The 288,358-nt window shown below is 42.0% G+C and overlaps 2 protein-coding genes across 7 annotated transcripts; one reads left to right on the top strand and one right to left on the bottom strand.

Moving 5' to 3' along the window:
* Nucleotides 1-57,253: 57,253 nt before the first annotated feature.
* Nucleotides 57,254-187,298, top strand: TMEM255B (transmembrane protein 255B). 3 transcript variants are annotated; one of them, XM_067563646.1, is made up of 9 exons: nucleotides 57,254-57,407; nucleotides 66,625-66,767; nucleotides 70,728-70,790; nucleotides 111,565-111,654; nucleotides 155,356-155,436; nucleotides 160,895-160,980; nucleotides 168,477-168,636; nucleotides 177,473-177,616; nucleotides 186,927-187,298. In XM_067563646.1, exons 1-9 carry the CDS (start codon nucleotides 57,371-57,373, stop codon nucleotides 187,092-187,094), a joined length of 972 nt encoding a protein of 323 aa, XP_067419747.1. In that variant the 5' UTR covers nucleotides 57,254-57,370; the 3' UTR covers nucleotides 187,095-187,298. The 3 variants fall into 3 exon arrangements, with proteins under 3 accessions (XP_067419747.1, XP_067419746.1, XP_067419748.1); XM_067563645.1 differs by having other exon boundaries at nucleotides 177,470-177,616; XM_067563647.1 differs by lacking the exon at nucleotides 186,927-187,298 and adding an exon at nucleotides 182,679-182,734 and having other exon boundaries at nucleotides 177,470-177,616.
* Nucleotides 187,299-189,729: 2,431 nt separating this feature from the next.
* GAS6 (growth arrest specific 6) lies at nucleotides 189,730-251,048 on the bottom strand. 4 transcript variants are annotated; one of them, XM_067563641.1, is made up of 16 exons: nucleotides 250,830-251,048; nucleotides 249,937-250,103; nucleotides 235,099-235,157; nucleotides 234,788-234,812; nucleotides 233,953-234,015; nucleotides 221,374-221,461; nucleotides 219,161-219,283; nucleotides 211,767-211,892; nucleotides 210,498-210,619; nucleotides 209,538-209,656; nucleotides 208,919-209,108; nucleotides 205,656-205,820; nucleotides 203,476-203,644; nucleotides 201,297-201,469; nucleotides 197,750-197,978; nucleotides 189,730-192,139 (listed from the first exon to the last, which is right to left on the bottom strand). In XM_067563641.1, the coding sequence occupies exons 1-16, from the start codon at nucleotides 250,906-250,908 to the stop codon at nucleotides 191,988-191,990; spliced, it is 2,049 nt and encodes a 682-aa protein (XP_067419742.1). In that variant the 5' UTR covers nucleotides 250,909-251,048; the 3' UTR covers nucleotides 189,730-191,987. The 4 variants fall into 4 exon arrangements, with proteins under 4 accessions (XP_067419742.1, XP_067419743.1, XP_067419745.1 ...); XM_067563642.1 differs by lacking the exon at nucleotides 235,099-235,157 and having other exon boundaries at nucleotides 221,374-221,496; XM_067563644.1 differs by lacking the exons at nucleotides 249,937-250,103; nucleotides 250,830-251,048 and adding an exon at nucleotides 242,165-242,266.
* Between the last annotated feature and the right edge of the window lie 37,310 nt (nucleotides 251,049-288,358).

Here is a 288,358-nt window from a genome sequence, read left to right as displayed (position 1 = left end):
TAGTAATTCCTGTATGCAGCCTAACTGTCCAGCCCAAATTCCTGTTTGTGTAATTACATTCATCCTCCTCAAATGCCCCTTTTAGTTTTGATTGGATCCAGTATTTTTAACTTGCTATAAACTGTTGTGCAGTGTAGCTTTTAAACAGTTGCTTTTCACTTCGGAGGAGGCTGCGTTTCTGTAACAAGTGGAGTGATTCCTGTATATTGTGGAGGCATTGTTAGCAAGTCCATAGTTCAGATTGCTTTGAAATTTGCATTTAAACCAAATAAATTAAATTCCCCCATTTCACATTTTAATGAATTAATCTAGTCTTCAAATTGTATACAGTTGTCATGCTTCAGAAGACACCTGTGCATTCCGGCTGGAAGGCAGCGATTTGGCCCATGTCTGTAAAGGTGAAGAATGAGGAATCTAAGTACAGAAAGGTAATAAGACAGAGTTTTAATTTCATGTTCAGTTTTCCTTTCAAGGTTGTTTGTTGAAGGAATTGATTATTTGCTTGTTGGCTTGCAGAGCTGGCTTCAAAAGTCTGAGGTAGTTGCTTGCTGCCATCTTGTGGCTAATATGAACAAAAAGCTGACACAGCTTTATTTTCCTTTCACATCAGTCTTACCATAGACTTTAATGGTGTTCTGCCACATGTAGATGGCTATAAGTGAAGGGAGAATCAGGCCCATTTGCTTTTTATTCTTCATCATCAGTGTTGGAGAGGCTGGGGGAATCTAAGCTCATAAACTTGTGAAATTTACAAGTCAATGCTAGAAATCTGAAAGGCAGATGGCTGTGTAGGTACACAGAACCTCTAAAGGGATTCATTCATTTTTCCTCCCATTGATTGAAATTGAGCCAGTAAAATGGATAGACTCAAACACAGAAGTTTAATGAACTCAGCAAGTTCTTCTATGAAGAATTACAGGAGAGACAGTCGCAGAAGCATCTCAGATTCCAAAATGGAAACTGACGAGGTTGGAGCAAATAGGACATTAACTGGAGACGTGAAGCTTGCATTATATTTTAGTTGAATGCTTTTCCCTGGAAACTGACATGATCTTACTCTAGTATTTCTGTCATCTGGTATGAACAGAATTATTCAATTTACCTCCAGTACAGCCTGGACTGAGTTTTCAAAGATTCAATCCAGTTAATGTAGAAATAGTGTATGTAATGGACATTACTGCCTTTGGAGGAGACCCACTCATCACAAGTACAGTTGGTGTAGCCAGCAGCAAGTTTCCTTTAGCTCAGTTTCCTTTTATTTTAACTCACCAGTGCAGTTAAAGTCTCACACCATCAAGGTACACACAGGACCAGCCGTTATTCTGGACTAAGCTCCTCTGCATGTAAGAATTGCAGAATCTTGGAAAGGGAACATTATGTATTTTTCTAGTAATTGTATTGAGTAGTTTTCATGTGTATTTTAGGAGGACAATGGTTGCTATTCCAAATGGCAACCGCAGGTGGCGGTTGTTCCTAAAACTAGCAGGGGACCATGAAATTAATTAGTTTTGCTTGTGTTCAGAGTGTGGTATTGAGCACTGTATTTCTGCCAGTTAAGAAATGGAATGCAATGACATGATGTAGAAGAAAACACAGTCTTCACTTCTGTTTGGGTGGGCAAGGAAAAGACCTTTATTACAAGGTAATTACCTGGGGCAACAGCTTCAGCTGAACTGCATCCTCGATCTGTGTCGCGTGAGGGTTTTTATACAGACTTATTACCAAGTCATTGTTATACAGCAAAAATGCATTAAGCATGTGTAATACAAAGAAGAAATAACGGTGAGTTGCACAAACAGTGTCACGCATACAGCTGCACAAGGAACTTCCCATATTTGGTTACATTCCCGTATTTGGTTACAAAAGAAGGCATATGCATAGCTTATTGCTAAATTGGAAAAATACAACTTCAGTCAAAAGAAAGAGACAGTTTGCTATCTTATTTAGCTTCAGAGAAAACTTTGCCCCCGCCTAGCTGACCACGCTTATCAATTAGCACATTCCTAACTTCCTTTTAGCCTTCAGCTACATGCTCAAACTGTCTTTGTGACAAACTTCATGTTTCCACAATGACCAGATTTCTGATGATTTTGTCCCTACTGAAGCATTCTGGGAGCCTGTTAGCTCAAGTGGGACACAATATTTTCTGAACCCAGATAAGATGTATATTTTTAATGGTAAACAACTGAAAAATCAGTTTAATCAATTTATGCCATTTAAAATACATATTTACACCCTGGGAAAAAAATCCACATGCTAAATTTTTCAACACAGTGCTTATTAAAATTTCCATGGATTCATAGTGAAAAACATACCAAACCTTTAACACGGTGAGTCTTCCAAATGCCTCAACAATGAAAATAAAATATCTCTTCTAAGTTTGAAACTAGCAACATAAATTTAACAAATTTCCTCTAAACACATTAATAATAAGATCATCTTCCATTGTTGTTTTCAGTGTTTGTTGTAGCCATGTTGGTCCCAAAATATTAGAGAGAGACCAGGTGGGTGAAGTAATATATTTTATTGGACCAACTTCTGTTGGTGAAAGCTTGTCTCTTTCACCAACAGAAGTTGGTCCAATAAAAGATATTACCTCACCCACCTTGTGTGTCTAATAATAGTTTAGTTTAGTTTAGGGATGATCTATGCCCATATTCCTCTGGGTAGCTAAAAAAAAGTTATGGCTCAAGCCTTGCTTCTGTTAACATTAATGCATGCTGTATTGATGTATATTTTTCATAACAGGGAGATCAACAGATCCGGATGTAGATGACCAGAAATAAAATAACAAGAGCAGATAAGGTTTGTTTCTTTGTTTTCAATATTTTTCCCCAATACCTAATAAATGCTAAATGACTTTGGTCTGGATCAGCAAGATGCCTATACATGTGGTAACTTTAAGCATGTGAGTAGCCACTGAATCAAGGGACATGCTTATAGTTAAACACATGCTTTTAGTACTGTGCTGAATCAGAGCCTTAAAAAGAAATCTCCATTGTTTCCTCTTAACATGCTGTAATTTTTACAGTTTCTTAGAATTTATATTTTGCCCTTTTTCTTTTAATAGGTGTTAAGACAGTCAGTGCTTAATAAATAATCAATAATAATAATAATGAGTACCTCTTTTCAATCCCAACTACTACACTGTTTAGCTTAAAAACTTCCAGGACACACAGGTGTATTTTCATCAAAGGCCTATTCCTGGAAATAGGTTACAGGTCTTTGTGTGTGTGTGTCTTTGTTTTCATTTTTTGGTAGAATTTGCCTCTGCCAGGCTCCCTATATGCCGACAGGAAAAATAATTAAAACTGATATTTTGGGGGACACAGGGCCCCATTTCAGGAAAGCATCTCTGTTTATGAGAGCACTTTAAGCATGTTCTTAATGCCCATTAAAGTCCATGGGACTTAAACACATGTTACCCTGAATACAATTTAAGCACATGCTTAAATGTCTTTCCGAATTTCGGCTCATATGTTTAACATCCTGAAAGCCGGTGGTCAAATGACCTTATGTACAGTTTTAAATATGAAAATACGGCTGGTTAGTGCCACAGCATGGTTAGTGGCACAGACTTGTGTGACATATCTAGTGCCAGTGATCAATATAGTGATTCTGCTACCATCATCATTGGCCACCAGCTAGCCTCATTTAGGTGAAAAGGTGGTTGAGTGCATAAGTCCTCCCTACTGGCACTTAGCCTCTACACAGGCAAAAGTCATGAAGTGTCTCCTGAGTGGTACCACCCAGTAACATGGGACCCCAGAAGTGAAGTAAACAGGCCCACCAGTGTGTGGAACATGCCCTGATACTCACTAACTCATGCCCACCCTCCCTACTGGGTTGGTAGTGAAGACCTCAATTGTTTCTTTGATGGACAAGAGTGTTCTCTCTTCGAGTGATTGCTCATATGCATTCCAATGTAGGTGTGTGCGCGCCCAGTGCATAGATTCCCGGAACCTTTTTCCCTAGCAAGCCCCGCAGGGCCAGCTCAGGCGCCCCCTGGAGTGCCGCGCTCATATCGCGGTATAAAGGGCGCTGCTGGCCCTGCGGGCCCCCAGTTCCTTCTTTCTGTCTGTGACGGTTGCTGGAACTATCGCCTCTTGCTGTGTGCAAGTAGCTCATTCCCTAGCTTTGTTACTGTTCTTAGAGTTTTTCTGTTGTATAGTTGTTAGAGTTAGTTAGTTGTTAGTGATAAGTAAAACCCCGGACGGGGTTTTTTTCTTTGGAAGTCATGCCGGGCTCTTCAGGCTTTAAGAACTGTGACTTGTGCGCTAAAGCCTTCCCGGTCAGTGACCCGCACGATCGTTGTCTCCGGTGCCGGGGTGAACAGCACCGACGAGACAAGTGCCACATTTGCAAGTCCTTTAAGCCTCGGACCCAAAAGGAACGGGACGCGAGGCTAAAGGCAATCTTAATGGAGTCGGCGCTTCGACCTGCGTCCGAGCCTTCCTGGTCTCCGTCGGCACCGAGTGTGTCGTCTGTGCGGAGCGCCCCCCCACCGGCACCATCCTCGGCACCGGGACAGGTTTCTAAGGGGCCGAAGAAGACGGCACGGCCTCTGGCTGCACCTAAAGACTCCCCCCTTATTTAGACGACTGGCTAATCAGGGGGAGGTCGAGGACTCATGTGAGAAATAGTCTGCTCCTCACCTGCGAGTTATGCACCAGACTGGGATTGCTTATTAATGAGCAAAAGTCCACACTCACTCCTGTACAATGTATAGAGTTTATTGGAGCCAGGTTGGATGCGGTACAGGCCAGAGCCTTCCTCCCTCAATCGAGGTCCGAGGCCATGGCGGCTATTATATCCAATCTCCACCGGTCCCCCACGACGACAGCCAGGCATTGCCTGCAGCTGCTGGGACATATGGCAGCTTCTACATATGTAGTGAGGCTGGCACGATTGAGGCTTAGACCTCTCCAGACGTGGTTAGCTTCGGTGTATATACCGAACAGGCATTCTCTAACTAGAGTGGTCATGGTTCCCCCACAGGTGCTGTCATCTCTCAATTGGTGGAGGGACCCAAGGGAAGTGATGATGGGCGTTCCCTTCAGAGAGCTTATCCCATCTGTGACGATCATCACAGACGCATCCAATATGGGATGGGGAGCCCACATCTGTCGCAACCAGGGCACCCAGGGGCTTTGGTCACCGGAGGAGAGAGCTCTGCACATCAATGTACGCGAGCTCAGAGCGGTCCGGTTGGCCTGCAAGGCCTTCCTTCATTTCCTGAAGGGCAGGGTGGTCCGAGTCCTCACGGACAATACAGCGGCCATGTTCTACGTGAACAGGCAGGGGGGGGCACGTTCCTCGGCTCTCTGCCAGGAAGCTATCCGACTGTGGGATTTCGCGGTGAGGCACGATTTTCACTTATCTGCCTCTCACCTCCCGGGGGTCAGGAACAGCGAGGCGGATCGCCTCAGCAGATCATTCTCACCCCGCCACGAATGGTCCTTGCACCAGGACATAGTGGCTTTAATCTTCCAAAGGTGGGGTGTTCCCCGTCTAGACCTGTTCGCTTCAGCCGGGAACAGGAAATGCCCGAGGTTCTGTTCGCTCAGGGGTCGAGAACCGGGCTCACTGTCCGATGCCTTCTTGATAGACTGGACGGGGGATCTGATGTACGCATTCCCCCCATTCCGCTCCTGCCCCAAGTCCTTCTCAAGATCAAGAGGGACAGGGCAAACATCATACTGATCGCCCCAGCGTGGCCGAGACAGCATTGGTACAGTATGCTGCTCGACCTCTCCATCACCAAACCGATTCCGCTACCCAGACGGTGCGACCTGATCTCCCAGGACCACGGGAGATTGTTGCACCCCGACCTGGACTCCCTCCACCTCACTGCCTGGAGACTCTGTGGCTGACGGAGGGAGAGAGGGCCTGTTCCTTTCAGGTTCAGCAGGTCCTTCTGGGCAGCAGGAAACCGTCCACGCAAGTAACGTATAGCGCTAAGTGGCGGAGGTTCTCGGGGTGGGCAGAATCGAGAGGGTTACATCCGAGCTTCTCACCCATACAGGCTATCTTAGAGTACCTGCTGCAGCTTAAACTGCAAGGCTTGGCCCTAGCTTCCCTCAAGGTACACCTAGCAGCCATTTCGGCTTTCCACCAGTCGATGGAAGGGCGGTCCCTGTTCTCTCACCCCATGTCGGTGAGGTTCCTTAAGGGGGTGGAGAGGACTTTCCCTCAGGTGCGGGACCCAGTGCCACCCTGGGACCTCAACTTGGTCCTCAATAGACTGATGGGACACCCCTTTGAGCCCATGGCCACATGCTCCCTTCTCCTTTTATCGTGGAAGGTAGCCTTCCTGGTGGCCATCACCTCGGCCAGGAGGGTCTCCGAACTAAGGGCGTTGACCTTGGAGCCCCCCTACACAGTTTTTTATAAGGATAAGGTCCGGCTGAGACCTCACCCGGATTTTATGCCTAAGGTGGTGTCTCAGTTCCACTGTAATCAGGACATTTTCCTTCCTGTGTTCTTTCCAAAACCCCACGGTTCGGAGGAGGAAAGGAGAGGACATTCGCTGGATGTCAGGTGAGCCTTGGCCTTCTATATCGAGCGGACCAAGCCCTTCCGGAAGTCGACATAGCTATTCGTAGCTGTGGCAGATAGGATGAAAGGCTCTCCTGTCTCCACCCAGCGAATCTCCAACTGGATTACTGCCTGCATCAGAGCATGCTACGAGCAGGCAGGGGTACCCCTTCCAGGTGCGGTAAGAGCACACTCTACTAGGGCCCAGGCCTCTTCCGCAGCCTTCCTGAAGCGGGTTCCCCTGCAGGACATCTGCAGAGCAGCGACCTGGTCGTCGGTCCATACGTTCACGTCGCACTACGCCATCGTGGAGCAGGCAAGGGAAGATGCGGGGTTCGGCAGAGGCGTGCTGTCAAGAGCAGGTCACCGATAACTCCTACCCTCCTCCAAGGTATGGCTACTCAATCACCTACATTGGAATGCATATGAGCAATCACTCGAAGAGAGAAAACAAGGTTACTTACCAGTAACTGTTGTTCTTCGAGATGTGTTGCTCATATCCATTCCAAACCCAGCCCTCGTCCCCACTGTCGGAGTTGGCAGAAAGAAGGGACTGGGGGCCCGCGGGGCCAGCAGCGCCCTTTATACCGCGACATGAGCGCGGCACTCCAGGGGGCGCCTGAGCTGGCCCTGCGGGGCTTGCTAGGGAAAAAGGTTCCGGGAATCTGTGCACTGGGCGCGCACACACCTACATTGGAATGGATATGAGCAACACATCTCGAAGAACAACAGTTACTGGTAAGTAACCTTGTTTTACACTCTATAGCAGCATAGCAAGCAGATGCTGGCATAGCAGTTGTTCCATGCACCCTTTATAGTAGTACATGATTCCATATCAATGGCCATAGGCTGCAATCTAACCACAGCCAGTCGTCTTTTGAATGTACAGCACTGGAGCACAGGTGCATGGGTGAGAGAGTGTGGATGGTGCAACACAAGCCATCATCACTAAAAACAATTCATGTGTGTGTTCTGATGACAAAGGAAAGCCTTACGGTGATAGGTGAGTGGTGAAGCTACAGGCATAGAGATGCTGATAGTCATAGTTGGCACATCTGCATGTTGGTAGCTCATGACCCCAATTATAACAGTTTTATGGAATGTTAGGACTTTATGCAACAACACTACAATCAGCTGACCTGAAAGAGGCACAATACTTATTTCAAGGGATCTGCCAGGTATAGAGTTGACATTGCCTCACTCAGTGAAGTCAGACTCACTGATGAAGGACAACTCACAGAGATTGGTGCAGGGTACATATTCTTCTGGTGAAGTTGCCCATCCTCAGAGCCATGACAATTGGGTGTTGGTTTTGCCATTAGCAACTCCATTGCTTCCAAACTTGAAAGTCTACCTAAAGGCATAAGTGACCGTCTTATGGTTCTGGGATTGCCATTGAAACATAAGTGGTATGTTACCAACCTCAGTACTTATACTCCTACCATAACAAATGCCGAAGAAGGGAAAGAGAAGTTCTGTAGTGACTTAAACTCATTGCTAATGGTGTTAAGCAGGGCTGCATAACTGGTCCACTCTTGTTTAATCTCTTCTGTGCTACAATGCTCATATGCTACAAGAGACCTGAATGCTGGTATTAGGATGTGTTTCTGATTCTCTGGAAAATAATTTAATCTGAGCAGACGGTAGTCTTCCACAAAGGTCTTTGAGGAAATTGTTCATGAACTGCTGTATGCTGATGACTGCTCTAGAAGCACATACTCTAGAAGAGATACAATTGATTAGGGACAGATTCACGGAGTCTGCAGAAAGGAATGGGCTGACAGCCAATCTGAAAAAGATGGAGGTCATGTATCCACTTGCATGAGGGAAACCCTACATGAAACCAAAGAGCACTATTGGTAAACACACAGCTGAAAGCTGTTACAGACTTCTACTCTCTTGGTAGTATATTGTTAAATGATGTTACTATAGACAAGGAGCTGCCAAATTGTGCCAATAAAGCCAGTTCATCATTTGGCAGACTATCAGGCAAAGTCTGGCAGCAATATGATATTAACCTTCAAATAAAGCAAAGTCTATAAGGTGGTTGTGCTGTCCAACTTGTTGAATGGATGTGAGACTTGGATTTGCTACAAGCATCGCATTAAGCTTCTAGATAAATTCCATTTATGACATCTGCAACAAATGGCAGAATAAAATTACCAATAATGAGTTTCTGGAACATAGTCACTCCCCAGGAACTGAAGCCACGCTTATTGTATCAGTTACACTGGGCTAGTCATGCATTGAGGATGGATGACACAAGAATGCCAAAAGCAGTTGCTGTATGGAGAACTGAAAGTGGGCAACCCATATACAAGGTGTATAGAAGAAATGATTCAAGGACACACTGCATCATAACTTGAAACAGTGCAACATTGACGTTGACAGCTGGAAGTCATCAGCAACGGACAGCTCAGGCTGATGAGCAGCAGTCAATGATGAGGTTACCCAGTTTGTGATTAACGATGGATCTTGAGACACAGAGACTGAGTCATAAACAGCAGCAGACTCAGCAGGCACAGGCTGTCATCTCTTCCTCCGCATTGAGCTACTTATGCACTTCATGCGGAAAGGACTGCCACTCACTCATTGGCCTTCTTAGCCACAACTGTATACGCAAGATGTAATACCATCATCAGTGTCATCTTTGGTCACGAAGGACAGCAACAACCAAAAAATATGAATCCACTTCTTTTAGATCTGGAGTGTGTCACATTAGTTGAGGGAGGGAGACCTGAATAGTGGCTTAATGATTTTCTTTTCAGGAAGCTCAAGCAAGAGAGAAAAAATGGAAGAGTGAAAGGGTTAGTTTAAAAAAAAAAATTGAAAACAATATGCTATATCCAAATACTAAAATCAAATGGAGAATCAAGACACTGTATGCACCAAATTAAGAAACAAATACACAACCTGATTCTGATCTTACACCACTTTTACACTTATGTAAATGCATTGACTTTAATGAATTTACATCTGATTAACAGCAGTTAAGAGAGCTTAGAATATGGCAAAATATCTCAGTGGGTGATATTCATACGCAGGAAAGGTATGTACCACTTAAGATTTGCTTACAGGTAAATCCTCAGAAAAGGGGGTTTAAGTAGGATTTAAGTGGCATGTAGGACTTTTGCTTGCTCTCTCTCTCAAGAAGTGAAATATACCTAGCATGCATTGAATCCCTTTGGCACAAAAGTACATTATAAGCACTGCAAACCATTAAATGCCTTTCTTGTAGGGAACAACAAAAAGATAACTGTATGGTAGGACTTTCTGTACTCTTTTCAAGAAAAGAGCTTCCACTCTGAAAAATCAAATTGCTATTAAGATGATTAGTGTAGAAAAGAAACTCCAAGATGATGAAAATATAGTTGTGAATGTGAGAGCATAATTTTCAGGGGAGGAAATAGCAAATTCTCATCGGTGTAATGTTCAACAACACCACCACCCCCTGCAGAAAGTAATTATATATTGATTTACAGTATGAAATTAGGGAGAGAATCTGTGAACATTTACTCACATGAGCAGGTCTTTGATGTCAGTGAGCAGAGTGAAAAAAAATTAGAAGGAGTTTCGCCCTAGATTGGCACATTGATTAGTGGATTTCTTTCAGTCTGTGTTTTCTTTCTCAAGTGAGCACATCTGTGTTTTTGGAGATATGCTGACATGCAGTGTATCAGCCCCCAAAATTCACTTACATTTTGAGCATAGACTCATAAATTTAGAAGGATGGTCCTTAATATAAGGGGGGGAGGAAATAAATTTATGACTCTGTCCTTAGTCACCTTCTCTCTCCCTCTACACTTTATCTCTGGGTCATCTAATCCATAAACAAAAATTCAACTAGCAATTCTATGCAGCTGATTCACAGATCTTCCTCTGTACTCCAGATCTGTCTCCTTCTGTCCAACCTATAACCATGACACCTCCTTTGGATGTCTAGCAGTCAGCTGAAGTTGGCTAAAACAAAAGCTCTTAGTCTTCCCCGTTTAGTGCTCCCTGCCCCTTTTCTCAATCACTGTTCATGCTGCCTGTCACTCAGGCCTGTAACCTGGGCATCATCTTTAATCCAAACCTCTCTCTAGAATCTCACATCCAGGTGATAGCTAAGTCTTGCAAATCCTTTCTGCATAGCATCTCTAAGGTACAGCCTTTCTTCTCCATCCACACAGCTACAACTCTCATCCAGGCTCTCATCATCTCGTATCTTAATTACTGCAATATCATTTTTCTCTGGCCTTGACAAGTGCACTTTTGTCCTGATAGTATCCATTCAGAATGCTGCTGCAAGGATCATTTTCCAGGCACATCACTTTGACCACATCACCCCTCTCTTTGAATCCCTCCACTGGCTCCTCCTCTGGTGCAGCAAATGTAAGCTGCTTGACTTTACTTTCAAGGTCTTCCATGGCCTAACCCCACCTTATCCAGCATTTCTCAAGGTTGGCCCCACCTCCGATCAGCCCATAGCGCCAGTTTCTGTCATCCACTTGCTAAATGTTCACACACATACCTTCGTGCTTTCTCCCAGGCTGCCTCTCACACTTGGGGAAGAGCTTCCTGTAAACCTTCAGAAAACTAACTCATTATCCTCCTCCAAAACCCTCCCTAACTCTCGCCTTTGCCAGGAAACTTACAAAAAGCTTGACAATTAAGCTGTTGGTGTGCTCAGCCTTCTGATCGTGCTAACCAGTGTTGTTTTCTTGCACTTTCCTGTCTGTCCATATCCATCTGTTCTCTTATACTTAGATTGTAAGCTGTCTGGAGCAAGGATATTCTGGTTTGGTTCTGTTTGTACAGCACCTAGCATAATGGGGTAAATCAATCATAATATTAATAATAATGGCTCTAGCACTAGACAAGTTTACGTCAAGTCTATGCTTTCAAGTCTGTTTTTGCAAGGAAAAGGGTTAGAAGATTATTTTGTTTACATGAAAGATTCTCCTCTTCATTTTGTCTTCCCCAGGTAAGCCTGTCCATAGCCACAGGCTGGCTGGAGCCCACAGCCTCTTGAATGGCCCAGTGTGTGTTGGGTCAGTGTTCATTCAGATGAAGTGTGAGCTGTTGATTCAACAATGCCATCTCCTGCATCACTTGTATTTTCATTAGAGGTCTCCTATCCAAGTATGGACTAAGCCCAATACTGATTAGCTTGTGACATTTGATAAGATCACAGTCAGAAGTCATTACATAACCGGGTGGCTGAATGATCAAGCTAAGTACCATAGGAAAGGAACCATCTTTTCATTATACCTGTGCCCAGTGCCTAGCACAATGGGCTACTGGTGCCTGGTTGGACCCTCTAGGCATTACTATAATATTAATAATTTATAATAATATCAATACCATGACTATTTCCACAAAATCTGCTTGATCTCAACATGGCAACACAGAGAACATCCTACCATAAAAGTGGGGCTGTTTCTTTGCTAATATTTTGGCATTGCTATATACTCCAGCGACTGCACTTGAAATTCCTCTTAGCTAGGTGTGCCAGAGGGACACTTAGTTCAGTCATTCTGGTAGGAAAGGAGCAACATGAGGAGTGAGGCTAATATGGGAGTGAGGGGTGAGTAAAGAAGAGTGAGATAATACCAAAGAATCTCAGCACTGATGCCCATAACAAGTTCCCAACTTCTTGTGTACTTTTCCTTTTTTCCCTAAGGTTTGACATATTGTCATGAAGTGGCAAGAAATCCTTCCATTGCATGCACAAATCACCATTGTTTCCACTGTTAACATTTACAGGAGACAGAATTAAAGTTTAATATTGTTCAGGCTACAGGCTTCCAGGAACATTAATTAGCTTCAGCTGGCTGCCATTAGGATAGTTTGGTTTGGTGTAGGCACGGAGAAGAGAAATTCTATGCCTGATTTGTGCCTCGTAAAAGGAAGCTTCGACCTTTCAAGTCTATCTGCAGTAATGATATAGCCTGACGCATCCAGGCTTCTTAATTTATAACTGTATTATCTCTAGTGGCAAAGACTCCCAGCAGATTCTGTGAACCACTGCATGTCTATGTGATGATGGATTCTATTTGTGTTTTGGTAGATTGTAACCAATATACAGTAGCAGTCATGTTCTACCAATATCTTAATAAGGGGTTCCACAAAGTTCCCTCCTCCTACATCTGCAGTAATTCTTGTTTCCTCTGGTTGCATGTTCTTGTAGAGAGAAGTGGGAGACATTGGAATCTACTCATTTGTTTTCCATTTAAACGAATTCATTCTCCACCCCCTAGTATCGCAGCACTGCTTGGCAAACACACTGCTTTTGCTGGAAATATTATACTCTGTTCCTTAAAATTAGATCTTATATAGTGATAGTATTGCAGGGTGTTCAACTTGTGGAGTTTGAAATGCTGGAGCTGGAGGTGAGGATTTTTTGCGAAACATCATCCCATGAGCTTATTTCTGGGGGAACAAATATAAACAGGTTTCCCAGATTCAGGTACAAGAAATCAATTTTCTTTTTGGCAGGATGGAGGAAATAACCAAATCTCGTACCTTGCTTCAGGGTTTCTATATAGAGCAATCTCTATGATCCAAAATCAAAAGAAACAAAGTAGGTCCCTTATTTCTAGGAGTACAGATAAGGAAGTCCCTTTTTCTCCCTGAGAATATCAATCACAGACCAGAAGCAAAACACCCATTGGCATAGGTCATCCAGTTCAACAGTTTGCCAGTGCACGAAGTGTTCTCTATTAAACATTCACTAGTATTTAATCTAATCCCTCTGTCAATGTCCAACTGATGGGGCTTCCACCATTTGCCTTGGGAGATTTTTCCACAAACTAATGTAGCTCACCATAAGGATTTTTTCCCCCTGCTATTCAGCCTAGTTTCTTAATTTTATCATACCATTCCATATATTCCTCTCCTTCCTTGATGTTCACACTCTTCAAAACTGTTGATACCTCACCCTAGGTGGTGGTTACACAAGTTATTAATATTTTAATAGCTCATTTGATGTTTCTTCATAAGTCAGTCCTCCAACTCTCCAAATACCTTTGTTGCTCTTTGAACTCCCTCCAATTTGTCAATACCATTGTGGTGATGAATTGACTAAAACTGAACACTATCCCACATGTGATCACTCCAGAATCATAGGAGAGATCCCCAAACTGTGGGGCGTTTCCCCTAGGGGGGCATGGAGGAACATTCCAGGGGGTGTGGCAGGGCCCAGGCCAGTCCCCCTGGGGGGGGGGGGGGGGTAGGGCGGGAGTGCCACCCAGCCCCTCTCTGCCCTGATCTCTGTTCTGGACCCATCCCACAGCTGCAGCTCTGGCTTCGGTTCCCAGCCCTGCCTCCCAGTCACGGCTCCTGGCTCAGCTGCGGCCTCAGCACCCAGCCCAGCTTCCAGTTCCGCCCCACAGGATGCAGCCTCTGGTCCGTGTGCAGCCTCTGGCCTGGCCTGGCCCGTGTGCAGCCTCTGGCCTGGCCTGGCCCGTGTGCAGCCTCTGGCCTGGCCTGGCCCAGCTGCAGCCTCGGCTCCCGGCTCGGCCCCCAGGCACCTCGGCTCCCAGCCCCGTCCTCCAGCCGCAGCTCTGTTCCCAGCCTCAGCCTCCAGGATACTGGCCACCGTGACCCCGCTCCCAGCCCCGCCCCCATCCTGGCCCCACTCCCAGGCACTTCTGCGGTGGCGGGGGGGCATGGACAGTGGTAAGGGGAGTGTGAGGTAAAAAGTTTGGGGACCACTGAATCATAGAAATGTAGGACTGGAAGGGACCTCAATAGGTCTTCTAGTCAGTCCCCTGCACTGAGGCAGGACTTCTAGACCATCCCTGACAAGTATTTGTCTAATCTATTCTTAAAACCCTCCAGTGACAGAAATTCCACAACCTCCCTAGGTAATTTGTTCCAGTGCTTAACTGTCCTTACAGTTAGGAAATGTTTCTGAGTGTCTAATCTAAATCTCCCTTGCTGCAATTTAAACTCATTACTTCTTGACCTGTTCTCAGTGGCTAAGGAGAACAATTTTTCACCCTCCTCTTTATAACAAACTTTTATGTATTTGAAGACTGTTATGTCCCCTCTTAGACTTCTCTTCTCCAGACTAAACAAACCCACTTTTTCAAATTCTCCTTGTAGGACATATTTTCTGAACCTTTATCATTTTTGTTGCTCTGCTCTGGATTTTCTCCAATTTGTCCACTTCTTTCCCAATTTGTGGTGCCCAGAACTGGACACCGTAACCCAGCTGAGGCTTTATCAGCGCTGAATAGAGTGGAAGAATTACTTCTTGTGTCTTGTTCCATCACTCCTGCCAATACATCCCACCATGATGTTTGCTTTTTTTGGAACAGTATTACATTGTCAACTCGTATTTAGCTTGTGACCCACTATCATCCCCAGATCCCTTTCTACCTTCCTAAGCAGTCATTTCCCATTTTACATTTGTGCAGTTGATATCCCTTCCTTAGTGCAGTATTTTGTATTTGATTCTATTGAATTTCATTCTATTTATTTCAGATCATTTCTCCAGTTTGTCAAGATAATTTTGAATTCTAATCCTTTCCTCCAAAGCACTTGCAATTCCTCCCAGTTTGGTATTGTCTACAAACTTCATAAGTGTACCCTCTATGCTGTTACCTAAATCATTTATGAAGATACTGAATAGAACTGGATTCAGGATACAGCCCTGCGGGACTGGATATGCCTTTCCAGCAGGACTGTGACCATTGATAACTGCTCTCTGGGAATGGTTTTCCAATTAGTTATGCACCCACCTTATAGTAGCTCCATCTAGGTTGTATTTCCCTAATTTGTTTATGAGAAGGTCATACGAGACAGTATCAAAAGCCTTACTAAAGTTGAGATATGTCACATCTACTACTTTCCCCCTATCCACAAGGCTTGTTACCCTGTGTGATGGGGTGGAGGTACCCTACACTGGCCCAGAAAAGGTTAAACACACACTATGGGTGGTTGAAGTCCCGCCACCCCCAGGCTGTGCTTGGTATGCTCCAACTGCTGCCTCAGCATAAAAGGGAGCAGCCCAGCACATTCTATGCTGACCACAGAAGAGGAAGGGCATGCGCTGGAGGCTCCAGCCCAGGCACAGCTGTGGCTCTTGCCTGAGGCACGACCACAGACCCAGAGAAGCAGGCAGGATCACCGGCATGTCCAGGCCCCCAACTGGAGTCAGAGTCTTGGGGGAATACCTGTGCTGAGGAGCCCGGGAGCCCTGAGGACCTGTGGATCACCACTGTCAAGAGACAGGGTAGGAAGCAGCCCAGCGAGGGGAGAAACAGCCATGACCCCTGGCATGGGTGACTGGTGACTCCTGTCTTTGGTGACTCCTGCTCTGCCATTCCCTGAGGCCTTGCCCATGCTCCACCCCAACTCCCACTTGGTCCCCTCCCCTGAGCGTCTCCACCTCGCGCCTCTGCCCCCACCCCCATTTCCATTGTCTTGTTGGCTCTCTGAGCCAAACCAATGCCTTGTCCCAGCTGAGTCTGCGCAGAGCTGGGACAGCATATACACTGGGAGAACACACACGCAGCCCACAACTGACAACAGTAACAAACAGGAGTCCATTAATAAGAGCAAGGACTTCATTCAACTGATGGATCAAACCAGGCATGGTTGAAGGAGAGAACCAGTCACAAAAGTTGACTGTATTCATTGTAGCCAGAAAGCCAGGCAGACCAAGAAAAGACTTTCCAGAGATTCCAGCCTCAGCAAATAGGAGTGTCCAGTCACTTCAAACACAATTGCATCCCAACTAGTAAGTAATGGCTATACATAGAACTTGGATAAGCCATGAGGTCAAAACTGAGGTCCTTTCATATAAAAAGATGAATGTGAACTTTGAATATTAAGATGAGTCTTGAAGAACATGGGAAGAATCACTGTATCTTGCTGGAAAGCAGGCCAGTCATGTTGGTATTCCTGTTTCTTGAAAACCATCTATGAGTACTGGCAGTGTAAGATTTGTATTTTATTTCTATGTTTTTTATTTCTCTGTGGGTAAAATCCACCCCGATGCAGAAGGTCAACACCATGACCTTTGCATGTCTTAAGGCTATTGGCTTTCCCAGCCCTGGAATGTGTTTTCCTCTGGGCCAAGCGATCACCTGTCCCACAGCTGCCGGAAGAGAGAGGGCAGGGAAACCACGAAGCTGAAGGGGCAGAGGGGGAAGAAGCCCAGGAGAAAGAATGGCAGCCGCATGCACTGTCAGCAGTGCATAGTTGCTATTCTTAGGGCCCCTGGGCTGGGACCCAGAAAGGAGGGCAGTCCCGGAGCCCTTGCCCCCCCCCCCCCCCCCCGGGGTTAAATGCATCTATGACCACTGTGGGATATACCTTTGCTGGTAGCCTCTAGGGATTGATTTCTTAGCAGATGCCTGAACTAATTTGCAGAAAATTTGGTAGGCATCATTTAGGTTGGCTGGATGTGTCAAGTCCAACTTAGCCAGTTCATTGACAAATGTCTCTAGTGATGCTCAAAAGCCTTCCCACTGAGCTTTCTGTAGATTCCACCAGGCCTTCTGCAAGGTGTATGTTGTTGATATCTGCTGTAAGGCATTGGGACATCTCTCCCTGTCAGTCTGGGAGGGAGGCCATGCCCCTTCACTACAGTGCTTCTGTGGGGACAAAAGCTCATGGGGGGTATTAGCATTCATAAATTCTGGCTCACGGGTGGGGCAGAGCTGACACGCAGTTTATGGGCTCTGGCCCCTTAGGCAGAGGGCAGAACCAACAAGCAGTACTGGTGCTCTGGCATTGTGGCAGGGCAGAGTGAACAAGCAGTTTATTGTCCCAGGCCCTCAAGCAGGCTGGGGCAATTACGCAGTCTATGGCTCTGACCCACAAGCAGAGGGTGGGTACCAACAGTCTAGGGTCTCACAAGCAGTTTGGTGAGAACCAACAGTCAAGAGGCTCACAAGTAGGGGGTGAGCACCATCAGGTCTCCTGGCCTATGATGAGATAGCAGCCATTCCAAGGTGGAGGGTCAGCCTAGGGAAGAGGGACCTGGCCCCACCCTACTTCACTGGGTCCCAACCCAGGGCCCTATCAGTGGTGGACAGTTCCACCACTGGGTCAGTGGGGTGTCAGCCAAAACACACTGACGTGGTATCAGGCCACAGCACAACTGAACTATTGTCTGGTTCCCCCGGGCTACTTCCTACTTCCCTTCCCTGGAGTACCTGGGCCTCAGGGTCGTTGTCTGTCTTCCTGGGGTAAACAGCAAATGGTAGCCCCAACAGCTCCTTGGTGTCCCAGGCGGAGGGCAGCTCTGGCCACTCCTCCGGGTCCCTGGCACTGCAGTAATTGGGCTTGGTCACCAACAACAGTCAAGAGTTGTCCTGGCAGCTCCACCCCCACTGAGCTAGAAGGCTCACCTTTTATAATTCCTGTCCTGCCCTTCTGTTTCTGGTGGGGCAGGTGTCGATACCCTGGCTCCACCAACTAGAGGGTGGGCAGGGGTTTCTCTCTGTCCATCTCTGAGGGAGGCCACACCCCCTTGCTACACCCATGTTCCTTTGGTGCTCAAAGATGGCTGATGCTCAGACTTCAGGAAAGCTGCAACCTTCTTTTACATGGCCACTGGCAGCAGTTGTCTGGAAGATGAAAAGGTGATGTTGGGTGAAAAGCCTGTTGCCCATCTGCTACTGTGAAAGCTTGGTGATTGCTTTGTGTCGTAGATGAGTTGTAGTTCGGCGACTGATGCCCACTCCACCCAGCACTCCCATCTGGATTGTTGTCAGGGAATCCCCAACTGAAATAGAGTTTGCCACATTAGCAGAAGGACCTGGAAAGGTGGGCAGAGTGGGGGTTGGCCAATTAACTGATGGAGGCTTGTAGACATTAATCAGCATAAGCTCATTTACCTTTATTGCTTGCCATTCTACAGTCATTTGGACCGGATATTGATACAGTGACAGGGGACAGACCTTCTCTAATGTAAGATGCTATCCCATTTTGCTTGTGATGGTGATGAGCCGCGACACTGTAGCTTGGAACTGAGTGCATCTCCTGAAGAAAGATTATGTGTGCTTCAAGGTTTGTAACTAGGCAGAGGACATCCCTTGTCACCACCAATATCCTCTCACTATTGTAATGCAGTATCTTAAGAACCAGCCCCAGTGCTACAGTTTGCAGCGCTGGCCCTGAAAGGGGCCCCATCGGAAGACAGCTCTTTTAGGCTGACCGTTACTTAGAACATGAACCTGTATTCTACATTTTGTCCACTTTTCATTTCATTTTATGCTACTCATGGGGAAGCCCCAAAAAGGCAGTAGGCATGTCTTGCAAAGCTGGCTGCTTTGATTCCTCAACTGATATTTCCAGGACAACTGCATCACAAAAGTCTGGTGCAGGACAAAAGTCATGGCCATTCCACAACCAGGAAAACCACAGGATGCTTACAAGTGCTACCAATGCTTTTCTCTGCTATGTGACAAATACATGCTTATGGAGAGACTGATTCTGATGAGTAACCATGAGGTTATCAAACTACAGTTGCCTTTTGTTCAGGCTGAGTGCAGATGAAGATGGTGTACTCAAGATGAAATTTAACCTAATACAAGATACCTACAAGATAACCTAATACAATACCTTTAACCTAATACAAGACTTTGAAGATGCCTTCAAGAAGTTCAAGAAGATTGAGACCATTTTCATAGATCTGTCAGCAGCATATATTACTGTCTGGCATGTGGGGCTGACCACCAACTTGTTGCACGTTGTTCTCTGTAAGCCCCTGGTGCAATTTATCATGGAAATGATAGCAAATCAGAGCTTCATCTTGCAAGATGGAAACAGTCAGCCAGCTTAGGTGTCTTTGTAACAGACTCCAGCAAGGATCCATTCTAGCTCCTCTCCTTTTCAACATATATATTTACGACCTACCAACAACTAAGGCTGATAAGTATGTATATGTGGATGACATCTGTCTCGCTGCTGCGGATAATGATCTGCACAATATTGAAGGGTCACTCAGCCAGGACATAAATGCTCTGGCCATTTACTTTCATCAGTGGAAATTTACATTGTGAATCTAAGATGGTGGTTACTACCTTTCATATGAACAGTCACCTGGCCAATCAATTCCTTACAGTCTGTGTTGAGGATCATCCACTCCTTTGTCAGCCAATTGTCACTTATTTAGGAGTCAAACTGGACCACAGCATAACATGCCAGTACCACCTGGAACACAAAGAAAAAGAGCACCTACTGAACCGCCTTGATTCAGAAGCTAACCAGAACCTTCTGAGGAATGGAGGCAAATGTTTTATGAACCTCAATCCTGGCGCTGGTATTCATTCCAGTGGAATGTTGTGCAGTGGTTTGGGGCAGAAGTTGGCATATGAATCTCGTCAATTTGGAGCTGAACACAGTCACCCATATCATTAGTGGTTGCCTTAGCCACACATTAACATCTAATTTATATGCATTGATCCCATAGCTCCCTCAAAACTTCAATGAGATGCCATTAACTTTAAAACTGCATGGAGTGCTACTACAGATGATGAAAACCTGTTGCACCCAAGGCTGAAAATAGTTCCAATAGGTTTATATAAGCAATGCATGCTTCCTAGAAGATGATCTGCCCATCTCCTGAAAAAAAAAACTCCAACACCTGCAGTTCCTGCTGACTTGCCATGACTAACTTTGTTACATACTTTTGCAGAAGCCCAGTGCCAATCTTGGATGAACAACAGCATATCAGGGCTGACAGCAATGTCCTTGCAGAGTGACAGCAACTCTAGGATAGTGAGACAGGCATGCTGATGAATTTCAGAAGCCCTAACTTGCATTCACTTGTTTGCAACCTGGGACATAGGACCTGGACTAGGTTAACAGAGTGCTGGCTGGAATAGCCAAAGACGTGGACAAATTGGAGAGTCCTGAGGAGAGCAACACAAATGAGAAAAGGTTTAGAAAACCTGACCTGTGAGGAAAGGTTTAAAAAACTGGTCATGTGTATTCTTGAGAAAAGAAGACTGAGGGGAGCCTGATAAGTCTTCAAATATGGGAAGGGCTGTTATAAAGAGTACAGTGATCAATTGTTCTTTGTGTCCACTGAAGGTAGGATAAAAAATAATGGACTTAATCTGCAGCAAGGGAGATTTAGATTAGATATTATGGAAAATTTTCTAACTATAAGAATAGCTGTGCTCTGGAATAGGCTTCCAAGGGAAATTTTGGAATCCCCATCATTGGAGGTTTTTAAGAACAGGTTAGATGAATATCTGTCAAGGATGGTCTGGGTTCACTTGGTCATGTGTCAGTGCAGGGAACTGGACCAGATGACTTCTCAAGTTCCCTTCCAGCCTTACATTTCTATCATTCTATGAAATGGAAGTGCACCCTCTTCCTACTATGGCTAAAGACCATTTCTAAAGCCTATAATGAATAATAGAACCGGTGATTATAACTAAGGTTAAGATTTTGTCACAGGTATTTTTAGTAAAAGTCAGGGACAGGTCACAGCTTCCGTGAATTTTTGTTTATTGCCATGACTTGGTCCCTGACTCTTACTAAAAATACACTGGGGTATGGGGGACAAATAGCCCAGCTGGGCCTTGCATCTGCTCCAGCCCCTCCCCCAACCCATCTGCTCTGGGGGCTGGTCTGCTGATCAGCTGTTCGGGAGCCCTCAGGCGGCTGCCACTGCCCATCATCTGTCTGGAGCCCCTGGCTTCAGTCCCCACTGCTGCCCATCAGCTGTTCGGGACCTGGCGATTAGCTGTTGGGCGCCCCAGCAGCCTCTGTGGATCAGTTGTTAGGCAGCTGCAGCCCCACATCAGATGTTAGGCTGCTAGGCAGTAGCTGCCCATCCCCAGGACAGCCTCAGCTCTGGCAGCTGGGGGCTGTTAGCTGCTCCAGCCCTACCCCAGAAGAAGTCCTGGAGGTCCCAGAAAGTCACAGAATCCATTACCTCCATGACAGAATTGTACCCTTAATTATAACATATACCTTCTGTTTCTTCATGTCAGGAGTCATCGCTCTTAGTTGGAGACCTTCTTGCCAATTAGCTTCCTGTGAATCAGAGTGATCCATTAATGCACATGTCCAGAGAGAGACACGGTATACTCAGTGAGTGACTTTCTTGTCTAGTCGTGTAGTATGGAAGACAGGTAGCAAACTCAACAGATAGTTGATCCATATTTTTAATTCCGATTTCATGCCTGTGTAATAGCTACTGTCATCATCAGTGACAAATCCAAGCAATTATCATTCATTTGCTTTTTCCATGCCAGCTTATATCCTTACAAATGCACACTGTTGAAGGGGTATTTGCAAAGCACTGGACATGCTGTATTTGTCAGTGAATGTTAATAGACTTGGTTTGGAAAAGAAGGATATGAATTAAGTCATTGTTCCTTCTTATTCCTCGTTCATCCCTCCTTTTCCCTGTTTACCTTCCATTCTTTTTTCATTCTGAATTTCCCCGCATTTTTCTCTACATCCTATTCACACAGTTCCCATCCCCATCAGTTCTTCCTTCTCCTTAATACCCCCTAGCAAAAATCCCTTAATTATACAATGCATTCTGGGGTTCCTCTGGCCAAGGAAATGCTGTGCAGCTGAATTCAGGATATTCATTGTACCATGCAACTGACTTTTAGGCAGGGACACTAGCCCTAAATGGAAAAAGATGCAGGCACCTAGAGGTTACTTTTTCAGCAAATATTGGGGGTGAGGAGAATCAAAAGAGAGAAGTGCAGTTGAGCAGTGAGCGTGAGGAAGGCGGAAGCCAGTTGTTAAATGAGTATCAGGAGAATTGAGGGAAACTGGTCCCAAGTGTTCAACTTTGAAGTTGAAAGAAAACATAGTAGATGACACGTGTTCAGATCATCTCCCATTGTCAGTGTTATGATCCCTCATGAGTATCACCAGGAAAGCGATGGGGTGGCTGTGGGTCTGGCTAATCAGATGATTTGACCCCCAAAGGAAATTATGTGGGCAGAATATTTTGGAACTCGATGTATTTTTCATGTACTGAATTTGGAGCAGTATGGTTTCCTGATTGATTGATACCATGTTAATCACAATCACAGAGACTGCAAAAACATTTCAGTTTGATTAATGACCTTTGAAGCACTCAGCACTTTAGGCAATGACATAACTTTTGAAAATGGATGTTTGTAGAAACTACTATCGCTTGTCATTTTTAGAAGTATTCATTTTGGGATGGTCGTATACAGTCAATTATAATTGCAACTCTTTGCAGGAATTAATTATCGGGAGATATTGATTATCCAGGCAATTGTTAATCATTTCAATGAACCGTATGAGCCAAAAATCAGCTCTCATATAAGTAGCTGTAATTGCTCTGACTTCAGTGGAGATTCTTCTAATTTACCTGGTCTGAATTTGGCCCTGCTTGGCAGTGGGATGCTACTCCTTGCTATTTGTAAAATTCATGTGGTGTATGAATGAAAGATATTTGCGGGTGAAAGTTAAAGACCCATGCAGCAAAGATTGCAAAGAGTATGACATAACCAGTGATGGATTGAAACTAAATGGGTCCCAGATCCAACCCAACCAAAAGGCCTCTAACAACCAAAGTGGGTTTGATTCTGTACATTTCCCCTCTAATTCTTATATATGTTTTTAATTTCTGACATTAGTTAATCCTAATGATCAGTACATTTCTTTTTCATAGAAAAATTAATGTTTCAATTTTTAAACTTTAGAGGCCAGATCCTCAGCTGATGTAAAAAGGCTTTGCACTGCTAACTCAATGAGGTTAGGCCAATTTACACCAGTTGAAGATCTGTCCCTTTATTTCAAAATTGCATATAGACCGTATAACATATTGCACACAATAGATGTATACAGTCTGCTCAGGCTGCGGTATTGTACACATAGTAAAGTGGTCATCAAGGGATTAACTGGGTTATTTGGGGAAGTATCAGTTGGATCTATGTTCTCTTATTTCCTGTTTAGTTAGTGGGAGGTCTCCCCAACCCTTTACTTTATTGTAGTGCAGAAAATTAAACCAGCAATTTCCCAGCATGCACTCCTTATTTTTGTTGCACTCAGTGGTCCCTTTACAAAAGTATATTTGTAAATTCTGTATCAAGCTATTCATGGAAAGGTCAGCCAACTTCTTAAGGCCAAAAATCTAGTTCCATAATAGAGAGCTGTGGAACTGCTTCAGTGTCATGACCAGGACTTGGGCCATCAGACCTAATAGATCAGGGCTGATGACACAGTCCAGGTGCATAGGTCAGGGGTCAGCATCTAAGAGCACTAGCCTGAGTTTGGATCAAAATCCTAGAACCAATGCCAGGGGGCAGGCATGAAGCCAGCGTTCAAATGCCAAACCTAGGGTCAAAGCCAATGTCAGAGCCCAAGTACCAAAACTCAAAAACTGGTGAGTCTGAGAGATCAACTCCTAGAAAGCCAGGAGGTCAGAATCAGAGGCAATGTTCGAGGGTGGCAACTGAGGGTCTGAGCTGGGGTCAGGTGTCTGAGAACAACTAGAGAGGCAGGTCTGTCACTATGGCTAGCTGGGGAGTCCATCTCATTGCACAGTCACTTTCTGGAACAACTCCTGGGCTTGAATAAGGTTCCAGGACCAATCAGAGGTTATGAAGTCTGGCCTTCGAGGTTGTACTTCCTGTACTATTTCTCCCAATAGGCTCTCTGTGGTGGGGTTGGCCATCCCACCGACTTGCATTCCAGTCTGGTCCCAGCTGAACCACGCATCAAGCGGAGAATTGCTCAGACCTTTATAACTGAACTGTCCTCCTGCTGCAGGTCCTTACTCTGCATCTACCCTTCTGGATCCATACAGCCTCCAGGCATTACTCCAGCCATAAGCAGACCTGCATAGCCACCTTCATGTGTGCGGTGCCACTTCAAAACAGGGAGTGACTTTCACAGCTGTGTGGACTGAGCAACTTGTGGAACCTCTATCAGCCAGCAAAGTGAGTTTGAATGAAGTCCTAGCCATAACTTGAGCCCAGACACTTTGTCTGAAAATCCAGGGAAGAGATCAATGCCAACTAGAAAGACAAAAATGGTCAAGGAGGGATCTGTATTTCCAAGATCTTCCAGAGGTCTTGGCTGTTTATATGGATGTCCTGTCACGGCCTTCCAGCACCGTGGCAGCAGATTTCTAACAGAAGCCATATTCTCCTGGTTTCCTTCATTGTTGCTGCTTCCTAAATCCCCCGTCAAGAGGATTTCATATAGTGCAGTAGAAATTATGCCTGAAATCCTGTGATCACAGTAGCAGGGGGAGACATGGTAATATATTTCTGGAAATGCATTTTTAAAAATCTCACTTTTTTGCATGTTCTGAATAGCTTCTTATTGTCCACCTGAGGGAGGCACAAAAGAATATTTACAATATGTAGCTAAATTGCAGAGAAAATAGTAAAAAAAAATTGTGTGTTCAGTCTTTATCTGGAGGAAGAAGTGGCTGATTCCAGTAAAATGTTGATAATGGAGAAAAGATCAAGTAGAGACATGTACTAAGAGTGTAACTATAATCTATGCAGAGATTCTCAAGAAAACTGGATGTGAGAGAAATTTGATTATAAGAGTTGAGTACAAGTAATTTTAGTATCAAATCATCTCAGTACTCCTAATTGTGGAGCAATCAAACCATTGGCCTAACCTAAGTAGTCTTCTGATACAATCTTACATTTAGCAAATCAGCAGTATAACAGTGCATGACTCCGGATGAGACAGTTTGGCTTCTGGCTATTTGGCTTCCACAGGAATTAGAAAACTGTGTGTATTAAGTGAGACAAAAACTGTGTTGGTACTTTTAAAGGAGATAGTAAGAGACTCAGGAATCTATGCACTTTGAGCTTATACAGTTTTTCACATAGCTTGGTTGGTTGTTTCAGTTTGCCCAGGTTCACTGAAATCATTGGAATAAACAGGGAATGTTTATAGAACATTTATGGAATGTGACAGAAAGAGTAATACCAAGTTATTGACATTTATCCATTGCAAAGTTAATGGAAGAAGCATTAACCACTGGGGACAGAATCAACATTTCAAGGAAAGACCTGGGTTAGAGAATCTAAAACTGAATTTCACACCAAAATGTGTTATGAGGGTTTTCAGTGCTTTTATCTTTCCTATATTGTCAAGGTGGGCACATTTAAGAACTTTACTGTAAATAGAAACCAAAATAGCAGTCTATCTGAGAGAGCTGCTGTTTATGTTGATTTGCCTGACCATTAGTGTTACAGTCAGCGTCAGTAATGAATCGTGACATTCAGCTAAGACCAGGGAATACATTATCGAAGTAGTGCATTGGAAATTAACCATCTGGCTCCCATTATTATAAATAGGAATTGTACAGCTATTAGTAAAATACACATGCACTGATATTAAAATATATTCCTGTGTCTATATAAGGGATTGCTATGTTCTTTAAACGTGCCAGATCCAAATAAAAATACATTAAATGTAATCAGTTGTCTTATTTCTGTCATTTGAGGTTGTTCCCCCTAAACATTAGGTCTAAAATTGGCAGACCAGGTGTGATCAGGTGTAAAGATTATTAAGACATCCATTCATAAGCTGAGTCAAGTTCTCCTCTTACTTATACTGGTGTAAATTTGGAGCAACACCAAGAAATAGAAGTGTAAATGTGTAAGAACCAGTTAAATGAGAAAAGAATCAGTCTTTGAATCTAATTCAGCCCGCAGCTGACCCCAGAGGCCCAGTATGTGTACAATTCATTATCCAGAGTTCAGAAAAATTCCATTTCATGGGTCTTGCAAGGGATTCTGCAACTAAATTATATTACAGATGAGAGAGGCGATTTAGCATCTCTGTGTAAGAATATAGTATCAGATATCAATGAATTTTTTACATTGAAGGAACATCGAAGCAAAATAGTTGTTTGACTAAGTGAAAGACTTTTTTTATGCCAAACTTTTTATGTTATTCATGAGAAATATTCAGTAGACCTCATAAATTGTTAAAAGAGTTTCTGTACAATCTTGTCTAGGTCACATATACATGCATCAGTTAAGGAGCCAGGACGTTAGCAAAGCTCTTCAGTCTACATTAATCTAAAGTACGGGCCTATAAAATAAGCGCTACTTATGAATTTTGCCCTTTTAAAAATGTATGCTATATTGGAGAAGTGTCAGGAGCGACAGATCAGCAAATGATTCATTTAAATATTCTAAATAAAGGAGTTCTGTTCTTTTTTAAACAATGTATAAAAAATCACTTAATTGCTCGTTCCACCCAATCACAGAGTCATGATAGTTCTTTAGGTGTCCAGGTCCATAATGGAGTCCGATAAAATCCTTTAGAGGTATTTAAGGAACATAACTCCCTAAAATATATTCATTATACAATTTCTAGCAGGCCTAAGGGTAAAGCTGTAACCAGAAACCTGCAATTAAAACATAATGAGAAGAATAAAGGTCTTCACAAATGAATAGAGGTCTCCATATGAATTCCTTACTGATTACAACATATTCAGAAATCTTAATGCCCTGGACATTCTGAGTAGATAACAGCATTTAGAAGTCATATAGTGCTTTTTAAGCAGGATCTCAAAATATTCTTCAAAAGAGAGCTCATGTCATTATCCCCAGGTTATAGATGGAGAAATTGAGGCCTGAAGAATTTAAGTGACCTGCTGCCCAGGGGCATGGATCTTGCAGGAGATCAGTGTTTGATAAGAATGTCTGTGTCTGATAGTTTAGACAGAATTTTTCTGTCCCAGTCACTTTTTGAAATGTATGAAAGTGCATTTGTTGTGAAGCATAGACAAGGGTAGATTTTGTTCAATATTTTTATTTTCCTAGTTGGAAAGCCTTCAAACTGGGTATGAAAATAAATCATAAAGTTCTCTCTCAAGTTTAAGATATTTTCAAGATTTTAGATGAGCTCGTAGCAAGCTTGTTTTCTCTGTTCAGTAGAGTTTATGGTTAGTTTGTAACCATTTTTACAAGCTACTCTGTTTACACAGGATCTCTTGTAAATCTCTTGAAAAGCAGTCGTGCTGTACCATATATCCCAATATTTACATCACTAAAAGAAACAAACCTAAAGGAAATCTTGCAAACACATAACTGTAACACAGACTACAGCATACAATACAGCACAGCGTCAGATGGAAAAGATCCAGTTATAATCCTATATAGCATATGCTGAATACTAATTCAGTATGAAGTAAGCATCAAGTGAGCTGAAAGTATCCCAAGGGTATTTGGCAAATATCTGAACTTGACTATGCTGTAGTCATCAACTAAATGGTTCTCGTCACAAAGAGTAACAATGCAGGATGTCTGATTTAATCACTAATGAAAACTACTACATGAGTCTAGCTGTTATATTTTTCCATTTATGTTCAGAATTCATTTATTTTCTACTGTCCTTAACTATTCATCATGTAGTCCATTGTGCAAGGTCTGGTTTCAATATAAGTTTGATCCACACTAGAAAATGCAGCTCTGAAGTGGCTTTATAATTTAGAAAGTTTCTCTCAAAAAGAATTAGTGATAGGGCAGACCATAAAACTGGAATGAAACAGACAAAATAAAAGAAGATGCTATGACTCTGAACACGCTTCTTTCCACTTAGAGCAGGAGTGTCAAACAACCTTTTTGAGCCGGTCCGCTTCCGGCCAGTTTTTTTGAGACATGCTGCTGCCCAAAGTGAGGGCATTGTCACTTAAAGAGATTTCTCTGCCTATGGCATTGCCGGTTTAAGAGTCCATGAAATGTCTTAAAGCATCGATGCCGGATGCAGAGAAATCCCTTAAAGCGGCAATGCACTCAGTCCGGCAACATGGTCCCCACACGAAATCCCGCCGCCGAAAAGGGCTGATGCTGCGCTGCCGAAAAGGGGAAGATGGCCCGAATTTCTCGGCAGAGGGTATTGCAAGGCCCCTGTGAAGTGCAGTATATGAGAATTTGGCCCGTCACCATCAGCAAGTTTGACACCCCTGACTTAGAGTGAAGAATTATCTGAAGAAGATTTTTTCAAAGTTTAGGGGATACTCTAAAAAGATAGGGCCTTAAGGCATATAATAAGTACAACCTATATGCATCCAGAAACTCAGAGAATTTTCCATCACTCAGTTGCTAAAGGATACAAACATCATCATAAAGAGATAGGGGTACTATCTTTTGTAACTCTGACCCATGTCAGACAGCTGGGGTTAGGAAATAGACTCCATGATTGCTAGGTAGCCAGTTAACTGGAAAGTTCCAGGGGGGTAGCCGTGTTAGTCTGTATACAGCAAAAACAATGAGAGTGCTGTAGCACTTTAAAGACTAACAAATTTAATTTCTGCAGGCATAAACTTTCGTGGGCTGTAACCCACTTCGTCAGATGTAAGGAATAGAAATCACATAGAGGCATATATATACATATCCAAGGGAAGTAACAACAATGGGGAAGGTGGATGAAAGCAAAGTCTATTCAGTTAGAGTAGTTGAGGCCTATTCACATCCATTGATTAGGAGGTGAGAATGTGTGAACAGTGGCAATTACTTCTTGTAATGAGATAACCGTTCCAAGTCCCTATTCAGACCCAGTTTGATTGTGTCAAGTTTGCAGATGATTTCTAGCTCAGCAGTTTCTCTTTGAAGTCTGTTTTTGAAGTTTTTTTGTAGAAATATGGCAACTTTCAAGTCAGTGACTGTGTCCTGGGAGACTGAAGTGTTCTCCGACTGGTTTATGGATGTTGTTATTTTTTATGTCTGATTTGTGTCCATTTATTCTTTTGCGTAGTGACAGTCCAGTTTGGCCAATGTACATGGCAGAGGAGCATTGCTGGCACATGATGGCATATATTACATTAGTAGATGTGCAGGTGAATGAGCCCCTTATGGTGTGGCTGATGTGGTTAGGACCAGTGACGGTGTCACTAGAGTTGATGTGTGGGCAGGGCTGGCAATGGGGTTTGTTGCAGGGATAGGTTCCTGGATTGGCCTTCTTGTAGAGTGTATGGTTACTGGTAAGTGTTTGCTTCAGGTAGGGGGGCCGTCTGTAAGCAAGGATAGGTCTGCCTCCCACACCTTGAGCAAGTGAGGGATCATTTTCTAGGATAGGTTGTAGATCCTTAATGATGTGTTGGAGAGATTTTAACTGGGGACTGTAGGAGATGGCCAGTGATGTTCTGTTGTTTTCTTTGTTGGGTCTATCCTGTAGTAGGTGACTTCTGGGTACCCATCTGGCTCTGTCAATTTGTTTCTTCACCTCTCCAGGTGGGTATTGTAGTTTTAAGAATGTTTTATGGAGATCCTGTAGGTGTTTGTCTCTGTCTAAGGGATCAGAGCAAATCCGGTTGTATCTTAAGGCTTGGCTGTAGACAATGGATCGTGTAATGTGTCCAGGGTGGAAGCTGGAGGCTTGAAGATATGTATTGCGGTCAGTTGGTTTTCGGTATAAGGTGGTATTAATGTGACCATCATTTATTTGTATTGTAGTGTCCAGGAAGTGGATTTCTTATATGGACTGGTCCAGGCTGAGGTTGATGGTGGGGTGGAAATTATTGAAATCCCAGTGGAATTCTTCGAGGGACTCTTTCCCATGGGTCCAGATGATGAAAATGTCATCAATGGTGTAGGTAAAGGAGAGGTGCTTGGGGACGAGTTTCGAGGAAGCATTGTTCTAGGTCAGCCATAAAAACGTTGGCTTACTGTGGGGCCATGCGGGTGCCCATAGCTGTGCCACTGACTTGAAGGTATAGATTGGCTACAAATCTGGAAGAACAAATCTGGAAGAATCCCACCTCCAGCGCTCACTGCAAGGCAAGCACACCTCAGATGACTGAAGATGGATTGTCCTCGCTGATTGATTGCTCTATGGTTGCTTAGGATCAGCTATCTGGGGGCATATCTGCATTGGGACATGCAGTGTTGTTGTAGCTGTGTTTGTCCCAGGATATGAGAGAGACAAGTTGGGTTAGGTAATATCTTTCTTGCGACTAACTACTATTGGTGAGAGAGTCGATCTGTTGAGCTTACACGGAGCTCTTCTTCAGGTCTGGGAAACTTACTCTGAGTAAGAAGAGCCCTGTGTAAGCTCGACTTTTTCACCACCAGAAGTTGGTCCAATAAAAGATATTAGCTCACCCACCTTGTCTCTGTAAATCACCGGGACACTTGGGAAACTTTAAGATGAATCAGCTATAGGTGTTAAGTCAGTGTGCATAAATGAAAGTGTTAATTCACCCTGTGGTTGCTCTCATTCAAAAGTGAAGGAGGATGAACTAAAGCCACTTCATTCCTGAATGTGAGCAGTCAGAATGGGGGAGGGTTTAATGTACTTTAACTTAGGTGCATTGACCTCACACCTTTAGTTGATTCCCCTTGCGTCTCCTGAATGTGCCCAGGAAGACATGGCTTAACATTAGAAACACTTTGTACAGCTGAAGGCATGTCAGCTAACCACTCCCTCTCCTCTTCCCTTCTTACTACACTTCCTGGTTTTGAAACCACTTCCTGGTTTCTCTTCCCAGGGCCACTGGATAAACCTGGATAAAAGTTCTCTTGTCCAAACAATCTAGAACTAGCTCTGTGGTTGTTGTTTTATCATCTTTGTCCATATCTTTCACACTTTTTTGCTGATGTCTTTGCTGAATGGGGAATTGAACATAGAAATTATTGGGGGCGGGGGGGTTACACAAAAATAGCTTTGTTCTAAGAGAAGGCAAGCAAGCAAGGGCCAAATTCATGCTTGGTGTAACTCAACTGACTTCCAGAGAGTTGCACCAAGGATGAATTTGGCCTATATTATTGTTGTTTATTATTTATTTGTATTACCATAGTAATTAGGAATATAAATGTTGGGTAAAATTTACAGAAGCACCTAACTGATTTAGGAGCCCAGCTCCCAATTTCAAAAGTGACTTTGGCACATAGGTTCTTAAGTCTCATTGAAAGTCTTTGACTTCTGAGTGTCTAACTCACTTGGTAATATGATTTAGGCTCCTAATTTACATAGGCTCTTTTGAAAATTTTAGCGGGAGTAAGTAAAGCTTGCCAATGTTTTGTAATGAAACTTGCAGCCAGGCGAAGCATCATAATTCCTAATATTAGCCCAGGTTCTTGGAAAAAACTAATGAAGAACTGGTCAAGATCTGGTAATCTCTCCTCCTTCATTACAAATGCTGCAAGGATGTTGGAAAGCTGTGCAAAAGGTAGTGTGGTGACTTGGTTGTGACCCTTAATCAGAGAAAAATATGTGTTTTCAGCTGAGTTTCTGGGTGCAAACCTGAATGAAAAACAAACTATGATTTAGGCCAAAAGAACTTTTTAGATAAAACTCACTCATAATTTTCGAACTGCAAATTTGGTAATTCCATAATCCATGTTTTGGACCGTGGGACATATTCTGCCCTCAGTTACTCTCATGCAATACAAAAGAAAGGAGTAAATCAAGGGAGGATAGATAACAGCAATGCAATTAGATCAAGGATGAATTTAATCCATTGTGTCCACATATGTTTATAAGGGTGATCTGTAAAGTTCTATTTAAAAAAATGAGCTTCTACTATTTTTAATTGTATGATATATAAAGAAGGCCACAAAGGATTTTTTTAGGCTTTTTCCTTTGCTTGTTTTTACTTTAGACATATTGGAAATAAAAAATCTGGTCTTTCCTACCTTTGCTGGAGAACTTCTAATAGGTCTCATAGTATGTGTACTGTGACTTCACTCTATTATTGAAGAGGCAGTGGTGTTAAAAAGACAACTTTTGTCCAAAATTTTAATTAGTCCTTGAAAGTTAGCAGGTGTTAACATAAAACAAACAAAGATTTAATGATTTAGTTAGGGTTGGTTCTGCTTAGCAGCGGGTTGGACTAGATGACCTCCTGAGGTCCCTTCCAACCCTAATCTATGATTCTATGATTTAGCAAGAGTGGTATTTTCAAAAGCACTGAAGCAGGTTAGGCGCCTGACTCCTGTTGAAGTCAATGGGAGTCAGGTTCCTAACCTGCTTAAGTGCTTTTGAAAATCCCACTCCAAATCCCTTGCCAAGTGAAGCTGCTATGTTTTTCGCATCTTTAGTTGCAATGTCCCTGTTTCCACCGCTCATCCTTGTTTATATATGTACAGTGTGTTCAAGTCACTTGGCTTTTTTCATTGTATTGTCTTTCTTATCCCAGTCTAAAGGTTTATCTAGGGGGAGGAGGGATCCCTCCTTATCATGCTTTGGTACCTTACTTAAAAGAAACAGAACTCTTAGTTTAACTAATCTGAACAGTAACTGGCTCAGCATACATAGGCCAGGCCTACTGACAACCTGCAGCAAAACAGCCAACAGCGATCTGGGGTAGGCTGGATGCAGTTCAATCTCAGCTCTGGCAGCAAACCCAAAATCTTGAAACCAAAAGGTCGTCCTGTAAAAACGTGCACTTTCTTTAATGTAGTCCCAGGAGCCACATGTTGACATTTTACTTTATAGCTTGGCAGGCTGGCATGATTCATCATTCACAGGGGATGTTGGTGTCTGTGGCCACCATCTGTTGGTGACAATAAGTTAATGAATACCAATGTGTTCCTTAGGCAGATATGAAAAGAGAAAAGCTAGAGAACTGTTGCTTTACGCCTGGAGATTAGACATAGATCAGAGCTGCAAAATTCAGATTCACAATTGTGGTCCAGTGCTTTAGAGTGATAGAGGCCAGGTGCAAAGTTTAGATTTAGATAAAAAGTTCCCTAAAGCTCAGGCCCACCTTTAATGAGGGAAAGAAGATTGTTTGATATTTCGTTTTCATTGGGCTGTGTATGCATGACCCTCACTTTCTATCTTAGGGACTTATTTGGACCCCATCATCCCAGTAGCACAATCTTTAGTGTATTTATTCTCACAATAGCCCTGTGAGATAGGAAACTACTATAAATGCCCATTTTACAGATGGGAAACTGAGGCACAGAGATTCTAAATTATTTGCCCAAGGTCATACAGGGAATCAGTGGCAGGGCAGGGAATTGAATCAAGGTCTCTCAAATTGCTCTAACTTCTGGATCATCCTGTCTCTGATTTACCAGTCATTAACCCACTCATGTCTGTTCTCCCAATGGCACACAAGCTCCAAAATACAGATGCAATTTCTTCCCTCTCTTTGGCTGTAATGGCAGTGGAGTGGCTCAACAACCACTGTGCACCAAGGCAGTGAAATTTTTGGGGATTCCTTGCTCCAAGCTCACTAAGATCTGTTGTCCAAAGCCCATTTACTTGGGTATGTACAGGAGGGGGCAGCATTTAGGCTTATCCTTCTCTTTTTGCTGCAGACTCCTTTCTGATCATGCTGCTAAAAAGTTATCCGCTTTTTTTCTTGATTCAGAAAAGTTATTTTAAACTCCAGTATCAAAAAATATATGTTATAAATAAATAGATAGATAGGTACTGGGTGACTCAAGGGATTAGTAATAGGACATAGAGGCTTTCATTGCTAGGTCTCTGGTCTGAACTGAGACCAAATATGTAGTGGCTAAAGTCTTTGATGGCCTATCTAGAATTAATTGGTGGTCGTTGCGCTGTTCCTAGTGAACAGTAGAAAGATCTTTGAATGAATTATTATTTAGTCTGATCCCCCCCCCCCCCCCCCCCCCCCCCCCCCGCCTTCCGGGTGATAATCTCCAAGTGAGCTTTAAGGCATCTTGGTGGGCCTATGTGCAGAAACATATACCACTGCTGACTATGCTAAACCTGTTTGGTGACAGAGGGCTTCGCTGCCAATGTTTTCTCAAGTTCTCTCTTCTTTACTGTCAGTTCTGTTTGTGCAGAGGAATTTGGGATCAATACGGACAATGTGCCTCCCAATTATACCTCATTGCAGCCCAACATTGACTTTCATTCTACGGCGACCTGTTGCTCTTACACTCACTACATTTGACCCTGGAAATTTTGAAACAAGAGTTTAGTGTTACTAAATTTCTAAGGCTCTCATCATCAGAGTACGGTATGTAGGCACCAGAAATCTATGGTATATGAATTTGTGTAAAGCATATTGAATAAATAATAATTCATTGAGCTATTTGGTTGAGAGTAAGCCTTAAATGGTGGGTGGGTGGGTGGGTGTGTGAACAAATGATTGCTCCTTATTGAGATTTTGTTACTTTGCTCCTCTCTCATCATCTGCTGCTCTGCCTCTTTTCTGTACTTCACCTCTGAGTCCTGCTGCTTTGCTGCTCTTTTTCGTCTTTTCTAGCTGTTCTTTTGCTTCTTTTTTTTCCTTATGCTCTGCCAATTTTCTCTCCTACCTAGATTCTACTGCTGTGCACGTCTCTCAACCTTGATCAGAATCTGCCTGCTACCGACAGGATTGGGCTTTTTATTTGTGGAGGCTGCAGCAGTTTTCAAGTTGCTAAAATTGCTAAATTGATTTTCCACCTTAACTACATTAACTTATTGAGGGTGTCTAGCATGCTAGACAGGCAATGTGCAGTGTACAACCTATATGTTGCCTCAAATGTACTGTATTTAATATATTCCTTCCCTTTGCACTGCTAAAGTACAATCTACAAAGAGTATACATTTGTACTCAGCAGTGATGTTACTAGAAAGCATATGTTATAAACTGTTTGCCTTCTGGTAAGTGTAGTAGAAAATTTGAGCCGGACAGAACATTATATAGTTTAGGAATTATTCTAAAATTATTTTTCTATTTTTGTAATATTCCTAACTGGATTTTCCTCTCCACCAGTTTATTGCAATATTCACATATCAAATACTAAACCAAATCTTGCTCATTTTACTCACACAAATAGTTCCTTTGACTTAGCAAGTCCATTCTCATGCATGAAACAAGCAGGATTTGGCTCACTGTCAAATCTCATATCATTTCAAACTATGCTATTGTTTTCTTGGCAGGCACCATCTTTTACACATACACACACACAGGCACATACACACACACATTAATGCCATGTGAGGTTAAGAACTATGAAGTGCAGTTTATTGTAAGGTGGCAGATACTAAGAGATGTATTCATAGATGAGGGTGAGGGCAGAGAATAGAAAAATAATACAATCAAAAACTTTAAAGAAGATAAATAAGTAAATAAATAAGTAGAAAGACTTAATGCTAGTGGCTGAAATTCACAATTTTCCATTGGTTAGTCTATCTGTATAGTAGTAGTAATCTACTAAATCTTTTGCTGAACTGAGTTTTGCATGATGCTTTATTGAATATTCAGCATGTCATACTTGCTTCTATGCTTAGGAAATAGAAATTTACCAGCCAAGTGACTGCTTAGGAGGATGAGTACATTTGTCCACATTGTCTCTACATAGTTAATTTGCATAACTGATTGTATTCTACCAAAATATTATATAGCTAACTGTATATTTTTTTAAAAAAAATCCTTCATAGTTGGTTATATGTGAGAGGGAGTATATGGGACTTAAATAAATATATTAGAGTGACAACTTTCTTTCTCACTATAGATGTATCTAATCACCTGTTTCTAGGCTTTTCTCTAAATATATAAAGCAATACACAGGGATTTTCAGCTATACAATGGAAAAAATCAATATTTACCAGCAAGACTGCTGTGTTTCTCTGTACTTTCCTGTAGAATAAGAAGTTACTGCTTGGGTATTGGTTTGTGGTAATTGTTGGTAAGAGTTGACTTTTTAATTGTATATATAATACTTTGATCAGAAGTCTAAGAACATAGAAGTAAGAGACAGGATCAGTGGATAAAAGGTTTTCTACTAGAAACTGGGAATAAATATTTGATCAGACTGTGAGTTATAGAATGCATTTATTATCTGGTACAGTGTTTGTAGGATAATATCATCAGTATTAAGATTCAGTGTGCAGTACAGTACATTCAGAAATCTGGCAGGTCACTAATGGAACATAGTAACAGAGTTGTGTTAAGATTGCACTTCAGCAAAATTAGACTAGACTTCCTAGAATGAGACAGAAATTCCTTTTTTCAGGTATCCTTAATCTATAGAGGAAAAGTAGGGAAGCATGCCCACATGGTGAGGATGCATTTGATAATCTGTTATTGGCCATTTTTGCTGAAAAAGACATGAGGAATAAAAAACAATGTTGTCTTTTTGCCATAAAGATAGTGTTTAATAGAAGACGTCTTTGCCAATGTTGCTGAAGTTCTGGATTTGTGAATTGCAACCAGGTCTCACCAACAGATCCCATGGTTGTGATAGTGAATCTCAAATTATTTTGTATTTAAGTTCTGTCCCTAACAATTTTCAATTTAATAGGTTACAGTGTGACATAAAAAATAAAATATTGATTCCTAACCTAACTTGCAACATTTCTTCCCTCCATATATTTTTCTGCTTCTGTGGAGGCAGTCCAATTCAAATCCATTCAGTCTTACCCAGAAACATAGAAACTTCTCACAGACAGAAATATTCAGATCTGTTTTTAGCCATTGGTAGCCCACATTCACCAAGATTTCCACCACTTGAAACAGTTCAGGAGGATTTCATAAATGCTATACATCCTTTACTTCCATGGCTTCCACTGACTATCTATAGTTCTTGTCCAGTCTTATGTTCAGTCCATGAGAACATAATGTTCATGCTTTTCCCTTATCTCTAGATAAATTGTTCATTTCTGTCAGGAAATGCTTGTAGATCATACATCTAGCAAAAAGAAAATAGGTGATACTTAATGTATTCTTAGAAAGCAATGACTCTGAAAAAGAGAGGGGTTATTGTAAATAACCAGTTGTACATGAAGGGCCACTCCAGGGATACTGGCTGGCAAAAAGGGCTTACACAATTCTTGAATGTGTAAACAGGAGTATTGAGTGACAGTAGGGAGCTGATATTACCTATCTATACAACATTGATGAGGCAATATGAGACTAGAATAATAGTAGGCAGCAGTTCTGCAGAAAAGGACCTGGAGGTTACAGTGGATAAGAAGCTGGATATGAGTCAGCAGTGTGCCCTGGTTGCCAAGAAGGCTAATAGCATATTGGGTTGCATTAGTAGGAGCATTGCCAGCAGATTGAGGGAAGTGATTGTTCCCCTCTATTCAGCATTTGTGAGGCTGCATTTAGAGTATTGTGTCCAGTTTGGGGCCCCCCACTGCAAAAAGGATGTGGACTAGTTGGAGAGAGTCCAATGGAGGGCAACGAAAATGATTAGGGGGCTGGAGCACAAGACTTATGAGGAGAGACTGAGGGAACTAAGCTTGTTTAGTCTGCAAAAGAGAAGAATGAGGGGGGATTTGATAGCAGCCTTTAACTACCTGAAAAGGGGTTCCAGGGAGGATGGAGCTAGGCTGTTCTCAATGGTAGTAGATGACAAAACAAAGAGCAATCGTCTCAAGTTGCAGTGGGGGAGGTCTAGCTTGGATATTAGGAAAAAAATTTCACTAGGAGCGTGGTGAAGCACTGGAATGGGTTACGTAGGGAGGTGGTGGAATCTCCATCTTTAGAGGTTTTTAAGCTGCTGCTTGACAAAGCCCTAGCTGGAATGATTTAGCTGAGGTTAGTCCTGCTTTGAGCAGGGGGTTGGACTAGATGACCTCCTGAAGTCCCTTTCAACTCTAATATTCTATGATTCTGTGTCCAGTTCTGTTGTGCATACTTTAAAAAAGGTTGTTGAAAAACTGAAGAAGAGTTACAAATCTTGTTGAAAAACTGGAGAAGAGATTTGTGGGCTAGAAAACAGGCCTGGCAATGAGACACTTAAGGAACTCCATCTATCTAATTTATCAAAGAGAAAGCTTAGGTGGCTTGAACACATTCTACACAAGCTGATACTTAGAGACATCTGATGCTAAAGGGCTTTTTAATTTAGCAGACAAAGGCATAACAATATCCACTGGCTTAAAGCTGAAGTCAGAAAAATTCAAACTGGAAAAAAGATACAATTTTTAACAATGAGAATAATTAACCATTGAAACACCAAGGGATGGGATAAACTTATCACTTGGTCTTTACATCAAAATTGGAAATCTTTCTAAAATATATGCTGTAGTTCAGCCACAAGTTACGGACTTGATACAGAATTTATAGGATGAGATTCTGTAGCCTGTGCTTTGCAGAAGATCAGACTAGAAGATCATAATGGCTCCTTCTGGGCTTAACAGCTATAAAACAGTGTATATAGAATTTGGGACACTCTCCCAAAAGAAGTACTGGAAGTACCATCTCAAGAAACTTTTAAGACTAGACAGGACAAAGCACTAGAAAATAAACTGTGGGGAACAATCTTGCATTTCAGGGAGATGGACAAGATAGCCTAATAGGTCTTTTCCATCTGTAAGTTCTTTGGTTCTAATATACAGTATCCAAATAGCACAAAGAATTTGAGAAAACATTATTTTTAAAATTGTGACCTGCAAATGAAATTAAAAAATTCTTACTTTTATGTATTTAATATGTCTCTTTATTAAACTAGCAGGGACATTCAGTTCATATTGCTAAAGTTGATAATTTTGTGAATTTCATTTGAAAATCACCCCAATCTTGCGATCAATACGCATGCAAAACTCAAATTGACTTTGATGGGATTTTCACATAAGGAAAGATTGGGAGAGAGATTACATTTAAAATAGTATGTTAATCCATTTGTTTTAATACAATACACAATTCTTAATTTCCACCACTGATAGCAATTTAGCCAATGACCATTTAAAAAAAAAAACCTTCAGCGTGAAATCCTGGCTCCACTGATGTCAGTGACAAAACTACCATCTACTTCAGTGAGAACAGGATTTCAGCGCATTTTTTTAAGTAGAAGTATTTTTCCCATTTTGGTTCTCAAGGTAGGTCATCTACAGAATATTTTGTTTGGCTCCAAATCAACCAAAGAAAACCAGATACTTTAAATAATGTAATGACTGATTGAACAGAAAAATGGGAAGACCAGGTAGGATGTCACTAGCACATGTCTGGACAATAAACGAAACAAATACAATCATGCATGACTGAGGTCCTATCAGAGTGTCTTTGGGGCTGGAATGGAGGAGCTTCTCTCCTTACTTCACATTCTGTGCATTTTAATGAGTTTTCTTTGGTAAAACCAGCTCATAGGACACCAAAATACAGCCAAGACACACATTTTTTTGTCCAGATCTGTCAAAGATACCTCAGAATTTAAAGAAATCTGAGTAACTGTAAACACAAAACTGGCTCAACTTAGTTTCACCTCACCAGATCAAAGGGTCTTAAGATGGGTCTTTAGGACTCCTGTCCTGTTTTGCTTCCAATATAGTGTCCCAAAGGAAAATGTAATAACATGTTATACTTTTGATGGCTAATTCTACATTAAAAATGGTGAATCATTGCCAGTCATGGCTTCTCTTATTGTCGTAGCTTTGGAATGTGTTCAGTTTGTGATACGGCATAGGATGAGATTCTTACACCTGTTTTAGTCACGTCAAGCTAGGTAAAAGGGGTCGGACAGCATAGGGAGGAGCTAAAACCCTGGATCTGCCTGGGGTAAGATTCACCTGTTGCAGGAACTGAAGAAGAGAGCCACACACTGTTCCCTGAGAAACCACCTCACAAGTCCTGGCACGTGGGCTACGCTGGGGCTGTAGCTGGAGGTAGGAGGACTGTGTCCAGGATTGGGCTTAACAAGTAGATCTATGGAGATTCTGGGAAGCTTCTCAAAGAATAGCCAGGGACAGGCCACGGAAACTTAGGTTGTCCCTTACAGATGTTTAAAGTTCATCAAGGCCACATCTGTCCCTGGAGCAGCCCTAAATTGGGGAGTACAAAGTGGCTTAAAACCACTTTGGCCTCCTTTTTGTCTTTGGCTGTGAGTTCTCTTACCCATTATGATTATGCTGAATAGAAACAAAACTGCCTTGTTGGATGTCTTTTTTGTTTGTAGCATCTGTTATGAAACCGGACCTCCCCCTACAATTAACGCATTTGTCCCCTGAAACATGGAATTTTCCGATCCTCTGGAAACAGAAAACTGGTTCTGTCTACAACAGACAGACTACTATTCAACTACTTTAGAGTCCAATAAGTAAATGATGGATTGGCTGGTGAAATGGATCCTGTATCTCATTATATCCTTTTATAACATAAAGATGTAGAATAAACATTTCCTGTTGGAAAAAGTTGGCTGCTACATTTTACTATGCAGACCTCAGCCTCAAAATATTTGTGTCTTTATTCCTTTAGTTGCAGATGATAATGAATTACCTTGCCAGGCTTTGTAATTTTTCCAGGATGCTGATGAGAAATTGTTGCACAAGCTAGTAGTGTATATTTGCTTGCTAGTTAGAAGACAAAATTCAACTTCCTGCATTTATACCATCTGGTAAAACCCAAAAGAAGAAACTGATGCTCTGAATGACTGTGTCATTACAGACTGAGTACAAGTTCTGTGTATAGACTAAATAAGTAGTGGTCTTCTGTGCACTGCTACAAATAACAGCACAATCCAGTGCAAAAGGGGGAAAAAAGGCTGCTTGTACCTTCTTCCAGATACAGTATTTCTTATGTCAATTTTCTTGCAGCGTTAGCTAGCATGTAAAGAGGCATGCAACAATTGATTCTTGATTGGAATATTGCCAGGGATTCCAAGTGAGCACTTTACACAAAAGATGCTCACACAGGAAGAACAAATTCTATTCCATGGGTATGATAAAATTAAGGCTGGTCTGAACCAGTTCAGCAGACTTCAGATGTTGTTGATACAGTCATTTAAAGGCTCATAAGCAGACTATTTATCTACCCACAGACATGTACCTGCCACGGTCAGATTACAACTTTTGGAACCTAATAGAGTTTTAAAAAAAATACCACAGAGAACGGAGAGAGAAATAACCTGATTTTTGGAACATTGATACATTTATTGGCCTTTTAGGATGTTTCCAATGATGAGTTAAATTGTTCCTAGCCCTAACACACCCATGCAGGAGGCCAAAGACCCCGAGCCTTGCTCGGTCAAGGCTCTGGCAGCTCCCCGGGGCATGGAAAGACTCTGCAATGGGGAGCTGCCCGAGCCTTTCCCTGTGGCAGGTAAAGACACTGGTAGGGGAGAGGCAGGGGGACACTAAATTGCTAAAAACAGCATTGTAGATGGGAGGGACGCTGCTTCGGAGTGTACAGACCCATGCAGGGTACATACCCACAGGGTTCCTGTGTGTCTTTACTCAATTAAGTAGTGCTTCACCGTCTACACTGCTATTTATACCCATGCTCGGGGGGGGGCATGCAGTGTGTGTACTTTACATGCCACCATAAGGCATGTGCAGTGTGGGTGTTCCCTATCTATTTTGTTATCCACATATTAACCAGTAACAATCTTTAAAAGAAGAGAACCTTCCAATTAATCATAAATTCAGAATATCCAAAAATACAAGTCCGAGCTATCTAGCCTCTGTTTTGGGGGATGAAGACACTTTACATATTTCGCTTTTTCAGGGCCTAATTTTCAAAGGGGCTTCTGCCTGGCTTCCTTTTGTGCATAAGCAGATTTAAAAATGCAAATGTTTGCTTACGCGCTTGTCGTGCTCTGTGAATGCAAATGCTAGATTCATATGCAAAGTCCATTTATCCCCAGATGTGTTTTGTGTGTATAAATTCCAACACCTGAGTGCACAGGTGTAGAGTTTGAAAAGAATGCATGGATTTTCCTTCTTAAATCTGTGTGCATACAAGAGAAGACCATTTTCTGGAAATGTGGCTCATAATGTCCAGCATTTCAATACTCCACTCTTCCAGTTTCTGCAGAGACAAAAACCTATTATATTGCATGATATATTAAACCAAGTCTTTTTAAAAAAGATGAAATACTATGTATATATCCCTAGAGCACAAAACGAACAAGCATAGGCATACAAAGGGCACTTACAAATCAGAACAAAATAATCGATAAGAGTTATGTGGTATTCTGTGTTCATCTTCCATCTCTGAAATCTTCGTCATTGCCAGGGTCCAGTGTCACTTTTCAGAACTGATTTCTATTGGATGTTTAGCTGAACTAGTAGCTCAGTAAATGCAGGTTTTGTTTATGTACAACATTGTTATCTGCAGGACCGAACACTTGGAATGCCTGGAAAAGAATTTCAAATTTCCAGTACAGTACTGCTTTTTCCCTTTCTTGGTCCTCTAGTTGAGGACCTGCTACTTTTATGCCATTTGCTAGGCACTTGTCAAGTTTCCTCTTGTATAGAGTGCACAGAATTCCCTAGATTTTTTATGTCTCTCCTTTATTCCTCCCGCTCGTGGCCTCAAGTGATTTCCTAATCATCCTTCTGGTAAAGAGAGCTGGGTGCAAACTCTGAAGATTTTTAACAAGGAATATATTCACTTCACTGTCTTTGAGACAATTCCTGTTTAACCTTTTGATGATTTGGCTTGAGGACTTGTAAAGTTTGGCTGTATGTATAGAGAGAGGTTAATATGAGCAAGGCTATGATCTGTACAGCACTCTGCACCATACATTGCCTGCATTATGCCAGTGTTTCTGTGATCTTGCTGTTGAACTGTCATGTCATCTATTACACGCCAGTGCATTTGGAGTGGATATTACTACAGTGTCTTATATTTGCCTTGGTGAACAAATACCAGATGGTGTTGGATATTACTAAAGCTGTGTTGTATATTTTTGTAAGTTATACGATCTTCATTGTTGTGCCTTTCAAGCCATTAGTACAGTTTCGTCATGCAGATGGCATATCAGTTCTGGGTTTTTACATATGGGGATGGAGTTAGGCACATCTAGTTCACTAGTGGCTGTGATGACAAGCTACTTTTGTTTGTTTGTTTTTCCTGTTGATGAAGACAATTTACCAGCATGCATCTACTGTTGTGAAAAAGCAATTTCTTAGAACCACAAGCAAGAGACGAACAATTTTAGGATGGGTAGAGCTGTAAAGCCACTCACAGACTTAATGCCACAACTTTCTTCCAGAACTCCTAGTGAATGTCCACAACACCCTTGGGAAGTCTGGGGCTGGCAGTTACAATTACAAAGAGGCGATGCAGAAGTCAAGAGACAAATGAGGTAAGATAGGGAAATCAGTGGATAATAACCAGATAACCACTATTAAGACTTATTGTATTGAGTTATCAACTGTAGGAGGAGGGATAATTCAATCTGAGAAATCTGCCAGACCACCACAGCAGACTCCCTGCCATTTTTCCTGGCAGATGAATGGAACTATGGACAACAATTCATCATTATTAGAGGAAAGAGTTAATTTATCTCTCATTCCCTTTTTAATCAATTAATAATTTAATTTTAGTTTGGAAAGTCATCATAAACTTTTGTAAAATCATTGCAGAAAATGTAATCATTATTACTCTGACCCAGTTAAAATACTACCAAGATTAGGGTAACCTACTCCACCCCCTTCCTTTTTCAATCCTTCCATTGGCCCTCTCCTTTCACCACATCCCATTCCAGTTTCTTGTCCGAAACTTCAGGGCCCTGCATTACTCTGCCTATACCCAACTGTTTCTCAGATCATTGTCTCTTATCAAGTTGCCCTCTCTGTTCTACTAACGATACCAACCTTATATGCCATTTGTCCATTTCTCCCATAAATGTCTCTATGCTTTCTTCCACATAGAAACATACACAATTAGCTTGTCCACAAATCTCTCTCTAGCCAAATCCCTTCTCAAAACCAACTTCTACTGGGAAGCCTTTGAGAAATTAGCTGACTAATAATGGCTAGGCTGAGGGGCATTCAGGATAGTCCATATAAAGAAACACCCACAAAACAAAACTATTTTTGTGTTATCAAGACATGGCCAGTCATCACCTTGACTACTTTCCTTGTATGTTGTACCCCTTCTCCCTTCCTTTTGTCTGTCTTTTTTAGACTTTAAGCTTTCTAGGGCAGGCACCAAGCCTTCCTTTAAGTTTGTATAGTGCCCAATGCATTATTGGTGCTACTGGGAACAAATAATAATCACACAAACTTTCTTAAAGGTTGTAAATTATTCTGTGAGTGGATGGTGGCCTTGCAGTGTTGCAGCGTTCATCAGAGTGAGAAGAATATGAACCAAGGAAAGATATAAGGAGACCACAATATCAAAGGTAACATTAATACTGAAGACATGAAGTCCTTTAACTTAAGGTGGAATGTTCCCCAAATGGCAGGAGCCCCTTGTATGACTTTTGAAATGAAGTGAGAAAATTACAGCAAGTAAATCAACAGGTAGCTGCTAATTTTAGTAATATCTAAATAAAGGTAAGAAATGAAATAATTTTGTAAAAGGTAAAAATTCAATGCAGTGGACTCCACAATAAATAAAACAGACAGAGCTGATGTGGGATGTTAAGGGCAAGAAAGCAGAGAAGGTGGGAAGGAAATTCACATTCACAGTTTTATTTGGTAGCACTTAAATACAAGTTTCCTGACAGACTGTGTCCTATCACTTGCTATTGTCAATAGCTGGCCATAATCTTCAGAAGCTATTAAAGCTAGTTTGGTAAATGGTGTAGTTTAAGTCTCTGGTTAGTCTCATATAATAATATTGCTCCTGTGAGTATCAACTGGACACAGAAGGACTTTGTAGTAATTACAGACAAATGTTATGGGTCCATGAAAAAGAAAATCTAAACAGAACAGGAATTTGGCATCTGTGTATTTTCATTTGATTGCTTTTAGAAAGCTGGGTATATTACAGTTGAAATCTTGCTCTCAGCTCTTGTATTGTTTTATTTCATTTTCCGTCTTTATTATGTTCATTTTTACAAATGTAAGACAAAAATGCATATTTGCAAATTCATTCACAAAGCCAGACTTCACTAATCATCCACATTTTAATTTAAACTCAAAAGATTCCTTCATTCCATCCTTATCCCTACATTTCATGGATCTGATTCTGCTGGAAATGAGGAGAAACTCCATTAAGGTAAATTGATGTAAAATTGGTGTGAGAGCAGAATCAAGCCCTGTCTCCAACTTATATTAAAAGTCATCCTTTTAGCTGAAAATGGCTAGATGCAACTATCTTTGGAGCGCATCTACACAGTTGCCTAATTCACCTGATGGGTTAGTGTTGAATGATAGGAGAGGCACTCCATTTTCTTTACCCTTTAGTTTCAGAACTAATTTCATGGCCTCTCTACACCTCTTGTGACCATAGGATTAACAGGGAAACTCAGACTCAGATCTCTCAAGTTGTCATAAGAGGAGAATACCAGCCCCTTGGCCTTTGGTCTAAAACTATTGGGCCAAGTCATCTGCTGACCTAACTCCATTGATTTCAGTGGAATTATACCAGCAGAAAATTTGGTCCATTTATTTCAATTTTGTTTTACTTTTGTTTTAAAATGAAATATAGGCAAATGGATTAAAGAAAGGACCAGTTTTGTTCTGACCCTAAATTAATAGCTCTCCGAACAGCATTTTTTAAATGGAATTTAAATTATGACTGGAATAAGTGCCAAAAATCAACCTAGAGAGAGAAGCTTCTGTTTATTTCATGATTATATTTAAATGCTATCTAGAACTTGGTTTTGCAAAGGGCTCAGTGTGGCTTCTATTTTTGCAGGAACCACTTTGTTCAGTTAATTATGGTTAGAAATGTTAGCACTTAGACATGTAGCTATCTGATGCACACCCAAATCAGGTACAGTAATCATATGTTTAAGAGCTAGCAACTGCATCAACAATTAATTTGCAATTATTTGTGGGTGCAGAATTATACCTGCAGAAACAGAGGTCTTTTTTCAAAATCAGGCCCCTAGGCCTTCCGTTAATTCTTCCCCGTATATTGAGACTAAGTTGCTCAGATCACAGGTTCTAACCACATCAGCGGCACCATCAGGAGCTCATTCACCTGCACATCTACTAATGTAATATATGCCATCATGCGCCAATAATGCCCCCTTGCCAGGTACATTGGTCAAACCGGACTGTCACTACGCAAAAGAATAAATGGACACAAATCAGACATGAATAAATGGTAACATCCATAAGCCAGTAGGAGAGCACTTCAATCTCCCAGGACACTCTGTAGCTGACTTGAAAGTTGCCATACTTCAACAAAAAAATTTCAAAAACAGACTTCGCGAAGAAACTGCAGAGCTGGAACTCATGCAAACTTGACATAATCAGACTGGGTCTGAATCAGGACTTGGAATGGTTATCTCATTACAAGAAGTAATTGTCACTGTTCACACATTCTCCCTTCTAATCAACGGTTGTGAATAGGCCTCATCTAACTGAATTAACTTTGTTAGCACTTGCCGTCCCCATTGTTACGTTTCTTACCCTTGGATGTGTGTGTGTGTATGTGTGTATATATATATATATACACACATCTCCTATCTGTGATTTCCATTTCATGCATCTGACGAAGTGGGTTGCAGCCCATGAAAGCTTATGCCCTCAGAAATTTGTTAGTCTTTAAGGTGCTACAGGACTCTCATTGTTTTTGCTGTACACAGACTAACACAGCTACCCCTTTGGAACTTTTCACCATGTTCCTATGTTTAGGTCATTAAGCCATTCATTAATGGTTCTGACACGCTCAGATACTATGTCCATAAGAAAGACTCTGATTTGACTTAGAATGTTTGCAGAAAATTTATGAATTTAGGTGACCGAACCCACACAGCCAAAAAGAAACCATGAGAAACAAATAATTGAGGTGAGCAGTTTGCTAATACCTCATAGTCTGAAATGTATTCTCAGGAACTATTCTGAGAGTATTTGCAAATAACAAATACATTAATAGAAATCAGCACCGATTCATGAACAACAGAGGGGCTAAACTTCAGATGATTTATTTTACAGTATGTGTGAGGAACAATTGAACCAGCTCTAAGCCTGAGTGAAGAGTCCAGGTTCACATATTTTACGAATCTGACTTTACATGTTAATGGTTGTATGAGCATTATTTATAAATATTCAAACAGATAAAATTAGCTATGTCTATGTAAGGTTGTAATAGCTGTTTGATGGATTGCATAGACATATGATTATATTTATCATGACCTTTTGACTATCTCACCTGCACTCTACCCCATTAATCCATCTCCTTTGGTTCTTATTCTCATATCTCAGACTCCTGAAACCTTCAAACAGCTGCCACAAACAGAAACGTTTCATGTTTACGGGGTTGTTTTTCATTTCCCCCACAAGTATGGAATTTCCACCTACCCTCTACCGCCAATCCCTCCAATGATACTGACAGTATAAAAAAAGGTAATATTCAGTACTCAAACTATGACAGATTTAAGGTCTGTTATCTCAAGACCCATCGGGGCTAGAACTGAGAGCTTTTTATAATTGGAAAGAGGAGATACCCAGCTTTTCAAGGCTTCTCATGGCTCTTGATTCTAGCCTGGATGCTTCTAAGATATCTGACCTTAAAACTGAGATATTATTGTGTATGGAAAAGCAATTTTAGATAACTGTCAGAGACTTCTGAAGCTTATTAGTTATACTTTTCATTTTCCTCTGAGTCTGGTATTACTGTACTCATGACACCTGACTACCAAAGGAGAATCATGTGAAAAATAGTGCCAATATAATTTTAAAATATCTTTCTGAAACATTTCAGAAATAGTTTGTCTATGAAATATGTGACACTTTTATTGGCACTCCTTTGGGATGACCTGTGTAAATCACTCGTGTCTTTGCCATTCATGAGTAATGTGGTCGTCCCAACTAAAGCCAATAAGCTTTTATATCACACCACACTATTATAGATTTTATCCATATGTAATATATATTATAAGTGTATGTAGACTAGTTTATGAGCTCAGTGAGATACCTGCAATAGGAATCAATGTACCGCACAGAGCCCCAGTAAAGCCAACGGATCTCTATGTAGCGGTAGGAGTTTGCCTGAATTGCCCCGCATTGTAGGATCAGGGCCCTAAAATCCAAGGTACTGTCAGGAGTCCCATTGAAACCAATGGGATTAATCACAGTTAAGCACATGTATGCAGCATCAAGGTCTTAGTTTTCAGTTGTTTCACTGTACTTTTGTTTGATATAAAATCAGTAGATAAATAAAAAAAACTTAATAGATCTTTTCTTTGCAAATTGGCAAAATACTTTAAAAGCAGTTGGAGACCATGTTTACCAAGTTTCAACTCAAAGTACATTTTTATGTCAGAACTATAAACCCTCAAAATGAGGATTTGTAGTAGAACTATTGCCACAATGTTAACTGTATGGTAAAACATTCAGTTTTAAAAACACCTCTTTTTAATGGTGACCTAGAAAAATACCTTAAAATCAAGCAACTTCAGAATTGTTTGCTGATCACTCTAAATAGCAAAATAAGAGAAACCTTGAGGGCATTATCATCTTACAATTTATTTAGAGCTGGGAAGATACAGCAAAAATGTATCTATGAATATTCTTGTAAATAAAAGCTGTTGGCTCACACTTTACTGGTTATTTGCGACCTAATTACAAATATTTAGGTGATAAAGGTTATATTCACATGAATATTAATTTGAAGGAAAAGGGCCAGGAATATTAGCATGAATAAATATTTACAATCGTATTCATGCTGGAATTGGGCCAGCATCCATTTTTAAAAGTTCTTTTTATTATTTGCATAATAGATTCAATGAACAAAAGCAAATGTCTGTATATAATTTATGAATCAATAAAATTAAATGTCCTGTTTTTATAGATCAGGTTCTCTAATCAGGCAACAGAAATACCCTGGTCATAGATGATCAATCACATGGCACAAACAGCACATGCTCATAGGATCTGAGGAAGAAGTACCAGAGACTCCAATGACTCCATGAAGTTCACTAAGGGCTTTATTATTGCTATTGATTGTACATGGAAGCCATTTAGATATTATGGTGATGGGCAGCAATATAAAACTCCTAGATAGATAGGATCTGATCTAAAAGCTCACTGAAATCAGTGCTAACATCCTCATTGACTTCAATGGACTTTGGTTGAGGTCCATCATGACCATTTAGCAACTTATCTGTAGGTTAAGATTTGTTTGCACAAATTATGTGAGTGGACAAGTTTATAAAAAAATTACAACTCATTCTCAGATAATTTGTGAACCAAAAAGAGGGCTACATTTATCAAAATAACCATTCACTCTGCGCAGCTGGCTGAGCTCTAAACTTAACTTTCTTTCTAGGTCCATGAAATCCACACATGTTACAAACTGATGATTCCCAGTCTGAGTTATCACTCAGCATGTGCCACCTGGTAATGTCATACCCACCACTGAGCCCCACTGAATACTAGAGCTGAGTTACAGGGGTCAGGTGTAAGTACCTTTAATTTTAACTATATTGTAAAAATTATACAAAGTTTTAATATTAATAGAACAGAGACCAGTTGAGGGTCTGGATGTTATGCACCTAAAAAAGAAAATAATTTCATCTGGGGTCTAGTCTTCCATTAATGTGAAATTGTAACTACCAGTAACTTTAACTGAAGATCTGGCAATACATCCAAAGGAAAATATATTTCTTTGCCTAAGGCCACATGAGAGATCTGTGCCACATTTCCTGAGCCTCAGCCCAGGGCCTTAAACCCAAGACTATCTTTCTGCCCCTTCTCCTGCCCATTTGAACATCTGTTTTTTTTCTGAGAATGTTTTGAATTAGGAAGAAACCCCAGCCCACTCCAGACTAGTGCACAGTATTTGAGGTCTGATGGCAAAACTAATTAAAAGTAATTTTAAAAATGGTATTGATTCAACATACAAGGATTTAATAAAAGAGAAAATGATTGGTTAAAGGTTTTTTAATTATATCTGCACAGCTCAAAAACAAGTTATCTAGAAAACATGAAACCTGTGATATGGTTAGACTGTAATATAGCCTTACTACTTTTACTATTTTACAAGAAAATTAAAATTAAGATGATTACAAAAATGGAGTTTGAAAATTGTTTATTATGCACACCTGCTCCATATGTAGCAAACTGTAATAGGATTTTTCCAACACAGAAAATGTGATCAAGTATATAATTATCAGATCGAATAGAATGGCTGCAAAAAAGCCCCTGTTGTCTCTTAGGTAAATTAACAAGTTTCTTTTAAAAAAAAAATCATAATTTTGTATTTAACTAGAAGGCTGGAATGGCCCTTGTGCATCAATATTTTCACATTTACCTCCATTAGCATTTTAATGAGTACAACCAATGCAACTAAATTCATGCAATTTCTCTCATTCTCTTTTTCTTTACCCTTGTTCCAACAATCCTTTCTCTCAGTAGCACTGGAAAAACACATAATGCAGAACGAGCCTGGTTTCTCATTATCTTTGTTGTCCTCTTATCTATCTGCCTTCATCAGGGCATAGGCTCTAAATTATTTCTTGTTTCAGTGTTAAAAGCTTCAGCTTGTTTTCAGAAGAATAAAGAACCTGGTTAAATGGTGGCTACCTTCAATTACTGCCCTTCAAAAATATGTGAGGCTATTTTTGAGCAAAAGTGTGACCTCTAGTCATTTTGTAACCTTTAGTATTACCTCGCTAGCCTGTCTCCCTTTATTTCCTCTTTAATTTTTCCATTATAGGCTGGCCTTTCTCCTATTCTAATGGGCAGTTCTGCTTAATTGCAGAAGGGAGTACAGAGAACAAGGCAAGTTTTTAGCTTAGCTTCCTGCTGTGCTTCACTTTATTGGGGGTCTGTAGGATATTTTGTCAACAACATCTTCATCTCCACAAATGCCCTTTTGACCACCCAACTGGATCCAGAGACTTAGGAGCGAGGCAGGGCTGGAGGGTTCCAATGACACAGAGAAGGAAGTTTTTCTACCTGAGATGAAGTATTCCTCAGACAGGTTTATGGAGATAGTCAGGATGATAGTGTCAGAGAATCCTGGGGAGAGGGATGGAGGTTTGCATAGAAAGCATATCTCCACTGCACTGAGTTGGAGGCCTCCATCACCTGGATTCTGCTGCCTAGCATCTCAGAGATGGGCTAGAACAGGATGCAGCAACTTCCAGTCATTGATTTCTTCAGCATCTTTGAATATTGTGAGTGAACCATTAAAGCAGCTAATCACGATATGGGGTACATATTAGTACATGCCTTATTGTGTTGTGAGCCTTGACCCACCTGAGAAATGCACCAGGCTATACATCTCAGAGTTTCCTGAGGTTGCTATCCCCATGTAAATGAGATCTGCACAGCAAAATGGGCTTCACAGTGTCTTCTGCTCTTCTCCTTTCCCTGGCTATGGGAAGCACTATTTAGTAGCTAGTCTTTTAAAAATTATCATTTCAGTTATGATGGGAAAACTTTATAAAAGAAGAGGGCCTTGCATTATTTTTTAACAATAGACTTTAGCTCATGCTAATCTCTGGAGGTTAATTTTACCGTTGGATCTTCTCGACCAGGAGTGATTTCTCTCTGGCTCTCATGTGCTCTGTCTTGGGCTTTGAAAGGTTCATTGTCCCAGAGGAACACAGCTGTCTAACTGAGTCATGGACAGAGAGACATGTCGTTTGGTCCTGACCCACTGATGGCTTTGAAGATCAGGACCAAAGTCTTTAACTAGCAACAGCAGAAGACAGGGAGTGAGGGGAGGGACAAGAATGCAGGAATGCTCTCAGTAGCCTAGCATCATCATTAGCCTATCTCTGTTATTGCTGTTAGAATATGTCTCCTTCATTTTACTTTTCATTAAAACAGTTGGGGTTTGTGGGGAAAAGGGAAGGAATGGACCTGCACATTTTATTCTTGCACTATGAAAATTAGTTCCTAGTAATTGAAAAAAAATATATAGAACAAAAAATGCCTTTTCCTGGCTATGCTGACTATTTTTCATCTTCAGACATTTTTTCTCTTTTTAAAACTTCTTGAAGTATTTGCCTCCATCTCCCTCTTCCTCTACCCAGGTTCCCAGGCTAAATTTTCAGCAGCAGTCTGTGGTCCAACAGCCACTTTTAACTCAATTTCTATTATTCACAATTTAATTGTTTACAATACAGTGTGAATGAAGGCTTCCAAACAGCTGTTGAAAGGGTGTCTTGGCACTATGGAGAGAGGACACGGTTTCAAGTGGTCATCTTTTTTCCCCTTCAACTCCTCCCTCTCCCTTTTATCTCTCCAGGTAGCCTCTCTTACCTTTATAACCCATTAATGCTGGTATTTTCAAGTCAAATAGCAGAAGGAAGCCAGTCTGGAACCCTTTCTTTGTGCTGCTGTAATGAACAAAAACTAAAAATGTCAAAGGTAAAGCTGATACTTTAACATATAATTGATTATCTTTTTTCCCATGAGGATATTAGATGAGGGTGCAGTGTCACTCTTAACTTAAAAATTAAAGACTATAATCCTCAACTATGTTGAGCTCAGGGTGGAGGCTGAAACAGCCAGCCAGGTTAAACTAGAGCAGTAGCTGCTCTAACGTATGCTAGCCAGCCAGGCCCCTCAGACAGTTCTATTAGCCAGGGATTGCCAGACAGTATCACATTCTGGACCTGCCTCTGGTTCTCTGCATGCCCTTTGCTTTCCCCAGCCAGCAATGGCACACCTCTGCACTGGCTTTATACCAGCCCAGAATTCCCCCAAACCAGGAGAATCCTCACCTCTCTCACTGTCAGCTTTATGTACACTTATCCTTCTTAGCACTCTCTTTACATGGGTTTTTATTCACATGATCTTTATCACTAACCTTTATTTGAATTATACAAAGGAAAATATTGCCAACATAATTTCAGAAGAGCTTTCCATTTTTATTTAATAATTAATTTTAAAAACAGATATTTATTTCCCACAAGAAGTGGGGGTAGTTCCTGTCAGTTGTAGTGGGTAGTGGGAGTGAGCAGTATTTCTAGTGGGACAGAGGAAGGAAGAGATCCACCATCCACATTTTTTTGAATATGTCTCTGCAGCTAACAGATTTGCTTTTATAATCAGTCTTAGTCTAATACCCACAAAGCCCACCTCTTCTTGTTCCCCTCACCCCTCCTTTGCCTCTTGTCCCATTCTTCCCCACTTATCCAGTACCTTATGTTTTTCAAACTTTTGTTGTTATCCTTATCAAGTAATTTTAATATTGGAGAAACTACAGTGGATATTAGAGTATTACAGTAATCTTACATTTTACTATCCAAAGACTTTGAATGACACTGTGTATTGTATAAATGTAAAGTGTACATCACTTAAATAATTATAAGAGCAGTTTGACAAATGTCAGAGCAGATTACAACCCTCCTGGGTGTTCTTGGGATGAAATTCAGTTCTTAACATTCCCCATTTTCAACTAGACTGTGAAACAGCCTTCCAGGGGTAGCAGTGGACGCGTCTTCCCTTGAGATTTTAAAACTAAACTGGAAAAGACTTTTGAGAATATAGTGTAGGGAGAAATCTTGCATAAGCAGGGAGATTTCAGGAACTAACAGGTCTTTTCCATATCTAATTTACACGATTCTATTATTAATTCTCTTCAACCTTAACAGTGTTTTTACAATAGGAATTTCAAAAGCACCTAAAGAAGCTAGGCACCAAGCTCCCAAAGAAAATGAATAGGAGTTAGATGCCTACCTCTCAGGTGCTTTTGAAACCGTAGCCTAAGCAGATAACATAATTCACCATTTTCTTAAAGGATTTTTTTAAGGTTCCTTGAGGTGGGCAAGTTGGCTTGTCAAATTTTGCTTTTACTACTTATAGGTGCGCTTGAAACTACATCTTAATCTACACTCTAAGAAGCTCTTTATTGTGCATGTATTTCACATTTAATAAATATTTGGTTGCTTTTATAAAGGACATTACATCCTTTGTGTTTGATGTATTTGTATTGTGTCATGATTGCCTCCACATATATTGCAAATAAATCTAGCCTCTGCATTTGTTTACCCTCTTGCATTCTGTCTTTATCCCTTAGCATGTATTTTTTATTAGATAAACTTCAGTTTTTTCACTATTTGCTAACACTTTCATTTAGAAGCATAGTTTTACTAGCCCAGCAGCTGCTCACTGTCTTTTGAAAAGTCAAGTTCATTTCTCACAATAGCCTGACTTTGATATGCTTATTGGTTATTTATATCCCAAGTAATTCACTCTCTAAATAGTACATTAGTTAATGGTACAAATTCATATAACTTTGATTTATTATGGAGGTTGGTAACATAATTGTCAGTAATCTCACCTGATAGCTAGTTTCTTGTCAAGAAAATGTACCTTTTCCATGGATCTAAATATGTTTGACATTTTTGAATGACTGTCTAACAGTTTTCAGTTTCCTCTTGCTTCCACTGGAATATCTTGTAGATTTCATTGCCTCTAGGACTGACACATGTAGCTGAAACAAAAACCACAAAATAAGACAACCTTACAAGAGCTTACAATATCAGTTCAAACACAGTGCTCCAAGCCTATGTTATGCACAACTTAATGAGTTAGAAGAAAAGTCCCCATAAGTAGAAAAGAACTTGATTAATAAAACAGCCCCGGTGCAGTCAAAGGATTCATATTTAGTACTCCTAGAATATCACAACATATTCTCAATGATTTATGGTGATCACCTATTTAGAGACTTATGGGCAGAAGGACAAAATCTATATCTAGTCTATTATATATAGGTTCTTATGCCATGCTCACCCTAATAGTATCTGAGGCCCAGATCCACAAAAGTATTTAGGCTCTTAACGTCCATTGAACTCATGTGTTTGTTCTTTCATCCTCTCCCCATGGGGAGAAGTGTATGCAGTGGAGTGTTTTGTTTTGGATATTTTTTATAATATATTTATTCAGCATATAGTGTGTATGTAATGTGTGTGTGTGTGTGTGTGTGTGTGTGTGTGTATATATATATATATATAAAGATATATATGTTGCTATATGGTTATGTTAGAGTAGGTAAGGTAAAAGAAATGAGTCTTGCATTTAGAGCAGAAGTGAGGTTTGGGATGACACTTAGTTTCCATGGGAGTTCATTGTGTAATCTTGGGTTGAAAAAGTTGTCTCCTGTCATCTATCCAGCTTCCTGAGCCAAGGAAAATTAACTCTGAACCAGCTGCAAAAAAATTATACCCCAAGAAACTGGAACAGATACAATAAAGATTCCAGATAGTTACTCCCATTGCAAGCGGAAGAGCCTGTTAGTTCAAGCAAAGTGTGATTGGCATCCTGTCACTTTACCATTCAAACCAGTGTCATATGTCAAAACCATCCATGAGTGTAAATTTTACAGAAGGAACAGAAGGCATGTAAACAAAGCCAAGGAGGACACTGACTTTTTTTTTAGGATGTCTAGAATATTACTGATATGTAACACATGTACACCCAGTAAATGAAAAACACCTACAGTGGTAAACACAGGCTCCAGTTGCCAGATCCATTCCAGAGCTGAACAGGGCAAGGCAGAAGGATCTGTTCTGGGAACAGGAAGCAAACGTGTTCAGAAAGCCATTGAGGTCCAGAGATAATAGCTGTTGACAGAGGTCCAATAAAAGACAAAATACCCCTTTCATTTGTCAAGGGCATTCAGGTTGTTTACCTTGATCTCCATCCTACATATTTTTATTTGTGTGTTTTATTGGTGGACTCTGTTGATTTTTATTGTTGTTTTTGGCTGATACTATGTTTTATTTGCAATTGATTTTAAAAAGTGGGGCCCCAGGAGAGATGTATTAGCTCTATCTTATGCAACTTTAATATGTGTGCAACCTTAATTCACACCCATTGCACTTATTCATTGGGATACAGTCTTTAATTACATGATCTCATGCTACATATTCCACAGGACCCCTGCCACATTTAATGCACAAAATGGATCTGCTCTGGGGATGAATCAGGGCTGCATAGTGAATGAAGCGGTTGTTGTAGAAGTTGGAAGGTGAGTAGTGAATGAAGTATGGGATAGCAGGACTCTCACGGGAAAAGCAGTTATATGCTATCTTGGAGCATCTGATTTTAACTCTGACTCTGCCACAGAGTTCCTATGTGAGCTAGGTATGTCAGTTAAGCCAAACATTTAGAGATGGCCACTAATTGTGTGTTCCTCATTTTCTGGAGATCATGGGTTCTGATTAGCAGAACATTCATACATTAGCCCTAAATTCAATGGAAGCTGTACTTTGAACATAGGAAATGGTATATACACTGAAAAACCAGGTCCTATGTGTGTCCATTCAGTCCCTAAAATTAGTGGATACTTTTGACCCTAATCTTGCTGAGCCTCAGTTCTCCATAGATAAAATGGGGATAATAATACCTCCCCTATATTACAGGGGTGCAGTGAAAGGAAATTCGTTAATGTTGTGAAGTACTCAGGTGATGCAGTGATGAGCACCTCAGAAAAGCTCCTGACCAAAGTAATAATTTTGTCTTCAGAGCCAGGTTTGAATAGTATGCAGTAAATAAGGCCTGGGCCACACCTTGAACAAGGAGGCAAAAGCAGAATATTAAATAGCTGCTTATTCAGTGAGCACAGTCCCACCTGTGCACTGAATGAGGTAGGGGTCCTGCCATGGGGTGAGCATGTCATTAAAGGTGATCATACCCATAGGCAGGGATGGAGGTAGGGGGAGAGGTGAGTTATGATTCCTGGGTAATTCTGGCGTTTCCTAACTTTGGAGTGGCTGGCTCTGTACTTGTAACAGTGACCTGTTAACACACCCTCCCTGTGTGTGTGTGTGTGTGAGAGAGTGTGAGCGTGAGCGAGAGAGCGCCGTATTGATTTGTGGCAGGGGCTCTCTCTAGTTAGGGTAACACCGGGGGAAGTTCTCCCCCACCCCGTTGCTCTCAGCGAGGCCCAGGCCGGGGAGCCGCCGAGGAGAAGCTGCTGGAGGGGAGCGAGGTGGGAGGGTGTCAGAAGCAAGGGGGTGCGCGGGAGGAGCGGCGGCAGAGCACGGGGGGGGAGGGCGCCAGGCGCGGCGCCGTCCCGCCTCACACGCGCTCGGCAGCAGCACTGAGGAGCCCGCGGTCAGGCGGCGGAGCGTGGCCCTCTCGAGTATCCGCGCTGCGCTGCGCTCCGCTCCGGCGGCAGCTGCAGCCTCCCTCCAGCTGCGCCTCCCGGCCGCCGGTCCGGCGCTGGCGGGGAGCGAAGAGGATGCAGCCGGCTCCTTTAGCCATGTTGGATCCCACGGGTAAGTCGCGAAGCTGGGCACCGAGCGGGCGGCCCGGCCCCGTGCCCGGAGGCAGGGGCGTTGATCCCTGCGCTGCCCGAGCTGCGGGGCAGAGGGAGGGCGGCTCTCCCCGGCCGCGAGGAGCCCGGAGCTGCTCTGAAGTTGTGGGGCACCAACACCCGCAGCTGGCTGCCCGTGGCTGGAAACCCGCTAGGACCCCGCACCCCCCTGCAGCCTTTTGTTTCTGCCCTCAGCGCTGCGTAGCCAGGTTTCTTTCTCCATCGTGCAATCAAGCCGTAACTTTTCTGCCCTGGGGTACTGCAGTGCACATAAATCTATGGGGAGTAAATCAACTGGGAAGGCTGCTTTTTCTTCCAGCTCTCTTTCCCAAGCTCTGGAGCTGGTCAAAGAGCTACTGGAGGAGTCTCACGCTGCTCAGGTAGTCGAGAGACACCACCAGGCACTTTTTGATTTAGCTTGAAAACCGTTTTTAAAGGTAATCTAGGTCATTATAGTTGCTCTTATGTGTATTCGTTGTTTATTCAACCAGCCCTGGTGCATAGATGCTAGGACTCACCTATGCAGGCGATGGGCTGAAAGCAATACACTTGTTGAGTATTATTAAGTTCTGCATTTGACATTTCTGATTGCAACATTGAGAGGATAGCATGGAAATACCAGTGCCCCGGCCCCTCACCCAATATTGCAAATCTTGATTTTTCACAAGGAAAGATCTATTCCCTGGTAATCTCTATGGGATGCAGTACTGCAGATTTGTCAGTTCATTTATAAATTCTTGCACTTGCAATGAAGGAAATAATTTCCTGCTCAGCTGAAGCCCAATTGATCACCTTCTTAAACAGCAATCTAAAAACATATTACAGGGTGCCTAACAACTGAAAGAGCAGTAAGGGAGGAATGTAGAGATAGGTAATTCAGTTTGAAATGGAAAGTTTGTCTTTTACCATTTTAGTTAATACTACTTGAGGTTAAAAGAGGAACCTATTCTATATGATATGGGACAGTTCTAGGGTATTGGTGGGTTATAATCCCTTGCTACAAATGAACTCATTCTCATTCTGCTCTTCCTTGTCACTTTCATTTATCATATTAGGACACTTAAAACATTTTCAATTAACTTTTTTCCATTTAGCTGTTGCCTTATTTTCATGGAATCACTGTAAGGATATTGTAACATAGAAATGGACTTCGTATGTGTGTATATAAAGACTGTGGAAAAATATCCTTATCTCTTTGCTGAAAATTAACAGTTGCTATGCTTGAGCAGGTTGGAGTGTCTGGAGATCAGGGTACAGAGTTAGCTCTGGCTCTCTTCCACTTATAGAAGGTTTACGGCTATGATGGCGATATACAGTATTCAGTAGTAGAAACAATTCCACTCGAACTTCTGACTGTCGCTGTTGTAATACCCACATGATAACTGGTTTAATTTTTTTTTTTACTTTATAGTTGTAATTGAGAGACTCATTGCTAAACTAGTCTGCCTCTGAAAAGGTTTGTTTTCTGTTCCTAAGTGTATAGTTTGTGTGCTGGAAAATACACGTAAAAGTGAGGTTAAATATTTGATTATTCTCTTAAAGTTCATTAAAGTCAAGATAATACAGAAAGTATTGGTGGTAGTTCTTGTGTATGGTGTTCAGTATGGAATATGGAGACCTTGCCTTTACCCAAAGATCAGAACAGCTATCAAAAAGGATGTATTAGATGGTTTGCTTTTTTTTGTTTTGTTTGTTTTTTACATGGCAGTTTTGAAGAAAAATAATATCTGGGAATAAATGGTAATAGCAAAGATTTATTTAGAGTTTTCTCTATCTGACTTAAATATTTATTCAGTTAAATGACTGGTTAAAGTGACAGTTTAATTATTTATTGGTGAAACAATTGTTGCCAGAGCAATGAAGTCATAGTGATACTCCACAATATCACTTACTATAGCCAAACTACTTACAGTATCAAGGTAGTTTTTTTTCTTAAGGTCTACTCAAAAACCTCAGCAACATTTTAAAAGGACTAGACTATACAATATACTCATGAGTTCTACTACACAAATATATACTGGAGATAAGAGGTAGGACTGATAAAAGCTGCTATCTTGTGCCTTGTAACGAATGCAATTGCAAATGGTTTAATTAGTTTCAGCATGCTGGACAAGTCAAGCATTTAATCAGAAAAGAGCAAGTAATCACCAAAAGCAGGTCTGAGATATCTTTTAAACATATCAGCCCATCACATTGAACTTATCCTACATTGCCTCCTAAAGCTAAATGTCGTCCCTGTGGCACGGATTTTTAAAAATTACACAATGAAAAATATAGCCAAAAAGAGATGGTGTTGAAGTGAAGACTGAGTAATTAAACATTATTCATGTAGCCCCAAAGACATACAAACATCATCTCTTACATATTAGCTTCATAGCTAGAAAATATTAGATGCAGTGTCTGTAATATCCCTTTGATATTATATGTTATGTTACAGAGGGTTAACATGCATTACATGATTCTTTGTAACATATGTAATGTAAAACATTGAAAATGTAACCTTTTCCTCATACAAGTCTTTCTCCTGTAGAGCTGGGATGTTAATATACATTGCATACAACATTAATTAGAGACAAGTCTCTTCACATCTATATCACCTTGACCAGAGCAAGGTGATGAAATAGTGTGGTGATCTCCCAAAAAATGTGCTTTGCACTGTGCAAGGTGAATTTAAACCTTTTGGAGTTTGATTGCAGATTATAGATGGCTTTTCTAGAGCTGACTAGTCATGCCTCTCAGGTCTCTTTCTCCACACAGACCCACTCCATCGTAAAGTTATACCTTCCCTTTCACAGCCTCACTTTTCCCCTGTTCCAGACTCATGCCCTCAGCTCTAGGGTTGCACCATTTCATTCTGGCAGAAACTGAACTAAGGACTTCTCACCAAATCATACATCATCTGTCAATGCAGACACACTCTTCCCACAAATAGAATTCTGCTGGCTGTTGTGAAAGGGGGGCCTCCAGTATATTTTTCTCAGTTGCTGATGAATGCACAGGGGATTCTCCTGACTGTTTCCCCATCTCTAGGTAATGGGGAAGGATTTGAACTTCGCTGTGTTTCCTCTCTTGATTCCTGGGATGATGATCTGTACTTCTCACCACACCCAACTACTGTATGTGTATGTAAACTCCAGATGCCTTTCTCCTCCTGTCTCTGAGCTGCTGAGAGGAGATTCTATTTTCTTTCCATGGAGGGGGAATAGTGTGGCTTAGGGTCTCAGATAGATACTTTGCCTGATAAATGTTTATTAAGCAGAGCAGAAAGTGCTAGTGGAGTTATTTCTTTTCTTGAACAATTTAAGACCATGCCAGACACAGAACAGATCAATGGTGTGGAAATTAGCACCATCTATCTATTTAATCTATTTCTTGGATTTTTATGTATCTGTGACATTCCCCAGGGTACAATCTGTACTGATGGACAACTGTGTCCCCTCAACGCTCCAACCTGGGGTGACTTTTACCCTGCTTTGCTGAGAGAGCAACTACTCCTGGTCAGCTCTCAGACAGCCTCCAGCATCTAAATCCCACCCAGCTATATTGTAAGAGTGCTCTATCCAGCCACCAATGAATTATACTGCAGGGCAACACCAGCAAACTCCCAGTCCCACACTTCCCCCCAAAATGTGTGTCTTGTACTGCCCAGCACCCTCCTGAATCATACAAGTTCATATAAAGTCCATCATTTCATTAATAAAAAATGATATGCACAAATCTTGTTATCCCAAATGAAGTTTCCCAAACACATACACATTGGTTTAGATAAAACAATTTTATTAACTACAGAAAGATAGATTACATGATTACAAGTAATTGCGGCATAAGAATCAGAATCGGTTACAAGAAAATAGAAGGTAAAACACCACTAATGCCTAACTTAACCAGCTAAATAAATTCAAAGCAAAGGTTTCTCTCACCACATGCTTCAGCAGTCTTACTGGCTGAAATCCTTTCAGCCAGGATCCCTGCCCCATTCAGTGTTAATTTATTTGTCCTTCGGGTGGTGGTAATGCTGTGAGCAGAGAGAAAGGGAGGAGTATGTTGGGGCATCTAGTCCCCTTTTTTATAATCCTCTTTTTTTGAAAGTCATCTCCATCTGAGGTTCAGGAGACATGGTCTGTGGGGATGGGAACCTCCAGCTGTTTCTTTGCCAAAATGTAGATTTATTGTTCGTACTCTTTTTCCTGCCAAAAAATGGCCACTTGACCAGGGAAGAGTCCCTTTGATTTCATTGACCCCTGGCTGAGGCATCAGTTTGCCTTTTGTCTCGGAGGAACTGGTTTGTGCCTGCTTTTTTAAACTTGGAGCATGCCTCAGCAATGTCATGCAGTAGAATTTTATAACTTTACATACAATGTTGCCACACATATTTTACTAGGTCAATTAAGAGTTTTCAAATGATACCTCACAGGGCATACTTTGTACAAAATCCATTATAGTTTTGTAAAAAGGGTGAACATAGGGATGCAGACTGCAACAATAGTCCAAGGGTGGCCAAACCACAGCTCACAAGCCACATGTGGTTCTTTTACAGTTAAAGTGTGGCTCGTTGAGGCCACCCCATTCTCTGCCTACCAGCCTATGGGGGAGGGGGTGAGGAGGAAGCTCAGGGTTCCTGCCCAGTGGGGGTGTCTTGAGACTTCAGCCATGTAGGACGCAGGCGAGAAGCCCCTAGCCCTACCACTCCACCACAGGGTTGAAGCCCTGACCTCTAGCAGGCCTGCTCAAACTTCTGAAGATTGTTGTATGTAGTTCTGAGGGTCAGTAAGTTTGGCCACCCCTGTCACTGTGGTATCAATGTTTTATCACACTGCCAGCTAATATTATTGAGGAAAATTACCAGCATAATATAGGAGTTTGTTACAGTCCTCTTTTGATTCTTGATTAGAAGCCAGGGCTCTAGTAAAGAAGATTCTATTGAGAAGTCTTTCCTGTCACTTGCTTGATTCTTGAGAAGCTGAGATATTAATAGAAAATGGGGGAATTCCAGTGAGGTCCAATTTCATATTTTACAATTTCATCTTGAATCACTATGCGTCCGTTAGCAGAGACTAACTGACTGCTAGTGAGTGCGACTTCAGCAGTAACAGGTTGGACAGTTAATAGATTTGATGAACAATCTCCTATCCTTGCAGGGGCAGATACACTGGAGAGGAATTCACCCCTAGAAAGGATTGGTAGCTGTACTAATTCCTTCCTTTACCTAGTTGTTCCAAGGGCCACTTTAATTCATTGCTGACACTCTGTAAGAGCCCTGCCAATGGAGACTGACAGAGGTGTATGCTGAATCAGAGCCTAACGATCATCTCTTTCAGTACCAGAGGAATGCTTCTGACTGAGCAACTTTGAATTGTTTTTGGCTGCAGGTAACTGTAGCTCAACCCTTTCCTCCCTGCAATGGGTAGCTATATTTACTGCATCTGAAGAAGAGAGCTGAAATCTCTCGAAAGCTTATGTCTGCAAATATTAAATTTGTTAGTCTTTAAAGTGCCACAGAACTCTCATTGCTTTTGCTGTATACAGACTTAAATGGCTACCCCTCTGGAACTATATTAAAAGAAAATCTCAAACATATTGCAACTGCCCTGTAAAAAACAAATAAAAGCTGTGGAAAATTTATGGAGATGGCAGTAGTGCTGCAGTCAATGGAACAGAAGCAGAAGGGAAATACTTTGTACTTGTAGCACCTTTCATTTGGAGATCTCAAACTGCTTTACAAATAATAATTAAGCCCAATAAACATTTATCAGGCAAAGTACCTATTTGAGGCCCTAAACCATACAAATAGTTAACATTATCTATGTATGTGATTTTTGATTTTTTAGGATGAAGAGCACTATGTACATTCAAAATAATGCTTTGTTAAGACAATAATAAATTATCAGGGTTGCCAATATATGTTACAGCCCAGGCCATTGGAGTATTTGAAATGCTAGTGGATTGGGTAGTGTTCTTTCCCTGAAATGTTTGTCAAAACTTGGCTTGTGGAATTGTTTGCAGCTTTGAGGCATTTGTATCGTTGAGATTGTAAAATGTCATGGTTTTTTTTTTGTTTTTTTGTTTTTTTTGGCAGGGACATATATGTTGCCTTAAATTCTTAAATTTATGCATGCAACTTCCACTGATGTAAAACTATACAGAAATTTTTTAAAACTGACTGTAATGTAAGTTCTATAAGTCATTTTTGATTACTGGGAGGTTTACACAGACACAGAATTTTGACGCAGTTTATGAACTGTAAGCCAAGTGTGGTAGATTACATACTAAAGTCCATTTTGAACATAAAACATTTCTGTATTAGTTCTTTTTGGAAACAACTGATTCTGAAGAGAGCAAATGATTGAGATTTCATTTTATTTTTTGGTGTGATTTTGCTGGCTTTAGAGTGTCGTGTGGGGTGAGGATACAAAATTAAGAACACTTAACTGGCTTGACCCTTCAAGTGGTTAGTTCGGAGTTGTGCTCCAGTTCTCTCTCTTCTTTAAGAGGTGCCTATAAAGGTAGCAGACTTTTAAGATGAGAGAGTTTTTCCTCAGGGTAATGTCACTATCCTAATTTTGCCCTTTGAATCTCAGTATTTCTTATGTAATTTGTGTACATTACACATTCATATGTATAGGTGTTCGTAACTTTGTCAAGTTCTTAAATATCTAAATTAATTCTTTATAAGATGTATGTATCTCCCTATTTAGTTTCTTTCACCTTTTCTTCTTTATCGAGTCAGTTTGCTTGAGGATGAGATGGGAATAAAAATTGCAACTCCTCAAGTATTTGGGCCAGATTCAATCCTGTGCCAAGATACTCAGCACAGGAGAGATGTTGGGGGAGGCTGAAAGAGGGGAATGGTCACATGCCAGATGAGAATTGCTGAAGGAGCTCTGCTGTCGTCTTGGCTCTGTCATGCCCCCTTCCGCCACAACATGCCATCCTATTCTGTGGATAAGGGGAGACTGGAATAGATCTTGGCTGTCTTTATGCATTGAGAATTCTCCTCCAGCAGGGGAATTCTTAATTGGCCATCTGTGGCCAGATTATGTCCCCTTTGCACTGCTAAAGTGGTGGGAAGAGGACAGAAATGGGGCTGAGAATCTGACCCCTTTTATGTTTGTTTGTCTTCTTATGAGATGGTGTTTTTTGTTGGTAGAGGTTAGAAGACTCTGTGTGTGGGACGTTATGGTGAAGTGGGTGAGCAAAGGTACTGAAGTTGCTGAAGACTCTTGTGGTGAAATAAAATCAGAAAACCTCTTTGGCTTCCATTGAAAAAAAACTTGAACAGCATAGATGGAATGACTAAATCAGTAACCTCTTTCAAGCAGGCTTGGCTGGTTAATGCCTGATCTGTTGTGATTAAGACTGACACTTCATGATTCTGATGTGCCATGTCATGAAAATTTGGCATGTGGTTGGATGAAGCTGTCGGGTTGGTTCTACACAGATACTCAGTGATCATTAGCCTCATGTAGAATAAAGATATGGGCCGATAGCTATGATATTTTCTTGCTTCTTGTAATGCAGGAGTTGGTGAACTATGGAGAGGAGTTTGTTCAAGCAATATGGCTGTTTCCTGTATCAATGGGACCATACCAATTTTACCAATTTTTATGGTTCTGTACACAAATAGATGAGTATGGTAAACGGGTGCTGGCATTGCTGTTGAAGTCCTCCTGGATTTGAATCGTTGGGGATTTCAATGACATTTGGACATCAGATTGGGTAGGCTGGCCTGTGTGCCAAGATCGATTGTCTTGATTTTTCCCTGGAGGCTTGAGGAACACTCTTACAGGACCAGCCATACGCTGATATTGGGTCTGCTATGTTGCCAACTCTCACAATATTTGGTGTTTTTCTTAAAGCCCCTGGTCCTGGAGTCATGGGATTATGTGAGAATTACAGCTTTCATTTAAAAAAAGATTTTTAGTCTTTATGATTTCAGAGAAAAATTTGAAAATGTGAAATTTAAGAACTCAAAAACAAGCAGGCAGATAACCTTGCTCCCAAAATATTTTTTAAAATCTCATTATTTTTAAGACAATTTTTGATTTTGGGTAGTGACTTGACACATGGTTTTTGAATGCTCGAGGTTGGCCATACTGGGTCTGCTGTAATATCTTGGATTCGTAGATCAGCATGTTGAAAGATCTGGCCATTCCCTCATGTGTTTTGGTTCTTCCACACTTCTCTCCTTCCATACAACCAATAGATCACTGAATTATGTTGCTTAGTTTTACTAGTCCCATGAGTCATATGATATTGCTTCTGTTCCCTGATTGGCTTACTTTTTGCTATTTCTCCTTCCGATTCCCTTTTTTTCACATTTGCCCACAGTGGACGTCTTCTGTTTGATTTCATTTTGAATGTTAGGAGGGTGTATTTTTAGATAGCTATAGTGATTTATTGTATTTTTTAAAATATGTCTTTATAGAATTTTGGTGAGCTATAGGCAGGAGCTCTATAATAATTATTTTAGAAATCTGTAGTTGCAATTGAAAGGTACACGTTTGCCTCAAATTTAAAACAACAAAACAATAATAAGGTTAAATGCCTTAGAGCAGGCTGACTACAGTAGGATTATCTGCAGTCTTTCACTCTTGGGTATCTGAATCCAAATCAAGATGAGATTAAATACATTTTCACCGAACATTTCCTGTTAAATAAAATAGTATCACTATAATATATCACAAACTCATTAGCTGCAGTACAGCTTTACTTCAGAAGATACAAATTGGTTTGCTTACCTGATGATTATATGAAAATTTATTTTCATGCTAACACAGCAGAGAGTTTGCTGATCTTCTTTAAAATTTACATATTTGTTTTGTCCATATAGAGCCAAATGGGAACTTTGCCTACAAAAGGATTGTTTAAGATCTGCAGGATTTGGCCTACAGATGTGAAGAACAACTTCATTACAAGTTTTATCACAGATCATTGTAAATATTATTGTCACTCACAGTCACTTCAGTTAAGTGAAACCCTATCTTATACGTGAACACAATGTATTAAAGTCTGCTACGCTCCAGCTAATCTTTATATAACTTAAGAGCCTCTCTCTCCTGCAAATATTATCCCTTCATGGGGGAAAGGGTTAAAATGAAATAGTTAGAATGGCCTTTTATTTCATACCTATACTGCCAAGATTGCAATGAAAAGCTGTTTTATATTTGTTTCCCCAACAGGGCAGTTTGCAAAACGAAAGAAGACTTCTCTTTGGTTCACAGTTTCTCTGCTGGTAGTGTCTGTGTTCATACTGACCATAGGACTTGCAGCTACCACAAGAACAGAAAATGTTACCGTGGGAGGCTATTATCCAGGAATCATTGTGAGTGGAGAAATATATTTTAGATTATCCATTATTACCAGATACATTATTACGGCATAGACAAAAGCAACTCCAATGGATGGGAAACATTTCAAATCCTGTTGCTGTACTGGTGAGGGGAAAAACTAAGGTGCATAATGTTTAGATCTAGTTCTGTTATGTTTGTCATACAGACGTAGGCCCTAATTCTGCAACTTGGGTATGGGGCAGACGTGCTTATGTGGAACCTCACTGAAGTTAATAACCCACATGGACTCCGTTTCAGAAATGGGTTGTAATTTTCTACTATGTATTAGCGGTGACTTTCAAACCATTTAATTCATTATCACAACCTTGATTCTTAACTAGACTTCTAAATCGTCATTTAGTACAAGGGAAAATATAACTCTGCTTTTAACTAATTCAAAAGGTAGTTTAGCATTGGCTTTTGTTTCATTAACTTCAACAGGATAGATCACTCCTTGCTTAACGTTAAGCATGTGCTTAAATACACTGCTGAATTGGGTCCCGAATGACTTGCTTAGTTCTTGTTCATAATATAATCATACATTTTAAGAAGAGGCATGGGTATCTGTTCACATTAATACATAAATTTTGCATTGCCAGTCATTATTTGTAAATTAGAATTGTACTTTCTAACAAAGTTATATGTTAAAGTCAGGCGGAGAACAAGTTTGTTAGAAAGATTAATTTTAGGGTAATAATCTATAATAAATAGTGTATAAAAATGGAATTAAAATCAATTCCAGGAATAAAACTTTAAAAGAACCCATTGTCCTTGGATCAGACTAAAGTACTGTATGTAGACTACTACAATGGCATTTTCTTTAAAGAGTTATTTGTAATTGAAATTAAAACATTTAAAAGAATAAATTTTCTACAGTCATTCCCTTGGAGGTAATTAAATTTTATATACTCATCTTTAATATGGATAATAAGTAATAAAGTTTGTGTGCACAAACCAGTTAATTACAGCAATTAGTTTATTTTAGAGAGAGAATGTCTGTGTACCAAACAGCAAAATATATTGCTCTAGAACATTTTTTAAAATGAAGTGTTAGGGTTTTTATTTAATAGGCTGATAGAACAGCTGGAAATTATCAGAATGGTTTGAAAATGAAAACCTTTTAATAAAGATTTTTCCCTCTATTTCCTTTTAAGGCTATTAGAGCTGATGAAATTTTGTAAAAGCATGGTCATATTTTGCACTTTTGTGGTCAATCATTGTAGCAACAAAGAAAGTGCAATGGTTAATACATTCAATGTCACCCGGCATTAATATAGTTACAGATTCTGAGAGTGTGAGATGGCAAGCAGCTTCAACTCCCATTGACTTCAGTGAGAGCTGAAGAAGCTGAGTGCCTTGCAGAAAGCATTATATAAGAGGAATATTAACATACCTATTCTGGTTCAATTTTTCCTGTCCTAGTAACATTTCATTCAGAAAGTCTGACTGACAAATTCATTCCTGCTGTGTGAATGCAGCATACAATACATAGATTTATGGTGCATTAGCTTAGGAAGTGTCAGAGCAGCTGAAAACGAACACATTTGTAAGGTAAGATTATGGTTTTTCAATTACAATGTGATAAACTAAATGTTTATTTTTATAAAAGCAATGGAGATATAAGACTGTTTGTGAAGAGAGACATTTATATCAGAATTTTTTTTTAAAAAAAAGGAGGGGATGTGCTCCCAGGGAATTCAGTAACAATGCTTTACTTCAGTGGGACAGGACAGGGCACAAAGTGTACATTTGGCTTAGCTAAAGTGATTTTTGTCTTTTTAAAAAAATATTATGCAAAATGACTCCAGGCCCTGGTTTTCTTATCACTCATGAGTCTGCTTCTAACATGCATAAAATTACGTGTGTGCATAAGAATTTGCAGGAATAGGGATTTAGTAATGTACTCTGTTAGTGAAAAATTCCATCTACGTCTTTAGTTTATATTAATTGCCAAAGTTACTGGTCCTGATCCTGCAGATGGCTGCATGTGGGAAGACCTCTGTGGCCACATGGAGTTCCACTGAAGTTTATGGATCTCTGCGTGGGCTCAGGGTTCCACCTGGGTCGAGCAGCTTGTAGGACTGGAGCTAGAACTTGTTAAAAAAACAAACAAACCAAAAAAAGCCCCCACCAGCCAAAGAAACAACGAAAAGAACCCCTAACAGCTTCCCCTTCCATCTCTTATAAGTGCTGTGTGTGGTGGTGGTATTATTTTGTTTATTACAGTAGCACCTAGAGACCAGTTGAGGCTGGAGCTCCATTGTGCTAGGCACTGGGTAGAGAGAGACAATCTCTGCCCCAGACGGCTTACTACCTGAATAGACAAGGGATGTAACATACAAACAGCGAGAACATTGCGGTGGCTTACAAACATCATGTCTGTGCCATGGTTTTTTTTTTTGTGTGGCCTTTTATTTTATTTTATTTTATTTCTCCTTTTTGTTTTCCCTGTGATAGTGGTAAGGGAAGGGGCTATTAAAAAAGGATTAGAAGACCCGAAAGGCAGGGAGAGATTGAAGTGGGGGAGTGAGGAAATAAGAAAAGCAGGTCTGGAGGGAATGTGGAGTGAGGGTGAGGTAAAGTGACCGTGCAGAAATAAACAACTAATCAGCACAGGTGAAAGGATGTCCAGAGTAAAATCTGAGGAAAAAGTGACAACATCATTAGCATCCAAAGGTCCCTGCTGCAGCTGCTTCTGTGTTTGTTGCTGGCTGGTCTCTGGTTGGCTCCTCCCAGGAATTTATTTTTTCCCCCCCAAAATCACGTGGGCCCTGGTATGGGTCTGGTTGGAAGGGGTATCCCTGGCGAGTCTCATTTCCCCATCCTCCCTCCCCACCCATTGGTTCAGCTATACATGCTGTAGTTGCCTCTGTTTGCTTCTGGATGGGTTCCTCCCAGGGGTGGTGTCTGCCCCCTGCAGTTCTGGCTTTGAGGGTTTTTCCTCCACTGCAGTTGGGAGATGTGATTCCCAGCACGGGTAAAAACACTCATGTTAGCTCAGCTCACGCTAGTGCTAAAAATGGCAGTGTGGATGTTGCGGCACTGGCAGAGACTCAAGGTGGCCGTCCAAGCCTCCCCACCTCCTCAGATGGCTAGCCCAGTGCCACAATGGCCATGATGCTATTTGTAAGACACTAACTCAAGCTGAGCTAGTGCCAGTCTGTCCACTAGTGCTTGGAATCACACCTCTCATCTACAGTTTAGACATATCCCTGGCGGGAGGGGTAACTCCAGCTGAACCTCATTTCTCTGTCTCTTCCTTCTGGTGGTGCCCCTGTAGCTGCTGCAGCTGTGGCTGTTTGCCATGGGATGTACTGTATGAGAAGCACTGCACTCTTTAGAAATTTTAAAACATCTTTTTCTTAGGATTTGGGATATTTTGTAATTTTTAAAAAAGATAAACTATTTTGGGGACTCGCATTAAAAGAAAACATCTATTTTCTGAAGAAGTTGCAGTTGTCTCTTGCAGTTTCATAATGTCATTTCAAAGAAGCTGTTCTAAATGTGTGTATAGTTTTATAATGCAGCCGTGTAGGACAAATGCAAAATGCCATTTTTTCTATATAATTTATTGTTGCTTTACAATAGACAAAAAAAATTACTTACAGTAATATCAGTACCCAAGTGATTGAACATTGATGACTATTGTTTGTGTTTTCTTAGCCCAAACTCTAAGTTGAAACCAATGGAAAAATTTGCTTTGAATAAAGAAGGCAAAATTGGCTACCCTTGAACTACTAAAATACAAGAAAGTTACCATTCTGATTGTTCCCTGTTGCATCACATGATTTCTGGCCAGTAATAATTTTATACTAAATATTTTGATTTTTATCACAAATTGTTTCAGTTGGTGTATCTGCTCAACATCTTACCTTAAATATTATCATGACATTCTAGTATGTTCCCAAATAAGCTGACCTGGTGTATTTTTGTTGGTTTGTTCTTTGCTTTAGCTTGGCTTTGGATCTTTCCTGGGGATTATTGGAATCAACCTGGTAGAGAACAGAAGGCAAATGGTAAGCAACAAAACTTTTTTCTTTTCTTTTTGATATTAAAATGTTGTAAAGGCTTAATTGAAGAAAAAGAAGAGATTTACCATTAGTAGTTACCATAACTGAATCCTGCAGTTCTTAGTCCGAGGGTCAGTTGATTTAAATCTCTGCTTTTAATCATGATTTAAATCTGCAAGGAGGACACCTTGATTTTAATTTTGTTTTGCATTTGTATTTTTTATTTATTTTCCTAAAGAAAACTGACAACCATTAAAATATACTTATTTGCAACTAAATAAAGTCAAAGTTTCCCAAAGCTAATGGCACATTGGTCTGGGATGGTTAAAGCCTGTTGTTTTCATAGCCGGTGGTGCACCAGGGAATGATGTGGCTGTATCACATCCAATGGCCTTTGACTGCCTGAATCTAATGGACCTGGTATCCATTTTGCAACTGGATGAACTGGAAGTGGCCTTTCAGTGTGAGAAATAGCCTTTATACTAAATTTGGTCCTTCTTTTTGCTAACAGGTGGATACACTGTATCTGTACACATCCATTTAAGCAATTATATGGCTTAACTTACATTTATTCAGATTTTTAATTTTTACATATTTTACATCATTATGTATCATTCTTATTTACTAGATGATTGCTTTTCTACTTGTTTGTGTCACTCTATTTGGATGGAAATTCAAATTCAATTAAAATGCACAAACGGCATTTCATTTTTTTATTAAATAAAGCTACCTTAAATGTGCTAGATACATAAAAAAGGTTTATCAGACATGTTTTGCATTTAAAACTGATTTATTAAAGAAAGGAAATATCTATAGTTAGTGAATTGAACTGATTGTTTCTGGTCACCATATCCTTCTTTTTCAACTTCCAATTGGTTTCTTATCTTTGAATGAACTAGTCATTGAACTCAACTAGTTGAATAAACTGAAATAAAGAAAATATTTTCTTTGAACTTGCGGAAGAGGCTACTGCTATCAAAAGATGGTTTAGCACTTCAGCAAATTCTGGTTTCAGTGGCTTAGCCAGTGACTTCCACCAGGTCAGTCATTTGACTTTTTTTTAAATGTGGCAGCAAACATGTACTGCTTTGTTGTTTTTCTATTTAATGTAAATGATTTTAATAGTTTATGATAAGTTTAGGTCTTAATATAAGTTGTGAGTTTCAAATTTAATTTTAAGTGGTTTAAAAATTAAAAATCCTATTTAAATAAAAAGAGATTTTTTTAGATTTTTTTTTTTTTTTTTTTTAAATCATTGATTTTTATCCACCTTCCTTAGTCCTTTCTCAGGAAAATTGCCCATTGACTTTAATGGAAGTTTTGCCTGAGTAAAAACTACAGCATTTGGACCCTAAATTTAGTCATTCCGTTCTTTCTCTCAGGGTTTTGGAAAGTCTAGAATCTCTTGTCTATACTGAGTATGGAAGCCAAATTAGTAATGCCCTTCTGCAAAACTGAGTATTCTCAATAAACAAAATAACAGTCCATAGCTCTTATTAGCAAGGTGATAACAGAGTTTCCCTGGCTAGTTTAGACAGAGTCTGACCATGCTATATGATTGATGTCTTACAGGATTTTTACAGGATTGAGTCTGTAGATAGTTTAACACAGTTTCCATACTTAGTGCAAAAAGTGGTTGTGTGTTGGCTGAATATCAGCTTTATCCTATATGCATTTTACACTAGAAAAATCATAGTTAAGCTTCATGAAACACTATTAATTTCATAGACTCAGATCTTCAGCTGGCATAAATAGGCAAAGCTCCTTTGATTTCAATAGAACTACAAAATTACAAAAGCTGAGGAAGTGACCAATTACTTTTGTTCTTTGCTATGTATTTCAGAGCAGGTTGTTTTTTGAAATTTCCTGTTTTCTTTGTAAGTAAAAACTGAATTGTTTTTGCTATTTATGAACAAACTGGAAAATAATTTCAGGACACTTTTTCCATTACTGAGTAGTTCTCATAACACATTTTCAAGTATTCCCCTAATTTTGAACCTTTGTTTTCCGTTTTTAAGAACTATTGCCGCTGATTTCAATATCACAGTTCAGAGCTGCTAACACAACTAATTCTGACTCCTCATCTAAAAGCAAAAGAATGCTTAACCAGATAAGAATAGGATTTTGTTTTGTACTGTAATCAAAGATAGTTTACTAGTTGTCATCACTCTTGACAGTAGTTTTACCTCTCCATTTTTCTTTAATTCACATCTAGTTTTTCATTTCTTTTCTATGCACAACAGGCAGTCAAAAAGCTGTTTTTTAAAAAAAAAAAAGTTGAATGAGATGGTGCTTGAAATTCAGACTGTGTGGTATGTTTGTAACATTCACGCAGTAAGGACTGTGGGAAATGGATGTCATAATTGCTTAGCATCAGTGGCTGTTTGCACATACCAGTATGAAATAAAAAAAATCAGCCTTTTAGTGTGAAATGTGCAGTGGTAGACTAGAAGGATAAAAGTGTTGACAGATGAAGAACTGGATAAGAAAATAACTAGAAGTCCAATTAAACTTGTCATCAGGATATATCCCATAATGTGCAAAACATTAAACATTATCAAAGGTAAGGATGAATCAGAACCTGGTTTTTAAATATTACAGAAACAGCTTCTAAAACAGGAGGGATTGCATCATAGGTTGTAAGATCCAGGGCTCTAATTATTCACTTGAATGTCATTTAGCATGTTCTGTTGAAAGGCTTGGGATAGCTGAAATGGGTTTGCAGCCATCATTAACAAAGCAAGTACAAAAGCTCAGATAAGTATAGACATTTTACAGAAGTATCATATTACTATGATGTAAAAATGCTTTATGAATTCAATCTAAGTAAGGAAGGGAAATGATTTAATCAGTGGCTTTAAGTTTAATTGAACTTAGTTTGAAATAAACCTGTGTAATTTGAGACTAACCCAATGCAAAACTGATAATGGTATAATGCAGTCTAATGACTTGATTCATATTTGTTGTTTAAAAGTATCTTAACCTGAAAAATCAATGTGGATAAAGCCACAGTAGAGAGACATTCTTTATTAACTTACCTTTTCTCAGTAAATCTGTTTTTTTTTTTTTTTAAAAGTTACATTTATTTTCAGTCTATTCAGATTTGTTCATAGCTGTTAATGATAATGATAACTTTCTTATGAGAGAGAGAGAGATGGTTAGGTAGAGTTCAGAAGAAATCCGGGGTTGATTAAGCATGAATACAAAAGAAGATGAAAGTTCTGTTTGCTAGACTGGTCAACAGTTTGGTTGTTCTTAAAGTACAACATTAATGGTGACCTTAGAGAGAGTAAAGTGATCAGATGCTCCACTACTTAAAACATTTACAAGACATTGACAGAAATTTTGTACCTCTTTAAGCCTGATCCTGTGAGATATTGAGTACCCTCAACTCCCATTGACTTCAATAGACTGGCTTTGGTATGACCCTAATTCAGAGGGACTTGGGAGTGCTGGGTAGTTTGCAGGATCAGGTTCATTGTCTCACTGGGTATTTTACATTATTTCTCTTCTGCTACTGGTCTGCTCCCCTCTCTATGTTATGCTGAATTACCACCAAAAAAACAAAACAAAAATTCCTTTCAGCCAGTCAAAGGATGATCTCCCACTGAAAGAGGTGACTTGGTGACCAGATCGCAAGAGTAAAATATCAGGACTCATGGGGGTGGTGCGGGCGTTGGGGGGACACCAAGCTCCCAGCTGCCATGTGGGCTCAGAGCTGGCCGTGGTTGCTGGGAGCTCCGGGTCCCCTCTGCAGCAGCTAGGAACTGAATTTTTGTCTGAGTCCTGAATATCGGGACAAATGGTGTCCTGATCATACATCGGTTGGGACACAGGACAAAGGATGAAATATCGGGATAGTTCCAATTTTATCGTGACGTCTGGTCACCCTATTTGGAATGCTTGGAACAGGACAGCAAGAAAATGACAAAGCAAAAAACTCTCTCCATCCCCCTTGAAAAAAAAGAAAAAAGTGTACGGCTGGTGACACCGATAACAGAACAGAGTACAATTGAAAAAGAAGAGAAGTAATACTCTGTTATATTCTGAGGTCCTACTTATTCCAGTTTGGTGCCTACAAAATCAGAGTAGATTTGACTGTAGGACATAAAGCAAACTTGCTTGCTGTACTTGATATTTGCAGTTAGAAAATGAGATGCTTAAATCAAAAACGGGTCTGAGATCTAGGGTACCTATGACAGCAAAGTATGAGATTTGAATTTAGAGTCAGAGTGACACAAGGGGGTGAAAGTGGATATATTTTTCAGCAGGTCTACCATTTTACTTCAGGAAGGGCAATTGGTAGCTCCATGAAAAGTCTCTTATAGACTTTGTCTAAAGTAGGATTTAAAGGTCTGGTGTTAGAATGTGTTAGTGGGCACCTACTAACACCTTCTAAAAGTCTAGTGCAGACAAGGCAGTGTATGCTTTAGCGTGATTAAACTGATTGAGTTAAAGCATGGGCTATCCTTCAGCTAATCCTAGTGTTAGCTAACATGTTCTAATCTCACACCTTTTAAAAGCTAGCCTCGAGAAAGATGTACTGTGAGAATATAACAGCAGCAGAGGCAGTAAGAATAGAAGAGAAGTGTGAGAGAGGAAAGGACAGACCAACACGGATCATTCCCAGGCTAAGATGAGCTACCAGACTATTACTGATAGTGCTGCAGTTTGTGATTATAGTAAAGAGCTGCCTACAGCAGTTCTGAGGTTGGTGTTTATCTGTAGTTGAATCATGCTGTATGTTTCTTTCTTACAGATGCAAAGATTGTTATCTTGATGGCAGACCTAGGGCATACTAGGGCATGGATATAAATCCATACTTAGCTGGCTAAAACTAGTATCTCTTTCTTTAAAGAGACACCCTGTCAGTGTTCAGAAATAGGTTTCTAACATATGCAGAATTTTTGAGTTTCAGGTTTCCTCAGTAAATCTTGGGGATCTGCAAAAATCTCAAAGATTTTTTCATTCTTCAGATTTATCAAGGGATAGTCAGATCAGGCAGCAACGGATGACTAGTTTTTAGATTTCTGTCAAGGGAGTTAAATTTCAAATAAAGTGTTGAAAAAGCAACTATTACAGAGTTTGGAGAAATGAAGCAGTGATAAAATGTATTTGTCTCTGGTTTTGGTTGTTTAGATTCACATGCTCATTACCAGCGGTCCTGTGCAATGCTTATGATGTGCTATGGTGTGTTTGTGGCAATATTTCAATAGCAGCTTTAGTTTTACCATTAAGTACTACACACTTCTTTCTGAAGCTGTTGCTCTTCCAGTGCAGTTACATGCAGAAAGAGTATTGAGAGCCAAGCTTCTTTCCATTTCTGACACTGATTGCATTTTGTAAATAGATTACAACCATCAGAAACGGTGGGTTTGATATTTATTGTAAAGAAGGCAGTTATTAAACTGCCCGCAAAAGGTATTGAGACTAATGCCTATCAAGATCAGTGCAGTGAATTGCACTTTGTCTGTCTGCTTTTCAGATGCAAACAGAAAATCCTAGAGGAAAGGGGTTTTAGTGAGAGTTTTGGCTAAAGGTTTAAGTTGCAGACAGACATCGTATCATGTATTAGACTAATGAAAGAGAAAATTGGTTTAAATGTCTTTGTCTTCCTGGGGATAGATCTGTGCCACTCTTACATAAATAAATGAAGAGTCTTGTTTCATATTGCCAGGGGGAAAAAATAGATCACGTAAAGATAATCATTGTCATTACCATGATGCTATTTCCACTCTTGAATTCACTTATTATGAGGTCAATAGCACTCTTGTATGTGTTTGGTTTTTTGCCACTGCCAATCCATACTTCAAATAATGATTCAGGAAGTAAAGGAACAATTAATGCTAGTGTAAAAAAATCAGTACAAATGGAACAAATTAATATGTTACTAGTAACCCTTCTGGTGTTGTGTAGCTCCCTTTTTAAAAATGAAAACCCAAACAATGCATTATCATAGTTTATTGGCACCATATATGTGAGATAGAGCTTGTAATATAAATTAACTGCATAGGTTGAAAACAAACAAGGAGGTTTATAAAGACAACCTGTTTAAGGAGGCTGACAGTGTCTGAGTTTACATATGGCTTTTTTAAATTTATGAAATATACCATAAAATGATGATATGATATAGTGGTGAAGGCCACAATACATAAGCATCTTATTCCATGAGAGCACCTTCCTTGTTGACTTCTTGGTTCCTATTAATTCTCCCCAATATAGGGTTGTAATGTTTCCCCCTGCAATCTGGACCAGTATGTTGCTGTGTCACCCCAATCCCCCCTCTCCTAGGACTTGTCTTGCACTTGCCCCACTGTGTGAACCAACCACTCCTGGATCAGCCACGCACAGCCTCCTGCAAACAAGTGGTCCCTGTTTTAGTGAATGGGTGCTTCTGGCCAGTCATGCATGGGATTATGCAATGGTGTGATCCCCAGCCAATATCCCCAGTCCCAGATGCAACCCTATGAAATGTCATTTTACAGAGTTCATTGCTGCCCATTGGACTCTGCAAGCTCATTGGTTAGTCAATTTATCAAAGAAATTCACATGCACCAGCTCTGTCACACTAAATGAGGTCTCTACACACACTCAAACCACATGCACTGCTTTAGATAAAACAAACAAATAAGTTTATTAAGTACAGAAAGATTTTAAGTGATAAGACAGAGGAATATAAATCAGATTTGATCAAGAAGAAATACAAGCATATCTCATTCTCAACTAAGCTTAATACTTCCAGTAGCTTCCCAAAGTTAGGTAATACTCCCCACAGGCTGGTTGGTCGGCCTCCAGCCAGGCTCCTCCTTCCCTCCTCCCCCGGCAGTCTTGATGTTGTCTTGTAGATGGATTGTAAGAGAGAGCTCCAGAGACGAAAATGCCTCTTCTTTTAACAGATTCTCCCCATTGCCCCCTGACGTCAGGTGATCGGCAATGTCTGGCATGGTTTCCTCCACTTGAATCAAATGAGCATCACTTTATCAGATGCTCAGGCCAGTCCATTGTTTCTGGAAGAGCTGAGTTGTTTTATGCATGCCACAGCAAGGCGTGAATTACCTCTGCCTTTAGTGTTTCCTCTGGATCTATTCAAGCCATGTGAGACACACATTCGGGAATATTACATAGCAGAGCTTCATAACCATACAATGACATTGCAAGAAACATACTATTATCACAATAATGTTCAGCATGTCAGGAGCATTCCAAAAATACCTTGCATGACATACTTTGCATTAAACAATACACAGTTACGCTTTTTAAGGTGAACATGAATGATACACAATTATACCATAAGGGTGTACATGGGGTGCAGTGTGTCACAGGGTTATAGGCACTTTTTTCTCAGCGCAGGGCAGTAACCAGGGTGGGGTGAGTGGGGCAGCCGCCCAGGGCGTAAAGCCTCAGGAGTGGAGAAATTGGGCAGTGGGATTTGGGACAGCCCACGTATGGCTGGTCTGAGCTGACTGGCTTCGCAGCTTACCTGATGTCCCTTTTCAGTTTAGGGAAATATAGTCACCCTGTGACAAAAACAAACAAATGGTGGGGGCAAAATGTGCTTGCTCACCCCAGGCAGTAAAATGCCTAGTTATGACACTGTCCCAGCATGGCTTTAAATTCTACAGAACCAAGTAACTATTGCCCTAATGTAGCCTTTTTGCAACTGTCTACTGATGGCTGCATCTTTCTGTCTCCCAGTTGTTAAATGTCTATTAGGTTTTCCCTTTCATATTGCTGATCCTTGCTGATAACTGCATATTTTTGAGTTTAGATTCTTGTTATTGGGTTAGCAGATGTTTGAACTGTCACATGTTGACAATGCTGGAGGAAGTGGGGTGGAATCGTTTGCACTGGTTTCCTCTCTTGGCAGGATGAAGATGGGTCAACTTTCTGATTTTACTTCTGTACTTGTTTTTAGAGTTGGCTGAGGGTGGTTTGTCTGTATAGGGGCCTACAGGTATGTGAAGCAGGACACAGGACTATTATGGGTTAAAGGAAGGTATAGGGGTAAGTAGAGGGGAAAAAACGAAATCTTTTGGTGAAAGCTAAATTAAGCCCTGGTACCTTTCCCCCTCCCTTTGCTACCATGCATCAAGATAATCATCACCTTCTGAGCATGGGTTGTGATGAGAAAAGGGGCAATCTGCAGTTAGTAGTGGAAAGGTGCTAAGGTGGAAAGAGGGATAGCCAATAAGAAAAGAACCTTCCAAAAAAAGGCAAGTGAAAGGTTCTATTTTATTGCTGTGAAATACTGTGCAGACAGTAATAAAATCAAAGTAACTGAAAGTCTATATATTATTGACTTTCTTTCAATCAGCTAAAATTTTGAGGGACTTTATTTTTACATGACTATATTTCAAGACTTCAGCACTTGCTAGAATATTTCTGGGTTGATATACAGTTTTTTTGATATTTCATCTTTAAGGTGCAGATTTTTAAGTAATTTTATTGGTGCATAACATCTACGGATATTGAAGTCATACTTAATGGAGATTTCAGAATGTCATAATCCCAGTTCTGTTCTGCTTGATAAATATTATTAAAAGTGCATCTTGTCTGAATGTTGGGATTGGATTGGTAATGTCTCTTATTTTGGACTCTCAGTGGCTATCTTCCTCTTACCTTCATAGAGAGCAAAATTATGTTTAATGTTTTATGGTGTGTGATTGTGGCAGAGTAGAGGGTGACAAGCCCCTTGGTACCTCTGCCCCCCCCTACCCAACTGCCTGCGCTGGGGCAAAGTGGGCCAGCAGGGCCATAGACTGCCAAGGAGAAAGCAACAGCTGAATACGCTGATTAGAGCAAGTCAGAACCTTGCCTAAGGAGGCAAGCGTGAACAGCTGTCTCCCTAGCTGGAGGGGATATATAAACCAGCCAGAGAGAAACCAGAGGGAGTCATGGCCAGGGAGGAGGGAAGGAGTCTTGCACCTTAGTTTACTTCCTGGCCAGAAAGGGTGAGCAGCCCCAAGCCTTGAGGTCAAGCGGGCCTGGTCCGGAGTGGAAATTGTACCTGCACACTGTAAATAAATGAGCATGGGATTGCACCAGGTGACACCCAGGAGTCCTCTTATTTCGAAGGGACGAGACCAGCCAGAGGACCCAGAAGGTCAGGGGGGCCCATGGCAATTCGCCACAGTGATCTAAATGGCAAGAGCATAGATCACAAAATAAGCGAACTGTTGTCTGTTCAGAGCTTTGTCATTGAGGACACCCTATGACCTTGGGCAAATTGATGACCTCTCTGTGCCTGTTTCTTCATTGGTCATAGAGGTGCTGTGAGCCTTGCTTAATTGCTGTTTGTAATCCTTTTTTTTTTTTTTTTGAGATCCTTGAAGTTCAGGGATTCAAAGGCTCACACTCTCCTTTTGTCATTCATATTGTGAATCTACTCTTCTCTGTTCTCTGCATATTTTACTGTGGATCAAAGCTTAGATTATATGTCTGACATCTAAGTCAGATCTATACGTAAACATTTTACCAGCATACCTATGTCAGTTAGAGGAGTGATTTATTATTATTATTCTGACACAGCTATGCGAGCAAAAGGCCTAGCGTAGATAAAGTTATACCAGGTCAAAAGTACTTTTGGCAGTATGGCTTATTTTGCTCACCAAACTGGAATACAGTTCCGGTTCCAGTACGGTGGCGTACTGTGGGTCTCAGGTGCCAGGGGCCTAGCCTGCATTTGCACCCACCCGCCTCAGTGCAGGGCAGGAGGAATCCCCAGCTCCCACCAGATGGTGCTGCTCCCCAACTGCCCAAGGGAGAGTGGGTTTGTACCTGTGGAGGGGGAGGGAGGTACATGCCACTTACCTACTCCTGCTTGGGGGATTTTCTGTGGCTTATTGTGGCGGTGGAACCTTGCTCTGTCTCTGTCTCTGCCCCCCTTCCCCCATTTACCCACCGTGCAGCACTCGCCTCTCTCGCTCCAGTCCTGCAGCCCAGCGCCGGCTCAGGAGGGGCGCCCCTCAGAGCCTTCTGTGTCCCCTGCCCCCTGTGTATTGTGAAGGGCTGGCCCTGCACCCCTCTTCAGGCTGGCACCCAGGGGCCTGGCACCCCCACTTCCCCCTCAGTATGCCACTGCTGGAAGAAGCTATACCTTCAGAAGCATTTTTTGCCAGTATAATTGTCTACACTAGGAGGGTTGAGCCAGTATAGATTTACTGGCAAAAGCTTTGAAGTACAGAGAAGGCCCTAGTGAGCCTTACATTCCACCATCATGGCCTTTGTCTTGCTTCCTCTGTCTGCCATCTTATGTACAGTACATAGCTTTGAGAGGCACAAACTGCTCTTCTACACCTACTGTTTCAGTCTGTCTGTCTGCAGATTCAGATACTATATTTGCCATGTGAATCTTCAGCACTCCTGAAAATTTCAACACAGCTCCAACGCAGCAATGATACAAGCTGTAAGGCAGTCCAGGCACTACTGCTTTTTAATGGCCAGCACCTGTTCTACAGTCATGGTTTTCACCATTACTACCAGCAGGTACTAGGCCAACATGGGGAAATGCTGAAAATTTAGTGCAGACCAGGCTAGTAAGATAGCAGTGCGCTGTTTTACATTTTGAAGTTTTCCTTTGCAACCAGAATGTACTTCATTGATCCAATCTCCTTGGGATGAGAGGCTGACTGGATAATCAGAAATTTGGATAATCAGGAGAATGGGTGGGGCTCAGGTTTTGAGCCTTGGAGGCGGCGGGGCTCTTCTGTATTTAAATTATGTAGAAATTGGGGGCTAAAAGAGAGAGACCAGCATCACTTACCTCCTTCACACCAGCTCAGGCTAACCCCTAAGGGCTAACACTACTCATTGGAGTTAAAGTCTAAACCCTGGTCTACAGTTACCTGGTGATTCGGTGGCAGTCGATGGGAGTTACGCAAGCTATGCAGAGTAGCTTGCGTGACTCCTGTCGACTGCTGTGCTTCCCTTCTGCGTGGCATCTTCACTGCACGGCACCACTTCACTGACCGCTCAGTCGATCCAGATAGGTCCATCTGATGGTGGCGACTTTGCCGCCGTCAGTGTGGACATACCCTAAGACAATTGCAGTGCAGTGTAAATCCTTATGTCCTTGTAGTCACAGTGTATGATATCTGAAAACTGAAGTTCTGTGCTTTTAGAAATAGCACACAGAACTAACTGTATATTAGTATTTTTTTCACTATGTTTTCTTATGCTGTTTATGGAATGATAACAGTGGTTACTTGACTGTCACAGGGTTGAAAACAAAAGTAAACTTTATTACCTGTGAAATGTGTTTGTGGAACAATAAAGAACTTGATTACTGTCCCCAGCAAATGCAAGTTAGAGGATAAACACTGTTAAAAATTAATCCCTCTGTGTGTGTGTTTGGGGGGGGGGGGCTGGCGACAGCGACGTGCATTTAGCATTTTTGCTAACAGATGTGTGTATTTTGAGACGTCAGTGGAGTCAGTCAGAGACAATTTTGCAGGGTAACAGACCCCCACTGTAGGTTTTTCTGGTGTTAAAGCTATATTGGACATAATGATCTTGATCTGTTTAAAATTTCATCTTTCTTTACCAGGAAATGCTAAACATTTATGACCTCCAGCATGCTATTTGTTTCATCTGTATTGTTCTTTTATTGCTCTGAACATAAACTCCAGTTAAAGCAATGAAATGCACCTCCCCCTTTTAATCAATAAAGGAGCATCTGTGAATGGAGGTTCTTGTCTGATCTCTCTAATTCCACAGCTGTAGATCTGCAGACCTAGGTACATTTTTAGTTTTTATTGCCTTTTCTTTAATGCTATATTTACTTTTTGCTTTTTATTTATATTTTTGGTACCCCCTCCCTCATCCCAGCCTGTAATAATTGTTAAACAAGTGGCTTTTGTTGATGCTTGCCAGGGGAGTTTTTAGCAGTTCTAAGTGCCCAGTAGACTGGGTGCTTGCCAGTGCTGGCTTCTGGATCTAAATGTTTCTCCAGTCTAAAAAGTCACTTTGTTGTCTTTCCTTTCTCAGCCTGATGCTCTTATTTTCCTTGCCATGTAAATAAATAAATAAAATGCCTGGTTTAATCACAAAAGTCAAACAGTATCAGGAGAAAAAGAAAACGTTATTTTCTTTAACTTGAGTACTGAGGCAGGACTGCTTTTATTCTAGATAATGTTGCTGACATTTCCATTATTTAATTTATTTTTATTCTTAAAATGTATTTACCGTATAACAAAAATATTTTAAATAATACAGAAAATGAAGCACAACATAAAATAGTGAGCAGTATAATATAAACTCAGTGCATGTGTGATATACCTCACACAATGTTGAGACACTGGAGAGTAGCAAACAGGGCTGACATGGGTATTGCAACATGAGACCCAAGGCTGGGTTTACCAATGCATTACAGACTATTGAAGGGGCAAATGTCAACAAAAGGAAAGAATTGAAGAGTTGCTGGCTTGGCAATTATAGAAATCTCCTCAGAAAGGTCTAGCAAAGGCATAGGATGGAATAGTAACGCCTGTGCAACAGTTTTGCTTTAGCTGTATGTTTCTCTGTTCAGAGATCCCAGAGATTTGCAAACCATCCTTTGGTCTATCTTTGATGGGCCCGTCCCTATGACATGTAGGGTACAGAGCACAACGCTTTTTCCAATAAGCATTTAAAACAGTTCTCACTTCCAGCAGATGAAACCACATGAATTTCTGTATTCCTTTGTTTGCCCATGAATGAAGGCAGCCCCAGCTCAATGACCAGAAAGACACATCTGCAGGAAGAATTTCCTTAGTCTTTTTATGAGCAAATTATTGAGCATCTCCTCCAGATGTAAGTAAAATCCTGTCTGCCTCTATGCTCCTCCAGCAGAATCGATATATGCTACTACTAGATTTGTGCAAATTGAATGGTGTTTTATGACACCACCATATTAGAGATTTTCACTGAGTCTCCATGTGTTGCGCTGCTATCGAGGTAAGCCTACTTACATCTCAAATATAAGCCCCATTTGTTATGTGAAGACACTTTGTTTGTATTTTTGGTATTGTCTAATCTGTAATTGTTCTTAAACAAATGTATTACGCTTTATGAGCATATAACAGTAAACATTCCCACAATTTTACTCACAAATTTACTCGGAGTCAACACATTTGATGTGCTATACCATATTACAGAAACGTGACTAAAATACTATAAAAACATGGAAAAAGTGAAACCAACTGAAATGGCTCAGTGCTAAAAGACAGGTATAAAAGGTAATAAATATGGGGCCAACTGTGACTCTATAAAAAGCAACCGTGAAATTGAAAGTGTTTAAGGTGTTCAAAACTGAACTGAGATGTATCGAGAGAGTGTACCTGTAGTGGCCATCATCTTAGTTGACACTCTGGGAATGGAACTGGGACCCTATGGCGCTAGCATGAGCAAAAACATCAGGTTTCTCTAGCTGAGAACTGTAAGAGCCCCTGTCCTCTGTGGATCAGTGCAAGCAGGGACCTGTAACATACACTCACCAGTGGGTTTCATGCTTCTTTTGCTCAGAGGAAGCTCATCCTGAGCATCTGAGGCCCACAGTGGTTTGAATTTTGGAAGAGCCCCCACTTACATGATGTCTGGCATCTTGGCCAACGCCCTGGGGATTATACCAAGGACCTCCAAAATGAAAAGCATGAGCTGCTATAATTTGAGCTGTGACAGCTCCTATTCTCTGCAGATTGGCATAGAGGGTGTCGGTAAAACCTGCTCAGTGGACAACATTCCACATCCTAGAGCTCACCACAGTCACCATGTTACCTGCAGGCATCGAGATAACAGTGAGGTCCCTAAAAGACAGGCGGATTTCTTTCAATATGAGACTGAAAAATAGGGCCTCAAATATAGCCAGAGTCCCTACTAAAAAAAGCAGTGTTAAAAAACAGACCGACAACTTAAAGTAATTTCTCTACTGTATAGACAGCCAACTTAGAAAATGATGAGAGCAGGTGTATAATATAATTATAGTTGCCCAACCTAGGGAGAAAATGTACTGCTGTATTCTAAAAAAAGCTGGGGGTAACAGGGATGCACCACTGTGCGCATTGCTAAAAGGGAATCGTAATAAGGTTAGTGGTTGTAAAGGCACATTTTTGCTGTGGCAAGGAACGGAAGTACTCAGATGCTGTGGTGATGGGTGGGGACATAAAAGTACCCCCATTAAACTAATAACAAACGGGAAGGATAAAAAGAGGGAAGATATGGGCACTCAAAATTCAGATGTTGAAAACAAAATTAATCAATGAACCCAAGGACACGAAGAGAAGAAATTCTTTAAATTGCCCATACATTAATGCTAGGAGCCTGGGTAACAAACATGAAGAATTGGAATTGCTCATTTAAAAACATAAATTAAATCTAGCTGGTATTACTGAAACCCGGTGAGTTGAGTTGCATGATTGGAAATTTAAAAATCAATGGTTATAACCTATTTAGGAAGGATGGAGTGGGCAAAACGGGAGAGGGAGCGGTATGCTGTGTCTAAATGGCATTACTTGTTTCTGAGGCACTGATAACTTGTAAGAAAATGATCTTGAATGCTGCTGGATCAGTGTCCTAACAGATAAAACAAAAGATGGGTATTAATTGGTGTCTTCTACAGACCAACAAATCGCATCAGGGAACAGGATGACTGGCTCCTTATGCGCCTATTTATAATGCAGTGCTCCCCAACTTTTTCTCGTGTGCCTCCCCTTACCAGTAATAGACTGTGTCTGCCCCACCCTCTGACCCCCGTGGCTGGGAGCTGCAGCTGGGTGCGGGGGCCAGAAGTCGCGAGCAGGGGCTAGGGATGGAGCCGGGGCCACAGCTGCGGCTGGGGACTGGGGCCGGGAGTGGAGCAGAGCAGGGTTGGATAGTGCTACCTTCCCTCCCCCTCACAGGGGCTGGCCTGGGCCCTGCCATGTCCCCTTATGGGATATACCCCACAGTTTGGGGAGCAGTGCTATAATGTGAAGGGGAAAAGCTGTGTGATCCTGGGGGACTTCAATTTGAGTGACGTATGCTGGAGGTCTCGTGCTGCCAGTACTAAAACATCCTTGGAATTTCTAAATAGTATAGATGGCAGTTTCCTGTCTCCAAAAGTGTTTCATGAAATGCAGGGGGATTCTGTATTAGATCTCAAAAACTTGAAGGCCAGTAGGGACCATCGTGATCATCTAGTGTGATCTGTACAGCATGGGCCACAGAGCCTCACCCACCCCCTCCTGTAATAGACCCATAACCTCTGGCTGAGTTACTGATGTCCTCAAATCATGATTTAAAGACTTCACATTACAGCGAGTTCACCATTTACTCTAGTTAAAAACTCCCTGGGTCTCTGCCAATCTGACCTGGGGGAAAATTCCTTCCCAACCTCAAAAATGGTGATCAGTTGAACCCTGAGCATGTGGGCAAGACCCACCAGACAGACACCTGGGAAAGAACTCTCTGTAGTAACTCAGAGCCCTCTCTATCTAGTGCCCCATTTTTGGCCGGTAGGGATTTTTGATACTAGAAGTCACAGATGGGCACATGCTATTGTAGGCAATCTCATCATAGTGTCCCCTTCAAAAATGTATCAAGTTTAGTCTTAAAACAAGTTAGGTTTTTTGCCCCCACTGCTTCCCTTCGAAGGCTGTTCCAGAACATCACTCCTCTGATGATTAAAAACATTTGTCTAATTTCAAGCCTAAATTGGTTGATGGCTGGTTTATATCCTTTTGTGTTTGTGTCAGCATTGACTCGTAATTTAAATAACTCCTCTCCCTCCTTGGTATTTATCCCTCTAATGTATTTACAAAGAGGAATCCTTTCTCTCCTCAGCCTTTACCTAACCTTTAGTTAGACTAAACAATCCAAGCTTCTTGAGTCTCCTCTCGTAAGGTAGATTTTCTAATCCTCTGATCATCCTAGTAACTCTTCTCTGGACCTGTTCCCATTTGAATTAATCTTTCTTAAACATGGGACACCAGAATTCCACACAGTATTCCAGATGAGGTCTCAACAGTGCCTTGTATAATGATACTAAGACTTCCCTATCTTTACTGGAAATATCTCATCTGATGCCTCAAGAATTACTTTTTTTTACGGCCACATCACATTGGTGGCTCATAGTCATCCTTTGATCAACCAATACATATAGGTCTTTCTCCTCCTCTGTCACTTCCAACTGATAAATTCCCAGCTTATAGCAAAAATTCTTCATGTTAGTCCCAAAGTGACTGACCTTGCGCTTGGCACTATTAAAGTTCATCTCATTTCTATGACTCCCATTTTCAAGATCCTTCAGATCTTCTTGTATGATATTCTGGGCCTCCTCTGTATTGGCAGTACCTCCCAATTTTGTGTCATCGGCAAATTTTATTAGCACACTGTCACTTTTTGTGCCAAGGTTGTGAATTAAAATGTTAAATAAGATTTGTCCCAAGACCAGTCCCTGAGGAACGCTACTAGTAACCTCCCTCCAGCCTGACAGTACACCTTTCAGTATAACTTGTTGTAGTCCCCCTTTTAACCAGTTTCTTATCCACCTTTCAATTCTCATATTAATCCCCATCTTCTCTAATTTAACAAATAATTCCCAGGTGGAACTGTATCAAATGTCTTACTGAAATTCAGGTAGATTAGATCTGCATTATGCTTGTCTAAAAAATCTGTTATCGTTTCAAAGAAACAGATCAGATTGGTCTGGCATGATCTACCTTTAGTAAAACCATGTTGTATGTTATCCTAATTACTCTTTACCTCTCTTTCAAAACTTGTTCCAAGACCTTTCATACAACTGAGGTCAAACTAACAGGCTTGTAGTTTCCTAGATTTTCACCCCCCCCTTTCTTAAAAATCTACATTTTAGCAATTTTTCAGTCATAGGGTCTGACCCCTGAATTTACAGTTTAATGAAAAATCCTTGCTACTGGGCTTGCAATTTCACGTGTCATTTCCTTTAATATTCTTGGACGGAGATTATCCGGGCCCCCCAGTTGGTCCCATTAAGCTGTTTGAGTTTGACTTTCACCTTGGTTGTGGTAATTTCTACTTTGGTATCCTTGTTTCCATTAGCCACCGTGCCACTTCCCCTAAACTCCTCATGACCCTTATTAAAAACTGAGGCAAGATATTCGTTTAGGAGTTGGGCTATGCCTAGTTTATCTTTAATCTCTACCCCATTCTCAGTGTTTAGCAGTCTTACGTCTTCTTTCCTGGTTTTCTTTTTGTTTATAGGGCTAACAACTCTTTTACTTCTTGTTTTTAATTTCTTTTGCAAGGTCCAGCTCTGCTTGGCTTTTGGCAGTTGTCACTTTTCCCCTACACTTTCTGATCTTTAAGAGATAGCTTTTTGTGCTGATCGTTTCCATCATCCGTTCCTTGTAGGCTTTTTGCTTTCTCTTAACCTGTCTGAGATGCTTGCTCATCCACTTCGATTTGCAACGCTGCCCTATGCATTTCCCCCCTTGCTTGGGTGCAGGCTTCAGATAGCTTCTGCAACTTTGAGTAATTCCAAGACTCCTCCACACTCAGATGTTTGAGTCTTTCAGTCCAGCCCACTTCTCTAACTAATTCCCTTAATTTATTAAAGTTTGCTCTTTTGAAATCAAGGACCCTCATTGCAGACCTATTTTTGTTTATTGTTCCATTTAGTTTAAACTGAATTAGCTCATGATCACTCAAACCAAGATTGTCCTCTACAACCATTGAGTCTAAGACATCCTCACTACTCACCAATCCTAAATCTTGTTGGTTCAGTGACAGTTTGATGAAGAATTTGTCAGCTATCACATTCGGAAATATCTGGCCCCTATCATTAATAGGAGCACTTGTCCTCCAATTTAAATCTAAGAAATTCAAGTCTCCCGTAATCACACAATTCTCAGTAATATTTATTTCATTAAAAATATGAAAGAGGTCTCTATCAATATTCTAATCAGATCCTGACAGATAAAGAGAAACTTATCACAGAACTAAAAATTAGTGGTAGTTTCGATACAAGTTATCATGAATTGATCCAATTTTTAATATGCAAACTGAATAAAATCCAGGCCAGTAATATATATGTACTTGGTGCTTTCAAAGGGCTAATTTCACAAAGTTGAAAACAATTATGAGCCAAATCAGCTGGGATAAATAATTTAATCAGAAGAATGTGACTGATGAATGGGAATTGTTTAAGAATACTTTACTAGATGTTGGGGGGAAAAAACGCAATTGAGGAAAAAGGCTGTCTTAGTTAAAATCCTAACCTGATTTAGAGGGGAAGTGAAGGCAGCTATAATAAATAAATAATAAATGGAGGAAAGGAGAAGTTCATAGTAGTGACTATAAATCAGAAGCTATGAATTATAGAAAATTGATAAGGGAAGCAAAGGGACATGAGAAATCTATGGCCAGCGAAAATAAGGAGTAGTGTTTTTAAAAGCAAAAAGAATCCTGACAATAGTACTGGTCCATTACTAGATGGAAATGGTAGCATTATCAAGAATAATGCAGAGAAGGCAGAAATGTTTAATAAATATTTCTGCTCTGTATTTGGAAAAACAGATGATGATAATGGAAGGCATACACAAAAGGGAGTGTTATGATTGTACATTGATAACTGAAATTTTCACAGTGGTTGAGCTTTTTTGGATACCCTCGTCTCACACACACATTGTGTTCCCCACAGGTTTCAATTTCTCCTTACCCTTGCTGTCCGGGATTGTTGTGGTATTGAGGCAGACATTTTAGTTTGAGCCTTCTTTCATGCAGACCCCTGCGTCTCTCTCTGCTCTGCATTACAGGTGTCTGTGCTGTATGTTTATGCTGTAAAGTGTTCTAAAATATTGCCTGAAATATAAAATGGTTTAAAGGACTACAAATATGAGGTTGTGGGGAAAAAAGTTGTAGTTTATTGTTTTACTCTGTATTTGGCCAGGCCTTGGATACTATGTACTATAAAGGAGCAGAAAAGCTTAATATTAGCAGTGGTATTGGTACGGTGCTTGACAGTAATGATAGAATTATCAACAATAATTCAGAAAAGGCAGAACATTCAATAAATATTGCTGTTTTATATTTGGGGAAAAAAACAGATATAGTCATGTTATATGACGATGACTCTCCTTCCATTCCACTAGTATCTCAGGAGGATATTAAACAGCAGCGACTGAAGTTAGACATTTTTAAATCATCAGGTCCAGGTAACTTGCATCCTAGAGTTTTAAAAGAGCTGTCGATTAATGTTGATTTTTTAATAAGTCTTGAAGCACTGGGGAAGTTCCAGAAGATTGAAAGAAAGCTAACATTGTGCCAATGTTTAAAGAGGGTAAATGGAGTGACCCAGGTAATTATAAGCCTGTTAGTCTGTCATTGATCCCAGCCAAGATAAGGAGCAGCTGATACTGGACTCGATTAATAAAGAATTAAAAGGTAAGTAATATAATTAGTGCCAATCAACATGGGTTTATGGAAAACACATCCTGTCAAACTAATCTGCTTTTTTAAAAATAAATTATAAGTTTGGTTGATAAAGGTAATAATGTGAATGTAATATATTTAAACTTCTGTAAAATGTTTAACTTTGTACTGCACAACATTTTGATTAAAAAAACTAGAATAATATACAATTAACATGGCATACAGTAAAAGAGTTAAAAGCTGCTTAACTGATAGGTCTCAAAATATAGTTGCAAATGGGGAATCACCATTGAGTAGGATGGATTCTTGGCCCTCCACTACTTAACATTTTTATCAACGACCTGGAAGAAACTATAATAAATTATCACTGATAAAGTTTGCAAATGACTCAAAAATTGGGGGAGGAGTAAATAATGAAGAGGACAGATCACTGGTACAGAGCGATCTGGATCACTGGTAAACTAGGTCAAAGCAAACAATATGCATTTTAATACGGCTAAATATAAATATATACCTCTAGGAACAAAGAACGTAGGCCATACTTAGAGGATGGGGGACTCTAACCTGGGAAGTGGTTGCTCTGAAAAAGATTTGGGGATCATCGTGGATAATCAGCTGAAACATGAGCTTTCAGTGCAACACTGTGGCCAAAAGGCGAATGCGATCTTTGGATGCATAAACAGGAATCTCAAGTAGGAATAAAGAGGTTATTTTACCTGTGTATTTGCCAGTGGTGCAACCGCTGCTGAAATACTGTGTCCAGTTCTGGTGTTCACAATTCAACAAGGATGTTAATAAGTTGGGAGGGTTTAGAGAAGAGCCACAAGAATGATTCAAGGTTTTTCTTTGAGTGTTGTCCCTATAGGTGCTCCATTGTAGGTACAGCAGCACCTCCTGTGCTTGGGAGTGGAGACCTTTGGTAGAAGTGCCCGTTGGACCCCACATGCATTCCTTCTGTCTTGCACTGTGAATGACATTCATAGACAGTGCTATATGGTCCAACTGCACTCAGTTCTTTCTGAACCACCTTTGATCTGGGACAGAATCCAGAACAGAGCCTTTCTATTCTCTGAACCCTTAGATAGTACCCTTACCTGTTTAGCTTAGTAGTTAGTTGTTTCTTCATATGCCTCTTCCTATTTAAAAAAAAAAATCCCTCGTTCTTCCCTCTCTATTACTACTTAGCTTTGAATACATTTTCCCACTTCTCACCGTTCCTGACCAGGGAGCTCTTTTCCCCATACTTATGCCCGGGTCACCAGGGTTTAAGATGTGCCTTTCATGCCATGAGGCCGTCCCTGTGAGCAATGGCCACTCATAGTTCATCCGCTGCCTCGGTGAAGGACACATCGTGCTAGCACAGAAGTGCACTTATTGTCACAACTTGACTGCCAGGGCCCGAAAGGACTGAGACATCTGTCTGAGACTTCTCCTTATACAGAGTTTGCTGCAGTCAGCCTTGGACCCCAGTCCAGACACTTGACCCACGCGGCTCTCAGGCTTGGCTAGATCATTGACCGACCCTCACTTGCCACATCCTTCCAAGAAAAGATCCTCTCTTTCCTGGGCAGATGGGAAGAAATGGGCCACCACAACACCTAAGGAACCACCTGGCAGAATACCATCCCCTGCGAGGTCAATAGCCTTGACACCTTCAGGGGTGAGACATAGATCTCATGACTGTCTCTGATACTAGAACTAAGGAGAATTAGGGTTGCCAACTTTCTGATTTCTGAAAACTACAGCTGGAGTGCCGGAACCCTCCCCAACGCCTGCCCTGCCTCTCTCTCTGGCCCTGCCCCCTGCTTCACCTCTTCCCTCGAGGCCCCGCCCCTGCTCGCTCCTTTTCCCCCTTCTCCCTGTCACTTGGTCCTCTCCACCTTCCTCCCTCCACCCCCAGCTGGGCTCCCTCTGCTCTGGGGCTGGGATGGGAGCTGAAGCCCCTGATGCGGATTCTGCCTGCCCATTAGATGCAGGTAGGAGTGGGCCCCAGCTGAGCAGGGGGCGGCGCAGGTTGAAAACTGGACACCTGGCAACCCTAGGAGAAGTCTAAGGACCCTAAATGGGCAGGCCCACAGGCAACCGCATTGTCTCTTGGCACCGAGGAGCATGGTGTGAGACCTTCAAAAATGGTACCAACTGGCCGCTCCAGACAAATCAACTTTGGGCACTTCAGCACTGATGAAACCATCATCACCGACATCTCTGTTGGCCCCAACCAAACCCGTGACACCAATACAGCCTCGGGCACCTAGGGCCATATTATCCATTAGGCACAATAGGCACACTGCCTAGGGCCTACAAAACTTTCAGGGCCTACAAAAAAAAAAATTATATATAATTTTTTATTTTTATTTAAAAAACTATTTATTAATAGCTTAAAATCAAATTAATTATTTCGGTCATGGGGCCTATGAAGGCAAGTGTGCCTAGGGCCTACGAAGGTCTTAAAACAGCCCTGCGAGCACCAACAAGCCCTCTGCATCAGGCTATCCTTCAGTGTGGAGTAAGCGTTCTACTCCATCTGCTGGCCATTCCAGAGAATGCACCTCCCTTTGGCACTGATGCAGTCGCTGGTGCCGATGGTGCTTCTTCCTCCTCCACAGGAGTTCAGATACCCTAAAATCTGATGGTGTCTGACATACCTGAGTCGCCGCTACTCAGACACAAGCTTCCTCCACCTCATGTCTCTTTTCCGGAGTCGCAGCACTACTCCCTTTCCTCTGTGAGGACGGCACCACCCTTCTCCAGCAAGGAAGAGGAGGAGGAATACTCTGTCCCACACTCATATTTGGGACATCCACAAAAAGCATCCTTTGTACATCCTCACTACTTGGAAACTGGGTCTGAACCAGGGCTCTGGTACGGACCGCCATGGATGCAACCCCATATGCCAGTCCCTCTACATTGGCCATGCTGGGATACAAGGGCTATGTACAGAGCGTATTTTCCAAAACCTCTCATAGAACAGAGCCAGAGACACTGACACTCACCGTCCTCATCTATCTCTCAACCACCAGAGGCCGATCCACTACCCATTGAGGAAAAGGAGGAAGAACTGAAGGAGGAGATTGCACCAACACTCTACTTTTCCTCCTCTTCCCCCACTGAGGCTGTCATATCTCCACCTCCTATATCAGCAGATGATTTCAAACATTTCCAAGAGTTGTTCCACAGGGTTGAGGACTGCCTTCAGATCTCTCTGGAAGAAGTGAAAGAGCAACAGCACAAGATGCTAGATATTCTGCATAACTCTACATCAGCAAAGATAGTTCTCCCTATCAATGAGGCCCTCTTGGACCCGGCCAAAGTGCTTTGGCAGACCTCAGCATCCATCCCACCAACCTGCAAGCAGGCGGACAAAAATATTATATCAAAAATATATCATAAAGAACATTAAATTTCTTTTTTCCCACCCCACTTCAAACTCCCTGGTCATCAATGCAGTACATGAAAAGGGGCGCCAAAACCACCCAAGGTTAACCCCTTACGATAGGGACTGTAAAAGGACTAGACCAGTTTGGTTGCAAGGATTATTTTTCTGCCATGCTTCAGTTCCATATCTCCAATTATGAGGCTCTCATGGCCAAATACAATTATATAAACTATTCTAAGATACAGGAATTCTACCAGGATCTTCCCATCGAAAAGAAGGAGCAGCTCCAGGCACTTGTGTCTGAAGGACGCCTGTTGGTCTGTATGGCTTTACAAGCCTCCTTGGACTCCGCTGATACAACTGCCTGTTCCATTGTGACAGCCGTAATGATGAAACAAGCATCATGGATACATCTTTCTGGATTCCCTCAGAAAGTGTAATCACTCTTGAGGACCTACCCTTTGAGGGCTTCAACCTATTTGCCAAAGGTATGGATGAGTCCCTATATTCCATAAAGGAGTCTCGAGCGACTCTCTGGTCTCTTGGCATATGTACTCCACCATTGAAGAGATGTCTGGGGAAATACCAACCTGTCCTAAGGTCCTGACCTCCATCTTTCACTCCTCATTGGCAGTATGACACAGTGAAGACAGCAGAGGCCCCCTATGAAGCCCAATCAATGCCTCAAGGGGCTACCTCTCACATATCTATATCCAAAGAATTTTGAAGGTTTGGTCAAGGCCCTGAGAAGCCTCCCCTGTTCTAGTCGCTCAACCATCTCCAGCAATTCATCAGTTTGGCAACCACTTAGCCCCTTGATATCCATCATGGTGGCAAATCACTTTGGACAAGTGGGTCCGAGAAATCATCAACAAAGGATACTCCATCCCATTCCTTTCCATCCCATCCACCCACCCAACTCGCTGCCTGTCCCTCTTCAGAGATCCTTCTCACAAACACCTGCTACAAAAAGAAAGAAACCACCTTCTGCAGCTGGGAGCCATAGAACTGGTCCCTTCCCAACACAGAAGGAAAGACTTTTCCCCCCCCCATTATTTTCTGACTCAAAAGAAATCCTGTAGGTGGAGACCTAGCCTAGACCTATGAAACCTTAACAAGTTAGTCAAACAATGCTTCAAGATGGTTACAATATCATCCATTATCCCAGCACTAGAACAGGGGGACTGGCTATTGGCCCTCGACCTCCAAGATGCGTATTTTCACATTACCATACACCCTGCTCACAGACTATTCCTCAGATTCATCATGGGGACCTATCATTACTAGTACACGGTACTGCCCTTTGGACTTCCTACAGTCCCCTGAATATTCTCCGAAGTCCTCATGGTAGTGGCAGCCTACTTATACAAATAAGGCATCATCATATTCCCATACTTAGATGACCGTCTCCTCAAGGCTCCATCTGAGCCTGATGCACTTCATGCCATACTGCAGACAGTGAACCTTTTCTTGAACCTCGTCCTCCAGATAAACATGCAAAAATCAATAACTATCATCGGTACAACAGCTGGAGTTTATTGGGGCACACTTGGATGCAACACAAGCCAGAGCCTTCCTCCCAGCTCACAAATTTTCAGTAGTCGTTAACCTCATATCCACAGTGAGAACCTGTCCCCAGATCTCTGCCAAGACATGTCTTCAGCTGCTTGGCCACATGGCAGCAGCCACATTTGTGGTAATGCATGCCAGAGTGCACATGCTGTATCTCCAGGTGTGGCTATGCACAGTCTATGTACCTCACTGACACAGTCTTCATAAACTCCTATCCATGCCTATCAAAGTCAAGCACTCAATACTCTGGTGGACACAACCCAAAAACATCTGTCAGGTCCCTTTCCTTCAACCAAAACCATCCGTGTTACTAACAACCAACTCCTCCCTAATCAGTTGGGAAGCACAACGTGAAAACCATACCTATCGGAATCCACCCTGCACAACAACCTTCTAGAGGTCCGCAATGCCTGCTGACATTTTTATCACTTATCGAACATCGCTCTGTAAGAGTTACGACAGACAATTTCACCTGCATATTCTACTACATCAACAGATAAGGCAGAGCAAGGTCCTACTCCCTATGCTTGGAAGCACTGAAATTGTGGTACTGGTGTATCCAACACGTCATGAGCATTTCAGCCACATACCTTCCTGGACACTCGAACACCACGGCGGAGATTCTCCCGAGACCACGAGTGGGAGCTAGATACAAAACCTTACACCACGTATTCAGCTGATGGGGATTCCCAACCATAGATCTCTTTGCGACAGCGAAGAATGCCAAATGCCCTCAGTTCTGCTTGTGAGCGGCCTTAGGCCTTGGGTCCCTGGGAGATGCGTTCCTCATTACATGAGATGCCCCACTTCTCTACACCTTTTCACCCTTTTCCCTTGTTCAGAGTACTTCACAAGATACAGGGGGACTGAACCTGAGTCATCCTTATAGCTCCAACATGGTCACGACAGATTTGGTATACTTACCTTCTTAACATGACAGTATGTTCTCTGATACCTCTGTGACCGACTCCACACCTCCTCCCACAGGATGTGGGTCAAATCCTCCATCCCAATCTACAGCTCCTTCATCTGAAGGCATGGCTCCTCCATGGTTTTGGGATTCGGAAGTGATCTGTTCAGAGGCAGTAAAAGAGGTCCTCTTGAATAGCAGATGTACCACCACTCGATGCATTTACCTCCAAAAATGGGCAAGGTTCCAATCCTGGTGTACCACCAATCATGTCACGGCGACGAACACTCCTTTATCACTTATTCTAGACTGTATTTTAGATCTTAAAAGATCGGGGTTATCCACAATTTCCATTTGTGTACACTTGGCTGCCATCACAACATTCCACCAACATTCCAGCCACTCTGTCTTCATCCATCCACTCACGAAGAGATTCCTGAACAGCCTCCAAAACCTTTACCCTCATATATGAGATCCCATCCCAGCTTGGGACCCCAGCCTCCTCTTATGGTGTCTCACCAGACCACTGTTCAAGCCCATGGCAACATGCTCATATATTCATCTATCCATGAAAACAGCTTTTCTCATCACCATCACATCACGGGTAGGAGAAATTGGTGCTCTCATGTCATACCCCCACTACACAATTTTTCATAAAAACAAGGTCATCTTACATCCACTTCCAAAATTCTTACCCAAGGTATCAATCTCCTTTCATTTAAATCATCCTATCCACCTTCCCTGCTTCTTCCCAAAACCACATAGCAACCAGCAGTAGGTGACGTTACACACCTTGGATGTCAGGTGAGCATTAGTCTTTTACATGGATAGAACTAAATCTTTCAGACAGGTGCCATGCTTATTCCTCTCATCAGCCAACAGATTGAAAGGCATGGCCATATCTAAACCGCCATTCAAGTAGATCTTGAAGTGTATGCACCTTTCCTCCCAATTACACAATCGACTCCCTCCTCCAGGAACTCGAGCACATTCTACCGGCTCTCTCTCCACCTTGATTGCCTTTCTCAACAATGTACCAATTACTGACATTTGCAAAGTGATGACGTGGGCCTCCACGGATACTTTTAGCCATTAGTACTCAATTACCCATGATATAGCAACAGATGCCCTATTAGGACACTGTCCTATCATCTGCACTACATGTCGTTCCGAAGCTCAAGTCTTCCAGCTGGGGCACTGCTTTACAGTTACCTACAGTCGAGCACCCATAGGGTCATAATCTGAGGAAGAAGAGAAGGTTACTCATCCTGTGCAGTAACTGAGATTCTTTGAGAAGTGTGTCCCTATAGGTGCTCTGCTACACACCCTCTTCCCCCTCTCTGCTTCAGAGCTGAAAGATAAGCTCTGTGGTAGAGAAGGAACTGAGGGCGGTTGGACCACAGAGCGCTTATTTATATAGATGCCTCTTATGGCACGAGAAGGAGAGTAGCGCATGGGCGGCCCATTGGGTACTGTTACCAAAGATCTCTGATCCCAGGTGCAGGGGTGCTGCTGCACCTACAATGGAGCAGCCACAGGGACACACATCTTGAAGAACCACAATTACTGCGTAGGTGTGAGTAACCTTCTCATTAGAAAACATGCTATACAATGATAGACTCAAGGAGCTCAATCTATATATCTTAGCAAACAGAAAGTTAAGGATTTACTTAATTACAGTCTATAAGTACCTAAATGGGGAACAAATATTTCATAATGGGCTCTTCAATATAATAGATAAAAGTATAATGCAATCCAATGGCTGGAAGTTGAAGCTAGACAAATTGACTGGAAATAAGTAAATGTTTAACAGTGAGGATAATTTAGCATTGGAACAATTTTCCAAGAGTCATTGGGGATTCTCCATCACTGGGAATTTTTAAATCCAGATTGGATGTTTTTCTAAAAGATATGATCTAGGAATTATTTTGGGGAAGTTCTGTGGCATGTGTTATATAAGAGGTCAGGCTAGATGATCACGATGGTCTCTTCTGGCCTTGGAATCTATGAATCACATAGACTGGGTGTTTGGGTTGCAAATCATGGACTTTCACTACATGGAATACAATTTCCATGGAAAGGGTGAGGTTGAAGGTGATATAATGATTCTTAGTCTCCCTGTCTCTGAATGAGTCCATCCAGTTCAATCCAGTTCAATTCATTTTAGTATTACTAAACTCATATAATCAAAATCTGAGTCGGGCTCCCAAAATTATGAGCCTGGTTTACAAATCATGAGATTTAAAAAATAAAATAAAAGGAAAGTTGGGTTCTCTTTTTTGGCTTCTGTTTTTTGAATCTTTAAGTTTCACTTGGGCCACATTTTCAAAATTTTCACTTGAATCACGAGGGATAGAATTTTACTGTTTTAACAAAAGATGAGATTCTAATATAATCACAGGACTCCAAGCTCTGGGGATTTATGTAAAATATAAAATATCATGAGACTTGCAATAAAATCAAGAGATGACAACTCTGCACCTGATGGTGATAACTTTAACTTGCATAGGGTAGACTCATTGGTTCTGTCAAAACGAACTGTTAAAAGTTAACACCATATGTTCATTATTTACATATGTATTAAATGTATACATTAATTGCAACTGAGCAGTAGTTGAAGTGTAAGTGCCCATAAACTTTTTGACACAGGGTAATATCATTCAGTAGCAGGGCCATTACAGTGAAAATTTGCTCACAAAACAAATTTTTAAAACAATTTCCTGTCTATTGTAGATTTAGTTTTACAGTTGAAATTAGATTATGGAAGGAGGAAAAATATTAATCAAGTAGCGCTGTTCAATAATCTTATTTTATGCTATAGAATAACAGTTGATTGAATGATTGAACTCCCACCACTCTTTCATTGACTGTAGATAAAAATACAGAACAATAAATCTTTATTTTATACAGCATCTTTCGTATAAACTGAATTCCAGAATGCTTTAGCAGGTTAAATAATACAAGATAAATTATAGAAAGGAATAGTGTAAAAGAAATGTGTATAAATTAAAGCATTCATCAAAAGAACAATATCAGAGAGGGGGGAAATTAAGTGGCAAAGGTGAGAGACGTTTTATGTTAAAAATAAATTTTAAATGAAATGGAAGGTGTTGAAGCAGAAAAATACAAGAAAACTTTTGTAGGTGGCAAGAACTACAGAAAAGTAGTGCCCAAAATAGAGAGGCCAGTGCTAAAATACAGAGAGAAGGGGAAGGAGAATAAAGAGAGACAAAGTGTATGATGTAGGCTGGAACCCAGCCCATGGAGAATTTAAAAACCAAGACAATTTAGGACAATCTTGAACTGAATTCCTGGGAAGTAGGATGGTTGTTTGAGAATGGCTGGTGGGTTATTAAGAGCTCCTGTAACTGTGTGTGTGTGCGGGTTGAGAGAGGGGGCATTACAATTTTTAAGATAATAGGTGCAGACAAGTTTTCAGACAGACATGGGAACTGATGGAGAGTTCAGGATTAAGGATGATGGACAGTGGGAGCAAGCAAGATGCATAAATCATGGAGGAAGGTGAAGGGGATAGCGATGTGTTTGAGGATGCTGTTCTTTAAGAAAAGAACTTTGAAGCATTTAGCTGAAGGAAACTGAGCTGAAGCCCCACATTTCCTTAATCAAAAGAAGCAGAGAATGCTGATGGGAAAAAAATCATTGAGTATCAAAATATATCTACAGCAGAGTATCTTCAGCACAACAGTGGTAGCTAAAGTTAAAAATAGAGATAAGAAGACTGAGTGGGCAGAGGAGAAAAGAGCAAAGGGCACCAGTGGAACTCCATATAAGAGGGGTCTTCTTAAAAAAGCAGAAGATGAGCCACTCCAAATAGAGGCAGAATTGAAAAGAACTTTAAGAATAGAACCATTGACCATTCCAAGAAGGAACTAGATATGCCGGCATAGCTACGCAAGTCCAGGAAAGACTGTACTGAAATGAGGGAGAAAGAGGCATTATCAGTGGACGGAGGAAGATTTTGTTGCCTCTGGAGAATGGTTTCTCTGCTATTGTCAGAGTAAAACCTAGACTGAAGTCAGTCGGTGATACCGCTGTGCAAAAGGTGAATGGAGAGATGAAAGAAGGCTTCTTTTAAGAGCACTTGAAAATAGCAATGGGTATGTGCATGCTTGTGCACTTGCCTAATTTGCATATGCAGATACAGAGTTTGCAAGCACAATGGATGCTGCATCAACTAGTTTAAGCCCCAAATTTGATTTATCATAACATTATCTGACGGGGAATAATTTTCCTTCACTCTCCCATCACCAATAATTTAGAAAACAAAATACAGCCTCTGCCTCTTTATATAGGACTGATAATACTTTATGCACTGATCTTGCAGAAGGTAGATAATTTGATTAACAAACGATACCCAGAACTTTGCAAACGTCATTGATGCTGCTATAAAAATAGAGAAGTAAATGAAGCAGAACCATGCTAGTTTGCACTCCATAATAAATAATAGTCTTAGCAGTTCTGTAGTACTTTACATCTTCAAAATCCTCTACAAACACTGGCTAATCTTCAAAATGTCTCACGGAGGTAGGTAAGGAAGTACTATTTCTATTTACAAATGAGGAAACTGCTTACTGGCAGTCACTCCCAGAAGCATTATTAGTTGTAAACGTTTGCATAATGCCATGGGTTTGCATGGCACTTTACATAGTTAGTAAAGACAAAGTCCCTGTTGCAAAGAATTTGCAATGCCTCTGCAAATGCTGGAGGTAAGCAGGCTTGAACATCCTTTGCTGTACCCTTTTATAAAGTGTTACCTATTCTGTTGGCTTCGTTCTCCTAGCCAGTGCAGATGAAGGGTTGGGGTTATAGCCCACCATTGATCCCCATCTCCTGAAACCTGTGCTCAATGTTCCAGACAGCACTAGACTCCCATTGTCTTTCCTGAGAGGAAATTGTTTGCTGCTAAATATGTGTCTGAGAAAGTTGACTGGTTTCTCTCAGCATCACTGGAGGAAAAGAGTAGAGATAAATAAGAGCACACCTTAGTGTCTAAAACCAGGCTGTTTATCCAAAAATAATTTCTTCGTCTGCCAGTCCCTGGAGAATCCAGTTTGAACTAATATATGCATACTTTTTTAGGGTAATTAATGGCTTATCTGGGGATGTTGCAACCGGAGTGAATTTGCCCAATCCCCCCCTGCTGTTCTCCTATTTACCCTTCCCGTGGAAATGCATACAATTCCACAATAATACATACACAATTGCATTCTTAATACAACAGACTCCAAAGATGTTAAACTAATTCAATAAGGTTTAACGTAATTCAATAAATTCATTCAGGATATTGCAGGGAATTGTCAGTCTGTCACAACCAAAACATTTCTTTGTTTTCAATATCCCCAACTGACTCAGCTCCTCTCTTTTACCTGTCATGTTAATCTGATATCCTAAACTCCTAAAACACTGAAGACAGGCCCGCCAACGGGGGGTTAACTAGGGGGGCAACTGACCAGGGGCCAGGCAATTGAAAAGGGCCTGAGGAGATGGAAGGATAGATATGTTTCCTCCTCTCCTCCGCATTCAAGGCCCCTGCCACTTGTACTCTCCACCCTCCCCAGAGCTGAACTTATTTATTATGTGCCTTGCAGGTTCATGGGCGGCTGAGGAGGCGGTATCTGCCAGACCATGGAGAACCAAAGCCATGATGTTCATACAAACTTGTTTCATTGCCTAAACATCTAAAATTACTTTGCACTTATATGACATTTTTCATCTAAGTATCTGAAAGCTCTTTTCAAAAGTGTGAGGGTTATTTCCATTTCGTAGATGGAGAAATTGAGGCACTCAAAGGGAAAGGAGTTGCCCAAGCAGACATCATGGGATGATGATGGTGAGAAGACCCAGCTCTCCTGACTCAGTCACCTTCTCTGACTGTTAGACATTCTTGCCTACCAATTTGTTCTAACCATATCATAAATAATCTTTAGGGTCTAGCTTGGCCAAATTTGCCAGTGCTGCTTCCTCCTTTGAATCAGCTAAATACTATTAATTGTGCCATGATGCAAGTGGCCAAGAATGCTCCCCCCATTGTGGCTTTCAGAAGGCCACATGTATTTTCTTTTGAATAGGACTGTAGGCATTTTTCAATATGTAACATTTACATATGACGGTTGAAATCTACTAAAAGTCCCATATATATTTACACAGGACTTTACTTAAGATAGAAACATGTATTGATACAGCTGACTTCTTATCCACAGATTAGAGTTTTCTACCACTGGTTCCATCAGTTGTTTACAGTGCTGTAATTTAACATAATAGTCTTTAGATTTTTGTTTTTTCCTCCCTGATCTGGAGGCCAGTCTAAGAAATCATCCCAGAGGCACTGGACGGGCAATCACAAAATTCTTTCATCACTAGAAATTCAGGTAATTGTGCTCAGTGTTACAACTAGAATTGACGTTAATGAATAATGAACATCCAGCACATGACATAATCATATCTCTTGTGGTCTGACAGCTCTTGAGCAAAGTCTCAATTACAGCATGGCTATTACTGAAAAACCGACCTTTGGAAAGAATGGGCTGACAGGCCATAAATTGTGAGGCGCATTACCTAATGCAGCAATAAGCCTCCTTAATAGCCCATGAGTGAGCACTAGTATAAGAGCTTGGCCTGCTTTACTTCTATCCATAGATGCAGAGCAATGGTTTCCGTCAATGATGGTGGCAAAATCTGCTATTGTGAAGAAGTCTGTGCAAAAGAGAAGGCAGAGGCCCCAAATCAGAATACGGTGATTAGCAACTGAAGATACTTTTTTTTCTGACAACACAGGCGGTTCTTGACTGATAGCAGCACCTCATGCAGAATGCAATGAGTTTTATTCTCTTAATTTTACAGGCTATTAATCTATGTCCCTGTTTAGTTGTCATAGTAACAGATGCAGTTCCTGGTTAGGTTTGTGCCAGGTATTGGAAGTTCTTCTATGTTGTGGATGGTGATACAGTATGCAACCTATTTGTAAACTGCTCTTATGTTATTAGCCACTGTGTGCTGAAAAAGTGCAATTAATGTATTTGACTATATCTTGAGCACTAAGCTTAGAGACACATGGAAATACAAGTAGTAAAAGCTCCACAGAACCAAGCTATATATCTAATAAGTTAGTTTTAGGGACGGCTACAACAAACTGCCTCTTGTATTTCTTTACTAAATTTGTTTGCTGTACCCAGTGTGACTATATGAAGTGCTTTGCTAGCCTGTGGTGTAACATTTATGGAGCTATTGCAGTGCCTTCACTTTTCAAATCAAAAGGCATCAGATGACAGTGTTTTTCAATATATGTTGATGCAGATAATTGCAATTCTGTCTCTACTTGGAAAAATCCCAGTGAGACTTGATGAGGAGCACAGTACACAGTGATGCCAGAGCCTTTTTTAATGCAAAAGCAGCCATTTAGCATGAATAAAATATGCTTGTTAGATATAATGTTACTTACATCTTATGTAGCAGTGATTTAGAAAACAACAAAAAAATGATACATTTTCTAGAGATTGAGCTGCTTAGCCTAAAACCAGAGAGTGATGTATCTTGAGAAGCATCCAGTACTCAAGTGATTACAATAACAATCTTAACTTTAGATATTGCCTTTGAGTAAAGGTGTGTAAGGGTTGATTCAGAGCCAGGTACATATCAGAGCCACAGTCTTGAGCCGATCAAGTCTCATAGGGCTGTATTTTGCACTGAAGACAAATAGTGGGCTATCAGCATGTAACAAAATCATACACTGAGGAGATTTTATTAATACTGAGAGACACTACACATTGATCTAAAAAATGAAAGTCCTGTCAACATAGGCAGACTTCTAAGGTTCAGAATTTGGGTCCAGTTGATAAATTTGATAAATTTCTCCAAAACTTTTAAGGCACTATCTCAACCAAAAGCCTGCTACTCCCTCACTATCTTCTTCTCCACTACAGGCTACTCATCCTTCTCTCTCTCACTCAACAGGCCCACTCACTACCGCCCATTGTCTTGAGTGGCCATTGTGAAGAGACCCAATGGTCTTCTATACCCTTCTATATGTGCAGGGGGAACCAACTGGCTTGGCCACACTTCCTAGAATTTCATATCCTGTCTTTCCAAAGTTTAGCTTCAGCTAGTTCCCCTTCATCCAGCTGCTAATCTCATTCAGGCATTGGGAAACCTGTATACTGATGGCTTTTGCATTTGATGTGAACATTAGGTAAAGCTGGGTATTGTCTGTGTGCTCATGGTTTTGAAGTCTATGGCAGGACACAATCTCTCTTAGCAATTTTATGTACGTGGTTAGGGAAGAGTTCTGGGGCCTGTGGAACTTGAAAGAGGAGAGCTTTTGAACTACATCAGCAGTTGTCTTTTGCAATCCTTTGGGTATAGTCAGATAGGAAGTATCAAAGCCAGCTCAGTGCTCTTCCAGTCATCTGCCAGGTGTTTAAGAGGGGTGAGCAATCTCATTGGTTAGACTTCATGGTTAACAGCGCTGCATGTTACTGAGAGACTGAGGAATATGTGCATGGGTTTCAGATTGGTCCATTGCATTCTAGGGCATCTGACATTGCAAGAGTGTTAGAGCAACAGCCATGTCTGCAATGGTGAGAATGAAGGAAACGTTTCAGGTTCTGCTGCTGCCAGAGAGATGAAGATGGGGCAACATGGTGATCACTCGTGCCCCTAGGAGTCAGGTAGGGCGGAAAGAAGGCACAGCACTCTTGCTAATTGCAGAAGGCTTTAAAAATGGATGTTCAAAGACTTTACAGAAGGCTTTAAAAATGGGTGTTCAAAATTTGGGGATACTTTTATGTGGTGTTTTAATTAAGCCATGCACATCCATGGTGCTGTATGACATGAGATTTCTAATATGGATGGAGTCATACACAGTGAAACCTACACATCTATTATTTTACAAGGCAGTTATGCAGTGTTCACTAATCCACCCTTTCTTTAGCTGTTCCCATTTTAGTATTTTTATATTTCAGTTTTTTATATTTCAGTGGGGCTATTTATGATAATACACACTCTGCCCAGTGGTAAGTGTTTGCACGACTGCACCATACAGAGTGCTATTCTGGCCTTTCTATTATTAAAAATATCTGTTCAACAACTGATTTTGTTTTTCTTTTGTTCACTTAAGACAGTTTTCACTGTCTATGAATTGATAGCACGTTTCCCCTGGAAACAACAAAATTATTGTATTCTATACCATTACCAATAATATGTTCCAATAATAATAGAGCTGGAAAAGTTCAGTAGCAGAAATGTAACAGTTAAAGCAAAGCTTTTTACTGAATCAATGTTAAAAGAAGTTCTTATTAATAAAGAAGAACTTACCATATAAAACATGATAGTCAATATTAAAATGCGTATGAGATTCTGTAGTTGAGCTGAACCAGGGTTATTTTATTTTAATTGACCCCTATTTTTCACTGGCTGCCACTTAGTAAAATAATCCTTTGCATTTATTTACTACTGCTCTTCTTTCCCTTTCCATGACCAACAGCTGGAATGTTCAATAACATCATAACTCCATCAGTCATACCAGTTATGAGAATAAGCTTTTGAATTTACAAGAATTCTTCACTTTGCTGAGTTAGCTGCATTTTTTGTAAAGTATCTCATTTTTAGTTTGATTTTTGTCTCTCACTAAGAAAAACAGAGTTGGAGAGACAGTATTAATCTGTAATTTTACTTTAAGGTATTCTTTCTTCTGTTTTCTATTTCTGTTTCTTTTTATCTTTTTCATATCTGGAGATATTTTACATAAATTTTGAATGCACCAAAAGAACCCAGCTGAAGTAAGGCCTCATTCTGTCATACTCACTCACACCAAGTATTACCGTACTCCATAAATTGTCCTAATTTTCAGTGGGACATCTCTCAGAATAAGGGTGAGATTCACAAAGGTATTTAGATGCCTAACTCTTTTGTTTTAATGGAAGTTAGGTGCCTAAATAATGCTGCCCTAAGTTACTATTCAATATGAGTAAGAGTGGCTGATTCTAGCCCAGAATCCATGAAAGAGCATGCATGAGTAAATCATCATCAACATGAATGAGCAGTGCAGAATCATCCTCTCAATTTCTTACAAAAACACAGTTTACCACATATCTTTATGTATGCGTTTCTTGGAGATGTACTTAGTATTGGAATTGTGTAGCTGAAGGGTTAGCAAAATCTTGTTAGATGATTTAAGTGAGTCTCCTGAGGAGAATACATTGATTTTGGAGTGTAAATCATCAATAAGTTGCTCATGTGTGAAATAGGAAAGGCAACTCTGGGTGAATTACCAGTAATTCATTCTCAGCTCAGATAGGCAATTTGGTAGCACCCAGATAAGTACACTAATTATTTGAGTGACTGCTATGGCTTGAAAAACAAGACAGAGATATTTTGGAGCTTCATATAAGATAGACTTGATTTAGGGTTTTTACATGTCCATTGTCTTTCAGATAAAGAGATCATAAGTCTTAGCAACTATACTTACACTGTGATAGTGCAGTCCAACATCCCATAAGTAAGTAGAGTAAACTTTAATGATAGCTCTGTGTGCATGAAGATATGAAAGGATATATTAAAAAAGCACCCAGGAATTATGTCATTTGAAAACCTTGGGCCATATTATGCCATCAGTTTTTAAGCAGAATTTCTATTGATTTTATTGAGGTGTGTTATTTCAAAGTAGGTGGTACGATATTACTCCATATATATGTATCACATTATGCAGGATTGCAAGATCATAATTTGGTGCTAACACAATATACATTTTTCTGCTTGAATACACTAGTGCCTACTAATGCTGTTGTCATTATGGGGTGTGAAGTTTTAAAGTCTAATTTCACTCTTTCAGGGCTTCATATTGAATATGTAATCATTTGCTCTAGGCTATAACATGGTACTCTAATTTGTAATAATTTGCTCTAGGGTATAACATGGTATATAAGGTATGAACTACAGAGCCATTTTAAAAAATAAATTATTATGAAGTTATAGATGTCCAAAAAGCCAGTGGTTTATTTTTATTCATGTTTGTTAATCCAAAACAGTTTCTTTGTTAAAATTCTGATTGTACAGTGCTGTATTATTCAGTTTTATTCTTCAGGATGAAAAGCTTTGTATAAATATTAGATAATAATTAAAAGTGAATATTTATAGGTGATTAGTCTATTGTGAACTGGATCCTTCTGTTGTTTTGTTTTTAAATTAAAGTGCCAAGTTATAGCAGTGAAGATAGATGAATAAAAACAAAAATGTCTCTCTTTCCCAGTGAGTGGTTATAATGGTCATCAGGGTTTCCAAAAGAGACCAGAAGAGAGAAGGACAGTACAGAGGGAGCAGGAAGGGAGTAAGGGATATGCCAAAAAGCCACTGAGGAACAGAAAGAAAGCACAGGGAAAGTGAGAAAGTTTAGATGTCTGCACAAACTGGCTTTCTGCACAGCGTGGCTTAAATGATAGTATAGGCTAGTCAGTTTGGTTTCGGAGAATGGCTTTTGTCTAGTTTGTTAAATTCAGTGAATGACTCATCTCAATCTTAAATGAAAGTGATGCATGTATGCCTGAAACATCAGCTACTGCACAAGGATGTGCTATAAGTTTCTCTACCTTACCCACCTACTATCTTAAATTTTAAAAATAAGTCTATATTAACGTAATGACAGTGACAGAATATGATGGAGAATAATGGCTCCAAAGCAACCAAATAACATATTTAAAAATAAACATAAAGGGCCAATTTTTTCAGGTGCATCTGTGATGCCATGCTAGCAAATTTTCTGTATGTGAAACCAGCATTTTGAAATGCAAATATGGGGTTTGTGCTTGCAAATGAATGTGTTATGCAGAACATGTAAGTGCAGTTTTAGGGGCTAATTTGATAATTCAGTCCTGGATTTTTCTTGAGTACATCATGTGCTTTTAAAGGAGTAATTACTGCCCATACAGCAAATAACAGATATTTTCAAAATTCTCTAATGGAACTACGTTTTAAAGGTGCTGTTATGGTCTGTTCTATCAGCTCTCCCAGATGTACATTCTTTTTTCTCTTTTCCCTTTCCCTTTCTTTTCTTACAGTAGCTGCTTTTTAAATAACTTAAAAAACCCTCTTGTAAATAAAAACTAAACCATCATAAAGTAAGGTTTTAGGGTTCTAACTTTTGTCTTAAACTCACAAATGCAAGGGAAGTCATAGGTAAGGTTCAAGTTGCAAGTGGGAAGTGTGAGCCAGGTTCAGTTTATGTTTATGCTGGATTCTGCTTATACAAACCCAGGTACAGAGTTTCCAGAGAAATAAGTTCTCTGAGTGGAGAGAGGTTGCAATATTAGAAAGCATCCAAAACCTCTTCTTCACCAAAAGGCACATGGCAACCAGTGAAGTCCCTAAAATGAGTGGTGGCAATGACCTGGAAAGAGTTGTGAAAATACTCTGATGAGCATGTATCTCATGGGGAAAGTGGTGGACATGATATACCTTGACTTTAGCAAAGTTTTTGATATCGTCTCCCATAGTATTCTCATCAGCAAGTTAAAGAAGTATGGGTTGGATGAATGGACTATAAGATGGATAGAGAGCTTGCTAGATCATCAGGCTCAATGAGTACTGATCATCGGCTTGATGTCTAGTTGAAAGCTGGTAACAAGTGGAGTGCCCCAGGGGTCGGTCTTGCGGCTGGTTTTGTTCAACATCTTCTTTAATGATCTGGAGGATGGAGTGGATTGCACCTTCAGCAAGTTTGCAGATGACACTAAGCTGGGAGGAGTGGTAGGTACCCTGAAGGGCAGAGATAGGATAGTGACCTAGACAAATTGGAGGATTGGACCAAAAAAAAATCTGATGATATTCAGCAAGGAAAAGAGCAGAGTCCTGCACTTAGGATGGAAGAATCCCATGCACATCTACAGACTGGGGACTGACTGGCTAGGCAGCAGTTCTGCAGAAAAAGATTTGAGGGTTACAGTGGACAAGAAGCTGGATATGAGTCAACAGTGTGCCCTTAATACCAAGAAGGCTAATGGCATATTGGCCTGCATTAGTAGGAGCATTGCCAGCAGATTGAGGGAGTGATTATTTCCCTCTATTTGGCACTGGTGAGGCCACATTTGGAGTATTGTGTCCAGTTCCCCCCTTCCCCCCCTACAGGAAAGATGTGGACAAATTGGAGAGAGTCCAGAAGAAGGCAACAAAAATGATTAGGAGTCTGGAGCACATGACTTATGAGGAGAGGCTGAGGGAACAAGGCTTGTTTAATCTGCAGAAGAGAAGAATGAGGGGGATTTGATAGTGGCCTTCAACTATCTGAAAGAGAGTTCCAGGGAGGATGGAGCTAGGCTGTTCTCAGTGGTGGGTCGATGACAGAACTAGGAACAATGGTTTTAAGTTGCAGTGGGTAAGGTCTCGGTTGGATATTAGGAAAACATTTTTCATTAGAAGGGTAGTGAAGCACTGGAATGGGTTACCTAAGGAGGTGGTGGAATCTCCCTCCTTAGAGGTTTTTAAGGCCCACTTTGACAAAACCCTGGCTGGGATGATTTAGTTGGGGTTAGTCCTGCTTTAAGCAGGGGGTCAGACTAGATGACCTCCTGAGGTCCTTTCCAACTCTAATCTTCTATGATTCTATGATCTCTTTAACAGATTCTGCCAGTGAGGCTGCTCTGGCCTTTGCTGGTCCTGTGTATTGATTTAATGCATGCTGTGAGTTCCGGGAATTACATGTTGTCTTAGTGTGACTGATGTGTCAACTTTAATATTTTTGTAACATGTTTTTAAGTGATGAATTATGTGCTTGGAGGATGATGTCACAGTGATAGAGTGCTCATTGGGTCACACACAAATTACGAGTCTACTGAGTACTTAACCAAAAATAAGAAATTGTTATTGAGAGAGACCAGTTTTTATGCCATTCACACTCTACCTGTTAAGGGAAGGGCAACACTGTCCCTTCTGTTCTATGAATAATATGTCCTTAATTGATTTTAATTAAAATCTTAGTGACATAATTGAAATTAAGTCCAGAACTGTGGCTAGTAGACTAGTAAGACTAGAACCAGCAGTTGCAGATTATTATTGTTGTTTATATTGTGGTAGCAACCAAATGTGTTAGGCATTGTAAAGCACAGAGGAAGACAAATGGCTCCGCCATTGCTGTGCCAATGTGCTCTCCTTCCATCTTGCCAACCATATGGTTTAGACTTAGAGTCGGACTAAGTAAGAGATTTGGGAGAGAGTGGGGGTGACCCATCACCACTTCAAGGATACCCATTTCAATGAAAATCTTTAAAGGCAGAGCATTCCATGATGGTGAGAATAAGGGGCTATGTGGCTTTACCTGCCTCCTGCTGTTACTGGCAGCAGCTTCTGTAAGGGAGAAGGAGGTCTCTGTTGGAGTTCAGTGTGGGGGAGAGCTAATATTAAATAATAAAATAAACCTTAAACCTCCCTACTGCACTTTAGGAAAAAAGGCTGTGATTCTGCAAAGATTTATGCACATGCTTAACTTTATGTACTGTGAGTAGTCCTGTTGACAGGCTCCTCTCAATATATAGAGGTAAGTAGAATCAGGGCCAAGGTGAGAAGATTGTTGGGGCAAATAACTGCTTAAGGTGTATTAATTGACTTGGGTGACTTAAAAGGTTGAGAGGGCATTAGTAAGTGCACAAACTGCCATAGTTCCTTGTCTTATACTCTCTGTATTCTTGTCACTCCAGCACTTCTTACCAACCATTTTCACATCACCTTGTCTACTGTACTTAGCTATATTACCATTATTATAGCTGATGTGTATTGTGATATAGTGTATATGATGTACTATACAATTTAATTATAGTATATTAGGGTATTTCAAAGTTGGGATATTTTGGTTGTATTTCTGCTTTTCTTTTGATTTAAATAAATAAAATGCTTCAGTTAATGTATTCAGAATATCTGTAAATGTTGGGAAATGTTTAAAAAAATTCCAGGAGAAATGAGGTGATTGCATGCAGTTTGGAAAATCTTGTAAACAATGTGGAGGAGGTAAATGTGGAATAGAACATTAGCCCTAAGATTTTTCTAAAGGAAAAAGAATCAATAAGATGGTTGGGATAGCAAAAACTTACAGTTGACAGATGTGCATTTGGCTGATTATTAGATTATTGCAGGATTCTTAATTGTGTGCATGAATTGCTACTGCTGTAACAAAGCTTTACAGATTTATATGAGCCAATGGGAAAGTGACTCTTTGCCATGCTCCCTCCAGAGACCACTGCTGGTTTATTTGATACACTTGATTCATGAGAAGTCATCATTGAATTTAATAGCTCTTACAGCTTTTTTCATTTTTTATGAAAGATATAAGTTTTTCCAACAGACTGGGTCATATGTCAATTCAGAGGTACTGGTGGTAGCAAAAATTTCTGCCTTGTTTCCCTATGCCACTGGTATTCTGAATACACTGGTGCAAAATGAGTGATTACATCTGATGGCACAAGTGAAACATCTCTAGTTCTATTTGCCAGAACAATTTGTTTTATAGCTGTGTCTCAAGAATTGCACTGAACATGTTGTTAAATCTGATTTTCTCTTTCTAGTTGATTGCATCCATCGTGTTTATCAGCTTTGGAGTGGTAGCAGCATTCTGTTGTGCAATAGTTGATGGAGTATTTGCAGCACGACATATAGTAAGTATGGTACTTAATATTTTGTCTATTGGTTGGTTGAGATTGCTTATGGTAATTCCAATAGGAAATATTTTCTTCTGGGTTATGATAAGCAAAACTTTAGTTACTTAGTAGGCCTTGTTATTAGAGAAATGATTCATTTATTTATTGAAAATCATGCCATTCCTGTTGGCAGAAAACAGATAGGAAATCCCATCACTGTCAAAACTTAGAGATGTTGCCAAGAATATATTCATATCTATGTGAGTTTCAACTACTGAGGAAAAGTTAAATGGTACAATGACAGGAGCTCAAAGTCTAGTGACTGCTTAGGAAAGTGAGGTTATTTCAGGCTCCCCAAAGCTGTATTTCTTTATTCAGAACTTCAGATATACAGAAGCTCCAAGCAAGGCCAGTCAGGATGTGCAACACGCCAGATTCCATTGTGTGCCAGGGTACGTGAAGTTCCAGGCAGTCACTCTACACCGAGGCTCAGCACAGGGGTAATTTTGCCTCAAGCTCTTTCAAGAAAGGGAGAGGGGTACAATAGAGGAGGAGAGATTATTTTGAAGGAGAAGAAGATAGAGAGACTATAAGGCCATGGTTAGAGGTAGAGGGGATGGAAAGTTGAGAAGGGGCACGTACCAAGTGCCAAACAACCCCAACCTAACCATCTCCCAGCTGCCTAATGCTCCACCCACCAGAGCAACAAACATCTTCAAGCCATCTTCCAAAAGCCCCATGCAGCCCCTTGCTCCTCACTCTAAAATTACCTCGTCCTCCTCCTACCCCCAAAAAGTCACAACTGTGTTTACTTCAATAGTCCATTTATCTGATTATTATTTCATAGAACATTTATTATTTGTATTACTGCAGCGTCTGGAATCCCCAGTCATAGACCAAGACCTCCTTGTGCAAAGTACTGTACAAAACAAAACAAAAAAGACAATCCCTGACCCAAAAAACTTAGAATCTAAGTATAAGACAAGAGACCACAGATGGATATAGATATACAAATTTGAATGAGGGGTTATTTGAATATCCCAGCTCACATTCAGATTATCAGTCCCGTTTCTTTTTCCTTTGTATTTTTTTTCATTCCCTTAAAAACAAGGAAATCAAGTGCAAAAATCTACACTAATGCATCCTTTTGATTGAGATTTTATGTGCATAAATGTCAGGAAATGTAAAGTTACGGTTTTAACAGAATTTTAACAGATACATTGTACACAGCTTAATACATTGACTACACACTACCACAAAATTTTATGGGTCCAGTTTTCCTCAGACTTACACTGGCATAACTTAATTTATGGTTCCTGATGTGCAGTGGTGGAGCAAGGGGAGACTAGGCCCAGGATGCTTTTCCTTTGTCATTATTTTCCCCTCCAAAACAATGTGGAGACTACAGCTGGGTGAATATTTTTGATGAAACTTTTTTTTGCTGAAAAATGCAGATTTGGGTCCACTGAAACAGTTAGTGAACTCATGTCCCCATTCCGGTGAATAGTTTTGGTTAGAGGAAAAAAAGAGAAAAAAAATTGAAAATTGTTGTCAGTTGTTAGTTGTCACTGTAGGCTGTGTGCGTGTGTCCCCATGTAGGTACTGTCCCAGCTCTGTGCAGGTAACCGAGATGGCACTCAAGATCAAATGATTCAACATAACCATGGATTAGCTGAGCAACGAAGGCACCTGGGCAAGGTTTTATTGCACTTAAGGCACAATGAGAAGCAACCTACAGAGTGTCTACAGATCTACTTCACTTATGAGTGCGTCGTTACAATGGACGTGGCCCAATGACGGGACTTCCTGTTATCTCCTAGGCTGGACAACATCCTTTTCTCTGACACCCTCTTTTATACACTGTTACAGACAATTTCGTTCTGCCCCCTTTGACATAGGTAGTTGCCACCCTCTTGACGTAGTCCAATACCACCCTTTACCGTAAATTGGATGAGTCGGGCAAAACAACTCTGTCACCTTATCAGACATTTCTGTCCATCAAAGTGTCATTTCAGGGGGTCAGGTTGCCCTTGTTATCTCTTTGGTGTTAGGATGTCTTTGTTCCTTTTACACCTGCTATCTATTTTTAATAATGTTTTGATATTAGTAATATTTTGGAAATATATGTGTTTGCAGTATCAGCGTTTTCTCCACGCCAGTTTTAGTCAGGTCGTAAGTTCACAGCCTGACTTCTGTTAACTTGGCTTTTTCCACTTTGACTCCTGTTTACTTGGCTTTTTGCACTTAGGCCTTATGCCTTAGCCTGTTCTGCTAGGTTGCAGGCCTTAAGCTCTCACTTGTTACTACAGAAATATTGAATTGTTTCGCTGTGACATGTTTCAGTTTTTCAGGGTAGATTCATCAAATCGAGGAGGAGATGGTGGCAGTAGCCCCTTTATACTCAGCCTGGGTCTACACTTACCTGGAGATTTGGCAGCAGTTGATGGGAGTTACACAAACTACGCAGAGTAGCATGTGTAACTCACGTCGACTGCTTCGCTTCCTTTCTGCGCGCTCTCTACACTGTGCTGCGCCGATGGGAACGCAGCGCTATGCTACTTGAGGGGGTGGTTTACCAGCGTTGACTTCCTGATCGATTGAGCGGGTCTACACTGACCGCTCAATTGATGCAGAAAGATCGATCTGGTGGTGGCAAATTTGCTGCCATCAGTATAGACATGGCCTCAGTAGCCCAGGGCACTTACCTGGGATGTGGTTTGAATCCCTGCTTTGGAGCAGGGCGTTGAAGCCAGATCTCTTGTATCCCAGGTGAGTGGATATTCTGGGGTGGGGGTCTCTGTCTCACCTGTTGAAGCTGTTCCATTTTGTAGAAATAATTAAATTTTCACAGGAGCAGGGACTGGAACCTGGCTGTCCCCCTCTCAGGTGAATACCCTGAGAATGGGCTATAGAGCCATTCTCTCTCTCTTTCTCTCTGGTTATTAGTATAAATAAAAACTGTACTTGGGGAGGAAGAGAAACTTGAGCACTTTATTATTTTTTAAAAAATATTTATTTTGTGATCAGTACATGATCTGGGTTAGTCTCCTTTTCTCGTGGCTGGTTGGTATAATATTTCAGCTGTGCAGAACCCCTAGTATCTCGGCTGACAGCGCTTTATATTTATTAATTAATTTATTATTGTTGTAGTTTTATTATTTTATTATTAATAGGTGAGTTGATGATGAGCTTTCAGTCTTCCCTGAGCAATGAGGCCACATACTGTTGTGTTTTCCTGGAGCTGCCCAGGAAATATTGTAACTCCAGGAATCTCAGTCTCCCTCCTGATTTCTTTCCTGCTCTGAGGAAGTAGCAAAGTGCTCCAAATCAATATCGGGTGCAGCATACATTTATTGATGCATCAGGACAGTTATGCTGATCAGTGTGTTGTAGAGGGGAAAGCTGTCCTATCTTCTCTTGTTCAGTCTGGGAATGTAGATGCTGTGCAGAGTGTGCTTCCCCTTATGCTCTGTAAGTGCTGATGTGGGTAGCTGGCACAAAGAAGCACTTTATACCCAGTTACTTCCTTGTGTCTGTGTGCAGGACAAGACAGGATGTGGCCAAAATTGAGCATCATTTCGCAGTTTTTTGTGACCCCTTTGCCCTTCCGTATATTTTTGGCTCTATCCTATTTATGGTATGTCTTCATTATCATCTCTGATCTCTTTGCAGATCATTCAAAGGAATAATGCTGTTATTAATATGTCATATGAATCATATTCATGTGTAGAGTGAGATCTACAAATATGAGTGTGGCAGATTTATTAAAAACTCTGTAATCAGCTTATGTGAAATCTGTGAATAGAAATAGTGTAGAAATCAATTTATCGTCACCATGGTATCGGACCATCTTTTTAGTATGGTAAGATGTGTATTTTTATGATTCATTCTCTTACTCAACCTTCACTCTGAACACGCGACAACTGTGTATGTATCCAAAAGTGTATGCAACCCATCAAGATAATAAGGTTAGACAAAGAATGTGTCTCCTTCTCTGATGTATTATGTCTGAGTGCATCCTGTAGGCAAAATCTCAAACACAGAGACAAATAACAGCCCTTTAATATTTCTTGCTTAGTCATTCTTCACTCTCTTGCTTTTCAGCTTCCTGCACTTACTTTACTCATCTGCTCCAGAAACTACGTTGCTCCCTTATCTTGGTCAAATAGTAATATCATGTTAGTATCTGTGTGTGCTCTTATATCTGAAGGAAAATGTCTCTTAAATGATACCCACCATTTACATTCATTCCGTGTTTGTCAGAGTACAAATATCCACATGCCTCTTTCTGCTATGGCATGCCCTTTTAGTGGCCTTACTCACACAGGGCTGTGAAGTTGAAAGGGGAGCTCTGATGGTAGACTCTGGGCCTAGACATCCAAAGGTCACAATGCAATGTCAAGACATCGTGTTGCATTGCCCCAAAGAGAAGGTCCATAGCAATCTTGGATGTAGTTCAGAATCCAGCAGGTCAGTAACTAAGCTTATTAAGTTGCAGTTGTCATCTGCTCAGTACTGGAGATTTAACAGTGTTGGACACAATACAGATATTACTGATCATGTAAGTGTCCTTGAGATTTACTCTAAAATGAAACACGGCAAATTCAGAGCTGGCACAAAGACCTCTGTGGAAATCAATGGAGTTTACCTATTTACACTGAGTCTGAGTTTGATCCATCATGTCTATCTTTCTGCCATGGCACATTACAAAGACTTATTTAGCAATATCACTTTGCTAGAAAATTAGAGATGATGCAAAAATTATCACAATCACCATCCAATTTATTCCATTCTTAGCTGCCTAACAGCGAAGTGCAATAACTTAACAAAGGAGAGTGAAATAAGGTCACCTAACTTTACTGACCAACAAACTGGCCCGGGGGGGGAGGGAGGGGAGGGGGAGATGGGATGGAGAGGGGAAGTTGCTGCTCACTCCTATGTTGCTTCATGAACTAGTTAGTGCATGTCAAAGGAAGGCGTATCAGATAGCCCACTGCTGTTGCTGTTGTGTTAATAATTCTTTACCTTCCCCATTTTACCCACATAATTTCTTCTTAACTGGGACAGTGACAGTATTTTAATTCCATTCCCTCACAGGATGTTGCCGTAGCTCTTCTACCATACTTGTATCATGCTGCTCACTATTATCTGAACTGTGGTTTGGCTGCTACCATTAAGGAATTATTTATGGATTTTTGGTCCAAGCTGTCCTGTCTGCGAGGAGAGGCCAAAATCCTGGCGTACATTAGGGGCGGCTATTCCTTTGGCATTGTTCTCATAGATGCTCCTCCAGGGATCCATGGGTGTGGTGGGAGCTGGGCTTTGGGAGGCAGGGATCAGGGCAGGTGAGATGATCAATCTATGTAGCTGTTTACTCATCCGCTCAAACTCACGAGGATTCCCCACCCTAAGTTTAATGAAGCTTTTATCTGCATTAACTTGTGAAGTTCAACATCTCTCTTGAGGACGGGTCTGGAGCTGGTAAAGGAGCCTCTGGCAGCATAGCTCCAAGAGCGGGAAAGGTGCTAGTTGAAGCAATGAAGGCTGTTTAGAGAGGTACAGGGTTTTCACACAGATGGCCTTGACCTCCATCGAGATCTTCTGGTTAAGCAGGCTGAATCCCTTTCCAGGTCCATATAGAAGGGTTGCAGCACAGAATGGCATTTCCTCCTCACAAGAAAGCCATGCAGGAATGAGGTGGCAGAACATCAGAGGACAGTCAGGCATTCAAACCATTTTTTTTAAATGATCCAAAATTGTGAAACAATATGACAACGGGAGCTGTAGGGGTGTGAGGGTGGGGAAGGGTAGAATTAAGATGATAGAGGACCCTGGTTCAGAACTCTCAACAATTTCAACACAGTCCTTCACACCAATTAAAAATAAGAAACGTTCCTTATTTGTCTTTCATTCGTGACTTCATTAAAGTAGGAAGAGATGGAAACAAGGCAAATAAATCACCACATTATAATCCTTGTCAGTATGTGTCTGCTTCTGAATGTAGAGCCATTTTTTTTGCTCAGTTTCTCTTGCTTTTATAAAGCTGTGGATGAAATCATAAAGTACTTTATCTGTTTTTTCTTCGTCTTAAAAAGACGTAAAATTGACAAAATCCTGCCTAGAAAGGGACATTCTTCAGAAAAGATGCATTTAAATTATTTAAGACTCATTTAAAAAACACTTCACTTAATAGAAAGCTCTGGAGCAAAGCACTTATAAAATTAAAGACACTGAAGTAAAAGTAGCTTGATTTAAAGTGGCACTAGCTCATTTGAGAAATAATAGTGCAGATGTAATTTACCATAGAAGGTTCATTTCAGCACTAATCCATTCAACTGCACTCTTCACCTTTTAAAAAAAGAAAAGAAAAAGACAAGAAACAAATCAAAGCTCGAAGTAATGTGCAGTGATGTTATTTCAGAAAAATATGGAGATTACAAAAATCCATTATCTGCAAATCATGTTTGCTTGAAGCATATTGTTACCTAGCAGCAGACTAGAGCCCTGATTATGCAAACATTGGAACATAAGAACTGTCATATTGGGTCAGATCAATGGTCCATTTAGCCCAGTAACCTGTCTCTGACAGTGGCCAGTACCAGAGCTTCAGGGCGAGTACGCAGTACAGGACAGTTGGAGTGATCCACCTCAGATTCCCCTTCTGGCAGTCAGAGGTTTAGGTCACCCCAAACATGGGGTTACATTCTTGACCATTGTGGCTAATAGCCATTGATGGACCTATGCTTCATGAACTTATCTCATTCTTTTTTGAGCCCAGTTATACTTCTGGTCATCACAACATCCCATGGCAGTGAGTTCCCCAGGTTAACTGTGCGTTGTGTGGAAAAAGTACCTCTTCTTGTTTGTATTAAACCTGCTGCCTATTATTTCATTGAGTGACACCTGATTTTTGTATGGTGGAAAAAGGTAAATTACACTCATGTATCCATTTTTTCCACACCACTCATGAATTTATAGACCTCTATCATATCCAGCCTTAGTCATCTCTTTTCTAAGCTGAACAGCCCTAATCTTTTTAGTTTCTCCCCATGTGGAAATCATTCCATAACCGTGATCATCTTTGTTGCCCTTCTCTGAACCTTTTCTAGTTCCACTACATCTTTTTAGAGATAGGGTGACCAGAACTGGACGCAGTATTCAAGGTGTGGGTACACCGTGGATTATTATAATGGCATTATGATATTTTCTGTCCTATTTTTTATCCTTTTCCTAATAATTTCTTACCTTGTTAGCCTTTTTGACTGCTGCTGCACATTGAGCTGAAGTTTTCAGAGAACTATCCACAATGACTCCAAAATCTTTCCTGAGTGGTAACGGCTAATTTAGAACCCATCATTATGTGTGTGTGGTTGGGATGATTTTTTCCAATGTGCATTACTTTGCACTTATCAATGCTGAATTTCATCTGCCATTTGTCACCCAATTACCCAGTTTTGTGACATTACTTTGTAACTCTTCGCAGTCAGCTTTGGACTTAACAGTTCTGAATAATTTTGTATCATCTGTAGACTTTGCCACTTCACTGTTTACTCCCTTTTTCAGATCATTAATTAATACGTTGAACAGCACTGGTCCCAGTACAGATCCTTAGGGGAATCACTCTGTTTACATCTATCCATTGTGAAAGCTGACCGTATATTCCTACCCTTTGTTTCCTATCTTTTAACTACCTTCCAGTCATCTGGTACAGAGGCTTTTTTCAGGTAGTAAGGTTCTGCAATTTCATATTGGAGTTCCTTCAAAACTCTTGGGTGGATGCCATCTGGTCCTGGTGACTTATTGCTGTTTAATTTATCAATGTATTCTAAAACTTCTGCACTAAACAGATGCACTAGACCAGACCACTGGCCTCACCAACCAGGGGAGATTGCTACTCCTGCACCTGATCCTCTCCCACTGGCTAGCGTAGATCACAAGCAGTAAGGGGTGCCTGCCTACCTCAAGAACCAAAGCAGACCCATTCCTTGACTGACCACCCTGCCCAATACCAGAGGAGGACATACTCCTCACCTTAGCAATTACACCACACACAGATCCTAGAATAACCAACTGCTGCATCTCCTGGTAGCAGGGTCACAGGAAACCCCGCTGCCATCACCAACAGCTGCAACCTAGCTGAGCCTTCATGAGAAGCCAAGAAGGGGAAAGGTGGACAAGCAATTTAGCTGTAGAGAAATATGTTTGTACCATTCCTTGTACGAAAATGATTTGGGAACATAAATACATATTTATTATAGGCAGACACATTTTCCTTAAGTGTTTGGTGACAAGGCAAACTGGTTTTCTTGAAGACTGTGGAAGGGACCAGAACATCTCTGGGAAAATCTACCTCTTTGCTGTGGGACTGTTTTTGTTCTGCTCTCACGCAACTGGATTCATACCCAGCATAGCTCATGTTCTATATGCAGGGCAGAGATTAGAGCTGAAGATTAACACAAGGATTAGAACAGAATTGTAGGAGGACTGGTAGCATGAGGAGAGCTACCAGACACCACAAGGACCATGGGGGGGATGCAGATGGAAATTAGGGCAGAATGTTAATGGGTAAACTGATGAAGGGATGAAGAGGGGGAGATGTTTACATCCACAATCCTTTCAATGTTACATCCAAGAGTCATTAGAAACAATGTGGTGTTAATTGACAAGGAAAGTATGTAAAATAATGGTGTTCATGACTCTCTGACTTATTGTGGAGGCATTGGTAGGGACTCCATAGTTAAAGTTGAATCCTGCATCAAGTCTGAAATACATCATATCCACTCCAAGATTATAGCACTTACTCTGGGAGTTCAGAATGAATCTTCTCGATATTTGCAGTGAAAATGCAGATTTAGAACACCCAAACAGCCTTAGTTTTGCCTTGTCAGGCTTGTCAAACTTCTGTGTAGGTAAAGCTCTGAAATCTTGTGCATAGGATACATTTGAACATGTGTTTTAGCATTATTGGTAATTTTTTCTTGTTGTTCTTGATGTTAAAGATAACAATATTTATCTTCCAGTTCTGCTCTGTAGTGACACTGCAAATACCATGCAAATGTAGTTTAGGCATTTTAGTGTTTTGTGCATCCAGATTAGAGTACACTGATTTTGAAAGACACATTAGAATTTTTTTAAAAATGTCCCTCATAATGCCACTACAGAGCAGAATTAAGATTGATTGAGTGTCCTAACTGTGAATTTCTATCCCTTAGCATGTCTGGCTTTGTTTTAAATTTAACGTTAAGTGAATTTCCTGGGTTAATAAAGCTTGAATTTTGAATGATAATGACAACATCCCTGTAATGTATTTTATCCTAAATTACCAACGTGTATTCTTAACTAGCTGAATGAAATGTTTTTGGACAAATAGTTTATTTATCAAAAAATGCAGTTTCAGGTTAACTAACTTGTGAATTTGTGTCGAGTTCTCTGAATAGTTTTGACAAAATAGAAAAAGTCAAAAATTTTCAGTAATGTTGAAATGAAATGTTTCATTTTGTTTTGACCTGAAAAATTTCATGTTGACTTTCAGGCATTTTGACAAAAGCAAGCAAAGAAGTCCCACAACAGGGGAAGGGGAGTGGAGGTGTGCCATCACCTCCTCCTTCTTTATAAGCTGTAGCATAGTGGATAAGGCACTCACCTGTCATAAGGGAGATTGACACCTGATGTGGAGAAGAGCTTTGAACGTGGATCTCCCCCATTACAGGAGAGTGCCCTAACTATTGGGTTATGTGATAATCTAGTATGGGCTTTCTCCATCTCTCCTCTTGAAGTTGTTCCACCTTTTATAAATAATTAAGGAGTCACTGGAGCAAGGACTGGAGTCTCCCACATGCTAACCACCAGGACATAGTCATTCACACTCTTGTATCTGGCCCGATGGCTATTCATCACAGTTGCCTACAAATTGTCACTAAGAATGAGCTACAGTTTATAAAAGAGCTGCTGCTGGCACCACCTCCACTGCTTCCTCTAGCTATTTTATCAGTCCTTCGCTTCTGTTTGTCAAAATGTCTGAAAGTTTAAATGAAATGTTTCAGGTTGAAATGAAACATTTCCTTTCAACATTACTGAAATGTTTTGACTTGAAAATTTTCATTTCAATAATATCGAAACATTTTGATTCATTTTGACTCCATTTTTTTGACATTTTGATCTGCTGAAAATTTTTGAAAAATGTCATGTTTGGTTTCACCCAAAACAATTTTTTTTTTTTTTTTTTTTTTGCCCACTGCCGGTGAACCAAAACATTCATTATTTGCCCAGCTCTCCTCTCAACCTTACCGTGGTTTTTGTCTAGGAATTGATTATAAGGTGCTTTAAACAGAAGTGATTTTAAGAGGGTTTGATTTTTTACGTAAGTTCTGTGTAAAGAAATGGAGGGACAATATACATCTACAGACTGGAATAGTTGTAGATGCCTGTTGCCCTGTCCACTTGCTGACTCGCTGGTGGTCCTTTCCTGGTGACCTGTCCCTCCGCCACAGACAGCCTTAAAAGTTTATTGAAAACGTTAGGTTAGAATAGCTTGGCCAGGAGTTGTATGACTAAAGCCTCTTACAATGTTTTGAAAATTTACCCCTAACATATGTATTTTTTTGCGACTTTCTCTTTTATCCCATACCTCCAAACATCACCCTCCAAGTTCCTGAAACTTGGGAGTCCTGACGTGTGTGAGCTGAGTTTGGATAATCCTTTCAAGGAACTGCAGTGGTTGATGCTGCTTAAAACTTCTGTTTATGAATGGAGAGATACTAAAAGGCCTTTTATGTGAAATAGGGATCCAAATAATTGGAGGCAGTCAATAGTGGGTTTTCAAAGGTAGCCAGCAATAAAGTACGTCTTACTTCTCTAATGATGGTGGTGAGTATCAATATGATGGCATTGCATTATGGAGTGAAGCCTTGAAACAAACTGTTTGAAGGAAAATCACATTATGAGGATCTGAGGAGAAGAACTTCTCGCTCCATTTCTTAGAAACATCAGAATTGTGTTTTCTATTTACATCTCTTTAAAATATTCCCTGATTTTCTCAAGAATCCGTGCTCTGAGATTGGGGAGGAAGTGCACAGATGTCAAGGAAACTGACAAAGGGAGGCTAAAATGCCTTTCCCTGGAAGATCTGCCTGTCCACAGTCAGGGAAGGATTTCGTTTGCTTCATTTAGATAATAGAAGCACAAATTTCTTTCTCTGTTTTTTTGGTGGGAGGTAGTTGAGGGGCAGGAATTAAAATTGCACATTGCATTACATAATTTTTGCATTGAAATGAATATACACCTTAAATCGTACTGAAATCACAGCAAGGTGGACATCAAAGCAAAAAAGCTATAAAATGCATATCCATAACAACGAACTCTTAGCTTATATAATTAAAGCATAGTTTGTAAACTGCTTAATCAGAATAATTGTACAATTGCTTATAAAGTATAACAGAATTTTGAGGCTTTAGAATCTGTACCTGACATTTGTCTTCTCTTTATAAATGTTCTATTAAAAGACTAATTAATAAGAAGAGAAGGAGAAGTATTGAAACAGGCTGTGTGGGGAATTGGGTGGCTCAGAGACTTGATAATAGACATCAGGAGTCTTTCATCTCTTGGTTGCCAGTCTGAATCATGTCCAGTTTGGTAATGATCAAAAGTTGTTATACTCATATAGCTATCTGGGGCTGCTTGGTAGTGTCTGTATACTTCTTAGAGGACAGGTATTTGTATTACAAAACCACAGCCTATGTTGGCAGTAGCAGTGAAAGCCAATGCGGCTTTTAGACGTGGTTGTGTTTAGAAGTGTTCCTCCCAGTATTCAGCAGTATTTGGGCCAGTGTTGTTAAACTTCCATTTTTACCTCCTGTCCTGTGTAGTGGGTGACATTAGAAATGCAGTAAGTGTAACACTGCCACCCTGTGAAATGCATGCATTTCTATGGCTGTGCAGCTTTGATACCATTAACTGTTTTGAATTTGCAGCCACAATGATCATATTCCCTCTGCACACCCAGCATTAGCAGGTGAGCAACTTGGGACTGTGCAGTACCTGAGTTCTAATTGCAGATGGTCTTCCTGTGATGACTAAGTTGACGTGGTATTTGATTTAGACTAAGTTTGATTAAGATGATCTAGTTTGAACATAGTGGAGGGTCTGCTTGCTACCATATTTTCTGTGCTTATTGTACTGCAACTCTTTGTATCTTACATAGGCAACTTTGGGAGATAGATATTTTGAATATAACAACTTTTCTCACAAAGAGCTTGTGAAAATATTAACAGCCATGTGGTGTTTTTATTCCTTTAGACTGAGAAGTTGAGAAATCATCATGGCAAATGATTCTGCAGAGGAGGGGAATTGATAGCCAGTGAGTCTAGATTTACTTGTCTTGCCTGTAAGTAGTTATACGTCTTTAGAGTATCAGGTAGGCCATAGATTCTCAAACCTGTACTCTCTTCTGTTGTCTCATAGGGCCAGGTGCTGTCATAAGAACTGGGAGAGATGCCCCATAGTTCTTCCTGACATCCAGAGAGTTACATACCCAGATGGGAGGGATGGGACACCAGATGAATATCAGTGTCTTGGCTGTGGGTCACAGAGCTGCCAGATGTGAGTTTTTTCAATGGGGGTCTTAACCAGAACATGATTTTCAGAGCATCTGGCAGAAAGCCAGCCAATTACATTTTATAGCGGATGAAATAATTTATTTCTGGTGAACCTACAATGGCTGAGTAAAAGTGAACTTTGATAGCACTAAAGGGAGAGATGGGCATGCCAGGAATGTGAGGGTGAAGTTGGATGAGTTTTTAGAGTGAAGATAAGTTTTTCTACACTCCCCTGCAAGACACTGAATCAAACTGTGCTGTAGTTTGCCTCAGAATCAAAACTGATGGCTTGCTGGTGGTAGCTGAAAAGGCATGTTACCAGCCTCCCATTCTTCTCAAACACTGGTACCCAGAAAACTGCAATCTATTGTGACTAAGTTACAGGCAGCAAATCCAACAATGATTGAAGTAATCAAACACAAGTACCCAGGGCATAAGCTTAGTGAAAGATGCATCTAGCCAGTCTCAGGTGCAAGGAAAGCCCCATGACAGTGAAGCTAAAATATCACTGTCAGCAAATTTTTTGGAAGGACTCAACCAAGGAATTCACATGCTGTGAATAGGTGGAAGCTCTTTGCTCACCTATGTGATGTCATAAGCAGGAGGGAGATGTGCTATTGGCCTATATTTTAGCCATTGTGTGTATCTTCTGAAGCCCAAGAACTGTTGGATTTCTTGACACTATTGGGTGGTTATACTTGGAATTGCAGGAAATTTTAACTTTTTCCCCCTAAGGTTCTCTCTCACATTACAGAAGATGAACCATAAGGATATGTAACTGGTGAGTTTAGCATTGGTCACCATATTGGTGCACAACCAGGTGACTTCAATCTCCTGGATTATCTCCCTGTACTGTTATGAGCATTAAATTCATACAGACAAACTCTCCAAATTTAAAACCTTTCTGTACAATTATTTAAGAACCCATTTGAAAATATTCATCTTTCCTCGAAAGGAAAAACAAATAGCTTTATTTCATTTCTAAAGAAGTTGTTACCTTGGCGACTGGTAATAGAAAACTGAACTCAAGTCATATGTAATTTGTACCCTCAATTAAGTTATCAAGCTACTCTGGAGGAAAACCATAAATGCATTTTACTTTCTCCATGCTGATACATGATGCAAAATTATAGCTAATTACTTTTAATTTCATTTCCATCCTGTATGACTCATTAATATAATGACATGGCATATACTGTAAGTTTTTTTTTTTAATGGAATCAGAACTAATTATTCCTAATTGAAGACTAAGACTTGCTCACTTGTGATGTTTAGCTCCTATTGAAAACCTTTTCTTTTCAGACTCACGCTTTTTATTTTTTGAAGTAGCATTTACAGATGCTTTTTAGTAAAGACTGATGTTCTTAAAAGAAAAATCAGTGTAAAAGAATGTTATTTAATAAAACTTTAAAATGAAGTGTGATCATTTAGGATATATACTGTATTTTGAAGCTGCTGCTCTTGCTACATCGAATACGGGATTTCACACCTTATAATACAATGGAAAATATATTGTATCCTTCCCAGATTGCTGCACAAATTAATGGGTGCTATCCAGCTCCCATTTAATTAAACAACCGAAGAATCCGGCGCTTAATGCTGTCAGCAGGGCTATTCCAATCAACGGAAGCCTTTCTAGCAGGACAGATGCTGAGCTCATTCAAATCATTTTAATACAGCCTAATGCAGTCATGTGCCTAGGAACAAAGGGAGAGATTTTATGCTGCACCTCTAAAAGATACAGCATAGTATTCACAGCCCAGGAAGAAGAGGGGGCTGTGGTGGCTTTAAGCAACTTTTACACCTTTCTTACCCAGGAGAGGCCCCTGGCATAATTTAGACATCCCTGGAGGCCTGTCTAAGTTATGGCAGCCTTCTTGCGGGGCCCTATAGGCCACAGCACTGCCTGGAATCTCCATAGTGCTGGGTGTTGTGGATCCACTCCTCATCTGACCCTTCTTCTCACAATCCCATGCTGGCACACTCCCTGGACCAGGGCTGGCAAGGGGCTTCCCAGAGGTAGCCTGACATCTGTCTTCCATGGTGTCTGCACTGGGAAAATCCTCTCCGCTGATGTGGGTTTTTTAAGGTCTTTTCTAGGCCATTCTGACCAATTTACTTGCTGTGAAGGAGCCAGAGGAGTTGGGAGGATCTCATCCAAAGTAGGGACCATGGTTACAGGATGCGGGGAGGGTATCCTGGAAAGGGTTTAAGGGCCATGGTGGATGACAAATTGAACACGAGCTTCCCCATGTGGCTGCTGCTAACATGGTCATTGGACTTTGTGATATAGCGAGGGCAGAGGGCAGTAGGAGAGTGGTGGATGGGAGATATTTGAGCCCAAGAATGCTCAGGGCTCTGTTCCTTGCTGACTAACTAAGAGCCATTAGGGGGCAATTAGGAGCAGCTGAGGCCAATTAAGGACCAGCCAGGTGCTTCATAAAAGTCCTCTGCTCCAAACAGTCAGGGCGCAAGCTGGAGGGGTAGGAGTGCCGTGCTGTGCCGTGCATAGGAGTGCTGAGTTGTGCAGAGGAGCAGACTGGAGTGCAGAGTTCCATGGAGGAGCAGCCAGGAGGAAGGTACCAGGCTCAAGAAGCCAGAAGGACAGAAGGAGGGGGAAAATTAGCCCAGGGGAAGAGTGTGCAGTTGGAAACATGGTGCCAGCAGCACATAGCTGCTTGTCATAGGGCCCCTGGGCTGGGACCTGGAGGAGTGGGTGGGCCCAGGTCCCTACCCCCTCCTTGGAGAAGACGGGGTGACTGGAGACGCCCGGCCCACTACAAACAGTACAAGCGTGAGACCCACTAGAGGAGAGCTGCCTGCTTGCCACAACTTATAAGCAGGGGAACGTCAAGTAGTAGAAGGGAGGTGGTATTACCTCTATATACAGCATTAGTAATACCATTATTGGACTATTGTGTCCAGTTTTTGCATCTGTCCATGCATCAAAAAGGATGTTGACAAACTGGAAAGGGCCCAGAAAAGAGCTAAAAGAATGATTTGAGATCTGGAAAACATGGCTTATAGTGAGAGACTTAAGCTCAGTCTATTTACTTTATCAAAGAAGAAGTTAGAAGGTGATTTGATCATGGTCTCTAGCAAAGTACCAGCATAAGGAGAGGATTTAGCAGAGGATCCTTTAGTCTAGCAGGCAAAGACATAATGAGATTAAATGGCTGGAAGTTGATGCTAAACAAACTGGAAAACCAGAAGCAAGTTTTTAACAGTAGTGATAGTTAACTATTGGAATAATTGTCTTAGGGATGTAATGGATTGTCCATCAATGATTGAAGATTGAAATAATTAATGCAAGGTTGTCTTACTAAAAGATATGTTATAGCTCTGCCAGAAGTTATAGGCTCAATGTAGGAATCATTGAATGAAATTCTACAGCTTGTATTATGCTGAAGCACAGACTAGATGATCATAATGGACCCTTATGGCCTTTAAATCTGTAAATGAAATATAAACTGAAATCTTAGGTCTATGAGTAAAATTGAAACAATATCTTTTTTAAAGATGCAGTTCCCCACCCATTCAATAAGCGTGTGAGAACCAAAGATACTTCAGTAGATTTTCTTCCTCGTTTTTGTAAATTTGGATAGCTTTTGGCCATAAGATGTTGGTGGCTATAATTTATTAATCACTTGATTATTGTCATAAGACAACATACTCAATATTTTTGTTGCAAAAAGCTAAGTTATTAAAGGTGACATATGAATCAATTTTATAAAGTACTCTTTAAAGGCAGCTGACGGCATCCAATAGCTAGGCTAAAAAGGACATATAAACAATAAAATTCCTGAACTTTGGTGGAAATGGAACATAATATGACTACATTAATTTCAAAGACAAAAATCATTACATAATCTATAGTATGGGATTAACATAGGTAGAGATGGAAGGTTATTGATATGCATACCATCCTTAATACATTTTTTTTTTTTTTTTTTTTTTTTTGCAATAATCTTCTGCTGTCACTACTCCAGCTCATAACTGGGTTACTTTCAGAACTGAAAATTGCTTCTAAGGGTCCATAAAATGAGTTGTTGGGTTTAGTGAATCAGGATTACTGTGTCACAATAGATGGGGCAAGGTATCATAAAGAACATTTTTACCGAATACAGCCCATTACAATATTTAATGATGTAATACAATTTTTTTCCTAGCAAAGTAGTACATTAGCAAGCTGGTAAGGAGATATATGTACCTGTCGGCTTTATTGTTAATTGATACAGTGCAGTTAAAATCTATAAAAATATTCTTAGTAGATGGGCAGCAAGTCAAATCTATATGAAGGCTGAGTTAGATTTATTAACAATAATACTTTGCATTTCTTTCCACCTTTCATCCAAGGGAAGACAGCACCTTGAATTGCACCTACTAGCAGACGGGAACTAGTGCAGTGAATGAAATAAAGATGGTGTAATTTACTTACAGTGACCCACTGCTGTAAGGCCCCAGTTCAACAAAACATGTGCTTAAATCATATTGAAGCAAAAATTAACTATATGCTTAAGTGCTTTGCTGAATAGGGATAGAGGTAAGCACATACTTACCATACTTTTGCTGAATCAGGACCTGTATAGGCTGGATATTACATTCTGCTGTACAAGGAGGTTTCAGGTGTTTAGGAGTTTATTTGTATAATCTTGCAGAGGAAGCTATGGGTTTTCTAAATAATAATGTGGTTATCTATAGTTGGATTACAATGCCTACATGTGATGGTCAGTTGAGGCCCCCACAAAATATTTTCTCAGGTATTAAATGGTTCTTTGATCAAGGATCAATTACCAAACTTTCAGGGGTCTGTCAAAGGGTGCATTGACTCCTTAATGTTCATGGATTGTTTTCTTGGTGAGTAGTTCCATAGGATCTGGTGGCAAGTTTATCCCTTATTAAAATGGTTTGCAAACATAGCCCCAAGTAGGGTTCATCCTTAAAACAAAAACAAATGTTCCACTTGGTTTTGTTTTTTTGATGCTGGGGAAACTTGAACATATATTTGTTTTAAACGTTCATATTTGTCATGTATTTAGTCTTCACTGAGAAATATATGCTTTTCCAAGTTTAAAAAAGTTTGTTTATAAATAAGTTATAAAATAATGAAAGCAGTAGACTGAGCATGCATCGTACATTTTTCTTACTGGTTTGCATGTGTGCTGTTGCAATTATGTAGATGCATCCACCAGCACACTGGTGCTTTTTGTTGAGCATGTACACTGTACATTTCAATATTCATGAATTTCTGAGATGTACTTTGAAATTTGCAGTGATGGTTCTAAGGAGACAGGAAGAAACTCAACATTTGAACAATCAAGACAAACACATGAATTGATTACTCAGTATAGGCCATCTTAATTCATAGTTTCATGGATTCATAGAGATGAAGGCCAGAAGAGACCATTAGATCATCTGGTATGACTTCCAGTATAACTTCACCCTGTTATCACTATATGGAGCACAATAACTTGTCTTTTACTAAAGCATAACTTTTGTTTGGCTAAGGCACATCTTCCAGAAAAGGCATCCAGCCATGATTTGAAGACATCAAGAGATACATAATTCATTACTTCTCTTTCTGACTATATTCCCCAACTTCCCTTCCCTACTTGTATAACTCCTGTCCTTCCTCCTTCAACTTCTGTGTGCGTTGTCTTCTTGCTTGTCTGTTGTGCCATGTTCAGGCCCCAGTTTTGCAGTCCCATCCATGTGGGCAGATCCTTTCATCCTTACAGAGAGCCTATTGACTACCCACATGGATACGTTTGCAGGAGCAGGACCTTTGATTATGAGTTCCTTGTATCAGGCACCCGGCTTCTATTTGCTTTCTAAGCACCTAGTACATTTACAGCTTCTATAAAACAATAACCAGGGAGGACTTGGAGCATTTCATTTGAATATGTGATCATTCAAGTAAATTCACTAGTGCCTTCCTTTTTCCTTCTCTGTAACATAAAATAAAAACAAAAAGGAATTATAAATGTGAAAAAAATACCTTAATGTAACAAGAAGATTTATATGATTGAAATATCAGTTAGGAACTTCCAGAGTTGTGGTTCCCACAACAACCATAACTTTGATTTTCCCAATTTATGTTTTTAAAGACTCTGAGTTATTGTAGTATTAGGAGATTTTTTTTATTTTTTATTTTTTTTTTACTTAATATAGCTCTGTGTTACATTGCCAGCAATAGATTAAATAGTTTGATTAAATAGTTCATGTGATTCGGTGATTGCTCAAATGACACAATGAAGTTTTATAATCAAGACACAGCAGTTAGTTCACAGAGTAAACCCTATAATCAAGCAATGTAAGTAATCAAATATAATAAGCAATTAACTATATAACTGTATCAAGCAATAACTAAAATTACAGCTCTGAATAATATCAATCAACTGTTTAGTTAAAATACTACATTAAAGCCAAGGTTAAGGTTGAGAACTCAAATATACAAAATTATTATTTATTATTTCTATTATTGGCAGTTCCAAGGCCCGCCTCACTAGACTATTTAAGTGCTAATGCTCAGAAAATAAAAAAGACAAGTTCTATCTTCGAGTGATTGCTCATATCCATTCCAGTATAGGTGTGTGCACACCCCGTGCACAGATCCCCGGAACTTTTTTCCCTTAGCTAGCCCCGTAGGGTCAGCTCCGGCACCCCCTGGAGTACCGCGCTCATATCGCGGTACATAGGGTGCTGCTGACCCTGCAGCCCCTCAGTTCCTTCTTTCCGCCAGTGACGGTCACACGGATCGTCTGCCTCTTGCATTCAAATGCAAGTAGCATCCCTTATAGTTAGCCTTTGTTGTTAGAGTTTTTTGTTTTGAAAATAGAATAGTTAACAGTTAGTTAAGAGTAGTTAGTGCCCTTAGGGGCTAGAGCGGAGCCATGCCTGGCTCCACAGGCTTTAAAGCCTGCACTCATTGTGCAAAAGCCTTTCCTGTTAGCGACCCTCATGATTGTTGCCTCCGATGCCTCGGGGAGCAACACAGGAAAGAGAAATGTAAAATCTGTAGGTCCTTTAAACCAAGGACCCAGAAGGAGAGGGACGCCCGGTTAAAGGCGATCCTCATGGAGTCCGCGCTTTGGCCGGACTCCGAACCGTCGTGCTCCCCAGCGGCACCAAGTGTTTCCTCTGTGCGGAGCGCTCCGCCGGCACCGACATCATCGGCACCGTCGAAGAAGAAGTGGCGTGAGGCCGTGCACATGGACTCCCCCCTGCTACCAGGAAAGCAGGGGGCCCGACAGGAGATGCCCCAGCCACGTGCCATGGAGAGTACTCCGGCATCGGCATCTCCTCGCAGAGAGCCTCCCCTGACTCCTGGGGGGTGGGGGAGCGCCTCTGCAGGGGCCGTCAACACCGGAGGCTTTCGCTGCGGCTCGCGCCCTTATGGGTCTGACTACGCCTCTGTCCCCCCCTCGGCCAAGGGTTCCGGGACCAGTGTCTCGGGGTAAACCCGCGTTGGGTTACCCTGGTGGGTGGAGGAGACAGGAGTCGAGGTCTCCCCCCAGACAGCCAGGGAGGGTCGAGAGTGTGGGCTCCCCTCCCAGCTCCGACTCCCAGTCGTCGAGCTCCCCTGCAGCGTGGCACCGAGGGCGGTCCAGGGAAAAACGCTCGAGGCGAAGGAGATACAGTTCCACCTCGAGTGGGGACCTGAGTATGAGCTTTGGCATTCCGGTGCGGAGCCCGGCTACTCATCGTTCCCCTGCACCGACTGCCCCGACGCAGACCAGTCCGCCTTCCGCGGCACCGAGACTCATGGCGGCACCGAGAGCCTCGGCACCGTCGGCCCCGCCGGCACCGCTCGCACCACCGCCGTCAACACTGCCTGTTACGTCACCGACAGTCTCGTCACCGACAGTCTCGGCATCGAGCGCCACGGCACCGACAGACTCGGCACCGACGTCGCGTTCCAGATCCACGTCGCGACGTCGCCGACGGCACCATTCCCGATCGAGATCTGGGAAGTACCTACGCAAGTCGTCTAGGGGGAGGGGCCGTGACAGCTACAGCTCTTCCAGCAGCCCCTCCCCTCACAGGCACCGCAGACGCCGGCACCAAAGATCCTCCTCATCTAGGAGCCGCTCCCCTTCCAGAGCTCATAAGCATAGGCGGTGTGGCTCGGGCTCAAAAAGGGGAAGGATGGAGCTAAGCCAGCAGGCTCCTTCACCAGCGCCTGCATGGCCCCAGGGCCCCTGGCAATGGCCATATTGGGGGCCGTGGGGTACCCAGATGGGGCCAGGGACCACCTCTGTGCATACCTCGGTGGCCCCACCAATGGCCCCCACAACAGACCCACAGGAGGGTCACCCCACTGAGGAGGGGTCTGACCCTGAGGAAGGGCCTTCCACAGGACCCATTCCACAATCCTCCTCCTCTTCTCCAGACGAGGCTGCGGCCAGAGACACTAGAGCCCCCTCTTTGATTTTAAAGGCCACCAGGACCTCCTGAGGAGGGTGGCGGATAATCTTGGTCTGGAGATTAAGGAGATGTCAGAGGAGGAGGATCCCCTATTTGGTGTTTCAGACACAGCAGGCCCATCACGCTTGGCACTGCCTGTTCATGAGAGGGTAATGAAAATCGCAAAGACCCTCTGGCAAACTCCCTCCTCAGTAGCTCCCACCTCGAAAGGGGCTGAAAGGAAGTACTATGTTCCAAAGGAGGGGTTTGAAATCTTATATATTCATCCCGCTCCAGGTTCACTTATAGTGGATGCAGTGAACTAGCGGGACCGTCAGGGTGGTCAGGGTAACACCCCTAAAGACAAGGACAGCAAAAAGCTGGACCTTTTTGGGCGCAAGATGTATTCCACTGCGGCCCTACAACTGAGGGTAGCCAATCACCAGGCTCTCATGGGAAAATACAATTTAAACCTCTGGTCCTCGTTACAGAGGTTCTCCTCGGGCCTGCCCCCCGACCAGGCCACAGACTTCGCCACGGTGGTACAGGAGGGAGTGGCGGTGGCTAGGGCAGCTCTGCAGTCCGCCAGTGATGCAGCGGATACAGCCAGCAGGGCGATCGCTTCGGCCATTGCCATGCGCCGCTGCTCCTGGCTCCAAGCCTCAGGGTTGTCCCAGGAGGTCCAACAATCCATTCAGGACCTTCCTTTTGACTATTCCGGCCTCTTTTCCGAGAGGACCGATGAAAAGCTACACGCTTTAAAGGACCCACGGGCCACTCTGAGATCTCTTGGACTTTACACACCTCAGGCCTCGAGGCGCCAGAACCGGCCCCAGGCACAGAGGCAGCAGCAACCTCCGCTGAGGCTGCCCCCTAGACCTACTCAGCCCAGGAGGGGTAGGGAGAGGTACCGGGCGCCTAACCGCCGCGACAGACAGGGACCCCATCAGGGGTCACAACAAGGCCCTAACAAGGGCGATGTACCCCATAAGAAGTTTTGACGGGGTGCACGAGGGCGGCACTTATTTCCCCCCCTGGATCAGCCCAAACTCTTTCAACACAGACTCCGGCCATACATAGCCGAGTGGGAAGCTATTACCACTGACCAAAGGGTCCTCGGCATAGTTCGCAGGGGCTATGCACTACAGCTCATGGCTTCCCCCCACATTTTCCCCCAACCCAGTCCCTCTTCAGGGACCCATCTCACGAGCAACTCCTCATACAAGAGGTCAATTCCCTCCTCAAGCTGGGTGCAATAGAGGAGGTTCCTACACAGGAACAGTGAAGGGGATTCTATTCTTGGTATTTTCTAATCCCCAAGGCCAAGGGAGGCCTGAGACCTATCCTGGACCTACGTCACCTAAACAAGTTTATCAGGCGAAACAGATTCCATATGGTTTCCCTAGCTTCCATCATTCCCGCCCTAGATCCAGGGGACTGGTATGCCGCCCTCGAAGGATGCGTACTTTCATATAACCATCCTTCAAGACCACAGGAAGTTTTTAAGGTTTATGGTAGCTGGATTCCACTACCAGTTTTCTGCCCTGCCATTTGGCCTCTCATCCGCACCAAGAGTGTTCACAAAATGCATGGCAGTGGTAGCGGCCCACCTGCACCGCAAAGGGGTCCAGATCTTCCCCTACCTGGACGATTGGCTGATCCGGGGCAAGTCCAGGGCCCATGTCAAGGACAGCCTAGCCCTTACCTGTGCCACATGCACCAGACTGGGGTTGCTCATCAACGAGCAGAAGTCTATTCTCACCCCGGTGCAGCGCATAGAGTTTATAGGGGCCATATTAGATGCACGAGAGGCCAGAGCCTTCCTTCCTCAGACCCGGTTCGAGACTATGACTGCCATAATCAACGATCTCCACAGGTCCCGCACGACGACAGCCAGGCATTGCCTTCAGCTGTTGGGACGTATGGCGGCATGTACTTATGTGGTGAGGCTGGCTCGCCTCAAGTTAAGGCCTCTCCAGCGGTTGCTGGCCTCAGTGTATGTACCGGCCAGACACAGACTAAACAAAGTAGTAACAGTTCCCGCCCAGGTATTGTCCTCCCTAGATTGGTGGAAGGACCCAGGGGAGGTTCTGAGAGGTGTTCCGTTCAGGGACCTGGCTCCCTCAGTGACGTTAATAACGGACGCCTCGGACAACGGGTGGGGAGCCCACATCAGCAGAAACCTGAGCACCCAAGGGCTATGGTCAATACACGAGAAAGCCCTCCACATAAACGTCAGGGAGCTCAGAGCAGTCCGCTTGGCCTGCAAAGTATTCATCAACTTCCTGAGAGGCAGGACAATTCAAGTCCTCACAGACAACACGGCAGCCATGTTTGATATCAACAGACAAGGGGGAGCACGCTCATCGGGCCTTTGCCAAGAAGCTATTCGTCTTTGGGATTTTGCCGTGAGGCACGGTTTTCACATTTCTGCCTCTCACCTCCCGGGGATCAGGAACAACGAGGCAGATCGCCTCAGCAGGTCGTTCTTACCCCGACACGACTGGTCACTGCACCCGGAGGTGGTGACTTTCATCTTCCAGAAGTGGGGGGTTCCCCAACTGGACTTGTTCGCGTCGTCTTGGAACAGGAAGTGCCCGAGGTTCTGCTCGCTCGAAGGTCGCGAGCTGGGCTCCCTTTCCGACGCGTTCCTTCTAGACTGGACGGGGCCCCTCCTGTATGCGTTTCCCCCCATCCTGCTCCTGCCCAAGGTCCTCTTGAAAATCAAGAGGGCCAGAGCGGATATGATACTGATTGCACCAGCATGGCCACAACAGCATTGGTACAGTATGCTGCTCGACCTGTCTATCGACACGCCGCTCCCACGGCGCTTCGACCTGCTCTCACAAGACCAGGGTCACCTGCTGCACCCGGATTGGACTCCCTCCACCTGACGGCATGGAGACTCTGTGGCTGACGGAGGGAGAGAGAGCCTGCTCGGCGCAGGTCCAACATATCCTGCTGGGCAGCAGGAAACCTTCCACCCAGGTCGTGTACTGGGCCAAGTGGAAGCATTTCACTTGTTGGGTGGAATCCCGGGGTGTCCCACCGTCCACCTCGCCCACACAGGCGATATTGGAGTATCTACTCCACCTAAAGCTCCAGGCCTGGCACTGGCGTCCCTGAAAGTGCACCTGGCAGCTATCTCGGCCTTCCACAGGCCGATGGAGGGGCGTTCACTATTCTCCCACCCCATGTCAGTTAGGTTCCTCAAAGGGGTGGAGAGGCTGTATCCACAGGTCCGTGACCCGGTGCCTCCCTGGGATTTAAACCTGGTCCTCACCATGTTGACAGGACCCCCCTTCGAGCCTATGGCTACATGCCCGCTGCTCGTCCTGTCTTGGAAGGTAGCCTTCCTGGTGGCCATTACATCGGCTAGGAGGGTCTCTGAGCTTAGAGCTTTAACATCAGAGCCCCCCTACACGGTCTTCTATAAGGATAAAGTCCAGCTGAGGCCCCACCCAGCCTTCTTACCCAAGATGGTGTCTCAGTTCCACTATAACCAGAGTATCTTCCTCCCCGTGTTTTCTCCAAAACCACACGGTTTGGAGGAGGAGCGGAGATGGCACCTGCTGGATGTCAGACGAGCCCTGGCCTTCTACATCGAGCGGACCAGGCCATTCCGGAAGTCAACGCAGCTGTTCGTGGCGGTAGCGGACCGGATGAAGGGCTCACCTGTCTCCACCCAGCGCATCTCCACCTGGATCACCGCCTGCATCAAGACCTGCTACAAGCGGGCGAAGGTGCCACTTCCAGGAGCTGTGACAGCGCACTCAACCAGAGCCCAGGCCTCATCGGCGGCCTTCCTGGGAGGAGTGCCCCTGCGGGACATCTGCAGAGCAGCGACCTGGTCGTTGGTCCACACCTTCACGTCCCACTACGCCATCGTGCAGCAGGCGAGAGAGGACGCAGGATTCGGCAGAGCAGTACTGGCGAGAGTAGCTCAATGCTGACTCCTACCCACCTCCAAGGTATGGCTATTTAATCACCTATACTGGAATGGATATGAGCAATCACTCAAAGATAGAAAACAAGGTTACTTACCAGTAACTGTTGTTCTTCGAGATGTGTTGCTCATATCCATTCCAAACCCACCCTCCGTCCCCACTGTCGGAGTCGGCAGAAAGAAGGGACTGAGGGGCTGCATGGTCAGCAGCGCCCTATGTTCCGCAGCATGAGCGCGGTACTCCAGGGGGCGCCAGAGCTGACCCTACAGGGCTAGCTAAGGGAAAAAAGCACGGGGCGCGCACACACCTGTACTGGAATGGATATGAGCAACACATCTCGAAGAACAACAGTTACTGGTAAGTAACCTTGTTTTTTCCCAGTGCAACACTGAAGGCTTGTCTACACCCACAGTGCTGCAGCGGCACAGCTTGCACCGGTGCAGCTGTAGCGCTTAGTGGCGACGCTACCTACACTGACAGGAGAGTTTTTCCAATAAGTGTTGGTACTGCACCTTCCCAAGAGGTGGTAGCTGTGTCAATGGGAAAAGTCCTTCCGTCAACATGGCGCAGTCTATACCCAGGGTTAGGTAGGTATAACTATGTCTCTCGGGGGTTTTGCACATCCCTGAGCGATGTAGTTATAACAACATACCTTTGTGGTGTAGACCAGGACTAAGAAGCCAGAGCTGTCTGTTGCTGTGTAAGGTGGAGGGTAACACAGTGGACAACGTTAGTAGCCAAATTGAAGGAGAAAAAGGAGCTCCATCGCAGTGCCCCTCCAGACTCCCAGACCTCCCTTCATTTAGCCAAGGCCCCCCTGAATGCAGGCACTGGGGGAATGCACTGTATTAGGGACTGGGGGCAGTCTCTTTGCATGCTCCCCTTGCCTCCCTCCCCCACACTTTGTGTATCCAGGTGAGAGTCTCCCTAGGCTTCTCCTGGTCAGAATCTGGCCCCATGTTTTAAGAATTCCGTTTTAAGGTCTCTTGAGAGGACTGTGCCAGCTGATACACATACACACCTCGGCGGGCAGATCCTGGTGACTACTGTGGCAGTGCAAAGCAGCCAGAAATGTGGCTGCTCCGGTTCCATGAGGATCCTCATTGCTCTGGGTGGAACTGCGGCTTCTCTGTGCTAACCCAGCAGAGGGAGCACTCCCAGCTGGAAGGGGGCACAGCTGAGGTACTTAGATGGCCACCATGGCTGTTGTGTCTGAGCACCACATAAAGTGTAATGTATTTATATGATATTATTTTACGGAGGAGAAGCTGAGACACAGGGCAGTTAAGAGTACATTTACATAGCCAGGGCAGTGAGCCTTCAAGTCCTGGTCAACAGGCTGGCTCACACTACAAATAGCTGTGCAGGCAGAGCTCTGAAGCCCACCCACATCTTTAGGCTTCAGGGCCCAAGCCACAACTTCTACACAGTTATTTTTAGCGTGGTAGCACAAGCTTGAGTCTGTTGGTCTGGGCTCAGAGCTTGCTGCCCTGGGCTGGGTAGACGTTCCCCCAGTGATAAGGCCCCACGGGAAGTCTGGAGCAAGGCAGGGAATTGAACCGTGGTCTCTCGAGTCCCAGGCTAGTGCTCTAACCAAAGACCATCATTCCTCTTATGTCTTCCTGGCATCCACTAGTTAGAATGGCCCCTAGCGCCAGAAGCAGCTGGGTGTAAATTAGCGCAATCCTGTTGTTCTGTCAGCGGCAGAGCGAATGAGGGGGTGGGGAAGTGTGTGTGTGTGTGTGTGTGTGTGTGTGTGTGTGTGTGTGTGTGTGTGTGTGTGTGTGTACACACACCTGCTCCCCCGTCAGCCTGTAGGTGAATGTTTGGTGCAACTAACACAAGGAGGTGTCTGATGAGAATTTTCACTCGGGGCTGCAAAGTGAGCCTGCCTCGTGCTCAACCGGCAGGGGTGGCTCCTCTGCCACCGGGCTGCTCCCAGGTCCCTGCACCGGGAGTTGTGACAAGGCACATGGTGTTCCGTGGTACTGTGACCCTGTGCGCCATGTCGCAACGCCTCTCGCTCAAATCTGACCGAGCCAAACCTGAATGGTGCTGTGACCCCGTGAGCTAGGTCACAATGCCAGCCCTGCGGGACAAGAGTCATTGCTGGGGCGGGCTCGCTCTCCAGCCCCAACCCTCTTCTAGGACCTCCCCTCCATACAAGGCTGGGATTAAGGTTGCAGTGCTGGTGCCGAGGGTACAGCAGGCATAATAATGTGTAAAATACACAGGCATGGTAATGTGCGAAATTAGCAAGCCAATAGGTTAATGGTCCCATCTCAAAAAAAGATACATTAGAATTGGAAAAAGCACAGATAAGGACAACAAAAATATTAGGAGTATGGAAGAGCTGCCGCATGAGGAGAGATTTAAAAGACTGTTGAGTTTAGAAAATAGATGACTGAGGGAGGACATGAGAGAGGTCTCTAAAATCTTGAATGGTGTGGAGAAAGTGAATAGGGAAGTGTTATTTGCTCCTTTACATAACACACGAACCAGAGATTACCCAATTAAATTAATAGTCAGCAGGTTTTAAACATAAGGAAGTGCTTCTTCACACAACGCACTGTCAAGCTATGGATGTTATGAAGCCAAAAAGTATAATTGGCTTCAAAAAAGAAATTACATAAATTCACGGAATATAGGTCCATCATTGGCTATTAGCTAAGATATTCAGGGATTGTTTGGGTGTCTCTAGACCTCTGACATCCAGAAGCTGGGACTAGATGACAGGATAGATCACTCAATAAACTGTCTTGTTCTCTTCATTCCCTCTGAAGCCTCTGGCATTGGCCATTGTTGGAAGACAGGATACTGGGCTTGATTCACCATTGCTCTGCCCCAGTAAGGTCATTCGTACATTCCTGAGATGGCACCACCACCCATTGCTCCTCACCCCCAGTTGCAAAACCTATTTCTGCTACTGCTTGGCAAAGTTTCTTACAGGTCATATTCTTGCCTCCTTCCTTGGGATATAATTTCCTGCCCCTTCAGGGGGCACAAGGTGGTCATGATGAGTTCTATGATGAATGTTCTGAATTCTTTATTCTTTCCCAGGGATTTGTCTCTGGGAGAGGAAATTGTGGTCCATAGTTGGTAAAAGTGCAGTTATTTGGACTGAACTCTGTCTCAGTTATTTTTGTATGCATGCATCTGACAAAGTGGGTTTCTGCCCACGAAAGCTGATGCCCAAATAAATTTGTTAGTCTTTAAGGTGTCGCAGGACTCTCACTCTTTTGCTAAAAACAGACTAACACGGCTACCCCTCTGGAACTCATCAGTTACTTTTATGTTTTTCTGTTCTCAAAATACACAATAAACTGGCAGTGTGTATGTGACTGACAATAAACAGTGACATTGTGATGCTACAATACCAAAAGCCATAAAAGTGAAATATGCAATCGAAAGGAAAGTGTGGAAGCCCTGAACATTAGAGTGTAAGGTATATGTGTATATAAGTTTGAAACAAAGTAATTGTGAAAAATTTGGGAGGGAAAAAAAAGGGACAGAGAGAAAAAGTAAGGCTGGTTCTGGGAGGAAAAATTATCCTCTGATACCTGTTTTTTGTTCTGGCAATTCTATACCTCTCTATAGGTATTAATATTTTGCTTCTAGCTAATACCAAAGATCTCACTGCTGTTCTTATCCTACCTGACTTATCAGTTACTTTTGGGACTGAGCATCACTCTCTTCTCCTTCATTGCCTAGGCACGTATCTCTTGCTACCTCCTCAGTCCAATGGTTTTCTTCTCCACTTAAAGGATTACTCTCTCCGGTTACCCCAGGATAATAATTCTTTTTTCTCCCCCTCTCTCTAAATGGGCGTCCCACAGGCCTCTGGTCTAGTTCCCCTAAACATTTTCTTCATATTTTGCCCTGCTTGACAATGTTATCTCTTCTCCCAGGCTACAAAGTTATGGGCCAATCCCTGCTATGGCTAAAGAGTGTACAGCACAGGCTGAATGGGGGGCAAGCAGCAAAGGTGTGTATGCAAATACAGCATACATTTGCATTCCCAAAATCCTGCTACTATGCATCAGACCACACACACACACACACACACACACACACACACACACACACACCCTCCCCCCGGTATCAATCAGAGTAACTTCCAAGCTAAGTCATTGCAAAGGGGCTACAGAGAGCCTTAGACTCACGGCCTAAACTTTTCAATGTTTTTGACCAATATTTTTGCAAAAAAATTAAAATGTGATATTGATCAGTTGAGAGAGGCCTGTCATTAGCACAGTATTAAGATTCCTTGCCCCTTTGCAATTCAAATTGAGTACGTGCTGTCTTGAGACGTATTGTGAAACTTTCCCCACATACTACAGCTCTTAAAATAGAAAAGGGAATAGGAAAGGTCTGATTTTTTAAACAATGAGTGAGATTCTATTGGCAAGCCATCTTCTGAAGCTTTCCTGCTACTCACGGGAACACCTGTGCTTCTTGTTCTCATAAGTAATAGATTTTTCTAGTCTCCTACTGCACACATCTGAGAAGTTTGACCTATTAAAAGGCCATCTATTACTACAGAGGCACTCAGCTACTACAGTGATGAAGGCAAGATAGATAGGTAAACAGACGACCAGACAGCAGAGGAATAGTATGAGTGTGTGGGTTTCATTTTAAATTACAAAGAGGTTCAGAAATCATCACAATATACCTAAGTACTTTATTGTGCTTATCTGCCTCTCCCATCCCGCTGTACGTGTCGATGCCTGTGCTACATTCTAAAAAGCTAGCCTGTCATTTTTGCTCTTCTGTGTTGGACTAGTTCCAGTGCTAAAGGCAGAACAAATGCTGTGGTTTTAATAACCTCTTTTCCTCATAAAATAGATTTATTTCCCCATCATTTCTAGGAATGATTTATCTGCCATGCTGCACTTTCAAGGGCCTCTTTTTATAATTCCTATTTAACTTGACAGACTGGGTCCTTTTTGTCTCTTGACACTTTAGATTATTAAATAATCATTCAAACTCTTCTAATCATTTGGCACTTAAAGAGAGCTCGTTTACAGTATTTTAAGAGTGTTGAAATGGACATATGGTTTAATATATTTGATTAAACATTTCTTCTGGGCTTTTTTTTCCGTGTAAAAGAATGTTGTGGAAATCATTCGCATGAAATTGTTCATCTTCATTGACCAATTTAAACAATAAAATGCACAGCATAAGTGTACGCCCTATAACGTACTGTGAGCTTTTGGTCTGAGCAGTCCCAGCTTTCTTTGAAGCCGATAGGAGGTGCAGGTACTCATCGCCTTTGAAAATCAACAGCATCCTCAACAGCAGTATCTTCATTCCTCCCTCCACTATATTATCTATGTTCTATCTATCTCATCTTTCTCTGCCATTCACTAGTAGCTACTGGATGCAATTCTATAGTGAGCCTCCTTCACAATAGATACAGAACCCTTGCAAATAAATTATAACTGCAGTGTCATGCATCTAACACAAAAAGTAAAGGGCTAGATCCTCTGGTCAGGGAAGGCCAAGACAGGGAAGGGAAAGGGAAAAATAGAGCTGATAAAAAAACAAATGCAGAAAAAATGTCATGGAAAATGTTCATCAAAAATTTCAAATTTTTGAAAAATGTTGACTACCCTTTAAGCTGGCCAAAATCAACAAATTAAATAAAATGTTTTTTTTTAATATTGTAAAAACTTTACATTGAAATTTTAACAAATTATATTTTTTCTACAGCTTTAAGGAAAAGCAAAGTAAAGGTGGCTTCATCTCATATTTATGCCCTCTCCTCCTCCCCCCCCCCCCCCCGTCACTGTGCAAATAAATGCCAAGCTACTCACTGCAGAGGATTATAGGTACAAATCATGGATTCTGGGACATCAGCAAGAAGTGACAGCTGTGCCCCTCTGTCTCCACCCTCCTCTAGGCTTGCACCTTGCTCACTTTTTGAGGGGCATGAAGGAAACATGATGGTGGGTCAACCAGTGTTAACTGCCACATGGATTCCTGCTTGGAAAACCATTGGGGGTAAAGTGAGTAGGACATGCAAAGAGGCTGCTTCCCAGCTGATGCAAAAAGCTCAAGGCGAAACGGTTCTGTGGGATTAGGTGAGAAGTGGGATCATGTCATGACAACCTCTTTGAGGCGTTTCCCTTACTGTAACTCAGATAGTCTCCATATATGGTACAGAATGAAGGGAGCATGTGCACCCCCTAAGAGAAACAAAAGTTTATATTCTGTGGCTTTTAATCTTTGGTTGAACTTTACTGTACAGGAGAGGATACATATATTTTCCTCTGGAGGTCACACACACTCTCTCATATTGAAACTGTAACAGTATTTAAAGCAACAGAACCTTATTTTTAAACGATATATAAAATGATTAATTGGTTACATTGATTTAAACTTTTTTTTATTTAAGTAAAGTTCAGTTGCGGCAGCACCCATGGTTGCTGGGATTTGTTGTGTTATGCACTACAAGTAAATAGTGCATCTAAAAATTATAGTTTTCTGCACTACCTTTTTCAGCAGCACATTACTGGCAGGGCATTCTTTTAATCCACCAGGAGGCCAACATGTCTTTCTACAAGATGTGAGACTATAAAATGCTCAGAGAGAGGTTTAATTTAATGTTGTTATTTATTGTATATCTTATTTTCTTGGGCTCTACAGAAGCTAAATCCTATAAAGCTTTGGTGACATGGGATGGAAAGTTCAAGGGGTTTACAATTTTTACTTTTTTCTCCCATGGTGAAGTTATGCAAAATAAATTATGATTTTTTAACAAGAGAACACAAAAGGCTCTGTTTTTGGTGCCAAAAAGTGCAAATTGCAGACTGAATTTTGTACATCTCTACTCAGAACATGAGGAAGTAGAGGCTGAAAATAATTGTTAGAAAGAACAACCTGTTCATGGATCCAAAATGTATAATTTTATGCTTAAATTAGGGTTTACAAGGCTCAGGTGTACAAAGAAGGGTAGAATATTTTATTCCTATGGATTATTCCCTCTTCACTGCAGCATTGAAAATTCTATCCTACATATTCAACCCCGATATTCACTAATGTCTTGCTGGTCATAGGCAAGACAAGTTTCCTTTAACATTTTAAAGCATGGATTTGTCAAGAATAAATCATGTCAACCCAACCTAATAGCTTTCTTTGACAAGATAACAAGCCTTGTGGAGAGGCGGAAAGTGGTATATTTTGACTTTAGTAAGACTTTTGATACTGTCTCACATGATCTCATAAACAAACTAGGGATATACAACCTGGATGGAGTTGTTATAAAATGGGTGTATAACTACTCTCTGGGAGCGGTTTTCCAACCAGTTATCAGTGGTTTACACTCAAACTGGAAAAGCATATCAAGTGTGGTCGTGCAGGGATCAGTTTTGGGTCTGGTTCTGGTCAATATCTTAATCAATGATTTAGATAATGGCATAGAGAGTACACTTATAAAGTTTGCGGATGATACCATGCTGGGAGGCATTGCAAGTGCTTTGGAGGATAGGATTAAAATTCAAAATGATCTAGACAAACTGGATAAATGGTCTGAAGTAAATAGAATTAAATTCAATAAGGACAAATACAAAGTACTCCACTTAGGAAGGAACAATAAGTTGCACACATACAAAATGAGAATCGACTGCCTAGGAAAGAGTACTGCAGAAAAGGATCTGGGGGTCATAGTGGATCACAAGCTAAATATGAGTCAACAGTTTAACACTTGCAAAAAAGCAAATATAATTCTGGGATGTATTAGCAGGAGTGTTGTAAGCAAGACACAAGAAAGAATTCATCCTCTCTACTCCACGCTGATTATGCCTCAAATAGACTATTGTGTGTCCAGTTCTGGATGCTGCATTTCAGGAAGAATGTGGACAAATTGGAGAAAGTCCAAAGAAGAGCAACAAAAATGATTAAAGATCTAGAAAACATGACCTATGAGAAATGATGGAAAAAATTGGGTTTATTTAGTCTTGAGCAGAGAAGTCTGAGAGGGGACATAACAGTTTTCAAGTACATAAAAGGTTGTTACACGGAGGATGGAGAAAAATTGTTCTCTTCAACCTTTGAGGATAGGACAAGAAGCAATATGCTTAAATTGCAGCAAAGATGGTTTACACTGGACATTAGGAAAAACTTTTTAACTGTCAGGGTAGTTAAGCACTGGAATAAATTGCCTAGGGAGATAGTGGAATCTCAGTCATTAGAGATTTTTAAGAGCAGGTTAGACAAATACCAATCAGGGATGGTCTAGCTAATACTCGGTCTTGCCTTGAGTGCAGGGGATTGGACTAGAAGACCTCTTGAGGTCCCTTTTAGTCCTACAATTCTATGATTCTAAAAAACCACAGTATTCTTATTTATATAAGAATCCAGAAAAATTATGGAACTGATCATTCATAAAAATCACTGGAGTTTGGGCCTTTTCTAGAGATTGCCTTACTCAGCAAGCTCACATCTTCCTTTGAGTTTTGTCTAAGTGATTTAGTGTCCTCTTGCTAGAAAAACAGTTCTTGATCAGAGAGATTTAGGAATGGCATGAGCTCCAAAACACTTCCCTTCAAATTGAATGTAGTTTTTATAATAACTGAATACAAAGGCATCCTGCCCACTTTGGTTGGTGATGCAGGCAGATGATTTTGGAATTCATATTTTCACATTTGCCCTGCTGCAGTAATGACGAGATGACATATACATGTGTACTGGCATTTGTTTCCAAAAAGACAACAGATGTTCTGATCTTGAAGAGAATTAGAATAACTAGAAACATACGATACCTCTTTGGAACCAAAGTCTAGTTGTTGTTACACAGGAGAACTATCGCTGGAGAAGTCTGTCTTACTGTGTTTGGTTTTAGATTAGGATCATCTTGAAAAATCTTGGCAACTTTCTATAATGTTCCTACAACTATAAAATGAGGGAAAACTCATTAAAAAGACCTAACTTATCAAGAAACAAAAAAATGAGAAACTCTGAACTTCTGAGCGTCTATAGCCATTAGTCCAATATTGAAGTTTTCTAGCATTAAAAAAAAAAAGAGAAAAAAAAATTAGCACTTAGTGTATAATCATTTTAATAAATAAATGTTTTACATCCGTAAAGTGCTGCATAAACATTACTTACTGAGGTTTGTGCTTGTTACAGCCTTCAGAAACTATAAGATGGACTCAGACAGAGAGAGCAAGGAATTTTCTTTGTATTACCCACTATATGTGTTTTTCCCGAAGGAAACAAAAATTGAGATAAAAAACCCTGCATTCCATACCTGAGCTAAAAAAAACAAATAAATCCAAAAACTAACTGTGCCAAATCTGCTGGAGATGTTATTCAAAGAATATTTTATCCTTCAAAGATGGCATTGGAATGCTGCCAGCATCCATGAGAATATGGGTTTTGTGCCAAGTGCTTTTAAAAATAGCAAATCAACCAAACCAAACCTTATGCACTTGGGACAGAATTTCCTCTTTCTGGACTTAACTCCCAGCCTTATGTTTGTCAGACCATGTCCTAATATGTGCGCAAAACTCCAAGTATTAAGATAAAAACCAAAATCCAAGATGGGCGAGAACTACCGTTCAGTCCCTTTGTGTTTTAAAATACTGTCCACAAAGACTGAGACTTTGTGATTTGGCAGAAATCAATAGGAACTGGGCATCCAAATCCCTTAGATGGTTATGGAAATCAGAGCCTAAAATGTAAATCATAAGAAGTCCCTGCAAGATCCATGCCAGTCAAGCTCCAGAATTTCACAGGTGCTCTTCAGTTGCCTCATCTTGTAAAATGCTGAGGTGAAATCTTGATCCCACTGACCTCAGTGGCAAAACTCCCATTGATTTCCCTGGGGTCAGGATTTCACTTTCAGTGCCCTGTGTTGAAAGTAACATCAGTGTGAAAGTAAACGCACTCAGCACCTTGCAGGAGCAGACCCTATGGCAAATTGCATCATCATTCTATTTTTTTGCTGCAGGGTTATGTAACAGGGTACACACAGAAAGCTATTCTTTTCCTTTCCGCTGCTTTTCAAACAGCAAACATTATTGGGGGTAATGCTCCTTTAATGGGAGATGGTTCAGAGTGAGCAGATATAAAAGTACCATTAGTCCTAGACTTGCTGAGGAGTGCATAGGTGAAACCCTGATTTACTGGCAAAATGAAGCTCGGTTTTGTCTAGATATTTAGTTATGTGCCACAATTAATTAATTTTCAAGAAAAATTGTCATTTTTCCCAGTACTCCTGAGAACAGGAAAAGAGTAGTTCATATCCCCTACTAAATTTGCATGCTGTTGTTGTTGTTTGTATCATCATAGCATCCTGCAGCCCTACTTATCTCTTCATCTCTGTGTGTGCATATTAAACAATGTCTTTTTAAAACGTCAATGACATTTTTTACTGTGTGTGTGTGTGTGTGTGTGTGTGTGTGTGTGTATATAATGTGCACGCTATAAAAATGTCATCAATCTGTTTTAAAGTTTTTTTTTAATATAACCTCTTTAATTTATTGTCTGTAATATTTGGACATGTACCAAATATATTCTTGGTGTGAATGTTAGAGTTAATGTTAATAGGTTAAAATAATACATATTAGTAGAGTATAAGAATAGACTGCATAGCTGCAAGTGTTGCTGTGCTCATTAGTGTCAAGGATTGGTGGTTATCTCGTATGCATATGCAGTCTGCAGATAGCAATATAAAAAAAATCAGACAGCATTTTATGAGCAGTCCAGTAGGAATACTTTTACAGTTTTGAAACATGGTTCATTTTACTTTGCCATTACATGGAGCAATAAAATCATATAAGCGTTAATAAAATATGACATACTGTAGGATAATTTTAAAACACTTTTTAATGTCTCTGTGGTTATATTGTGTGAGCCTCTTAATCTTCAGACAGACCACATAGTATATGAACAAGTAAAAAAAATTCAAATCATGGTTCTTATTGATTCTACTTAGCAGCAGCCTGAATATACTACCCAACCAAACCTTGATGACTGCCTCCCTGGTTTATTGATTTATTTGGATATCTGAATAAATTAAATGTTAATTAATCTTTAGTATCTTTGTGGGTAATTGCTCTGTTAAATCTGAACTCTTCTCCCAAATAAAAATGTAGTTTGGAAACTAAATTTAGGCTAATGTATACACAGATGCATTGAGAGGCATTGATTTTGATCACAGTATTTGCCCTCTCTATTCAGATGACTTCATTTTCTAAATTAGCTGCATGCAGAAATGTATGGGATTACTATGCTGTTGCACAGAGACTAATTAATTTACTTTCAAAGACCACTACAAGTCAAAGTCCTGATTATTTTTTCCACAACATTCCAGTGAAACAAACATTATATTAAAGAGCTTGGTTAATCACCCCTGTTCTGCTGCTCACAGGGACAATCCAGCAGTGAGGTCACACCTATGGTGCCCTCTCTGTGGCCAAACCAATAGGGAAGAGATTAGCAATAATTTGTTTGTTTTTAAATAGGAAGGAGATGTAAAGGTTTGGAACATTGTGAGCTGGGAGATTAGAGATGCAGGCCTCTTCCTGTGTTTGGTGGTGGAAAAGGGGGAATTCTTTTGCTTCTTTTAAAAATATGCAAGACCAGCAGTGTTTTACAACATTAGCACCAAGGCCTGGTCTACACTGACAATGTAGGTCAATGTAATGCGGCTTACGTCAGCCATAAAGTATGCGTCTCCACTGGCATGTCAGTTCCGTCAACCTAAATCGTGGTAAAATTTGACTTAATAAAACCACTTTCGCAAGTGGTGTGGTGCTGAAATCGAATTCTGTGGGTTGAATGAGCGTCAGTGTAGGCAGAGCACAATGTAAATTGACATCATTGGCCTCCTGGTGGTATCCCATAATGCTCTGTTGTGACCGCTCTGGACATTTGCAGTCTGCTGCACCACAGCCACATGCACAGGAAACAGCCCCTACCCTGAAGCCCCAGGAAATTTTGAATTCCCATTTCCTGTTTGGTCAGCATGGAGAGAGCTTTGTAGCTGAACTGTTCATGGCAACTGCACACCCCAAACGCGCTCCAGCATGGAGTCGATCCTAGGTCTTGGATCTCATCAGCCTGTGGGGCGAAGAATCTGTTCTGGCTCAGTTTTGAGCCAGCAAAAGAAATTTAGATATCTATGAGAAGGTATCGCGTGGTATGGTGGAGAAGGGCCACAACAGGGACACGCAGCAGTACCACGTTAAAATCAAAGAGCTGAGTCAAGCATATCAGAAAACCAGGGAGGCTCCCCCCGGAAGACATGCCACTTTTATGAGGAGCTGCATTTGATTCTCAGCGGTGACCCCACCACTGTACCATCATGCAGCATTGAAAGCTCCAAAGAATCCCAGTCCAGGATGAATGAGGAGGACTCTGTGGATGAGGAGAACAGGAGGCAGGAGAGTGGGGTATTCATTCTCCCTGAGAGCCAGGACCTGTTTGTTACCCCAGAGCAGCCCAGCCGGACAGAGGACAGCATTACTGACTGAGATGCCGGGGAAGGCACATCTTGTGAGTGTGTATAGAAAATCACATTTCTGCGATTATGTCCTCAGTCCAACTTCTTAATTGTGGAGGGAAAGGAATTTTTGAGGGGATAGGCTTCCTGGGTGTTGGTGCACTGAAGCAGAGGGTTACCCTCGGAAAAGACTATTTATGTGCACAGGGATGCTCTGAGAATCCTCCATGGATATCTCCAGGAAACTTTCATGTAGGTACTCTAATCCTTTGCAAAAGGTTTCTGGGTTGGCAGCCTTATTTCTTCCGCCACAGTAGGGCTCTTTTCCCCGCCACTCTGCTATTATATGAGCAGACATCATTGCGGAACACAGCATAGCAGCTTAAGGTCCAGGCCTGTATCCCAGTGCTTGCAGAAAATCTTCCCTTTCTGCCTGTGTTACTCTCAGGAGACTGATATCACACATGGTCACCTAGGGAAAATGGCGCAAGTTTACAATATCTGACCAATATAGTCACTGCATGTTATTCCCCTGCTGTGGACAGTGTCCTGGGCCCCAACACAGACAATTCCTAGCCATGATATTGTTGGCATGGGTGTTAGGGGTCTGAGAATGGGTGCCCCTCCGTTTTCTCCAGCGACACTTCACCCACATCCTCCTTCAATCCCTTTGGACCACCTGCTCCCAACCTGGTCTTTGGGATGGTGAAGGGGAGCTCAATGATCCTTCTCCTTGGTTAAGTGTGGAATGGGGAATTTAGTGCTACAAAGACTTCCCTATAATGGATGCAAAGGCCCCTTACTTACCATGGCTGGAACGCCACTCCAATCCATGCAATAGGTAGTGATTGGTATGTGGGTCTGGCTTTGCCTTGTAAATATGAAAGGGAGTTCTTTTTACGTTGTAACATTTCTTTCATCCATGGGGCCAGCTAACAATGGCAACTTTGTGCTTTGCTTGCCTTACAGTGAACACCTTGGCCTTCACCCCAGTTTCTACTCCTGCAGAGTGCCCTTCCCAGATTAGGAAGCAAAAAAACAACAACTTGGGATGACATGTTCAACATACTAATGAATGCCTCTGTGGCTGCTGACACACAGCTCAGAACCTGGAGGATGTCATTGTCAGAGAAACCAAACATGGACATGGAAAACCGAAAATCAGCGCAGGAGCATGCAACGCAACAGGAGGGATCAGTCTGACATGCTGAGGCATCTAGTAGAGCTCCAGGAAGAGCAGCAGCAGGACAGACTCCCTCTTTAGCTCTTCCAAAACACTCAAACAACCAGCTATTTCAGACCAGCCCCCATGCCCAAGTGCTCTAGGAGGAGGTTGAGCAGGTTGCAGTATGTGCTCCACTCCACACTGGTGGAGGGGAGCAGAAAGAGGCAGTGGCCCCTTCAAGAACTGGGAGTGTGCATGCTTTGCTGTTTGCACAGTCACACTTTGCTCTGGATGGCCAAGCAGCCTTATGAGAGTGTTAAATTATCTTCCACTCCCCACACTGTAATGGGTCACCAATAAAATTGTTCTGCTTTAAAAAACATTACTCTTTATTCATTGAGAGCTTGGGGATTGTCAGCGGGGAAAGAAGGGGAGGGGACCGATGGTGCAAGGATGGGGGATGGGAAGGAAATACACAACACTGAGGCATACATTACTGCGGTTCATTGCAACAATGGGTTTTCAATGCTTCCCTGAGGTGCAGCACTCCGCGGTTGGCTCTCAGCATAGCACTGGAATCTGGCTGCTCAAAATTTGTGGCCAGCCTATCAGCCTCCATGACCCAACCCTGTGGGAGCTTTCCCCCCTGAGTTTCACACACATTATGGAGCACACACAGCAGGCAGAGATAACAGTGGGGATGTTGCGTTCACTGAGGTCTAATCTAGTGAGCAAACTGTGCCATCTTGCCTTTAAGCGGCCAAATGCACATTCCACCACCCTTCTGCACTTGCTGAGCATATTACTGAAACGTTCCTTCTTGTTGTCCAGGTGCCTGGTGTAGAGCTTCATTAGCTGGGAAGCAAGGGGTAGGCAGAATCCCCCAGGATCACTATTGGCAATTCAACATCACCAGTATTTATTTTTTGTTAAGGGAAGAAAGTGCCCGCCTTCATCTTTTTTAACAGACCTGAATTCCTAAAGATGCGCGTGTCATGCACCTTTCCAGACCATCCCACATTGATGTCGGCGAAACATCCCCTGTGATCCACAAGGGCCTGTAACACCATTGAGAAGTATTCCTTTCAGTTTATGTACTCTGACAAGGTGGTCCAGTGCTAAGATAGAGATATGTGTGCTATCTATTGCCCTGCCATAGTTTGGGAACCCCTTTGCGGCAAACCCATCCACTATGTCCTACACGTTTCCCAAAGTCACTATCCTTCTTAGCAGAAGTCTATTAATAGCCTGGCACTCTTGCATCACAGCAGCTCCCATAGTGGATTTACCGACCCTGAATTGATTCCCAAGTGACCAGTAGCAGTCTGGGGTTGCTAGTTTCCACAGAGCGATGGTCACTTGCTTCTCCTTTCAGAGCAGATTTCAAGTGAGTATTTGTGGGCTTCAGGGTGGGGGACAGCTATGTGCACAGTTCAATGAAAGTGGCCTTTCGCATATGAAAGTTCTGCAGCCACTGATCATCATCCCACACCTTCATAACAATGCAATCCCACCAGACTGCAAGTTTCCCGGGACCAGAACCGGTGCTCTACCAACCGAAGATGTTGCGTGGCAACCTGCAGCAAACAGGAATTGTTTCGCTCTGTGGCTAGTAGCAGGGCAGCTTCAATAACATCACAATTTTCCGCACTGCGGCTCCTGTCTCAACCTTGAAAATACTGCAGGATAAGTTGTGAGATGTTTGTGATGCTCACAATGATAGTGCACAGCTGAGTGGGCTCCATGCCTCTCTGGCAATGGTGTGCATGAAGCAGAGATGAGTTTGGAAAAATGGCATGAAAAAACATTCGTCTCTTTGTTCTGGGCAAAGGGAGGGAGGGAGCACATTGCATCATGGGAGGAAGACAACCTTCCCAAAAGGCACAGTGGGAAGTTGCACTGTGGGATAGCTACCCACCGTGTACTGCTCTGATTATTGATGCAAGCGTGGCTGCTGGGGACGCAAATCCCTGGCACAATGCAAGTGGTGTGGTCACATACCTCTGACTTTGTAAGTTCGGCGGCTGAAAGTTGACTGAAATTAAATCGACTTCACTCCACAGTGTAGACCATACGCTGAGTGTCTCTTGGAAGCCTTATAACAGTGCAAGATCTTAGCATCAAGAAAAGTTAGCTCTAACTCTTCCTCTATCACGTATGAAGCTTGCTGATGCTGTGGATATAATGAATGACAATTTTTAATTGTTACCAATGTCCATGTTCAGAGCAGGTGTCATTTCTCTTGGTGTTGTGCACCTTTTCAGTTCTGCTCATTTCTCTCTCTCTCTCTCGTTTCACCCCCTCCCCGCAAGCCATGGAATAAGTTGCTGCTAAAGCCTAATGTTTTCCCAGACTAGAAAAATAACATTCTTCTAGTTTTACAAATGCTAAAAATGGCAAGTTATTTGTATCACTCTGGTATTTCCTGTTCTTCCAAAGAATAGGAGTTATTGAAGCAATTCATTCTCTACTTGTGTGGTATAAACAAATATTGTTGGATGCAATGTTAAGCTTCATCCAGCCCTCAGGCAAGTTGTCTCCAAGCTGTTACTTTAGCTTGCCAAGGTAATCAGAAGGTCAACGCAAGTAACATGATGAATGAGCTGTATTAATCTACCTCCCTGGTTCCTGCAGGGCTCTGCATTTTCTCTGATTGCCTTGTTGGGTTTTACAGATTTATATAGTTCATTACAAAATAAATATAAAATAATGACAGCAGATCCTAACTGGCATAACCCTAGCTTCACCTTCCACTTTATACCTGGTTTCACAGGTTTTGAAACCAAAGCTGCCACAGTGAAGGACATGGGAGGGGAGGGGTGAGTTTATTCTGATGGGTTAAGTCCTTTGCCTATAAATTTGCAGAAAAAGATGTTTTGGGTGGATGATGTTCTCACCCCTTTCCCTGCGGTGGTCTGACTGATAATCTAGAATAGAGCTATTTCAGAGTTTTTCAGCTGCCTAGACTAGGCTTCAGCAACATATTTTAAAACCTGCATGGCAAAAGGTTGAAATTTTCTGTGCGCGCCAGCTTCGGTCATTCAGACCCGCTCTTCCTACACTCTGTTTTGCTTTGTGAAATATACCCAGTGGTAGAGTTCTGTGCACTCATTACATTCTTCCACTGCAAGCACAGAATCCATAAAAGGGACTTGGGGAATGTGACGCTCATTGTCACGATGTCCTAACTTTTAGGTGCCTAGAAAATCACGCTGTGATCCGCAAAGCCTGAATTAAGCACCTAGGATCCCCATGCAATGAATGGGGAGAGGTAGGTGCCTTAGAATGGGATCCACAAAGCAGCACTCCAGGTGGGGAGCTGCCTACGCTATCCAATGGAAGATCTAAACAAGAGGGGTGTGTCCTTAGCCCCACCCCTCTTGGAGTTCGGCACCCCTGTTCAGGCGGGAAAGAGGAACCTATATCTGCCTGTGATTCCCAATCTGGGGTAAAATAGGCATTTGGCTGCCTAAGTCACATGCAGGCCCAATCCCATAGGTGTGCTCAAAGGCTGACTGGTTCCACACATAGCAGGGGGAGGAGGGCCTGGTGGTGAAGATGCTCAGCTGGGATGTCAGAAACCCCTGGCTCAAGTCCCTCTTCTACCTGATGAAGAGAAGATGGGATTTGAACAGGAATCAGCCAGCTCTCAGGTGAGTGCTCTAGTGACCGCTAGGCTGTGGGAAATTCTGGTGTGGGGCTTCCTCGATCTCTCCTGTTGAAAATGTTCCACTTTAATTAAATAGTTGAATAATTAAATATTAATTGGGGCAGAGATAATGTTAGAATGACTCTACGTCCCAGTGATTAGAGCACCCATCCTGAGAGGCAGCAGATCCCTATTCAACTCCTTTCTCCTCATCAGGCAGAGGGAGGACTTGAAGTGGGGGTCTCCCACATCCCCAGATGAGTACCATAGCCACTGGGTTCATATTATAAGGGAAGTTATCCTCTAAGCCATTTTGTGTGAACTCACCCAAGGGGTCCAGTCTGGTAGGCAGCCTCTGAGCACACCTACTGGAGCACACCATTTAGGTGGCCAAATGTCTGTCTTCCCCAATTTGTGCATCGCTCTGGGTTTCAGGCAGAAGATGGGTGCCTGGACTCCTAGAGGAAGGCAGCAGTGTGCATGCTCAGTGGCAGAAATGTAGGCACTAAGGGAACTTCTGCAAAAATTTAGGTGCTGAGTGACTTTAGGCACCTACAAGGTTAGACGGCAGCTAAACAGGCATTTTGTGGATTTCAGTGGTGCCTAAAAACGGGATGTCGGTGCCTAAGTACTTTTGTGGATCCCAACCATAGTCCAGAATTTGGCAGAGGCAAACATCTTCAGCCTTCAGGGGCCATTTGCTAACTTACTGCTGCTTGAGACAGCTGTAATGGTTTCCCTTTATGTTATCACTGAGAAGATTTTGCATCCAGCAAATATAGTAATTTTGAGTAGTGTATATATTTGAGAAAATCACAATCTTTTTGCAGATATTCTTGATCAGAAAAATATTGATTTACTATGAATTATGAGCTCAACTCTAGATTTTCTCAATGTCGTGTCTTTTCTTCAACTTTCCTTAAACTACCAAAAAAGAGCACTGGGGCCCTTTTGTACTAAAAATTAAGTGGTAAATTTAAAGATCCTATTTTATTTTTGGTGTTTTCTCTATGGCAACAGACACTTGAAATCTTTAAAAGTACTTTACTTTAAAATACTGTACTTTAAAATAAATTACAAACCAAATACTTCTCTTTAATTCTAATCTTAATTGGATTAGACTGTTATACATGGGGAAATAATGACTTTGATTCTCAGAGTAAGTTATCCATCTGACCTCTGTAGAGAAGAAGGCAATATGGAGGGAAAAAAGGATATTAAATGATTGAGATGATGGTCTGTCAAAGGAGGTCATTGGGTCAGAGAAAAATAAATAATCCGTGCATAACCTAGAAGTAGAGAGGGCAAGGAAAGTTTAACCCTTTGCAACTGATTGCTGAGTAGACACAGTTTGGAAATCAGACAGCATTGCAGTGCATGTAACTGGTCACTCAACATGTTCCATTGGATTTGCTTCCGCAAAGAGGTGAGAACCTGGCAGTCTGGGTGATATTATGACTGCACACATATTCCAGATGAAATATTTTCATGAATACTTTTTCTCCTTGCAGGATCCTAGGCCTTTGTACACAAGAAGGTGTCAGTTTTATTCCAGTGGAATAGGATTCTTATACGATGCCTACCAGACAGAGGTAAACAAAACCACATCATAGCTCATTCATTTCCTTTGTGACTTTTTGAGGGGTTCATTAGAAGCCCAAATGTTCTTTTCCCCAATAGCAGCCCCCAATAATTGTGCATTTATTTCTCATAAGGTGTTTGTGAGTTGACTATAATGTTTATATCCAGTGTAGCCATTCTCATTCCATCTTTATTACATAATGCTTTACTGGAATGCATGTGTTAGATTTGTATCTTTTGCTGAGGAGGTTTTTATTGACTAGAGTATTGTAGTAAATATCTAAATTAATAAATTTTCATTAGCCAGAAAGCTTCAAATCTCCACTATAATCATCTAGTAAAAGCCAAGAATGTCAAAATTTTGTATTCAATTTCCCTTTATTATTTCAACTATATTTAAATGGCAGGAAGAATAATCATACCCAAATGGGTTGTCTTCTGAAAAATCTAGAATTGGGTTCCCCCCCCTGTTTCCCTTAGTATTGTTCTGAATTCTGTATTTTTTCCTCCAATATGGGATGCTAAACTGGTTGTAGTGAGAAGGAAATAAAGCAGAGCAGAACTGAAAACAGACAAACAGTACTAGAGCTTACAGGAAACCAGATGTCCGTAATCAGTTCTTTCCACGGCTCTGAATAAGCTTATGGAAAATGTTACTGTTAATATTAGACAAGTCAAGTTGTCTTTTTTTTTACCAGTGTAAATGGGTAATGAAGTTGGAACCAGAGCATTCTGTAGCTTTTTAAAGAAAATATGTTAAAGGAATATTTTTTGACCTCCTTGCTGACCTACCTAAATAAGACACAGGACCTGTGACAGCATCTTTTCCCATAATTTTAATTCCCTCTTCTCCCCACAAAATAAAAAATACCAGTGATTTGTCTACCATTTAAACAGAACTATTTGTCTGCTAAAGTGAAGTTGATTAAACTTCCCTGAGACTATGCTCAGAAAAGGACAGACTATATGAGTCAGCAGTGTGATTCTACAAGGCATCAGAGATATTAGGCATTGGTGAGGCTTTAGAATATAAACAAAAAGGATGTGGACAAGTCCTGATTAGGAATGTATAGGAGAGGCTGAGGGAACTGGGCTTGTTTAGTCTGCAAAAGAGAAGAGTGAGGGGGGATTTGATAGCTTTAACTACCTGAAAGGGGGTTCCAGGGAGGATGGGGCTGACCGAACAAGGAGCAACGGTTCAAGTTGCAGGGCAGGAGGTCTAAGTTGGACATGACAAAAAAATGGGTTACCTAGTGGTGGAACATGGGTTTATAGCATGTTTTTATTGCCCTTGTAATAAATTCTTGTTTGGCTGACATATTTTTCCAACTGAATTGATCTAGATCTGGGTTGCTGTACACTAATTCAAAGATAGTGATCCACAGCTGTCAAGTTTTCCAGAATTGATCTAGATCTTGTTTTTTAAAGATTTTAGCCAACTGGTGACCCACTGGCATGATCCACATTCCATCCAAATTTCTTATCAAGAAGGCAGATAGTTTGCTGTGTGCATATACAGCTGGTGGAGTTTTCTCATTTCATTTCCTTCCCTTGGCAGAAACAGATAGAATTTGATATTCTTGCAATTACCATGAGGCGAGAACATCTCTTAAATTGGCGCTGAGGGCATGGAAAGGCAAAACCAGCCAAAACATGGTCTCTGAAATGAAGGAATAGTACTTGACATGCAAAATAGCCATAAGTGGCATATGATTTAGTGCCTGATTCTACCACCCTTGCTCACATTGAGTATTTATTTATTTCGATTTATTCACTGGTTTCTTAAAAAGGAGTGTCTGTCCTTGGCACGCCGTGCATATTTTAAAAATGCAGATTTAAAATAGACACCTCCAGAAATCCTCTCACCCAATAATAACACATAGCATAACCCAGAAGCTGAAAATATATTTAAGATCTTTACAATCTTCCTCTAATGTATTCCAAAACTCTTGCAGCTAGGGCAAATGTGTGGGCCTTGCAGCATGCCTTGAAGGTTGATAAACTAGGACTATTTCAAACCAAGAACGAGTCATAAAACCAAGGGGTCACCTCAGATAATGCCCTCCCAGGTACCCCTTCTCTCTTACACAAATGGGGCTTCAACTCTGTAATCCCTCCTGATTTCAACTCTGACAGCATGGCATAAGAAAAGAGGTAGTCTTTGAGATACGTAGGTCCCAGGCCAATACGAATATATGTAATAGGTTAAAACCCACAAGCACCTTAAATTCTACCTAGTTGTCAGTAGGTAGGCAGTGCATATCCAAAAGCACTAGTATCATGTGCCCCTTGTAAAAATTGAGCTGCTGAATTCTGCACCAACTTTAGTTTTTTGGATAGATTTAAGAGGCTGCCATGTGCAAGAAAACAAGGTTGGAAAGAGAGAGAAGGCAGGAGGGGACTCTGCCTTGCCTGAAACGCTTGCCAGACCTCAGGCTCACAGAAGGAGCGAGATCAGACTCAGGGTGGTGCATCTCAGGACTTCAGTTCTTTTGCAAAGATTTGTAATTCTCGAGTGACTTCTTAGGAATAAAGTGACTGTGGCTAAGAAATGCCTTTGCTCAGCCTGTATTTGGTGCTTGCCTGCCACATTTTCCCTTAATGGGGTTAATTGAGAACTTCATAATGCCCACAGCAAGGTGAACTCGGAAGGAGCATGTGTAAGCAAATGCAGGGAGCTCAGGAGGGCTGAGACATTGGCCTTAGGGTCTAAGGCAGACAGGCTGTGGAACGTCACATTCCAAGGAAGGGGAGCTGCCATGAAGCCTGCTCCTGGAAGTCCCAGAGACCAAAGGAGGAAATAATGACCCAGCTCTGCCCAGACCCAAGTGGCTTAGGAGCATGTGAGATCCAGTGGTTGGGTCCACACATACCAGACTTAAAGCCTGGAATGGTTGGGCCCTAGAAAAAAAAGGGCTGTCTAAGGCATAGAGCTTGTGGTAGGTAGTCAGAGAACCTGGTGACTTTGGAAGACTTGAATGGCTCAAAGAAAAAAAGTCAGACAAGACAGGGGAGGAAGAAAATGGAGAGGCCACATAAAGACTAAGGCTTTGTCTACAGAGGGGGACTAGGCCAGATTGTGACAGGACTCATTGAGCAAACCCATTCACTTCAATAGGATGTAGGTCCGTACTTAAAGTCAAGCGTGGGCTTAAGCACTTTGCTGAGTCTGGGGCCCATATCATATCATGATGTGCTCTGTTAGCTTGTATCCATCGTATGGTACTTGACCTATGCCAAAGACATGCTGCTTTTCTTTCTTTTTTCTTCTCCAACCTCATCAGTTATGGGCCCCGCACAATGTCCATTCTTTCTATACATTTAGAGCTATAGAATCAGACCCTAAATCATGTGCCATTTGTCTTTGTTCTGCATATCAAGTCCTATGTATACATTTTAGTGACCATACTGTTATCATTTTCAAGTTTTGGCTGTTGTGCCTTGCCATCCTCGGAGTACCAATTTAAGAGATGTTCTTACATTTACTGTACGTCAAAAACCTCAAATTCCATCTGTTTCTATTGCTGACTTCCTTTTGTTCACTCTTTAGGCTATGTCTACACGGGAGTCCTTACAGTGATTCAGCTGTAACGTTGCAGCTGAGCCACTATAAGATCTTTCAAATAGCCACTCTGTGCCAACAGGAGAGAGCTGTCTTGCTGGCATAATTAAACCACCCCCAATGAGCGGCGATAGCTATTTTGGCAGGAGAGCATCTCCCACAGACATAGTATTGTCCACACTGGCGCGTTTATCGGTGAAACTTATGTTAGTCAAGGGTGTGTTTTTTTTCACCCCTAACCGACAAAAGTGCTACTGTAGACAAAGCCTTAGTCTTTCTGCGGCCTCTCAATTTTCTTTCTCCCCTGTCTTGTCTGACTTTTTTTCTTGGAGCCATTCAAGTCTTCCAAAGTCACCGTGTTCTCTGACTACATACCACAAGCTTTATTCCTTAGAGAGCCCTTTTTTTCTAGGGCCCAACCATTCCAGGCTTTTTCAGGTTTTCCCCCACGATTACTTTCATGGCTCAAATGATATCTTGTCTCACAAGCCTGGCAAATCTGACAAGCCATATGTTTTAAAAGTAAAATGGACTTCGCTTATACGTGGATATTTGTGTGTGAGTGTGTACACGTGCAGATTTTACTAGTGCTTTCTTTCTCTCAAAGGCAAATACATTAGTAGTGTAGAATCTCATCAAACTCCCACTGAAGACACGTCAAAAGCAGGATAGCTTGGTTCAACCTCTTCAGTAAGAGATCATCTCATAGAAAAATACATTATTGAATGAGCATGCATGACAGATGTCACCTAAATGCTTTTCAAAGGCAGCAATTCATTGCTAGATCTGTTGCTACCATCTCTTTCATGAGGAGAAAGGCTCCATTCACTAGTAAATTCTCTTTTCATTGTGCAAACAGAAACTTTCTGAATGGTCACAGCATACTTCCTTCACACAAGAAAGAAGGTAGAAATATTGTATTTTCCATACCATTAGCCAGTAGAACACTGACAGCTGTTTCAATATTTTGAAACTCTTTATTAATAAAGCTAAAGGCCTCAAAAAGAAACTTGCCTGTAAAATAATACAATAAGCCTGCTATATCAAATAGAAATGATGTATGCGTACTACATTGTAAGGGTCATTAAAATGATCTCTTGTCTGAATGGAGTGTGACTTGCATGAGTTTGCATTTATTTTTCCAACATCTGTCTGTTCTCTAGAGTCCATATTCTCACAAATGAACATTTTCATTTCTGTATTCCAGAGCCTGCTGGAAATGGTACTTGTTTGCTTAATTGCTTGGACTTTTTTCCTATTTTATTTTGGTTTTCGTTCTACATTTTTTTTATTCTAGTGTAGTAAAAGCTGAAGGATGAAGGTGTGAGATCTTCAAGAGATGAAAGGGATTGTAATAGGTAGACAGAGAGGCTTAATATTATTCACCAGAGAATATTATTATTTACCTCTCTGGCAGCATAAAGAGGCCTTGGTTTAAATGAGAATCAGACCTGTGATGATATGTTTAGATTTTAAAAAATAAAAATGGTGAACAGATTTGATCAAACAAGTTCACAGCAGCAAAGCCTTATAATTTCTGGGGGAAAATATTTTCAGTATTTTTGTGGTGCTTTAAACAAAAAATGCAGGAGCCTTTTCTGCTGTTGTATGTGTTGTGTTTGAATGCTGATGACACTTGAGTAGGGGGTGGTTTGTACAGTTACTCTCCAGTTTCCAATACAAAAGGATGTTTGGATACCCATCAGTCATTGTATATTGCTGTAGTCTCAGTGTGGTCTCTTTACCTGCTTCTTCTCCTCGAGGTGAAAGATAACTTTTGCAAGCACTTGAGAGTAAACCAAATGTGTTGCATCTGTGTGGTTACTGGGATGACTTGCAAAGTGGTGTCCCCAAGTCCTATAGCTACAGTACTGTGACTAAAGAACTCTCCCTTCTCTTATTCCCAGGTAACGTGTTACACCTTAAACAGCAAGTGCCAGCTGAGAGTAAAGAGCAATACATGCTATTGCTGTGACCTGTACAATTGTGAAAAGTAAGTACACGCAAGCACTATGCATCTGCTCTACCAGAATTTGTTGTACACGTTCTTGAGTACAGACCTTTTGCATTTAGGCCCATATCCTGGGAATCAGCACACAGCTGGCTAGCAGGCTATGAGAAGGCACAGAAATACTGCCCACCAAACTGCAGAGCCAGTGCATGGCCAAAAAGCTGCAACAGCATCCACACTGTCTGTCACACTGCCTACGGTGAGGTCTGTACTAAACAGGAATGTGCATTCCCCACATCCTGTCCTTCCCTCCCCCTGGCTTTATAGGATAAACTGTGTTTGGGGTCCCTGCTCACAGAGGAGAAGGGGAAATGGCTTGCCTCTCACTGCTCTTATTATTTCAGTTTGTTTTCTTTAAAAATTGTCCGTAGGTTTTTGTTTAGGTGGCCACCAAAATAAATCAATAAAAACACAACCTTGTAAAGGTTCTCTGATGAGCCTGGATTAGAATGTTCAAAATGGATTTCATACGCACACTCATTCACTGATCTATGGAAAGCAAAATTAATGGAAATATTGTTTCCATGTCAGAGCTTTACATCATGGGTAGGGCCAGGGCTTTTTCACAGGGATTTTACTCAATGGCCCTAAGGATAGGTATGGTATAAGGAGAACGTTGGTCATATTTCCAAAAGATTTCCATTTTAATTCATCCTGGCCAAGTACAGGCTGAGAAGATATCACGGTGGCAGTGCATGGTGAATTTGCTAGTCAAGTAACATTAGGTGACTACATCAGCTCTTGCGGAGAGGCTAGCCCAAGATTGGCTCAGTGGTGAGGCAGCTGCCTGATGTGGCCTCCCCTAACTGGTAAATAGCATGATTGCCAAACAAAATAAACGCATGAGAGATATTTCCAACCTGAAATCTCTTCCCAGTGCCTTCCTTATTCCACACATATACATGTCAGTGTCATTGCAAGCAGCAGCATGTTCTGTGAAGAGCAGGAAACTCTGAGGAAAATCTATTGGGGTAGGATAGAGAGGGAATGGGGCAGAGGTGTTGGCTGCTGTGCTCTCTGAGTACCAGCTGGAAAGTGCTGTTTCACATCAGTGTAACACTCTAGACTGACCTCCTGAACCCCCCCAGGTTCACATTAGAGCTCTGACTTTTTGTTTTTACCCACGCCTGCAACTGTGAATGACCCAGCCCTTGACTACCACATACGAGAATTCCAAAACTCTCACCAGTTTGAGACAGCCAGTTTTTCAGTGAAACTGGCAGAGAAAGAGACAAGAATGTTTTGCTTCTGCAAAAAGAATTCATTTTGTCAAGCCTTACTTCCCTGAAGGATTAAAGTGAAGTTTGGGACTAGAGGGAGATACAAGTTTCCCCAGAATGCTAGAGCGATGTAGGATAAGTTTCTGGGGTTCAGATTTATGGAACTGATTTGATAAAGTTAAAGGCTGGGTGAATGCTTTTCTTCTTTGCCTACAAGATGCTAAATTGAACTGCCATGGTATGTCTGCTACTGATCAGTCTAATGCCATCTGTACCTTTGTAAGTTAGTGGAAGCTATTTATTTATTCACTCAATCTGGTGTCTATATGTTTTATTTATTTTCAGTGTTAAAGTTTTCAGGAAGTGGTTTGGCCTGTTTAGAGAGGCAACAAATATGAGGGTAACAGTAGAGGTGTACAAAATAATGTCTAGCATAGAAAAGGTGAAGCAGACATTCCTATTTACCATTTTTCAAAGGGAAATCCAACTAAATTGAAAGGCGGTACATGGAAACTGGGAATATTTTCTTACTTAATTTTCTTATGTAATTCAAGGTGAAACTCACTGCTGCAAGGTAACATTGACTCCCAACAGTTTAGCAGGATTCAACACAGAATTGCCCCTTAAATGGATAAATACCACAGCTACAGTTATTTAGTAGGATGAAAAAAAATAAGGGATTGAAACCCTTTTGCTTGGAACTGATAGAGGCTTGGAAGAAACTCCCCTGCAGGAATCCCATGCAGACTGTACATTATGGGGCTTCTTGCACCTCCCTCTGAAACACCTGGTGCTGGCCACTGTCCAAGACTGGATATTATTTTATTATTTATTTCTAGTGTGATAGGTCTAGAGACCCCAGCCAAGATCAAGGCCCCATTGGGCTAATCACTGTAAAAACATAGAATAAGAGACCGTCTCTGCCCTAAAGACTTCAGCTATCTTGTCTATGCAGATTGTACAGGGTGGGAGGGAAAACAGGCACAGAAAAGTGAAGGGCTAGATTCACAAAGGTGCTTAGGCACTTTACGTCCAACATTTAGGCACCGTGAACATTCTCAAAACAACAGCTCAGCTGCCACCTATTCCTGGAAGTGCCTAAAGTCTCCAGGGCATCTACATTTCTGCCAGTAGGCAGGTGCAAAGCCATTTTAAGTCCTGATGCTCAGACCATGTCTCTGGGATATGAGCTTGCTTAAAGGCCAGCCTGTGGTGGTGCAGAAGTGTGTGTGTCCCAGAATTGCCCAGTAGGCTGCTGTTTCAGAAACTCGCGTGAGAGGTGAAAGACCTCAGATTGAATCCCCAGGCTGCCTGCTTTGAGCAGGAGCTTGAACTCAGATCTCTCTCACCTCCCAGATGAGTGCTCCGACCACTGGGGTGCTGGATTTTCTGCGCTGGGTCTCTCACAATCTCTCCTCTTGGATCTGTTCCACTTTATATAATTAATTAAATATTTACTGGAGCAGAGACTTAAACCTCCCACCTGCAGGTGAGTGCCCTGGCCACCAGGCTATAGAGTCAGTCTTTCTTTAACCCCGTGACTAAAGATTCCATTAGGCAGCCCTGCCCCTAAGTACTTTTGTGAATGAAAACTAAGGGACTTGTCCAAAGGTCGCACACTGCAGGCCAGCAGCAAAGTCAGGAATAGAACCCAGTTTTCTGGAGTTTCAGGCCATTGCCCAGTGACCACTGGCTTTATTTGCTATGGTGATGTCTACGATTGGGCGTGCCTGAATCAAGCACACAGCACAAGGTTTGATACTTATATAAATCCTCAAGGCTGGCTTGGCTCCTCTGCTCAGGAGCCCTTTTGGTTTCTCCATGCTTTCCCTTTCTCCTTAGTGTTTTCCCTACCCAGCATCCTCAGCTGCACTCCATGAACTCAGAACAAAAATCGCACAGTACGTTTTTCTTTGCCTTTCATCAAAATGTTAATGGAAATTTCTCTTCAAGCTTTAAAAAGAGTTCATGGTGAAGGGAAGGGCTTTAGAGGTTGCAAGCGTATCCCCAGAACAAGCAGGCAGAAACTCTCTCCATCTTAGATAACTGGTATGGAAGTGGTTGAGTGGGAAAGTGTTACTACTCTGCAGTTGTTCACAGTATTTGCTGTTCTCTGAAATACTTCCAGTTCCATGCGCAGGGCCAGTTAGACAGGCAGAACTGCAGTCTCAATGCCTGGATGAGACGATGGTGTAGGGAGGAGGGTTTAGATTTATTAGGAACTGGGGAATCTTTTGGGAAATGGGGAGCCTCTACAGGAAGGATGGGCTCCACCTAAACCAAAATGGAACTGGATTGCTGGCACAGAACATTAAAAACTGCTCTATGACCTCTTTAAACTAAGGGCTGGGGGAAAACTGACAGGTGCGGAGGAGCATATGGTTTGCTTAGGGACATTCTTAGGGGAGGATCTATTGATGGAGATTGTCTAGATCCCAGTAAGGAGAAGAGGATGGAAGTGGATAAAATATGGGTAGGATCTGATGAGAAACAGTCAAAAGAAAGAGTTCCATTCAATTACATCACATAATGGCAAACAGCTAAAAAGTGAAAAATTTTATAAGTACTTGCATACAAATGCTAGAAGTCTAAATATTAATATGGGTGAACTTGAGTGCTTCATATTAAATGAGGATATTGATATAATAGGCATCACAGAAACTTGGTGGAATGAAAATAATCAATCGGTCACAGTAATACCAGGGTACAAAATATATCAGAAGGACAGAATAGGTCATATTGGTGGGGGAGTGGCACTATACATGAAAGAAAGCATACGGTCAAATGAAATAAAAATCTTAAATGAACCAAACTGTGCCATAGAATCTCTATGGATAGTAATTCCATGCTTGAATAGTAAGAATACAGCAGTAGGGACATACTACCGACCACCTGACCAGGCTGGTGATAGTGACTGTGAAATCTTCAGGGAGATTAGAAAGGCTATAAAAATAAAAACTCAATAATAATGGGGGATTTCAACTCTCGCCATATTGACTGGGTAAATGTCACCTCAGGATGGGATGCAGAGGTAATGTTTCTTGACACCTTAAATGATTGCTTCTTGGAGCAGCTAGTCCTGGAACCCACAAGAGGAGAGGCAATTCTTGATTTAGTCCTAAGTGGAGCACAGGATCTGATCGAAGAGGTGAATATCGCTGAATGACTTGGAAACAGTGACCATAACATAATACAATTTAACATCCCTGTAAGGGGGGAGAACACCAAAGCAGCCCACGACAGTAGCATTTAGTTTCAGAAAGGGGAACTACACAAAAATGATGAAGTTAGTTAAACAGAAATTAAAAGGTACAGTGCCAAAAGTGAAGTCTTTGCAAGCTGCATGGAAACTTTTTAAAGACACCATAATAGAGGCTCAATTTAAATGTATACCCCAAATTAAAAAACATAGGAAGAGGACCAAAAAAGTGACACCATGGCTAAATAATGAAGTAAAAGAAGCAATTAGAGGCAAAAAGGCATCCTTTAAAAAGTGGAAGTTAAATCCTATTGAGGAAAATAGAAAGAAGCATAAACTGTGGCAAGTGAAGTGTAAAAATATAATTAGGAAGGCCAAAAAAGAATTTGAAGAGCAGCTAGCCAAAGACTCAAAAAGTAACAGCAAATTTTGTTTAAGTACATCAGAAGCAGGAAGCCTGCTAAACAACCAGTGGGGCCACAGGATGATCAAGATACTAAAAGAGCATTCAAGGAAGATAAGGCTGTTGTGAAGAAACTAAATGAATTCTTTGCATTGGCCTTCACGGCTGAGGATGTGAAGGAGATCCCAAACCTGAGCCCTTCTTTTTAGGTGACAAATCTAAGGAACTGTCCCAGATTTAGGTATCATTAGAGGATGTTTTGCAACAAATTGATAAATTAAACAGTAATAAGTTATCAGGACCAGATGGCATCCACCCAAGAGTTCTGAAGAAACTCAAATGTGAAATTGCAGAACTACTATGTGGTATGCAACCTATCATTTAAATCAGTTTCTGTGCCAGATGACTGGAGGATAGCTAATGTGACGCCAATTTTTTAAAAAGGCTCCAGAGGAGATACCCGCAATTACAGTCTGGTAAGCTTAACTTCAGTACCTGGCAAATTGGTTGAAACTATAGTAAAGAACAGAATTATCAGACACATAGATGAATACAATTTGTTGGGGAAGAGTCAACCTAGTTTTTGTAAAGGGAAATCACACCTCACCAATCTGCTAGAATTCTTTGAGGGGTCAACAAGCATATGGACAAGGCTGATCCAGTGGATATTGTGTACTTAGATTGTCAGAAAGCCTTTGACAATATCCCTCACCAAAGGCTCTTAAGCAAAGTAAGTGGCCATGGGATAAGAGGGAAGGTCCTCTCCTGGATCAGTAACTGGTTAATAGGTAGCAAACAAAGGGTAGGAATAAATGGTCAGTTTTCAGAATGGAAAGAGGTAAATAGTGATGTCCCCCTGTGGTTTGTACTGGGACCAGTACTGTTCAGCATATTCACAAATGATTCGGAAAAAGGAATAAACGGTGAGATAGCAAAATTTGCAGATGATACAAAACTAAGTCCAACGCAAACTGCTAAGAGTTACAAGGGGATCGCATAGAACTGGGTGACTGGGCAACAAAATGGCCGATGAAATTCAATGTTGATAAATGCAAAGTAATACACATTGGAAAACATAATCCCAACTATACACATAAAATGATGGGGATTTAAATTAGCTGTTACCACTCAAGAAAGAGATCTTGGAGTCATTGTGGCTAGTTCTCTGAAAACACCAATCAATGTGCAATGGCAGTCAAAAAAGCTAACAATGTTGGGAATCATTAGGAAAGGGATAGATGATAAGACAGAAAATATCATATTGCTTCTTTATAAATCCATGATACACCCACATCTTGAATAGTGCGGGCAGATCTCATCACCTTGTCTCAAAAAAGATATATCAGAATTGGAAAAGGTACAGAAAAGGACAACTAAAATAATTAGGGATATGGAACAGCTTTCATATGAGGAGAGATTAATAAGACTGGGACTTTTCAGCTTGGTAAAGTGATGACTATGGGTGGTATGATAGAGGTCTGTAAAATCATGACTGGTGTGGAGAAAATAAGGAAGTGTTATTTGCTCCTCATAACACAAAAACTAGAGGTCATCAAATTAAATTAATAGGCAGCAGGTTTAAAACGAACAAAAGGAAGTATTTCTTCACACAACACACAGTCAACCTATGGAACTCCTCGCCAGAATATGTTGTGAAGGCCAAGACTATAACAGGGTTTAAAAAAGAACTAGGTAAGTTCATGGAGGATAGGTCCATCTATGGCTATTAGCCAGGATAGGCAGGGATGGCTGTTTGCCAGAGGCTGGGAATGGCTGATGGAATGTATCGTGTGATGATTACCTGTTCTATTCATTCCCATCTGAAGTACCTGGCATTTGCCACTGTCAGAAGAAAGGACACTGGGCTAGATGGAACATTGGTGTGACCCAGTATGGCTGTTCTTATGTTATGTTTTGTTCCTTGTTTGCAAATAGAATAGCAGGGTGTTTCAAAACATGGGATTTGGTTTTTCCAAATACTACACAATACACAGACTCTGCAGCAAAAGGAGCTGAGCAAAGAAACAAAGCTTGGATTCATAACTTGCCTGATTTGTAATAGCGTTGCTATGTATTAATGTAAAAATATTATTGCTAGATAGCACAGTCTCCAATTTGAAGGAGCATCTTTATTATATCCATTAGCTACTGCATTGTGTTGCATCTGTCAGTTTGAAACCACAGACATGCGCTAAGCATGTTTTAACTGGTGTCTGCTCTCAAACACATGATAATAAGAGTGCTTGCAAATTAGAAATGTAGCATCATCTATTAGTGCCATAGCTATGCTAGAGAATGGTGCTAAAAAAAATCCACACATGTGCTAATGCTAGTCAGCTGCATGAAGGGTAGCACTGGAGGGCCCCCCTAGTCTAGCCATTGGTAGCTCTATTTTTCGCTAAACCAATTTCATTTGACGTAGTGCTTACAAAAAATAGGTCAGGCTGTGGAGAATCTATACTAGAGCTCCCAGTGGTTTAGCTGAGCAATGTTAGCTCCTGTGGGAATGTTTTGGTCCTGGTGTAGAAAAGGCTGTACTACTTGCTCTTGATTCAACTATTTTGCCTGAGAAGAAATTAAACATTTTAGGATTCAGCTGGTCTGGTGCTCTGTAAATCATTGGTGTGGGAGTGACGCCATTTCTATCCTGTTTCAGTTCAGAACAGTCAACCAGTTACTATGAGTTTCTTGGAGTGAGCAGCTGCCAGGATGTGGTTCACTTGTATCGGCTGCTGTGGGCCTCCACCGTCCTGAACATCGTTGGATTGTTTCTTGGGATAGTCACGGCAGCCATACTTGGGGCCTTTAAAGACATGGTAAGACTTGCAATTCCTGCAGCTTTTCACCAGTGGTGATTTCTGCTTGTTGCTAAAATTATCCTGTTGCCAAATGTGTTCAGCATAACCATACACAGCAAGTGTCCACAAAATGTTTCCTGTATGAGCTTCAAGTGTGACGTCAGCTATCCCTGGACTGTGCTCCTGCCAGGTGTTACAGCTAAGTAAGGTCAGGCCTGGTTAATACACAGGTGTAGGTAAGCAGCAGGCATCTGTAGCAAGTCATGTTGGTAATTCAGTAAGTGGCCTCTTTTTTTTTCCTAAGTCAGCACTGACCCATTGGCCCAGCATGGTGCTAGAAGGTGGCAGTTTGGTACAACAGGTGCCAGTTTATAGATGAGTAAAACTGACCTCCTAACTACTTGCGATTGTTAAAGATTGTGTGATGGTGTTCCAAAGAGCTGAGGTTAGTCCATTTAGCTGAGGTTAGTCCTGCTTTGAGCAGGAGGTTGGACTAGATGACCTCCTGGGGTCCCTTCCAACTCTGATTCTAAGAGCAGTGATTAGGTCTGCTGTATCCGCCAGGTCCGATGTGAACAATCACATTCTGCTAATCTAAATCCATAAAAGATGCTGTTCTTCGCTGTCTGCTCTAAACCACGGTGCAGTGGTGGTGGGTGAGGATGGTAGCCACCATGTTCTGCTGCAGAGGTGCCTGTGTTTAAGTGGTGGATAAAATGATTCCAGAATACACGGCTATACGCTGGCTCCTGGCTGTTCTGCAGTGGGGAGCGGATCTGTGTTGTGTTACTGTGATTACGTGAGTATGGGGCTCAGGAGGCAGCACAGATGGAAAAGACATGCGTCCTCCCTTCCCCTCAGGTGTAGCCAGCACCACAGCAGCGTTTACTTTACGATATTCATAAGTCTCTGGGGGTATCACTTGCCAAAAGTCAGAGGAGCTTGGAGGCACCAAGGCAGTTTCCAGCAAAGCTGCCTTCATTTAGCTGCAAAAGACCATGTATGAGTTAACGCAGTTTGTTACTACATTAATTCCTGGTGTGTATCTTCTGTGGCTCATCAGGGGCCAGGATTAATTCAGACAATGCTGGTTAACCTGTAGCTACAGGGGCCTCTGCCTAAAGGGCAGGTTGAAACAGTGATGTGATGTTTGTATGTTGTGCTCCATTGCTGTGTGGTGGGGAGTGTAAGCTCTTTTGTGCTAACTGGGAGCTCAGCAGTGGTGGTAACTTAAGCCCCCTGGGGGATTGTGATTTCTCCCGCTTTATTGCTGCTGTGACTGGGACATATCACAGCAACACACTCAGGAAAAAAGCTATCAGTAACTAACTCTATGTCATGATTCAGGGCTTTTAGAAACATTTTATTAATAGCAGGGCCACGTTAGTTATTTTAACCTACCCCTTGTTAAGAGCCTGCAAAATGTACACCATCAAATTGCCCTCCTACATAGGGCAAAAAACCACACTTAGCTGTTGTGCCCAAGAAATGTGTAAACACACACCAGCAGCAAAATATCATTTACTCCACCGTGTGAGGGGGACGTGGTGACTCAAGGAGAAGTGGTGTGAAGAGTGGTCTCATAATTCTAGTGATGAACCACAGCCATCTAGTAATGAACAGTCTGTGCCTCCTTTAGTGAAAGGAGCGCAAGCTGCTTTCTGGTGTTACTCATATTCTTACTGTGTGATCAGTAAAAGCTCACAGGGAAGGTCACATGTAAAAATGAGTGGGTAGAACAGGAAGAAAGGAGAGAAGTGGGGGAAGAGATATTAAAGAAGATCAGAAGATTTCCTGAACAGAGTGGAGAATGACAGAAACAATTTTAACCAATGTTGACACATCCTTTCTGCTTCATTCTTTCTCCTTGTCATCTCTCTTACTTCGGAAATGATTGAGATGTTGCTTTTCCTGGGTTCCTGGACCAATAGTTTTTGTCCAGGCCATCCCATGCAATGGTCAAGATTTATCTGAAACAGAGTGAAAATCAACCACATTGGACCCATTTTAAATGTCCTGCTCCAAGTGTGTCAGGTTTGACTACCCATTTCAGCTGTTGTCAGCCTCTACTGTTTGGAACACATTGGATAGAGCAAAGATGTAAAAGGGGGAAGCCTTTTCAGTACTTCCCACTGGGTGATGTGACTAGTGACAGATTCTTCTGAAGCCCTCACTTGATTAATTTGTTAACACCACCGTTACATCAAGAATTAATTTCTATCCCTTTGAGACATCAGCTTAGTCTTCTAATCAGCACTAGAAATCTTGAATATTGTAGTCATCTGAAGGACAATGGCTGCATTGCTAAAGATGCTTTTAATTTTAACATGTTTCTCCAGGCTAGCAGGGCTGCTGTGGGCAGAGGCACAATGTACATTAGGAGAGAGATGCAGAGAAGTTGGCTATGGAGAGGTGACTTATAAAGCTTACAAGGCAGGTTAAAAGGTTATTAAATTAAATTATGCTTTACCAAAACCAATAGGAATTGCTCCTCTGAGGATTAGGTTGTAATGGTGAAATGCACCTCTGTGCAGAGGGCCAACACAAGGCCCATACTACACACAAATCCCACTTTTACTTAAGTTAAGGTTTAAATGGGAACATATGTGTTGCATAGACCTTGGACTGGCCATCCGCTCCAGAAATACTCATTTGGGGTCAAACTCATCCCTGTGCAAACATTGATTCAATATCACTGTTCATGAGGGACGCAGAGCTGTTGAAATGTTCCTACAAGAAACAGAATAATTGTGATCCCGTTTCACACCCTCACACATCACAACTTGCTGGAAGGACTGAGCTTGCATTTACAGATTTGAGCACTCAGGCCAACCACCCAAGCAGCAAAAAGCAGTGAAATGAAAATACAGCAACCGTCATGCAACATCATCTCAGTGTGAAGCAAGTTCATTCAGCTCCCAACAAAGATGAGCAAATCAGAAAGCTGCTTGTTTCCTCTGCTGCAGGAGTGGAGGGTGTGAGCAACTTATCTTCTTCAGACTAAAGCTGAATTTGTGTAAATCACCACAGTAATTTGGTAAACAGAGAAACTACACAATAGTGTCAAGCGTTATAAAAATCATTAATAGAACTGCTGTTAGTCACTACAGCAAATGATTTTCCTGTGTCCTTTTGGGTAACCTACACTCTCTAGTTTACTGATTTGCTACTTTATTTCAGTGCAGAAGCAGTGTATCCATAAACAGCTGTTAGGAAACCAGGGACTCAGAAAACAGTAAGTTGGATATGCAAAAGGGCATGGGATTGATATAAGAAAAAATAAAATCTGGATGAGAGAATCATAATCTTTTTTACAGATGTAGTCTTCTCACAGAAATGTTAAGGTTTATATCAAAATTGTCCTTTGCGGTTCCTGAGGGCATTTCTTTAAGGATGAAATCCAAAAGAGACAGCGAGGATGTTTAGTAAAAATCACATATATCTTTGGGGAGTTATAGCTACCGAAATGTGTGAGGTGAGAATGAACTGAAAAACAAAGTACAATTACTCCTAAAGCCTGCACAGAAAATACTGTTATTTTGTCTTCCAAAAATTGGAACATAGTTGCTTCTGAGGCATGAGTTTTTGGCATAGTGGTTTAAAAATTTTTCACAGAGATTCTCTTGAGAAGTACAGACACGTGTGGCATATAATAAGCAGAGAAGTTGGTTAACTGCACTGAATACAAATAGAATGCGTCTGTTCCATGTTGCTGTTCAGAAATGTGCGTCTTGCTTGGTTTATATTAACGGATAGGTAAGTATTTTTCATGCTTCATTCTGATTCAGGGCTGAGCCACAGTCTGGCATGAGTAGCTCTTGCATTTCTTCAGCTTGAAAGGCCTTACTCTCATTAGCTTGTTCTCTCTGTTTCTCCGGAATAGAAAGTTTCTCTTTGTTCCACCCTTTAATGTCTTTGGCCATGGAGGGAGAGAGGCCCAGCACAACAAGGTATCTAGGAACTGGGCCAGAAGCATTGGGGGGGAGGAGGGAGAGAGTAGTTCTGTCTTAATGTACACAGTCATAGAATCATAGAAGATTAGGGATGGAAGGGACCTCAGGAGGTCATCTAGTCCAGCCCCCTGCTCAAAGCAGGACCAACCCCAACTAAATCATCCCAGCCAGAGCTTTGTCAAGCCCCATTTTAAAAACCTCTAAGGAAGGAGATTCCATCACCTCCCTTGGTAACCCATTCCAGTGCTTCACCATCACCTAGTGAAAAAGATTTTCTTGGTATCCAACCTAGACCTCCCCCACTGCAACATGAGACCATTGCTCCTAGTTCTGTCATCTACTACCATGGAGAACAGCCTAGCTTCATGTTCCCTGGAACCCCCTTTCAGGTACTTAAAGGCTGCTATCAAATCCCCCCTCATTCTTCTCTTCTGTAGACTAAATAAGCCCAGTAACCTCAGCCTCTCCTCATGAGTCATGTGCTCCAGCCCCATAATAATTTTCATTGCCCTCCGCTGGATTCTTTCCAGTTTCTCCACATCCTTTCTGTAATGGGGAGCCCATGACTGGACACAATACTCCAAATGTGGCCTCACCAATGCCGAATAGAAGGGAATAATCACTTCCCTCAATCTGCTGACAGTGCTCCTACTAATGCAGCCCAATATGCCATTAGCCTTTTTGGCAATAAGGGCACACTGTTGACTCATATCCAGCTTCTTGTCCACTATAACCCTCAGGTCCTTTTCTGCTGAACTGCTGCCTAGCTCGTTGGTTCCCAGTCTGTAGCTGTGCATGGGATTCTTCCATCCTAAGTGCAGGACTCTGCACTTGCCCTTGTTGAGCCTCATCTGATTTCTTTTGGCCCAGTCCTCCAATTTGTCACTAGATATCACATTAAATATCTATCAAACTCATTTTAATTAGAAAAAAGCACCCCAAACAGCTTAGATACATCTTGAAATTTACCTAGAACAGGGCTTAATTGACTGTTTTTTCCATTGAAACCAATGGGAGGACCATCCTTTCCATTTCAGTACAGCGATTTCACAGAGACATGGCTGCCTCCGTGTAATAAGCTCAGAGTCAGCCCCTTCCATAGAAACACCCAATAAAGTTATTACTTTATTTATGTTTATGTACTTTTATTATTTCTTGTAAATATTTATCGAGCCATTTGATAGAAAATCATTCTTATGTTCCATGTTATCTGTTAAGCACTTACATGGTCCTTTCTGTTACACAAAGTCCAAAGGAAACCTTCAGCCCTACCATCATGGAAATATTTGTAGGTGTCACCTTCCCAGGTCAGTATGGACATGACCCCCCAGATATTCCCTCACTTAGGCCACACGTCCAGAGGGGATTTTTTAGGAAGAGGTGGCATGAATGGCTACCCTGCCCTCTTCCACAGAGTGTGCCTAATTCCTCTGCTGCTCCAAAAGGGTGGGAGATCCAGGCTTAGAGTGGCCCAATGGCTGCTAGCTCTTTTTCTGGATGAAAGGGAGAATTAGGCGCTCAGGGGCTGGCGCTGCTGCTCTTTATGTAGGAGGGGTATAGGAAACCAACCAGCCTCTGAGCCACTGCTCCTTTAACAGTAAGAGAGTGGGCACCAGGAGGAGATGGCCCAGAAGCAGCAGCGAGACCTTGTTTTTCCTACAGTCCAGGAGAAGGGGAAGTAGTATCAACAGAACAGAGGCTGGCAAAACAGTACCATGAGGTTGCAGCAGCAATAAGTGGGTTGGAGAGATGGTTGATTTTGATGGGGTGGCAGTCATTTTGGAAGGGAGGTTGTCTGCTTGTGATACCAGAGAGAGTGACTAAGACCATACGTGAGTGAAATAGACAGAGAAGGAGGCAGAGGTGGGTAGAGAGAGAGGGAGGGAAGGCATGTGAGAGAGAGGAATGGAGATGGAAAAAGCGTGACCTTACAACCTTCTGAATGGCAGAGGATTGCATCTGGTATTTCGAAATGTTCCTGGGGAGGACTCTAGACCAGTGTTTCTCAACCTTTTAAGTAGCAAGTACCCCCTAACTTCTGCAAATTTTAATAAGTACCCCAGCACTCAATTTTCCACAGGATTTCATATTTGCAGACTAATGTGAGCCACATGTTGGAAGAAGGGCTGAGTATATAAGGCTGTGATATGACAGATGTCAGATCCAGTGTGGGTAGGGTTACCACCTTTACACCAGGGGTGCGCAACTCAAGTATGTACCTGGGCTAGAGGTGATGCTGGCCAAAGCTAGGAGGCTTTGAGCGGCATGCCAATGCTGGGGAATATAAAGCGCCGCCCCAAATTTTTTGCCATAGATTTGAGAGGAGGAAGGGGTGAGAGAGAGACAAGAAAAGAGGGTAACTGGTGAAATCTGGGGCTGTCATAGTTGTCACTTTCACTGCTCAGCTAGAGCAGTAAAATTGACAAGTTTTCTGGGCACTGGGTTTTGAGCCAGGTAGGGGAGCTGCCACCTGGGCAAGTTGCAGATGGCTGCTGCCTGGTGGCCAGCCCGGGAGGTGGGCAGCTGCCACCCAATCTGAGCTCAGGCAGAGGAGGCTTCCACGTCAGCTGGGACCCAGCGATGTGGGCAGGCGGCCGCTGCCCGTCTTCAAGCTGGGGCGCTGGACGCTGTCCCGCGGCTCGGAGCTAGGGCACAGGTGGCTGCCACCCAGCTGCAAGCCCAGCTCACAAGACACAGGAGGCTGCCACCGGGCTCCCACCTGGGAGCTGGGACCCGGCGGGAAGTAGGCGGCTGCCACACGGCTTCCCCAAGAGCCAGCGGCTGCCGCTTGCTTCCCAGCTGGGAGCTGCTGCCCGCTTCCCCTTCACTCTGTTTTTCCCTGGGTACCCCGCCTGTGTCTCATGTACCCCCAGAGGTACGTGTACCACAGGTTGAGAAACTATACTCTAGACAGCCTCCACTTATATTTTGTGAAGCTTCCCTACTCCTTACTAACTGGCTCTGAGCCTGGAGGACATGGACCCTGTCCCCACGGCTTACAATCACAGCCTCCAATCCTTCAAGTTGTGCTGCAGGATTTGGGGCCCAAATGGCCAAACAATACAAATCAGACATTAAATGCACCGGGTGGCCCATGGGATTGTTTTACATGTACAAAAACTATTAGTAAACCAGCAGCTGAATCACAACCCACATTACCTTTGCAGGATGTGATGATTTGCCAGGTTACTCTTAAAACCCACCATGAGTAGCCAGAATTTTTCTGGAGGTTCCTTTAAGTATTATTAAAATATTTTGCTAGTTCAATAAAAAGAAAATTCCATGCCTTCATCCTGAGAAACCCACTAATTACACAAACAAACAAAAATAAACATGAGGCAATCTCCTCCTCTCAATTTGCAAAGCACGCAGCAGGAGACTTCCAAAATCCTTTCCCATGGGAGAACCACACAGTTGATCTAGAAGCCAATAAAGCTCTCATTGAACTCAATGGAAAGTTTTGCATTGACTTTATTGTATCTTGATCAGCCCATGTGGGGTAGGGCGAAAACAGAAGGTGCTGGGGTAACGAGTACAGCAACGGTGTTTTCTCTGATGGATCAAAGGTGGTGGGGAGGCCTTGTGTGGAATTAGCATATGCTAGAATGGGTATGCTTGTGTCTCAAGAGCACAGAGGGGAAAAAGCCGTATAGCATCAGTTCGTTTCTGCTACTGCAGAGTGAGTGCATCAGCATGTTTGCTTAGTGCTGGCAAGAAGTAGGGGTGTTATGTGTCTGGAAAATTGTGGAGTAGAGGTGCTTTTGGGGGAGGAAGTCAAGGCTGCACCATGCTTGTCATGGGTTCTAGACTTGCTACTTCTTGGTCTGGAGTCCTGGCCACTGCATCGTCAACTAGGCACCAGGAAGTGCTGGACATTTCTTAAGGTGAAAAAGAAAGCAGCTGTGTAACATCAGACTAAAAAAAACCCAACTCAGCTCAAAACACCCTATTTCTAGAAAGTATAGTAAAAGGATGGGGGGAAGGATTTAATTTCAAACTTGATTTTCCCAATTTATTTATCTATAGGATACAGTGGTATTGTGAGCATTAATGTATTAATATTTGAGATTCGTGGATGGATTGTACAATCAAAATAGAAAACATATGAAGGGAAAATTAATTGTATAGTTTGTGTATTGCTTATGCTAGGAAATAAGAAAATAGACAAATCAAACATTGTCAAATTATCTTACCAGTCAGTCTGAAGTAGGAGAAATAGTTTTCCTTTTTCCTAATTCATTGTTGCATTTTGCTACAGTGGCGGACCGACTAGAGCAGAGGGGGCCATAGCCCGGCCCTTCATGCAAGATGCAAATGAGCAGCTAACCAACACAGAAGTTGTCAAATACAGGCGGGGCCGGGGACCCTGGGCCAGACCTGTGGGGGGATGGGAGCCTGGCCTGCCAGTGCCAGGAGCAAGTCTGGGCTTGGGCTGACAGGACGGGGCAGGCCTGAAAGACAAGACTGGGTTAGTCCCCAGCCGCCGGCAGCACCATGCCCCTGCTGTCTGCTCCTCGTCCGCACCCGCACAAGCAGTGCCCCCCCTGCAACCATCTATTCCCCTCTGTTGAGCAGCACTGTCAGCCGTCAACCCCCAGCCGTCTGTCCCCCCAGAAGTAGTGCACCCCTCCTAACTGTATGCCTCCCCTCAAGCAGTGTGCCCTCCCATCTGTGCCCCCCTGTCAAGCAGCGTTCCTCCCCCAGCCATGTCGCCCTTCCCAGCTGTGTGTGTCTCCCTCCACCAGCAGCATGTTTCTCTTCCCGCAGTGTGGGCCCTGGGCTATGCCCTCCTGCCCAGCAGCATAGGGCCCTGCAAATGCAAGTATTGGCCACCGGGCACTGGAGACCTGCGGTACGGTACAGCACTGTGCTAACATGTTGTTCTCTTTTCTGTTCAGCAGGTACCTCTGTCCCAAATTTCCTTTAGTTCTGTCCCTCCTCCTCAGATCTTGTACAATCCAGCCCAGCAGATCCTGACATATGCTGGTTTTTGTCCCTCTGCAGCAACTATTCCTGCGTATCCATCCTATCCTTTACCTCTTCAGGTAGAGTACAAAATGATATTTTTCTTGTTAATCCACTTGAAAGCCAGATGCTTCTCTTTGGTATAAGTCCTGCACTGCTAAACCTTGTCTGCTGGGAGGTTGTGGGGAGTTGGAGATGGAAGGGACAATGGATTGGGCACCTAAAACACAGACTTTCCTTTGTTCCTACAGTGAAGATCGGTCTAGATGCAGTTCTTAGCTCTTCCCCACAGATTCCTTCACTATCATTATTATTTGTTCCTTGGTAGCGCGAAGGAAGCCCAATCAAGGATCAGGGCCTCCTTGTTTTAGGTGCTGTATAGATAAACAAAGAACACAGTACTTGCCCCAGGAAGCTCACTTTAGAGCACAGCGGACTCAGGAGGTGGACAAAACAGGCAAAGAGGAATGGGGGAGGCTGGGAGGAGCAGAAGCATAAATCAGACAGGTTTAGCAGAAGAGCCCCACCTCACCACTTGCCTACTTGGTGCCCGATGGGAGTGATATGTAAGCACTATAGCAGAGGTACGTTTTAAGGAAGGATGATAAAGTGGAAGCACCACAATTATTTTTCCCATGCATAGGGGAATCTTTACACAACAATACTGAAATAATAGCATCAACAGCAGCATGAAAAGCCACGGCTCTACCCATGGGGTATTAACTTTGAAGCATAGTTGTCAGTCACTTAGGCCATGTTTATACTAGAGAGTTTACAGCGGCACAGCTGTACCAATGCAGCTGCACTGCTGTAGAATCGCTCATATAGCTGCTCTATGTGGCATAATAAAACCACCTCCATGAGTAGCAGTAGCTATGTTGGCAGGAGATGTCCAAACCAGTGCTTCTGTCAGTGTAATTTATGTCACACAGGGGTGTGGTTTTTTCATACCCCTGAGTGACATAAGTTATACCAACAAAAGTGGTAGTGTTAGGCATGCCCCAGTTCTCTGTATTCACTGAAACCAACTGAATCGCAGAAGGGCAATTGACTGAGCATGATTTGAATTCTTGACAAGCATAAGCGAGGAATTCACTTTGGTACCTGGATGTACAAGATTAGGCAGAGAAAGCTCATCTGCTTCCCCATCCTTCAGCTGCTGCCCTCCTGCTTCACAAAAGAACCAGTTTACCTCTCTGTGACTGTTGTTCTTCGAGATGTGATGCAGACGTGTGCAAGTGTGTGTGCCCCATGCACCACAGCTGGAGAACTTTGCCTAGCAGTGCCTGTAGTAGCAGCACTCACGCCCTGCACCATAGTCCCTCCCGAGGCCACACTGACCCCCTCAGTTCCTTCGCATCGAATGTCAGGAGTACAGATTCCAATGCAGAGGAGACAGAGGGCAGGTTGTGGAATAGCCGTCTGCTTCGCATCATGAACAACGTTTACAGGTAGATGATCCTTTTTTTTTCTTCATGTGGATGCAGCTGGCTATTCCAGGTGGGTGCTTTGCAAGCAGTACTCGTAGGAGGCGGGGCTGATGGAGGACTGAAGGAGTGCCTTCCTGAAGTTTGCATCTGATCTGATCCGAATGCAGGCATAATGGCACAGTGATTTGTAAAATTATGCACCAAGTGGCTGCCCTGCAATATAGGAATGTCATTTAGAAATGAGTTGATGTCACCTGAGCTCTTGTGGAATGAGCTCATAGCCCTTGAGGATGCATAGCCTGGGCTACTTCACATGCTGTCATGTTTTCCACCTGGAGATTGTCTGTGAAGAGACTGCTTCACCCTTCAGCTGGCCCACATCTGAAACAAACAGACGAGGTGAAAGGTTAGTTCTATCCAGATAGAAAGCTAGACATCATCTGACATCCACTGTGTTAAGATGCTGCTTCTCTGGGTTCAAAGCAGCTTAGGGAAGAACGCTGGGTACATATATAACTTGGTTCAAGTGAAACTGGGAAACCACCTTAGATAAAAACTTAGGGTGTGGCTTTAGGGTTACTTTGACTCTGGAAAATGGCCCGTAAGGAGGTTCTGCCATCAAAGCCTGCAACTCTCAGACTCTCCTTGCAGATGTTATCACTGCAAAGAAGGTAGTTTTCTGACATAGAAAGGGGAAAGAAGTTGCCCGAGGTTCAAATGGAAGTCCCCTAAGTCCCACTAAGACAGTATTAAGGTCCCACAAAGGAACTGGCTCTTTAACTGGGGGTACGGGGGTGGGGAATGAGTGACTCCTTTCAGGAACCTCACTGCATGGGGTTTGAAAACACCAACTTCCCATGGATGGGCGGATGAAATGCTGGAATTCCTGCCAGCTATGTGCGAGACCAGGAGACTGAAGGTGTAAACAGGTACTCCAAAACGTCCTGAGTGCAAGCCAACATCGGTTGAGCTCCCCAGGCTATTGACTGCACCGAGAATTGCTTTCATTTGGCTGAATCGGCTCCCCTGGTGGAAGGCGTCCTACAATGAAGCGAGACCAGCCAGGCTGCCTCTGAACATTGTTCCAACTCTTCTTCTAGCCGTGCAATGTCCCTGCTGTGAGGTGCAGGGAGCTGAGCACTAGATGCAAAACCTGACCAGGATGCTGAGTCAGGCGGTCGGGGTAAAAAGGAAGGGATATGGGAAACCAAACTGATAATGTGAGGCCGTCAGGGAATGAACATTGCCTCAGCCATGTAGGAGCAAAAGGAATGAGCTTGGGGCGGTCCAATTTCAGCTTGAGAATGACTTGTGGGATGATTGGAATTGGAGGAAAGGCATACAGCAGTGCTGATTCCCAGCTCAGAGGGAAAGCACTGGTCAAGGAACCCGGACTGAGCCCTCTTGGGAGAACAGCCATCATTTCTTGTTCTTTTTTTTGTGGAGAACAGGTCGATCATCGGGATGCCCTAAACTGCAAAGATGGGCTGCAGGACTCTGGGCTTCAGAGACAACTCTTGAGTCAGGGAGAAATTCCTGCTCAGGTGATCTGCCTGGTGATTGTGGATCCCAGGTAAGTGATCCGCCATGGGGGTAATGGTTTTCCCCCAGTGCAAAACTGCCAGAGCCCGATCGTCTTCTGACACAGCATGTTGGAGTTTGCTCCTCCCTGCCTGTTCACACAATACACTGTGTGGTGGTTTTGTCGGTGATTATGAGAAACTCTGAGCCCCTGATGTGATCCTGAAAGGCCTAACAGGCGTTGTGGATGGCATGAAGCTCCAGGACATTGCTATGCAGAGAAACTTCTGACCATAGGCCTTGAACTTTCACCAAGTCCAGATGTGCTCCCCAACCTATTAAGGAGGCATCAGTGACTATAGTCCTGACCAGTGGAGATCGAGCAAAAGGAACACCCTGGCACACGTTGTCCTGAATTATCCATCCCTGTAAAGAGCCCAACATCGATGAGGCAAGTTGGACCAGAGTGTGCAAGGGTTAGCAATTCAGACAATAGACTGTCTTTAGCCACATCTGAAGAGGATGCAGGAGCAGCTTAGCATATTGGACTACCTGTGTGCATGTGGTTATATGGCCTAGAAGCCTCCAGCATACCTGTTCTGTGGTTGAGTGCCAGACACACGTGGCAGAATGCCTGGAATCGTTTGGTTGATAGAAACACTCTTGAACTCGTAGAGTCTCTCAGGGTCCCAGTGGACTTGATTCTTTGAGTTGGAACCAGTGTTGACTTCCTGCTGTTTAGGATGAGATCTAGATGATCAAGTAGGTGTAGTGTGAAGTGAACATGAGAAAGGACTTCCTCTCTGGACTTGCCCCTCAGTAATCAATTGTCCAGATACGGGAAGATATGAATTCCCTTCTTCCTGAGGTTACCCCACACATACACTTGGTAAAACCTGCAAGGCAGAAAGTAAGCAAAAGGCAGCATGGTGTACTGGTCGTGCTGGCAGCCATGACAAAACTAAGGAACCTCTTGTGGTTCCAGAGAATTGCTATGTGGAAATAAGTGTCCTGCAGTTCCAGGACAGCAAACTAGTTGTGATTTAAGTCAGGGAGGGTAGTTGATAGGGTGACCATAGGGAATCTGATGTATTCGATGTATGTATTGATATCATGGAGACTGAGGATAGGTCTCATCCCTCCTTTGGGCTTGGGGACCAGGAAATACCAGGAGTAGAGCTGCAGGGGGCCTCCTCTATAGCTCCCAAAGCCAGTAAAGCCTGAACCTGCTCAAGGAGCAGTGTCTCATGTGGGGGTCCCAGAAAAGGGATGTGGTAGGGGTGGGTGGAGGGATGGAGAGGAACGGTATGGCATATCCTGATCTGAAAGTGCTTAGGACCCAGTTGTCTGTTGTAATCAAGTCCTGAACACTGTAAAACTAAGCCAACCTGTCCCCAAACAGATTGCTGTCCTCGATACACAATGGGCATTTGCTAGGAACCGGGAGTGGAGGGGTCTGGCTGGTTAAACCCAGAACCAGAGGACCTTCTCTTCTTACGCTGCACAGGAAAGGAGGATTGTCCAAAATAATGTGCAGAGGTATTGCCATAGTGGTTGCTATCATGGCAGCTCTTAATGGCTGGACTATATCCTCCCAAAGCACGCAGAGTATTTCAGGAGTCTTTAAAAGAGGACAAGGTTTCATCATCTTTTTTTAAAAGAAAACCCAGCCATCACCCGGTAATTCCTCAATGGCCTGCTGCTGCGTGCCAGGCGCAATGGCAGAATTCTGCAGCTGTGAGGCTTTCCTCATAGTCACAGCTGCTGCCATAATTCTGGCTGCTGCACTGAGGGCTTGGCCACCATACGGCCTTCCTCACTGCATGCCATACATTCTTCCCTAGAGGGTTCTGGCAACTTGTTAGATGGCTGCCCAATTGAAAAAGTCATATTTAGAGACCAATGCCTGCTGATTCATGTTGTGCATTTGACTTGTACCTCCCCTGCTGAGCATTGTCATGTGCTGCAGTCACCACCAGGAAGTTAGGGGCTGGGTAGGAGTAGAAACATTCACACCCTTATGTGGGAATGAAGTACCATTTCTCCAACTGCTTTGCCATAAGGACAATGAAGCTGGGGTATCCCGGAGGGCCTTTGCAGGCTCCAGGAGAGCCTCATTTATCGGGAAAGCTACTCTACCTGGAGTTGATGGTTGGAGAATATCCAGCAGCTTGTGTGTGTTCTCCTGCAGGAATTCTGCCTGGATACCTGAGGTGTATGGCTACTATCTCAGGAGGTCTTGGTGTGCCTTAAAGTTCCCAGCCAGTACTGCACTCGATGATGGGATCTGCCACCAAGACAATGGTGCCAATGAGTGCACCAACTTCAAGGAGGCCTTCGGTGCCAGTTCCAACCTCGGCTCCACAGTCTGAGGCCCAGGTGGTGCAATGGACCCAGTGGCTCTGTGACATCGCCAGAAGGTGCCAGGAGCACAACGGAGGATGAGCTGATAGAAGCCATAGCACTGGAGAACTCGTGAGCTGGCTGAGAGTCCAGTAGTGAGAGGCAAAGCAGGTCTGATGCCACCTGGTCAGGCGTCAGTGTGGAGAACATCTGGAGCCAACGTCATTGGTACCAGACTCAACAGACGTCCCATGACTGGAACCAGAGTCGACACAGCGTGGTACTGGGGAGCAGTTGGATGAACCTGCTCCATCCTGCATGTCAGAGGTCGTGGCGTGCTGGTCAGCACTCCTCCTAGAAGCGGAAGAGGCGTCTCCCTGAGGCCTGAAATGGTCCTGATTCATTTTATGGGACCTCTTCCTGGCTGCACCAGAGGAGAGTGACCGACCCCTTTTCCTTTTGGGGGAGACACCAGAGAGGCATCATTTGCTGGTTCTGCAAGCGAATGCCTCTTGCTACCTGAGTCCTCTTTGTGACTGACCTGCAGATGGCGCAGCTCTCTGCAACGTGTCCTTCACTGAGACACAAGCATCTCATGTGGGGTGATGGCCCTTCTACATGATGGAAAATGCTTGAACTTTGTTAAGGGCTTCCCAAACAGGCCCACCAATTCCAGGCCCCAGGGCAGAACAGTCTACGGCCTCCCTAAAAAGGGATGGCTGAGGTCCTAGTGGGCTTTTGCTGGATTTTACTTAATTATGTGTCATGCAGGTTCCTGGGCTGCTGAGGGGAGTGGTTTCTGCTACTCGGCTTCCTTACTCCCACTGTCGGCAAGCCTGCTGCCAAATACTCTACTAACACTTAAACTATGAGTAAGGTACTACTCAGAAAACAGAGTGAAAGTGTGAGGTGACGAAACCCTACAGAGCTCTGACTCTAGCCACAATCAGCACGAAGGAATGGAAGAGGTCGGAGGGATGCTGCCCTACACAGCCAGGGGAGGGGTTACAGCCACAGGGTGTGAGTGCCTGCGAGGTAAAGTTCTTTGGCTCTGGTGCACTGGGCATGCACAGACCCACAGGGAATACACAGGTGCATGTACTCGAAGAAGAGCTAATGTTTGATCCCTTGTTGATGCCCTGAAATCCCTGACATTCTCTGCTCCCTCTGTGACTACTGGCTCCCTCGCCTTTCTGCAAGAGCACGGTTAAAAAAAAAAAGAAAAAGTTCCTTTGAGTTTGCTGCCCCTGCTCGTGTTTGTTGGCTGATCTAGGTGCTGCTACTCACAGCCCTTCCTTTCAGTGATTGACAACTGTTGCATAGGGCAGGAGCATGATGCAACACCAGAGCAGTACACTGTAAAGTCAGCAAAGTCCTGCTGGAAAGGAAGATCTTGTGGCTATAGCTCAGGACTGGATATGGGAGCCCTGAAGTCAGCTCCTAGCTCTGCCACAGACACCCTTGGTGACCTTAGGTACATCACTTAATCTCTGTACCTTGGTTCCTCAGCTGTAGAGTGGGAATAAGTGCTGTGTGGATAAAAATTCATTAGTGGTTGTGAAGTGCTCAGATACAAGTGATGAAGGCCATGAAAGTAAACAGCCTAAAGTAATAAAAAAGCCTATAAATAAATAAAACCTGTATGCCTGAAAATGAGTATGATACCCAACAGTCTTAAAACTTCAGATTCTGAAAACTGACTATGGTCATTTAATTCACCACAATTACTCTTCTGTATGTTATGGACCTTAAGGTACAAGTCAGTATAAACAGAGTAAAGAGAGAATCTGGAGTGAAGAAGAAACAAAAGCTATGACAAAGGAAATAAGTAAACTGAAGAGATGCACATTAAATATTTGGTGTTCTGCCATATAATAAACTCACCTTTGAAAAGCAAATCTACATCACTATTTTAGCCACAATTCTTAAACATTTTCCAAAATAAACAACTTCATACTCTTCTGATATTGTTAAATTTTTTTGAAGTGTGTTCATTGGCCTTTCCTTCTGTTCATGACAATCAGAGGCAGGAAGAACCGGCACCCCGAGAGATCAGATGCAAGCTTCAGTCCCCACTGGTGCAAGCTATTAATTCTTCTCCTGGAAAAAAACCAGCCTTGCTATGAGATAATCACATTGCTATGTGGAGGGAATGAATTACAGCACTAGTATAAAGGCTTACTTAGATGAGCAAACTCATGATTGAAGATGTTTAATGCATGCTCTCTATTAATCATTTCCAGTTTTGGACATGTTGTAAATACTACTACTATGCTGAAATGGCCAAATTCTTAGACATTACCCACCTCTACTACTAAGTAAATATTTTGTTCCTAAGCCAAATCTTAACTCACATTTACAGTTACCACCTCCCCATCTGATGGCACAGTAAAGACCCAATCAAATATAACAGAAAAATCAGAAATGGGAAGTGTGCCATGTTAGTTGTTTGTGAGTAAAAGTGCCTAAGTAAGTTCCATTTTCAGAAGTGACTCAGGGCTACCTCCACAAAGGGACCCAACGCCTAGATATCCAGGCACAGTAGAATCGCCAGCTCCACCTTAGGGGTCCTGGCTAAGGACCTAAGAGGAAAGGGCTCCTGGCTCCAGAGCAGGGAGTCTAGAAACTCAAGAGAACCCTGGGTCCAGCTGGGATTCTCAAGGCTTCCAGGCTCTCTGCTGCAGGGCCAGGGCTCCCAGGTCTGTAGCAGGGACCTTAGAAAGCCTGAAAGCATTCAGGGTTTCCAGGGTTATGTGCAGCAGGCAGGAGCCAAGCAGTGACTCTTTCGCAGTGGTTAGGGCACTAATGGGGGAGACAAGTTCAGGCAGAGCAGGGATTTGAAGTTGGGTCTCGCATATCCCAGCTGAGTGCCCTAAGTCAAGCCCCACACATTCATCTTCTATGCAGGGCCTTACCCTGTAGGGGTGCTCAGCGTTAGCTGCCTAAGGAGACAGTGTGTCTAGGGTAGGTCTGTGCAAAGCCACCTCAGCACTGTGTGGAGTGCTTTGTGGAGCTAGCCCATGGGAGCCTAAGGGTATGTTGACCTCCATTAGGTTGACTTATAGCCAGTGCAATAATTACTGCGAGGGTGCATGTTCACTCTGCCTTCTTTGGGGCAGTGGTGCATAGCCTCACCTGGAGCACTTCCACTAACCAAATAGGGGCTGTGGGGGGGAGCTGAGAGCCTGATGTCTCAGCTCCACAGAAAGGAGCCTTAGTTCCCGGCAAGCTGCCCCTGCTCCATTCCCCACCCGGGGTGTGGGAAGCCACTCAGTGCTTCTCAGCTCCCTGTTCCCTTTGGGGGAGAGGAGTGGAAGCATCCCAGGGTTGGAAAAAAGCCTCATGAGAGCTTTCTTTTTGGGCTGGTGGGGAGGTTGCTGGCTGAAAGAGATTTTGGTGCTGAGAACAAGGACGCTGTTTGGTTGCTCCTTTGTTCAGGGAAAGAGAATTTTTGTACATTGTTTGTAGACAACCAAGATTGCATCAAAGCTACCAGACTCTTCTCCCAACTGCAACAATGCACAGCACCCTGCATTTTGACTAGCTGCTCAAATTAAAAGGGGTAACAATATTATATCATATATATTAAATTCATACATAATAATTATACATATTAAACTATTATTAAATTAATTACATTAATTAATAATTCAATATATAACAATATTCTAAGGGGTAACAATAATGCCTATAGTCCTAAGATATTTTTCAGTATCAATATGATTTTTTAAATAAACAGTTGCATATCCCTTAAAGTTCCCTCTGATATACTGACTTACCTGGGCAACTAAAGCATCCTCTTGCAAAAATATATGCTTTATTCAGTTGCCTAGATGCAGGGCGAATTGCGTGCATAACTTCTATTAAGACTAACTTGGGTGATAAGTGTAAAAATGTCTATGCACGCTATGTCAGTCTTAAAGTGTGCTTTAATAACAGCAAAGTGATGTGCACATTACATGTGCACGAGAGTTTTAACTATAGGGTTTTATTATTTAATATTGATATGATACATGCCATAAACACATAATACAGTATAGCTGCAAACGTCTATGTAATCCATTACTGAAGATGTTTTGTTTTTCTTTAATTACAGCCTGCAAGCAATTTTCCAGCATCATCATCTACTGATATTTCTTTATCTGATGATACTCAGCCTCCATCTCAGTCCAGCTCCACCTATGGTCTGCCACCCAATGCCCCACCACTATATACACCAACTTACTTCCTGCCAGAAGAAAAGCCCCCACCATATGCACCGTAGAACACAGAATTACATTTTAACTGATTATTCTTAAAGACACCTTTGGAAACTCTGAGCTGCATAGGCAGCAGCCTATTAAGGAAACTGTTTTGTGTGCTATGACTGTTCCACTTTTAACCCCAACTCACTGTGAGCTGACCAGAATCCAGGTGTATCACCAGAGGAAGGTCTCAGTCACCACACAGTTTGCATGTAGGCATTTGGGACATTGCTTTCTGGTTAACATGAACATGATTTTCTTTCTCAGCATAATACATAGTGATGTTTTTCACTAGAAGAACCAAAGAAAGACACTTTGGATACTTGGTTCCATTTTCATAAATCAGTATGGAAGGCTTTGTACTTTTGAATTAGAACTCTTATAGTCTGGTGGATACAAGTGGGTAGTCTGGATGGAAAGAAACTAGGTTTTCTTTCCCTTATACTACTCAATTAATAGCCCCTTTTTGGTAAAAAATGTCATTCCAATAAATATAGTGAGACAATTATTTGTGTTTGTATATTTATACTGCACCTAAGTCGGTGTACACATCACAAAAAAGAGAAAGGAAAATTCAGAGGTCAAGTATCCCAGTTAGTCTTGTACTATTCTGAAAAGTAAGGTTTGAATATAAAATTTTATTTGAACAGGGCTATTATAATTCTGTTTGACTTGTGTACCAGTTCAGTTAATGCTAACAATGATAAAATGTCATATCAGCGAGATAAAGGTGCAATTTCCAGCTAAGTATTTAACGTACATATATACTTAGTATAGTATTAAACTCTGTATTTTTCCATATACTGTAAAAGGCAGATGAGACGGTGGCAAATGATTCCTTTCCTAGTAAAGGCAAAAAGAAAAATGCTGCATGTTGACCTCAATTATTTTTATTTAAATAGACACTTGTCCAGTAGTTTGGAAACTGTTGCAATGCATTGGTGAATGCTCAGAGTATTCCTTTTTGGGGTTTTTCCAATCCAGCCTCCCACTACATGGAATTAAAAAATACATATACATATGCAAATACATACAGTGACTCCTGTGGAGGTAGTAGCCAAAAGAAATAAGTGATCTTGCACTCCCTCTGCTGGATGTGTATCAGTAAGTAGCAAGCACTGTTCTCAGCTCTACGCTGCTACAATCAGTGATGACAGTGCTTAAACAAGGGAATTAATTAATTAATCAATCCCTTAGTGGCTGATTCCTCCTGCAGCACCCATAATGTGTCAGTGTTCTTTGCCACACCAGGACCATGGGACAGCATGGGAAATGTAGTTTCCTCCATAGACATAGCTCATTAGGCAGCAATTAATCCAGTGCCACATTGAAAACTTAAAAAAAAAAAAAAAAATTCCCAAAAGTCAAAGTGCAAAATTGGAAGGGAACGTATTTTATCCTTACGCTTTTAAGCAGCTGTTACAGTCAAAGAAAATATAAAAATCTATTAAAAATACTAGATTGCTTTCCTTCAAAGGATGTGAACATTTGAACAGCTGAAATCACAACAAAAGATTGTAAAATTATGTTGTAAATTTCCATCCATCAGTGAGTTTTCTGTTGATGTACTGCACTACTGAAAAAAAACCAGAATTAAATATAAAATATGAAAGATTATGCAAAATGGATCAGAGAAACCTACCAATTCAGTTCAGAATGGTTTCTTAAAATGATCAGGTCTAGGTTTTGATCCACTGTAGAACACCTGCAGAGACAACTTACATGAGTAAGGCAAGAAGAATTTTGGCACTCATGCAAAAAAAAAAAAAAAAAAAAAATCAAGGCTGAGAGAAGGTTGTTACTTTCAATACACATGAGCTAGTGATTTTAGTTTATCCTAAGTGCTTGAATTTCCATGACTGTATAACATAAATACAACAAACAACAGATCAGTTCTTCAGGCACAAAATAAATTGCACATACATCCAGTTTTGCATAATGTGAATTCTGGCTGGTTAGAAGTATAAAAGGCACATGGAGTGAACTCTACGTTTTAGAATGGACGGATTAACTTCAGTGGCTCAGTCCCCTAAATGAACTGCCTCAAAAGAGCAGGGGAAGGGGAATTTTATGTACAATTGATTGAGGAGGAAGATTTGTGTCTTACTCTGACGTCTCACTGCTGTTAGTTAAAAAAGAAAAAAGTGTGCGCGAGAGACCCCCCCCATATCATCACTCACTTTCTCCCCAGTCTGAACACTGCTGTACATACAGTATTACAGATGTAATTGGTTTAGAAATAATATACAATCCCATATTCTCCATATTTTTAAGTATATGCTTCCACTGTAAATCAGAACTTCTTGGCCACATAAAATAGGTGTAAAAAGTCATTACAAACAAATAATTGGAGCAATTTTTGCATCAAAATGATGCATGTATGTCAATTATTTCAATTAACGTTTTTAAGCACAGTACACTTTATGATGTTCTCTTTCATGTAATATTGAGTGTGGAATTGCATAGCATCACCTCATCCCACAGAATTCATATTTCCAGTATCCAAAATAATTCTGGCACTGTAAATATAACTATTGACATTAACACAAAGGTCACACAGATTGTGAATCATGTCACACAACTATTTGTTTGGGAAGTACTGCAGCAACAACACAAATGCCAGATGTGAAGCTATTTTGTTAGCAGGTGCAGCTTAAATTTTTTGGTTCCTCCAATTAGTATGAAGTGTCAGGTGTCTTCCAAGCTTGTGCTTTTTTCTTTAGAGCTACTCTGAGTTGAAAGGATGGGATATCAATGTAGGAAAAGACCTGAAGTGACCAGAAAAATAATACAATAGAGAATCACCGTAGACAATGATACCTGTAGCATTCCCTGGTAAAGCTGGAAATAAGAAACCAGAGTAAAACATTTCCTAGGTCCTAGTCATGTCACCAGTTGATCCATCGTCATCTCCTCTCTAACGGAAGCAGCATCAGGAGTACTTGGATTTCCCTCCCTCCATTCCTCAAAGCGTAAGACAAATGAAATTATGCCCTTCAGAACTTTTATCTGGTCCCATCTGAATGTGCATGGACTTGAATATGCTATTTGTCCTTTAAAGTGCCAAAGGATTTATGCTGGCTCTGAAACTGCAGGCCTGACTTTTTCAGTCTTATTGCATCACCCCTGACTTACTGGTTCAGTCAATCTTGTCTTGAGGTTGCATTATCTGCAACATCAAAACACACAGATTCAATATAGTTGCCACACCTCTCTTCCAAACACATTTGCCAGTAAGGATTTTTTTCATGGGCTATTCTAGCCATTCGTATGTCCTTTACCTCAGGGAAATTCCATCTGGACAGCTTGGCTACAACTGCAAATTTATTAGTTAATCTGTCGACTCTCTCTCTCTAGCCTTGATCAGATAAAATACTGTATATAGGTACTAGAGTATCTATAAAAAAAAGATTACTAAACTTAGGGCTTCTCCATGCTCACCCTTGCAAGTCTCACAAGTGATCTGAGGTAGAAAACAGTCATTCCTTTGACTCCTTTTGTAAAATAATGCGTCACCTAAGAAATCTAGAGTTTATTAAAATAAAATCCTTGACCAAAAAGAAAATCTCAAGTCAGCTGTACTCCAAGATATCCTCACCCACACAATGTTTGAATTCTAACCTTAGCAATCTATTTATCGCTCTCAAATTGTTACTCTGATTTGATGCAAAATATGGGCCAAGTGCTGCATGGTTTTGAGTGTCTCCAGAAGTATGCCCATCACCCTAAAATCCCCTGGAGGAGGTGCTCACACCTTGCAGGAGCTGGCCCCATGTTAGTAACCTCTCTGGAGAGTGGCAACAACAGAAAGTGAGTAGGCAAAACAGACACAAAGATTTGCTCAGAGCCAGTTTGCAGCCGTGAGAAAGACAAAGTCTGAACACTCTAAAACAAGGTTGGCGAAGGTGTCTATCCTGAGGCGCCCTTGCTGGTAGCATGGAAATTAACACATTTTGTTCTGCTGCATCCGCTGGTGAACAAGCCCATTCACATTCTCAGGTAGTTCACGCTTAATCTCAAGCCTCAGAGCTCCTATTAGGCTCATGGTGAGTGAGCCATCCTAAAAATTAAGTAGCAAAAGTTACATCACTGCATGATATTCCCTGTTTGTGACACCTTCCATCACTTGTCTCATTGATTACTAGGCTTCCCTTTTAATGATTTTCTACTGACCCAATTTTTCCTCTCACTTTCAAGTGCTCCACTGACCAAGAGCCTTTTCTAAAGGTTGTGACAGCCTAATGTTTCTGGAAAGGATGTTGCAAAACAAATCCTAAACCCCTCCAAAAAACTAGCCTCCCCCACACCCACCTGAAAATGAGCTTGCTCTCTAGTCTAGAGACTATTTACAGTTTTTCAGCGGCCAATGAATACATTCGTCACTGAAATATTAATAAAATGATACTAGCTCTGCAAATCATCCACAGTCTGAAACCACATCCATCCCTGAGACATAACAACCCCCATACAGTTAAGTTAAAAAGTTTTATGTAAATATTTTATTCTTTCATATTTTGTAAATCAGAAAGCAGTGCTTGGTAATAAAAATAATACAGAAATATTATTTTTCTTCCAGTTCACTCTGATATATTACCAGGTTTTCCACACTACAGATATCTGTCTGTCTTTTACAGTCTTAACATTCACTTTAAGTATAATCTGCAGTTTTGAATTATTAATATTAGTCTTCTGAACTATTTACAAATATATTACAAACTATAAACCTCAAAGCAAAGAAATATTTCAATAATCAATTTGACTTGTGAGGATCAGTAGCTCCTACATAACTTCAGTGTTTAAGAGAAACTATACACGTAGTGCGGGAAGCTGAATAATTTATGTCTTTAAAAAAAAAAGAAAAGAAAAGCATTGAAAGTTTTTTCCAATATAAAACTTTTATATTGCAGTTGTACCTATTGGCCAGTCTCAGTTGGAGGACAAGAATGTGATGTGATGTCACTGTGCTTGTAAAAAGCCTCATCTAAGTCCAGTGCCTTATTATTCATCTTCACAGTCATGCAGCCACGGTAGAATGCAGTCACTGGAGTGGAAGTGACAGGTACATCTGTGTGAAAGGGGAGGAAAATTTCTTTAACTTCCTTAGCTTTCAATAAACATCATCCCTACCAAGTTTAGACAATGGGTACCTGGATTAATTCAAATACATTCACATTTCCTCTCCCCCCTTCTGCATCCTTCCATTCCACCCTCCCGGAAAGCAGAATGCAAGAACACTTTGTTTCATATTTAAGGCCTTTTTTTGAAGGGCACCTCATGTGAGCTTCTATTTCTGCACACACAAAAAGAGGCCCCAGACCAGATCCTCAGCTGATGTAAAACAGCACAGATCCATTGACTTCAATAGAGCTATGCCAGTTTACATCAGCTACAGAGCTGGCCCCACATTTTGAACATTAGGCCCTCATTGCTTTTCCATTTCAACTTAGATTCATAGACTTTAAGGCCAGAAGAGACCATCAAGATCATCTAGTCTGACCTCCTGAACACAGCAGGCCACAGAACCCCGCCCATCCACTCCTGTAACAGACCCACAAGCCTGCCACAATAACAGATGCAAAACCTACAAACGTATCTCCATAGCTAGAAATGACACCCCCCCCATAACATAATGTATGCAGGCACAACCTTTCAAGATCCATAGATCCTACACATGCCTATCACAACCCGTGGTGTAGCTCATCCAGTGCACTAAATGCCTCAGTAACAACTATGCGGGTGAAACCAGACCATCACTACGCTCTCAATTGAGTTCACAAAGGACAATGATGAAAGACAAAAACTCCCCATCACCTATGGGGGAACTCTTTTCACAAAGTGATCACTCTATATCTGAGCTATCAGTCCTTCTAAGAGAGCCTTAGTGGGCACAGAAAACCTTTTATTCAATGCCCACTAGTAGCCATGTAAATATTGAAGCTGGAAAAGAGAGAAATTTAGCGCATGCCAATAAATGAGAAGAAATTAGTTGATATTATTATTATTATTATTACTAATTTCTGTAATTCTATCACAATATCTCCTTGAATACAGAGATTAAAAGGCAAAAAGCACACAATAAAACTGTTAAAGGAAAGTTTAATGAGATGTGTCCTCTTTCATGCCTTAAAGGTCATTAACTTGTCTGTCTACATCTGAAAGCTAAACTAATCAAGTTGGTTATGGAACAGAAAGCAATGAATTGTTCAAGAATTATTTAATCTCGCAATGGTGTGGAAAGCTGGGTAAACCCCATCTCCCCCTCGAAGCAAGGAAGACTAGATCTACAGGATTCTCCCATGACATTAACAATACTTTCCTGGCGATTATGTGAAATTCAAACTTATCCTGTTGGATACACACAAAGCCAAATTCAGGGTTCATGTACCCAGGCACAACTCTACTGAATTTGGCAGCTCTAAATTTGGTCCACAGACTTTTGGGCTTCAGAGTGGACAGAGAAGCACCTGGTGCCACACCTGAGAGTCATGAAACAGATTTGCTTTTACACACTGTATATTGTTCAGCTTTTTAAACAATACCTTGTAGCTAGGGTTTGGGGCATTTTCTGTAGTGACCTGCTAAATTAGCATAGTTTAACCAACTTTATTTCATGCTTTTCCCTATTTGCCGGATTTAAAACAACAGGATTCTTAGGCTGGGATGCATTATAGGAAACTAAACAAAATTCTAATCTCAGAAGAATCTGACTGAATACCTGGTCTAGGGTAACAGAGGTCAGGGGGAAATGGGCAATGAGCAACATAGGCACAGGAAGAGCAGAATGACATGAACGACGCTGGGAATTTTAAGATGGTATATAAATTAATTTCATTGCATTATCATTATATATGCAGCTTATTAGTAAAGAATTTATTAGTATCCACAGTAAATCTGATAAATTGGGATGGATGGACCTCAGAAAAGTTGATTGCAAATCCAAAGATTTGGACTCTTCGCTAAAACTGTTTAGTCTGTACATTGATGGAACATTTTAAGAAAATTTGTTTGAGCAAAGTTTGAAGTAAGCTGGGATTCAGCAGAATTTAATATACTGTATAAAACAATTGTATTGAAGTACAGTGATCATTAATAAATTGTTGCCTTTTTCCCTCACAATTCCAGATAATGCTTCCTCCATATCTGATATATTACCTTTACTTAATATGGGGAATACGGCTAATTCCAGGCCAGATTATATGTTTATTTAAGGCAAATGAAAAAATATTAAGAGTGACTACTGTTTGGGACGTTTTCCACTTCTGGCTGAAATAAAAAAACATAGGAGGAGGAGGGCAGGAAAAAAAATGAAAACAACCCAGTGTCAGGCCACACTAACAAATGACAAAAAAATTTCAGTTCAGTTAGAGTTCTGGCTGACCATCTGGTTCGGTTATTTAGTCCAGGTTAGTTAGCCCATCCCTCTTGTTTAAAAGTTTGTAATCTTGTCATTTGTGAAACTGTTTTAACTCAAATGTTAAGGCTCCATCCCTGGACTCAATGGAAGAGAAGGACCACTTTCTGAGCAAAGCAGATCACAAAAGGAAGGAGACAGCTAACCTACCTGTATCTCTTGTAGATTTAGAATGCATTGGATTTACTTTACAAGAGTCAACCCCATCAATGGCTGGAAGTTGAAGCTAAACAAATTTAGACTGTAAATAGGGCATACATTTTTAACAGTGAGAGTAATTAACCACAAGGACAATTTACCAAGGATTGTGGTGGATTCTTCATCCCTCACCATTTTTAAATCAATGTTGGATGTTTTTCTAAAAGATCTGATCTGGGAATTATTTTGGGGAAGTTCTGTGGCCTGTGCTATACGGGACGTCAGACTAGATTATCACAATGGGCTCTTCTGGTCTTGGAATCTATGAACAATAGAAATGGTTGCAATAGCGCAGATTTTAAAAGCGTCCTACAAAATGGATTCTTTGCCATAATGACCTGCTGTTACACTAGACAAGATAAAGTTACAGAGCATTTAATCCTCCTGCTTCAGGGCATACAGGGATTGCTAGGTGAGTCAGGAAAAAAACTTCTACCTGATATAGCCTTGAATAATTTGAAAAATAGCTGTCATACCACTTAAGCATAAATGAAAATGTTCTTGATGCAATGGGGCAAGAGATGCATCTGCAGAGACATGGATGTTTGGAGACATTTCTGTTAGTGGGATTTATAATGTAAATAGTGTAAATAATGTTTCCCCACAAACTCCACCTCTTGTGACATTGGATGAGCTTCCATTGATTAAAGCTCTTTCTACATTGCAAGCGGATGCTCAGACAGTCCATGGAAGAGAGACCAAATTTAAAGATGCCATTTACACAGACCTAGAGGAGAGCCCTATTATTAATATTAGGAATAATATAAGCATGCTAGAACTAATCAGAAATTTCCAAATGTCGACTTTTCGATTAAAATGTTCATAGAAATGTTGATTGAAAAAAAACTAACATTCTCCTCCGGCACTCCCTTTATTTAGCCAGCTCTATACAGCTAATCAACATTTCAAATTTCAAGAAAAAATGGGGACATTTTCATGGTTTTTTTCTCTCCATTGTTTGATCAGCCCTAGCACGGGTACATACTCCAGTTAGAGCTTATGCTGCACTGAAAGGCCAGTCTAGAAATAAAACTACTCTAGAGAGCTTTAGAACAACGGAAGCTTTTGGTGCTAAGTGTGTGATAGACACTTCCTAACTTTTAAGAGAAAATCCTGCCCTCTGCTGAGTTAGTGGTGGAAGAAAACTTTGGTTACCTCCTACTGGTGCAAAAGCAGGGCAAAATTGAAGTATGACACTCTGCTAAATTCTAGATTAAGGGACTGGCTACCGCACCTGCCAACGCACGAGAGCCCCAGGAGAAGGGTGACCATACGCCCCATTTTGGCCAGGACAGTCCCCTTTTTAAGGCCTGCCCCTGACGTCCCGACTTTTTTGTCCAAATGCCCAGTTTTACCAAAAAAGTGGGGTGCGCCCCCCTCAAGGGCACACAGTGGAATGTTCAGGGGGGCGAGCGAGTGGTGATGTTTTGGGGGCAGGGGGTACAGGAGCCTGGCCAATGCGTCTCCGGTATGCCCTGCCACTCCAATCAGGGAGTGACGGGGTGTCATGTGCTCTCTCTGCAGCCCAATCAGAAGGCAGCACAGTCAGGGCCCTAATTCAAACTCTTCTCTGGCTGGGCCACGGAGCCGCAACTCGTGGGGCCCTGAGTCTAAACAGCCAAACCAGCTGGTAAGTGCCCAACTGGGTCCCGCAGCATCCACTTGTGCTGGGACACCAAGCGTGGCACGGCCTCCCTGGCAACCCCGAGTGCTCCCTGGAGCCCCTAGCCCAGCCTCATGTCCTCCCCACCCACCGTCCTTCAGGGCAGTCCCCATAGCCCTCTTCAGCCCCCCTGCTCCTGCCCCAAACAGCTTCCTTCCCTCCCCAGTCTGCCTCCAGTCACCCACTTCTGCTACATCCCAGTAGAGGCACCATTTAGGGAGTTTCAAACCACCAGCCAGGAGTGACCCATCCCATCGCTTGCTCCTCTCCCCTCACTGGCCAGGAGGTGCCCCCACCCCCAAAACCACCAAAATCTGAAATGGTGGCCCTGCACCCTGGCCTTCCCCCACCTCCCCAGGGCTGCTCTCTGGAGTCTACCCTTTGTCCTTCCCACTACCCAGAGCCTCCTTCCTCCCTCTCTCCTATCTCAGGCCCCAAAGGGGCATCACACTGCTAATTGGATCGTAGTCCAATAGCTTCACCCCCTGGCTCTGAGCCCAAAAGTACTCCCTGCTCTGCTGCCCAGATCCCAGCCCATCCCCATTCCTCTTCTACCCTGCCCCCATCTCTGCTATTTGGCTCAATAGGGGGCACAGAGGAACATTCACGGGCGCGCAGGGGATGAGTGGTGCCGCCAGGCGACTTGGGCCAGCCTTGCATAACCCATTTTCAGTTTAGGGAAAAATGGTCACTCTACTGGAACCCTCATGAGCTCTTACACACAATGGTCCCTGGGGTACCCAAACAGATGGCAACATCAGCAGAGAAGCTACAGAACCACAGCAATGAGCCCCTAAGACTTCTGACTTAGGTGGTGTGAGGTGAATGAATCACCCAAAGCTCATCACTCATTCAGTAGAGGGCCAGGGGTACCCAGAGCCTGCATTGGAGCCTGGAGTCTGGCTGCAAGGCTGGGGAGACAAAGGGAGTGAGAACCTCAGAAAGTTGGACTATACCTTCAAGAGTTTTGGTCCTTATCTGATCTAATCTCAGATCTGTCCATTATCAATTACAATGTAGGCTGCATGTGATGCTAGTTCAGTGCTCCACAGAGAGGCAATAACCACCACAGATTTTGCCAGACTGATAGTGACCCTCCTCATAGTTTTTCTGTGGACAGGTAACCTCATTTGCTGACCCAAAAATCCCAGCCAAGATTCCTATTCTTGCTTCCTCTTCTCCAAAAAGGATGATATAGTAATTCAAGAAAAACGTATTTAAAACCCCCAGTGTATCAACGTTAAGTGCCCTCCTTGCACCTACTCATGCACAACAAAATTCACTTGGACAGAAATAGAACAATTGCCTCCAAGATCTAACAAATACAGCAATCCCTTTTCCGATCACCAATACTATTATTTTTGTAGGAACCTGCATTCTGCTTTGCAGAACTTGATAATCACCTGGTAGTCCTCCCACATATGTCTTCACAGAGGACTTCAAGTATCCCTCCAAGAGATACAGACTGTCCTGTTGATGGGAATGGCTTAATTCACTCTGTCCTGCAGTCCCATCCACAGTGAGCAATAACTGTTCCTTGCTGATGAAGATGTTCACAGAGTGTTCCTGATCATCACAAATGTTTATCGCCAGCCTGGACACAACTGTATTCTCCACGGCCAAGATAACGAACTGAACAGCAAAAGAGTGCAATAAGTGAAGGCACAGACATGAGTTGAAACATATAAACTTATACTTTTCCAGTTTCATAATGCTCATATCTGCAGCTGTTTAGAAGGCTTTTTCTCAGCCACCAAAGAACTGATTATATCGACATTTCCCACCGGTGTGTCACGGCACACTGGTGTGCCGTCAGGCCCAAACACGTGTGACGTGGAATTTTTTGAAAAAGCACATGTGAGAACAAGCGGGGGGAGAGGGGAAGCCACCTTCTGATTGGTCGTCTGTCTCACTGTTGCACCGCCTCCAGAGGAGGAGCAACCAACCAGAGTTCCATCTCCCTCTCTTCCCTCCTCCCCTCCTGTGTGAACAATGGGTTGACTCCTCTGCCCCTCCGCTCCCCTTCCGCAGCTGCTAGCTGGGGGTGGAGAGAAGAGGTCCCTGGAGCTTGAGGTGTGCCGCAGCAGAGAAAAGGTTGGGAACCACTGGATTATATTTTTACTACTGAAAGTCAGTTTCTTAGCTTGCTTACAAAAGGTATAAATCTGGTGTAACTCCACTGGCTGGGTCTGATTCTCATTTACACTATGACTGCTCAACACCACACCTGAAGAACTCTGTGCAGTTCAAAACTATTAACTGCTAACTATTAATGGAATGATGTCAGATTGGAGAGAGGTCTCAAGTGGAGTTCCACAGGGGATCTGTTCTAGGTCCAGTGTTGTTTAACATCTTTATTAATGACCTCGATGTAGGTATAGAGAGCATACTGATCAAGTTTGCAAATGACACAAAGCTGGGGGGGGGTAGCCAACACTTTGGAGGACAGAGCCAAAATTCACAGGGATCTTGATAAATTGGAGATCAACAAAGACAAATGTAAAGTGCTACACTTAGGGAAGAAAAAACAAATGCACAAATACAGAATGGGGGAAGAATGACTTGGCAGCAGAACGGCTGAGAAGGATCTGGGAATTGTGGTGGATCACAACCTCAACATGAGTCAGCAATGCAATGCTGTTGCCAAAAAAAAAAAAAAAAGCTAATGCAATTTTCGGTTGCATTAACAGATGCATAACATGCAAGTCATGGGAGGTGATAGTACCGTTCTACTCAGCACTGGTTAGGCCTCAGCTGGTGCACTGTGTCCAATCTGGGTCACCTATCTATAGAAAGGAAGTAGAGAAACTGGAAACGATCCAGAGGAGAGCAACAAAGATGGTCAAAGGGATGGAATGCAAGCCATATGAGCAAAGGCTGAAGGAACTGGGTATGTTTAGTTTGGGAAAGAGGAGATTACAGGGGGGACACGATAGTGGTCTTCAAATACTTGAAAGGCTGCCATAAAAAAGATGGAGAAAAGTTGTTCTCTCTTGCCACAGAGGACAGGACATGGGTTCAAACTACGGCACAGCAGATTTAGTTTAAATCTCAGGAAAAAATTCCTGACTGTACAACAGTGGGACAATGGAACAGACTGTCTCCAGAAGCTTCTTCACTGGAGGTTTTCAAAAGGAAGCTGGATAGCCATCTGTCTTGGATGGTTTAGACAACAACTCCTCTGTCTTGGCATGGGGTTAGACTTGATGACCTTTGTGGTCTCTTCTAATCCTATGATTCTATGAAAGCTTGACTCTCTCACCAACAGATGTTGCCTAATAAAAGATATTACCTCACCCACCTTGTCTCTCTAATATCCGATGATTAACAAAGCTTCAACAACACTGCAGAAACTACCACTCTGGCAATTCACAGGAGCTTTAAAGAGCACATACATCACATTTACACTGCTTTTCTGCTGCCAAAGTGGTGTTAAGCAACCGAAGGCTATAGCTAAACTACAGAGCTTGCAGCTGCACCACTACAGCACTGCTAGGGCAGATGCTCTAAAACGATGGGAGAGCCCCCACCAGTGGTGGTAGCAATGTCGGTGGGAGAAGCTCTCCCACCAACATAACATTATCCACACCGGCATGTAGGTTGGTGTAACTTACGTCACTCAGGGGGTGGCTTATTCACACCCCTGAACAACGTAAGATATACCAACATAAGCTGTAGTGCACACGTAGTCTAAGTGTAAATGAGAAGTAGGCTCACTGACCTCAGTGGAATTACTCCTGAACCATGACAGCAGAATCTAGCCCTACATTATGAATATAACTAATTACATTGTTTATACCATACATAAGCGCACACGGCACTTTGCAGACACTCTGGAGTTACACCTGTGTCACTTCCTTGACTACAGGAGTTATTATTGGCTTACACTACAGAAACAAATTCTCTGTACAAAGGAGTTTATAGTATACATGATGGGGTGAGCTCCCCACAGTAGTCTTCCAAGAGCTGATTTGGGCCAGGTGGGCCCAATCAGCTAATTAGGTTGCAGAAAGGGGAGTTTTAATCTGGAGGCAGCCAATTAGAGAGAGGTTCACCTGTGCAGGAACAGACAGGGCCTATGAAGCCAGGAAGCTGGCTACAGATAGGGGCTGCTGGGAAAGGCTGCAGGAAGGAAGATAGCAGTTATTCCCTGTGGAAGAGAGAGGAGGGTTCTAGGAGCTGGTATGCCCAGAGAGAGAAAAGGAACCAAAGTGGCAGGAAGCAGTCCAGGGAAGGAGCAGGAGGGCAAAGAGAGGAAGCCCAGAATTGCTGAGTTGAGGATCCCTGGACTGGAACCCAAAGAAGAAGGTGGATCCGAGTTCTCCTACCAGCCCCTGAGGGCATGGCAGAGAACTGAGGCAGTGAATGGGAAGTCTGCCTAGGACTGCTGATAGCGTTCCCCCTTCCAGGACATAGTCTGAGTGACAGCCGGAGGGCTGAGTCACGAAAAGGATGTTGCGAGTCCTGGATGAAGAGGAGCTACAGACCAGGGTCAGAGTAACAGCGTGCAAACCACAGAGCGGGAAGTCTGCCTCGAGAGCGAATCCCCAGAGTGAGCAAGAGGAGGCACCAGCACAGCGGTGAGTGGAGCACCCCGTGACAACCATATAATTCAGACAAGTATAACAAAATAGGCTCAAATTCAAGAGGTCGAGTAGATACGGTCAGCGCGGGGATATTTTCTATTGAATCAATATCCTTTATAAGGGCCAAATTTTCAAGCAAGTGTCAACCATGCCCCTAAACCTGTCCCCAAAAGACCCAGATTCCTGCATTCCAATGACATTCAAGCACATGATTTGCATACAACATTCTGAATTGGTGAATGTAAATGTACACACAAAACAGCAGGCACAAGTTTAGAGATGTTTTGAAAATGGCCCTAGAAGTTCTGATGCAATAGGAAGGGATCTTTTTTGTTATACACGAGTAGAAGATTAAAGCTTGTACCTGTTGTTTAATTTTCTTTGTGGAGTGATAGTCGATCAGAGCCAATGATAAAGGGACTGATGCTTCTTCCCCAACCAGAGCAAACAATACCCCGGTATCTGCTGCTGGCCGAATTACAGTGTTTACTTCTACTTCCCAATTCTTCTCAGATTCATTTCCAGCAGGTGGGTGCACTAGAGAGAGAGATGCATGTCAAAAAAACAGAACAACTGACCAAGTGGCAGACAAGACAACTATGGATGGATGAGCTTGTGGACAGATGTTATATTTCATTAACTCAGAAGAAAATCCAAGTGTCAGTGCATAAAATCTGAAAGGAAAATGTTACATTCCACAGAAAGGGCTGCTGCCTTTCAGCATGTCAAAAGTCAAGGTTGAGGGGTTTTTTTTTGTTTGGTTGGGGTTTTTTTTGATCAAGGAGAGAGATTCAATTGCCAGGGGCTATCAATCCATCACATTTTCAGTGCTGCTGCAAGATATGACACCCAATTTTTGAATCAGTCTTGAACTTTACAAAATGATTGAGGGATTGATTTCAATCAAATCTGACCCAGAGGAAACAGGACACTTTTACACAAACATGTCAGAACTAAAGTGAAGGAATATAAATAGAAGACATCGCTCACTATCCAATCACAAGCCAATCAGAGATTCTGTAGTCCTTTTAGCTTGCCATAAACAGACTCATACTGAACTCAGAAACAGACCCTGTTGATGCCCTTCTAGCAAATGCAGTACCTTTTTAGTTTTAGTTGATATTGGCTAGAAAGAAAGAGGCTTACATAATTTTGCTGGCCTGTCTAGACAAGATCATAGACAATATTGATTTATTACAGCTATAAATAGGACAAATGGTGTCTTTATATGCTTTTATTGCTACTAAATGAAAAAAACCAAGTTAACTGTTTATAATAAATTAATATAAATATGTAAATCTTGAGGATACATCTCTGTTAATAGTGCAGTCTCATTTGCACTTCAGATGCCAGACTCTATTTGACATTTATTGCATCTATGTTGTAAACAGAATGACAAATCACCTAATAAGATATTCTCTAATTTATACTAGCAGAATAGAAAAAAATCCACATAACGCAGCACAAAAGATTTCAGGAGACGAGAACTTGTAATCAGGTATGTCAGCATTTAAAACTTTTACCAATGTCAGTGGTCTATTCTGGTTCTTCTGTGGACATGTATAAGTGGAAGAATCAAAAACAAAGACAAATTCTAATTCCTAATTCCAAAATCTTCTAATTCCTAAATTATTATGATTAAGAGAGGGTTGGAACTAGTTAAGAGTGGCTTGAAACTAAATCCATGCCAATTTCACACAGCCTGTGTTTATGTCCTCGATATATCATTGAGATAGTGACCATGATTGATTTGACTCTAATAAATATCAAAAGTGAAATTTAGTATGGACATTTCATTTTAGGCAATAGTGAATTTCTATGTAAAGCGATGGCTACACTACAGAGTTTACAGCTGCAGAGCTGCACCGATGCTAGTGCAGACGCTCTAAGCTGACAGGAAAGGGCTCTCCTGTCAACTTAAATTACTCCAGTCCCTGCAAGCGGCAGTAGCTATGTCAGTGGAAGCTCTTCCACTGACATTGCATCGTCCACATCACAACTCAGAGATCTGAGTAAATTTAGGTGGTTTATTCAAACCCTTGAGCGACATAATTTATACCAATGTAAGCTGTAGTGTGTACATAGCCTCACTCATAAACCTAATGCACATTACGATGACTGACAATTTATTGTTTAGGAGAAGTCAAGAGTTGGAACAGCAGAGGAGTACACATCAGAAATAAATGCATTGTCAAAGCCACATAGAGGGAACCTAACCAGAATTGTCCATATAATGTTGGGTTCTAATCATCTTTATTAGACCTTCCTTTTCATGAATCCCAAATTCAGCTTCCTGCTCTAGCTGCTAGCCTTCTTAATTGGGAAACAGCTAATTTCAATTGCTTTATTTTTTTAGTACACATGATGATTTTTCCCTACTCATATAAATCATTTCAGAGAGTGTGTGTGTGTGTCTTTAAAAAAAAATAAAAAGGCTTACCTGACGAGAGGAATGCATACATTTTTACAATTGTTATTTCTGTTCTACTGGAATACATAGGTATGACAGCACAGTATGACAATGACAAAAAAAAAACACTTACTATAACTGAAATTAAATATAGCAAAACCACTGCCAGGATAGAAGGATCCTCGTCCTGCCACTGAGAAGCACTGCATCTTGTCATTCAGCTTTATTGTTTCTTGGATAGTAGTATCTTCGCCATTCAACCAGTTCCAAGCCCGCATACAACCATCTAGCCGAGGGTTTATCTGGTAAGACAGAAAAATACCTTACCTTGAGTTGCTATTCTATTATAAACAGAGAGAGGATTATGGGCAGAGAGGGTCCCACAAGATCAAACTATATCAAACCATGGGGAAAATAATGTTGCTACATTTACCAACATGCAACCACACCAGACTGACTAAGGCCCCAATCCTGCAATGACATCCATATGGGCAGACCTCTATGCCCACAAAGACCTCCACTGATGTCAGCAAAACGCCATTAGGGAGCAGGGGTATGGCTCATGCATGGACTAAATTTGCCTTTGTAACTGTGTTACCCTCTTCTACATGCTGCACATCATTAGTGCCATTTATTTCTAAGAATCACCTAGAGATTTGCAGTGTATAAACCCATATGAAACTCTTTACAAACACAGGGCCTTTATATATAATGAAGAATTACAATACACTTCATCATAACAAGCTCATGTCACACTGTGTTAAACCCGATAAGAAATGACCAAGTGGTATGCAGTGCCATGTGACAAGGGGCAGATGTAAAAGACCTATGGCTAAGAGGTAGTTTCACAGGTATCTGCCTGGTCGGTCTTGCCCACATGCTCAGGGTCTAACCAATAGCCATATTTGGGGTTTGGAAGGGAATTTTCCCCCAAGTCAGATTGGCAGAGATTCTGGGGGGTTTTCACTTTCCTTTGCAGTATGGGGCATGGGTCACATGCAGGTTTAAACAACTGTAAATGGTGAATTCTCTATAACTTGAAGTCTTTAAACCATGATTTGAGCACTTCAGTAGCTCAGCCAGAGGTTAGGGGTCTATTACAGAAGCAGATGGGAGAGGTTCTGTAGCCTGCCGTGCGCAGCAGGTCAAACTAGATGATCACGATGGTCCTTTCTGACTTTAAAGTCTATGGCTCTAAGAGCCAGAAGTTAGGTGCAACCCTACACACACATCCCGTTAATTCCAGCTTTTATTTATATTTTCAACTCTAGCATTAAAATGTGGGAAAGCCAGTAGACCAAAGTCTCCCTTGAAGGTGCTAGATTTAGTAATACCATCTCTAGTTAAGGGACAGAGAGAATTAGGGCTGGTCAACACTAGAGAGTTTTGTAAACAAAACAGTGGAGGTGTACAGACTAAAATGCTCCTCCCACCGATGTAACTCCCCTCCTATTCCAACATAATAAAACCAACTCAGCAAGAGGTGTAGGGCTTATGTCAACTTAGGGTGACAGTCTCAATGTCAATTTCACCAGCAGAGCAGTGAAATTGACAAGAAAGCCCCCCTGAGAGCTGAGCAGTTGGCCTCTGCTCCCCCCTAGGAATGGAGCGAGAAGCCCAGGCGCTTTATTTTATTTTTTATTGTATTTAAAAATAAATAAAACCCAGACTCCTTGTTCAAGGTGATAAGCTTTATATATGAGGAGGAGTCACTCAAAAGAGAAGTTGAGCAGCAGCTATTTGAACAATAACCCATATAAACCTCTTTGCACTGACTTCCATGGAAATTCTGGCTACATTAATTTAGCAGCTTCCAAAAATAGTCCCAAGCCCCAGCCAAACATATCCAAGGAGTGTCTTGACTTTCACTCCTATAAAGTATCTATCTTAATTAGGGGAAAAAATGAATTGGTTTCTTAGCTGTTACTGACTTTCATGAGGGTGGAGCAGGGGGACAAAAAACCCTACCTATCAGCCAGTAAAAAGTTGTTTATAAGGCGAGAAACCGTCTGTGCTACCATGTCTGGGGCTCACTACTAAAAATAGCTGGTAAAAAGTGAGCAGCAATGAAAGTTTGGCATGATACATACTTAAACATTAAGAATTCTGCTGGTTTACAGAAGAAAAGCTCCCCCTTCCATGCTCCAAGCCTTCAAAACACACTGGGCCTGATTTGCCTCTCATTTACGCTAGTATAAATCAGGACTTACACCACTGGGGTCTGTAGAGTTAGCCTGTTATAAGTGAAGCTAAGAGTCAGGCCCACTACACTCTGTGTACCAATGTGATTGAAGATTTAAGAGCAGTACTCACGGGTTGAATAAGGTCTTTAGTTTTAAAAGGAATGCCTCCTACTGTTAAATTCAGCTGATACAGTCCTTTGTCCAAAGTAAACAGATCTCCTGAAACAGCTATTTTCATAACCGCATCCCTGTTGACCTTTATGAACAAACTTCTCTCCAGTTCTTCAACAGAGAGCTGAAGAAATAAAATTATAAATAAGAACATTCAAAGATGGAGAGATTTAGTATCTGCAAAGTCACAAAGTACAGACACAATTAATGAAAGCCACAAGTTAAGAAAATATTTATTGTCCTGAGACCACTTCATTAACTTTTTACCATCTATTTTATATTGTCTTTTGATTAAAAATACACTTGATAAGTTAAGCTTTGCTCCAGGCAAGCCTCTTGTGCTGTCATAACAATAGAGTCCACCCACCTGTTTTATAACAAATAGAAAAAAAACCCATATTTGTTTCAAGTTGAAGCCAACATTGCAAAAGGCAGATAACACATTCTATAATGAGGGGATTAATCGTTTAATGTTTATACAGTGTTTTGGGGATGTAAAGCTCTAACTGCAACAAGTTATTCATTATTAACCTCCTATTACAGCTATGAGTGAAAAGAAAAGCTAAAAGGACAGATAAGGGAGGGCCACTTACAGGACCTGTAATTAATGAATAACACAGAAGCTTTCAGGACAGAAATGGGTCCCATCTTGGAGCAGTGATAGCTTAATAAAGAACAAAGGAGAAAGATTTCATATTTGAGAGAGTATTAAAAAAATTAGGGCTGTCAAACAATTAAAAAAATAAATCGCAACTAATAATGACATTAAAAAAATAATCGCAATTAATCGCAGTTTTAATTGCACAGTTAAACAACAATAGAATACCAATTTAAATTCAGCATGGAAGCATGTCCTCTGGAATGGTGGTTGAAGCATGAAGGGGCATATGAATATTTAGAATATCTGGCAATAAATACCTTGCAACACCGGCTACAACAATGCCATGCGAATGCCTGCTCTCACTTTCAGGTGACATTGTAAATAAGAAGTGGGCAGCATTATCTCCCATAAATGTAAACAAACTTGTTTTGTCTTAGCCATTGTCTGAACAAGAAGTAGGAGCAAGTGGACTTGTAGGATCTAAAGTTTTACACTGTTTTGTTTTTGAGTGCAGTTATGTAAAAAAAATTCTACATGTGTAAATTGCACTTTCACAATATCTAGATTGCAATACAGTACTTGTATGAGGTGAATTGAAAAATACTTTGTTTCTTTTTTACAGTGCAAATATTTGCAACCAAAAATAATATAAAGTGAGCACTGTGCACTTTGTAGTCTGTGTTGTAACTGAAATCAGTGTATTGAAAATGTAGAAAAACATCCACAAATATTTATAATACATTTAAATTGGTATTCTATTATTGTTTAAGTGTGATTAATCGGGACTTTTTTTTTTAATCTAGTTAATTTGTTTTGTGTTAATCGCTTGATTTAACTGCAATTAATTGACAGCCCTAAAAAAACCTGTATATTTTATACAGTGCTTTTCATTCCAAAAGGATCTCAAAGAGCTTTACAAACTATGGCTCCGAGTCCCCAATGACATATGTCCAGGCAGATCACTGTGCCCATGCAAAACCCAATGGATTTCTGTGCCCATGCAAAACCCAATGGATTTCTGTGGCGCGCCAGGTAGGCACAAGGATTTGCCTGCATGCATCTCCTTACTAGTGTTGACTTGGAGATAGAAGATAATTTGTTTCAATGAGAGTAAGGGAACTGAATGACATTATTTGATATGGTGGAAATATTAACAAGCGTCTACGGGTTAACATTAATACACTACAGAATAAGTTTTTCCAACTATTCTTTAGGAAATAATCCTTCCCCCTAATTTCTCTTAAACACATGAAATCTGAAGGGACATTTATAAATAATAGTTATTTCAAGTCTCCCCCTGCCCCCACTGCCCCAGAAATACTAATACCCTTGACTCTTAGAGCATTAATCAGGAATTTTTTCCCACCAAGTCTCCAAGAAACACATAACTTGAAGAATTTAAATTCAAAGGGTCCAACAGGAAAAACAAATTAATAACAATTAAAGGGAAAGGGAAAAGAAAGGCACAGGAGAGAAGATGCATACATAAAATATCAAATCTTTCAAAGATCATATTGCAAGTTTTCTTGTTGATTTTGTCACATATGGTAATACCCAGGAATATGAAATTTCTATGAGTGTGAAGAAGAATCCACAATCTCCAAAATGATTGCATCTTCTTGCAATATTCTTGGGATTCATATTATTAAGCAGATAAGTAAGCAGACATCAAAATGTTTTTAACAGGCTCCCCATATATTTACTAAGGAAACAGACCATTTTGTATTTAAATAGACACTCTTCATAGTTTAAAAAAGGACAAAGTGACAGAGCTCAGCCATATCTTGCCGTAAGTCTCCTGTGTGCTACTCCAGTGGTACAAAGGTGACAAAGCTGCCCTTCAAAGCCAGCTGAAGCTAATACATACACACACCCACATGAGTCCTCAGATAGCATAAAGATAGTTCTATACCTGGGCCCCTTAGCCACTGTGGCTGCTTAATTTACTCTAGAGGATGAATCAGTGAGGATTTTGTGCAGAAGCAGTAAAAAGGAAAGGTGGCAATTCAGCCACATGTGCAGCAGAGATTTGAGGATATACTGTATCCTCTTCAAGGAGGTGCAGTAGCCAAACCTCTCTAGTGCCCTTGGAGGTATCATTCCTGCCAAAGGCACAATGCCTCCTAGACCTCCAACAGAGGCAGTGCACACCTCTACGTGGTCCCCTACACCAGGGTTTGGCTTATTGCTACACTCAAGTTCTAGAGTTGAAATGTTGCTCTTACACCCAAGTTTATTTTCTTTTTTAAAATTAATTTTAAAATGAGTAGTGAAATAAAGCCCCCATTCACCCACCACCATGCTATTGTAGTGCAAAATGGGAAGAAGGCTGTGCATATTCTGTACTGTGCCTGCAATCAGAGATTGCAATTAATACCCTGTCTAGATGAAGAATATGCCCTAACGTGCTGTATATAGGCTAATGTTTTAGTTGAGCCCTGGAACACCAGATTTAAAAAATCCCAACAGTTTCATTTCCACCTTTAAATATAAAATGTAATGGCATGTTAAACACAAGGCTATGTCCAAACAACATCCTTTCAAGAAAGCAAAAAGCCTAAGTGCATTTTAGATGCAGCTCAAGAATCAAACAACGTAACATCCATGAAACAAGCACTCACTGTTTGCCATATGCCATGGTTGATAACTGGCCCACTGCTGGTCACACGGCCTATTCCATTGTACTTCAACTGCAATTCTAACCGTCCGTTGCGCAAAGCTAAGACTATCCATGTGCTGTCTTGATGGCCTCCAGCAAAGAAAAGGATACCTTCAGGATCAAAGGTTCTAAAGTCGAATTCAGCTACAAATCTGACCACATGGGTGTCAAGAAACAAATTACAGTTATGCAGACTTCAAAATTGACTGTGCTTTCCATACAGAGAGCATCAGTTCAGATAGTTAAGAACCAAGTATTAAAAAGTACTAGCTTTTAATTCAATTCTAAAAGACTAAACTGAGTGGCGGGTATATTAATCTGAAGACAGTGGTAGAGAACCCACTGTCAAATTTCAGAGAATCAAACTCCCTGAAGCAAGGACTACCTTCTTGATTACTTGTCTGTACAGTGCCTCGCATAACAGGGGTCTGATCCTTGATCAGAGTTCCTAGGTGCTATCATAATACAAATAAACAAACAAACAAACAAACAAACAATTTTAGTTTCAAATGGCTTTTTAATCCCATATATGTATTGAAGGGACACAGAGTATTCAGCTACAGTTCTAAAAGCATTCTCACCTTGTGGGCTGTTTCCTTTTAAAGCGGAGTCTGATAATAGGTGTACCACTGAACATTCTCCCCAGGTACAGAGATTTAACACTTTTCGCAACAGCAAAAGATACACAAGGTATAATATCCTATAATCAAAACATTTGTAGACTAATTATTTGCTCATACATGAACGAAAGAAGAGAATCATATGGAATTTCCTTTGCTATTTTCTAATCTCAAACACTAATGACATGGACACAGTTGTTGATCAGGGTATAATTATTGTTACTGTCATTACTGTTGATAAGCTCTGAGACTACAGTATTGTAATTTCAGTCATGAGAACACTTAAAGTAGATTCCCCGCTGCTTCCCCTGGGAGCATATTTTTCTATAGCAAAATAAAATAAAATTTTATTTACACATTAAAGAACAATTTGCATTGGAACCCCACATCCTCATAAAGAAGTCCATTATAAAAAAAACTTGCTGATGGATGCTTTTTGCATTCATGCCAAATTTTAGAGACTCCTGCCTGTCTCAGACAAAGGGAAAAAATCATAAAGGGGGTCATGGCATACAAGTAAAAAGTGAAAGTACCACTTAGTAACTTAGATCATGCCATTAGATTTCTACACCGTCCTTAGTGGTCTAATTCAGAAAATCTTATGCAGGCAGGTATAAAATTACAGCTAAGCAGAAGATAGGCAGTGCTTCCACTGCCATCCTCTTTGAGGAATGAGGCAATAGATGCTTAGCCAATGGGAGCCTGGGAAGATAAGTCTTGAATAAGCACATTCCCTCATCACCCTAACAGGACCTCTTTCCTAGGGGGGGAGAAGGTGACAGGACACTGGGCCCTTATGGTATCTACTACTCAACTCAAGTAAGCCTGGCTACTTGAACTCTTCCCTCGGAGTTATTTAACCCAAACATAATTGTTTCAAAGCTTTTTGTTTTTCAGTTACTGAAATGAAAGATAACATACCTCACAAGTGTTCATGTCCTGGGAAAGCTTAACTCTCCCTTTGCCATCACAGTGACAGATGTAACTCCCTGGTGAATTGACACAGGTTTGCTCACAGAGTTTCTCTTCACATTCATTCACATCTATATACCACCAGCCAAGAGGAAGGGGGGACAATGAAAAATACTGGTTAATTTTTCTTAAGCAAATGATCTACAAACCATATCATATTTTTGCCCTTCTATGGTACCCTTCACTTGATGATCTCAACGTGCTTAAAGTCAACAATTACCCCTCAACACTCCTCCAAGGGACTGAACTATTATTATCCCCATTTTACAGGTAAGGAATCAGATTCACAAATAAATTCTGGCTGCCCAAAGTTACACAGTGAGTCGTGGTAAGCTGGGAGCAGAACCCAGACTCCTGGTCTGATCTGGTCTTCTGATTCTAGACATGTGCTCTAACTGCCAGACAATGCTTCCTCATAAGGCCCATTCTGGTACTCTTGTGCTCAGTAGATCTTACTAGTTTTGATAGCCCAGCTGTGGTCAGCCTGACTATTTGTATAACTGCTATTCAGTGTAATGACTGCAGAATTGGGTCTTTAATAAACAACAAGGAGCTGATAGTACTAATGAGATTGTCTCCATTATTTTCTTTCCTCCATCTACGTTTTCTCATTCACTTCAGAGATCTAGGGGGAAAAATTAATTTTTGTGGCCCATGGATATGTAGCTATTAAGAAAGAAAGAAACCCTCACATTCTGTAAAGTATTGTGTGAAATTCATGTCATTAAACTACTCAGACATAAGGCTTGAGGCAACACTGATCCTGGAACACTTACAACACTAGCTCAGTCATGCAAGCTTGCAGGCAATGTAGTCAGCAGAGCTGTACACAGCCCCATTTACACAGGACTGCTAGCGCAGCTAAATATCACAAGAGATTTTGAAATCAATGACAACAACTACTGCTCTGTAGTGTTCTGACACCACAGATGGAGACAACACTATGATCAGATTCGTCTCGATCCCTACCAGATCTGTGTCTGTCAATGCAAGAAATATCAGTTACTCTGTTTTGTACAGTCTTATTCAAGCCATCAGGGACGACTGAAAACCTGACATAGATGCTCACAGGCACTGAAAGGCAACTGACCTACAGTGATTGAACAAAGAACTAAAAACAAACAAAGGAGGGTTAATAAAATGTACTGTACAATTCCATCTTCAAAGAACTTTATAAATGTTACCATGAAGTTAATCCCATTATTTGCATGCACTTACCTTGACAAGACTTGCTTAAGTTATCATATTTGTAGCCTGCATCACAAAGACACGCATACGAACTTATTAAATTTTTACAACGAGCTTCTCCACAGATGCCTGCTGATACTGTGCATTCATCTATATCTGTAAAACAAACAGTTAAACAAACAGGGCTATTTCAGATCAGCACATTTCAATGTTTGCAAGTTTTGAGTATGGCAGTGGTCCATTGTCTTCTCAGTTATTTAGATAATTGAGAAGTTTACTAATATCCTTGAGAATTTGTCTACAGTGTTTGTCTGATAAACATTAAAGCTGTTCGATGCCAGGAAGGAAGTGATTACAGGCTTCTCATGAACTTCTGTTGGTTTCTCTTCAAGCCATTAGCTACCTTTGGAAGAAAAATGCAAAGTGAGCCAGAAAATAGACCCAGTTCCCGAGTCTGATGGGGCCACAAACTGTGGAACAATAAGGAGCACACAGCCAGGAAGCGGAGGACCAATTTTATTTTTGGTGAAACAAACAGAGATTTGAAACACAACAAAGAAACATTATTTTATCAAATTCTAACACATACAGTTTCATAAAATGCATGTCATTTTTTTTAATTCTTAGGCTCTAACCATTTATAATTCAATTTCAATTACTTTATAGAATTCCCACAACTCTTTCAAACGCCATCCCTCAAATTTCACCTCAAACATATATCATTTTAAATTTGAGATACCTGTGGTTTATACATATTATCACTTAAACATCTGTCTTTAATGGCAATTTTTGTTGTTCTATTGTCATCATGTTGGATTAATATACCTACATTAAACAGAACACTTTCTTGTAGACACAAGGCAAACTTCACAGCTAGAATAATGACTGCAACTGCATCAAAGTCAATATGTCCATTTGCACTATTGGTGAATTAGGCCAAAAGAGTGCAACTCTATTATTTAAAATCTAAATTTATTGACTCACTAAAGTCAATGGGAACTTGGCACCTCGCCAAATTAGGCATCAAATGAGGAGTGTTGGGGGGTTCTATTAAAGGGAGGCATACTCCCCTTAGGCCTTGTGTTCACTAGGTGGGGAAAAAAAAGGTACTTTTCACCAAGTGCTGGCTAATGTTGACAAAGTTGTAGTTTTAACACGTGCTAGCAGGTCAAGGTAAATGCTACGGGAGAGCTTATTGTCTACCTCGATCTGCTAATGTGTTAAAACTACAACTGCCTTGTCCACACTAGGATTTTACCAAGGCTTAGCTAACACATGATACAAAACCAAAACACACCCCACTTCTTCTCTTAGTGTGGATACATCATTACATTAGGCACAAGCTTAGAGGGAAAGCTAAGAGTGGCTGAAAGTAAGGAAAAAGACTGTTACAAAACTTCTGTAACTTGTTCTTCGAGATGTGTTGCTCATGTCCATTCCACACTAGGTGTGTGTGCGCGGCACGTGCACCGGTGCCGGAGAACTTTTTCCCTCAGTGGTATCCATAGGGGCCAGCTCTAGTGCCCTCTGCAATGGCACTCAAATGTGCCAGTATATAGGGTGTCGCCGGACCCCCTCCCTCTCAGTTCCTTCTTGCCGGAACTTGCCCTCCATCAGCAGGGAAGGAGGGTGGATTGTGCAATGGACATGAGCAACATATCTCGAAGATGATGTAACTGAACAAGAGTTACAGAAGGTTAGTAACTGTCTTTTCTTCTTTGAGTGCTTGCTCATGTCCATTCCATGCTATGTGATTAGCTAGCAGTAGCCCCTGGAGGTGGGCCAGGAGTTCATGGACATACTAATTGTAAGACCGCACTGCCAAAACTTGCATCATCCCGTGTCTGCTGTACAATCACATAGTGAGATGCGAAGGTGTGTACAGAGGACCAAGTTGCAGCCTTACAGACATCCTGAATTGGCACCTGAGCCAAGAAGGTCGCTGAGGAGGCCTGGGCTCTCATTGAATGTTCTGTCAGAAAAGCTGGGGGTACAACCTTAGCCGGTTCATAACACATACATATGCAGGAGGTGATCCAAGATGAGATCCTCTGAGATGACACTGGCCGGCCTTTCATGCAATCGGCCACCTCCACAAAGAGCTGAGTCGACTTCCTGAAGGGTTTTGTCCTCTCCAGATAGAAGGCCAATGCCCACATTACATCAAGGGTATGCAGGTGCCGCCTGGGAGCCAGGGGAGGAAAGAATACTGGAAGAAAAATATCTTTGTTGACATGGAACTGTGAAACGACTTTGGGCAGGAACATAGGATGGGGCCTCAATTGGACCTTATCCTTATAAAAAAACGGTGTAAGGAGGCTCAGAGGTCAGAGCCTTGATCTCTGAGACTCATCTCGCTGACGTAATCGCCACCAGAAACGCGACCTTCCAGGACAAGTGAAGGAGGGAGCAGGAGGCCATGGGTTCAAAGGGTGGTCCCTAAGTTTGGAGAGGACCATGTTAAGATCCCACGGGGGGACCGGGTCTGTAACATGCGGGAAGAGCTTTTCTAGGCCCTTTAAGAATCTAGTTGTCATTTCGTGGGAGAAGACTGGGCTGCCTTGAACCCTTTTGTGGAAAGCCAAGATCGCTGCTAAGTGCACCTTGATGGACGACAATGCCAGGCCTTGCTGTTTCAGGTCAAGTAAGTAGTCCAGAACAGCTGGCAACAGGGCCAGAGACGGGGAGAGCTCATGTGGAGAACCGCCTCCATTTTGCCAGGTAAGTGACCCTAGAAGAAGGCTTCCCACTCTCCAGAAGGACTCTCTGAACCAGGGGGAGCAAGATCATTCCTCCCGGCTTAACCAAACAGCATCCACGCCATCAGGTGCTGCAGTCAACCATGGTCCGGAGAGATTAAGTCCAGACAGGCCGAGAGCATCCAGGGAGAGGTTACTGACAAGTTCATGAGCATGCCGAACCAGTGCTGATGTGTTCATTAACTAACAGACCCAGATCGCTGCAGATCGCCAGTAACACCATGATGTCGTGCCGGACCTGACTCTCTGACCGACCCTTGATGAGCCAGTCATCAAGATACAGGAAAATCTGGATTCCCTGACATGGGAGGTAAGCTGGCATTACCGCCATACACTTTGTAAATACTCTTGGGGAGGTTGAAAGCCCAAAGGGGGGGGCTGCAAACTGGTAGTGGCTGTTTCCCACCACAAACCTCAGGAAGCACCTGTGGTCCTGGAAGATAGAAATATGGAAGTATGTGTCCTTTAGGTCAAGGGTAGCGTACCAGTCTCCCGGATTTAGGGAAGGGATGATGGAGGCCAGGGAGACGATAAGGAATTTCACTTTCTTGAGGTACTTGTTGAGGCATTTCAAGTCCAGCATGGACTCCCTTGGCTTTGGTACCAGAAAGCAGCGTGAGTAGAACCCCTTTCCCCTCCCATGCAAGGAACTTCCTCCATGGCCCGTATTCGCACCAGAGCTTGTACCTCCTGGAAGAGGAGTTGCTCATGAGAGGGGTCCCTGAAGAGGGACAGGGAAGGGGTGTGGCAGGTGCCGTATGAGCCAGGGGCACCATAACTACCCTGTCCATGGGGCACCTATTCGGGGCGTACACAGAGGCCATCCAGAGCTGAAGCATCCTGAGTTTCAGAACTGAACTCCTCCATTACTGGTGCTCTGCCGCTGGTGACCTTCTTGGTCACGGGGAGCGTGCCCTCGGGGATCGAAGCCTTGAGGGTGACAACCTTCTCCGCGGTGACCTGGCCCATGGAGAGGCATGTCGGGGCTCCAGAGAGCAGGGCAGCCACTGTGGGAGGTCCCATTGAGGGGTTTCCTCTTCGACACTGGCACCCTCCCCTTTGCCTGTTCCATCTGGGGCACAGGCATTGGAGGCAAGGGCAGGCCATCAGGTCACTTGCCACTTGAAACGCCTCCAGTGTCGATGACACCACAAGTTGCAGAGGCCCTCTTCCATTCCCCAGAGTCAGAAAGGGCTTTCTGGGGGGCTCAGGGCCCTAGGCGAGGCCTGTTTCTGCAGGGGCTGCTCAGCCTGCTGAGTCTGTGCTGCTCCAACGCTTGACCCCGTGTCCTTGGTCGTCTTCTGCACGGGGGAGCGGTCCCTCTCTGAGCACTCTTTCCTTTGCTTCTTCAATGGTGAGGAAGAAGCTTGGTGCCACTGTGGTTCCGGTGCCAGAGGGGCACTCTGCACCAACACAGTGCTCGGCACCGAGAGGGAACAGGGAACAGTATGGCTCCAAAGCCAATCTCAGAACAGCCTTCATCAATAAGGCCTTCAGATGAATATCCTGCTCTTTCTGAGTCCGTGGTCTGAATGCCTTACAGATTCGGCACTTGTCCCTCCTGTGTGACTCCCCCAAGCACTTCAGACAACTGTCATGAGGGTCGCTAAGTGGGAAGGGCTTGCCGCAAAACTTACATGGTTTGAAACCCAGAGATTGGGGCATGCTCCGCTGCCGGGTGGAGGTTCCCAAAGGGACTACCTTATCTACTAAACTATTTACACTATCAACTAACAAAACACTAACTATTCAACAACTACTTAAGGGAACACTTAACACTAAATTGCTAAGAGGCACTTGCAGCTGCAAACGACATTGTTCTAGTGCCTAATATACCACAGCATGTGCGCGGGACTCCATAGGGCGCCGAAGTCGGCCCTATGAGAACTGCTAAGAGGAAAAATATTCTGGTAACCGTGCTTGGGGGCACATATGCACTTGCAATGGAATCGACATGAGTAAGCACTTGAAGAATATTAGCTGTTTGGGGGATAAATCTCCAGGCTCTGAGCGCTTACATGTAATTTTCGAAGGGGGTTCTTCCCACTTATAAATATACTTTGGGGGCAGATCTTCAGGGATATAAATCAGCACAGTTCCATGCTAGTTTAAACCAGTTGAGGATCTTATCTTGAAAAAACATCAATTTTTTGGTTTTTATGATCAGTTTCTCTTCTTGTCAGGAAGGGGACCAGGAAAATTATTTTGTGCATTAGAAATGGTGCAAAAGTTTAAAATTCCTGTGTCACAGTTCAGGACAACTGCACCTGTATTCCCCCTTTGTGTTCCCTTGAGGTCACCCACTCTAGGCTCCTTGGCAGTCACCCACATCTCTCTCCCTCCTGACCGGGATTTTTCCAGGCTCAACAGTTCCCTGTCTACAGTGTGATATCCCTAGCAAGCCAGACTGCATAAATAGGCCAATGTCTGTGCTTTGCTTCCTCTTCAAAGGCTATGAACAGTTGACTGCCTGCAGTCACAGCTCTTTATAAACAAGCACATGTATTCTTAAGGTGAAAGAATTATAGACAAAACCTATAAAAACAATGATGAGTTCTTATACACATGCTACAAGCTTACCAAAGGTCACCCATCAGTCTTATAGGGCCTCAGTAGGTCAAAGTCCTTCCAAAACCTCCCCAAGAAGGATTGGGGTCCCCCCTGGACTGAAGGTCATGTGTGTTTGCTGGATCAGAAGAAGGGCCTGAGTGTGTTTATACTCATGCTATTTATCCAGAAGTCCTTTCTTTGTCTGTGTCTCTAGAGAAACCATTTTGAACTAGTATATGAGCCTCTTCAGGTGTTGGTACTTTCTCTAGAGGTGCGACAACCTGAGTGAATTTGCCTAATCACCTCCCATGGTTCCTAGTTTTCATAGGAGCTGTGGATACCCTCCCCCATGGAATTACATACATAAACTTAATACAGTGAAATCTCCCAAAGGAAGAATATGGCAGGAAATTGCCATATCTGTCACATCTTGTATTTATATTGGGTTGATAAAGTTATTATGTTGGAGCTTCTGCATATGCCTGGCTCTATTTTCTGTATTTTGTGTGGCAACCACGGTTCTTATAAGCAGGGATGACTGAACTGTTATGAAATAAATTCCATGTCAGCACATTAAAAGGTTTATACATAATTTGTCTTTAGAATGAGATAAATAGAGCTGAGGGCTTGTCCACTTGTGATCATTAATGACTCCACGGCACAGCACGCAAGAGAAGAGCATTTGGAATATGGATTACTTAAATTCTGCTGACAAACTTTCACCCTGTCAACTGAACATGACAGTCTGCTTCACTTTGTCCTAAACTGCTTTGTCATGTTGCTTGTCTGCCCTCATCAGGGCATTTCAACAACAGTTAATCTTAAATGAGATTATGCCAGGAAGGCTGAAATCTCCATTCTTTGCACTTTCACCTTCTGAATTTATTAGCTGCTGTACATATCCAGATTTAAAAAAAACACACACACACACACACACACACACACACAAAAAGAAAAGAAAAGAAAAACAAAACAACAGGCTCAAATATTGCAATGCAATGAGACTGGAAATAATCATAACAACTCTTCTTGCCAACCCTTCTTCCTCTCAGTGTTGTCAGGATATGAGGGCTGATCAGGTGGACTAATTTAGCACACTCCAACCCACAAATCCTCTGTGAATCACTTCTATGTTATGATGATGGAGAAAAGTATGGTGTGATCATTGACATGCCCAGGCATGTACTCCAAACTTGCACTACTGAATAAAATCCTAATAGACTGCAGTTACTTGGGGGGGGAAAAGCCCCCAAAAACAACAACAAAACCAAAAAAACCTCATAACTATTAACAGCTTCTTTTGGCTTAACAATTAAAGCACAACATTTGGTGTAAACTAACAGTATAAAATGTAACTGTCACAAACCCAGATTTCCAAGGATCTGGTCTCATATATCTGCTGCTAAAACCAAGCTTCTCACTTAGCAATTTTACAGGGACATCCCTCTCCATTCTACTTCCTTCTTACAAGAACCCTGTCCCCCAGAGCAGGAGGGTGGTCCCGATAGCTATGGTAGGTGTTCTCTAAAGATCCCACAGAAATCCCCATTCACCGCAGCTCCACTCAGGGCTGAATTAAGAGACCTGCAATTTATTATTTACAATTCAAATCTGTGAATGAACTCTGGTACTGATCTGCTGGATCACTGTCCTTTTTGAACCCTGGAAAAGACTACTTCACCTCCCAGTTCAGGTGTCCTCTTCTAAGCCACAGCATCCGATATTCTCCCAGTCTGGTCTTATCACCACCCTTTCAATAGCCCAGGCCTCTATTATCCCTGACGTACCAGTCTCTGGAGAAAATTTCTCTTGGCAACCTCAACCAGCTCAGACCAAACTGCCTCCATCCAGCAAATCTCCACACTCAATCCTCCAACGGTCCTCCTCCCACTGCTGACTGTTGAACAAATATTCTAGGCTGACTCCTAGCAACTCAGGGGACCCTCACAGAGTTCTTAGGTTTCAAACCACTTTCTACCTCCCACCTATCTTATAGCCAAAAAGACATAAACAGAACACATACCCCTAACGTTCTCCACAGTGACCGAGAACTGCTAATCATTGACTTTAATGCATCAGCTAACCTGAAATTAAAAAGGCATAAATTGATCTTACCTTCACATATTTTATTGTCTTTAAGAAGAGTATAGCCATTATAGCATGAACAGCGGTAACTGCCTGGGTTGTTGAGACAGACTTGGTTACAGCCACCATTCTGCACACTGCATTCATTAATATCTAGATATCGATAAAAAGGTTATGTTAGGCTTTTCAGCTATTCAAGTGAGTGAGGATAGGAATGGGAAGTAGGAAGGAAAGGCAAGAGACAGAAGAGTAATTGTTATGTTTAGAAACAGTTACAAAACGTGCATACTGATTTTAAAAATATATATATGTTTATTGCACGTAGCATCTTCCCCAACCACCACCTAATTGTGGGCCCAACCCCACAAACAGGTATGAGTATCTTTACTCCTGGTAGTAGTCCCACTGAAGTTGATGGGACTACCGTCATGAGTAAAGTAACTCACATATGTGTTTTCAAGAACAGACCTGATGTTCATACAGTATCCTGGGCCACATCTGGGAAGGGGGTCTTTATACTCAAAATTTAAATGACAGTATGATTAATGCAGTGTTGTAGCCGTTAAGGTCCCAGAGAGAAAAGTAGGTGAGATAATACCTTTTATTGGACCAACTTCTTTTAGTGAGAGAGACAAGCTTTCTTCTTCTGATCTGGGAAAGGTACACACAGTTAAACACACGGTGGAACAGATTGTTTGACATAAGTAGTTAACTCGTATTTCAAGGGACCACTCAAAGTGAAGTGGCCCATTAACACACCTGCAGTCATAGGGGAGAAAAGAAGGGGGGAAGCAGGCAACTTGTTGGGGAGGGGTTGTTAACGGGTTATTATAACAATCTAAATATAGTGTCCATGGCTATTCCCCTAGTTTGGACAAAGTGTTTGCGGTTGAATGTATGGGTGAAGATGAAGCGGATGAATTTGGTGATGTATTTGGGGTGCATATCTGAGTGTTGTCCATTGTCTTGTAGATATCTCAGTCAAGCAGCGATGCCATCATTGTGAGGGTTGTTGGTGCATCGGGAGGTGATATCCATGATGGCAAGGATGATGTTCTGAGGGAGGCTGCTAATGTTGTGGAGTTTTTGGAGGAAATCAATTGTGACCTAGGAGAAGCTGGCCCTTTGTGTGGTGAGTGGTTTGAGGATGGTTTCTATGAGTCCAAATATTCCTTCAATAAGACTACCATGGGCAGACATGATGGGTCTGCCTGGATTCCCATGTGTGTGTGTGTCTGTCTGTCTGAGCATGTAAACGGACCGTGGGGCAGACCCATCATATCGGTTCCATCTTGTATTTAGCTGTGACGCGGAGTACATTTCCCAGACCTGAAGAAGAGCTCTGTGTGAGCTCAAAAGCTTGTCTTTTTCACCAACAAAAGTTGGTCCAATTAAAGATACTGCCTCACCCACCTTGTCTCTCTAGAATGATCAAGACAACGGAAGAGATACTGAATAAAAAAGAAAAACATCCATTACTGCAGTTTCTGAGCTTATAGAGTGGGTTGATCGATTGATTCAGAAACAAATTTCACAACATTTTTCAAATAAAATATTTGTGAATAATTCCACCACTCTGCACAACATTCACACAGCTCTGCAGGAAACTCAGGTTCCTGTGTGAGATCTCCTGCTGGCCCAAGCGATTGTGACCTGGAAGACTATGATCTCAATTCAATCTAAGTTAATCCATGTAGCCAATAGAGTGGTGGCTCTGATGAGAGGCCTGAAAGGAGCAGAAAGCAGTAATCAGAGAGAGCAGGGAAACCTCTGTAGGCCACAAAGGAAATGGCAAACCCTCTAAGAAAAACCTTCCATTTATAGGGCCAGCAAACCCTTACTGAAGCAAGTAGTTCTGATGGGGTAGTTCCACTAAAGTTAATGTGAACCCACAATGTGATTTCAGTGGTCTTGGGATCAGGTCCTCTAAAAATAAGGTTACCCAGGATCAAGCCTACATACAATTTTTTTATGTCATTTTATATAGTTATGTGATTCACACAGGACTTTTGGGAAGGAAAAACAGAGATGCATAAACCAAAGTTCAATGCTATGGCAATTGTGGATTATGTGACAATGGGGAAGGGGTAAATACTGGAGTTTTGCACCAATGACTATTTACAAGTGCACTGAAATAAGAGTTCAAGTAAATGTATGAGGTATAAAAAACACTGTACGTGACAGACCATCCTTTATACCCTGGTCATCAGAAGTCATTCAGAAAATAAACCAACTATAACTACCTTGTTCACATTTTCGCCCACGCCAGCCACGTCTGCAATGACAAAGGAAGTCACCCTTTAGATCTTCACATATTTCAGTCCCCTCTTTCTGGCAAGGGTAAGGAGAACACTGTTTTGGTAAATCTGGTTTAAAAAAAAAAAAAAAAAAAAAAAAAGAACACTATATTTAACTCACATCGTTTGTTTTCCTGTCTCTGTGAGAATCAAGACATTTTAGGAATACAGGAATTACTATCAAAAATACAATTTGACTGGCACAATAGGTAGATACTTCATAGTGCTAGTGTACTGAATTATCCTTCGGTATCAGGATTTATGCAATGCAACCTCAGCTGTGATCAGCAAAAGCACTCAAGTTTGAGGCAACTTGAATAAAAAGGGGGGAGGGAAGTTTCTGCCATCATGGCGAGGGAGGCCTATATTTTTTAACTGATGACCCCCACCCTGGCGAAAATAGCCCAAATTTGCTTACTTTTAGGGAACACAGAAAAGCCCATCTACTTTCCCAGGTTTTTGAGCAGCAAGAGAGTCAGTGTTGGAGGAAGGATGGGGTATTTTTGGTTGTTTATTTTTGGCTGTTGGGGTGAGACTATCAGTAGAGTGACAGGTTTGTTGTTAGTAAGGGCTGTATTTTAAAGAGCTATCAAAACTACCATGGATACACATTTTTTTGTAGAAATTGTAAGGAAAAGGAAAAAAAAGACTAAAGTACTACTAATAAAAGAACGCCAAACCCCTAGTCTATATAGGCAGTAGAATGTTCCTAACAGGCCAAGGCTGAATAAAATCGAATGACAGCCAGATTCTACCACTGATTTATAAGCAGAATGCCAACTGGTGTCAGTGGGAGTTCTGCATGTGAAATGACATCGAGTATAGCCTTTACAGCTGACACGATTGTACCACTCAGCAATATTTCTGTGCAAGACAGCCATCAGAGTTCAGGGTGGATTTTTAAAACAAATACCAAACTGTAACTCCACTGTTCTCAGAGAATGAAATTCACCCATCCAGGCACAAAATTGGGTAACAAGGTTGTGTGCCAGGAACTAAATAGGGGTGGAATACACTCCTACAAAATCCATTGGCAGCCTCTCTGTAACTGTTATAATACAGAGTAAGGGCTGCTGACCCTCTGTGCCCCTTATGCAGGTGCTTTGAGCTACTGGATCTTCATAACATCTCATGGGTCCTTTTCAAAGCCTGCCCCTTCGCACCAGCATATTTGGAGTAGATGTAGAGACCATTCTGTGCCATCCAGACCATAGAATGGTCCACACACATAGAGAGCTGCGACACCCATGTTTACTTTCTCTGAAACAGAGGGTTTTCTACATGAATTTTAGCCACATTCCAATCTGCCAGGAACACCGTGTTTGTAAACACTGACTCCCTCTTCACGCTGAAGTGGATTGCTTTTTAGTAGTTTCACATCTCAGCTTTGCAGTGAGCAAGTGTCGGAATCTTTATGGTGCCCACTGCTAACATTAGCACTCTCGTGAGGCTCCAATCAGGACTGGGTGCCCTCTCTGCTGGACGCTGCACAAACACATAAGAACAGACAGTCCTTGCCTCAAAGAGCTTGCAATTCAAGGTCTCAATCCCACAATTTACAACGCTTGAGAGATCCCATGCATGGCCAGCTAGCTGGTGCTTGGGGGTAGAAGGATTGAAGAACTATGATTCCCTACTACCCTATTGGTCTGCCTTATGCCGGGAGAACACCCCACACTGCATATCTGTTCAGGACCTCGATAGACTTTAGCCAGCAGTGTTTAGAGAAAACAATTATAAGTAGTTTCATAAAAATGCCCACTCTGGCCCCATCCTGCAATCAGGGTGAATGGTCTCTGACTGAACAGAAGCCAACAGAGCTGCAGACAGACACCAAGGTGGTTTAGATTGCAGGATCAGAACCCATGCTGGGACAGTAAATGTCTTCCACATATGGCCAAAGCCTCAGTCAGCCAAAAATCTACTGGTTTAAATGACAAAAATACTCATAGTGCGAATACCTACCACATCCTTTGTAAACTAATTTAAGAATCTTTGATGACAGGTGCTTTATACAATGAGAGCAAAGCATTGGGCTTTTTTTGTTTATCTGGTTTGGGTTTTTTTTAACATTACTGCATGTACTAGACTCGCAATGTTGCCTTTTAAAATGCTTTCCAATTGTTCTCTTGTCCCTTTCTTCCCTCATCCCCCAACTAGAAGCTGGCCTGTGCCATGAACTGCAGATAGGACAGCTTAGAACAATAACAACAACAGTTCTCGTTACTAGGAGCCAAAAGCTTGTGAAAACATGATATTTTTTGGAGTGGGAAGCAAATGGGCTGATGCACTACGTGCAATAACTATAAATAAAATAATATATTGCTCTGAATGTGCCTTTTGTCAGAGGATCCAAAGTCCTTTTACAAAGGCGAGTATCATTATTATTTTACATATAGGAAAACTGGGGCACAGAGATTAAGGCCAACATTTCAAAATGGCCATTGATTTCAGATACGCAGCTTGAAAGATCTATGGCTTTATTTTCAGAGTTGCTGAACTCCAGTTGAAGGTACGTGGGGGTGCAAAGCACAACTTAACATCAGACCCTAGATGTCTCAAGTTGGACACACTAAATTAGCAGCCATTTTTGAAAAATCTTGCCTTAGTTACTTGCCCTTAATTATATAGCAAATTAGTAGCACAGTGGAGGAAAAAAAAATTTTTTAAATGATCTCCTGACTTTATTCTCTGCACTAATCACTGTCTGACATGGTCTCCAATAAAGTTTGATAATAATATTGCTGAATACTTCTTCCATTGCAGCCAGACTGCTGAAAACCTATCAAGACAGATAACATACTTTCACACATTGTAAATCAAAATCACTGCAAGGATGTTCTCAGGCAGGATGTATAGGTCAAATATCATTGACCTCACTTTCTTCTCTCACCTCTAGCACAGTTACAAAATGTGTTCTATGCTCAGCAAGAGTGTGTATAAATTAAGGGGGAAAACAGGAAGGAGTCTTCATCCACTGATTCTGATGAGACAAATAATTGGGTCATCCTTTGACTATTTTTTTAAATGTGCTGTACGTGCATGCGTGTGTGTGTTGTAGGGGGGATGGATAGTGTTTTGATGACAAGTCTGGTCAGACTATTCAGCTATAGAGGAGGTAAGACTTTGGGTTAGGTATTTCACAACTAAGAAGTGAATGTTTCTGATTATCAGAATAATGGGAACTGTATTTAATATTTACTTTATATTTCACTGTGTTTAATATAAACTTCTCATTCCTGCTTGAACATGCATTCAGTGATGTTTGAGAGGGCGTCAGTCTTAGTACTAGACATGAAGGACGTTTGTTTAACATTGCAAGGTTCAGTGCTAAGACAAAGGTTTGCAGAGCCTGTGTGGCTCAGTGTTGATGCCCTACAGCGTCTTATTACCAAATTCTCTGATTCATGTAAAATCTTTGGACTAGCAATAAGCTTGAAGACAACTTATCATGCATCCAGGCTCTTCAGAACCTGTTTCAGATATCACCTTTGATGATATTCGTCTGGATGTTGCTGACCAATTTTGTTACCTTGGCTCTACTGTTATCAGCAATGTAGATCTTGATGCTGAGCATACAAATAGAATCGGCAAAGCAGCCAGGAACTTTGGTCTTTTGCAAGAAAGCTCCTGGAACAATAACAAATTGTCAACTAAAGTGAAAATCCGTATTTATGAGACATGTTTTATCCACTCTTCTATATGGCTCAGAAACATGGATGACTTACCAAAAGACTAAATAGCTTTCGTATCAGCTGCTTTCTTAAAATTCTTTGAGTAAGATGGCAAGATAGGGTGACAGATGTGGAAATGTTAAATCATGCTGGTATGTCATTCATGGGAATGTTGATTAGTAAGAAAAGACTCAGGTGGCTTGGACATGTCAATCAAATGCCAGATTACAGAATCCCAAAGAGTGTGCTGTACTCTGAAGCTCGTGAAAGGTCTGGAAAGAGAGGCAGGTAGCTGCACAGATTTTGGGATGCTTGCAAAGATGACTTGGAATCCTTTGTAATCTCTGTGGATGACTGGAAAAGGAATGCAGAATACTGCTCAGGTTGGTGGAGTCAGCTTGTAGATGGAGTGAGGCTTTGCGAGGCAAGCTTTTTGATGACCAGCGTCAGAGGAGGAAAGAATCTGCTGCTCGGATTCAGAGCATTGCTAGTGCGTGGGTGTGCCCTGCCTGTGACAGGACTGTCACTTACACATTGGACTCAGTAGCCACCAAAGAACTCATTGGCGCATACATCATGCTCCCTCTGTAAAGAGCGATGATGTCATTGATTGATGGATTTCTCTCATCTTACTCTTTGATCTTGAAGGAATGCCTTTGAAACAGTTTACTTCGAAATCTCTAAAAAAACAACCACCACTTTTAATGATGAAGACAAAGCAAATCTTAACATGTTTTTGAAGCTTTTACAGCACGGTGGTGTTTGGTTGCTGCTCAATAAACATTTTTGAATGATTCTCAGGGCTTGTCTACAGGGGGAAAAACAGCATGGAATATCTACTGCGGAATAGCTATTTTGCACTAGTTCCCCCTGTGGGCACTCTTACTCCACACTAAAGGCTTGTCTACACTTACAGTGCTGTAGCTGCTACCATAGTGCTTACTGAAGATACTACCTACACCAAAGGGAAGAGCTTCTCCCACTGGCACAGGTACTCCACCTCCCTGAGAGGCAGTAGCTATGTCGATGGGAGAAGCCCTACCCTCATCACAGCACTGTACACTGGGGGTTAGTTGGCATAACTATGTCGCTGAATGACATAATTATACTGACAAATTCATAGCGTAGACCAGGGCTAAGAGTGCTTTTGTATGGTTTAGCTTAATCTGCTTTGGAAGTGGATTAAGCAAACCACACAAAGGCACTTTTGGAGGAGGAAATAAGAGTATCCACACACAGTTAGGCCTGGTCTACACTACAGAGTTAGGTCAACATATAGCAGTTTATGTTGACCTAACTGTAAGCTGTACACTGAAATGTATACTAAAATGTCGCTACCACCAATGTAACTTGCCCGCTACACTGACTTAACTACACCTCTGGGAGAGGCATAGCTCTTAGTTCAATGTACTTAGATCAATGCAGTGTCAGTATAGACCCTGTGTTACTTATGTCAACTTTAGTGGCCTCCAGGTGTTCCACAATGCCCCACCGTGACCGCTCTGGTCACCATTTTGAACTCTGCTACCCAGCAGCCAGGTACACAGGTATACATTCCTGTATTCCATTTCAGCATGGAGAGCTTTTCTAGCAATTGCTCAGCTGACCATGCTGGCTACACGCTACAGACGTGCTCCTGTCTGGAATTCACAGGATATGGTGGATCTCCTGGGTCTGTGGAGAGTAGAGATTTGCAGGCACAGCTCTGATCTAGCTGTAGAAACCTCGATATCTATGAGCAGATCACTCGGGGCATGGGGGAGAAGGGCTACAGGAGGAACCCACAGCAGTGCTGCATAAAAGCCACGGGGCTGCAACAGGCGTCCCAGAAGGCAAGGGAGGCTAGCAGTCACTCTGGTGCGGAGCTGCAGACCTGCTGCTTTTACGAAGAGCTGCATGCCATTCTCAGCAGAGACCCCACACCAAACCCAAGAGCCCCATGCATCAGAGGAGTCAGAGTCATGGGGCACCTGGAGTGAACAATGAGGAGGGGGTGTTGGATGAGGAAGAGGAGGAGGAGATGAGGGACAGGTGACTGGGGGAAACCAGTGACGCAGCGAGCCAGGACCTGATTTTGACTCCACAGTAGTTGAGCAAACCCCTACAGTCCAGCATGGGTGAGACTGATGAAAGGGAAGGAACCTCAGATAGATATGCAGAGTTCTTTGATCCAGCAGGGACACAGCTGTTCATTGACTCTTTCTTAATCATGCTAGAAGAGGTAGTGAAATAATCATTAGAGGTAGAGTTGCTATCTGCTTCTCATTCACCTATACATTTAGGCAGAGGGTGCCCTGCAGAACAGTTTGTTTATGTGCACCAGGATGTCTCATGAATCCTCAATTGAGATCTCAAGAAAACTTTCCTGGAGATAGTCTAAAATCCTCTGCTGAAGGTTTCTAGGGAGGGCAAGCAATCACAGCCGCACATACACCAGTCTTATCTCTCATAGGTCAGTGTATGTTTGTGAAATGGAAATGACTGCTCTGTCATCATCCACAGATAACAATAGGTGCATTTGCAATGTTGTATTACCACACACACACAGCACTCATCACAAGGCTCATACTGGGGTGCAAAAAAACAATGCCAGGCAGAGCATACTACAGCAACACACATTACTGTGGCTCACTATTAAAATGGACTTTTAAAGCCTCCCTGAGCCAAATAGCTTCATGTCTTGAGCACTTCTTATAGCCCTGGCATCTGGCTGCTCAAAAATCAGCAGACAGATGTTCCACCTCCACCCTCCACCCCAGGGGGATCTTTTTTCCCCTTTGCTTGCTCCCTTTTTATTCTTTATGATGCACACACCAGGCAGTTATAACAACTGAGATTTTTTTTTTCCACTGAGACCCATTCTCGTGAGTAGACAGTGCCAGCAGCCTTTCAAATGACCAAAGGCACGTTCAGCTGTCATTCCACACCTACTGATCCTGTAGTTTATGCGCTTCTTGCTGCTGTCGAGAGCCGGTGTATGGCTTCACGATCTATGGAAGTAAGGCTGGGTCTCCCAGAAGCACTATTGGCATTTCAACATCCCCCGTGTTCTTAAAGATGCGTGCGCCATGCACATGCCCTGACCATTCTACGCTGATGTTGGTAAAAAGTCCCCAGTGATCAGCCATACCATAGAAAAGTAGCCCTTTCTGTTGATGTACTCTGTGGCAAAGTAGTCTGGTGCCAAAATGGGTATGCGTGCCATCTATCTCCCCACTGCAGTTCGAGAATCCCATTGCTGCAAAACCATCCACTATGTCCTGCACACTGGCCAGAGACAGTGTCCTTCACAGTAGGACGCGATTAATGGCCCTGCACACTTGCATCACAGCCACCACCACAGTGGATTTCTCAACTCCAAATTGATTCCTGTCTGATTGGTAGCAATTTGGCATTGCAAGCTTCCACACAGTGATCACTACTCACTTCTCCATGGTCATAGCAGCTCTCATTTTGGAGTCGCTGCCCTGGAGGGCTGGGGCAAGCTCTGCACACACATCCAGGAATGTGGTCTTGCGCATCTGAAAGTTCTGCAGCCACTGCTTGTCATCCCAGACCTGCATAACAATGTGACGCCACCAGTCAAATGCTTGTTGCTTGAGCCCAGATCCAGCACTCCACCATCTACAGCTGCTTCGTGAGTGCCACCAACAATCTTGAATTGTTTCTTTCTATGTCTCACAGCAATCTACCCTCCAAGGAATCGTCATGTTCCCCGTGGCTCCTCTGGCGGCTCTGCAAATATCACAGGATCAGGTATGCCATGCTCACAAAGTTCATTGCAATAGCGCAGAGCTATGCAGGATCCAGGCTTCTCACAGAGATGACAGATGCATGGGTTTGTGGGGCTTTTGAAAAGAGGTGTGAAACATTATGGAATGCAGATAAAATTATGGGACGAGAAAACTGCATCATGGGATGTTGAAACCATGTTCCCAGTCACCCCTGTGCAACTCATTTGCCCACGTGAGGCATTGCAAACTGTTTCCAAAACACCCTGCGCTAGATGGTGGTGCATTGAACAGTGGGATAGCTACCCACGATGCATCGTTCTCTGTATCAATGCAAGCGCTGCTAGTGAGAACACGTACCACTGACAAGGATTGTAGTGTGGACGTGCAAAAATTATTTACTTACTGTGGCAGCTGTTCATCGGCGTAACTTAGGTTGACTTAATTTTCTTAGTGTGGAATAGCTATTGCACTTTGAATTCAATCTAGTTTATTTCACAAGTTTCCCCATACAGACAAGCCCTAAGTTTCCACCACCCACAAAGGACATGTGCCTACCATCTTAGCACCCCTTTTAAATCATTTGTACCCACAGTGTTTTTAAACTTTACAGAGATTCAAGGAATAAGTTTAGCCATTTTTGTTGCTGCAAGTTATCCAGTCTCCCCGTAGGAACAGTTTTGTGTTTATTTCTGAATTACTGCAATGGATGGCATGAAAACTTTCCCCCTCTTCTTCCTGTTGAATGCTTAATAAGGCCTAGTTATGGTAACTGGATTAAAGGATGATATGGTACAAGTTCATACATTCTCACAAAAATACCTGTCAATTGTGATTCTGCTTATCATAAAGACTTCATCATTTCTGAAGTGGACAGAAGAACAAAGGGAAAATGTAATTGGTAGTGGTTTCTGTCTAATGTGCATTGGTTGGGGGGGGGGGGGAAGGAGGGGAAAGGAACTCTTAAAATAGCCCTGAAAATCCAGACATTTCAGTAGTATTTACATTTCCACCCACAATTCTGTCTGTTTCTATCAAAAAATGATAAGGCTACAGCCACCCTAGCAGGTGTAATTAAAGTAACATCAAGAATTTCTAGTCAGGACCAAGCTGTAGAGAAGATAAGAATTTATCTTAGGCTTCAGTAAGTGCGCACTATCGTGACAAAGGGAGGCAGGCACTAGAGAACTGTTATTGAATGGAATGTGGCTAGCCTGCTGCCAAAGGAATACATATTTTTAATAGTTTATCTTTAAATGCTGAAGTTGCTGTCTGAGAATCACTAACAAAAGCCTTTGCACCTAGCCATCCTTGAAAGGTTCACAGTGATAAACAAGGACTCATCACAAACAAGGCCTAAATATAGAATCATAGAATATTAGAGTTGGAAGGGACCTCAGGAGGTCATCTAGTCCAACCCCCTGCTCAAAGCAGGACTAACCTCAGCTATATCATCCCAGCCAGGGCTTTGTCAAGCCGCAGCTTAAAATCCTCTAAAGATGGAGATTCCACCACCTCCCTAGGTAACCCATTCCAGTGCTTCACCACCCTCCTAGTGAAAAACTTTTTCCTAGTGTCCAACCTAGACCTCCCCCCTTGTTCTGTCATCTGACACCACCGAGAACAGCCTAGCCCCATCCTCCCTGGAACCCCCTTTCAGGTAGTTAAAGGCTGCTATCAAATCCCCCCTCATTCTTCTCTTTTGCAGACTAAACAAGCCCAGTTCCCTTACCCTCTCCTCATAAGTCCTGTGCTCCAGCCCCCTAATCATTTTTGTTGCCCTCCGCTGTACTCTCTCCAACTTGTCTACATCCTTTTTGTAGTGGGGGGCCCAAAACTGGACACAATACTCTAAATGTGGCCTCACCAATGCCGAATAGAAGGGAATAATCACTTCCCGTGACCTGCTGGCAATGCCCCTCCTAATGCAGCCCAATATGCTATTAGCCTTCTTGACAACCAGGGCACACTGCTGACTCATATCCAGCTTTTTATCCACTGTTACCCCCAGGTCCTTTTCTGCAGAACTGCTGCCTAGCTCGTCGGTCCCCAGTCTATAGCTGTGCATGGGATTCTTCCTTCCTAAATGGAGGACTCTGCACTTTTCTTTGTTGAACCTCATTAGATTTCTTTTGGCCCAATCCTCCAGTTTGTTTAGGTCTTTCTGTATCCTATCCCTACCTTCCAGGGTATCTACCACTCCCCCCAGCTTAGTGTCATCCGCAAACTTGCTGAGGGTGCAATCTACCGCATCTTCCAGATCATTAATGAAGATGTTGAACAAAACCGGCCCCAGGACCGACCCCTGGGGCACTCCGCTTGTGACCGGTTGCCAGCTAGACATGGAGCCATTGATCACTACTCGTTGAGCCCTATGCTCTAGCCAGTTCTCTATCCATTTTATAGTCCATCCCTCCCACCCAGCTCTGCAGAGAAGAGCAAAACTATTGAAAGGGTATGGGGAAGGCTTCACAGTAGAAAGAGACAGCTACACAGGCTACCCATTACACATGCACACCTGCCAATTCTAGAAAGTTTCTGCACAGCTGACAGGCCACAGCTGACAGTGGGAAGAGGAGTGGTCAGGGAAATGAGCCAAGAAACAGCAGCTCTGAGCAACATGTTCCTTTTCCTATGCAGACCAAAGTTTGTTTAAAGCAGCATTAAATAGCCTTGCACACTCTATGATGCTCATCAGAGGAACCTAGTAGTCAAAATGGGTAGAGCGCGTTGGGGCCCAGATTTCCAGGGGATCCCTGGTGTCTGCATCTTTTCCTACATATTCCATCCTTACCTGTTCTACAGAGAAAAATGGAAGAAACACAGTGTGATACTAAAATATGTCCAAAGCCACTGGGAGTGGAAGGGTTAACTACTTTATTCTTTGTATAGTGTCAACATTGTGCTGGATGCTTTGTTCCCACATGGGTTGGTTGGTGTGTAAATCTGATTATGCTCTTGCACTAGTTTTACAACAGTGTGTAATTCCAATGACTTCAGTGGAATTATTCCCAATTTACAGAATCAGGCTCACAGGACCTTCTTCTTCTCCATTCATTTAGCTCCCCTAGCACAAGTAAGCATTCTCTTTCCTTATATCCAGATATCACATCCTAATTCGGAAATACAGTTCAGGGCACAGAACTTCTAGTTCTTTTTCAAAATTGATATAAAAATGAGACCTTAGCTTGAAAGTCTGAATATAGTGAATGCCACTTGTGACTTCTAACTTTATCTTCTGAAATTTATGAATTTATTGGATTAAAACTGCACTGGAAATTTGTCAAGTCATAAAAACAACATCACCTACATGCCTCATTGAAAAAAATCATCATCATAGATTTTAAGGCCAGAAATAACCATTATATCATCTAGGCTGACATCCCGCATAACATACGCTATAGAATTTATCCAGTAATTCCATCATCAAGTTTATAACTTCTGGTTGAACTAAAGCTACTTTCTTGTAGAAAGACTGTTACAAAGTGACATAGAATCACCACATCCCTTGGTAAACTGTTCCAATGGTTAAATTACCCTCACTGTTAAAAGTGTGCACCTTTCCAGTCTGAGCTGGTCTGGCATCAACCTCCAGCCATTGGATCCTGTTATACATTTGTCTGCTATATTAGAGACACTCCACCATTTTGTTTTGACAGGCATATGAAGCCATTGAGAAGTGTAAGACTCATGGAATTCTTGTGGTCAGGTGAGCATAAGGACTGAAATGATAGCAAACCCTGTGAGTAGGTATAAGATGGAGAAGCTCCTTCCACACCTGCTTTCATCTCCCCATGTACCCACACAATAGCTGGCCACAATCCAACCGTTAGCTCATTACATTTGTTTGCATTCTGTTTCAAACATTTTGGGATTTTAAACTGGACAGAATATATACAGTTATAGTGCTAAACCTCTTTATCTACAATTGGGCAAATCCTTAGTCCCATCCTCAGCTTTTATTCATCCTTACACAGGTAAATGCCCTTTGGCCCAATATTTCTAAAATGTTTATTAATTATTCAGATAATTCTTTTATATTATGTAAGTCATGTTGCTGCATTTTTTAAATTCAGGTCTTGAAATTTTGCTCATTAATCTTGGAGTTCAGAAACAGCCAACTCTGTTGAACAGTTTATGAAAGCTGCTGTAATGCTAATGGGTTTTAACCTTGAAAACTTAGTGAAGTGGTAACTGTATCCCTCTTTCGTGCATAACTCCCCAACATTGGTAGGATTACAAGACCAATCAAATTGGACCATGATAAAACACTGAAGTACAGAAGAAAAATTAAAGTGATTATGTATAAATAATGCCGGTTTACTCAGTTGATTTGCTTCCCAGGTATATATAGAATTGTATCTGCTTACATTAGTGAAAAAAAATATTTTTGCTACTTTATATTCTTAGCACTAATGCGCCAACATAGCTGTGGGAGGGGGAACTGAACAGTTAACAGAATGGTTAACTAACTTCCAATTGCAGAATCTTTATAATTAATAATTCACAAGCCAGAAAGAACCCAGCTTCACTTTTAATGTGATTCGAAATTGAGTTTGCAGGGTTGGCAATAAGGAAAACCTATCTTTTTACTTACGACCTGAGTAAAATATGATCTGGCAGCTTTTCACACAGTGAAATTTGTCATGTCATGGATGAAATTCACCCTGTGCAGAAAGTCACCAAAGTTCCTCTTAAGTGACTCCAAAACGGTTTAAGGTGAAATTCAGGCTTAACAAAAGAGAACCAAACTTTATCTTATTTTTTTCTCAGGGAAGAAAAAGAAAACGAGGAGCCAAGCCCAGTGAAAGACATAATTGTAAATCTTAGTTCTTGTCTCTTGCTTCCCAGATTGCCCAGCCCTTGGGAAAGTGGGGGAGAAAGAATGCCCACATCACTAAACACTCAGCCTTTGGAAGACGAAGAAGTGGCATTAATGGATTCTGGAAGGAAGAGTCTCAACTGATCCTTCAGATGGAAGGGTGGCAAACATTACATACGGTCCTAATGGGAAGGGGGGCAATAAAGCGCTATCAAAATGGAAATGGCTGAGATGCCTTCCCACCTCAAACAGTATGATTGTTTGTTTAGTTGTAATATACAATATGAAAAATGCTTACTATGAACGCATGTAAGGAAATCTGGACTTCTTGTATACGGTGACCCAAATTTCTCAATACAAGCTGAAGAACAGAAAATGAAATTATTATTATTATGTGCCAGCTGTCACAGTATGTAAATTGATATCTGGCCTGCTGATGTTTCGTTAAGCAACGTTCTGGAAGGCAGGTGCAAAATGCATGTTAAATTGCAGCCCTCTAGGAGTCTTAAAAATTATTCTCAGTTCATATAAATATTTTAGCTCTGATGTTTAGTTGAAATTTATAATTCTATTGTACAATATGATTTTTCTACCATGGTGCTAAAAGGATATTAGTAGCTACTAAAGTCTGACCTACTAAATAGAAAAGTTTTCTCTCAAATCTAAAAAGCATATGGAGCTTTCTAAAACTGCTAACGTAATGTTAAATACTAAATGCAAATGTAAAGCAATGTGGTGATATGACAATGATACACAATGTAAATAGCAATAAGTCTGCAAGCTAATCCTCTTATTTAAAAAAATATGTTCAAAACTAAAGTATTAAAAAGTGTATGTGCTGTAAAAGACTGCAAACTGTTCACTAATGATGCAAGTTACAGAGATAAATGCAACATTACGCATACACTTTATATATATATATATAGATATATGTAAAGTGTTTGTGTGTGTAATTATATAGATAGAAATAAAATATACCCACTTTAAAATCATATGAGGAGCACTTGGTTCTATTTCAGGATGGAATAGAGGATCTCTATTACATTCTTTTGGACAGATTGACTGTTGCACATTCCAGTATTAGGCACACATACCAGCACTGCCAAAAAGTGAAAGTAATAACTGTAACTCACCCAAGTATTTCGGGTAAAAATAGTCCTGTGGGAGAAAGAAAAAAGCAAAGATTTATTTGAATATTAGTTTTTATTACCAATTTGGTTTATTTTTAACTGCTGCTGCTAGTTTGGTGGCCTAGCCTGGTGGCGGCACAACGGTGTTGAAACGCAAGACTCAACTTCTTTTACCCTGGGCCAATGGAGACAGATTACCATGGAATGTTACTTTGATCTGAAGGGGAACAGGAAAAAATTGTGTGTCTCAAAGAATTTTTTGACAGCTGACCTATGAAGTGGCGCTGGCAGTGACTGAACAGGAAGTCACTTACCCACTATCCAAGAAGTAAAGATGCTGATCATGGCATGAGGTAGAGGAAGTAAGAGGAATCTGGGGATAAAAACCAGAGGGAAAAGTACAGAATCATTTAGTCACCCACTGCCCCCTCTTTGGAGTCTCTCTGCAGCAGAAGAACTCTGACATCACCTTAACCATTAGAGTAAAAGCCTAAATTTCACCTTTGCCTCTAGAATGAGGAGCACACTATTACTCTGAAGAGCTTCCCTTATGAAACTGCCCATTCATGTATACAACTAACAATATCTATTGAAAGAAAAGAACACACCCTGAGCATGCAGATATGGGGAAAGCAGGAAACCTCAGCAGCATGGTTTAGAAAAGCATTTCTCAATCTTTTTGTTACCATGGACAGGCTTGCTGCCTTCCTAAACTGTGTCAGGGAGATCTCAGGGACCGTTGTTGGTCCAAAGACTGGTCATTCAAGAAACACTGGCTTAGAAGGGTCAATATATCTTTATAATGCACTTTTTATATAGGCTATGAATTGCCTTAAGACAGTGGTCCTCAATTTTTTCCTCTCACACCCCCCCCCGTTGCCAGTAACAGAATGTGTCTGCGGCCCCCCCACCCCAGGCCAGGAGTGGAATTGTGGCCAGGGGCCAAGCGCAGGTACCGGAAGTGGGTGCCAGCGTAGGGCTGGGTAACACTCCCTCCCTGTCCCCTTAGGGGGACTTCCCCAGCCCCACCGCATCCCCTCCCCCCCCCCCCCGGAAGTTCCACTATGCCCCCACAACAGGCACACCCCACAGTTTGTGGACCACTGCCTTAAGGGATCTTCGAAATAGCTGACAAAACATGTAGTCATGGAAAAAGATCTCTTTCCAATATTATATGGCTCTTAACAGTTTTCCTTTAAATTGCTAGTTTAAAATATTGTTAAAAACTAAAGTTAATGGGAGTTAGGTGACTCAGGACAAAGTATTGACCACATCAGGGATTTAAGTTTTGTTGGTTGAGTTAAGCAGACTATTCCCTGACTGATCATGATGTACCTATAACTACATATAACTGTCAGTCTCTGTGAAGCCAGTTGAAAGGCTTCAGTAAAACTCTATTATCTACAGTGAGGTTGGGATAGTTTGATGACACTTTATTATCTTGTGTGCCACAAGATCCACTGGGCAGTAGAATTCCCAAGAATCCAAAACTAATCTAAACTCCCATTACACGTGTGTGCACGTTACCATCTGCACACATGCATTATACACACACACACTTTGATACGACACCCCTGAACTGTCAAATGCAATCCAATAGACCAATTAGGTGATGAAATATAAAACTGTTTTGGATTATTGTCTTCCTGTAGTCTAGATGACCAATAGCTTTTGGTGAACAAGCTCCACTTGCTGAAACATAGCTACATGATCTCGTAACCTAAATAAAAGAAGCTTCAGTAGAGAGTAGTTAAAGTTGCAGCACATTTAAATCAAAGTTACATACAGGGCCAAGAATTGCTGGAATCACTAGAAATTTTGGTCACTAAGAACTGACTGAGGACCTCAGAATATGGTCCTCAGCATAACATTTAGATCAGGTCTCCTTGTTTTTCTGCTACTTTTACTGTTTCTCAGCCACAGTAAGAAATCAAAGCTTTGAAAAACATGAAGCAAAAATAGTGTGAAAATAAAAGTAAATACAAACAATTTACGTACTCCAAAGAGCACCAGGATGCGCACCTAACAATGAACTGAGCTACACTCAGGGTATATCAGTGGAGACCAGCTCAATCAATCCGGAAGTGAACTCAATAAATCCACCCCCGCAAAAAGATTAACACTGCATTGACAGGAAGGCATTTCTTGTTGGCGCAGCGTAGTATGGACACTGCATTAATCAGAATTTAGGAAGCTTCCGTATCTCCTGTCAACTGCCGTCAAATTTCGCTGTGAGTGTAAATCAAGCCTCAGTACTTGAATTATAAAAGATCGATGGATGTGAGGGAATGATTTGACATTTCTTTAAATCCTTCCCCTTTTTCAACCTACAGATGTGAAAAATGGAAATGTAGCACAGCCACAGAAACCAACCCAACCCAGTTATTGACAAAAACAAAAATTTAAAGTGAATAAGAAGGGACAGAAATGGCATGGTTCATGTGCATTCAGCCAAGTTGGTGGCTATTATGATTGTTGGAGTTCTGTTATAGGAAGAAGCAGGGCATGAAAAATCCACTCACCCACTTACTTGTGATGAGTAAGAAGACTATTGGGAAAGTACCATCAACATGTTCAAACTTTCACTTAAAAATGATTAGCTGTTTTGTTTGTAAACATAACCTTCTAAATACAAACTCACCACAAATTAATGCAGTGCTAGTTTACTAAGTCTGTGGACAAAACTGTAGCTCTGCGACTGCTCATGGCTTTCCAAACAGCATCAAAATTAAAATGACCAAATGCTTTTCCACTATACGCTGTGATCCAGAGACATACAGGATACGTAACTAATTTCAACTGAAATCTACAATATAATTTTAACCTTTGTCCCTTCCTCCAATGGCCCATTTATTTATTTTATGCCAAACTCCTCCCCTGATCAATAATCAAGATCAATATTACCTCTGAGACTGTAGGAGGACCTATTTGAATGGTTCACCCTTTGCCACAGATTTTAAATAAAAATAATACCCACTATGGGTTTTAATATCATTTGCTCATGATGGTTTAACTTTTTATTTAATGGACTTAGTTCTGAGTTGTAAGAACAATGATTAAAGTAATAACAAGAGCTGAGCTCCACCACACTCAGATGAATTTCCACTGCTGCTGGCTTTCATAGAGCTAGTGGTTCTGTGTTTCTGATTGACTAAAACCAAAGGCTTAACCTAGAATGAAGGCTGAATTACCTCCCATCTTTAGAACAGAAAGTGACTTAAAGTCAACGTGGTATTGTTTGCAGGACCACTGGTTAGAATTTTGTATTATTAAAGCTTCAAAGCGTTTCTAGTCTGTAGAATATAGCTCGAAAGCTTGTCTCTCTTACCAACAGAAGTTAGGCCAATAAAAGATATTGGACCAATGAAAGATCCCAAGATATAGGCAAGACAGGTGGGAGAGGTATATCTTTTATCTAGATCCTACTTGTTAATAATTCAGTAGCTAGAGAAGCCTCAACTTCCAAGGATGGGATTGCATAAAATGCAGCATATCCAGCATTGCCTAAAGTCATCTGTAAATAAGATGGATCCAAGGTAACATGTGCCTCCACACTTACGCAGCACAGATCTCAGAAAAAAAGGAGAGAAGTGATCCTAGTCCCCTCCCCTCCACGGAAGCAGAAAATGGCACAGGGCCAGTCTCTCCAGACAGACTCTCGCTTGAAGACTTTTTCTTTAGTGACCAGGAGATAGAGACTCATTTTTAACTGTGCAGATCTAAATGCTTTTTTAAAAAATGAGTCTTTCAATGTAATGAATACAATTTCTTTTCCATTTTCTGTTTCCAACAATCAATGGTATAACCATGTTTGAAGGTATTTAGTACTTTTACTTCAATTTATTTTAAATCCACTGCATCACATTCACCTTTGGCATTACCATCCAGAAGATAGTGAAGTTACACAGGGAAGTATTTGTCCAACCACATTTTAAGAGATGATGGAAGACCATCAACTCAGAAAGTAGTCCTTAGGTGAGCCATAGTATAATAAATAGCTCTTCTGAAAGCATAACAAAGACCTTGTCTACAACAGGGAAATTTTCCCACTGTGACTAAAACTAATTCCGCAATATTGGGAGCCCTAGAGTAGATCGTCTGTCAATAGCCTCTGTTTTATTTTAACACCATTTTATGTAACCCTATCAAAGCAGGGTCTAATCAACTCAGTGTTTAAATGCTGGTGGTATCTGATGAGAGTTCATTTACACTAGGGCTTCCAATGTTGTTAACACCAGTGGATCTACTAAACCAGTGTTAGCAAAAGTGGGCAATTTTATGAACATTTTCCCAATGTAGAGAGGGACGCAGTCCTTCAAGAGACACAACATCTGAATTTCTAATGTTAAAAAAAAAGCGGGTGGGAAGGGGTACAATCTTCTCAGGTCTTCTTTAGACTTCGCAAACAAAGCATAAAAGGGCACAAAGACCAATTTATTTTTCCTTGGTAGCTCCACTTTAATAGCCTAGCTGTTTTTTACCATCAGGAAATAAAATGCAGCATTACAAAAAACTTGCATCAGAATACTGGGCTTTCTCTCCCAAAAGAAGGGAAACATCTTACCTATCTTCATCAGGATAGGTTATCTTTGTAGACCCACGGAATCAGCATAGTAACTTGAAATTAAGTTTGCTTGGTTTTCTTGTCTACTTGTAACATCTTACAATGAGGTGACAACCCCTGCACCATTTACTGTTATTCAAAACCTTACATGGCTCTTGCCTTCCACTTTCTCTTTATCAGGCAGGTTTTCATCTAGATTCCCAGAATCATAGAATCTAGATTCATATATTCCAAAGTCAGAAGGCACCACTGTGTTAACCTAGTCTAACTTCCTGTACAGCACAGGCCACAGAACTTCTCCAAAATAATTTCTGCAACATATATGTTAGAAAAAAATCCACATGGCATAAACTCCTGGTTTACAAATGTAATTTGTGCCTCTAAACTATGTGCTTGCATATTTTTGTTTTAAACTTGCAAATGAATAGCTGGTGCAAATGTTAGTCATTATGTCTAGCTACAAGTCCAACTGGCTGACTTTTGCCTGTAATGATACCAGTAATCATTTAGCTCCTGAGATTTGTGTCAGCAAAATATTGCACACATTTTAAGGGTGCAAATTCTGCCCTATAGCCCTAAATTCCTGTGCATCAAGGGAAAAGGAGGAAGTATGCTTGAAGTTTAACAACATAATTAAATGGCAATGTCCTACAAATAATTTCCGACCAAAGTTGTAAATTCAGCTTGAGCCAATATTTTGCTGAGTGTAGGGATGTAAAAGGCTAACCGTTTAAAGGGTGATCAGCTGTTTAAACGTTTTAAACAGCTGATTATTGTTTAAAGTCGGGGCGGGGGAGGCGAACAGCAGCAGTGCTGGCTTCCTGCCAGCAAGAGCAGGTGGGCAGCTCTTGCTGGTGAGGAAGCACTGGGTTCGGCTCAGCTCCTCGCCACTGAGAGCTGCCCAGCTACCGCAGCATGGCTCCGTCCCGTCCCGTCCCCTGCCCCTCCCTCCTACCCCACAAGTTTAAAATAGAACATTTAAACTGATTTTTAATTAAACTAATTTTTACATCCCTAGTTCAGTGCCCAAGCCTTCTCTCTCATAAATGGCTTGTCAGACCAGTCATGGATTATGATTACAAAAGGCTCAGCCCTACAAAGTGCCGAGTTTCTCGGGTATGCTGCTGAACCTTCTTAACTCCTATTAACTTCAGGAGGAGTTGAGGATTTTCAGCAATTCATGAGAGGTATTCTGCACATTGCAGAATCAGGCCGATATGACGTATGCACGTCAGACTTGGAAAGTCCACAGCATTTTTTTGTATGTTTTTGATCATCAATACTTTACATGATCTAGCAAGTCGGCTCAAGATCCAACTACAGCTTTGTCCAGTCTTCAGTACTGCCATCACAACACAAACGTATATCTTCTTTGGGTGGCACTTGGGTACAGTGTCTATTTGTTAAATGTCCATTCCACACTGCACAACTATTACACTGCAAAACTAGATGACTGTCCCTTCCACAAAGTTGATTATTTTGCCCAATAAACCACTCACCTTTACTATAATTATATTTAAGAAAAGGGTTTCTAGTACCAGCAGTTATGTTTCTATTCTAAGGGAATACAAGATATTGCTACAGAATCATTGACACTGGAAGCAAAAGTTTAAGACATCTTTTCTCTCCCTTTGAGAGACAGGACTGTTTCCAAACAACACATTCTTGAGTCCAATCCAGACAAGAATTTTTCATTATGGTTAAAAATAAAACACAACCATAAAACTAAGTTTGCATGAATTAAAGAAAACAATAACAAGACAGTAACGAGAGAAAAGAAAGAAATGGCCACATGGCTCATTGCTGAACAAAAAGCAAAGAGCAGACAATGAGGATTTCTACTGGCAGTCTGAGACCATGCTTGATTGGGCAATAATTATTTGAAATGGATTAGAATGATCCATGGGGCCAAATGCTAGGATATTTGTTAATGGCTTTGGATTGCAGTCTGTTTCCATTGGATTGGTTATAAACTATGCTAATCCAGCCCAGTTTTTAAATTACTTATGCCATGAGGATTCCTCTACCACTTCCATTGGGAGTCCATCTACTTTCTACTGGTATCTTATGTTTCTTCAGCTGTAATAGCCTGCAATTTTAAAAGGAAGAATTTAATTTGCTCTCCAGTCTATATTTACCTAATCTCTTTACAAATCACTCTTTGTACCTCTTTGCAGCCTCTCTAGTTGCAACACATCCCAATTTGTATCATTCATAAATGTAATCTATTGTTTACCTCCCGTTTAGATAATTAATAATGATGTTAAGTAAAACTGGACGTAACAACAATCCCTGGTGCAATTAAAAGGACATTTCTACTCAACTTGATACATGACTATGTATCATTACTCTCTGAGATCATTCAGTCATTCTTCAAACAGATTGACACGGTCATATCTGACCCATTTTAAATTAAATGTTCAGGTAAGATCCCAGAGAACATTGTATTACATCCTTTACTGAAGTACAGACACATTACACTACATCTATCACATTCCCTTTACCTACTGATTTTATTCCATCATTGTATGCAGTGTTGCTGTAGCTGTGTCTGTCCCAACATATAGGTGAGACAAGGTGGGTGAGGTAGTATCTTTTATTGGACCAACTTCTGTTGATGAGAGACAAGTTTTCAAGCTACAAAATGTAGCTCGGAAGCTTGTCTCTCTCACCAACAGAAGGTGGTACAATAAAAGATATTTTACCTCAACCACCCTGTCTCTCTAATGATTTTGTAATTTTTAAACAAAACGAGCATATTTGTTTTGTTCTTATTTAAATTATTTACACATAGGATTTTTAATTTAATCACTCACCACTGCAGAACCTAAGAACTTCACAACATGAATATATTTAGTCCCAGAGCAGACTGGCAACTGAGGGATAGGGAAGTTTGTTGACATGCCCAAGGCCACGTTGGAAGTCTGTGGCAGAGCCAGGAATTAAACATTGAGAGACTGGACTGGGAGCCAGGAGATCAGTGACAAAGCCATCCTTCCTTCCCTGTTCACTGGTCATGAACTGTTCTGGAACTCACGGGAATGCTCTGCTGGGAGTAAGTCTGAGAGGTAAACAACCCAATTTCCAATGGTACATGCTATTATAAAGAGCGCCACCACCAGGTGTCATTCTGAACAATGATGGTCAGTCTAGTTATAGCCTTGTACTCCTTTCTCCTTCCTTCTCTTCAGCTAAGGTCCCTTTGTCCCACACTGGCAGACAGCACAAGGCACCGCATGGACAGGACATCAAAACTTGCTCTTCTTCCTCAGCTTCACAAGCCTCTCCCTCTTTGAGTCTCACTGTTTATAATCAAGAAACAGAAAAAAGGAACCTCACTAACAGGGATGCTGCTGGGGCACACACCCTAGAGAACAGATTGCCACAGTAAAACAGCAACAAAGGGGGCAGACAGGGAGGAGGGGAAATCTGTTCAATAACTTCCACCAAATATGAGAGAAAAGGTGTGGTGGGAGGAGGAGATGAATCCAGGTTTCAAGTTGCTTAGAATATTGTCATTTAATGCTTGTTCATTTATCTTACTAGGGTCTGAAGTTGGGTATGTTGGATGATAGTTACCAGGATTACATTTTTTCCATTTTAAACGAGATCAGTATCACATTTGCTGGTTTCCTCCCAATCCTCTGATGCTTCCCAGGTTCTTCATAACTCTTGAAAAGTAGTTTTCAGTGGTTCATTAAGTTCATCTAAGACCCTGGAGAGCAGATAAACTGTAACTGCCAATTTGCACATATTCAATGTTTCCAATGTAATCCTTTACCTGATTTTCATCAAACAGCTATACTAACAGTGTCTGCCTTAATTCCCAATAGTCCACCCTCTCTTCTTTATTTAAAAAGAAAGCTGTTCTGCCATTTTAGAATCATAACTGATTTTGTTTCCCTGACGTATTAAGGAGCCTGTTCTCTCTGATATTTATTCCCTTCTCTACCCACCACCCCCGATATATTACTAAAAGCCCACTGTATCCTTAGAGTTCTTTGGCTCACACTAACTCATTCTGATTTTCCCATGCTTCTTCCTTTGCTCGAACCCTGTACAATCCCCCTCCCTCACAATTCTCCATTTTAAGTTTCCTTTTTCCATCATATATTTGAACAGTCCTTCATAACATCACTTCTGGTTTCTCATGCTTTTCCTCGCAGAGGAACTGTGGCCCGTTGTGAGTTAGTTATGGTGTGTTTCAGGATTCCCAGTTTTCTTCCACACTTGCGAAAGTGGATGCAGCTCAAATGGGCACAACACCAGTGGAGTCAGTGGCAAATTCGGCTCATCTCTTTCAATATGTTTTTCTGCTGCAGTGTGCTCACTAAATTTTTAATTTTCCCAAAATTTCCTTTCTTGAAATCAATTAACCTCATACATCTATGTTTGTGACCCCATTTTTTAGTATACTTAGCTTAGGTCATTAGCACAAAACTTTCCTATAACTCTCACACTCTCTTGAATAAATTTAGTATTAGCATAAACAAACAACTCTAATGACTTTAATTGAGCTGGCTCCATTTATGCTAGCAGTAAATTTGGTCCTTCATCTACAATATAGCAAAATACTATAAGAAAATAAAATGTTTAAAAGATTTTTTAGAGCAAATCTTGCAAGAGGGGGACAAAGACATTTAGGCTGAAAGTTAATATGGATATTATTCATGTCTAGACTACATAAATCCGCCAACAGAACCTAAAGAAATTTTACACCTCTCATCCCTCCACTTAGATCTCTTTCCCTCCTGCCACCATTACATTCCTTCCTACTTTTCTAACGTGATATTAATATGTAGATATCGATATCAACATCTCTATTATTAGGAGTATGACCTAAATATTTCAGCTGCCAACATCCTTCCTAGAAGAGAGGAATAAAGTTTCAGGAACTGTAGTCTATGTTTGTAACTTCACTGTGCTCTATTGTGAACATCATGTGATGGGACAATAACAAAAATTCATACTTAACAAGACCATAACAGAACTATAGATCTGACCTTTACTATATACTAGCCACTGCTCCAGTTTCATAAACACAAATTCTTGGTAAGATCACCTGATCACAAAGAATGTTGATTTTTTTTTTTTAATATGACAAGAGGCACCCACTGCAATTCATACTTTTCCCAGAAGAGTTAAATTTTCAATTTCCTTGCAAGCCTTCATGCGTCCACTCTATAGCTAAATTCATAACTGAAACCATGCTTCTAATCCAGTCTGTCTGGTACTAAATCCAGTGCTTTCTGAAGCTAGACATCAGTCCTGAAGACAGAAACTTAGAACGACAATGCCAAATTTGCATCCAGGTCAAAAAATTCTGCATGGAGAAAAAAATTTGAAGACAAAGACAACGGATGTTCACATGCCATTTCATGTCTTCCATCACTAGTAGAACCATTAGGCAATCAGTGAATTATGCTACATATCTTGCATAAGCCTTGGTCTACAGTACAGAGTTAGGGAGACATAAGGCCGCTTACATAGACCTAACTCTGTAAGTGTCTACACTAAAATGTAGCTTCCACCAATGTAACTCGCCCACTACACTGACTTAATAACGCCACTTCCACGAGAGGGATAGCGCTTAGGTCTATGTAGTTAAGTCGACACATTGTCAGTGTAGACACTGCGTTGCTTACATTAACTGTTGCTGCCTTTCAGAAGCCATCCCACAATGCCCCACACTGGCAGTTAAATCGGTGCAAGTTGTTCCTGGTGAGGATGCACACTGCTGACACAAGGCGCGTAGTGTGGACATGTAAAACTGATTTAGTAACTGAGGTGGCTGTAAGTCAACGTAACTTGGGTCGACTTACTTTTGTAGTATAGACTTGCACTAACTATATCAGTTCTCTTATCTACATCTCTGCCAAAACACAAGTGCTAAAAGTGGTAAGGCTGTGAACTCAGATACACAGTGGGACTATCCATGTGCATTTTGGGAAGTCAGTTGCCCATTCTGCACACAGATGAATATTAACTGATTTTCCACGTTACAATACATTTGCACAGTAAACTCAGAAGGGCCAGATCCTCAGCTGGTATAAACTAACATAGCTCCACTGATTTCAATACAGCTGAACCAATTCACCCCAGCTGGGGATCTGGCCCAGAAACGTGATCCAGAATCCTTAAAAATAATCTACTGCAATGCAATTTCAAATGCATACAGCAGAAATACTAGTAATTTCTTGGTAGTAACAATAATTGTCACAATAGTCATTTGTTTTCAAGTAGCTGCTGTGGCATTGTCAACAACAATTGATGAAAATGAGAGACTACATCCTAACACACCACCCCCATATTCCAAACTGAATTACCACACTTTTTAAAAAGTGAAATCCATGCTCACTGGAAAATTGCTAGTTACTTTCTATTGCACTCTTCTTTCTACTCCTACGATTCTACTCATACAAAATCCCATTTTCAAAATAGCTCAGCCAAATTCCAGAACAGTTTATCAGTAAGTTAACAAGCTAATATACCTGACTGAATACTACAGGCAAATATTTGTGTATTATTGCCCTTTATAGAGGCCCCCATCAACATTTTAACTAAGATAACATTCTTATCTCTATATCCAAGATATTTTGCAACTTCAACCTTATTTATCACACCTAGCTCATTTATTTAAGAGGTAATGCTAAGAAGCAATCCTCCTCCATTAACATGCTCTCCTTCTTATTTTTCTTCATCATCTATCTGTTAAAATACTCTGATTATTTTGCAGGCCTCTTTTAGCTGCCAAAACATTTCAGCGTATCCAGGAGCTTTGCAGCAATATCTAAAGATGTGCAATCAGTGTCATGTAAAAGATAGGCCGCAAGACCCAATAACCAACATGCATTTTTTTTAACCATTTATAGTCATACAGACAGTACAACCTTGTTTTCTTTTAAGGGTAGGAAAAATTTCAGACTAGAAATGTAACTAATGATCTTCCCTCCCCACGTCTGGGACTAGTCAATATTCTCCCTAATATAAAAGGAAAAGGTGTATTTACTTGCAAATAAATGATTATTTAACTTCACCTGGTATAATGTGATTAGCAGTTGATATAAGTAATCACGAATGTGGCAACACCATCATTCAGGTTTAAGAAAGTTTACATCTTTGCTAATGTCTGTTTTCAGATGTGTTTCTGAAAAGTTGATCAATAAAATAATGCTTGCAAGACACCAAAATGATAATCCTGTAGTCATCCTACCTATTGTAGGTGCAAGTCAAAATGTTTCATTTCTGTATACTGGGTCAATAGAGCGATCTTTCCACAAGGAACAATTCCAAAATTGGCTCTGAAGTAAACATTTTAGGATTAGGAGGAAACCTAGGCTTTTTACTTGACTAACTGAGCACATAATAAAGTACAACTTGTCTTGACTAGAGGTTGTTGGAGGTGTTAGTTAAACCAAACAAGCTAATATGATTTTATATCATACCTTTAAATCTAAGAGTTTGTCTACATGGCGAAAAAGCCTGCAGTAGTTGGCTACTCTCCCCATGCAGACACTTACTGAATGCTAAGAGTACCTTCCTGTGGATTAGCTTAGTACACACTGGAAATGAATTAGCTAAACAGCTTGAGGGAACTCTTAGCCCTAGTCTACATTGACCTGGCGATTCGGCAGCAGTCGACGGGAGTTATGCAAACTACGCAGAGTAGCTTGCGTAACTCCTGTCGACTGCTGTGCTTCCCTTCTGCGCGCCGTCTGCACTGCGCCGATGGGAACGCAGCGCTACGCTACTTGAGGGGGTGGTTTTACTCAGTCGACTTCCTGATCAATTGAGCGGGTCTACACTGACTGCTCAATCAATCCAGAAAGATCAATCTGGTGGCAGCGACTTTGTCAATATAGACATACCCTTAGCATGCAGTAAGAATGTCCACATGGGGAGTTAAAGCTCACTAGCTACTCTCATTAAATTCACACCCTTGTTTACTATGCACTAACTACTCCATGTAGACAAGCTCTTAGTCTAGACCAGTGGTTCTTAACCTTTCCAAACTACTGTACCCCTGAAGCCTGAGTCCCACTCCCACGGGGCTGAGGCATGTAACTTAGTTTCATGGCGCCCCTGTGGCTCCAGGCAATTGCCTTTCTTGCCCCCCCAATACCAGCTCTGCACTTGCGACCCCTCTAAAACTGTCACAACCCCCAGGTTGAGAAACACTGGTCTAGACTAAACCTTAGGCCATGTCTACACTACAAAATTAAGTCAACCTAACTTACATCAGCATACAGCCGCCACAGTAAATTACATCCTTGTATGTGCCTGCACTTTGCTCCTTGTTTCGGCAATGTGTGTCCTCAACCAGGAGCGCTTGCATCGATTGTATTGTCAGTGTGGGGCACTGAGAGATGGCTCCTGAAAGCCAGCTGTTGCTCATCTACGTCCCTGATTCTCCCGAACAACAGGATAAGACAGTCATGTGTGTACTGATAGCATCACAGATCACAGCATCTAGCAAATGCCCTCAGTTGCCCCCTATACATGTAAAGACGGAGAGGTGACAGTATTAAGCCAAGTGTGGTTATACAGATAAGAGCACTAAATGATGAGGAACAACTGTCCATCAAAATTTCTAGGCTCTGTCAAAGAAGTAGCAGAATCACCTTAATGGGACTTCATCCACCTCTGCTGCCTACTGTAGATACCTTTTGATTAATAGTACTGATGGCTCCCAACAGATGTAATAATAATAGCGTAAGTATTTTACCTCTGTTGATAATCCTTAGTTGACTGTCCAGCAGCACAACCAGTGCTGCCTCCATGCCACATATTGATCTACAACTAGATTGGAAGGGGCACAAGATTTGTCTGAGGTGAGAATTACATGGGCACATTGCTAATAAATTCAGCATTCTGGGGGGACTGATGGCTGTCTTAGGAGAGAGGCCCTGAAGAGCTTGCAGCATTTTAAAACATAACATTTTGGGTGCATGTAGAATATGCAAGAGGACACAAATATTAGAGGCCTGACAACCTTGACAATATTCCCTTAAAGATTTTTCAAAATTAAAAAGAGACCAAACAGCTGTTATACACTTGCTCACCCTTGCCAATTTTCTTGGCTAAAATTAAATAAATACAACTGGTGACCTCAGATTACCTTCATTTATGAAAGGTCAAAGGTCACATTTTGGATTTTTCTTGCACTTCTACATGGAATGAGTGTAAGATTCTAAAACATTTTAGCTCAATGAGAATATGGAAAAATAATTGTGTCAGCCAGTCTGACACCTCATTACTAGTGTTTATATTGTATTCAATCTATCTATTTTACAGAGCACCAAATACTACTAGATCTAAGTATAAGTGTATGTATGCAAGCAGGCGTGTAACGTATCCTTTGTGGGCCAAACTAAACAGGAGTTTGATCTTAAATGTTGAACTACAGATAGAAGAAAAAACAGCATTAGAATCTGTTTGCAAATTGCTGTCCTTTTTACTTTTGCTTTGTAACTATCCAATGCACTGTTAGCCTATTAAGGTATACATGTCAAGACATGTTTTTACTCAGATACAAAACATTAACTCAATAGGAAAAGCCAAGTCCTGCCCTCCTCTTCCCCACCCACTCCTGAACTATGCATCTCCTACCATTCAAAAAGCATCAAAGCATTAACATGAACTCCCTGTGCAATATCAAGCCTCCATGTGATCTCCAAGAAATTCACTCCCCACAACTAAACTAATGCCTGATAATCCCTGAAAGGTGGAAGTCTATTCAAAACAGAACACCCAAAATGTGCAAACTAACAAGAAAAGAAAATAAGCAAACTTTAGAAAAACAAGACAGCTATATCCATACAAAGTACCACAAGAACACAACACTAAAGATAAAAATATACTCATGAGCACTTTAAGTATAAATTGTCTTTGTAGGTTGTGATTTAGTGTGAAGCTAGATGTCCTTCAGATTTACAGCAATGCCATTTTATTAAAAATGCTGTCAAAGTCATTTCTGTCCTCCCCTCTTCTTACATGGAGCATTCCCAATTCTAAACCACAGACACAAAACACTCACTAAAAAAAAGGCTTCAAATTTTAAAGTGTATTTATGAAAAATGTCCTCTGTCAGAAAATAAATTTTCACATGTTCTTTTGGGACATAGTTAAGAGAATTTCAAATGTCTTGGGAATCAAGAGATGGCGGAGGGGAGCCAGAAGAGGGAGAAAAAGGTGCCCAGACAGAAATGCTGTAACACTGTCACCTTGGTGTAACTGTTGATTTGCTGGAGCTACACCAGGAATGAATTTGGCCTTTTAAGTTTGAAAGCAGCATACTGAGATTTTAAATGGGAAGCTCATGTAAAATAATGTCAGCTCAGTAAATTTGACCATTTTTCCTGTTACGTTCTTGGCCTGACAACACTAACACAGTCCTCTTATGGGAAGCGGTGGTTATGCTGAAGGGTTTCAAGTTATTTATCTAATGGCTCGCCTCCTCTCCTGAACAACTTCCCCAGCTGTGCGGACAGCTGGCGCCCTCGTTCCAGCTGTTGCCGGGGAGCGAGAGAGTGACAGTAAACCCCAAATCTATCAGCAGCTCGGCTCATCACCGTCCCCCGGCTCTTACCGTCTCAGGGTCGTTTTCAAACACTTCCCTGGCTTCTTCCTTGCCGCACAGCTCCTCTACGCACTCCCGCTCCAGATGGCCTTGCTTGGTCTCCTCGAAGATCTGGTAGGCTCGGCGCTGCCTCTGCCGCAAGAACTGGGCAGCCTCCGGGGCTCTCAGCAGCACGGCTGCGGCCGCAGACAAACAGAGGAACAAGGGGGAGGCGGGAGAAGAAGGGCAGCAGCGGTAAATACAGGCTGGAATCAAAGCCGGCACCGGTACAAAGCAGGAGGAGAGCGGCGCCCCGGTCGTGCACCCCTCTCCCCCGCCGCAGAGGCCAGTCAGTGTCACAACAGCCCAGCCCCGCTCCGTGCACCTAGCTCGCCCCTTCCCCCGCTGCACAGACCAGAATCCTGCGGCCCCCGCGCAGAGCTCTGCCCCCCGCACGTGCGCTCCCGGCTCCCGCGCCCCCCACACGCGCGAGACACACCCCACCATGCGCACACACACCCCCTTCCCAAACACTGGGCAGGCACCAGGCGCCCCCTTTGCTCCATGCCATGCCACAGGGGTGCGGGCCCTCACACCCGCCACCCTCACGCACCCCCCCCCCGCAAAACAAGGCCACAAGCGTGCACCCCCACAGGAATGCCCCCCGCCCCCCACAACAGTGCCACAGAGTCACCCCCCCCAACCGCGCCCCTAGCAAACGCCAGTCATCCCCCCTCCCCCAACGCTCTCTGGGTGCCCTTGGGAGAAAAGCGGGGGAGCTGCCTCCTCCGCCGCCGCCGCCCTCCCCTGGCAGCACGCAGGGGCTCGGCTGGCGCATTGCTGCGGATGGGGTCCCTCAAGGGGAAGGGGTCTAGGGACGTTCTCCCCTGGCTTGGAGGAGGGGGGCGAGCGGAGGCACTCACTGGGAGAGGAGTCTGGAGCCAGCAGGGCGAGCAGGAGGGCAGCGCCGAGGGCGGCGGCGGGAGCCGTGGGCTGCGGCATGCTGGGGCTGGGCTGCCCTGCTGGGAGCGGGGCGGTCCGGTCCGGTCCGGCACGGGCGGAGAGAGCGCGGCTAATGCGGGAGGCAGCAGCGAGCGGCGCGCGCGAGCAGGCTGCAGAGCCCAGCGCGGTTCCTGGTTCCTCTCTCTCGCCCAATCATTTAGAAAGTTCCCCCCCGCTGCAGGCCGAGGGAGCCGCAGAGACACACCTATCGCCCTACGGCTCGTGCAGCGCAGCGGGGTGGGGCTGGAGACAAGCCTGCAGGGTGCACACAGGAAAAGTCCAGCAGGGACTGAACTGAGTGTGCCTGGCCTCAGGTGACTAATGCAGCTCAGTGACTCTTGTAAAAAAAACATTCCTGGCTATAGGGCAATCAGACGCCGTGCAAGGACTAAAATCTCCGTCTCTCGCTCACCTCTCCGCCTTGTTTTGCGTTCAGAGGATCTGAGCCCTGGAGACCTCCGGCCCCGATTCTGCAAACACTTCGGCCATCTGCAGGTCATCGTTATGCACGTCAATAATCCCACTGGACTCAGCACTGAGGTGTTACTTCAGTGGTACTAGCTGTGGGCGTAATTTAAGCACAAGTGTAAAATACTTGTAGGATTGGGGCTTAGTTGGTTTAGAAGAGTTAAGTGAGCAGCATAGGTTGGGGTACTTAAAAGAAAGATATACCGATAAACTGAAAGTTTACCCAAAAAGTTAGAAGTGGGTTTTTTTCCCTCCCTGGAATCAGATGAAATTTAAATTCTGGGATTAGTAGGATAAAGAGAATTAGCGGTCAAACCAAACCTAATTCTAGTTGAAACAGGGTGCGTAGATTGTTTTTCCTCTATATATTTTTCTTCACAAATAAGGCTTTCACTTTTCACTTTAATATTTTCAGCTAATGGTTTCCAAGGGAGATTTTCTGGGAGATTGCTTGATAGATGTTGGTTTAAACCAAAATGTTCCCTTATCTGTTCAATCCCTTATGACTCCTCAGTAGTTACACTATGACAGGTAGCACAGAGATGCTGTAAATGCTTCAAAATACCTGCAGTTTTCAGGCTTACATAAATAGGCAGAAAAATCTTCCCAGACTTGTTGACCAATACACAATGTTTTAATATCTTAAATACAGTAAGATATTTTAATATGCATATACTTCCTTCCTGTATCTGCCCAGAACACAGTAGCAGTTAAAACATGAAATTAGTTCTAAGAGCATGAAAAGCTTAGAAAAGAAATGCATAAAATATTAAAACAACACTATATTGAACAATGATAGTCTGCCCTGGTGTCCAGTTTTAGACCCTGATTGACTTTAAAGAGGTTCTCTATGGGCACAGAGGTCTTCGGTTGCATGTATGAGCTTGTAGGTCACTGCACATTAAGAAATATATAGCAGAGATAAAAAAAGATCCTGAGAAGGGCAACACCAATGGCTAGGAATATACAAACGGTTGTCCTTGATAAGAATACAAAATTTAGTATTATTTAGACTGGTAAGGAAAAGAGTTAGAGGAGATTTGAGTAAAGTATTCAAAATTCTGAAGAGCAATGGTCAGTCACTTCTCTTGACCTGGTTCCTTACCAACACACAAGGGAATATTTATATTTTGAACAAATTATAGATAATTCATCATGTATTCTTAGTCAGTGAAAAGTCATTGGTACAGGCCTTCATTCAATCAGTGCTATAACTGGACATTTTAAAAATTGGTTAATTTCATGATAACATTTGTGGTTTCAGAATGTAGCCATAGAATGCCAGATAAGATACTAATAAGAGTAAATGAGAGATCAGAAATCATGCTTCAGGATAAAAGATGGTCAGTTTTGGAGGTCGGGAAGGAATTATTCTCCCATATACAGCACTCCATCAGCTAGGTACATAATAGGGACTTTTTACCATCTTATGAAGTATTGTGTTGCTCAAGAAAGATGGAAACCAGAAGTTCATAAGATTCTTGTCTTTTTTAGGGAAGAGTTTGAAAATGAATAAATAAGGCAATTGTTTCCTATATAAGGTAAATGGGAAACAAAAATTGCCCCTATTTTCCCTACTATGGATCTAGTCTAGGCCCCTACAATGGCCTGACCTCATTGGAGACTGAAGACCTTTATCCTATGGGTTGTCCAGTTTCCCCACTTGGCCAAAATGCCTCAGACCTGACCTGTAGGATTACCATTAGAGATGATAGGTAGACTTGGCAGACTTAGATTTTTATATTATTTTATCATTTTGACAGATAATGACGTTTATTTTTAAGCATTTTTTTATTTTTTATCTATTTAAATTTTCACGATAGTGGGAAATTATGGGGGGGCCAATAATTATTTAATGTCAGGAGATGTTGAGATTCAAAAAGTTAAAGCTTTATAACAGTTTAAAACCCACAAATTGTCAACATCATATGTCAAAATATATGAAGTAAATATCCCTATATCAAACTTTAATAAGTTCTCAAGCAGCATTTTTCTTATTTTGCCTATCTGTAAATTTTAATTAGGAATGGAAAAATTTGTTGGTTTGTGTGTGTATGATTGTGTGTACATTTACCGATATTCACCAATGAAAATCTAATCCTGCCAAGCCTAATGAAAGGATTGTTCAACCTCCTTCCTCCCTCAACCTTTGGCTCTACCAAAACTGTGTAAATTACTATAGCAAAAATTGTGAAATTACACCAGAATATTTTTTAAATGTAAAGGTTGTGGAAAATAGCATACTTAAATGTGAAAATCCTTATAACTAAGCAGGTAAAATCCCCGAGATCCTTGACCTATACACACTACCAGCTGAGAATGTGCCAAAATATGTGTAGCACATTAAGATCTGGAATTTGCTGCTTACTGCTGTGAACTGCAGTTCCCACTCTGATGCCGGGAATTAAACCATAGTTTTCAAGGACAGGAAGCTGTAAATAGTTGTCCCCTCTCTGACTCTTTTGGATTCAGCTTAATGTGATTTCCTTTAATTAGAGGTCAGAATTGTAACTGAAATTCAAAAGTGGCTTAAGGCACTAGCAAAACCAGATATTCATTCTGAGACACACTTGCCTTCTAGGCAAGGTCACCCCAATTATTACAAATTTGCTAGCAATTTTAGGACCAAATCCTGAGGTAGAAAGCACAGTGCGATGGGATCAGCCCACGGGCTGATTATCAAGGCCAAAAGGCATAATGCTGAAGTACAGAATCCTTAGTCCCAGCTTGCAGATAGCTGATTACTGATTGTTACCAGTACAATTGAAGGAAGGGGTTAGTGGACATAGCCCACCAGTCTCCTCAATCCAGGATTTTCAGCCAGTGGATGTACATTATGCATGGACCAACTACCATGATCTTGCCACTAGTGAACAATTGGGAGGGAGGAAGCAGTGCTACTTTTTCATGGAGGGTGGAGAGGTAGAGAGGTGGGTAAGGAAATGGAACAGGTTGGAGCTGGTGGACGCTTCACAAATTGAAAAGCTCCACTCCCTTTTCTTCCTTTCTCTCTCATGAAAAATATAGCAGCCCAGCCTGCTTCCTCCAACTTCCCCCCTGGACTCTTGATAAACAACCCTCATATTCCTTGGCAATTACAATCCAAACACCAGCCTTGGCAATCGACTGATTGGACTGGATCGGGTATTATGCAGATATAGAGGTGAGCATCATCAGCGCCATATAAGTAAAAATTTTACTTTTATTATAATAAATATGAGTCATAAAATTATCCAGCCCTAAGCAAAATCCATCTATAGTATTTTACAAGAAAATACATAATTTATTTCTTGATCAAGAGCAATGTGTCTATCTTACCCTTCCCTAAATGCTAAAGTCACTTCTGCATACATTACTACTATTAAAAGTTCTGAAGAAGTTAAAAAAAAAAAAAAAAAAAAGAGAAGAAAAAACTGTCAAAGGAAATTTTAAAAATAGGAAAAAATTTCAGCAAAACTATAATTATAAATATAAACCTCTATAGGGTGTCATTTCCAGGTAAAAGTGTGGGTGTAACATATTAGCCCCAAAGTGGTGATTAGATTTGTCCGGAGACTAACTGAATTGTCTTCGGGATGCATGACATACAGAGCATAGTGACAAACACATCATAGTGACATTTTCACCATTGCCTCTGAAATGGGGCCCTGATCCCTAACTTGCTTAGAATACTCTTTAACTTTAATAAGTAAACAAACAGGAAATTGCTTACATACAGTGAAATTCTGGCTCCATTGAAGGCAATGGCAAAACTCCAATTGACTTCAATGGAACCAGAATTTCATTCATAGCATTTTGGACAATTTAAACCTTTGCAATTTAGGGCAAATGAGACCCCATTTCTTCCCTTCCCCCTCAAACTTGCAAACATATGATTTTTCTAAAGACATCTTAAAATACATACATTTGAAACAGATCCCATTTTGCCTTTCATTGGCTTGGGTGACAAGGAAATAGTTGTCATAACACAGTAATTCCCAAATGCTGGTCCATGGAGCACTTTCTCATGGTCCTCAGAACTGGCTGGTCAAATGCAACTGGCACTCGCCTTGTTTTCAGCTGCTAAACTACACCAAAAGGAGCTAAAAATACATCAGATATTTTCCTAATAATACTTTCCCTATGTAAACTATTGCTTTAGTTGCCAGAGGGATGATATTCAGTTGTCTGTGGGAGTTCAGGTGGACTGTACAATCATAAATAGAAGGAGACATGGTCCCCAAGATAATCTCTCTGTTGTGATGTGTTCCATGCTATGAAAGAGTTAGGGAACCACTCTCATAATGGCATACACAGAGACAGGAAAGCAGAAAATAAGGAGAAGATTATGAACATATTGAGAATATGGCTTATAGTTTATTTGCTAGTTTAACACCACTTTTAGTATAATTAAATAGGAATAATTTAATGGCATCCTAACTCTAAATAGTTTTACAAAACATATCTAGCAATAGGTTGATAGCTTGCTAAATGAGCAAAAACTTTAATATCTACTGTGATCAGCATTTCTGCCTGATGACGCATTTTGCTTTGAAGATAAAATCCTACAACTAGCTGAAAGAGATGTGTAGCCTAATAAATAATCAATGAGCTACTGTGCTGATCAGCCAGCATTTCTTCATTTTATTCAAATCACCCATTTCCTATAAACAGTAGGAAGTATTTATCTTCTCCTTGCTGAAGTCAAGGGAATCTGCTCTTTATTTTTTCCATATTAAAAAGGTAAATAAAAATAATACAAATAAAGGTCCATGATGCTGGATTCTGTTTGGAGAAACTTATTGGGAAAAAAACACTGTTAATTTCCATTTTAGATATATATCCCAAGAGTTTCATTTGTCAATGGTGGCCAAAAATATATTTCCTACATTTGATAAATAGAATGTTTTGCCCTCTGGGCCAAATCTTTATTCTCGTGTGGCCAAAGGATATTTGCAAGAGAGTTCCAATAGAGTCAGGCTGCAAAATGGAAATGTAGCTGCTTTACACCTTCCTATGGGCCTGCTACTTGCTCCAGCAAAGATCTATTGTAGCTGTGATGTCACAACATGAAGAGCAAGAGCCTATGGACATAACTATGAGGAGCTGAAAATTTATTTTAAATTATTTGTGTGATGCATTTCTCTCTTTCCCTTGCAATTTACTTTTTGAATAAACTAATTTTATTTTATGTGCTGATTGCCCCAAATAGTAATTAATTGACTTGTATAATTTTTTTCTTTAATTAGAAATTTTTCTGGTTAGATAAAATATGATTACACAAGCTGAATTTTTAAGGTGTGCGGTTTGGTTTTATTTTTTCCAGAAGGGAAATAATTATATTCTAACAGCCTGCTATCTAGAGTAAATGAAAGGTGAATCAGGCCTTACGTGTCACTGTAGGAGACAAAGAAAAATGGAATTTGAGATTAGGTTAGGGCAGAGGATCAGCATGCTACAAGAAAAGACTGTATTTGTTGAGGAATTAGTTTCCAGATGTACTGCTGTTGATCAGATTGAACCTTGTTATTGAGTGCCATGAGTTTTTCAAGACTCACAAAAGCTAGATGAAGGGGAAAATGTCTAAAAAATGAACATCTGAGAAACAAAATTAGCACATTAGCCACTAGAACAATAGGTAGCATTCACTGGACTCTGTGATGAGGGAGTGTATAGGTTTTTAACAAAGTGATCCACTATATGAGCGTTCTGATAGCTACTGGTACAAATAACTCCTGGAATCCATTATAGCATTGAATGGAGAAAATGAAGGTCTTTGATATTTGAATCCCGCAAACTACATTTTAGTAACAGGTTATAAGATTCTGCTTTTTTTATACTTCAGTAAAATTAGGGAGAAAGTAGCTTCTAAAAGACGTGGCTTTACTTTCACAATTTCAGACAACTTGGCTAGAAGTTTCTGCTCTAGAGGACATGGAGATACATTAGTGAGCAACAATATAGTGCCTCGGAAAGCATATTTTCAAAAAGGGATCTACAGCTAAGGGTTCCATATGACACAACTTTCTAATATTTGGGTTTTTAAAGAGTAAAATATAGGTAAAGAAAGTGATATTGTTTTTGTGCAAGCTGGACTCCTCTGAAACATACTGTCAAACTTAACTCTCTTGTTAAAGTTTTTTGTTTATGAATATAGCAAAATTCAAAACTAGAACATGAGAAGCATACACAAATGTGAAAGGTATACAGTATCTTCCATCCAAGCGTTTTACAAACATTGATGAATTAAGCTTCTGGGAACAGGGAAAGATGATACTCATTTACAAATAGAAAACTGAACTTCTGAACTGATGAAGGTCAGACTGAAATCTGTGGAGAGCAGCAATGGCATACCGAGGGGAGAGCGTGGGAGGGGGCAGGTCCCTGGGCAATGGCCTGCAGGGGGCACTGGGCCAGCCCTTCATGACGCTCAGGGGGCAGGAGACGCAGGAGGCTCTGAGGGACGCTCTGAGGGACCCTCCGTGAAGGGTTGGTCCATAGCACACTTACCTGCCACTCGAGCCCTGCAGCCTGGCGCCGGCTCAGATGGGGCAGCCTTACACCCCAGCCTGGTGTGGGGGTGAGGTGGGCAGGCCCTTCATGATGTGCGGGGGGGGCCCACAGGAGCAGAAGCAGGAGCAGCTGCCCCTCAGCCTCCAGTCCTGTGCCCTCCACCCGTGGTGAAGGTGGGCCCCTCAGCATCTCCACCCATGGGTCATGAAGGGACGGCCCAGTCTCTCTCCCCAGGCCAGGGGGTGGGGGGTATGAGGCTGACCCATCCAAGCCGGCGCCAGGCTGCTGGGCTGCAGCGGGAGAGGCGGGCGCCACACACTGAGTAAGTGCAGGGAGTGGGGGACGGCAGAGCTAAGCCTGCATTTGTGCCCCCCCGCGCCTCACATCCCACCTGCAGGTACAGACCCCCCTCCCCAGGGCAGCTGGGGGGCAGCGCCAGAACCCCTCCTGCCCTACGTGAGGAGGGAGTTATGGGGGGGGCACAAATGTAGGCTTGGCCCGCAGGTGCCGGAGACCCTCCATACGCCACTGGAGAGCAGGGAATATTAACTGGGGCCGAGATCATTAAAGGTATTTACTTAATTCTCATTGAAATCAGAGCAGTGCACCTAAATACCTTTGAAGATCTGGGCCTGGTGTGTTCAGCTGTTAAGGAAAAGAATGTGAAATGGGGCCTAAGTTACTGGTGAAAAAAAAAGACGATGTTTGGGGAATCCTCAAACATCAGAGTGGGCCTATTGCAAGACTTCAGATGTTAATCAGGACCTCTCCCCTTTGACTTGAAACACGTACTACAGTTATACTTAAGCCATAAATAAAGGCCAAAATTCAGGAGACTGGATTCTGATTCCTGACCCTACCACAAGCTATCTAGGCAAGACATGACACTTAGGCCTGGTCTACACTACAAACTTAGGTCGACAGAAGCCACCTTACGTTGACATAATAATGTATACGTCTACACTACCGGTTCTCTTCCACCAACCTAACTCACCTGTAATGTCGACTTAATTACTTTACCTCCGCAAGAGGTGTAGTGTTTAAATCGACATTGATGGGTCGACAAAGAGGCAGTGTAGATACAACGTTGTGTAAGTTGACTGAACTGGCCTCCAAGAGGTGTCCCACAATGTTCCGCTGTGGCTAGTCTGGAGATCGTTTTCAACTCCGCTGCACAGCAGCCAGGTACACAGGAAACAATCCCTCCCCTGTTAAAGTTCTGGGAAATTTTGAATTCCATTTCCTGTTTGATCAGTGTGGAGAGCTCGCCAGCCCAGCTTGTCAAGGCAACGCAATGCCCCAAATGCACTCCATCCTAGAGTGCACAGGAGATGGTGGATCTTAACAGTCTGTAGGGAGAAGAGAGAAGAGTCTGTGTAGGCACAGCTCTGATCCAGGTGAAGAAACATAGACATCTATGAAAAGATCGCGTGGGGCATGGTGGAGAAGAGCTACACCAGAGACACACAGCAGTGCCGCATGAAAATCAAAGAACTTCGGCACATGTACCACAAGACAAGGGAGGCAAACAGTCATTCTTATTCTGCACCACAGACACGTTCCTTCTACAATGAGCTGCATGTGATGCTTGGTGGTGACCGCACCACCACCCCCAAACACAGTGTGGATATCTCAGGCAACAACGAAGAGGACATTCTGGATGGGGAAGAGGAGGAAGAGAATGGGAGACAGACGAGTGGGAGATCCATTCTCCCCGAGAGTCAGGATCTATTTTTAACCCCGGAGCAGTCCATCCTGTTGCAGGACAGCATGGTGGCCAAGTGTGATGCTGGGGAAGGCAGCTCTGGGGAGTATGCAATTCCAATCAAACTGTTGGAGTTACATGCACTTATATTTTATGTGCAATATGAAGAAAAAGAGATGTAGTGGGTATATGCTTCCCCAATGGCTGCTCCAGCTACGCAGAGGTTCCCCCCTGGAAAAGACTGTTTCTATGAAGAGGGGTGGCCTGGGAATCCTGCATGGAGATCTGCAGGAAGCTTTCATGGAGGTACTCTGCAATCTTTTGCAGAAGGTTTCTGGGCAGGGCTGCCTTATTTTTTCCACCACAGTAGGAAACTTTCCCATACCATGCCAGTATTAACTCTTCTGGTATCATTGCGGTACATAGCATAGCAACATAAGGACTAGGTCTGTACCAGATACTTTGTTACCCTCACACTAGGGCATGCCACCTTTATCCCAATCTGTAGGGCTCAAGGTATAACCCAGTTTAAGGCACCCCCAACCTTTCCTGCAGAGCCCTACGGATTGGGAAAGGCACCTACCCTTACCCAATTCACATTCTAAGCTAGGGCTCAGGGTCACCCATTCCCAGGCCTTATGGCTCCGGGTTAACCTGGTTAATTGAAGTACCCACCTTTTCCCAATTTGTAGGCCTCTGGGTGTAATTCTCTTTGGGTTTGCAGGATCTTTTACCATTGAAGGAGCCTTACACAGTAATATCCTTATTCTCTATTTATTAACAATTACCAAAACAGAATACACACGCTAAGCATACAATGCTCACCACTCCAAATAATGCAGACATTCTTCTCCTGGAGGCCAATCAGGATTAGATCATTTGGGGACTGCCAGAAAATCACTTCTGGCTGTGCCCCTGTTCTGGCTGCTCAAAATTAGTTGCCAACCTATCTGCTGCCGCATCCCACCCCTGCAGAACCTTCTCTCCTTTTGCCTCACAGATATTATGGATCACACAGCATGCACTGATAACAATAGAGCTGTTGCTTTCACAGAGGTCTAACCTAGTAAGCAAACTGCACCAGCGACCATTTAAATCTCCAAAGGCACATTCTACCACCATTCTGCACTTGTTGAACCACTCCTTACTGCTGCCCAGATTGTCGGTGTACAATTTCATGGGCCATGGGAGCAATGTCTCCCATGTCTCTCATGATCACTATTGGCATTTCAACATCATCAGTGGTTATTTTGATTTCAGCTCTCTGAACAGACCTGTGTTCCTAAAGATGTGCACGTCATACATCTTTCCTGACCATCCCATGCTGATGTCTGTGAAATGCCCACCCCCTGTGATCCACCGGAGCTTGCTACACCATTTCAGTTTATGCACTCTTTGGCAAGGTTGGGTGCTAAGTTAGGGATGTGCATGCCATTTATCGCCCCACCGCAGTTATAGAACCCCATTGCAGCAAAACTATCCACTATGTCCTGCATGTTGCCAAGTCATTACCCTTCTTAGCAAAAGTCGATTAATGACCCTGCATATTTGGATCCCAACTGCTCCCACTGTGGATTTACCAACTCCAAAATGCTTCCCCACTGACTGGTAGCAGACTGGTGTTGCAAACTGCCACAGAGTGATCACCACTTGCTTCTCTACTGTCAGAGCCGGTCTCGTTTTAGTGTTGCTGTGCTTCCAGGCTGGGAAAAGCTCTGCACAAAGTTCCTAGGCAGTGGCCTACCACATTCAAAAGTTCTGCAGTCACTGCTTGACATCCCGTAGCTGCATAACGATGCAATCACACCAGTCAGGGCTTTTTTGCCAGGATCAGAAATGGTGATCCACCGTGTTCAGCTGCTGCTCAGCCACCAGCAGCAACCAGGAATTGTTTCGTTCTATGGCTTGCAGAAGGGCTGCTTGAACGACATCACAATGTTCTACGTGGCAGCTCTTGTCTTGCCTCTAGAAATACTTCAGGATAAAGCGCAAAGTGTTTGTAATGCTCACAAGAGTGCACAGCTCATCAGGATTCATGCTTTTCAGGCTATGGCATATTCACAGTTAAGCCAAGCTTTCAAAAAAAGTCACAAAAAAGTATGGTTGTTGATGTCAGAGAACAGAGGGAGGAAACTGCATCATGGGAGACTGAAGCCATGTTCCCAGTCCCCCCTGCAACAATGTTTTGGTCCCACGAGGTTTTGCAAGCCCTTCCCAAAATGTAATGTGATCAGGCCAATTCACTAGTGTGTGGGCATAGTTCAAAGTATTGTCTTCATTTATCTGTAACCTGCTAAATGCTGTTTACATAACAATTTATATTATATGTATGTCAGCTTGTTAATTAACCCTAGCTCAAAAGGTTTGTTAGTATGAGGATGTGACTTTACTTGATGTGTAAAACTGCATGAAAACTAATGAAGGATTGTTTCTGACTGTCACATTGTATTAAGCGGGATTGGAGCCTCAGAACTGTAAATGAAGAAACATATTAACTTCAAAGCATCGGTCTTGGTGTGCAATAATATAAAATCCACAAACTTTGTTGGCATTTAGCTGACAAAGGGAGGGCTCATGCTGTGCTGAATACGTTTGCCATACTGTTTTCAACTATCACAAGGAAACCCCAGGAGCAATTTTTCATTGATGGACTGATGGATTCTGATAGGGGGCATCTTGAGCAATTGGACAGAGGTCCCCAAAACCTTAGAGAAATTAGCTAAAGTGTTGTCTTTGGGGTGAGATCATGAGGATCCATTGATGTGGGGTAAGTGACTGGCTCTTTGGGGTAGGGAGCAACCTAATGCGTGATGAGTTTTGGTTTTAATAACCTTTCATTACAAAGTCCAGTTTGTCTGAGTGGTAAGATTGGCTGGAGAGCTTAAGGTGAGTGTCTATGACTTCATGGTAAGAGTAATATAGTGATCCGGGTGTCCATATTTGTACTGGTTTGGTAAAATCTAATTATAGCTCCAGTTTGGGAGCTTCTGCGCTGTTTTTTGACAGTCTGACCTGAGATTGGCACTCACCGTTGTGAGCCACTCCAGACTGTGTGACAAAGAGCATCACAGAAATGCCTATGAAGAACACGTTTTTCCTGATGATTGCCCTTACCTATGGAGATATTTGAAATAAATTCTTGTTCTTGTTAAAAAAAAAAAAAAAGCATGTCAGTATTTTATTTTTGTGTGCTTTCCTGTTTTATTTTTTTCCTTGTATGGCCCCTGTTTTAGGATACTGACTTCTTATTCTAATGTGATTTCTTTTTATAGGGGTATATAGGGACTTCATATAGAAAAGAGATAAGCTAGATACTACACTAAAATTAATACTACATAATACAACATACATGCATACTGTACTTGATGAATACTGTAACTTTAATTGTACTGTAAGTCTAAAAAATATTGTTCCTATTGGATCTACTCTGGTAGCCCTTAATTAAGCAAATTAGTTCATTGATGTCAACAGGAGTTTTGTCTGAGTAAGATCTGCAGGTTCAGGCCCATAATATGAGCATTCATTTTTCCACAGGAAAATATAGGGTCTGATCATGCCCTTATGTTAATCCACGCATGGATTTTCTGTTCCCCCACATTGGCTCCATGATACTGTCTCCTTCGGAATCTGCAGGGGGCACCCTGTGGCTTAGAGATCTGCCCAGGGAGAGAGGATGTGCTTTGTGTCCTTGCAGCAGCACTGAGGAGCTCAGGGTAGGAATGTAATATTGCCTGAAGCTTGATTACTTTTCCATGTCCCCTGTTTTGCTGTGGGCATTCCCCTTTTAAGCAGGGACCCCCCATGGGGGGAGGAAAGGGTACACTTTACTGGGCCCTGGAGGGCCCAGCCCAGGCTGCAACCCCCATTGTGTGTGTGGGAGAGGGCCCATGTACAAGTTTGTACTGAGCCAAAAAAAATTATGCTTGGGCCCTGCTTTTAAGGGAGGTCCCTGGGGAAGCCATAGCAGGGGGCACGTTGCAGCGCTGCTCTGTTGTGAGACAATATAGTCAAGGCATAGGCCAGAGCTGCTATGGGGGCTCATAGTCTCCCTATAGAAGTTCCAAGTCCCTTTGTCCCTAGGGTTTGTGGGAGGTTCCTGCAGTCTGTTTCATTGGAAGGAAGTCAAACTTGCCTCCAGATGGAATAAATGGGGAGAAATCTCTGTGAGGAGAGCCTTGCTGAGGTTTCCTCTCCTTTAGTCCCAGTCTGTGGGCTTTCCTGTAGGAAAAGATGATTGGACCCATAGATTTACCATTGGGAAAGAGTGCACATGCTACATTTATACACACAGGGTGAAATTAACCTGTATGGAGAGACCCAGCCCACAGCCTATGGACCAACTAAATTCCATTTAAGTCCAGTTTTGAGGATTTAAGTGGTCTTTGCTGGTCCGCTAACAGGAACCAATGTCACCCACAGTTAGCCAATGGTTCTTCTCTTATGTATAAAACTTCTTGCTTTATGGTACTGCAGGCAACAACTGAAATTGGGGCAAAAGAACAGGACTCATTAATTATGATCTGATTTTGAAATAATTTAAACAGAAACTTTTGACAATGGATCCCAGAGATCAAAAATTGATTTTATTGAGGAGAGTTTCAACTACATTTTAAGCAGCCAATGTCAAATAAAATTTCACAGAATAAGTTAGATTATGATCATGAGTGAAATTTTTGTACAGTGCCTCAGCATCATGGAAATAATGTCAATTATTATTTGGCTGGAAGACAAAAATCCAGCTGTTTAACAGCATGAAACCTTTCCAATCCTTATTTTAATTGTCTTTAGAGATGTATTGTTTATAAATGACACTTTAGAAATTATTTTTATAACAATGTTTTTAATTGAGAAAGGGACAGGGGAGGAAACCAAATTAATGAAGTTTATTTAAAGCTGCCAGGCAGTATATGCTCCACAGGAGAAATTCTCACAACAAGGTTCAGATATGTCATATAGCAAGTGTGTATGTGAAGCACACAGAGTAATCCAACTGCAATGAAAGAGTTTGGAAGGAAAAATGCAAATGTGAAATAACATCTATTTGTCTAAAAAGTTTTAGCATCCCCTCGGGGAATTTATAAATAATATTTTGGCCACTATAGAAGTCCCACACATTTCTATGAATTAAATTGAAATCTGAGAACAAAACCATTTAATTTAAAATTGAATTTAAATGCTATTTAATTTCATATTTAACATCAGATTTTTTCATTACTTTTTTCTAACAATGAAAGTCTTGATCTTCATTATTGTGGGCAAAATAATTTATGTCCATAAAAAACAAAAATCAAAGCTGCAATTCATGGAAGTTGCATGTTCAGCTAGAAAATTCTATGAAAATAAGTTCTGTAAATTTACAAGTTTTTTGTTATTATTCCCTTCCTTTAATTTTTTCCCTCTTTTGTTTTTCTTCTTAAACACTTTGATTTTTAAGGTTTGATTGAAAGCCCACTGAAGTCAACGGAAAGGCTTCAGGTGAAATTCTGGCCCCCATTAAAGTCAATACAAACTTCCGATTGACTTCAACAGGTCTAGAACACACATACACACACCATTGACTTCAGTGTTGTATTAGGCTTTAAATGCCAAAAAAGGGTCCTGATCCTACAAACATTTATATGTGATTAGTCTCATTGAGGTTAATGGGCTACTCACGTGCAAAAAGTGAAGCGTGTATGTGTTTGTGCGTTTACGGTTTAAATCGCAAAAAAGTCAAGAAATATGAAAATTAAGGTTTTGGTGGTAGTTTTAACTCAGCAGCCATGCTCCACAGTGTCTCTAATGCCTGTTTTTACTGTTAAATCATGTATAGGTTCATATATTTCTCTTAATATCACAAAGGCCAAATCCCATATCCATTCCCTCATGGGCCCAGGAAATTCCTACACAGATGGGCTGCTATAATTCCATTGCGCAGTGATGGCAGGTTGAGAGAAGCCCTTCTTTGGTTTCCTGTGGTGTAGTGCTCTGTGAAAGCGCTGAAGTGCAGAAGATGCAGCCTATGGATGGTAAGAGCAACTCTGTGGGGCTCTGAGCCTTCTGGGAAATGACACCATCCCTCTAGTTTCCGCAGAGAAACAATGTATTCTGAGGATAATGGAGGAATCCAGATTTGGTTTCAATTGCATGACAAAATATACAGCTGTGCTTCATGTCTTAAGTAATGTTGCCTAATTTTAGCATTGTGATTTCTTACTCTTTAAATCTGTTAATATAATAGTCTACTAATTCAGTGTGTTTGTTCATAATATATAGCTAAGATATTAACTGTTTAGATAATCGCTATAGGAATAATTATATGCTATGTTTCAGGTCTGTCAAGTTCAAGGTGATCTGCTTTGACTGAACCCAGAGCACGTTATGGGAATAGTAATGAAATCTTAATCCAAAGGCAAACTAGTCTACATGTAGGCTAGAATAACCTCCATGATTTCTTAACGTTAGGTTTTTTTTTTTCCTCTCAACTTTGTACTTAAATTTCCAAGATACATTGTTAAGCTGTAACATCATGTAGGTTCAAACTTGCAGATGAGTAATTTCCATAGCAAAAAACCTTGAAAAGGCAGAAAATACCACAGATTATACAGGTTTTACATGTTGTTCAGCATGTTGGCTTTTTGATATGTGCAGTATGCTGCTCATCAGCAAAATTATATTTTTGCCAGGTCCACAGAACTTTTAAAGTGAAAAAAGCCCACATGACTTTCCAAGGACCAAGGACTTTCCAAGTCCAACAAAGACTTTTACAAGAAAGATTGTGAAACTCAGACTACAATCAAAATGCAACTAAGGCCTTTATTGTTTCAAAAGTAAGACGGTGTACTGGCCAAATTAAAGAAAATGGAATGTTGGCTAAGTAAACATTTTTGTTCAGCTTTGCTTATCTGATCTTACCAGCATGTAGCTATATTTTGTCATAACAAATAATTTCCTTTGTTAAACATAAGAGCAAGTGAGAGCATTGATAAACACTGCATGCAGCCAGGCTTCAAACATTTCATTATTTAACTTTCTGCAGTTAGAGTGAAATAAAACTCTTGTTAAAGAGCCTTAGTAAAGCCTTCTGTACTGGTGATTACTAATACAAAATTGAGGCAATAAATAAGTCAAGAGTTCAAGACATTTATGCATTAGATACGTATCTGTTTAGAATTCAAATGCTTCTACAGAGACGATTCTTTCAAGACATGTTGCAAAGCCTATCAACTTAGCCAACATTTTTCTGAGGGCACAGGGTGAATGGGGCAGGTTTTAGCTGTTATGATTTGGGAGGATTTTGTTGCTGACATTGGTCAACATTAAGCTTTCATAAAGTAGTTGCCATTAAACAGTCAGCTCTGGCCTGAGGCTCCTTTTATATGGGCCTGCTGACCCTCCATACACCACTGCTCACCGCCTGGAGGATCTTGAGCAAATGGTGCTGCTCTTCAGCCAACTGCTTCATATATTCCTGCAAGTATCTCTATGTCTCTCACTGTCTCCACTGGTTATTCAGGATGTGCCTCATTAGGGCCTGGAGTACCCTTGGTTGCTCCTCAACCCCCTTCAGTGGGGGTGGCAACTCTGAAGTCCAGTCTGGAAAGGTCCACACGCCTTCTGCCAAAAATCCTCTGCCAATGGTATCTACATTGTCCCCTTGGCTCCTAGTGTCTCTTCTTTAGCTTTTCCTACTCTCCTTGTATCAGGGGAGTGCTCAAACTGTTTCTGAGTCTGTCACTGAGTCCCCTTCTCAGAGGTGACCGAATGCCCGTATTCCCCACCATATGTGATGGGTTCGCACCACTCACCGCCAGTTGGGCACCTCCTGCTGGTTGTCCGAGGAATAGTCCGTGCCGACATCCACATCCACAATCTGCGCACCATCACTCTCTTGCTGCAATTGGCCTGTAGCTGTCCAAAACCTCAGTATCCTCTTTCTGACTCAGTGCTCTGGCTAAGTCACAATCTGTGTTCCCCCCCTTCCGGGGGAGGTTTTGGCTCCTTGGTAGTGGCCACTACTCCCAGTGGCCACTGCAGTTTCTCATCCTACAACTTCCTCAGTGGCACCTGCAGTCACTTATTCTACCACTTCCCAGGGGCAAGTGGGGAGGAGGGGGGACCCAGGCCCACTCACTACTCCAGGTCCTGGCCTAAGGACCCTGTGAATCACAGTCTTTTCCCTAGTTCCTTTTCCTGCTGCTGTCTCCATGAGCCACTTCCTCTCAGTCCTAGCACCTTCTTCACCCAGTCTCAAGACCTGCCGTTATCTGCTTTAAACAGCCCACTAGCAGCTCCTCCGGTACCTGACAGCAGTAGCTCTGCTTCAGATGCTACAGGTTTCTCAGCCTGAGGGAGACACAGCCTTCCCTCCTCAGACTTCAGGTCACATCTGCTTTGCTCTGACCTGTGGCTCCTTTTATATGGGCCTACTGACCTCTGATCGGCTGGGAGGAACAGCCATTCTCCTATTGGCTGCCTCTCACACAGCCTCCCTACAGCTGCTTTTAACCCCTTAAGTGCTAGTGTGGGGCAGATGCCCCATCACAAGGCCATAGAACTTCCTCAAAATAATTCCTAGATCATATCTTTTAGAAAAAACATCCCATCTTGATTTAAGTAGTGTCAGTGATGGAGAATCCGCCACAACCCTTGGTAAATTGTTCCAATTGTTCATTATCCTCACTGTTAAAAATTTACACCTTATTTCCATTCTTAATTTGCCTAGATTCAATTTCCAGATGTTGGATTGTGTTATGCCTTTCTCTGCTAGATTGAAGAGTCCATTATGAAATATTTGTTCCCCATTTAGGTACTTATAGAAAACCATAGTCAAGTCATCCTGTTAAGCTTCTCTTTGCTAAACCAAATAGATTAAACTCCTTGAGTATTACTGCACAGCATGTTTTCTAATCCTTCAATCATTCTCATGGTTCTTCTCCAAACTCTCTCCAATTTGTCAACATCCTTCTTGAATTGTTGGCACCAAAACTAGAACCTGTATTCCAGCAATGGCTGCACAAATGCATGCCAAATACAGAGGTAAAATAACCTCTTTACTCCTACTTGAAGCTTCCGTGTATATGCATCTAAAGATCACATTAGCCCTTTTGACCACAGTGCCAAATAGTTCATGTTCAGCTGATTATCCACTATGATCCCCAAAATCTTTTTCAGAGTCACTGCTTCCCAAGATAAAGTCTCTCATCATGTAAGGCTGATTTATAAAAATCTGTAGTGTATAAAGAATATTAAGATCTATAGGACTTTGCCAATCCCTTCAAGTGGAATAGGACCTGAGCCCTGGTTTTGTAGTATACAAGATAAACAGTCCGTGCATAACAATTCCCTGAAGTGTATAATCTTTTTCATAGCATGCGTGTGATTATATAATTTAAAACTGAAACATGAACATAAATGCTTCCATGGAGCTGAACAAAACTGAAATAAAATTGAACAAAACAAAACAAAGCACATTGCATTGCATGAGGAAAGTTATTCATCATTTTTGTAAGGACATGGCAGCTATTCCCACACAGAGACTGGTCATCCCAACCTGTCAAACTCTGTTATTTCACACAATTTTCTTTTTTAGGACATAATGACCCCCTGAAACCACATGCTGTGTGAGTAAAGCAATAGGAATGTGTGTGCGCATGCGTTCGCAAGCTAGATATATCAGTTGCATCGAAGCTGAACTAACAAACAGAAGCGTGCTCTTCCTAACTCTTGCCATTTAAAGCTATCAGTGGAATAGGAAGAGAGCATGAAGAATTTACTCCAGCTGCCATGTTATGTTACTTTTAATTATTTTTGTTTTGCCACAATTACTATTGGTTAAAGAAAGCTGGCTTACTGACTTAGTTGCAACGCCCACCAGCAAGACGTCTTAGCTCAGTTACTAACTTATTGCTCCTTTGGTCAGCAGAGGTTGGGGGTACTGCTGAGCTATAGTGGCATATGCAGCTTCTGGTTGATTGGGAGGTCCATACCTACAGTTGCTACCTGCTCAGGTTTAAACAAGGATAACCAATTTTCATAGCCTAGATACTATAACCTGGTATCCTAAAATTTACACTCTCTTTTGTTTGAGACTGTCCTTTGTTAGAAGTTTTGCTGCCTGTTAATTATTTGCATTGTAATGTCACTGGCATCTTGATCTGACTAACCAAGCAGCAGCAATGGGTGAGATTGCTACTGTTGTCTATTTATTTATTTTGTGTACTGTGCAGTGCCATTGTCAGTGTTAAAGACAGTCCCCGCCACAGAGAGCTTCAAAACAACAAGTCAGAATCATGCAGAGAACCAAAGGTTAAAGCCAAAGGGATTACAATTGCTCTCCCAAAAAACAAAAACAAAACAAATTGGCACAAAGAAAGCTAAATGAGTTGAGGGGTGCCAAATTTGTTTGTTTATAATGATACTTTTTTCTACTGTTTTTAAATTTAGGACTAGTGCAGCATGGTGATGTCTGAAAGTTGATAGAGGAAGACTGATATGTAAAGATGTACCCAGAGCCAGTTTACTGCATCAAGAAAAGATCTTAATACAATCAATCATTGTAACATGCCTAGGATGACTTCTGTGCGGACTTACGAATTATGCAGTCAATTCTAACATGAATCACAGGAACTTATGGTTGTTTGCAATTATAGATGCCATTTAAAGCATTCTGCAACCCTGCTTATACTGTACACATTTAGCCATCTAGAAAACTATTTTTGTAAGTTACTGCAGCATATTTGAAAATAAACCTGTCACATAGGATATATCAGGGAGGGTAGCCAAGGTTTATCAGAGAGCACTCTAAGACCTTTTACATCCAACTCTCAATTACAATTCTTTCCTGAGAAAAAAAGAGTTCAATATATAGTTCTTTAGCTATTTTCCCCTTAGTCTTTGGGGAAGTTTGGTGTTGTTACGACAAAGTTGGTTGTTTTTTTTTTAAATGATAGTTTGATAATATTTTGTGAGTTTGGGTTCATCAAAGAGTTTGTTGTAGGAAATGGATGATTTCCAAACTCCTACCGCCACTATAGCAGTGCTCACATTCTTTACAAGACTCTACTTGACTGTCAAGGAATTTCAGACAGGATATGACAAGTATCGTGGCCTGGACACTCTCCCATATATATACATTAGTGCCTCAAAGGGTTGTGCGCACTGCAGTGACAGCTCCAGTTGTTGCTTCTCAAGTTAGTGTAGCTTGAGTGAGGGCAGTCACACTGCAAAACACTCAAGCAGCACAGAGTGTTTGTATGAACAGAGTAGAGTAGCTGAGTCCCCACTGCGTTACTAGCACCGGCCCTGCTCAAACTTTGACTTGCATCGCCTGACAGGTCAGCTAGCTGGAGTTTAAAGAACTACTTACCTTGCGCTAGAGACTTGTGTGTAGACAGAAGTGGAGTTAGGGATTGAAGACAACCCCTAAAACTGAGATTTGAGATGTTTGACTCCATCTAAATGTGATAATGGAGTTTAAATCCAGCAGTTCACTTTTGGATAACGTTTTTCCCTCCATTGACTTGCTTTTCAAAAAGAAACAATGAGGAATAAATGTATTCTTCTTGCCAGAGTCACACAAGTAGTTCTCCCAGTATTAAAGCATATTGGGAAGTCAAACCATAAGTTTATCCTAGACCTTTTGCTAAACAAAGACACAATCAAGACTCACATGATTTCTTCCAAGTTTGGCTTTTTCCCCTCAGGGAGCCTCCCCATTATTACTTTAATTGAAATTGACATGACTAAGCTATTTCAAGACACTCCCAATGTATCTGAATATCTTCTAGTGAAACTTTAGATTCCACTGAAGACCTCTGATGAAATAAATTGCCACTGGTCTTCCTGTTTCTCTCTTCTTTGCAGTGAATTCTGGTTTTGCGTTTGAGCAATTCTCTCCAAGAACTCAACTTATTTTGTCCTCCTCTCTTTTCCCTACTTGCAATATGTTTTTCCCCCCTCTTCTCTTTCAAAATAGTTTATTTCCTTGCCTTTTTATTTATACTCCATGTGAAGTGGAGTAAGTGATGACCCTCAGGGGTTGATATCACTGTGCAAAGCCTTTCATGTCTAAGTTCTTGGTGCAAAACGATTCAGTGATATATGAAAACTATTACCATCTGATTGCAATGTGGTGGTCTCAGTACATTTTCCAATAAACAGGTGTCCATATCCTAAAACTACCATCACATTTGGCCTTTTTGGCACTCAGTAAAAAAGTCAAGGACTGAGAGACACATTTAGGTAAGCCAGATTTGTGCATAGACAGGACATAGGGTCTATACTGGTTACACGCTGAGGAGCTAGAAAAAGTTGCAAGGCATGTAAGAAGTTATAAGTTAAAGTAGTCACTGCCTAGTTTAAATTACACCTTCTTCTTGCTCCTTAAAGGACAAATTAGACTCCCTTACTGATTGGTACCGTGTGTGTAAGTAGAACTAAGGGAGTATCACTGAATGAAAGTTATACTAAGTTATACCATCTAACACGCTGGCTCTGAATTTGTACTCTTTGTAAGATTCCTCTTTCTCTGAGGGCTTTTCCATGAGGTCACAACATATTCTTCCGTATTTGCAAGAGATCTGAGTTCCTATGGGCTTGATACTAATTGGACTTTGTAGCTGGGGTCAAGTTTTTTGCTCTTCAGTGTACTCCATCCCAGCCAAGCATTTAATAACAGTCACCTTGCCTCAGTTTCCCTTTCTGTATCAGTTCAGAAGTGTGGCCTACAGCACTTGGCCTCTCTTTATGGCTCCAGCTGGGTCATTTGAGTTTCTCTCATTTCAGGGTAGTAAGGGGGCTCAGCCCAATGTCCTAAGGTGCCTCTAAGGGGCCTCTGATCACAAGTCTCAGGGTCCGATAGCTCCCTCTCCCTTTCTTCATCAGGGAAGGAACAGAAGGAAAATCAACACAGGGACAAAAATAGAGTCCAATAGTCTTTTGCTAGGACCCCCAAAGCTGGAATTCAGCAGTCTCTGCCCAGCATCAATGTGTGTAGGGGGTATGGTATGGGGTCCTAGCCCAGTAGCCCCTTGTTAGGTAGTCAAGGACTGTGTGCTGAAGTCTTCTACTACCAACCAGACTGCTTCCTAGCTATGGTGTTTAAAGGAATCTGCTGTATGGCAACCTTCCCTGACTCCTTCTTCCAGGAAATCGATCTCTCCAAACAGCTTTTCTCTTTTCAATGCCATAGAGCTACTCCACGATGGCTTCCATCCTCTCTAGTAGCCACCCAGCTCTGTCTGGGTAGCAGCTTTATATTCCAACTGTTTCTAACCAGCCATTCAGCCACAGCTGCGGGAGGGATTGTTCTGTTTATTAACTCCTTAATGGTCACTGCCATGTGGGATCTATATAGCCCATCACAGAGCCTTTGAGATCTATTGATGAAAAGCACTATATAAGCCACACTCCATGGTAAGTGGGGTAAGAAGGAACATTTAATGCAGGGGGGTTTCAGAAACCCTCAGCATTTACCTAACTTTGCTCCAGTAAAGTCAATGGTAATACTCCCACTGACTTCAATGACAGCAGAATTAGGCCAATATGGCGCATTTTTAAAAATCTCTCCATATATGTTATTAAATAAATTCACCCTTCTCACTTGCTGGACATGCACTGATGGCTGGTATAAAGGAAAGTGGGGCCCTTCTCTCATATCCTTTCCCACAAGGTTGCTGGAACAATTTGTATAGTGGGGGTGCTGAGTGGCATTGAACCAAACAGTAAACCCTGTATCTGATGGACATCACTTCAAGCCGGGGGTGCGGCTGCACCACCAGCAGCATGAGTTCCAGCACCTATGCTATCCCCTGAGGGAGTCTAGACTTGCACAAGGCTTGAGATAGAAGGTGGCTATTCTAGAGCAGTGCAATAGAGGAAAACTCTCCTTGTGCCCAAACCCAGCACAATCTAGTCCTTCATGTGTAAAGCATCCCTACCTGGGACCAGTTACTTGATTGCAAATCTGAAGACAGCTGTATTGATGGAAAAGGCCTGTTTCATACTCATTCACAACATCAGACTCACTCATTTCCCATACAAGAACAACTTTTTATAAAGCAAAATTTAACCCCACAATAAACTTTGACTCTTACCCATAAGCCTATATCCCAGATGACGCATGCCAAATATAACTGAACTATTTACCATGCCGCAAATCAGTCCTATCATCAATTGGTTTCACAGCAACCTTTTATCTTGCCTTAACTAGAATTGTATTGATACATTTAGCCATTTATTGTCCAAGGGCTTGAATCTGCAAACAGGGAAACACATATCATTTTACTCAACTCGTGTGCGTCAATGTTAGCAGTATTGTGATCTTATGTTGTAAGTTTTAGGAACCTGTTTTGCAGTTATTACCAAGCGTCAGTCTGACTTCAATGTAGTAAACGCTTCTCTGAATAGTCAGTGATAAAAACATTATTTCAAATGACCTTTTCCTTATGAAGAGAAATGAAAATATTGTATTAAAAATAAACCTAAAATAGATATTTACATCATGAAAAAGAGTTCTGTCTTGTTATTTAAGCATATTCATTTGTATTTATTTTGGCTCCTTGTACACCAGAAGTTAATGATGCTGAGGAAGTAAAAAAAACCCATAAATCCACCTGTCCAATTTGACTATTGACATTTGATACACATACCTGATCTGCTAAATATGTGCATATAGAGATTCTCAGTTTAATAAAATCACTAGAAACAACATAGGTATTGTAATATGCTCACTCTGTGATATGGTAATACCTTTGCTAAATAGAAAGATCTGATGACTATATTCCTGTATAATGTTGCTTTAAACAAAAGCTAATTGTTGTAATGATTATCTTGTTTCTAATATTTACATGGCAAGGATTTGTAAAGAAATAGTGTCCAAAAAAAAAAAAGTAAATCATTTAAGTCTGAGTTTAGCAGGTTTTGTAATATTGTGACCTATATGTTCCTACTGAATTCCTTTTAACAGTTACCATATTTCCAGATTGTAAAAACAATGTGTGTTTCATTGGGAACTTGGAATTACACGGCTGGAAAAAGTGTACAGTGGAGAATAATTTTTAAAGAAGCATAGATATAGCCAAACACAAAAAGCAAGAGACAAGGCCCTGTGTAGTGAGATTGTCTTTAGAAAGAATTTTTTCCAAATCCATCTGTTTGTCATAAGTTTTTGTGACCATGTAAGCGTTATTAAAAGACATTCACTGATGTGGTAGTTACTGGAACCATTACAGAAACAAACCTGAGCAGAAAGCCAATTCTTTCAACCTATTTACTATGCTGGACAAGCAATAAAACATACTTGTAACATTTTGAAATTTCACAGTTCCAATCATCAAGTGATTTGTAAGTAAAGCCCAATTTTACAGCAGGTTTCAATTACATGTATGGTGAATTTCAGGACAGTTACATCAGATCTTACGCACTGGACAAATCAAGAGTATAATCAGACAAATTGTGCAACTGGAGAGTTTGTGGTTCTGCTCTGCGTTATTTTTCTCCATATTCTTCAGCCACTTGATGGGATTATTTCAAAGAGTATGCAGAATTTTTAAAAACATCACTGCACTGAACTGTACACAAAATTCAGACTGTTCAGAAATATTGTGTGGATGCTGAAACTGAATTTCCTGGGAACCCAGGGGCCTGTGAACACACTGGTGCTAGAACAATTTTTATTGTGCGGGTGTTGAAGGAGGAAACCATATATTTGGGAAGTTATTACTATTTCAAGCCAGCAGGTGAGAGAGCACCCCCAGCACCCATAGTTCTAGCACTTACGTGTGAACATGCTGAATTTTTTCATGCATTGTATTATAAAAGGCAGTAGATTGAGGTTGCTTATTTAGATTTATTTATTTTTACATGATGCAGTGAAACTTTCTATTTTACTATTCAATACAGAAAGTAAAATGCTAGAAATGTCAAAATTAGAATCTTTTTCCAGGTTTAAGATTTAAAAATGGATTGTGGTATTTTGAAAATATTTGGTAAATGGATGGAATTGGCTGTTTGGCTATGTTTTGGTAAACAAACAATGACGGACATAAAAAAATCTCTTAGCTTTAATGCAGCCTACCTGAACTTTGGATCTTGTAAAACCACAATGCAGAATCCATCCAGTCCTTTATGAATACAACAGTATAAACACAGTGAGCCAAATCACATGATCAACTGTCTGGACATAACATTCCCACCTTTTTTCTGCCCCAGTGCTCGCCACGTGAATTCTTGAAATATACTAGCGGTGAACGAGATTGAAAACACTTGCAGAGGTGGAGAATCCCTGTGTAACAACTTCATCATGCAGTCTGTACCAGGCACCAAGTTGTTCATGGAATTTCTATATAAGCACAAGCACACAAAGCAGACAGAAAGGTTCTGTATGAAACTGTGTGTCCTTAATGGGCAAACAAGAATAGCAGGGTACCCTAGGAAAGTATTTTATACAAACCCAGTTAAGGCTCCTAATTTTGTTGAACAATACTGAAGATGTAGACTATAAAGATGTGGGGCTGTTTTTGTCTTTGGATTCCTTGTAAATGGTTTACAACTCCTTGTGGTATCGCAAAAGTTACCCTCAGTGACCCTTCTTGGCCATGTCCTTAGTGTTGGCTTTGTACACCTCTTTATTCTGGTCAAGGGCATGTGCAGAAATTTAAATGTGAACCTTTTGCAGGGGCACTTTCTGTGCCCCCGCTGAGGCCTGAAGGAATTCACTCTCTCCCTCTACCCCCACCACAGCCTCGGGCCAGGAGGAGTTCTGTGTCCCGATGATTATTGGGGGGGAGGAGCGTGCCCCTGCTTGCCCCACCTTGTGCACACCCCTAATTCTGGAGATCTTTTAACAGAGCTGCCTGCACTTTTGCTTCTCCCTAGAGGGTGAGTCAATCCAGAACCTCTACATGGCTCCATGTGGCTGAACAAGGCATTGTATAATGCTGCTATAACAACACTGCTAGAATGCCGAAGGATGCAACTTCAAGAGCCAATAGACCCTTCCTGGCTTTGCACCAGAATTTAAATAGGCAAGTGACATTTAGCCAACATGCCCCCAAAGCAGTGGAGGGCCCACAGATTAACAGACTGGCTGGTCCTGGCATCATACAAAGAAGTGGGAGATAGCAGTTTGTGGACTGCCACTGGTGCGAATGAGAGATGTGTGCATTTAAAGGGGTACAAGAGGAGTGTGTTTGAGAGACCATTTTACAGGGCTGTCCTCTCCGGCCCGGTCGCTGGAGCCCTTCCTCAGGTCCAGACTCCAGGGAAAGCCACAGCGCCTTCCTAAAGGGGGAACAGTTAGCCTTCTTGTGGGGGTCTATTGCCCCCGGTCCTCAGGCCAGGCGGGCAAGCAAGCAAGCAGTCAATTGCTCTAACCCTTAGGCAGGGCGGGCGAGCAGTGGGTCCGCTCTCGGGAGCGGTGGGGGGGAGGAGGAGGCTCTTCTGGGGTGGCTAGGGAAGGGGGGAGGAGGACACAGGCCCACCCATCTACACTGCGTCCCAGCCCAGGGCCCTAGTAGTGGCAAAGGCGTTGCCACGCAGTTGGCGGGGCTCCCACCACAACACGCAGACGGGGCTTGCCCCTGTCTCAGCCACTGACTATGGCTGTCCCTGGGCCACTTCCTCCCCGTATCCCCAGGTACCTGGCTCGTCAGGGTCCTCGGGTCGCTGAGGTGCTTGCTCCAGGGTAGGCCCACCAATCCCTCCTCGTCCACAGGTGGCAAGGCAGGGAGCTCCTCTGCAAGGGGCAGCTCCTCTAGGTCACAGGGCTCGGGGAATGGCTCGACCTCAGACAGCTCATCCAGGTCCTGTCCCATCTCTGGGGGCTCGGCATCCAGCCTCAGGGGGTATCTTCCACCCAGGTTGCTCAGGGGGCTCAGTCCAGTCCTAGGGTTCTGGTACCTCAGTCCAGTCCCAGGGTTCAGGCAGCTCGGTCCAGTCCCTCTGGCCAGGTGGCCTGGTCCAGCTACATGCAGGCCCTACCCAGTCTCCAGGGCCAGCTCAGTCCAGGGATGGTCAGAGTCTCTGCTACAGGAGGCAAGCTTCTCTGGTATCAGCTCCACTCCACTGTGGCCTAGGCCTCAACCGGCAGGGCATCTGCCTCTGACAGCAGTCTCTCCCAGACTGAGCTCTGGGGCCTGGCTTTTATATTGCCCCTTCCTGTAGGGGCTCCGCCCCGCTGTTGCTGATTGGGCTGGCTGGGCAGTCCTATCACTGCCCGGCCTTTCTTTGCTGGGCAGACTTGTCTGCTGGGCCTGTTTCTGTCCAGCCAGGCCGCTGCGGCCCTTCCTTGGGCACAGACTCCGGGGAAGGCCACATCACCTTCCCACAGACCAGTTACCCCATTCTGCATGTTCAGGGAAAGTGAACAGCTGAAAAATAACTGAAGCAGTCAGTAGGAGAGAGGGAGATGGTCCTTTCGAGCAGTTAGTGTCTGAGAGAAGGAAGGCATAGGGCCATGCCAGACCATAGTTCCTTTAAGGGCACAGAGTTTTGTAAGGAGGGGGTAGAGGGCACAAGTCAGGAAAGGCAGGTGCTTGGTGTTATTAGACCCACCTAGAGAGGATCAGGAGAGTAAGTAATTAGTTGACTGGGTGAGTGACTAAAAAAGGAGGCTCCAAGCCCAGTCAGAGAAGGGAGCTACTGGAAGAGATGTTGCTTAGAGTGAACCTTGGGGGGAGAAATCAGCCAGAAGACCACACCCAGAATGTGAAACCTGAGGGGTGAGTGGAAAGGGGACTTTTTGTGAGCTGTATGATATTTAATTAATAAGATCCCAGGAGGGAGGGGAATATTGTTTCAAAGACCTTGGCTGTGACTGGATTATTTTGGGAACTTGGAGGGAAACAGAAGCAGAGTGCTTTTGGGGCCTCACCCCAGCCATGAGGCAGGACCCTCTGACAACACCTATCTACAGTTCACAAGAACATCATAGAATCATAGTGTTGGAAGGGACCTCAGGAGGTCATCTAGTCCAACCCTCTGCTCAAAGCAGGACTAACCTCAGCTATATTATCCCAGCGAGGGTTTTGTCAAGCCGCAGCTTAAAAACCTCTAAAGATGGAGATTCCACCACCTCCCTAGGTAACCCATTCCAGTGCTTCACCACCCTCCTAGTGAAAACGTTTTTCCTAATGTCCAACCTAGACCTCCCCCCCTGCAACTTGAGACCGTTGCTCCTTGTTCTGTCATCTGTCATCACTGAGAACAGCCTAGCTCCATCCTCCCTGGAACCCCCTTTTGGGTAGTTAAAGGCTGCTATCAAATCCCCCCTCATTCTTCTCTTCTGTAGACTGAACAAGCCTAGTTCCTTCAGCCTCTCCTCATAAGTCTTGTGCTCCAGCCCCCTAATCATTTTTGTTGCACTCCGCTGGACTCTCTCTAACTTCTCCACATCCTTGTTGTAGTGGGGGTCCCAAAACTGGACACAATACTCCAAATGTGGCCTCACCAATGCCGAATAGAGGGGAATGATCACTTCCCGTGATCTGCTGGCAATGCTCCTCCTAATGCAGCCCAATATGCTATTAGCCTTCTTGGCAACCAGGGCACACTGCTGACTCACATCCAGCTTCTTATCCACTGTTACCCCCAGGTCCTTTTCTGCAGAACTGCTGCCTAGCTCGTCGGTTTCCAGTCTGTAGCTGTGCATGGGATTCTTCCATGCTAGGTGCAGGACTCTACATTTGTACTTGTTGAATCTCATCAGATTTCTTTTGGCCCAATCCTCCAGTTTGTTTAGGTCCTTCTGTATCCTATCCCTACCTTCCAGGGTATCTACCACTCCCCCTAGCTTAGAGTCATCTGCAAACTTACTGAGGGTGCAATCTACCCCATCCTCCAGATCATTGATGAAGATGTTGAACAAAACCGGCCCCAGCATCGACCCCTGGGGCACTCCGCTTGTGACCGGCTGCCAGCTAGACATGGAGCCATTGATCACTACTCGTTGAGCCTTATGCTCTAGCCAGTTCTCTATTCATTTTATAGTCCATTCATCCAACCCATACTTCCTTAACTTGCTGATAAGAATACTGTGAGATACCATATCAAAAGCTTTGCTAAAGTCAAGGTATATCACATCCACCGCTTTCCCCACATCCACAGAGCCAGTCACCTCTTCGTAGAAAGCAATCAGGTTGTTCAGGCATGACTTTCCCTTGGTGAATCCATGTTGACTGTTCCTGATCACCTTCCTCTCTTCCAAGTGCCTTAAAATGGATTCCTTGAGGACCTGCTCCATGATTTTTCCAGGGATTGAGGTGAGGCTGACCCAGTCTGTAGTTTCTCGGATCCTTTTTCCTCCCTTTCCTGAAGATGGGCACTATATTTGCTTTTTTCCAGTCATCAGGGACCTCCCCCAGTTGCCACGAACTTTCAAGGATAATAGCCAATGGTTCCGAAATCACATCAGCCAACTCCCTCAGCACCCTCGGGTGCATTGCATCCAGCCCCATGGACTTGTGTATGTCCAATCTTTCTAAATAGTCTTGGACCTGTTCCTTTAGCACTGCAGGATGTTCACCTCCTTCCTATTCTGTGCCGCTCAGTGCAGCAGTCTGGGAGCTGACCTTGTCTGTGAAGACAGAAGCAAAGAAGGCATTGAGTACCTCAGCCCACACTAACTCCTTATTAAATGAATTTACTCCACTCTCAGTGGGTGAAGGGCTATATATAACTAGCCCATTAGTATGCGTTAAGATTTGTGTTGTGGAGACACAGGTTATTTTAATGAGCACAAACTCAAGTTAGTGCATAACACCGCCCCGCCCCACCCCCCTTCTTCGCTATATAGACAAGCCTTACATCCCTCAGTACTTGCTGATGGCCTCAACTGGGGGAAAAAAAGGTAAGGTGCAGGGGAGCAAAGCACTAGGTGATCCATTGTATGAGAATTACATAATAGTCTAACAGATGAAAAGCAAGAGAAATCCCTGTCCCTAGGTCACATGGCTGTTCAATGAAGGAAGAGTTCACCACAATATTTAATCTTATAGAGTCAAATGCTTATTTTATGAACTCACAGAGGATTGAGGAGTTCATAAAATTGAACATCTCTAAATAACAGTAAGTGTGGTGCATAAACTATTTATTAATCATTCACCATCCCTTGACGAAACAAAATTTAAGATTTTTGTCTTTGTTTTTCTTTGGTTCTAAGAACACCCGACTCCTTCCTGTACCATCTCAGTTCCCGTTTCACTTCTGTCCAACCTTCCAACAATTTCTACTTTCTTTTCAACAGTAAGTACAGTTTGTTGTGATGCTAGGCCCGAAAAAGCCGAGCAACTTTACAAATTGCATGGCCCAACTCTGACCTTTCGAGACATATTATAGGAAAATACAATGGTAGTGAGGGTCATTCCTCGTAAGTATACTAAAGCTTTGATATGCAAGTGTATTGCTGGTAGTTATTTGCTGTTGTTTACATATATCTTGTTAGAGGTTAGCAATGTAGATAATCAATAGAACAGTGATAGACAGGAAAGCAGTTTAAGAGTTCAAAAGGAACATATGAACATTTAGATGGAACTTTGAATGTAACAATACTATTTTTTTTATTTCTCTTTGAAGTTTAAGTAGTAAATACCTGTAAATGACCAGTTACCTTGTGCTAATGTAATTAGTTACTGGTGTGCACAGGACATAGGAGATGATACTTCAGAGTCCCAAGTAATCATCTATTAATTGTTCAAGGAGGCACCTGCTATCAAGAAAATATCCATCAGCCTGCATGGGGTCTATAAAAGACTCTAGTGGACTGATCCTTTTTATCTCAAATCTGTCTAAGCTCATCAGGGAAAGTTTGGATTCCAAGATTGAGACCCCAGCACCAGCCTGGAATCACCCTGCTAATTCTCATGGGAGAATTTGAACAAACTCTGCACATGGACTATTTAGTCTTCATTTCTTTGGACTGGATTTCTAACAAAGAAGCTCTAAACAAGGACTGAATTCCTCCAAGCTGTTTGGGTAATTTCAGAGACTTTGCAATTTGAAAACTTTGCAATTCAGTTATCATCTCTACTTTGAAACTGACCTGAGAGCGTTATTTTTATCTGTGTATGTATACTGACCTTTTAACCATTACTTTCATTCCTTTTTTTAAAATAAATGTTAGTTTAATTAATAAACATTGGCTTTAAGCGTGTATTTGGGTAAGATCTGAACTATTCATTGACCTGTTTGGTAATGTGTCTGATCCTTTGGGATTGGTAGAACTTTTTTTACATACAATGGATAAAGATTTTCAATAATCCCCATCATATTTGACTTGACTGTCTGGGTGCTAGCCGAAGGGCTGGATAGTTTTAAGGGAACTGTATTTTGTCCACTGAATGACCAGAGAGGTGATCAGAAGTTGTTTGTTGCTGGCCTGGTATATCTTATAGAAGAAAAACCACCAGTATTTAGGGCTTTGCCTGCCCCATTATTAGCTTAGAGCAAACTGCAATCTCAGCATGGCTCCCCTGGAGGCCAATGTCATAGTTGTCTTACACTTCTCTGCCATCGTGCAAAAAAGCACTGGCAACCTCTCTGAGGCATAACTTATCTGAAGCTGAGGCGCTTTCAGTGTGGGAAGGTCATTTTCTGAGTGTACACGACCTCTGCTCACATCCACAGATGAGAACCTTGTTGATCAAATGACAGCAATGGTTCATATAACCGGTCATTCATCAGATCAGTGTTCATCAAAACAGGTTCTACTGTAGAAAGCTTTGAAATACTGCATGTCTGAAAAAGCATGTCAGTGTATTGGATTGCAAATGATAATGTACCAGAATCTGAATAGGTTGCTTTTTCCTGATATAAAGAAAAAGGGATAGGAGTATAGCCAGAAATTATATTCCAATATATTTCTGTTTTTTCCAAGGACCTAACTGGAAGCAACAGGATTACAAAACATTTTACTCTGTTCAGCCATTATTGTTCCCAGAGGATAAACTTCCCGAACATTAAAAAGTGATGCTAAACACTGAGCAAAGCTGGGCATTTACCACCCAAAACATTTCATCAGAATGAAGAACAGGATTTTCTGGAAATCATTAGATACAGAACACAGTCCAAACTACATGGTTTGAACTGAGAGGCACTCTTATGAATGATAGATGTGGTTAGAACTCTGATGTCAAGATCAAATGTTAGGTGGTTGAATGTCTGTTCAAGGACAAAATTTCCGGGCACTTCTAAAGGTTCTAAAAGCACTAGGACCAAGATTTTCCAAAAGTGAATAGTGTGGGGTTTTTTTGTTTTGTTTTGTTTTGTTTTTTTAAAGAATGCCCAACTTGAGACCTTAAAAGACTATATTTTCAGAAAGTACTGAGCACCAACTGTCTTAAAATCAAGAGCTTTTATGGTGTCTCAACCTGGGCACCCAAAATCATTTGTTACTTTTGAAAATCTTGGCCTGAAGTTTTTAAAAGAATAGTGAGCTCTTTTACTGTTCATAGAGGATGGCTGTTAGAGTGCCAGCCATGTTGAACTTTTATACTTTAGATCAATGCATAGTGGGAGGTCACACAACCTTTGGGTAAAAAGTTTTGTGTTGGAAATACAAGATACATTATTCCTCCATGTTGCTTGCTTCCTAGATGCATTGCTTTTCCCATATTTTCTGTGTGTAATGCTGGCATCTCAAGGTCTGGGTGACTGATTCCACTGTTGGTTGTACAAGGTCCTGGAAAAGGAATAGAAGTCCTTGTAGCCAGATAGTAGAAAAAGAGAAACCCTTAATATCCCTGAGATCAAATACAGTTGTAGGTTCCCCATCATATTTCTGTCAGCAGAAATTAGCTTAAACCCTGGGGGTGAACTCTGTTAATGGATAGACTATTAGAAGAGGAATTTGTGGCAGCAGAAAGTAGCTACAACATTTCTCTCTGTTGTTGTGTCTTATGCCCCCAGAGTGGACATTCCTGCTGGGGGAGAGGGGGGAGGGAACATGTCCAGGCTAGCTGAGGAATGAGTGCATCTTTATCTTTCTATCCATCTAGGTGCTTATATGATCCTCATCACCATAGTATCTGAGCCTTTCCTGAGAAGCCCTTACCCTAAATTTTCAAGCTTTAAATTGCAGTATGTCTGCACTTTGAGCTGGAGATGTACTTTCCAGCTTCAGGAGACATATCTGTGCTAGCCCTGATTCAGTTAGTATGCTAAAATGTGTAGCCTTGGTGGTGTGAGTGGTAGGAAGCTCTGAGCTGTAAATGCTATTTTAGGTATGGTCTCAGTGCCATATAGAGAGGGACAGCTATCTCACTAATCTCTCAGATGCCCTGCGGGAACTCACTGCTCCACACTGGATATTTTCTGCTACCACATTGCATTGCAAACTCATATCTAATTTGCTTTCCCTTGTATCCCAGGTGATTTTTGCCATTACTTCTTTCCAGTTGTTCCTGCTACCTGTGTTTGTAATTATTTGTTCCTCTTTAAGTATTAATTTTCAGTTTCTTGGGCTGAATCCAGGCACCGTGTTTTCAGTCTAGCAGTCTAATCCTGCTCCCACTGATTTCAATGGCTCCAGAATTTATATCCGCCGTCCTCATCTATAATTTGTGTGTTCTCATTTGTGTTCCCAACACTTGCATATTGTAGCATCCTCTGTTTAGGTAATGGAATGTTTACACAGTCTTCCAGCTCATTAGTAAAGATATTATGTAAATTCGGACACATTACTGAACACCATTCTCTAGTTCAGGTTGGACCAGATTCATCCCTGTAATGATCCATTAGTTTGTATAGAGTTAGATGGTGGTTTAATTTGGACCCTTGCTATCTATTATTTCAGCAGTGGACGTGTACCAGAGAGTCCTGGGGAGAAATTCTTCCTCAATTAATTCTTCCTTGAGTTCTCCCTGCAGTAGTCCAGATCTTGCCTAAATTCAGCAGTTCAGCCCTAGAGTATTATTTGCAATATCAACTAACAAAAGACAGGATTTTAAAAGATTCAATATGCGTAATCTCTTTGACAGCTGCTCTCTAACTGTCCCAAATATGCCTATGTTCATATGAAGTATAACAAACTTATTAAGCCAAAGAACTAAAATAAGAAGAAAGAATTTACGACTCTAATTAAAACAGCCAGAGGTAACCCTGAATCAGATAGGGTAGCTAAATCTATATATTATATCTATGATAATTTCTAACACACAAAAATAGCAAGTTTAATATATTTCATTCTTTTCTAGCACAGCTAAGTTTTCAAACAGCTCATCTACTGACTTGGTAATGGATTTTGAAAGAACAAACTAGATTATTTTAATCTATTTCTGTCTTAGAAATGTAAAAGAATAAATGATTTTGGTTGATCATGACTCTGAAAATACATAATCACAGAAGCATGTCATATACCTTTCCCATAGATGCTCTGATGTAAGGTCAGTTTCCATGTTATGCTGTCTGAACTGTACCCCTGTGATACAGTCACTGTGCCTTGTTTTCTCACTGTTTCCTCTTTTTTGAGACTAGAGATGGTCCCAAGCCACAAAGTTTGTATCAGGATTTGAATTTCCTCAGAGCGTAGGCATATTTGGATCTGGAGGTTTGGTTTGTCCCATTAGAAGCCAGTGCAAAATTAATGAGCTTGATTCTTCATTGACTTTCACCTTGTGTAGTCAATGGAAACCTGTGCACAATGGGTGCAAAATGCTGCCAAATCAGAATGTTATCATTATACACCCACTGTGAACAGGTATAAAGACTCCATAAAATACAAGGCAGTGGAGAATCAGGCCCTAGATTTGAACTTTCCCAAAGATAGCCAAGATTTGCATCCAATGTGAAAAGTACTTTTGGTAATCTGTTTCCAAAGTAATATCTTAGGATTGTACGTTCTTAAACATGAAAAGGGGAGATCTTATACTATCCCATTTATTAAGAACAGGTTACAAAAGAATAAATATAGAAACAATTATGTAATATACCTGCCTAGGTTGCTCAGTTAGTAAGTTGGACATAGCTGTAGCATAAGAAAGTTCAGTGGAAAGGCATGCCTAGCTGGAGTGTGTGGGAGTTGTTCAATTTCACCTCCCCTTTCCTTTAACTCCCCAGACCCCTGTCCTTGGAAGACTTGGATCAACATATGTTCATCCCTTGCCTTGAGTCACCTCATTGTTTTGCCTCAAACTTCATTATTCCAGGAGACAGAGACAATGTCCCAATCTCTGCCAAGAAGATTGAGACCTTTATTTATCTAGAGCTATTGATAGAGGGCAGCTATTAAAGTTACTATAGTCTTTTATCTGTAAATACAGTAGCAGATCTACCATTTCCTTCTACTCTGACTTACAAAAATAGTAGTCGTAGAAGCATCTCTCTCCTGCCCCTCTTACGAGTTGTCCTCTCTCTCGGCGAACTTAATTGAAAGTCCCTTTTTCTAATTCACAGACTTTGGTGCTTTAATGTTTTGTTTCCTGAGGGGGAAAAAATTGAAAATGACAAAATTGCCTATTATGTCACAGAGCAACTTTTCATTTTTGCCAGCATCTCCTGCAGTAGCATGAGCTCTGGAAAGATTAGACCTGTTTGGAGCTTCCTCTATCTAAAGATCAGCAGGAAGGCCCAGGTGGCTAAAGGTTCTATATGACACCATTGACCTTAATGACAGTTTTGCCATTGACTTTAATATGTGCAGGCTCAAGCCTGAAGAGCACAGTTGCTGATTGCTGTATCGAATTCTGCATATAAAGGATATTAAGTATTTCAGTATCAAATTCTGTATATAAAAGACATTGAGACTATCAATATATGACCCCATCTGCAAACATGAATGAATACAGTTGCTGTACATTGTTTTTAGAAGCAATACAGCCTATGGACCCCATTTTCCTCAGAAGGCCTGTCTTCAGTAGCACAACCCAATATGCTCAATATTCAAAAATCATCACTACTCAGCAAACCGCACAGTGTTTCAAACTGTTGTCACACATGCTACAATGGGTAATTTCTGCTTCATTGCAACCAGAATAATTATTATTTATGACTAAGTTTAGCAAATTTGGTCAGGTCTGATTTTGTTCAAAAGGTCCCAGTTCCTTGGGCCATGTTATGGTATCACACAGTAAGAACAGTTAAACGTCCCCAGATGATCTTTTTTGCACGTTAGCCCCATAGGTATTTGACAGCACTGTGATATACTCTGTTAATCTTGGACTGCACAAATGTTGCTTTTCAGATCCAAGTTTGTAAACAGTCCAGGTGGAAACTCAAGGGGAACATTTTGGACATACGCACACTTAGACCTGGCATGTGTTTAAAGTGCTCTGATTTTGAATAAATCATATCCCCATGTACTATCACGAAGGAATGTGGATGATACTTTTTGTGGTTATCAACAACTTTTCTGTGGAGATTCTGGAAAGAAAACTAATAGCACTCCTCTAGGTATTTTGAAATGTTACAGCTGCAAGAGAAGAGAAAGTTTAAAGAGAAATTAAGCCTTTACGTTTTTGGACTAATAAACAATGGTAGAATAATAAGCTAGTTTCTGGGAAGCTTTGGTCAACAGAGAGCACTTTAATAAACTCATATAACCATCCAGTTAGAATTCCAGTACATCCAATATTGGATCCAATTTATATAAACTATAAATGATTAGAGAAATATATACAATAGATTGACCAAGAGCTAAGTACTTGATCATGCACAAATCAAAATCAATAGCTAAGCTATTAAGTTCAGTGGAGGAGGATCAGGCCGCCGTCTTCTAAGAGTATATTTTGTAGCAATTCTGGTTCAGTTTTATAATAGAATAATGTACCTGCAAAACCAGAAAGAAAATGATTTGCAGGTAATTTAAAGAATGTTATTACATAGCAAATTTAGCTCAGGTGTGAGAATTTATCAGGATGCAACAACTATTGCATCTTTTTAAAAAATTCAGTTCTTTGTTATAGGACTATGCCATGTCACATTAGACTGAAATGAGAAGAGACAATCCTTTTGGCTCCTCTTGGAACACAAACCCTGGAGCATTATACTTGTCAGAGATCTGAATATAAAACTCCCAGTGATGTCAATGTGAGTTCTGCAAAAATATCAAGGGCAGGATATGGCTCTTTGTTCTTTCGCTAATCTTTTAAGATCACAGAGAATTAGTGAATAATTGCAGTCAAGCTCAAAAGTCTGAGAACCAGATTTCACTATGTGGGAATGGCTTCTAGAATCACTTTTTCAGTGTAGAAAACTTAGCTTTAGCATACAGCTGTGGTTCTCAAACTGTGTTCAATACTCTCAGGAGTAAGGCCCTCAGCTGCACCTGCTCAGTCCTTCTGATGCCCTCACAAGCCAGCTGGGCTGCCTGATGGATGGTCCCACCTGATTGACTGAGGAAGCCAACAGGCCGGTTCTTAACCCTAGCAGCAGCAGTAGCTCACTGGCTGCTCAACAATCATGCCCACAAAATCTTTGCCTCTCATCTCTCCAAGCCTTGCTCCTGCTTTGCTCCTCCACTGCTTCAGCGCAGATCCTGCCCGGCACCCAGCCTTGTTCCCATCCTGTTCCAGTCTTGCTCCTGCCTCAGAACCAGCCCTGCTCCTGCCTTCCCTGACTCGTGGTAATCCAGTTCCAGTCTTCGGCTCTGACCCTTGACTCTGTCTCAAACCGTGGCTCTGGCATTCGGATTCTGACCACTAGGTCTGATTCCTGCTGCATTCACTGACAGATACCCGCTCCAGACTGCTTCACCGTGATCAGCAATCCCTTTGGAAATAGCTTCCAACCCCTCACTTTGCGAAGTATTAACTATTTTCCTACAGCATAGCATACCAGCCACTGTGAAGCCTTGTCAGTGTTTTTGTCTAATTA

This window comes from Emydura macquarii, unplaced genomic scaffold (genome assembly GCF_026122565.2).
Source record: "Emydura macquarii macquarii isolate MOO-44397 ecotype Brisbane River unplaced genomic scaffold, CSIRO-AGI_Emac_v2 contig_2531, whole genome shotgun sequence".
Lineage (NCBI taxonomy): Eukaryota > Metazoa > Chordata > Testudines > Chelidae > Emydura > Emydura macquarii.
The sequence above is the reverse complement of the archived record's forward strand: the minus strand, read 5'-3'. Positions and strand labels throughout refer to the sequence as shown.

Coding starts and splice junctions, on each gene's coding strand:
- TMEM255B (XM_067563645.1), top strand. CDS start 57,371: ATGCAGCCGGCTCCTTTAGCCATGTTGGATCCCACGG. Junction 57,408..66,624: donor AGCCATGTTGGATCCCACGG/GTAAGTCGCGAA, acceptor TTTCCCCAACAG/GGCAGTTTGCAAAACGAAAG. Junction 177,617..186,926: donor CCTATCCTTTACCTCTTCAG/GTAGAGTACAAA, acceptor CTTTAATTACAG/CCTGCAAGCAATTTTCCAGC.
- GAS6 (XM_067563641.1), bottom strand. CDS start 250,908: ATGCCGCAGCCCACGGCTCCCGCCGCCGCCCTCGGCGCTGCCCTCCTG. Junction 234,813..235,098: donor CTTTACTTCTTGGATAGTGG/GTAAGTGACTTC, acceptor TTTCTCCCACAG/GACTATTTTTACCCGAAATA. Junction 205,821..208,918: donor ACCATGGCATATGGCAAACA/GTGAGTGCTTGT, acceptor TTATTTCTTCAG/CTCTCTGTTGAAGAACTGGA.